The following is a 288,358-nucleotide window of genomic DNA, read 5'->3' as shown; positions in this document are numbered from 1 at the left end:
ATACAAACACTCAGGAGTAAGTGACTCCAGCTGGGGAGCGGGCTCAAGTCACTGAAAGAACACACCAAAATGATTTACCAGTCCAAAAGGAGGTGGAGAGCGCTTGGTGATACAGTGCCATCATTTACTCGTGCCTCTTCACAACTTTTTATCTTGCTAATTAGAAACCACATCCAATTAATCTCAACTGAAGGCATCAATATCTGAAAAACAAGGATAAAAGGCAGCAGTCACCTAAAGACATATGGAAATGTGTAGAAAAATGTCTAATAGGTATTTGAAGAACTTAAATTAATATCCAAATGTGTTTTTAAGAAATGTGTTTAAACACATATTAAGTAACTGAAGGATATGTATAAAATTTGAGTTAAATAAAATGTACATTTCTAAAACCATTTATTTCTGTGATGGAGAGTGATCTTGTATTTTAGAGAGCATCATTTTAACAAGACTATATGAAAACATTTAAAAAATCACATGAAGAGTGCTAATTCACTGAAATTATTGATCATATTTGCTGTAGCTTTAATTTTTTTTGTATAACTATATTGGTCACCATCTCTAAGACTATATGAAAGGCTTTAATGACATGCATACTAAATATGCCATGATAATTGTTTGAAGGTTCTGTCAAATATCACTATGCCTTCCAAATCATGCAACACCAATGCCATGATTTGCAGTAATAAAGTTATGCTATGGTAATTTTTTTGGAACATTGCAGCATATGGTGCCAGATGCCAAGGGCATACTAATTAATGAGAAAATTAGCACAAAGATATAAGATCACTGTAATGTGTCTGCACCCAAGTCTTAAGGTGTAACTCAGAAAGCAATTTGAACTGTTAAGGCCAATGTTACACAAAACTTAATATCCTTAATAGCAACATATAAACAAAATACTTACGGTCTTTTGAACAATGAGAACATATAAAGCATGCTGTTTATCTAATTATTCTCTTTCCCTTTCAGATGGGAATTATGCTGAGAAAAAGAAGTACCTCACATGGTTTAATCACACATCTTTATCAAAAATGTTTTTTACATTCCACTGGATACTTTCAAGAATGAGAGCAGGTGTCAGGATTGAGTCATCTGTAGGTCACACAGACTCTAGTCCAATCTCTTTGCCTCAACTCAGTTTGCCAGAAACCAGTTGAACAGCCAAAGGCCTCCCAATTGAAGGTCTTCCTGCCTATATCCAGTGGTCTCAATAACTAAGCAATTTACAGTTACACAGTTCAAGTGTTTATAATAAAAATGCTACCACTTTACATTTCCATAGGCTTTAAACTTTTACAAATTACCTTGTGACATATAAAATAAAAGCATGAGTTCTGGAGACAGATTGGACAAATTCCTAGGGACAAATTCCAACTCCAGCACTTGTGATCTTTGCGATCTTGGGGAAGTTACCTAAACTTTGTTAGTTGAAGCTTTTTTCACTTGCAATGGCAATTATTGCAGTATCTACTTCAAAGTGCTGTTGAGAGAATTAATTGAGATACTCTATGTAGTTATCACGATGCCTGGCACACAAAAAGCACTCAATAAATGTAATAAATTATCATAATTATTCTCTCTGCAGCTCTGTGAAGTATTTACTACATTCACAATTATTACAGATGAAGAAATTTAAACAACAAAGGATTTCAATGACTCTCCAAAGGTGATGGGGGTGGTAAGTTGCAGAGTTGGAACTTGAATCCAAGACCCAGAACTCCAAACATGGAGTTCCTCACTGCTCTCTCACGACTTGATACAGAGATGGGCAAGAACAACATGCATTTATTTGACAGAATGTCTGTTTTTTGTCTTATGCTTATGCTTATTTTTATGTTTATGCAATTATTTTTAGGTTGAATTTCACTCTATCTAAGCATAACTAACACATCAGCTTAAGGATAAATACCTCAGAATTCTTTCTGATTTATCCCCAAATTGTAAACTCAGATGTGCATTTAAGAAGCTGCATTGCTGATAACAGCTGTTGAAAAATTGCTGAACGAAAGCTGGGGAAAGGCAGCTTCAGCTACACGCCCTTCCATGTGGTAAATGTTCAAGTCATGACACAACACTTAAGGAAACTTGAGTAAACAAGTTTGGAGTAAATAATCTGCGTTGCAAAATGCAAACCATTTAAAATAAAACTAAACACTACAGCTATGCACTTTAACTTAGAATTCTTCAGGTTTGTAGGCCAAGTCTTCGCAATTGAAAAACACAAAACTTTTCCCACTTTGAAAACTGGTAACAAAAAACAAGCTGCAAAAAAATAAATCTATCTATATCAGTTCTCTAGGAGGACCCGTCCCCGTAGTTTGCAGGCAGCCTTGAACCTCCCAGTGTTCCCAGCTGTCAACCTCAATTCTCATTTTATACACTCTTTCTATTCCCTTCCAAAGATTTTAAACCTACAATTTCAGGAAAATAAAAGACATTTCCACAGGAATGCTGAAATTACCAACGCTGCCCACCTGAGAACAAAAAAAGTTGTCAGAAAATTGCTTGCTGGGGCAGGTTGAGAAAGATTATTCTGAGAACTGTCTTGCAAATTGAAAGAATGTAGCCTAAGTGACCTACCTCAAATGGGATATTAAAATATGTTTAATATACCAATCCAACAGCATGACTACTAACAGAAATAGAACCATGTCATCCTTGTTAAAAACATGAAAATCATTAGCAGATTTCATTGACTCCTCAATGACCCTATAAAAGCAGTTTGAACCTAAAGAAGCAAATCTAATTTTGGACAGGCATTACCACTGATAAAACTGACTCTTTGTTGAATGTATATTTATTATTTCAAGTGCATAGAAAATTTTCCTTTCTCCATCTCCCTCCTCCACATTTTATTTTCTCTCTCATACTTTGTGTAAAATCTAATAGATTATTTTATAACACATCTTGAACACCAACTAATCCATGAGCTGATGAGATGGAATTAATGAAAAAACATCTGGATAAGGTATTTTCAGAATGTGGTTCTATTACTTTTCAGTGTAGAAAAAAATCTAATTAACTTCAAAACTACAACAACAAGAACAAAATCCACAGAAGCAAAAATTATTCTGAATGCTCTGTGAGGAAAGATATTTAGGAACATCTGGCTCAAATTCTGGTCTCCTTTAACTAAAAGGAAATAATACGAGATTTGTAACTCTGAGCTAAACTCGCCTTGCTTCATTCAGTCTCTAAGACTCAATATAAGTTTAGTGAAATTGCATAGTTACTTTAGATACCATCATCTTAAAATATGCAGCATTAGTTTTTCTCCCAGTCTTTAAGGATTATACATTGTTTCTTTTATTCATGGATGGCAAATAACAGAACTATCCATCTTGTGATAAAGGAACTCTCATCATATCGTTTTACTCATTGTTCCTATATTAGAGACTCCTGATATTTTTAATTCTCTATAAAGCCGTCCTCAAAATGAGAGATTTGGATAGGCTCTGAGAAGAGTCCTAGGAATGCTGATTGATCCAGTAAATTAACCACAAAATTAAGGTTAAAGAACTGAAAGTAATCATTCTAAGGAAAATAAACTGATTTTAGAATATCTTTAAATATATGGTGGGTATATTAACTAGAAATGTACATTCCACTGATAGGAAAAGAGACCCCTCAACACAGTGGCTGAAACACGATAGTGTTTATTTTTCTTTTACATAAAATCCCCCATCATTTATGGTTGGCTTCTGTCCTCAAGTTTACCTCACAGTTACGAGATGGTTTTGGAGGTCCAACCGTCACACCCACAGCCCAAGCAGAAGGAAGAACCAAGTGAGCTCTCTTAGTTGCTCCATCAGACTTTTTTCGCAGCTTTGTTCAGATGGAATTGACATATAACAATGTATTAGTTTTAGGTATACAACATAATGATTTGATATAGCTAGATATTGTGAAATGATTACCACAATGTTCAGTTAACATATCCATCACCTCACATAGTTACAATTTTATTTTTCTTGTGATGAGACCTTTTAACACCTACTTTCTCGGCAACTTTCAAACATACAATAGAGTATTGATAACTACAGTCACCCTGCTGTGCACTACATCCCCAAAACTTATCTTTCTTATAACTAGAAGCCATCTGACTTTTATTTACATCTCATGCAAATCCTATCTATGGAAGAGAAACTGAGAGTAGTAGTTGTTATTTACTGTGTACGCTGCCATCCCAAATAATACAGAGGTTCTGTTACTGAGGAAGGGGAGGATGGATGGCTAGCGGATGCAACAAGCATCTTTCACAGGCTTTTACGAAACAGTCACCAATTGTCCATGAGCTTCCTTGTGAGCAAAATAAATAGATAATCAAAAGCATTAGACATTTCATTTACTTTAAGGGAATCTGTAGAATTTCCTTGCTGGAGGCCTTAAGATTAGGAGACCTTTTAGTAGATATGAGATTTCTTTAATTAAATTTATTTCCTCAGACATTTAGTACAGTGTTAAATGAATATATTACACATAGAAAAGAATTAATCTCTACTTGGTAAGATAATAAATAGCATATTATAAGGCAGAATGGAAGAAGGCTAAATATCTATAAGCAACTGCCTTTGGTGGATCAAAGGAAAAACTCTTTTCTGCCTGAGGGAGTTAAAAAAGGTTTTACAATGAAAATAGACATGGACCTGGACATTTACACATAAATTTAACAAATATCTATAGAGAATATATCTCCTCGGTTGAGAAGTTGACCCATTAGGTAATTTTAATCTATTTTGAATGTGTCTTTTTAATTCCTGATCATTCCTCAGTCTAATGTGATCAGCTCTCCCTCCCACCATCCTTCTCACAGTGATCTCAGGAGTTCAGTTCATTTCAACATAATTATTGAAACACTTGAGAATCATCTAAAGAAAAAGTCCAATGGATATTTCCATTTATATACACTCTCTCTTCAACATATGGTACTGCTAATTACCCTGTACTTTTATTCTTTCATTCTACAATTATTTATTGAATGCCTGAAAATTGTTGAGTTGCAGTATTGAGAACCCTCTGCAATCCCCAAAACCTCCCTCTTCCCTGTCCAAAAATAACCAAATACAACATTTATATCATCTTGAAGTTTTACAACTACCCTTTTTTGATATGTACTGAAACTATTTCTTCACTTGGCTTGCATTGTTTTGCAGCGCTTAGGCAATGGGATCGCCAGTGTAAACTCTTCAATAATGTTTATATTTCAAGACTCAATAAACAAGAAGGGCTATTAAGGGACCAGCCTGGTGGTGCGGCGTTTAAGTTTGCACGTTCCACTTCAGCGGCCCAGGGTTCGCCGGTTCAGACCCAGGGTGCAGACCTATGCACCGCTTGTCAAGCCATGCTGTGGCAGGCGACCCACATATAAAGTAGAGGAAGATGGGCATAGATGTTGGCTCAGGGCCCATCTTCCTCAGCAAAAAGAGGAGGATTGGCAGCAGATGTTAGCTCAGGGCTGGTTGTCCTCGAAAAAAAAAAGAGAGTGCTATTAAGTTAGAATGAACAAAATTTCTTACTAAAATGGAAAAGAGATTATTTCAAGAAGAAAGGAATGTTCAGAGTTGACTAAATTGATTACTGGGAAGAAGTAATTAAGTTTGGCATCTGTGATGCTCTTCGTGATCTTTGAAATAACATCAAGGAAAAAGACAAATATTCTATGGATGGTAAACTAGTTCTTAACTATAGAATGCAAAACATGTTAGTGCCTAAAAGTCAAGGGAATGCAGTGAATAAAGTCAAGCATCTGGTGGACTGTTCACTTAGATAACAATATATAATAGCATAATCTATTACCAGCCACCAGTTTTGCTTTGATGATCCTCGGTGATTTATTAAAATTCAAGCCCGATTTGGGGAGTAGAGTGACACTGTTTGTGTTTTTCTTTTTTGTATCTTTACTGTGGGACATTTCAATCACATCCAGAATTAGAGAAAGTTGTGTAAAGTACCCCAAAGTAACCATTAACCAAGCATCGATAATTAGCAGCTAATAGACAATCTTGTTTCAGCTAGATCAAATATCACACCAACCAGATTACTCTGAAGCAAATCGCAAATATAATATCTGTATTTCAGTATTATTCTGTAAAAAATAAGGATTCTTTCAAAAATATAACTACAATGACAGTAGGAAAAGATTTAAAATGTGACAAGATCCCTTAATATGAACAAATATTCAGTCAGTGTTCATATTTTCTGCTTGTCCTGATAGTTTCATAGAATTCTAACAAAGTATTTGTTCAAAACGGAATCCAAATAAAGTTCGTATATTGCAATTAATAGAAATGTCTCAAGTCTCTTTTTGTTTATAGTTTCTTCCTACCTTGTTTAATCTTTACAATTTGTATAGGGAAGAAACAGTCTTTTTTCCTGTAGTTTCCCACAGTCTGAAAGTGCCCATTGGCACTCCTGTGATGTCAGCTAACATGCTCCTCTATTACTGGTATTTTTTAAAAAGCCTGATAGTTAGATACAGAGGTTGCACAGACTTTGATTTATTATTATTTGTCAAGGACACTTTATATATGGCAGTATACACATCCCCACGAGGCACATGAAGTCCTGGCTGTCTTCTGTTTGTCTGTGTGTGATATTGGTAGTCATGTATGCTCAATGCCAAGATCCATTATTTCTACAAAGGCTGCAAATGGAGATTGCCTAATTCCTTCACTTTTTCACTTTTCATCTGAAATATTTTTGTAAAAAGGAGCTTCCTTTTATCAATTATTTGGTGCAGATGATATTGAAAAGGCAGAATGAATGCGTGATTCCCCTTGTTCACAAGTATTCACAAGTTTGTTCCTTAGCATTCTCCAAATTATGAACAAGTTAATTTCTGGTGTCACGATAAACTCTTGTATGTAAATTCTTGTATGAAAATATTTGATGTGTCCCCAATCCATCGCAGTTATTATCCTTGATGTCTATTTTTAGCTAATGGGGAGCCTCTACATGTTGGCGCTTGAGTTCTTGTGACACAACACACTATACTTCTGTTTTGCCAGTTTAATAATTTCGTTAAATGAAATCATAAAGTGAGTAATCTTTTTGTCTGGATATTTCCACCCACCATAATGTCTGTGAGATCCATCCAATTTGTTGAGTACATCAGCAGTTCATTTCGTTTCCATTGTAAAGATGTATTCTGTTGTATGAATGTAAAACTATATACATATTCAATCACTTTTTGATGGACACTTTGATGGTTCCAGTTTGACTATTGTGAATAATCCTGCTGCTATGAAAAATCAAACACATGTCTTTTTTCTGGACATATGTGTTCTCTTGAGCAAATAACTAGGAATTATTGTGTCACATGATAAGAGTATTTGTAACTTGTCAAGCTAACAAAATTTTTCCAAAGTGGTTTTACCTTTTATACTACCAACAGCAATGTATGAGATTTCCAGCTGCTCTGCCTTCTCACCTGCACATGACACTGTCAATCTTTAAATTTTTGTTATTCTAGAGAAAGTGAAATGCTAATTTGTGATTTTAATTTACATTTCCGTAATAAATAATGATATTGAGCATCTTTTCAAATAGATTGCTGGCCATTTTTCTGTCTTCTTTTGTGCAGTGTCTATTCTAATCTTGCACATTTTTGAGTGTTTGTTTCTTTATTGAATTATAAGTTTACATATTCTCTATACAAGTGTATATATATGCGTAATACATACACACATATATATCTGAATATACATATCCAAGAATATATAAATATATATAAAGAATATTGAAGATCTAAAAAACGCCATCAACAACCTAACCTGACATTTGCTTTTATCAACTTACAATGGTCCCCTATAACTTCTATATTACTCCTGGTTTTGAAATCTGTTTTGTCTGATATTAATATAGCCACTCCAGCTTTTTTATGGTTAGTTTTTGCATTATATATATTTCTTACACTTTTATTTCAAATTTTCTTTTATTATGATTAGTCTCTTTTTTATTGAGGTAACTGATTTAAAGCACTATATAAATTTCAGGTGTACATTGTTATATATTTTGAATTCTGTGTAGATTACACCATGTTCTCCAGCCAAAGACTAATTATCATCCCTCACAACACACATGTGCCTAATTACCCCTTTCATCCTCCCTCCTGCCCCCGTCCCCTCTGGTAATCACCAATCCAATCTCTGTTTCTATGCATTTGTTTGTTGTTGTTTTTATTGTTTACATGAGTGAGATCATACGGTATTTTACTTTCTCCATCTGACTTATTTTCCTTAACATAATAGGCTCAAGGTCCATCCACGTTTTTGCAAATGGTAAGATTTCACCTTTTTATTTATGTCTGAGTAGTATTCCATTGTGTGTATACACATCTCTATTCCTTTGTCCCTTGATGGGCACTTAGGTTATTTCCAAGTCTTGGCTATTGTAAATAATGCTGCGATGAACATAGGGGTGCATACATCTTTATGCATTCATGTTTTTGTGTTCTTTAGATAAATACCCAGCAGTGGAATAGCTGAATCATATGGCAGTTCTATTCTTAATTTTTTGAGGAATCTTCATACTGTTTTCCTGCTGCACCAGTTTGCACTCCCACCAGCAGTATATGAGAGTTCTCTTTTCTCCACATCCTCTCCAACAGTTGTTATTTCTTGTCTTGTTAATTATAGCCATTAGGACAGGTATGAGGTGATTGTAGCCTTGATTTGCATCTCCCTGGTAATTAGTGATGTTGAACATATTTTCATATGCCTGTTGGCAACCTGTATATCTTCTTCGGAAAAATGTCTGTTCAGATCTTTTGCCCATTTTTTAATTGGGTTGCTTTTGAGATGTATGAGTTCTTTATATATTTTGGGTATTAACTCCTTAGCAGATATACAGTTTGCAAACATCTTCTCCCAATTGTTAGGTTGTCTTTTGGTTTTGTTGATGGCTTCCTTTGCTGTGCAGAAGCTTTTTAGTTTGATGCAGTCCCATTTGTTTATTTTTTCTTTTGTTTCCCTTACCTGGTCAGACGTTGTATTTGAAAATATACTGCTAAGATCAGTGTCAAAGAGCATACTGCCTATGTTTTCTTCCAGAAGTTTTATGGTTTCAGGTCTTACGTTCAAGTCTTTTTAATCCTTTTTGAGTTAATTTTTGTGAATGGTGTAAGATAATGGTCTACTTTCATTCTTTTGCATGTGGCTGTACAGTTTTCCCAATATCATTTATTGAAGAGACTTTCCTTTCTCCATAGTATGTTTTTGGCTCCACGTTAAAAATTAGCTGTTCATAAATGTGTGGATCTCTTTCCAGGCTCTTGATTCTGTTCCATTGATCTGTGTGTCTCTTTTGGGGCCAGTACCATGCTGTTTTGAATACTATGGCTTTGTAGTATACTTTGCAATCAGAGAGTGGGATATCTCTAGCTTTGTTCTTTTTTCTCAGGATTCCTTGGGCTATTCGGAGTCTTTCATTGTTCCATGGAACTTTTAGGATTCTTTGTTCTATTTCTGTGAAAAATGTCATTGGAGGTTTGATGTGGACTGCATTGAATCTGTAGATTGCTTTAGGAAGTATGGACATTTTAACTATACTAATTCTTCCAATCCAAGAGCACAGAATAGCTTTCCATTTCTTTGGTTTTCTTCAATCTCTTTCAACAACGTTTTATGCTTTTCAGTGTACAGGGCTTTCACATCTTTGGTTAAATTTATTCATGGTATTTTGTTCTTTTTGCTGCAATTTTAAATGGGATTGTATTTTTAATTTCTCTTTCTGCTACTTTGTTATTAGTGTATAGAAACACAACTGATTCTTTTTTTGAGGAAGATTAGCTCTGAGCTAACATCAGCTGCCAATCCTCTTCTTTTTGCTGAGGACAATGGGCCCTCAGCTAGCATCTGTGCTCATCTTCCTCTATTTTATATGTGGGATGCCTGCCACAGGATGGCTTGATAAGTGGTGTGTCGGTCCACACCCAGGGGCAAACCCGGGCTGCCAAGGCGGAGCGCACAAACTTAACTGCTATGCCACTTGGCTGGCCCCGTAATGCAATTGATTTTTGTATGTTGATTTTGTATCCTGCAACTTTACTGTATTCATTTATTATTTCTAATAGATTTTTGGTGGATTCTTGACAGTTTTCTATATAAAATTATGTCATCTGCAAATAGTGACAGTTTCATTTCTTTCTTTCCAATTTGAATCCCTTTTATTTCTTTTCCCTGCCTGATTGCTCTGGCTAGGACTTCTAGTACTATGCTAAATAAGAGTAACAAAAGTGAGCATCCTTGTCTGCTTCTTGTTCTTAGAGAGCTTTCAGCTTTTCTCTGCTGAGTATATTAGCTGTAGGTTTGTCATACATAGCCTTTATTATGTTGAGGTACTTTGCTTCTATACCTATTTTATTCAGAGTTTTTATCAGAAATGGATGCTGTATCTTGTTGAATGCTTTCTCTGCATCTATTGAGATGATCACGTGAATTTTATTCTTCATTTTGTTAATGTGGTATATCACATTGATTGATTTGTGGATGTTGAACCATTCCTGGAATAAATCTGACTTGATCATGGTGTACAATCTTTTTAATGTATTGTTGTATTCAATTTGCTAGTATTTTGTTGAAGATTTTTGCATCAAATTTCATCAGTGATATTAGCCTACCATTGCCTTTTTTATATGCTGTCCTTGTCTGGTTTTGATATCAGGGTGATGTTGGTCATAGAATGAGTTAGCTAGCTTCCCCTCTTCTTCATTTTTTAAAACAGTTGAGAAGGATAGGTATTAAGTCTCCTTTGAATGTTTGGTAGAATTCACCAGGGAAGCTGTCTCATCCTGGACTTTTATTTTTTATTTTTTTCCATGCTTTTTGACGAGGAGGATTGGCCCTGAGCTAACATCTGTTACCAATCTTCCTCTTTTTGTTTTTTTTTTTTACTCCCCAAAGCCCCAGCACATAGTTGTATACCCTAGCTGTAAGTCCTTCTCCTTTTTCTGTATGGGATGCCACCACAGTATGACTTGATAAGCAATGTGTAGGTCTGTGCCCAGAATCCGAACTGGTGAACCCTGGGCCACCAAAGCAGAGTGCATAAACTTAAGAGCTATGCCACCAGGCGGGACTGTGAATTTTTATTTTTTGGGAGTTTTTTGATTACCATTTTGATCTCCTTACTGATGATTGGTCTATTCAAATTCTCTATTTCTTTTTGATTCAGTTTTAGAAAGTTGTGTGATTCTAAGAATTCATTCATTTCTTCTAGGTTATCCAATTTGTTGGTTTATAACTTTTTGTAGTATTCTCTTACAATATTTTGTATTTCTGAGGTGTCTGCTGTAATTTCTCCTCTTTCGTTTCTGATTTTATTTACTTGAGCCTTCTTTGTTTGTTCTTAGTGAGTCTAAGTGTTTTTCAATTTTATCTTCTCAAAGAATTAGCTCTTAGTCTCACTGATTTTTTTCTATTGTTATTTCAGTCTCTATTTCATTTAATTCCACTCTCATTTTTATTATTTCCTTCCTTCTAATGATTTTGGACTTTGTTCTTCTTTTTCTAGGTCCTTTAGGTATACTGTTTACTTGAGATTTCTCTTGATTGTCGAGGTAGGCCTGGATTGCTCTCTTCCCTTGTGGTTTGATGGCTTTCTTTAGTATTATGCTTGGGTTCCTTTTCTTAATTTTTTGTGTATTTATTATAGGGTCCTGTTTTTTGATTACCATGAGGCTCATATATAATAACTTCCGTATATAGCAATCTATATTAAGTTGGTGGTCTCTTTAGTTTGACCTCTTTCTACAAGCTCTACTCTTTAACTCTTCTCCTCACACATTTTATGTTTTTGATATCATATCTCACCTCTTGTGTGTGTGTGTATCCATTACCCACTTAGGGAAATAGGTAATTTTAGTACTTTTGTCTTTTGACCTTCATATTATCTTCATAGGTGGTTGATCTTCTACCTTTACTGTATTTTTGCCTTTCCTAGTGATTTTATTACCTTTTTTTTTTGATAATTTTCATATTCCTATTTGTGGTCTTCTCTTTCCCACTTGAATAAATCCCTTTAGCATTTCTTGTAAAACTGGTTTCTTGGTGATAAACACCTTTAATTTTTGCTTGTCTGGGAAACTGTTTATCTCTCCTTCCATTTTGAATGATAACTTTGTCAGGTAGACTATTCTTAACTGTAGGTTTTTCCCTTCAGCACTTTAAATATATCATGCCACTTCCTTCTAGCCTATAAAGTTTCTGCTGAGAAGTCAGCTGATAGAATTATGGGGTTTCCTTTGTATCTAACTTGTTGCCTTTCTCTTGCTACTTTTATGATTCTATTTTTAATTTTCACATTTTAATTATAAAGTTCTTGGTGTGGGCTTCTTTGGTTTTACTTGTCTGGTGGTCTCTGTGCTTTCTATACCTGGGAGTCTGCTTCCTTCCTTAGGTTAGGAAAGTTTTCACCTATTATTTCTTTAAGTAGATTTTCTGCCCCTTTGTCTCCCTCTTCTCCTTGTGGACACCTATCATACAGATGTTAGTACACTTGATATTGTCCCAGAGATCTCTTAAACTGTCTTTGTTCTTTTTAATTATTTTTTCTGTATCTGTTCAGCTTGGGTGATTTCCTCTAGTCTTTCATCCAGCTCGCTGATCCATTCTTCTGTATCATCTACTCTGCTATTGAGTTCCTTTAGTGAATTTTTCATTTCCATTGTTGTATTCTTTGTTCTGATTGTTTCTTTTTTATATTTTCCGATTCTTTGTTGAAGTTCTCACTGGGTTTATCTATTCTTCTCCCAAGATCAGTGAGAATCCTTATGACTATTAGCTTGTACTCATTATCAGGAAGATTGTTTTCTCTGTTTCTCTTAGTTATTTTACTGAGGGTGTGTCCTATTCCCTCATTTGGAATGTATTCCTTTGTCTCCTCATTTTGCCTCTTTCTCTGTGCTTCTATCTATGTATTAGGTAGATCAGCGATGTCTCCCAATCTTGGAGAATTGGTCTTAGGTAAGAGATGCTTTATGAGGTCCAGCAGCATGCCTCCCTCTCATCACTAGTTCCAAATATTCCAGGAGTGTCCCCTGTGTGGGCTATGTGTGTCCTTCTGTTATTGCAGGGTTGCTCTTACTGCAGGTGCAGGGGAAGGCCAGGCTATCCCCCGGCCAGCAGGTTGTAAGGCTCAGCTGTGTGCAGCTGCTACAATCCATACTCACTTTATTGGGTGAGAGGAGTCTGATAGCACATAATTGCTGCTGTTTTGCAGCTAAGTGAGTAGGCCTCCAGTGTGGCTGGTTACTAGTTTCAGGGGCTCACAAGTGCTGTATTCCTCTGGCCTGGGTGGTTGTTTTCAGCAATTTAAGCCATGCAGCTGTGTGGGGCCAGCGCTAGGTGTGGCAGCACACAATTCTTTCAGGCATTGAAAGTTGGGGCAGATCCCCTAGGAGGGTGTTTGCAAAGCAAAAATCTGCTGCAGCTTGCAAGCTTCACTGTGTGCAGGCCCACAGACCCCATCAGTGCAGTCCTGCCCCATACACATGCCACACTCCACTGAAGCAGACCCACTTGCCCTCCTGCATAGGTCCCATAAACCCTGCCCATATGGGCCCACAAGTTGCCTGTGGGTTTGCTGGTAGGTAGAGCCAGTCCCTAGGGCAGGCTGCTTGCCCTGGCTAAGCTGGATTAAGTTGGTGCTTTAGCAGGTAGGGCAGACCCCTGTGCTAACAGGCCAGGGGAATAACTCCAATGGCTTCTGCCAGCTTCTGTGTCAGCATGCCTGTACTAGATCACTATAATGGCTGCCACCAATGTCTCAGTCCCTGGGGAGGTGGCCCCAGCCACCTCCTGACTCTCTGAGATGCACCAAGAGAGATCAACAGATCAAGTGAATCTGTTTTACCAAAGGACTGTGCATCTTTCTTTCTGGTGATTTTGTGTTGCTTTCCAGAATGGGAGAATTTGTACCTCGGCCCTGTAAGAGCAGGCTTTTCTATCTCCTTTATTTGATAGCTTTTCTGGGGGCATTCCCCATTGTTAATAGCCAGCAGAGCCAGATATTATGACACTCATCTTAGCTGTGCTGAGTTCAGAAGCTGCTTATTGTGGTAAAGCTTTCCTGCTCAGATCCCCCCACTCCTCCAGGAAAAGCTTTGGTACCTTAAGATTGCTCCTGGTCGTGAAGCACTGCAGCTAGAATGCGACTTTTTCCTTTCCAGAAAGGAATTTCTGCCTCTTCCATCTCAGCCAGTACTGTCCATTTTTGTGGGGGTACTTTTTATCCAGTTTTTGGTTCTCTTTCAGAGGTAATTGTTCCCAGGGTAGCTATAAACTTGTTGTATCCATGGGAGGAGGTCATCTGCCCAGCAATCTCCCAAATTTTCTGTGTCTTTATAGTGTTTTTGTTGTAGACATCATAAAGTTGAGGCTTGCCTTATTCTTCAAATCTCAAACATTTAAATGTTGTGTTTAAAATATTTTCACTTAATATATTATCTGTATGCTTGGTTTTGACTCAACCAGATTGTTGTATGTTTTATTTGTCACATTTGTCCTTTATTTCTTATTTTACTCTTTTCCTGTCTTCTTTTGGATTGACCATTTTAATATTCCACTTTATCTCTACCACTGGAGAACTAGATCAATTTGGTCAATAGTGTGTTCAAGTTTTCTGTAGTCTTTCTAAATGTCTGCCTGCTTGTTGTATCAATTACTAGAAGAGGAATGTTGAAATGTCCAGTGATACTTATAATTATGGATTGGTCTACTTCTCTTTTGGGTTCTATTTGGTTTTCTTCCCAAGAGTATTTTGAAACTCAAAGGCACACAAGGATTTTAGAGTGCTATGTCTCTTTGAGAAAATTGTCTCTTTTATCTTTATGTAATGTCCCTCTTTATGTTTGGTTACACACCTGCTTTGAGGCACACTTCATGTGATATCAGTTTCTTTAAGTTTACTGTTTGTATGGTATATGTATTTCACTCTTCTATGTTTGTTGATATGTTTGTCCCATTGTATGTATTTTTATGTGATTTATTTGCTATCTTTTTTTTGGAAGGGGAATATATTATTTATTTAGAAATGTAGGTATTTTTCTTCCAGTTGTTATATAGTGGTGCCTTTATACAGCACTCTTAGTCCCTTCTGTTTTACGTATTCTGTATTGGTTCCCTATTCTAAGCAATATGAACATTAACTAGCAATTCTTCTCTCTTTCAGGCATCTACTTTTTAGTAATATCCTTTTACTCTGTTAGTTCATATAAGGTAATAAGTGAGACTCTTCTACCTTCATACGCTGTCTGCTTCTCCTCTCATCTTTTAACAGCTGCACTATGGCTATATTTCACTGCATGCACACTGCACATCCTATACTGTCTCCCTTTTACTGTAAGTTAGTCTTAGTTCTACAGGTTAATATGTATTCAATTCTCACTACTAGAATTTATTTAGATGCTCTCCGGTCATTTCGGCTGTCTGAAGTTCACTGTCTATTAGATTTTAAATGTATATCTTATGGAATCAACATTTCTTTATTTCCTGAATTATTTTAGCAGCTTATTGTTTTTATATATGAAGGCCAGTTTGGCCTGATACAAAATTCTTAGCTTACATTTTCCTATTTTTGATTATCTTAAAAACAGTTTGCCATTTTCTTCCATCACAACAAAATGTCTGATAAATGCTTGTCTTTCTTTTATAAATAACTTGGACTTTTGCTTGATTGCCAATGTATTTTTTGATTAACACAAAAGTTTTACTAAATTATGTCACAAATTTTGTTGTTATTGCTTTCCCCAAATCCACTGTACATCCTTTCAAGATATAGGCTCAATATTTTTATTGAGTTATAAATTTTAGGATTAGTTTTGTTCTATTGCTTAGCTTCTTATATGAGGAATGATTTCATACATATATTTTATGCTCTTGCCAATCTTCTATGTCTATCACTTATTCATTAATACTTTTTCTCCAATTCTTTTAAAATTTTCACCTATTTCATTTTGTATTGATCTTAAGGCACTATCCAAGGTATTTATTTGCTTTCTTTTGAATTCTGGTTTGACCTTATTTCATAATTAATTTTATTTTTAATTCTTTCATGAGTTATATCAAGTTACTTTAGAAATCTTCCTTTTTTCCAAACATCTCTTGTGTCTCTTGGCTGTGTTTATCTAAATCTGATTGGTTGATTTATTCTTTTACAGCTTTCATTGTCTTCCTAAATTATTTTATCTCATATTGAAAGACCATTTCACTACTTGTACAAATCTTATTCTGATCCTTGTTGTCTTTTAAAATTTTAGATGGGATTTTACTGCAATTCTTTATGTTACTTATATTTCCACAAGACAGGTTTCCTAACTAGCAATAGAGGAAGGGGGCCAGAATAGCTTTCCATGTTTATGATTTTGGAATCTCCTATTGGTATAGTACAAGTTCAAAACCATGGTCTTGAGCATTTTTGTGGTCTGCCTCCTTGATACCCTTGCCTTATCTTTTCTGGACATTTTCTTTCCTTTGCTCCTAATCCTTGGGTCAGATTCCGGTCTCAGCAGTATTTCCATATGTCAGGGCTTGGTACTGAGAAAGACCAGCAGTTGCTTAGTTTGAGAGTTTATTTGTCCAGTCTGACTCATAGCAACTAACGGTTCTGCAGTTCTTCTATATTCATTCCTGAATTGAAGCCTGGAAAACCCCCTTCTTAGTTTAGACTACTTTCCTGAATTTGGCCCACTGAACTTCCCACGCTAACTGGGATTCTCGGTTGCATTTCACGTTGTTGATTGGATGCATAGGCTATAAATGTCATCAGAAGTCACTTCCATTTTCTCTGCTTCCTCCTATATAGCTGTTAATACCAAATATGATTTATTGCTCTTGGTGAGTTGGCTAACATAGTTATATTTTGGATTCTTGGGATTATAACATAATTTTTTGTGGATATTGAATATGTGTTTTAAAAATTTTGTTCGCCTAGTCTGTTTTATGTTTTTGGTTTTTTTTTAATGGGGGGAGCAGGTTCAAATCTATACCACTGCTGATATATCTTCCCCAAAATGCTCTCAGTGTTTTCTTTTGTCTGGATATCTGCATATATTTTAATGCTGCCACATCAACATGCTCATTTATTTTATAGTCTTCTTTGATTTCCTTCATAATCTTCTTACCAACATCTGAGTGTATGTTAAGGCTTAGTATTGGCAAAAAGTAAGCAGGATTAATGAGAGAAGTTATCACTTTTGTAACTATATTCACATTTTAACCATTTCTTCCACAGTATATATAATGTATCAAAAGAGAAAGTATACAAGTGTATCTTTCCCCTTAAAGACAAAATATGGCACTGGAGGAAAATGCTATTTGTACGTAATATCCAAGAGCACGTCAGGTAAACTCTTAAGGATACAGTCCTGTCTTCTGATCCCCACTGTCTCTCGTTGTTTTGAAATGATTGGCAGGCAGGTCAATTTACGGCTTTGTTAAAATCAAACCAATTGCACTCTTAAAATGTCCATTAAAATATAGTATATGTTTTAAAACATAGTATATGTTTGCATTTTATTTCGTGTTAAAATTTCACCTGAAGGAGCCTGTCACAAAACACTAAACATTTCATTATACTTTCAAAAATAACACAGCTGCAACTAATAATCTACCTAACATTTCACAGTGTAACGTTGTATTCATAGTCTCCAAAACCAGGTGAGAGAGGAGCAAATTCTTTGATTTAAAAGGTATGGAAAACAAACTCCATTAAACATGCTCATAAGCAGATGTGACATTTCCATGTGGAAGATATTTTCTTGATTTATAGAATCAACATGAATGAGTGAACAAGGGTCACAAAAACACTATTATTACAGACAATTTTACAGGAAAAGTTAAGGCTTGTCTAAAATAGTTCAGAATGCCCTTAGTCTGAGGAAAGGAAATGTGTCTCATACAGCAATACGTTTGTCAGCTCTCCCAACTGTGTTTCTCCCCTGCTCATTACTTATGTTTTGTCTGTTTCACAAGCTGGCCTTGTCTCCTTCACTACTATTCACTCTTCACGGGCAGTGGGACATCTCTGAGGAGCTGAGGTTTAGCATCCAGTCAGATTAACAAGTATGTTAGTTTACTTGCATTAAGACAAATGTTTGGGAAATCTATTACACTTAGGGATCAAACTATGAGTGAGCTTTTGCTCAGTACCCTAGCTATAGTTCCTCTAAATCAGATGAGAAGGAAATACATCTGAGATTCTATAGCTCATAATATTTTGGTTTTCTATTTGTGACATCAGAAAATGAGAGGAGAAGAAACAGTCTTTTCTTGTGTCTCCAATCATCCCTAATAAGAGTAGGATGTAGTCTCTTGGAATTTTCATGAATTATATAAATAGAAATACCTCAATGATTCCATTAAATGTTGCCCTGCAATTCTTTAATCAATATCATCCTTAAAAAAGTACAATACACACATGATGACCATATTTAATAATAACCCAACAACATAGCTAGATCTGAATTAAAAATCAGTCAGAATTTAGATTAGATAACATCCTTTTATTTATACAAAATTTTCAAAACACATCCTCATCAATCACTGCATCTAAACAAACTTGTAAGGTAAAGAATTATTACCCATACCACACAGCCATAGAAGCTGAGGTACTGCATAGTCACTCTGTGACCTTCAGCAATAATCAACTTAGTGAAAATGCAGCCCCACGTTTGTCCCCTCCACTATGTTGCTAACTGATATAATCGCTGTGATCCACACACATTGAGGAGCAAAGGCATGTACCTCAGGCTTTTAGGACTCAGCAGGGGTCTGTGCCCTTCTGCCCATCTAAATGAAATCTGCTGCCTTTGTCTCTTTATAATATTATCTATAAATCCCTAAAGTTTTCTGGTTGCATCATGATGGATAGCTAAATAAGATAATCCATTCTCCTTTTCTCTTCCTCAGAACAACATTTTATGAGTCTAGAGAATTAGAAAGCATTTTGCAACTGAATGTTTTGGCAGACAGAAGAGTGGAAATAGAGCAAATTGCCTAATCAGAGGAACAGAGGCTTGCAGGCTCAACACTAAAGTGTTAATGACAGGGTCTCACTGGGGTCACCGATCTGATTATGGGCTGTTTTCCTAATCCATTGTCCAACTTACCTTCAATTCTGAATAAGTGAAACTGAGAATCATGTTCTGACAGATTCTTTTGTTAGTTTCCTTTCCAGCTACTCAAGTCACAAGCCCTGAAATAGAAGACATTCTTGTGCCACTCTGCTCAGAAGTCTGTACATAAAAGAAGAGTGCCAGCCTAAGTCACACACTCCATGAGTGCAAGCATGGACTTTTCATGAGACCACCACTTCTGTCTTTTCATTTAGACATTTATCAAAACTGCACTAATGTCAAAGCATTTAATGAAAGTAACAAAATCTCTCTATTACCAGTTGTTTTTCATTTGCTTGGGATTCAAAAAGGGTCAACTCTGGAAAAAGATTTGGGAGAAAAGGTTATGTGATATGACTGATAGGTGACATATGAATAGCATCTCTATTTGTTGCTTCTGCAATGAGAAGGCAGGATAATCATCTTGGTCCAGTCATATACTGAAAAATATAAAGGTACTCTTTCTTTTTTCAATGCTTGACGTTAGAGGCCAAATAACATTAAGCACAGTAGCCTGCACATAATACAGTGTAAATACTTTATAGCTGTAGCACCCTGACCAGCCCTGGAAATTATACAATGAGCATGGGGTGGGGAGGAGGTGAATCAGCCAATTTCAAGTGGCAGAAAGTTGATCAAAATAAAATTTTTAAATTAACAAAGTTTTGCATTTCAACTTTTCCTTAGTTGCATTTTCTTTCATTTATTTTTTTCATGAATAGTTTTTAGTATTAAAATGTAACTAAGAGAGACTTCACTGGGCATTGTGTGGGCTAGAAAATTCGGTGTCTGGTGTTTTAGATATACTGATAGCAGGTAATGGCATAAAATTTTCTATTTCAGTACATCTGTATTGGTTTCCAAGGTCCCACTGTGGACTCCATTTAGTCCTTCCTTCTTCAGACTGTGCCACCTGATATTTCCAAGTATCAAGGCCTGATGGTATGATAATCATGAGTCAACTCCCTACCAACCACCATCTTTGCTTCTTGTATCAAAATTTACCCACCATTCCTCAGAATTAGTCTCTCCAAAGTGATGATAGGCTACTCTGAGAACCAATTCTCTCTTAACAGACCAAAGAGAAAAGACTATGGCCAACATCTTACTTTGTCTCAGGCATTATTTCTTCTCTTAGGGCAATGACATTCAATCTAGGTCATGTACAGCCCTGGAAATTCCTGAAGACTTCTACTAGGCATAGACAATTTTAAGTGATTCAAATTCAGATGCTACTTCCTAAAAATAGTGTCTGAAAAAGACCTTGAAATTAGGCTTCAAGCCTTTTCTACTTTTTAACTCTTCTTTTACAACGGTCCTTCCTCCACTTTACCAAAAAAAAATAAAAAGTAGAAAGAGGAAAAAGAGGAAATTATCTCCTAATCTTATATGCAAAGCTTTTCTACATCTACTTATTCATTTCCTTCTGTGATATCACAAAGAATAATATATAGCAGAATAGTTAAGTTCTTGAACTTTTGGGTTAGACCTGGGTTCTAATCTCAACTAATTCACTTATAAATTATATGACTTTATGCAAGTAGCTTAACGTAGAAGCACGCAAACAAGATTACATGAAAGCTCTCCAAGGAGTAAAAAGTTATAACAGTTTTAGGATAATTAATCTTCAGATCTCCAAGTTCATGTTCTCTTTTCTAAAACTGATCTGCCTGAGAAAACACTAAAATCAGCATGTCACTCAATTTCTCCTCTCTAAACTTTTACATGCATTTCTCCAGAGGGAGAATCATGTGTATGAAAAGCAAAAGGGGTATTGGTAAGAAATATTAAGACCAATGGAGGCTTATATCATCTGGAGTACAACCTACTCAAGACAAAGTTTGGGCCTTATCCATCAAGTCATTTTGGAATTAGAATTCAGAAACAAGATGGTTGTGTAGAATTCAGAAGCAATGAAACATATTAGCATGTTTACTTGAATTGAAAAATGAAGTCAGACTTTTTCGTATAAGAAATAACTCTAATTTGACTGCTTAGTTTGACAATGAGGACTGGCTTTTCCCATTATGGTTTATGATGGGTATTTTCCATAAATTGAATGAACTAAATCAGCAATTCTAAGGTTTTGAAAATAATTTATTCAAAAAAATTGTAAGATAAAATAGTTTTATTACAAGTATATTAGCGGGGCTGGCCCAGTGGTGCAGCGGTTAAGTTTTGACGTTCTGCTTTGGCTACCCAGGCTTGGCTGGTTCAGATCCCAGGTGTGGACCGATACGCTGGTGGTCAAGTCATGCTGTGGCAGGCGTCCCACATATAAAGTAGAGGAAGATGGGCATGGATGTTAGCTCAGGGCCAGTCTTCTTCAGCAAAAAGAGGAAGATTGGCAGTGTACATTAGGTCAGTGCTAATAGTCCTCAAAAAAAAAAGTATATTAGCAAAGTTATGCTGAAATTAAGAATACTTGGATTTTTCCAACCTTTTCTGAGTATATCAGGTTAAAGAAGGTGTCTCTGAATTAAGGAGTAAAATGTAAATTACTGTGCTGATAATTTTTGGTGAAGTCTTCTGAGATGCTTTCCAGAAGTTGAGGAAGTGGGTGATTCTACTTTTAGGGTGTCATTTGAAAGTCAGATAGTAAACTAGTCTTTACTTTCAACAAATATGTAAGACATAATTGAACCATCAGCTGATATGGCATCAAAATAATGATGATAAAGCACAATGATCTTCAGTTTAAAATTTAGAAGTTCAAGAAAATGTATGAAAAGTCTATAATAAAATTACTAATAATCAGAAACCATTTCTCAATATTAACATCAATGAAAAAGAGGAAAAGAATTGATTTTCAACCCTGTGTTGTTGGGTTTTTTTTTTGAGGAAGATTAACCCTGAGCTAACTGCTGCCAATTCTCCTCTTTTTGCTGAGGAAGACTGGCCCTCAGCTAACATCCATGCCCATCTTCCTCTACTTTATATGTGGGATACCTGCCACAGCATGTCCGCACCCGGAGTCTGAACCAGCGAACCCCCGGCTGCTGAAGCAGAACGTGCACACTTAACTGCTGTGCCACTGGGCCAGCCGCACAACCCTATGTTATTATAGCAGTAAGAAAGACTCATTTTTGCACATATGAACTATGTGAAAAATATAGTCCCTTTTTTGTGTTAGTAGGAACATTTATAATAAAAACTTTTCTTTATTCACTTAGTAATTGCCCAATTTTTATCTATTTCTGTTGTTTTGATCAATTGTGTACTAATAGTAATTACAAATATAATTCAATCCAGGAGAAAAATTTTAACATCTGCAATCTTAGAGTCATGGAAAATAACAAATATTTAGTTTTTAACATAGTTTTCTTACAGAGAAGTATGAAGTAGTTCAGTACTTAATTAGTAAAAGAGATATGAGTCTGCAAATATATTACTTTAGGATAAAATTCTCTGGGACAAATAAAATGTAAATAAGGTTAAAGAATAAAAGATATATAAACTTTCTAAGGATTAAAGAAAAGCTTGCTAATGTGATTATGAAATACCTGGCTGTAGATGTTAAAGTGCTACGGAATTTACATTCTGCTGCAATCTAAAATGTAAAAGATTTAGATAATTTTTTATTTTTAAAATTACATTTAAAACACGCCAGAAATTACACTCTTTACTTCTCTTTAAATATATAATTAAATTTTTGAAATTGATTTAAAAATGTGTAAAGGGACCCATATTTTTTTCAAAATACTCCTTGGGAGTACATACACAAAAATGTAAAGAACTCTGGTCTACATAATGTGTATTTTTGTAAAGGCCTTCTGATCTTCCCAAGAGTTAATTCTCTCAACTGGTCTATCTTATTTATCTTTCAATCCTTAGCACCTAACAGAATGTCTATCAAAAATATTTTCCAAGAGAATAGATAATATTACAAATATGAGATAGTCTTAAGAAAAACTGTAAATTCAGCAAATTACTTTCTGAAGCATCTTTACACCATTTATACATAACTGTATTGTTCAACATTGGCTGCTAGGACATTGCCTGAAAATATACAGTTTTAGTTTAACATAGCTTAACATGTTGCTCATCTCAGGGACAGTTGCCTTTTACAAAGAGAATACTAAATTTCAATTTTAATTCAATTCATTAAATACTTCATAAGCTCTTACCACATACTACTCATTTTGTTAGGAGCTATGGTATAACAATGAACAAGACAGTCATGGCCTTGCTTTCCCAGAAATGACAGCAAGAGAGAACAGATGCAGAGAGGATAGATGTCAAACCACTAATGGCAAGCGTGATGAAGGTCACAGAGTGAGTATGGAAGCACAGAGCAAAGGGGTGTAATTGGTCTATGAGATGAGAGGGAAACCTAGCAGTTGAGAAACGTGTCACAACATTCCATTTTGATTATTTCAAGGGTAGAAATATACACATATGTATATAAAAACATTATTAAACAAATTAAAATAATATATTCAAATGTATGTGTGTGTGAGGGTGGCAATTGATGCCAAAAAATATCAAGTGAACTATTGAGCACTTACAATGTTCAAAACCATGAACTAGATAGACGCTTCTGGAAATAAAAAGTCAAATACATTTGAAACCAACTTTTGTGGAATAAGATGCACTAAAATATGAGGCATAAATTATAGTTTATAAACTATATCTCTCAATGGAACACATACCCCCAGCTTCTGAGACTAAAATATTCCCACATTTGCCTAAAATATATATAGCTTCAGTGAATATAAACATTTATTTAAAATTATGAAGCATACCAAGCTTACCTTTAATTCAATAATCTTTTCTCTTTCCCCTCCAATAGCTATTCCAGATTTTCTAACCATGCTCAACGGGTCAATAGGCCCAGGGCCTGAGGCCACTGTAGTCAGATGGACCAACCTTTGATTTCCTGTTCCACCAATTCTGACTCTCTATGATCTTAGAAAAGTTACTTAACTTCTCGTCTTAATATCCTCAGAGCAAAATCAAATAATACTATCTAATTCACAGAGTTATTTCACATATCACAAATATCAACATGTCCATCACATAGTTGTTACTAAACATAAGTGAAATCCAGTACCCTTTGGATCTCTTAAGATTAATATAGACAATTTTATAGCCTTACCTGAATCTAAGTCAATATGGTTTTACATTTGAATCCTGAAGTCTAAGAGCAGAATTAAAAGCCTTGTCACATCTTAAAAAGGTGTCAGAACTCAGGGTGTAGGTAGGTAGAGAAGATTTGGAAAAGGGCAGAAGGATCTTATCTAGAACTTCTAAATTCAAATCACAAAGATCATTGTTCATTCTGGCCTTTGGGGAGACCAGACTTATGTTTATGATAGAGGTATTCATATTACTGCGTTTACAGCACACACACATCCATATATGTACAAAATTGAGAGTGGACGGGGTTCAGACATTTGTTTTCAGTCCCTCTGACCAATTTTCCAAGATCTCCCCTAATTTCTTTACAGCCTTGAGCAACTGAGGTAGTTTTATTTTCTTTCCTAGTTTATTAGTTATTTTTGATCACCTGAAATAGCTTTGGGAAAAAATCATAGAGAGAACCTTGTTTCTGGTAGTATAGTTTCCTTCTAACTAAAATGAAATCTATTGCTCAAATCCCAGAGACAGCACAAACACGGAAACTTAATTTCCTGAGGTAACTCAATGAAGCTGCTAATTCATTTTCAGACCTATGGCGGTTCAATGTAAAGAAGCTCTCCAGAAACTTAAAGTAACCCTCAAAAAATCAGCATGATTGATCTGGAAAAAGTATTGCCCTTCTTATGAGATTTCAGGTACTTTCACTTTATGTTTCTTATTTATACAATTACTCAGAGGACAGAAATAGTAGGACAATTTTTAATCACAGCAAAACGTAGCAGTAGTATTAAAAAGCAGAGGGTTTTTTTGTGTGTGTGAAACAGTAAGGTGGCTGGATTTATGGGGAAATAGCTGGAGGATGAAGATATTATTTTTCTAAAGTATCAGCTGAAGCCCATCTGTGCACCACTGTCTGCTGATATCTTAATCCTCCACCTCATTATCAAAGGCTCTCAGCAAAGGTCATCAAACAAACAAACAAAGTCATTTGTTAGAGACAGATTAGGAAAAATATGCATGAGTCACAGCACTGCACTCTCTGCCCAGAGGAATGGAATATATAAATTCTTCTAAAAATTCTTATGTGTTAAAGCAATAAAATCACTCATCCCAGAAAATGTTTTACTTCCTTTTCCCAATTTCTGTTAAGCTTTTTCATCTCTTACTATTTCATTTTCAAAGTAAAAAAGGTCCCTGCAAAGAAAGGGCAAAATGATAAAGATCTATTTTTTATGAAAGCGGGAAAATCATTCAGATTTCTTCTTTTTGTTTTCCAAGCACTGTTGTCTTTTTAGCAAATATTGAATAAAAATCACATAGAAGGAGAAGCTTTAAAAAGAGAAACTTTAACTGCGGGCATACAGGTTCCTAGGCAAATACTGTTCCTTTGTTTGGAGTGATTTAACACTCTTTTCATACACAGTTCAGGAATTAGTCTCCTGAGGAGAGCAGCCCTCTGTGGGGAGTATTGACAAATGGTCCCTGCCAGGTAAGGAGCTAAGAGATAAGAATCCCTGAAATTTCTAATGCCAGAAAACCTGTGATATCACAGCCCTAAAATTAAAGACAATACAAAGAAGGAAAGAACTTATCTTTACCATAGGAGAGCAGGCTGTTGAGAACATGATGAAGTGTTCCTGCCACAACAATTAATAGTGAATGAATGAGTGAGAAGCAATTATTTTAAAGATGTTGCAAAAAATTGAAACCTCAAAATATAGCCCACAACCTCTTTCTTCAAAGGATGATGATATTTATTCATCCCTTCAATATTTAATTAATTTATTCATCAATTCGTCAATTTATTGAGTACTAGATATGTGTCCAGCACTATTCCAGGAACTGGGAGGCAAACTTCTTGCCCTCAATGTAGTCTATATATTCTGGGAGGGGAAGGAGAATGAAATCGATAATATAGACGTATTGATAGCCAAGTAAACAAAGATTATTTCACACAGTTATAAGTTCTGTTAAGATTATAAAAAACAATAAAAAAAAGAGATAGAGAATGAAAGCGTTTGGGAGCAGTTTCTGAAAAGAAGAAATTTGAGCCTGAAACATGAGTATTCACAAGTAGCCTGACACAGGAAGACGGTGAATGGAAGAAATTCAGGCAGAGGAAACAGAAGCTAAGTGTGCTGGAGAAAAGAGTCTATATGGCTGGAGTATAGAGGGAAAGGGGATTAAACAGGAGATGAGGTTGGAGAGGCAAGTAGGATGCAAATGGTCGGAGACTAGAAGATCATAAGGAAATTAGATTTTAAATCCAGTGGGACGTAGCTGTAGAATCATAAGCAGAAGACAGGCATGATTTCATTTATACTTTTATAAAGAATAGGCTGGCCAGAGAATGGAAAAATGGATTACAGACCAGTAAAAGAAAAAATGAGAGCAGTTGGGAGGAACCAAACCAACCCAGATGAGAAATGATGGTAGCTGTATTAGAGCGATAGCAGAAGATGTGGTCAGAAAAGTGGGAATTCATGGAGACCTGCACATGGACTGGGAGGTGATGTGGGGAAGAAAAGAACTCAATGAATGAATGACCCTTAAGTTTTTGGTTTGAGTAAATGGGTAGGTGGTGGAGTGATTGCTTGAGATGGGAAAAACTAAGAAGAAACAGAGTGTGTTGGCAATAGGAATCAGAAATTTCCTTTGTCAATATTACCTTTAAGATATCTATTAGACATCCAAGTATAGATTTCAAGTAAGAAGTTGGCTATACCAGTCTAGAGCTCAAAGAAAGGTATAAATTAGAGATATGAATGTGAAAGTCATAGACATATAGCTGCTATTTAAAGCCACGGTACTGGAAAATGATGTAAGGAGAGAGAGCAGAGGACCAAGCCCGGGGATCCTCCAACATTTACAGGTCTATCACAAGAGGAGGAGAGGGGAAAGAAAGCTGAGAAGGAATACCAATGAGAGAGGAGAAACACTAGAGAAATACAGTGCCATGAAAGTCAAGAGAAAAATGGTTCAAGAAAGAGGGAAGAGAAGTAGATAACTGTTGAGTACTGAGAAGCAAGAAGGACAAGGACAGAAGCAAGATGGAGGGCAGCGGTGATTTTGACAAGAGCTCTATCAGTGGGTTTGTGAGGATATGTATGAGTGAAGGACAGTTAGAATATGGTGTGGTAACAAATAAACCCTCAAATATCAGTGGCTTAACCCAAGGAAGGCTTATTTGTTAAACACACAATGTCCAGAAGTCACTGATTGAACTCTTTTCCAGTTTGGCAGACCTCATTCATTTTGCATGATGCCATTTTAAACAAATGGCTTGCGAGGTTGTCACAGCAGAGGGAGAGAGTGAGAGATGGCATGGTATACTTTTAAAGACCTGGCCTAGAAATTATTTAAATAACTTCCATGCACATTAGCCAAAATCCAATTACATGGCAAGGGAAGTTGGAAAATATAAGAGAGAACATGAATATTTGGTGAGCACAAACAGTGTCTGCCACAGGATGGAAACCTGATTTACTGGACTGAAGGGAGAATGAAGGGTGACAAATTACAGAGAATAAATAAGACAATGCAAATATCCTCCACCTCATAAAAGCCTTCCTTGATCCCACCTCCTTCTCAAACTACCAGCCCATTTCTCTGCTCTCCTTTGTACAAAATTCTTTGAATTTCCACCCAACATCAGCCTTCACAAAAATTTTGCTGGGTCATATGTCCATGACATTATATTTGAACAAAATTGGCAAAAATATCTGCATACTGTGTAGATTACTTTCAATTAAGTTTTTAAATAAAATATTTAATATTGATATCGTCAAATTATATTGTTTGGGATTGTCACATAACGAGCATTCGTGGGCCAAGAATAGGCAATAAATTTTTCATCCTTGCCTTTCTGTTTGAAACTATAATCAACTGCCAAAAGAAACAGGAACTGCATCAAAAAAACATAAAACCATAGCACAAATTTTGGGTGTGGCATTTACTTCCAGTATAAACTTAAGGTCAATAAATGGAGAGAGAATTAATATTTATAAGTTCTTTCTATGTGGTAGGCATTTTAACACAAAGTTATGTAAACTGCATAACATTAATTACCTAGTATTAGAATCCCATTTGACAAGAGAAATTTAGGCTTTAAGATGAAATGCTAGTAAGCAACATGTTTTGGATCTCAACTCAGTTGATTCTGACTTCCAAATCCATGTTCTTTCCACCTCATGATGGGTTCTGTTCAAAGTCTCAGTAAACCATGGTGTAGATCTTCTATTTTAAAATTCTAGTACAAAGAGCTTCTATAAAATTGGCTTTGAGAAAATATCTTCTATTAAAATTAGACTTTAATTCTAAAAATTACCTTTAACTTAGATTCTAATCTTTTATAAAGTAGCTGCTTTCAGAGCATCTTCACTTTGATACCTCACATGACATCAACTCAATATCCAAAACTTGATTTCCCCTTAAAAGCTACCCATAATTCTCCTTTGTTTTTTGTTTTTTTTTTTTACCAAAGCATCACTTTTCCTGTAACCTCACAATTCAATCTATTGACCTATCACCAAGTTGTCTGTTTTTCTTATATACATATTTTCTCTGCTAGTTGAAAACACCGTGAAAGAAGGACTCCATGTCTTCTTCATCTTTTCATGTCCATTATCTCTGTCATTACCTTGGTTATAACAGGTGTACAATACATGTTTGTTGATGCTATTAATGGTAAAATATAACTTGAATTCAATCTTTCTCTTCTATTTTCACCACCTCCACTACCCAAATCTAAGTTCTCATAAGCTGGTTACTGTAACAGCTCCCTAATTGGCCTCCCGGCCTCCCAGTAGGCCCCATTTTAGTTAATTCTATAGACTAAATACTGAAGCCAAGAAGGAAAAAATACAAAATACTACTTGGTCACATCAATTCTCTTTTCCAAATTCAACAATGGATTCTATTGATTATTAATTTAGTTGAAACTCCTTGACATACAAAGTCCTCCTTAATCTAGCTCATCTTTGTCTTCCAACTGATGAACAAACAGCATTTTAAACACAGAGGGAGAGACTTCCACCTACAGGAGACGATGGAGTAGACATACATTTCCTTATTCTTCCCGCTAAGTAAGACTACAAACCCTAGACATAACATGTACAACAAATATAAAAAGACTCTGCAGGGTGGAGGGAAGAAAGACTAGCTAGGGACCTCAGGACTCAAGAAACAACAGGGTGGTGAGATCTCTAGGTTTCTTCTTGGCTCATATAGCCCATATGGAGCTGAGGAAATCATAAATCTGAAAACACCTACAGTCATAGGAAAAAAAAATACCCAAGAAAAGCCTGTTGAAAAGGTCCACCTTCCAAGGCAGCAAATGTTTAGACAATAACTGCACTATCCCAGCTAAATGCCACAGAAAAAATTTGTAGCCCCACCCTCTCCCAAGCCAGCAAAGGCTGAGTGGAGAGCTTAGACTTCCAAATCCATGAGGCTACAACAAGGTACCTCAGCTCTCCTGCCAGGATGATGTCAGAAGATGCTAAATCAAAAGCCAGGACTTTCACTATCACCCAGCAATAACAAGGCCACAAACCACAAAGATGCCAATGAAGACAAAATGGGGAGCAAAACTCTCACCCACAAATAGCAATAACAAGGAAACCAAACTGCAGACGTCAACAAAGCCCTAGTAATGAGCCTGGTCTTCCATAATCACCAGGCAGTTAAAAGTGGCAGAATGACGTCAGAGAAAATAAGCTAAAATAGAGGTTTAGTGATTTTTTGGATACTGACAAACTAATTCTAAAGTATGTAAGGAACGCAAAACACCCAGAATAGCTAGCACAACACTGAAGAAGAAAAACTTGAACTGACACTAAATGACTTCAAGACTCACTATAAAGCCATAGTAATCACGACAGTGTGGCATTGGTGAAAGAATGGACAAAGAGATCAATGGGACAGAATAAAGAGCCCAGAAATACACCAGACAAATACAGTCAATTGATCTTTGACAAATGAGCAGAGCAATACAATGGAGCAAAGATAGTCTCTTCAACAAATGGTACAAGAACAAATGGACATCCACATGCAAATAAATGAATCTAGACACAGACTTTATTCCCTTCACAAAAATTAACTCAAAATGGAGCCAGCCCTGATGGTTTAACAGTTAAAGTTCCATGCACTCCACTTTGGTAGCCCAGGTTTGGTTCCCAGGCACAGAACTTTACTACTCAACTGTCAGCAACCATGCTGTGGTGGCAGCTCACAGAGAAGAACCAGAAGAACTTACAACTATACACAACTATGTACTGAGGCTTTGAGGGGAGAAAAAGAAGAAAAAAGGAGGAAGATTTGTAACAGATGTTAGCTTAGGGTGAAACTTCCCCTGCAAAAAAAAAAAAAAGAAGAAGAAAAAAGAAAACGTAGTTCTAAAAAGAAAAAACTCAAATGGATTATAAACATAAATGTAAAATGCAAAATATAAAACTCCTAGGAGATGAAGTAGGAAAGAAACTAGATGACCTTGGGGTTTGGTGATGACTTTTTTAGATACAACATCAAAGGCATAATCCATGAAAGAAATAATTGATAAGTTGGACTTAATTAAAATGAAAAACCCTTCTCTTCAAAACAAATAGTTAAGAGAATGAAAAGACAAGCCACAGATTGTGAAAAAAATCTTTGGAAAATCAGTATCTTATAAAAGACTAATATCCAAAATCTACAAAGAACTCTTAAGACTCACAATAAGGAATAAAACAACTTTAAAAAACGGGCAAAAAATCTAAAGAGACATCTCACTAAAGAAGAGATCTATATGGCAAACAAGCATATGGAAAGACATCCAACATCATATGTCATTAGGGAAGTGCAAATTAAAACAACAATGAGCTACTATCCTATACCTATTAGAATGCCTAAATCAAAAATACTGACAACATCAAATGCTGGTGAGGATGTGGAGGAACAGGAATGCTCATTCATTGTTGATGGGAATGCAAAATGGTACAGACACTTTGGAAGACAGTTTACAAAACTAAACATATTCTTACCATATGATCCACCAATTGTACTCCTTGGTATGTCAATGAGTGATTTGCAAACTTCTGTCCACACAACTCTCTGTACACAAATGTTTATAGCAGTTTTATTCGTAATTACCAAAACTTGAATGCAACCAAAATATCCTTCTATGGGTGAATAGATAAGTTGATACATCCAGATAATGGAATATTATTCAGTGACAAAAAGACATGAGTATTAAGCCATAAAAAGACATGGAGAAAACTTAAATCCCTATTGGTAAGTAAAAGAAGCCAATCATAAAAGGCTACATACTGTACGATTCCAGCTATATGACATTCTGGAAAAGGCAAAACTATGGATACAGTAAAAAGATCTGTGGTTATCAGTGTTTCAAGGTTGGGCAGGAGAGATCGATAGGTACAGCACCGATGATTGTTAGGGCAGTGAAAATATTCTGCAAGATACTGTAGTGGTAGACAAATGTCATTATATATTTCCCAAACCCATAGAGTGTACAACAAAAAAAGTGAATCCTAATGTAAACTATGGACTTCAGTTAATAATAACATATTAATATTGGCTCATCAGTTGGTAACAAATGCACCATGCTAAGGCAAAATATTAACAACAGAGAAAACTAGATAGGGGGTATATGGGAACTCTGCATACTTTCTGTTCAATTTTTATGTAAATCTAAAACAGCTCTAAAAAATAAAGTCTATTAATTAAAAAGTAAAATAGAAGGTTTAATAAGATTCAGAATCTCATACCATAATAGAGAAACAATAAAGACAATAAATGGGTCAACTCACAAAGGAGGCATAGCAATCCTAAATGTGTATGCACCAAACCTCAGAGCTTCAGCCATGTGAAGCAAAAACTGATACAACTGAAAAGAGAAATAGACAAATCCACAATCATAGTGGGAGAGCTCAACCCCCTCCCTCAACAATTGGCAGAACAACTAGACAGAAAATCAACAGGATATAGATGAACCCAACAGTCCCATAAAATATCAGGACCCATTCAACATTTACAGAACATTCCACCCAACAACAGCAGAATACGTAATCTTTTCAAGTGTCCACAGAACACATACTAATATAGAACACATACTAATATAGAACACATCCTGGGCCATGAAGCAAACCTGAACGATTTTACAAGATTTGAAAACATACACAGTGTTTTGTCTGACCACAGTGAAATCAAACTAGAAACAATAAGAGATTTTTCTGCTACTCTCTGTTAACACTTGAAAATTAAACAACACTTCTAAAAATCCATGGGTCAAAGAGAATGTCTTAAGGGAAATTAAAAAATTCATTAACTGAATGAAAATAAAAATACAACATAATTTGTGTGATACAGTTAGAGCAGTACTAAGAGGAAATTTATAGCACTATATGTACACGTTAGAAAAAGGAAGTCTCAACTTGGTAATCTTACCTCTCATCTCTAGAATCTAGAAAAAGAACAAAATAAACCCAAAGCAAGAAGAGGGAAGGAAATAATAAAAGAGTAGAAATTAGTGAAACTGAAAATAGAATAATAGAGAAAAATCAATGGGACAAAAGGCTGGTTCTTTGAAAATATAAATAAAATTGACAAACTTCTATTGAAATGAAAGAAAAAAAATTGGCTGAGAAATAGACACCTAGACCAATTGAATAGACCCAGAAACCAAAAATAGACCCACATAAATAGGCCCAACTGATTTTGGACAAAGTTCAAATGCAATTCATTGAAGCCTTTTAAACAATGGTGCTAGAACAAGTGGACAATTGGACATTCATAGGCCAAAAAAAAAAAAAAATAGAAAAAGCATATTAAAAAAATCTTCAAGAACTAGGACTAGGCAAAGAGTTCTTAAACTTGACATCAAAAGTATGATCCATAAAAGGTGATATTGATAAACTATACTTCACCAAAATAAATAGTTTTTACTCTGTGAAAGACCATGTTTAAAGGATGAAAACACAAGCTAACGAGTGAGAGAAAATATTTGCAAATCACAAACAACTAGTATCTAGAATATAAAAAGAACTCTCAAAACTCAACAGTAAAATCAAATCATCCAAGTAGAAAACAAGCAAAAAGACGTGAAGAGACATTTCATCAAAGAGGTTATGGAAATGACAAATAAGCACAGGAAAAAATGTTCAAAATCTTTTCATGAAATATTACTGCACAACTATAAGAATGGCTAAAGTAAAAAATAATGACAAGACCAAATGCTGGTAAGGATGTGGAGAGAATGCATTACAAATACACTGCTACTGAAAATGTAAAACTATAGCCACTATGGAACGCCATTTGGTAGTTTCTTAAAAAAACTAAACATGCAACTACCATATGAGCCAGCAATTATACTCCTGAGGATCTATCCCAGAGAAATGAAGGCTTAAAACCAAGACACAAAAATCCGTACAGGAATATTTGTAATACTTTATTCATCACAATCCAAAACTAGAAACAACCCAGATGTCCTTCAATGAGTGAATGCTTAAACTGTGGTACATTGGGACCATAGAACAGAACTATCTATACGTGCAATGACCTAGATGAATCTCCAGGTAGTTATGCTGAGAGAAAAATCCATACATACTCTATGATTCCATTTATTTAACATTGATTAAATGGCAAGATTAGAAAAATTGAAAATAGATTAGTGGTTGTCAATGGTTAAGGTGGGAGTGGAAGCAGAAGGGAAGTGGGTCTGGCTATGAATGGGCAATATAAGGACTCTTGTGGTAATGAAAATGTTCTTTGTCTCAACTGTATCAGTATCAATATCCTGGTTGTGAAGCTGTACTACAGTTTAGCAAGATGTCACCATTGGGGAAGCTAGGTAAAGAGTATAGGAGATCTCTGTATTATTTCTTAGTATTGCATATAAATTTACAATTATTTCAAAACAAAAAGCTTAATTAAAAAGTTAAACATATGAGTGAATAGATGCCATTTTCATTTACTTTTCACATACAGGATTCAAATAAGAAACATGAATTAGAATCATCTATAAAGCCACCTGCTTTCTTCCCAAAACCACTCTTTTAGAATAGCTCATTAGGAATATGCCAATATTTGATTTCTGCCCTTGCTGCCAAATTTACAAAATTACTGTTGATGGTAAAAGGGCTTCCTCGGTATAGGAGTGAGGCTAAAATAACTCATGTGTGGCCTGTGTTCCTACTGTTTATGGCTCAGTTTCTTGCCTCTCTGACTTCATGATATATTTGTTTGAAGGACCCTGTGATCCACCTGTTTCTGTCACTCTCTAGGAATAAATGGTTATGTCACTTGGAGACAAGTAGTAAAGTATTTCATGGTATTCTTGTCATCTATTTTATTCTGCTCAATTTCTAGCAGTGCCTGTCATTACTTTGCCATGTCAATAGCTTTCAGACTACCCTTCTGTCTTATACAGATCTTTTCTATTTGATTTTTCCTATGTTCAGCTTAGCAGTGCTAAGCCACTCTAAATACAGCTTCAATGCCCAGTGATCCTGCTTGAGAACTTTATTGGAACACGTGAAATAGTCAACCTGGAAAGTCAAATAACAACAGAAGAATTAAATCTAAATTTCCAAGTTGGGTTATGTATGTAGGTAAAATGGCTCCCTAAACTGTGGCTGTTTCATGGCATTCAAATCCATTTTTAAAAGTAAAGATCAATGTAAATATTTGTAGAGTGTTGTATATGTGCCCGTCCCTATACTTTATTTACATAACTGTACAAATTTTCATGGAATCTTGAGTGTATGAGTCTAACACTATTCCAAGCACTGTGGAGGATACCAGAGATATCAATGACAGGGACCCCAATTTCAGTAGCTTGTAATTTAGTTGAGAAAAATGCACTTTGTCATGGGAAAATTTACAAGTAATACATAATAATATAATAAACAATTGAAATATACTTAACTAAGAAAACACTCTGAAAGGCCAGAAATCAAAAATAATCAAAATGTAATGGAGACATTTTTATGGAAGGGGTGTGACTACAGATGGGCCCATAAACATGAGATTTGGATGAGTAGAAAGATACAGACAAAATACCTAAGCAAAGTTAAAGCATAAATATTGGAATGCATGTGACAAAATTGGCAGAGAGGGACATGAAAGTTTGAATATCAAAGAGTCTATTTTCCCATCCATATTTCCACAGATTTGATCCCTTTCTGTAGACACCTTCCCAGCAAACTGCTTTTTGAGCTTGGGACCTTCCTCTCTTCTGGTTAAGTCTTCACCTGTTCCTCCCATTTAGAGCTTTACTCCATAACCCCAGTCCCCGGTTGGGTCCCTTGTCTACACTCCTAAATATCTGCAATCGTGGCTGCCTGCCTAACTTCCTGACTAGGTCTCCACCTCCCTCCGCTGGGTACCTGCTAAAAGGAATCTCTTGTCTGGACAGAGTCTGTCAATTGACACCCTATATCGCCTGCCTAATTAGATTACCCACAGCCAGGATTCTCCTCAAATGTGTTCCCCACCCTAGCAGAGCTATTCCTAGGTAGTACCTTCTGGGATGTGCCTTCCACATTCTCATTCTGTTGGTGTCATGTTCTGTGTATCCATGATTCTAATTTAACACACAAACTTAGACCATAGAACCAGACAGATTTATTCTGTCAAACTATCAAAATGACTGATTTATTCAATATTTTGTTTCTTTGAAATGGCCATCTATTCTTCTAAGAATGTATCCAAGAGCCTCATAGGGAAACTTATATTAAATGAAATCCTCACTAATGACAGTGAAATTAGGCATTTAATTGAGGATTGCAAAATTGGTCTTAGAGGGGAGTGATTGTAAGTCATTCTAATGGAATAACAAGTACCAAAGAAGTTCAATACAAAAAGATAATGACAAACACAATCTAAGATGTGCTATATATAATATTTGTCATCATCACAAAGATTATAATAGGACAAATGCTAAAAAATTAATGCATACAATGATCCAGCAATAGTGGTATAAAAGAGGTTACTATACAAGAACAACTAGACTGGGAGAGGCTAGATAAAGTTCTAACACTTAAGTATGAATTAAGATAAAATCACTGTACAGTCTCCCTCAGTATCCATAGAGGATGGGTTCCAGGACTCCCAAGGATACCAAAATCTGTGGATGCTCAAGTCCCTTATACAAAACGGCATAGTATTTGCATATGACTTATACACACCCTCCCGTAAGCTTTAAATCATCTCTAGGTTACTTATAACATCTAATACAATGTAAATGCTGTGTAAACAGTTGTTGTATTGTGTGGGAAATAATGACAAGAAAAAGAAGTCTGTACATGTTCAGTACAGATGCAACCATCATAGGCCTTTCAATCTGGGATTGGTTGAATCCATGGATGGGGAACATGCAGATATGGAACTTGTGGATACGGAGGGCCAACTATATATATCAAGTAAAAAACACTTGAAAGAACTACTAGCAATTTCATATTTATGTAAGAATATTAATTCCTTTAGTGACTAGAGCTATAAATGATTTCGATTTTGATTAAAACCTGGTAACTATAGAAATGTAAAAATTTGATGTCTATGTCAGGCTAAGATCTCATAGCATAAACCCTCAAATTCAAAACTGTTAGAATAGTTATCCACCACAACACTGCGTTTTGTCCTAACTCATTTCCTGTTTCACACACCTTTAGCTCTCAAAATGGTGCAGTGCTTTCGGTTCAGCTCTCTGGGAGTTAGTAGGAGAACATGTCAGATCACTAAAGTCCCCCCACATTGTCTTAGAGTACCATTTTCATATGGTGGTAACGATCCAAGTGGATGGAAGCTAAACTAATCTGAACAAATAAACTCTGCTGGATGTCTTCCATTTGCCCCTCGGGATATCGTCTCCACCCTTCCCACATTAATTTGTGCCTTGAGTGGCTGCCCTCTATCGTCTACGTTCCAGTCTCCTTTACGCTCTGGCTTCTGGTTGGCAGGAGATGGGAAGGAAGGAGGAAAGTACGGTTGGAGTTTATTTCCTGAGCCCCCTCCCTGTAAAGTCATCTTAGACTGGTGGTCACAGCGGCTCCTGTGATGTGGGCTTCTCCTGACAGGGGCTTTTCTCCAAGGAGTCTTAAAATAACCACCCTCTCTCCTCACCACTTCAGGCGTGGGGTTGCAGGCACCCTATTCTGCCATTGCTGGGGTACTGAGCTATGCCTGTGTCTTCCTTACAACCTGTGCACACTTGTAACAGCCCTTCACTACACTCACCTCAACTGTCTCCAATTTAATTGTGCTATTATTTCCTACCGAGACCTGACTGATACCCAAACGAAAATCAAATATGTTTTTTGACATCACTTCATGGAATTTGTGTGAAATAAGAAAAGATTTTCAGATCTCACTAAGTTTCTAATATGCTGTTAGCTACATATTTCTTGAACTAGTAGCAATAGGAAATTTGTAAAGGTAGAAATATGGGATGTGGAGGTAGAGAGATTTAGGAATAGTCCTTGCTGGAGTTGATGACAGCTGTGCCAACACTAAAGCTGCCATTCATTAGGAGCAGTTCTTTGCTAATTAAATTTAAGAAATTGTATGAAGTACGAATCATTTTTGGAAGTGTTCAGCATATTTGGTGTAGTCGGTGAGGGACTAATACGAGTCATCAGGAAAGCCCACCATTGGATAAAAGCTTTGAGAGAAGTCAAGCCCTTTAGACCCATTCTTGATATTACTTCACTCTATTTAAAATCTCCTTTTCAGAATAAATTTCCCTACAAGAACAGCTGGACTGAATCTACCTTTCTAGTGTGGTATGTCTTCCCATTCCACATGGCCCAATCTAAGTTTCTGACACACTGGGTCCCATTGGCTATTCCCTGGAAGTGCCTGCTTCTGAGTTTGTCTCCACGTTGTCTATCCACATGCAACCTACTCAATGACATACCCTTTCCTCTTTCTCTGCCTCCTAAATCCTAGTCACTGTCCAACATCCAGAACAAATGACAATTCCTCAATGAGATCTACCCAGATTCCTCCAGAAAGGGCTATTGCTTCATCCGCATTTTCGAACTATTAGGTATACCTCCACATTAGCATCTCTTTATATATTAAAATTAGAACTCTTACTATGTTATGAGTTTCCGGATGGCAAAGATATTATTTTTCTTTCCCTAGGGCCCAGCTCAGTATATAATAAGCATTTAAGAGATGAATGAATGAATGAATTTATTAGCTACCCAGAAAGCAAACCCATATGTAGCATTTAGATTCTGTTCTAATAAAACTCCAAATGTGTATTACTTATTGTAAATGAGGGACAATTTTCTGACCAAAAGTAATTAAACATATCTATTAAATTAACAAATATCTACTGGGTACTTACTACTTTAAGTTAGCTGGGATATTTTATCTCTTGACTTTATACAAATACAAACTTCAATTGTGTCTATTAAAACATTATATTCATTAAGTGTTTTCCACTTAAATCCATTGAGAAAGATTTCATGAAACAAAAAGAGAAAAACAAAAAAAACAGACCAAATCCTGCACATAGCCATAAGACATTACATGGTTGAAAAATACTTGGGAAATCTATTGGAATCCTTTTTTATACATTATTTATCTTAACAGAGAACTGTTCATCGAAATCTTTACAAAGCCTAGGATGTAATACAATGAATGAATATACAGGAAATCAGCAGATAGTATTCCTCTGAGCTGTAATACAACTGGACTTGACAACCAAAGAAACTATTGCAAAATTGGCCCGCAATTTTAACAAGGCATGCTATAAATTTCATAGGCCCATAGGCTGACCAAACCAGCACAATTCTTCTCACTGTAAGCATGTAAATATAACTGCTTATTTTATTGGGTTCTTCAGTCCTGCTATCTCACTATTTTGTGGTTGCTAAGCAACCTTAGTAATATTGTAGCATGCACACTTAAAAAGATGGAGGCCTCAAAATGTGTCTGTTGATTTATTTATTTGAATGGAAATGATCCAGGCCCAAAATAAAATCTTTTCAATGTGACAGCTGGCACTGACTGGGTAACAACTTGCAGCTTCACTGTAATCACAGTAAGAATTTTTTTCTGAAAACGTAAATAGATGCCTATATACTCCTTTACTCCAAATGAATATTTGTTTAATCGTTTTTGGTGGGGATTGCTTACGAATATCTGAAGATAGATTTTGGCCTTGGAAGTTCATGTGAAAAAGTGTGTATGGCAGAGCCCAGAGCCAGGACGTTTGTAGGACAATATGTAGTATGAATTATTGCAACTGTATTACCCAGTGAGCAAACTAACCCATCAAGCTATATAAGTTGTCACAAAATGTACTGAGGCATTCCGTTCCACTCAGGTGCAACAGGACGAAGGGCAGAAAGAAGGAGTCTGAGTCATAAAATCCTTGCTGCCTCAGGATAATAGTAACTTACTTCACTATATTTATAGGTCACTAATGGTAACTGATCCAAAAGAAATGGTAGCATCGAATTGTCCTTGGCCTCTTGTTAAAAAGAAAGAAATCATGGAGGATTACAGTCAGAGACCAAAAAAAAAAATCCACAATAAATAACTCTACTAATATAAATATAGGAATAATAATATGTAATTTATTCAGTTTATTTTCAATGGTTTTTCTAATGGAATTGTTCAAGTTCCACTGCATAAGGAGAATCTATTTATCACATAGAGGAAAATAAAGTATACTAGTATACTATTTAAAATCACAAAGGACTAAAATTGCTTTTTTCACTTTTGACTGTTGGTGGTAAACAGAACATTACAACAAATCATCCCTTTTTCTCCCCCGATTTCCCCTTTCCAGGTTATATAGATTTGTCAGGTGAAGCCGAATATTTGAGAATAATTTCAGCTCTTTCCTACACTCTCAGAGCAGCACATGTCCATTTTTCCGGTTCTTAATTTTTATCCTTTCATTCTGTTCCTGAGCTGCCCTTCCACATAATAACTTGTGTTAAAGAAAATTACATTATTTAGTGATACTGCTCATGGCTACCACTTATTGAGGACTTGATATGTGACCAGAGTTGATACTACTGTAGATTATTCTTTCCTTGCTTTGTCAATGTAGTAAAATCCATTAAACAATACAGAATCTTTGTTTTAGGGAAGAATGGACATGGAACTCACCAAAACTCAATTTTTTTCTACAATAAGCACTGCAGGGAAGAAATACAATGCAATGGAGTAACTGTTTTATTCCTAAAACATAAATTATGATTCTACTCACTCATCTGTTATTCTGCTGAAATACTTTTAAATGGTTTTAACTTAGGCATAATCTCTGCTGAGAATCCCCAGACATGTGTATATTATAAAGTAGTCACACATTTCCTGTTTCATAACCTTGATGGCTAACTTCTTTTAATCAAGCATGTATCATCTTATTCTCTTATATCACTAATTGTCACAAACATGGTGATAGGTAATACAAATGTAGTGATAGGTAATATTATTACCTATTCATTTAGGATTTGGAAATTCACATGGAAACTCTGGGATGATTTCTGGTCACAGAATTCATTCATGAATTTCAGTTTTGTACAATGCATGTTTAAAAGTATACCTATGACTAAGTTTGTATCCGACAACAAGTAGTCTGTTTGACTTATTGATAATTAAATTAGTTAATTCCTTGACTGAATATGCCAAACTTCCATGTCTGATCACATATTAACACAAAGAAATCATTTTTAAACTTTTTTGGCTTATTTAAATTGATGCTTGCATTATATTAGTCGACTGCTTAATATATTAGTTGAATTCCTGAAAATTTATATTCAAACTAAACTTCAGTAAGTTGTATTACCTTAAACATAATAGGAAAATAAGTTATTTGAAGGCATACCATTCTTAATGCTACACAAAGTAAATAATGATCTCCATTATTTTTTCATTTTGTGATGTATTTCTTCTTGAGAGATGTAGCTTACATTGTAAAAATATTTGGCACTTTATGAAGCCAACCACATAATAAACTGAAATCCAAGCTTCGAAACAGATATATTCATTATCCACTAAAAAATAAGGTTTTTTTAATTAGAGTCTCCCATCCTGAAACTTGATTCAGTTTTAGACAGACTCGTTATCCCACGTAGCTTCAAACTGTGTTTATGATGTGCAGACAGATGATATTTTCACGTGACTCAAGAGCGTCTTGTTTTGCATTCATAAGGCAGTAAACATTTTAATGGCACAAAACTGCTTAACTCGAATGAACAGCACCCACACATGGGCTTCCTAAGCTGCACTCACACATCTCAGATTGCAGTCTACGTACATGTACATGAATCTCCCTCTTCTGGAGAGCCTGCCTCCCTTGAAAGGCTTACCTGAAATGCCAGCTCAACGAGAGCATGAAGCTCCAGCCTAGTGAACAATCCAACAGCCTAAAAATGTTCGGGTCCTGAGTTAAAACTACTACTTTCTTTTCTTGTTTACAAGAAGGTTTTGCTTTATACTTCTCATCAGCACCTATCTAGGTGTTATTTTGTGCTTTTAAACATAAATTAATCCACATTTTGTTGTTTTGTCCAAAAGGAAGGAAAAAAAGCAGAAAAAATGAGATAACCATATGTTTAGCATTCAAATTATTCTGAAACAAAGTATTCTTATGGCCAAAAGTTACTAATATTCAGGTGTTTAAAACAAATATTATTACAGCTAAATTTCTGAAAACTGGCATATGTGTAAGTGTGATAATCGTTTAGACATAGTGCAGCGTTAACTTCATCACATCCAAAAAGAATCTAAAGTTACAAGTTCTTAAATGTGCAATCCTCTGCTTTATAAATAAGGTTCACTGGTAGATAGATTTATCCTCTTACAGATTAAAAGAATCTTTGATTTAGGGAAACAATTTTTAAGAAGTTAAATAAAACTTAACTCTCTTCTAAACACTTCAATATACTTGTAAGTGATAGGTAGTAAACTGTGTAGGTTTATCAGTCCGTGTGCTAGAGATGCCACTTTCTAACATCCTTTTCAAAATCCTCTTTAAGCTTTGCTGCTCTGAAGAGCAATAGATAATGAGAGGCCCCCTCATCTACCTCTAGTATTTTTTTCCTTTATCGCATCTGGTGGTGTTGAGAGGGGAACAATTAAACAAGGCTACAGCAGATACTATGTGGCAGAGTTGTTTACTAAGAGCCCTAGAAGGATATAAACATGCGACAGTCACCAAAAAATCCTACACCAATACAAAACAAAACAAAACAAAACCACTTTCAAAGTTGTACTCGCTGCTGCTCTCCTGCAAGTAGAATCCTTGCTTGCAGTCACGGTCATTGACTTCCTCCACAATTACTTATCTAAGGATGGCCTAAGAGATGGTGGAATGTCACAGAGTAACAAAAACAAAAATGCTCTGCATACTCCATACTTTGCAATAATTTCTCTGTTGGAACTTTCCTCCAAATTAAGTTCCACATCATCTTAAATAGTCAAAGTTCTCTATGTTGGCAACATTGCTTTTCGTAGTTGAAGTGCAATGCTGTCCATTTAATGAAATTAAGACTTTTGTTTGGAAGACGCTTGTGAAACTTATAGTGAGAGAAAAATTTCTCCCTCTAGGGTATCATTTTCATTATATCTTTCAAAGAATTTCCCATCACAGATTCACTATTGGTGATTAAGGAATTAAAATTTGGACTGTGAAAATAAAGGTCAAATAAATAATGGTTAATGAAGGAGTAATGAAACATTTTTATTTATAGGTTTTCTGATCTGGTCTTAAATATGCATTTTGTATATGAACGTATACCATATTTTTTTGTTGATATATTTCTTTAAAAATTCATACTTAAAAATTATACTTTATAAAAAGTATTGGTCTCCTTAGGAGGAAGACAGGAAGCCAATTTTTTAGTTATCACATATTTCTTCTGCCTTTCCTATAAGAGGGGTGTTTCGCTTTAAATAAATATCATGCTAATAAATAAACAACTTTAATGAAGTAATTGTCACAGACATCTATGCCTACTACATCACAAAAAGGGAGACAATCAAAGATGTTATGTCTCCTGAAAGAACCACATAACACACCTATGAAGTAGTCTTACCAAATAAATTTAACATGGTGGAATCAAGCCTCTAGATCCAATTTCCAATACAGAAGATAGAGAAGCATGTTAAAATATCCCACGGCGATATAGAAAGCCCAAGAAGATTGTGGAAAACTCTCCTGTTCCAAATCTACCAGATTTCTTCAGTAAATAAATTTTAAGAAAAAAAAGAAAATGGGGTAATCTGCACATTAAGAGACTCAAAGACTTAAACACCTGCCAAAAATAACAGGAAACCTATTCTGATTAGATAGGCATGCTTAGGTTGCTCCCTCACCATCCCTCTTTCATTGCTTCATTCAGCTTATTTTTTTCATTTGCAAGAGGATGGGTAAAGGCCAGCCAAAGCATAAGAACCGCAGTTGTGCTGGATTCTTTGTTATCAATTGTACATTAGCACTCCCTCCTTATGAAGACTCTGCAATCACAGAATAAAAACCGAAGGAAATACATTTCTGAGAATCCCCTTTGCTGTATGCTGCAAGCTGTAATTTGCCAATGGAGGCAGTCACACAAAATTTGGAAGGTGGAAGAGAAGGAGGACACATGAACAGAGTAAGACACATTGGCATCCTGGTTTGTCACTGCAGCAGACTGCAGCCATTGGCACGAAATTCCCAAAGATTCTAACTGTAGCGGCCTCTAGATGAGCTGCAGAACCACAGCTGAAAAAGTCAGTGGTGGCTCTCCAACCCTCAGTCCCTCAGCTCTTCCAAAAAGTGTAAGCTTCTAATTGTCTGTATTAAAACCTTTAACACCAGGAATATATAGAATGCATATTCTGTATTTCTGACTAAATCCTAAGTGCTCTAGTATCCCTATGGCTTTGTAATCAGAGGAAAAAAAATTCTTACCAACCAGTTCTAGTTTTACAATCCTGAAGAAGAATTTTGACCCAGTTTGGCCTAAATGCCACCCCCATACCAATCACTGTAACCTGAAAGATGGCTTACTATGATGAGCTCAGCCTGAATAACTGCCCTGTGACTGGCATAAGGAGGTCAGATATAATAAAGTCAATTATTAAGAGATGCCATACTTAAACTTAAAGGAGAGCATGGCTGTAAAAGGGAAATGGGAGTCTCTGAAAAAAAGGGGAAGAAGTGCTGGGCAGATCCACAAACAGATTGCCACTATACACCTCATCATTACAGCCCCCAGGCCCCTCCATTTGGCGGCATGGTGTCCTAAAATCGGCTCAAACTAGATGTGATGGCAGTTTGTCCTATAGCAAAAGGCAGAACAGCCAGAAGAGAGTCTAAAGGAAGCAACAGAAAGGGGCCAAGTGTGTGGGATTGAGCATCTAAGACAGGGAAGGCAAGACATAAAATGGGAAGGTAAATCCATAAAAAACTGCAAATATTCTAGAAATTATCATTCAACATTACCTGACCACCCAACCAAAATATCACCTTCATTGCAATCTATGTTCCTGTCCTGCTCTATGTTAATTTTTGTACTTGTATAATTATATCTTTATTTATTCATATGTCATCCTACTAGAATTCAAGTGCCATGAGGTCAGGGTCATGGCCAATTTTGTTCAAAATCTATTCCCAGTTGTTAGAAGAATGCTTGACCCAAGTAGAGACTCAATAAATACTTAATGAATTATTCATTTGGTACCAATTGGGTTGGGGCAAGTTAATTTGTGAAAAATCCATCGACACTCAGCTACTGTGTGATGTAACCTTCATACCAGAAGGGTTCTGACATTAGCTTAAAGGTGCTGGGGGAGACATAACCTTCATTTAACAGTGTTTAAAGACACTGAAGATATAATCACGAATAAGTAGATACTGTCCTCCAAGAGCTCACAGTCTAGTGAGAACGACAGACACAGAGGCAGATAATATACTGGAGTGAGATCAGTGCTTTAAGAGAGGTGTACGGTTGCATGGAAGCATTAGAGCAGGGGTACCTCGCAGCAGGGAGAGGAGAGCTCATTTAAGGGAAAAGAGAAGAGGTGGCAGAACTAAGAAGCTATGAAGAACGACTTCAGTCCACTTCACTTTTGTCCATGGTTAACCATATCTTGATTTTTGAAATGATAGTAAAAGTCTTAAGCCAAAGAAAAGCTCCTTCGTTATACTGTTTATCATAACTCAGAAGTTTACAGCAATAAGTAAATCAATGGCTGCATTTCTGAACTATGTTGTTTTTATTATTTTTCATCTTTCTATAATGCTCCTTTCCTAATAGAGAAAAAAAAGATATACTTCTCATTAATGATTAGGAGTCTTTAAAATGAGATAGGGGCTCAGTGCAAATGGCTGAGAGCATTTCTTCGTGCTTGCATTTATAGAGCAGATGGCATTTTCACACAGCAGCTCAAGAAAATGTTAATTCAACACTGAAATGAGCAAAGAAAAAGCATGTAAAATCAGAAGCCAACTTCCAGTTTCTGGTTCCATATGTAAGGATCTTGAAAGTCACCACTCTGTCCTAACAACAAGTAAAAAAGCAGAACAGACTGAAAACATCAACAACTCTTTTAGGATCCATAAGAGAGGTGAGGATACAGAGCAAACCACTGCCGCCAAGACTGGGGAGTCGAACAGGTGAAAACAGGTAGCCATTTCTTACTGGAGCAGAGACTCACGAGCAGAACCCTGGGAGCCAGTGCTGGGTAGGAAAGGCTACAACTGTAATTGAGGAACTGCTGGGGACTCGGTGTAGACCACTCTGCGAGTTAAAAACTATAGGGGGACCCAGTCATAGGGAAACTCGCACAATTTTGTGAGACTTACCTCCAGAAGCTTGACCAGGTCCTCACAGGAAATAGAGAAAAATCCTCTTGGGCTTCTGGCGCGGAGAGGGGAAAAGGAACCATTTTGAAACACACCAGAGTGCTCTGTTCTTCTTAATAAGGACTGTCCTCAGGGGAAACTAGTTAACCAAACCTAACCAGCTGGGTATTATTAGAGCCTAACTGATCCAGGGAAAGAGAAACACCCAACTCCACCCCACTCTAGCCTTCCACCAGGGAGAAGGGAAATACCCAACTCTGGCGTGCTACAGCCGTCCTCTCCCACCTAAGGAAGGGAGGAAAAACACTGGGAAGCACTTGTGAAGTTCAAAAACCAGAGGCATCACTGCATTACTAAAGGCCTTTTTACAGCCGTTCCGTTTAGCCAGTAAATCATTTCTGGGTATCAAGAAAATATTCCAGGGCATTCCCAAAGGCAAAAAACACTAGTTGAAGAGACACAGCAAGCATCAGAACCAGACGTAGCAGGGTTGTTGGAATTATCAGACTGGGAATTTAAAACAACTGTGATAAATATTCTAAGGGCTCTAAAGGATGAAGTAGACAACATGAAAGAACGAATGGGCCATGTAAGAAAAGACATGGAAATCCTAAGAAAAGAAAAACAAAAAGAAATATTAGAGATCAAAAACACTGTAACAGAAATGAAGAATGACTTTGATGGGCTCATCAGTAGAGTGGACACAGCTGAGGAAAGAATCTCTGAGCATGAGAATATCGCACTAGAAACCTCCAAAACTGAAGAGCAAACAGAAATAAAAGACTGAAGAGAACAGACCAGAATATCCAAGGACTTTGGGACAATAGTAAAAGGTATAACATATGCATAATAGGAATACCAGAAGGAGAAGGAAGAGAGAAAGGAACAGAAGAAAATATTTGAAACAATAATGACTGAGAATTTCCCCCAAACTAACGTCAGACACCAAACCGCAGATCCAGGAAGCTCATAGGATGCGAAGCAGGATAAATGCAAAAAGAGAACCTACACTTCAGCATATTGTTTTCAAACTACAGAAAATCAAAGATAAAGAAAAAAGTCTTGAAAGAAGCCATAGGGAAAAAAAAAAAACTTGACCTACAGAGGAACAAAGATAAGGATTACATCTGACTTGCCCTCAGAAACAATACAAGTAAGAAGAGAGGCAAATGAAACATTTAAAGTATTCAGGGGAAAAAACACCAACCTAGATTTCTGAATCCTATAAAATTATCCTTCAAAAGTGAAAGAGAAATAAAGACTTTCTCAGACAAACTAAAATTGAGAGAACTTGTTGCCAGTAGACCTGCCTTGCAAGAAATATTAAAAGAACTTCTTTAGAGAAAAAGAAAATAATATAAGTCAGAAACTCAGATCTACAGAAAGAAAGGAAGTGCTTCAAAGAAGGAATGAGTGAAGGTAAAAAGCAGACCAGTTCCCTGTGAGTTCACAGTCTGATGTCAACCCACAGATTTTTTTTTTTTTTTCCCGGAGTAGCTAGTTCTACTCTCTTTGACTTTTCCTCTGTGTGTGCCCGCAAAACCCAAGACAAAAACTTGAAAAGTAAAAAGTTCAACTACTCATCAGACTTTCGTTGCTTCATTCTATTTACTTATTTCCTATTTGATGTTAAAAAAGATTTGACTGAGTAAAAATCAAGTTATTCGTCATTCTTCACCCACAGCATTTCTCTTCCTCTCCTTCTCTTCTCTCCCTCACTTCCTCTCTCCCTTACCCCTCCTCCCTTTCTCTCTTTCTCTGCCATCTCTCCTCTGTTATTAGCTTTTAAATTTCTAGTTCAACTTATAACAGTAAAATTAATTGAATTACTAATAGACATTAAGTGAAAATTGGCCAGGCAGATATGGATATGTAATTTCTTCCAAATCTATAAACATCTGAAGTAATTTCCTGATTCTTGAATCATCTCATTCAGATGGTTTTCAATCTTTAACACTGATTTACACTCATTTTAGGTCACTCTTTATTACACTTCATTTACTGTGAATATTTTTATCCTATAAGGTTTTTTTTTGTATTTCACAGCCCCATTTTTTTACTTTGAATAACACTAAATACAGATTTTTCACAACTATTTTTGATATTCTTCATTTAAGCAAATATATTTATTTTAACATTTATTATGATCTTTTAAATCATTAAAAAAGTCATAATGAACCGGGTATTACTCAAAGCATGTGGCACCATGCTATCCCACGCCTCTGGATTAGTGGTTTTGTGACATAAATTTAAAATATTGAAATAATAAAATTGCATGTGTAACTATAAGGAGAGGAGGAGAGAATAAATGATTCAGAGTTTGTCATAATCACTTGTGATCTTTGGGGGTATTATAGCTAAGATTTATATAAGCTTGAAGAAATTACATGGGGAGTTATTTGAAGGGATGTTGCTTGTTAGGCAATGAATGTATTCTTCATAGTGCCACAAGGGTCTGCAAGTTGTACACAATAAATGCAAGGATGATACATGTGCAGGGGTTGTGTGGAGAGAGGATGGGCACAAATAACATAAGAAGTGGACCAGGTAACCTTTGGTTCTCTCCAGCTCTGGGCTCTTGCAGTTCTGTGCTCAACATTTCCTGAGAAAAGAAGGCTGGTTCCCTACAAAGATGTCCTCGACAAAACATAGTCATAATGCCTCTATAATTTTATACCTCTATCTGTCAATTTTGACTGGGAAAATAGAGAAAATCCTGGGAAAAAATAAAAATAATAAAAGATAATGCCATTTTAGTGTGAAAAGAAGGGATAATGGCTGGGGTGTATTTGTGTATATATTTAAAAGACCTTTTCATAATTGCATGCCACTAGTTTACTCTGATGATTATCCAGGGCAAATTCAAAGAAATTCCTGTGTGCGTTATAGACTAGAAGAGTTACAGAATCACTGATTTAGTCAATGTTAAAAGGCCAATTTAACTAAAATATCTGTTATTTGATTGGTTGATCTGACTTCATAATATGAGATATAGACAAGGCCAAATATGTTGATATAGCTTATTCAGAAAAGGAGTCTGTGAGAGGCAGTACAATGGCTATTCATCACCAAGACAGGTTACTATGGCTACATTTACAGTTAGTGATGAATCAGGAAGAACAAAGGGCTTCAGTGGTAAGTATTCCAGCGGAATTCTTATGTTTATCCAGTATAGATACAGATTGTGGCTACTAACACTCATTCTCTGGCCTCATCACTTCATCTGTCCTTTGATCTTTAATCTTCCTTAATCCTATCTAAGGTGATTCACTTGGCTCCTATTTCTAGTCCTTCCACCCCAGACTTACTTTCTTATTCTGGCTCACTTGTTCACAGCGGCAGGATCCAGCAGACAACAATATGGAATTGGATCGTGCTAGGGGCAAAATATCCCCTCCATGGCAAGGCCTTCTATTTCTCTGGTGCCCAGGTATTTGCATAAGATTTTTTTAAACCCTTTTCTTTGAACAATACTTCTAGCTTTTACATGTTTCCCCATTGCAAAGTGGGTCATATAAGCAACCACTGGCTTCCAAGTTCTTCATATATCTGGTTTTATCTATTGTTGTTTCTTACACTTCACTCGTAACATTGCCTTAAGGACTTTCTAAAAGAAATAACACTCTTTCGTTATTGCCTAAAAATGATTTAAATATCAAGCTGTTCAAGATACATTGTCCATTTAGTCAGTAATAATTCGCCTAAGAAATATTTGAGGTAGTAACCTCTAAAATTAATTCAGCCATGCATATAGGTAAATTCCATGTAAATAAGCAAAATAGTTTGATGTGAGTGATGTTTCAATGATAATGTTCTTAATGGCTGCACATATGCTTGATCAAGGTGAACCTATCTTCTTCACATGTGTTTAAATGAATGTATTTACATAAAGATGTTGTTAATAAAGAGGGCTGACCTAGCAAAAACTTTTATAAGAAAATCATCTCTTTGCAAGTGCAGCTACTTAAGGACTGATCTAAGGATTTCTGGAAACAAAGCATCTTCACATACTTGAAGGCCACGGTGTGTCTTGCCCCAACTCAGTAGTCTCAGCAGTTCTCTTTTCAGACTTACTCTACAACTCTTTTACCTTCTCCCTTTTGGCTTCTGACTCTAACATTTTTCCTAACTCTTCTTCCTCTGCCACCATATTCAACAGTGGTTTTTCCCGAACAAGCTTCCCAGGTGCACAATGTAGGACTTATGATATGGTCGGCATTATTCTAGTATATAATTTCTATTTTCACTGGTAACCATTCCTTCATATTTTTAAAGTATATCAGATATAGGCATATGCCTCCTATATTTGTATGTTAGGCGGCAAAATTACTAATCATATATACAAGATTACAACTTACCGCAAAGATTGTTCATATTTGTGTCAGTTGTAGGAAATAAGTGAAAATCTTTGTCTCAGTAGAAAATGGGTTTAGTTCATTTTCTTCTCAGAAAACTTTATCTGAGAACTGTGTTATAAAAGAGAGGCCAGTGATTAACTCCTGCAATAATCTTCTTTTGCCTCTGGCAGCATGTAAGAATTAAGGGGAGAATGGATTCCTCAAATATAGGATGCATTTAGAAAGAAGGAAATGGTGTAAAAGACAGTGAGAAGACCAAAGCGCTCTTGTCTTTAGTGATTGTTTCTTACTGAAAGAGGCAAGAAGTAGTCATAGTAACAAGAGCTATTTCCTCTTATTTGGGGATCAGAAACCATGCAGCCTACATCGAAAGATGCATGAGGCCACACCTCTCCATTGAAAGTCAGAAGTAGGGGAGTGAGGCAGAATTTTAACAGGTGGAAGAATATTCTAGGAAGGAAAAGGAAGGCTGAGTTCCCTGCATGACCCGTCTAGGAAGACCAGACCATGTCCTAGGAGCTCCCACCTCACCAAAAGTTCCAAGTCATGCTCCAAAAGAATCCAGTTTGAACTGATAACAAGGGATCTCCTTGCTGCTTTGTTTATCTCATAAAACCACAAGATTAAGGTTTGGTTTAAAGATAGAATTTGATCTAAGATTGAAATGGAAGAGAATATTGAAACTGAATTTAGAAATTTAGATGTATTATTATTCTTGGAAATCTGACTTTATGGAGCAAATAATACCCATGAGACTTCTATTTTACATTGATTTTTCGCCCAGGTCAACATAATTCTTAAAATAACCTGTCTTCCATGGAAATACAGTTCATGATACTATTTTCTTTATGGTACCCCTAACTTATGGGCCTTGACCTAAAAATTAAACAACTAGTAATTAAATATAAGGATACAATACCACCAAGCTTCAATTTATTGCCTGAAGCTTGGAGCCAGCAAGCAACTAAGAGTATTTAACAGAGTAGGAGCTTTCCTGTGGCTTAGAAAAGAATCAAGAATTTAGTCAGAACTTTGTACTGGCTTTCATTAATGTTTATATACATAGAAATAAGAGAAGGGAAGTGTAAATGTCAAGTGAACAAACTGTCTCTTGTATTCCTTTCCTATGAGGAAATTTGCTTTTATAGCTACATTGTTTGTGAATTTCAGTTTTACCTTAATGAATGAGTTTACCTTAACCTAGTAAAGATGGCTTGTGGGAAAACTGTTCTCTCGGCCCTAACGCTTCACTCCACACACGCATCCTCCAATGATGGCTTGTTCAAACCTTAGTTACATGATCCTTGAAATTACAACGAATTGTGGGATTTGACAAAATAATCAAAACTACATAAATGTTAATAAATGCCAAAAATTGTTTTCAAATACTTGTTTGCCAATCTTTTACAAAGATCACTTAGCACTTAGGGCTACTTTATATATTTACAGAATTTTAGAGCTCAGACATGGAAATAGAGACCCGGAGATGGTAAACTACTTTCCTCAAAATTACATTTTCCCTTTTCAAAAAAAATAGCTGCATTCCCACTTGGAACTCACTGCAATATATTTCTTAGCAGTGTTTTCCACCATCCTACAAAAAAAAAGTTTTAAATTTTAATATCATTGTTTATTTGCTTACTAATACTAAAATTTAAGGCAGACAATACAGGCCCAAACATTCTAGGCTTAAATCCACAGAATTAAGTGTCTTTAAAGAAGACACACAAAGTTTGTTCTGAATGACCATGTATTTTTTTTAATGCTTTCTACTAATTTATTAGACACTCCAATTCTATTATAATATTAATTTTGTAAGTTTCTTCCAGGAAAGAATGCCAGTAATTACTTCTTAAAAAGTTTTTATTAATATTACATTTTAAGTATTAAAAAATCTGTTGCAAATACCACATGGAAAGTTTTCATTCAAAATAATTTAGGTTTTCAAACCTATCAGATTCATTTACTAGTTGATAATTGGAAAATTCTTTTCTTCTAAACCTTTATATTAAATCCAAGGAAAAACACTTTTTCCTTACTTTGAACCTATCAGAACTTACTTCAAATAGCAAAGAAAAATTAGTAAATCTTCATTTGCTATTGAAGTGGTCTATTAATGACCTTTCTAATAAACACCTTTTCAATTTTTTTACATTTGTGATATCTGAAAAATAATCAAGGTTATAAAAATTCAAGCCTGATTATCTGTTTTCATATTCTTTAAAATTTGTCCTTAATGATATGAAGTGCCCCAATATAGCACTAGAGCACCTCAGCTTTAATGCAGCCTCATTTAATCTTGTTGCCTCAAATGCCTAATCATGGGCAGAAAAGTGATAAAATGGATCACGTGATATATAAAATAAAAATATTAATTATTCTATTGACTCTGTTTTACAAAGAACAAAATACTGATATTTTAATAGTTCATAATGATAACCTGGTGGGTGAGTACGCACTAGTTTAGCATAATGGCTGGCCTCCATTCTCATGGGTCAGTAACCATCTTATTGGTCTGTGCCCACCTGCATTATTTTGAATATCACCCCTGGATATAACCGTACTTCCTCTAAGCCAATCTCAGCATGTCGGTTTAAGAACAAACAGACAGACAAACAAGTTTAACCACCCGTCTAACATCCCAAATGCATTAAAAAGTCACCATAACTGCAGTCTGCAGTGATGCTATTAATCATCTGTCTCTCAAACTATTTACTCACCAGGGAAGCTGCTCCCCGATCTCTCTGTTGCTGGCTCCCTAACTTTCTGGCCATGCATGTATTCCCACTCTTCCCTGTCCGTGCACGTATTCTCACTCCACTCCTGCCCGCTACACCCCACTTGCAGAGAATCTCGTCTTAATACCTGCCAATGGAGTTTTTTTCAGCTTAGAATCTGTGCCAACTTTTCTCTACCCTCCTCAAAAGAACGACTTGGTTACCCATCATTTGTTTGTCAGTGCTGCTCCAGATATAATCGTATTGTCTCTCTTCATCCAATATCTAAACCAACGACAACGCAACTCAAGGAAACAAGGAGGCAAAGACAGAAATCTTGAGTGAGAAGGATGAAACTTTTAAATACTACACAAAATATTTATAACACAAATATAAATATTTGTGTTACACAAATACTTGCGTAGCAGATATTTACAAATATACATCACTAACACAAATATAAATCACTACATAACACAGTAGTTCATGTGGTTTCTGTAAGACCATTAACACTGTGTTATTAAATATTTGGCTCTCTTAAACTCTTCCATTCACTCTTTTCAGAACAAAGCTGACTTCCATTTTATTTTTTCCCTTGAGATATCAATTATGCAGTTTAGTGGATTTTTTTCCCTATCAGTATTTGTTATGCATTTGCTTATGATTTTTGTATGATACCCCTACCCTTCCTGCATGAGGTAAGTGGCCTTTTTATGCCTAGCTTTCTTTCTTCAGAACATCTCAGGCGTTGGGAGAGTGGAGGGAGAGGATAAAGTATAAATTCTGCCCTTACTGACTAATCTGTAAACTGTGTTTTCCTGACAAGTTTCAGTTTGAGTATTTCCTGTTTCTAGGGCTGCAGGGGATGATTCACCTTGTGTGGGAAAGTCAAGTTGCCCACGATGAATAATAATCACAAGGATAAAGACGAAAAGCAAGAATCATGGTGAAGGCAGCATTCTCATTGGTATAACACTCCCTGAACATCTGGCCAGAAGGCCACTTCAGAACTGACTCAAAGATGGTCTTGTTGCTGAATTACTTCTTAAAATAGCTATTCTACACAAGGGTTCCTCAGAGACATCTCTAAATACCGACCCAGCCTACTCCTACTTAGCTTAGCCTGACAGCTTCAGTATTTCAGTTGTATTGCCTTAGCTGGGAAGAAAATCCCACTTGCCTTCTCTTAACATATTAATAGAGCAGAAACACGCTCCTGTCACCTCTTCTCAGCAGTTAAAGATGAAGTTATTCTTTCAATGAGTCAGTGTTGACTGGTTGGCCCTTGTCAGGTTTTAGCTGCCAATCATAAGAGGAAAACTTTTCAAGTGGTATGTGATAAAGTTGTTCTAATACAGCATTGTGCAAAGATGGGCATTAATAAAATATTTGATAATGGTGTTTCCTGAGACTGCTGAAGTTCATGGCTACTGAAGAAGAATACTTTATGTTATCTAGAGGAAACTGACTAAACATTGAAATTTAAGCTGAGCCAGCAATGACAGTTCAGTGAGATTTGTGTTCTGACAGAAGAAGGACAGAACTGAGGAAGTTAAGAGAAGTATCTAAATCAGACATGAGAGACTAAGGTAGACTTCCCTCATGAAGTCATGTAAAAACTAAAACCTGAAGGTTGAACAAGATTTAGCCAAGTAAAGAGGTACAGGAAAGACTTTTATTGATGATCCCTCCCTGTGTTCTCAAAGAGCTAAGAGAGGGCAGAGAAGTGTCCAAATCAATTGTGCTCTTAGAAATACCAAGTAGCTTATATTGGAACTGTGACAACAAAAATCATTTAAGTCATTCTATGTGCATTGATTACAAAGGCTGAGAGATACACCAGTGTCAGAAACAGGAATCCACTAACATCACTAGGCCATTGGGACCATGAGGAATAAATATCTAAGTCAAAGGGCCAAACTCATCAGCTTTGAAATTGGCCTAAAACTTATCGTTTCCCATAGAAGGAACCAAAATTAGAGGTCACTTTTGCTACTGGTCGCTCCCATTGGGCTGACCACAAGAGAAAGAAATGCTCACCTTCCCTGTAACCCAAAAACTAGCCTCATTGTCAGTCATGAGCTAAATGCCTTTAGAACCAATTGCACGCTGTCCTGGAGCAGATTTTAAGGACTAGCCCTGTTTACCTCATTCTAGAACCAAAGGTTGCACCTCCCATCTATTGTCTCCCAAAATATTACCCTCTTATGTTTTGCCCAATCATATGAGCTTTCAAAATGTGCCCCTGATGACACAGCTTTTCCTGTAGCATTTTGAAATGGGTATTTATTCCCTCTCACCCCATATCAAGTGATGGGGTCGATGTTCTTGCTTTCTATTTAATTGTGCAGACCATTGCATATAAAACCTCTGCTACTTTGTCACTCAGTCCCTCTAGAAGTTTCCTTCTCATTTCCCTTTCTTGTGATGTTCTATCACAGCCTGGACTCACTCCCTTATATCTAGCTCTCACACATGAAAAATCCAACATTCCGGCCCCTCAGTTTCTTTGTTTTCTTTAATTTTGAAGAAAAATATATCATATAAATAAAATAATGTTTAAAGTATTTTGTTCATCTCAATAAGAATGGCATGATGCACATACAGGTACTAACCTCCTGGTTAACAGTAATTTAAAGCTTATTGGGTACCTGTTCCTGCCATATTCTCTCAGAAGCACCCACCACCACTCTTGTGCCTATGATTCCTATTCATTTTTTTTTGCTATACCACTTATGAGTAATTATCAAAGCAATGTATTGTTTAACTTTTGTTCCTTCTTGAAATTTATACACATGAAATTATACTATGTGCATTCTTCTGTGAATATATCTTTTATACAACAAATTTATAGGATAGGTCTAGGTTATTAAATCTCAAAATCTTCACATGATGGCTGCGTTGGCTATTGTTTACTCATTTCATTACTGTATAGTCCTCACCTGTATGAACATACCACAATTTAAAGATTCTGTCTATTTTTGTTGTAAAAATGTTCAAAACAAAACATCTAAAACAAAAAAAATTAAAAGATAAGGTACAGTATCTCTGACTAATTTTAAAATTCATGATTGAAGAGAAATGATATTAAGAGGTACAGTGGAGGAAATCTTTGAGAACTTAGGGAAAAAGAAAGATGACAAATAGAATGGCAAATGGGTCAGTTAAGGACACGCAATATCTGAATAAGTAGTTTCAGAAAGAAGGATCAGAAAAAATAAGAGGAGTGTTTTACCAAGAAAATAGTTCCAAAAATATTCTACAAGGCTTTCTGAAGGATATGAGATTTCTGATTAGAAAACACACCAACTGCCCAGTAAAAGACGTGAGAAAAGACTCACAGGAAAGCATATTTTTATGAATGTTCAAGAAAGAAATGGCATTGGATTCTTCAACAACCACACTAGAAGCAAGACAATGGATTATGTTTCCAATCATTGAAAGAAAATAATTTTCATTAGAATTCTATGCTGAACCGCACTCTCAAGCTAGAGTGAGGGTAGAATATATACATTTTTAAACATGTAGTTCTCATGTTTTCAAAAGATTTAATTCCCTTGTGCCCTTTCTCAGCAAGCTCTTAAACACTATGTTTCAATGAAATGAAGAAGTAAAATAAGAAAAGATCCAGAACGCCAGAGTAGCCACAAGGGAGAGAAGAAAACAAAAATCCCAGGGTGATGAGAAGGGGAGGCTCCAAGGACATAACCTGAAAGTTAAAACAGGTTGAGAAGAAATTACAGTTCTGGGGAAGACTTTAGAGATTATTAGGTGATACGTACATCGAAAATTTTCAAAGAAAAAAAGGGACTATTACTGAACTCAAAGCAAATAAAAAGGTATCCAAGAATGCAACAATTTCATGGGTTCTGATGAGACTTATTCCTACATGCACAAGTTCTACCACCTTGCTGCCCTTATCCAACTCTAATTTCTTAATTACACCACTGCCTTTGGCCTTTTTATGGCTTCTTCAGAAGAAGGGAAGGATTAAAAAGAGAGTGTGCAAAATCTTAAGCTCCAAATGGTATCTTAGTCTATTTTAGACTCTTCCTTCAAGATAAACTCTCACAAACTCTATTTTTCCACATACCTCTAATAAACTCCATCTGTTTGGTCTGAGTATAAGATGTCAATATCCAAACTTTTCTCTCCTTGTTATATTTATCTAACAATGATGGGAAAAACTAAAAAAAAAAGTTGGCAATGAGATAGATGAGATTCAGTCAATAGCATACAATTTATCCTTTGTTAAACTAATATTATCTTCTTACTTCTTATCAAGTTGTTTTTATTTCCTGTTTGACCTACTTCATCATTTCACATAAAATAAAATTGATACAATTATATAAATAAATTTGTAGCTTTAATATGCTCTGAATGAAATATAGAAAGGAAAAGTCCTTTTGATGTCCTTGAGTATTAAAAATAGGCAATTATGGATAAGTAGGTAATCATTTCTGGTACCAATCTGTACTATATAACAGAGGTAAAAGACTCCTTGATTTTGCAAACTGAGATGGCAGACAAACTGCTGAGAACTAGAGAAAAAATATTACAACAAGCAGATAACATGACATGGATGTCAAGGGAGAACAGTGCCCAACAGTAAGTTATATCTGTACAAAATGACCTACTTCATATAAAATAAAATTAAGTTACTGCAAGAGAGGTGTCCGGCAATATGAAATGCTTACTCATCCTATGTACCTACTTTTGCTTTGAGCTGCTCTGGATGATTTCCTATTAGAAAAACTAGAGCATATAGTCGCACTAGTTTAAATACATGTGCTATACAACAACATGTGTAATTTTTATTGTGATATTTATTTCAAGTTTTGCATTTTTGTATTGAAGATTATATTTAACAGGCAAGGTTGAAAGAATGATATCTAAATTCAGGCATACCTCAGACATATTGCAGTTTTGGTTCTAGACTATCATAATAAAGCAAATATCACAGTAAAGCAAGTAACGTGAAAGTTTTGGTTTTCCAGTGCACATAAAAGTTATGTTTACACTATACTGTCGTCTATCAAGTGTGCAATAGCATTATGTTTAAAAAACAATGTATGCACCTTAATTAAAAAATACTTCATTGCTGGGCCACCCCAATGACCTAGTGGTTAAAGTTCAGTACCCTCTGCTTCTGTGTCCCGGGTTCGGTTCCCAGGCACAGAAATACACCACTTGTCTGTTAGTGGCCATGCTGTGGCAGCAGCTCACTTAAAAAAAAATAAAAGAGGAAGATTGGCAACAGATGTGAGCTCAGGGCAAACCTACCTCAGCCAAAAAAAAAAAAAACTTGATTGCTAAAAAATGCTAACCATCATCTGAGCTTTCAGCAAGTCATAATCTTTTTGCTGGTAGAGGATCTTGCCTCAATGTTTGATGGCTGCTGACTGATCAGGGTAGTGGTTGCTGAAGGCTGGGGTGGCTGTGCAATTTTTTAAAATAAGACAACAAGGAAGTTTGCTGCATCGATTGATTCTTCCTTTCATGAATGATTTCTCTGTAGCATGCAATGCTGTTTGATAGCATTTTCCCACAGTAGAACTTTTTTCAAAATTGGAGTCAGTCCTCTCAAACCCTGCCGCTGCTGTATCAACTAAGTTTATGTAATTCTCTAAATCCTTTGTTGTCATTTCAACAATCTTCACACCATCTTAACTAGGAGTAGATTCCATCTCAAGAAACCGCTCTCTTTGCTCCTCAGCCTTTAAAGTTTTATCATGAGATTGCAACACTTCAGTCAAATCTTCAGGCTCCACTTCTAATTCCAGTTCTCTTGCTATTTCCACCATATCTGCAGTTACTTCCTCCAGTGAGGTCTTGAACCCGTGAAGACATCCATAAGGGTGGGAATCAACTTCTTCCAAACTCTTGTTAATGTTGATATTTTGACCTCCTCCCATGAATCGCAAAAATTCTTAATGGTATCTGGAATGGCAAATGCTTTCCAGAAAGTTTACTATTTACTTTGCCCAGATCCATCAAAGGAATCACTATGTGTGGCATCTATAGCCTTACAAAATGTATTTCTTAAATAATAAGACTTGAAAGTCAAAATTACAACTTGATCCATGGGCTGCAGAATGGATGTTGGGTCAGCAGGCATGAAAACAACATTAATCTTGTTGTACATCTCCATCAGAGCTCTTGGGTGACCAGGCGCATCGTCAACGAGCAGTAATTGTTTGAAAGTAATCTTTTTTTCTGAGCAGTAGTGATCTCACTAGTGGGTTTAAAATACTTAGTAAGCCATGTTCTAAACAGATGTGCTGTCACCCAAGCTTTGTTGTTCCATTTCTAGAGCACAGGCAGAGTAAATTTAGCATAATTCTTAAGGGCCATAGGGTTTTTGGAATGGTCAATGAGCACTGGCTTCAACTAAAGCCTGGAGCTGCATTAGCCTCTAACAGGAGAGTCAGCCTGTCCTGTGAAGCTTTGAAGCCAGGCATTGACTTCTCCTCTCTAGCTATGAAAGTCCTAGGAGGCATCTTCTTCCAATATAAGGCTGTTTCATCTTCATTGAAAGTCTGTGGTTTAGTGTAGCCCTCTTTGTTAATTATCTTAGCTGGATCTTCTGGATAACTTGCTGCAGCTTCTACATCAGTACTTGCTGCCTCATCTTGTACTTTTATGTTATGGAGATGGCTTCTTTCCTTAAACCTCATGAACCAACCTCTGCTAGCTTCCTCACTTCTCTAAGACTTCATAGAATTGAAGAGAGTTAGGGCCTTGCTCTGGCTTTGGCTTAAGGAAATGTTGTGGCTGGTTTGATCTTCTATCCAGGCCACTAAAACTTTCTCTTTATCAGCCATAAGGCTGTTTTGCTTTCTTATCATTCATGTATTCACGGGAGTAGTGCTTTTAATTTCCTTCAAGAACTTTTCTTTCACATTCACAGCTTGGCCAACTGGTGCAAGAGGCCTAGGTTTTGGGCTGTGCTGGCTTTCAACATGCCTTCCTCACTAAGCTTAATCATTTCTAGCTTTTGATTTAAAGCGAGAGATGTGCAACTCTTCCTTTTGCTTGAACACTTACAAGCCATTGTAGGATTAACTGGCCTAATTTCAATATTATTGTGTTTCAGGAAATAGGGAGCCCTGGAGAGAATGAGAGAGATGGGGGAACGGCAGTTTGGTGGAGCAGTCAGAACACAGAACATTTATCAAGTTCACCACTTTATATGGGCGTGGTTTGTGGTGCTCCAAAACAATTATAATAGTAACATCCAAGATCACTGATCATAGATCCCATAACAAATATAATAATAAAAAGTTTGAAATGTTGTGAGAATTACTAAAATGTGGCACAGAGACACAAAGTGAGAAAATGCTGTTGGAAAAATTGTGTTGATGGACTTGTCCGATACAGGGTTGCCACAAACCTTCAATTTGTAAAAAAACGCATTGTTGACACAGTACAATAAAGCAAAGTGCAGTAAAACGAGGGACGCCTGCAGTTTGTCATGTTTTAACAACCGTGAATGCTATGAACCTTTTTGTTCAGCAGTTTAATCAGAGAAATTCCAGATTGCCACTTGACTGTAGATGGTTTAAATTCTTTCCCTTTTATTAAAAAGAAACTTTCCCACTTGTTTCTGTAATTTCTGTTACCATAATCCATGGGGTTCCTATATAACATTCTAGTGAACTTACTGAACTACATAAATTATACTTGGTGATTGGAATATATCTACTTTATGCCTCTATCACTCTACTCAGGGTCTTTTCACTGCCAGGAATGTCTCATACTACATCTCTGCGGTTCCAATCCTAACTAAATTCATCCCCAGTAAAGGTCAGTTTCTCCACAGAATTACCTCTGATCCCTCAGCTGGAGGAATTTCCCCTGTCCCTAAACCCTCACAGCATGGGAGCTATACCACCTCAACAAAAGTGCCATCAGTTTCCATCCTGTACTGTAATCACTTGTCTGTCTCAGAGTCCCTCTTCGAAGAAGGAGCTTTAGTTATTTAGACATTTAAACAGAAAGTGTTTATTGCGTGGACAAATTAATGACAAGTGTTTAAGAAAAATCTCTAGGAAAACATGAACCTGAAAAACCTGTACATTTGTATCCCGTCCACAAAAAGCAGCGGCCAAAAATAAATAAGAAAGGTTTCTTTCAACATAATTTTTGAATTAAGTAGTCGATCATTTTAACCTTAGATGATTTAAAAGAAACCTGACCCGTTTCAGACATCTGCTACCATCTGAGGGCACACAAATACTACACACGCCCCTTCTGCATAGTTCCCTGTATATGGAATGGGAGTAAAAGCACAGAAATGGTGGGCAACTTCTCTACATGCAATCAATTCATTGACTTTAGAGAAGCACTCTATTCTTGTTTCTCTCAGACCTACCCAACTCTCATAACACAAGCAATTTGATTATACAACTTCCAAAAATCTAAATTTAAATTTAATTCCTCCTAACAAAATGGTTAGGGATTTGAATTTTTGGGTACTTATTAAAGGCAAGAGACAGAGAGAGAGAGAAAGGTTTCCAAAAGCTTTATAGTTTTAGCTTTCATATTAAATCTACAATCTATCTTGAGTTGATTTTCTGTGTATGGTATAAGATAGAAATCACCATTTATTTTTATTTCCAAACATATTTTTAACGAACTCAGCAATATATGTTAAAATGACCACCTTTCTCCCTCTGTGCTATCATGTCACCTTTGTCATAAATCAGGAGGTCATATATGTGTGGTTGCTTTCAGAAAACTATTCTGCTTCATTGCTCTATTTGTATATCCTTCTGTTAATACATCAGTCTTAACTACTACTTAGTTTGTTAAGTAACAAAGTTTGTATCTGGTATATAAATCTCCAGCTTTGTTCTTGTCCAAGATTGACTTGGTTATTCATGGCTTTTGATTTTCCATAAAAACATTAGAAATAGCTTGTCAATTTCCACGAGAAAAACCTGCTGGAATTTTGACTGGAGTCTATTGGGGAAAACTTACTTCTTTAAAATACTGATTCTTCAATTCCATGCTGTGACATGTCATTCTGTGATCAAATTAAATTATTATTTAGGCATAGACTGTGGCCAATACTTCCTCCCAACCTCCTTGCTTGACATTAAGTGTAAAGGTTTGGAAATATAAATATTCAACTTCCCGGTGTCCTTTCCAGCTGGGAATGCCATGTGACATAGTTCTGGCTTATGAGACACAAGAGAAAGACTAAAGAGGCTGTTATATTCTTAATTAAAGAGGAGAGATGTGGCTGGCACTATATCTTCCTCTTTCTTATGCCTTAAATACAGAAGTGATCCATCACTATCCAGAGAAATCACCAGCTGAAGCAAACTCAGGCCAATTGATGCCTACTTTCAAGCTATTTTACATGGTAAGAAAAATCTCATTTATTTAAGTTACTGTTAGCTACGGTTTCTGTTTCTCTTAAGAGAACCCATTGCTAAGTAATAAGAAAATTTTTAAAAAGGAAGAAATACCAAATTAGAATACTGTGCCTTTTTTCCATGTAGGAAGTCTGTGATAAAAAATGCCAATAAAAAATTAATTAGAATATTAAATAAGGCATCTAAACAGTAATACTATCTTTCTTGGTTATATATAAAATTTTCATGTATTAAAAAATTTTAAAACATCAATTCTTAATGTAAAATAATGTTTTGTTTGACCCCCAAAAAGGAACTATATATTTCATTCTCCTCACTAAAAGTTTTACGGTTACTCCCAATGTCTACGTTTGATTTTTAAGACAGATAAAGCAAAAACCCTAATGGTTGGTAAACAATGTCTTTATTTTAAATATCTATTCTTTTATGGCGAATGAGTTAATGATTTTCCAACTGTGAATGGATACCTTTGTCATCAAATAATTTTAAAGTATTAACATTTTGAAACATTTTAATATATCTTTTATTTGCTTAAATTTCATAACTAGGTACAAATAATAAAATGTTTCTGAAATTATTCCAAATAGCACCTGAATTGGCTTTCTTTACTGGAGCAAGAGAGCATGTGCTAAATAAAAAGGAAAATACATCCAAGGATTAATATGTAGTTTATAGATAAAAACATATTTATTTTAAAAGTTGCACCAGAGTCACCTCTCCTAGACATAGAATTATTTTCTCAGAGTGCTTGGATCCATAAAAAATTTAGACTTTTAAGAATTTTTCTAAATTCCACTTTCATGCTTATTTGAAACCACCATTAACCAATTTGAGTCAATGAAAGATTACTTACTATTTACTATGATTTAGAAGGCAGTTTTCCAGGGTAGTACTAACAAAAAATTGACCTAATTAAACCAGCTATAGGCCACAACCCCAGACTACTGCTCTAAACTTCTCTATACTACTCTATACCCACCCCGATACAAATACCTGTAATTAGTTTCAGAAGAATTCTATAAAGAGAGTGTATTATTTAAGCACAATTTCCTACAAATGGCATATAAAATATAATAAAAGGAGATGACCTATTGTTGGTAGCAATTTATATCATATTCATTACTAGTTAGAGAATGTACATTCATGCCACAAACTTTCACTATAAGTTTTCAGAGAGAAATGCATTGTCCTTGAGTGACGTGGGAGAATTGACCTGCATTTGGTAAAGATGAAGACTTTCTAAAAGTGACTCTTGCCCACAGCTTGATTCATCTGATCTCTTCAATATTACGATTGCAGTCCAGATAATAATCCTTGTGTGCTGTCTTGGTTATCCCACCACAAATTTAAAATAAAGAGTTATTGAAAAGCTTAAAGAATTTCTTAATAAGGTAATTAATATGCTAAAGAGCTATAATAATATCTAATACCCAGATCCATTGCATTGAAGAAAATAATAAATCATCCTCTCTCTTTCTTTTTCTCTCACCAAATGCCCTTCTCTACTAATGCTTCTCCTTTTCTTCCTAATTTTTAGATCTTAGAATTCATTCCTTAAAGTTAATTGAGCTTTTGATTAAACATTAGATTTACTTACTTATTGGATTTTCAAATTCAAATGATTATGGGGACTACGTAGGTAATGTAATGTAAATTAAAAAAGTAGAGAGCACAAGTCTTATCTAAAGAGGACAGCAGCCATTGAATTATTTTTTTTGGAATTGAGGCATAGTTCTTCTAGAACTTCTGATTTTTCAGAAGTCATAGTCAAGGCATTTCAGTAAAATAATTCCAATTTTAAATGCTGGCACCAAATTCAAATTTATTAAGAAACAAACTACAATATTCAGGATCATACTTGTTGGATTAAAAAATTTACATTTGTGGATGTATTTAGTCTTCAGTTTCTTACTTCTGTGCTATGCAAACATAACCAGCAGAATGTATAGACAGTCCCAGCTCACAATGGTTTGACATGTGCTACGATCCTTTCTCACGACGCTGGGCAGTGGCATTGAGGTGCAGCTCTCAGTCAGCCAGGCGATCACTAGGGCCAAGATCCCACTTACAGCCATTCTGTACCCATAACCATTCTGTTTTTCACTTTCAGTACAGCATTCAGTAAACTACATGAGATATTCAACACTTTATTATAAAATAGGCTTCATTTTAGACTATTTTGCCCAGTTGTAGGCTAATGTTAAGTGTTCTGAGCATGTTTAAAGTAGGCTAGGCTAAGCTACAATGTTTAGTAAATTAGGTGTATTAAATGCATTTTCGACTTAGAATACTTTCAGCTTAAGGTGAGTTTATCAGAACGTAACCCCACCATAAGTGGAGGAAGATGTGTATACAATTATATCATTCTTTGTTTCTTTGAACCTATTAAAATATTTGCTTTTCTGGGAAGCAGAAAAACTCTGCAGTTTCTTCTTGTCAACAAGAAATTTTAAATCTTGTATAAGTTTACTTCATAGCTTTGGTTCTCAACTGGGAGCCATTTTACCCCCTGGGGTACATTTGGCAATGTCTAAGGACATTGTGTGGTTGTCACAATGGGGGAATGGATGTGCTACTGGCATCTAGTGAGTAGAAACCAGAGATGCTGTTAATCTACCTAGAATGCACAAGACATCCCCACAACAAAGACCTATCCAGACTGGTACTGAGATTGAGAAACTCTGGCCTATAATATCCCCCAATTGTTAATATTTCTTAAAATTCTTATGGAAGCTTAATGTGTAGGAGAGGAAATTAAAAATAATTGGATAAAAAGGGGTAAGGTTGAGGGGATGGCCCGGTGGTGTAGCACGCAGACACAGCACCACCTATCAAGCCATGCTGTGGCAGGTGTCCCACATGTAAAATAGAGGAAGATGGGCACAGACGTTAGCTCAGGGCTAATCTTCCTCAAATAAAATGGTGTAAGGGGACTTAAGAGGTATAGGTTAAAAGAGAAATGGCTCCCAATTTGTGGGAGTGTTTTAATTTTATTCCACTTCTCAGTTCATGAAAAATGACCTGGAATAGAGTGCTTCATTTTATCTCAACTTTATTATTCATATCACCCTTCATGGTAGAAACATTTGAGAAAAAGAAGAAAAAGAAGAAGGAAAATCATTCGTATTTATTTTTCTCTACCTTAAGCCTAGGTGTTTTAAAGTCTGATTCTCCCATCATGTTTAGAGCTCACGCTGTTCTATTTACATGTTCAGGGTTCTATAATTACTAATACTGGATAGCCCAAATAACAATCTAGTATTTCTGACATTTGGAAATACTTATAGCATGTAATAAATACTCAATAAATATTCTTATTAGTATTATCATTGTTCAGCTCTACACACCTGTATTTTCAGTGATTTTTTTTTAATGGTAAGTCAATTTTTCTTTTTCTTTTTCTTAGGCTTTCTCGTTTTTATTTATTTTCATATACTTTGATGAATTGGAGATTTATTCCAAAAGATTTACACATGCTAACATAAACAATCACATACTAAAAATGGAATATCATTGCAGCAGGGGAGATGAGTTCATTTGAGTATATTTTCCATCTTCTAGGTTACCATATAATCATTAGGGAACTTAAGTTTTACCAATAAAAATACATATAAAAAGAAATTTCCTGATGAATCAGCTCTATGGGTACATAACTGCTATGTATAGGCTCAGGAGTCTTGCTCGTTTCTTGAGCTCAGTAATCATTTAATGGGGCGTTCCCTTGCATTTTCTACTTCATAATCACTGTAAATTATTTGCTTACATTTCTTATAGAAATACATATTGAATATTTCAGGGGCATTGGGTATAGTTGTTGAAATATTTTTTAAGGTTTCAAGAGACCACTAGAGTGAGCCATATTTTCTTAACAACTTCTGACAAGCATCAAATTCATTTAGACTGAGGAGTTAGTCACCTTGAAAATTTCAGGTCATCTTCTTCTTTGGCCAAATATACCACCAATTTCACTCAATTTATTCTCCTAAAAGCAGGGTTTGGGAGGTTTCACCTATTTAAAATACCTATTGGTTCCTAGATATATTTTTGTTCATTTGTCTTGCGTTGGTTTGGGTCTGTTAACAGCATTCAATTGGATATGCTGAATTTTTCACTTTGCTCATTTGTTTAGGCATTTTATAGATGCAGGATTTATGTGATTTCAGATTATTTGAAAGTTAACTACAAATCCAAGGAACTCTGTATTTCAAAGTTAACTAAAGATTTTAGACTCCTCCATCTTTCTAAAATTGAAAGACTTAAATTACGAGAAAAAATTTATTCTTTAGTCATCTTTAAAAATTATGAGAAATTTTCTCATTCTTTGCAGCATGCAACCTCTGCTAACATTAAAATAATGGTTAAAAATCAAGTTTTGTAAAATCATTTTATTAACATTAAAAAATAATTGTGACAGTATATATAGAGATATGGACACACTATAAAGAGTTATGAATAGTTCCAGATGTTTGCAGCTCCTTGAAACTTGTAAAAATATAGAGCTCATGGATAGTATAATAACATAGTTGTTACACAAGTTCAGGGACACTAGCACTTTTTTCCTATTCCTTCAATCTCAAGGGAATTTATTCAAAACAAATAGATGAACGTACTGCTTTATGCCATACAATTTTTGTGGATTATATTTTTCAGGGAAAACATTTCTTTACACATAATATCCCTTGGTGTTCTTTCTCCTCTTCCCTTCAGGAGATGATGTCACTAATTTACAAAGCTTCAAGTAAAAGGGACAATATTTTGTATTTGCATATATACAGCTTTATTAATTCTTAAATTATTGTGAGTACTTGAATATAGTGGCAATGAATACTCAAAAAATTACCAGTCATACTTAATTAATTCAGCTTGGCTTATCTCCATTTAACAAAATTATTTCATTCAACCACTTTGAAAGTTTGGATGTCTTAGCTCGAGGACTGATCCAGTACTGTCTTCAGACCTAGACAAGTGTGGCCTCTGCTTTAGGCCCTACATTTCAGAGGATGCATGCCTCTAAGAGCCTTTCTCAAAATTTTCTAAGTCATCCTGTGCCGGGGGTAGTCCAGGACCTGCAGTGCCATCTGGACATAGTCCGTTACACCTGCACGGGACCTACATGAGCCCTCACTCCCATTTCTCTACTTGGGGCATTCTCTGACCCTCTATCTTGTCCATGGACTCAACCAGATGCCCCAAGGAGCTCACAGTCTTAAGCTATGGAAATTGGGATGGATATTCCCTGAAAAAGTGGTACTACTCTTGCTCTGTCCATGGGTCTCTTGCCAATCCTGCCCACAGGAGGCAGTATGTAGAAGGCAGAGGTGCAGTTAACACTGAAAGATCACCTTCTAGAAATGCCGTGAAAGCAATGAATATAGCCAAAAGAACACATGGTTGAAAATATGTTATTCTAACTTTCTGCTGCGAAATTTTGAATGATTAGCAAGGAAATGAATTATTATTCTGATTTAACCCGCATGCTCTAGGTAAGACTGGTACTTATCATCATCATCAAAAATGGAACTCAGTAACTACCTCTGAGAGAGTTATCGGAAGCCAGCGTTCATGGGCAGCACAATAGATGATGGTGCATCATGAGTTACTGATATGATCAGGATTACAGGAGTGGTACTAGGGAACTAATTACAGAAGGAAAAAGACATATCTTTTCAATACAAACCAGTTCCTAAGAGCTATAGCATGGTGAAATAGAACAACATTGTTAACTTTACTATCATGGTATGGTGGGAGATAGGAAATTGAAAATAAAAAAAAAAAAAGATGGTTCCTGGACTTAAACAGGAAGAGATGGTGCCTAGACACTATGAGGAAATTTCTTGTGCGCTGATTGGACAGTAAACAAATACATAAGTAATTCTCTACCAGTAATTCTAAATCATCATCAATAAATCACAATAACTCACAAGACCCCATGAATTTTGCAACACATTTTTTTACTTATATTGTTTATCTAGACTGGAGCCCAACACACCCTAGGGGATGCTCTGGACTAGCCATCTCTGTTATTGGAATTGGAGAGATACTACCATGTAATTTTAAATACTTTATCAAGAGAAAAAAAATAAAACCATAAGGCTGGGCGTGGTATAAAGAAACAGAACAAAGTTAAATATATAAAAAAGAAACAAATTTTAAGACAAATCTTGCAAATTCATAATCCATATTTTATGGAGTTTATTAAGAAAAGATTGAAATTACTTTATCAATCCCCTTTTGTTAACTCTTCCTCTGTGTTTCTATTGTGTTGGTATGTTTGTGTATCTATGGCCTTCTTTTTACTAACAAGCACAAGTCTTAAAAATAACATACACGGGACATGAAAGTGTAACAGATGTCAGACTAGCCCTCTAGCCAAGAACAACTGCAAAATTTTGTAAAATATATATGGCAATTCTTTTCAGAGGATAGCAGCCAGGGAACAGGACAACAGGTAGGGAAACACATAGGTAAGCTGAACAGTCACCCTGGCTTTCTTCTTGGGGACACTTTCCAGACTGCGGTGCAGAGAAGTGGAAACCAGAGTACAGGGGTCCTGCTGAGCTGGGGAGGCAAGGGTCAGAGTTCCAGGCTGCTAAGGTGGCTGGAGTCTGCAGGACAGAGTACTGGAGAAGAGGAGCTGGAGGAATTTCATATGGGTTCCTTCAGTGTTTAATCACATACTAAGCTGTGCATGACCAGGGTGAAACACCATGAGGCTTAGGAGAGAATAGCTGCTGCGGGGTAGGGGGGATTACTATGATCTGACACACCAGCCCACACTTGATCTCCAACAATATGTTAAATTTTTAACATCCCTTCCTCCCATGCTCTGCGACAGATAAGCCACTCTGTGTGTGCTGTTACTCCCTGGAAGGACTATTTCTGCCTGGTACTCCATGCTGCTCATTTGCCCTCTGCTCCAGCTCTATGATAGTCTCAGGAAGTTATGATTTTACAGTTTATCCAGCCATATATAATTGTTAGAATGGACAAGGCACTCTTTCCAGTTTTGTATATGCTAGGCACAAGCAGAAATCTCATTCAACTGATTTTCAACAAAGGTGCCAAAGTAATTAAATTGAGAAAGGAAAGTTTTTTCAGCACATAGTTCTGGGATAATTGAATATTCATATGGAAAAAAGTGAACCTCAACCACTACTTTACATCATACAGAAAAATTAATTTGAAGTGGATCAGAAACCTAAATGTAAAAGCTAAAGCTCTATAGCTTCCTGAGGCAAACACAGGAGAATATCTTCATGGTTTAGGGTTAAACATTGATTTCCTAGACTAGCCTCAGAAAGCAAAGCCAAAAATTTTTTTAAATGCTAAACTATACTTCATTAAAATTAAAAATTTATGCTCACCAAAAAAGACACCATGAAAAAATGGATAGGCAAACCACACTGGGAGACTTTGCACACTGGCAGAAAATTGTAAAACATAACTGACAAAGGTTTATATTCATGATATATAAATAATTCCTACTAGTCAGCAACAAAAAATGGGAAAAAGACTTGGATACTTAACAGAAAAGAAATACGCTGACCAATAAGCACATGAAAAGGTAATCAATCATTAGTCTTTAGGGAAATACAAATTAAAACCAGAATGAGTTATTAATAGACAATATCTAACATGCCTAGAATTAAAATAACTGATAACAACAAATAATGGCAAAGAGGTAGATGCATTGGAACTCTCATAAACTCTTGAAAGAAGTGTGAAATGGTACAAGTACTTTGGGAAAGGTTGAAAGCTTCTTACAAAGTTAAACATAAATCTATATTATGACCCAGAAATCTATTCCTGGGTATTTCCCAAGTGAAATAAAAACATCAGCCTACAGAAAACTGGAAAGGATGTTCATAGCAGGTTTTCTCATAATTGCCAAAGATAAAATAACTCAAATATTCACTACGATTAGAATGAATAAAGAAATTGTGGTACATTAGTGAAACACCACTCTGCAGTAAAAAGGGAAAAACCACTTACACAATTCAAACATTTGGCTATGCAAAATAAGCTAGATAAATTAGTGTACATACTATATGATTTAATTATTATCAAGGCACTTAAGAAAATTTGAATATAGGCTGTGGATTAGATAATAGTTTTGTTTCAATGCCAACTTTGAAAGTATAATAGGTTTTGGAAGAAAATGCACTTGTTTTTAGGAAACATACACTGAAATATTTAGGAGCATTGAAGGACTATATTCCAATATGCTCTCAAAAGTTTAAGAAAAAATGATGTGAATGAGAGAGAGAAAAAGAGTTTGAGAGAGCAAGAGAGAGAAAATGATAAATAATAAACTAAATGGAGAAAGATGTGAACAATTGGAAAGTGCATAATGGGAATATGGAAATTCCTATTATTGCAACTCTTCTGTAAGTTGGAAATTATATCAAAATTTAAAAGTTTCAGAAATTAGAATGCTCTACTTTATTGAATTAAAGTGTATATAAATGTTCTTCTTCTTCTTCTTCTTTTATTTTTTTGGTGAGTAAGATTGGCCCTGAGCTAACGTCTGTGCCTTTCTTCTTCTACTTTGTATGTGGGATGCCACCACAGCATGGCTTGATGAGTGGTAAGTCTCCGCAAGGGATCCTAACCCACAAACCCTGGGCTGCAGAAGCAGAGTGCACAAACTTAACCACTACACCACTGTGCTGGCCCCACAAATGTTCTTTTAAAGTAAAGTATTGTTTAATACTCAAGGGTATTCCGCAAGGGAAAGTATCTCACCCTCAAATTTTGACTAAGATGTTCATGTATCATATCATTCATTCTTAATAGCTAGTAGTCCACTGGATATCTTAGATGCTTAGTGTAAGGCTATCTCTCATATAAGACAGGTGAAATAGCGTTATACTAATTCTTTAAACCACCCTCCTTATGACTTCTGCTGAGTCTTGAGACTAACTAATGATAGTGGAGAAGTAAGCCAAAGCTAAATCACTAATGACCTCATATACCATGCTGAGGTGTTTGGATTTCACGAGGGCAACTGGGAGCCATTGAAGGATTGTAAGAAGGTTTTCTCAAGTTCAGATTGGCATTTCATAAAATTACTTTGACAGATTTGACAATTGCAAATTATTGGCAGGAAAATGAGCTAGGAATGTGTTGCCACAATCCAGAAGTGAGAAGAAAAGGACTTAGACTGAAGTAGAGGAAATAAGAGTACTGACTATATCTGAGAGGTATTAAAGGGGCAGAGCCTAAAAGATGTGTCATTGATCCAGTGTGGTGGTGCGGAAGAGGAAGTGCATATTTTGTAAGATGCAGAATACAAGAGTAAGAGCAGATTCAAGAAGATGATTAGCTCTACTATTGATTTAGTGCGTTTTAGTTCTCCACGTAACGGCCAAGTTAAAATGGCCAGCAAGGATCTAGAGCTCACGGAGAGCTGGGCTAGAGAGAGTGCTTTAGGAAGGCATCAGCACATAGATCTGTTTGCTCTGAAATATTGGACAAATAACTCTTTAGGTACAAAGTGTTCTGAGCCTACAGGAAATTCATTATTAAATCACAGGTTGTGTCGTGATCTTTCATTAAGTCTATTATCCAAATAAATAGATTAAAAATCATTAGCGAAAACTGAAAAGACACAGATGAACCATTAGAAACAGTAAGAATCCATTCTAGTTTCTTTGAAAGAAATTTCCACATATTTTCTTTGATACTTTCTTCACCTAACTTCAACTAGATTTTATCTTCCTGAATGTTAACAGTGCTGGTTGTTAGCTAAGGACAATGTATGTAGGCCACTTTTCAAAGGGCTGATGCGCTAATCATCCAAGTTACATCACATTTCCTGACAGGCTCTATGTTAACAGTATATGACAAATGGAATTTTCTCCAAATATAAGATCTCTTCAAAGATTTTCAACAGGCCATTTGGACCTGTCCAAGAAAGCAGAGGAAAGATAATGTAATCCTAACACATTTGAGATTCTTGATGATATTAAATTTTTCTAGCCAAAATTAAATGCAAATCCCTAATATATGGGCACTACATGGGTTCAGCAAAGCCTCTCTGATAAAAGTGGTAACAAAAGCCAAAATGTAAATTGGGATACAAAGCAGTTATTCACTCACCCTACCATCAGAGAATAACCCGGGAAGGGTATGCGTGTGTGTATGTGTGTATATACAAACACCAGTAGGAACCTAGGAGGAAAGCAGTGGAAAGAAACAGAAAAGTTGGGCAGTGTTTCAGAATTGTGCTTAACTACTTACTGATAGGATTAGCGTAGAACCCTCCAAAGAAGTGGAACAACCTTTTGCCTTTTGTGTTGGCCATTTAGGCAGAACTTAAATCCTTGTTTTCTGGATTTGGCTCCTATTAAAAAAAAGAAAAAAAAAAAAGTCTTTTGCTTTTGAGAAACTTTGGCCTGGTATCATCCATCCATTCTTTCCTTCTCCAGTGCAGTCATTTTTACACTGTCTAAAACAATTGTAAACATTCTGCCAACATTAATCATGGAAACACAAACTTGCTGTGAATAAAATGACACTAGTTTAAAGAATGTTCCCTGATTTGCCATATTTAAACTCTTTTCATCTAGAAATTAAGACTATCAGTGCTGAAAAAATGTCTTGACTGTTGGCAATCTGAACACATTATAAATTTACCTATAATACACCAGTAAGATATTTCTTAAATAATATACCCTACAACATGGCTAATAGGTTAGTTGGTTTTCCAGGTGTAGAAAGGAATTCTGAATGTTTCCTACTATTCCTAAAAAATTGAAAAGTATGGGCTTGGTGAGTTACTTAAAGACAATAAAATGTCCCTTTATTAAATTTAACTGAATATTATCTAAGAAATCACTGTTCCAAGGAGAGCAATCTGAGATTTCCTCACTGACATTTAAACAATGCCTTACTATGTATGTAACTAGAGTTGAGAAAACAATAGATTATGCCATATGTTCTTATCTAGTTCATGCCCCCAAAGGCCGGGAGAATGGGCATGGTTTTATAAATCTAAACAAATTAAATAAGTGTTTTGCACTTGTAACTCTGTTACCTTTTAGCAAAACAAAAAATAATTACTGCCAGGGGAGCCATACAATTAAGAGACCCTGTAAATAAAAGAACAGAAGGCTGTCTGCATCTTCACACCAAGTTAACAGAGCACAAAACAAGCTACAACACATTACTCACTTTAGCAAAACAGACAGTTAAGTTATTGCGGTTTATCTGGATGGACTGCATATAAAAATATTTATAAATTTCATCTGATTTTTATTATTAATAGGAAGACAGGACAAAAACTTCTTCAAATTTCTCAAGAAGTTGAATATATTTTTAAGAGCAAGATGTAAAAATCTTGAATATTCCCCTCTAATCCTATTTCAGCCTCTGCTTGTGCCCGCAAATCCGAATACTCACATTTCTTCTCCCTGTGATCACCTGACTATACACCCTCGCGTGTGTCTGAGCCCCTGTTGGGTCCTACATTTCTGGGAATCATAATTATGTTCCTCCCAGCTCCACCAGTTTTGATTTGTTTTTTAATTTTTTCACATGCAGAATCAGTCAAGTTTGCTAATTTATATACCATGAGAAATCAATACAAAATTATAAGCATAGATTATTAGCATAGATTATTTTTGTCTATTTACTTGTAATCTTGTTTTCTTTTTTCTGCTTCCTCTGAGGAATTTGTAGACTGAGTAGATTATAATTATTAGGAGAGCTATCATCTCCAAATTGGGACCAATATTGTAGTGATGAAATTATGCTTCATTCTTACTTGAATCTCATTCGGTCAAACGGTATGATTTATTTCTGCTTATTACCCCTATTGCAAGTCATTTAGGGAATTCCATCCTCTCTTTTCATGATCATGGACCTTGAAGGAAGTTAATTTCCAGCCCTAGTGGCGTCAATGTGCACTTAACTCTTTTAATGTCCATAATTTTCACCCAAATTACTTCATAGCCCACAGAAAACATCTCAGGAAAGAAACAGAAATTTCCACTTTAAAGATAATTAATAATTTGCTTTTGGATCCTTAACAGTTCTATGATTTCATTTAAACCACACTTTTAAATCACCCAGAAATAAAAAGTCATCCTCAACAAGAAGAGGCTCAAATCCATGTTCAAAGGACCAAATGAAAGGCTCAGGACATTCCCAATCAGGAATTTTTGAGCTTCTCTACTCATTAAAGTTTCAGTCATTCAATTCATTCAACAAATTCCTAAAGTAGATAAAGCCTGTGGGCTAGCTGCTTTCATACATTATCTATAACTCTCAATTCTCTCCTTTCATTGGCATAGCATAGCGTATATCAATACATGATATCCCAAAAGGAAGGAAAAACTCTGTTGTCTGATCCTAAAATAGAGGCAGTTGGAGAGGAGGGAAATAAGAACAGACAAACCAAATTCTATCACCTCTCCATAAATTCATACAATGTTCTCTCTTTTTTTAAAAAAAGAATAATAATATTCAGGCCAGAAACATAATTGTGGAAGAACTATATCTTAGTTTTGCTAGAACCCCCTAATGAATAGGTACCAGTATCTGTGCCCTCCTCTTTCCTCTACCAGAACTTCCCAAGGGGTGTAACACAGCACACCTGTGCTGTAAATGGGATCCAGGTGTGACAAGATTTTAATCCTCTCATTCCTTGGGGTAGCTAGCTATGGCCTGGTATAGAATACCCATAGTTAGTTGCCTCTACAAATATCATAAATTTTTATGAACACCATGACTTGTGAAAGATTTGGAAGCGCTGTATACCCAACTGTTTCCATTTTCCTGGGCAAGTAAAAACAAACTGACTCTGACTGATCTCATGTTCTTCAAAATTATTTTCTAATGGCCTAAACTTCGGGGCTTTCTTTACTAATCCTAAAGCTAAAAATTAAGTCTTCTCTCATTGTTTTTGTGAGGAAATGACTGTTGCTGAACGAATGGGAAAAGGTTTGAAAAAACCACCAGGACCAAATATGCGTTGGTTAGTATATCACAATAATATCTTCCTGTCTTTATGCAGTGTCTTCATCAAGAATCAATGATAATTCAAAATTACCTGAAATATTTTCAAAATACCTTCAGCAAAACAAACAACAAAAAAAAGAAAAATGGTTGGGAAGAGAGATGGATTTATGGAAAAGAGACATACTCAAGGGCAAGAGGAGTAATTGAGCCTTTTGTGGGACTAGAACCAAGGTCACCCTCTCTGTCTCTCTTGTACCACTCAGTCTTCTTCCTAGATTTCAGATTCATTCCTCCTTCACTCTTCTTTTGTGCACAAGATATTTTCCTAATTAATTCACTCTTGCGTACTGTGAACAAACAATTTTACACCTCTTCTCTCCTGAAATCTCCAATACCACTTCTCTCATATCACTCTCAACTGATAACCTTACCTCACATTCACTGAAGAGTAGAACTAAATAAAAAAGCACTTACACATTCCCCCACCATGATACCTACCAAATGACCTGTGTCTGTCCCCATACACTCTGACTTCATTCTTGTTACAATGCATAAATTGTTCCCTGTCTACGACCAACCCCTTTATTAGTGGACTAGATCACTCCCCCCACTCACCTCTTCAAGGACATCAGTCCTATAATTATCTCCTCTCTTGTGTCATTTTCTCACTCTCTACTAAATCATCCTCATAGTCATAAGTACATTCAAGTTATACTGTTTTAAAATATCCACCTTATTAAAAGAAAAAAAACTCCCTTTATCTACGGTCCCCTATAGCTTATACCGTATTTCTCCATTCTTTTTTCAAAACTCATTGTAGCAGTTGTCCCTATCTGCTATCTTTACTTCCTTGCTTCTTAGTCACTCTTAAGCTTGCCTCACACATCTTTTTGTTCCCACCAATCCAGTAAAATTGCCTTTGTCAATCACTCTGCTGAACTTTAGACATATCCTGACATCTACTCAATGTATTCACTTCCATGTCTAATAGGCATCCTAAATTTAACATGCCTAGAACCAAACTCCTGATTCTGATGCCACTTTAACCCCAAACTAACTTGCTTATTCCCAAGTGTTCCCATTTCCATAAATGGCACCACATTCATGTAGTAGATTCATCCAGTAAGTCTGCTCTTTATCTAACAATTCACGTCCAAACCAACAGCAAATCCTCTCAGCTCTACTTTCAAAATATATCTTGAATCTAATCATCACCACATCCACTACTCCCATCTTACTCCTTGACCAGTGTAGCACCTTAATTGGTTTCCCTGTGTCCATTTTTTGTCAACCAGAATGATCTTTTGACGATAGAGATCACTCCTCTTATCTGAACTCTTAAAAAGGCTTAACAGTGCCGTATTAGAAAAACTTCCATAGTCCTTACATTGGCCCTCCAATCTTTGCTTCCTGACTGTATCTCTAGTCTCAACTCCTACCATGATCTACATTGCTTACATATGCCCTCCAGACAAACTGGTCTTCTTGCTTTTGAGTTTTTGTGCTTGTTGTTTTCCCTGCTGGGATTGTTATTCTCCAAGCTATCCACATGATTTGCTCCTCACTTCATTCAAGTCTTTGATCAAATGTCAACAGCTCAGAGAGTCAGTCCCTGACTACCCTATTTAAAATAATACCTTGCTTTGCTATCTATCATATTGCTCTGCTTTACTTTTCTTCACAACACTAATTCCCTCTTAACACTGTTTATGTAATTACTTAAATAATCTATACCTCCCAATAAATGTAAACATAAGGGCATGCTCTATTGCCTGAAATATTCTTGTCAACTAAGAGACAGTGGGTGGATAATCATTACTTGCCCATTGAAAAATTCTCCATGTCTCGATTCCACATTTCCAGGGCAAGCAAGTATTCAGCCAAATTTATCCTGATCCCATCAGTTATGCATGCCATCAGCCATGGGGAAAGGGTGGCAATACAGGCCCCGCTGTACACACTTAGGGTAATGGGAGCACAAGTTCAGAAAAAAGGGATGTGAGTAGGCAGGAAAATTAAATAACCTGTCTTTAATTTCATCTATTCAACAAATATTTACTGAGTACTGGCAGTGTGCCAAGAATTCTAGAAAGTAGGAGACAGCAGGAACTTGGCAAACAAGAACATTTCTCTTATGAATTTTTCATTTAGTGAAGGGAGCTCCAAGTATATGTGGCACTCTAACCTACGATCCATGGATAAAAGAATGAGACGGTGTAAATAAAATTGAGTTATTTTGTTATGCTGCACATAATTAAATGTATTAATTATAATAGGAATGCTCAAAGAATTCTCATACCACTCCTTCATGAAGTGAATATTGGATCATTTTCACACTGGCCTTGATTATAATTTCATAGATGCATTCTTATTGAAAATTTTTGTTTCCTACATGTTATATATTCATAATATGTAAGCACAAATATTTATTTCAAAAAGAGCACAGCTTTTTCAGTGTGTGGTATACATGCATTTGACTCTTCCTCCTTAGCACTACTACAACATAATCACTACTGGATCTATTCACTGTTCAATCCTCATCACATTGCTCAGACTTTCTCAACTATATTTTCTTACCTATAAAATGAACGGGTTGGATAATATGTTCAGGAAGCCTTTTTATGAACTTTACAGATTTTCAACTCAGTAAGAAAAGCAAGTGAGACAGATCACTCCATTCTAAGAAGTGTGCACACATGGCCTACCACTCTTATCTTATGAAGAGGCCCCACTGACTCCAAATGATCTGAATGGTTAAGACTGTGCTGTTTGGAGGACATATAACTGAGAGAGGAAAGTGGATAGCCACAGGGAAGTGTTTTCTAAATAGTTCAATTATGACCACTTAAAATTTGAGCATTCTAGAAATTAAAGGTGTCAAAATCCCTTTAAATCTGCAGACGTAAACCGGTGTATGGTGGGTTAAATTCTTCCCTCATACATGTTGTGTTTTGTTTTGGTCAGCTCAGTTTGTTGACCTTGGACTTGAATCCTGTAGGATTTTCACTCTCTAGTTCACTACCATCCATTAATTCCCTATTATTCCACACCAGTGCTTCTCAAACTGGAGCATGAATCAGAACCACCTGTAGAACTTGTTAAAACACATATTCCAGGCCTCACCCCAGATGTTTGATCTGCTGGGTCTTCAGTAGGGCCAGAGAATTTGCATTCCTTATAAATTCCTGATGAAGCTGAAACTACTAGTCCCAGCACTGCATTTTGACAACCAGTGTCCTATACTACTTCTGCATTTATATCACTTGCCAAGCCCCTAAAGACATCTAAATTTATGACTTATTGTAGCATATATGCCAAAAACTATTTATTATAATTCTGAGGCATTTTTCACCCTTAATGAGACAACACTGAAAAAGAATTGAACTGAGCTTGGCAATTCCCACCTGGCCTGGGCTGTGATTAACACACACAGTGTCCTTTAAGATTGGCTGATTGAGACCTTTATGTGAGTGTCTTGTTAGGACCACAGGACTAAATTATACACTAGGAGTTTGATGTGAGGTTTTTCTCAAAAGGAATATATCTTCTCATAGTCTTGGAGAAATTTGGGAGTGCAAAGCATTGTAATTATCACTTTTATCTTCTGACCTTGATAGTGAGTTCATCTTCAAGTAGTGATAACATAGGTAGTATCAATAATCTTCCAAGTCACGTCTCACTATAATTATATATATTCAATTGTATATAATTATGCATATTTATAGTTACACATGTATACAGTCACGCATCGCATAATAACGTTTTGGTCCATGACCGAATATACAATGGTGGTCCCATAAGTACCACACAGCCTAGGGGAGTAGCAGACTATACCATCTAGGTTTGTGTAAGCTCACTCTGTGATGGTTGTACAAGGATGAAATGCCTGACAACACATTTCTCAGAATGCATCACTGTTGCTAAGTGACATATGACTATACATACGTTTATCACTCTAGTGGGCAGACAGATGTTATATTGATATAACATGTTCATATATACATAAACATCATTTTTATATATATTTGTATAACATCTTCATATATATATATATACACGTAAACATCTGTTTGCCCACTAGAGTGATTTCCACAGTAGCCACATTATTTTTTCTTATTTCTTTCCGTTATCTCCTTTATCTTGCCTAAAGAATCACTACTGATTCCCCTTTTCCCAGAATCTCCCTGTTCTTCAAGATTCTGAAATGTACTACTGCCTGATTGGACTCTGGGGGAATCTCACCAGCAGTTGACATGGAGCTGTATTGCAGGGATGACATGAGAGGGTACCCACTATCAAGATCTATCATTTGTTTGGAATGTAATATTATTTCAAAAGAGAAAAAGTATTTCACAGATAAAGCAAACTATGTTGCCAGAGAATTCATGATATAGTCATAAGGTCTAAAACCTTTTTTCTTTAGGCTCTCTATACAAAACTTGTTGGTTTATTCAAAGAAATTGATATGTGAAAATGTCAAAGCAATATCAAGTATTCAAAGAGATTTATGCTAAATCATATTATTGATAAATATCTAAATTCCATATAGGTTAAACGGATCTTTGCTTCAGAAGTTTAAAAGTCTTTTATGGTGCATGATTTAATTGATTTATTGTTAAATCGTTAGAAATAATCAGCATCACATTACAGGGATTTAAATTGTTAATGATCTTTACCTAAAAAAGCCAGCAAATTGCATTTTTATTTCTTTATCCTAGTGACTTCACAAATAACTTGATTTTCTTTGTTTGTTTTGTTTTTTCTATCATGTCCCTCAGTCTTACGGTATGGACTCATGAACCAAGCTGAGAGGTGGTGTCATTTACTGAAAAACTGGGAGATACAAAGGGAGGTGAACACCATGTGGTCCCTGCCTTTACCTCTCAGAGAGCATGAAGTGGAAGTGATTCCTGAAGATACAGTTTCCTCAAGGAAACTGTGCCCTTCCTGTTGCCTTTGCCTAAAGCATTTTCACCCCACCCCTTTCTTGGCCTGGTTAACATCTAAACACACTACATTCTTTTTCTCTCTGTGAGTCATCACAGCCTCTAATTACATCAAATCTCCAATTAGCTCCTCTCATAGCACCACTAAGTTCTTTATTGCACTTAACTCGGTTGCATGTTACATGTTCCTTATTGTATTATTTAATTAATGCCTCCTCCACCCCAGAGAGTGAGCTTCCTACAGACAATACTGTGTTTTTGCCAAGGAATAGCGTGTTTTTGTTCACCAGCATATTCCTGATAGGAACACCACGCCTGACATCCAGTGGTACTAAATCTATATATCTATATCCATATATGTATGTATACCTGTGTTAAATGGGTGACTATACAAAAGTATCTTTCCTCTTGATGTACCATTGGGGTTGAAATTTCCAAAATTATGATCATTAATGATTATAAAAATGAAATAAGGACTTTGTCCATTTGTTCCCAGCTAAAAAGTAAAATACTGTCTAGAAGCCTTCCCTATTTATATAGGCAACTTATTAGGTCCTAACAATATAGATAGCCCATTAGATTAAATTTTAATTGAATGATAGGCGAAAGGTATGGCAGTACCTATCAAAGCATATTGACATGTGGCACAATCTGAGAGGTCAGGAGAGCAGCACAGACAGTGAAGGGCAAAGCTGACCACCTAATTCAGTAGAGAGAGGTCTGAAATAACTGAGAGGGCTGCCTGCTATGGAGTCTTGTTTAAGCCCAACTCTACTAGATGCATACTAATCTCATGAATTTTTGTTCTTGTTGTCAACAGCACGGTAAGTATTAAAGACTAATATAATAGCTGAAAAAGGAAAAGGAATGTGATAGGACTTTTGGCCCCTGTTATAAAATCCTTAGCAATTTATATTATTTGATTAGAGTCCTCTGCAACTTTTAACTTCATTAAATAGCCACTCATTCAGAAAAAGAGGAAATTGGAAGTTCACAACTTCCTTCTTCAACAAACAATAGACTGGATCTCATCTTGTGGTCTGCATAAGAATGGACACTGTATTATTTTGATTAGTTTTCTAATACTGCACAAGTAAACACTTATTCAAATATCATGGTAGAATGCCTTTAGTGGGTCATATAATGAAAGAGATATGTTCATTTCTAATATTATGTAAAAAAGTCTATATTTTAAACTTTTAACTGTAAAAATCTGTTTAAATTACCCATAATTATTTTCCTATTTAACAAGAGCTTCAATGATAAGTTTTCAAAAGAGTTGCAGAAAAACTAGACAATTTTCTTTGATATATTCGTAATATAACATTTTGTTTTCTTTTGTGTTTTAGTACTTAAATAAAACAAAAAATAAGTGAACTTACCCAGCATTTTCTGTGTTTAGCATAATTATATGTAGATTGCTTTATTGTGGTAAGTTAACCAGGATAAGATGCTACCAAAAATTAATAAATCCCTCTTAAGTAACAAATTATGTTTTTGACCTCAATGATGATAACAATGATGAGGATTTTAGGCTGGTTAATTTTAAAACTGCAGATGAGAAGCAGGCTCTGAGGACTGGAGTTTGCTTGCCCTTTGTTGGGAAACATTTATCTTTGTAAGGGAAACCTCCATCTGTAAAGATGCCTCCTTTCTGTGCCAGGAAGAAGGGAGATGACCTTATCTCTAGAAACTCTTAATCAATGCCAAAGGCAAGAACTTAAGTTGTTTACTATCTGGCAACCTCATGTAACTGATCCCCCCCAAAATCGTCTTTTGTCTTTAGCTGAAGACAATATTTAAGTGGTGACTTCTGCCATTTACTTAATTCAGTTTGATTCTTATCTAAAAGTTGTGGGACCGCCCACCAGCCGGAACCCTACCAGCACTGATACCATTTTAACTACCAGCACTGATACCATTTTAACTTTTTTACATATTCTTTCCTTTGTCTTGTAGAGAGATAACTCACATACCTGTGCCTTAAATTTAGCCTTACTCTCCACCCATGTTTGCAGCAGAAGCAGCAGCAGCAACTCCCCATGCCAGCAGCAGCTCTGACTGCCCATGGGTCCTGTCTCCATGCTATTTCACACAATTCTCTAAATAAAAGAGCACTACTTCCAGATCTTGAGAGTCCAAGAAATCTTTTTTTCGACTCCTCGGCTCACCGACCCCGCATCAATAACATTCAATTATACCTTGGTTTCATCTGTTTAACAGTTTACTTCTGTTAATTTGACTGCCCTATTTTTAAAAAATCTTGTTCAAAAAGGTAATTTAAATCAGATAAATTTTCAAAGAAATACAGGCTTGGCTCCCAAATCTATTCGAAAATGTTTTACTATCAAGGCACCCTCAATAGCTGCAGCTTCCGCGGTTTTGCATAGCCATCAGTGATCTTGAAACTTTCTTAACTGTCTCTTGAAAAGTCAATAACGCTGAACAGCATCCTCAGCAGCAGTGCTCTCTCTTGCTGCCTCCAAGTCTCACCTTCCGAGCTCCAGATTCCTCTTACAGATCTCAAAGCAGCTGCAAGTGTGCGCTCCCTCCAAGATCAGTCTGGAGCATGTTTCAGAGCCTGATACACCTAGAGGTGAAACTGTAATCGAAACCTGATGAAATTACCTTGCTGTTGTTCCTTTGTTCATTCAGCTTTTCTGCAGGCATGAAGACACTGCTGAATGGAATGCACAGCGAATGCCTGAACTATTCTGGAAACTTCACCTGTGTGAATATTTTAATAGCACAAACTGAGTTGTTAATCTCTCTTTCACTAAATTAATAAATATCAAACATTTCCCCCAGTTTTACAATTTTAAGTTTACCAATATATGTTTGTAAACACTCACATATCACTGGATAAACTTATCCTGATAAGGTAATCCTCCCAAACCTCCAAACTCATCCAGTTTAAAGCTAGTCTTAGCTTCAAGACTGGGAAGGAATCTAAGAGTAAGAAAATTGATTTTTCAGATATTGATGGGAGAGTTGGAAGGTCAGCTAAGAAGCTCTCGGGGGCATGATTATGACTCCCTTTGTAGCCTGTTCTTCCTCACGACATCTTTGGTGTTCTCTGTGAAGAATTTCCATCCTAATGTTACCTCTTAGATACATGCTTTGTGTTGATGCTATAATTTAAATGTATTGTGTTAATAATTAAACAGTGACAAAGTCATTCAAATAATTAGGAGGAATATATAGACTATTTTAAAATAATACAATCCTACACACAAATCATCTCTAGATAAGTACAAATGAAGAAAAAAATTTTCATATTCATTAATAGGAGCAAATATAAAACATATTAGTCAATACTTTTAAAAAATAAATGTATAGGTTTTTTATTGTAAAAGTAAACATTAAAGAATATTTTAAAGCATAGTAACACAAAGAAGGAAATAAACATCCTTAATAATCTCACCCTTTGTGATCATCACTAAGAGAACTTTTGTGTAGAGCCTTCAAAGGTCTTTCATGTATATACCTATATTTGAATTTTTACAAAAACACGGTTGTTTAATCTGCTTTGTTACATTCATAACAAAACATGGTAATTATTCCCCCATGCCATTAAATATTCTACAGCATAAGCTTTAATAGCTGTGCATTGCATTCATGTGCCACCTTTGTTTAATCAATTCCATATTGCTGTATATTTAAGCTATTTCCCCAAATTTTACTATTGCTGTGATAAATGTCCTTATTTGTACATATTTAGAAACAGTTTCAAGTATTTTGGGAGGATGAATTATTAGAAGCAGAATCTTAGGTCAAAGAATGTAGATATTTTTAAGCTTTAAGTATGTATCATCAAACCAAATTCTAACATTTTGTACTAAAATCACCAGCAGTGTAGGGGGTGGTACTAAAGCTGAGTTCTCCAAAACCTCAAAGAATAGTTGGAAAATCTCTTTGAAAATCACAGGAACTATATTCCTCTACCCATTCTTAGCAACATTGACTACAAACATTTTCATTTTTGCTAATTTTATCAGTGAAAAATTTTATGTCATTTCAAACTGTAGTTCTTTGTTTATTAATCAGCTTGAGTATTTTTCACATATAGTGATCATTTAAATAGCTTCTTTGCTATCATGTTTTTTCCTGTACTATTTGTCATTTCCTATGAAGTTAAGCCCACTGGGGCTCTGCCCAATAAGAATGGGAAAGAAATTCCACATATGACTCTCCTCTACTGAAATCAGACGGTAAAGATCTGTGAGTGAAATACTCTAAGAAGCCAATGACAAATGGGAACCTGGTCACACAACAGCACAGTAGCTTCCAGCATCATTCTGCACCAGCCTCCTACATCTTTCCTGTGATCTTCAAAGAGAGTTCCTAACTCCTCACCGAGGTTTTGGGAAGCTCAGCTTTAGTACCATCTGCCTAGTGCCTCTCTAGCTGACTCCTCCTAGACCACTGCATGATTCCTGCATAGAGCTACATCTCTGGTCCTCTCCCTCAAACGTTAGCTTATTTCCGCGGCTTTGGTCTCCAGCGTACCAGACCTACAGTAGCCATCGGATCCTTCCATCAATGCCCCGTGCACCTGATCAGAATTGTGAGTGGCAGATAAGACCCTGTACATCTGATCACATTTATGTGTCATGCCATTCTTCCCTTTCCTAGCTCTGCTTCCCCAAACCGGTCCTATCGCCGCCTAAAAATGGTTGGAGATGGAGATTTTTCCGTCAGACATATAGATCTCTCCAACCCATCTAATAATCTGAGAAACAATTCTAGAAAGATGAGAGTAATCAATAGTAAAAGTTCTTAAGGGGTCGGCCCCATGGCCGAGTGGTTAAGTTCGAATGCTCCACTTCGGCAGCCCAGGATTTTGCCAGTTCAGAGCCTGGACGCGGACATGGCACTGCTCATCAAGCCATGCTGAGGCAACGTCCCACATAGCACAACTAGAAGGACCTACAACTAGAATATACAACTATGTACTGGGGGGGCTTTGAAGGGAAGAAAGAAGAAGAAGAAGAAGAAGAAGAAGAAGAAGAAGGAGAAGGAGAAGGAGAAGGAGAAGGAGAAGGAGAAGGAGAAGGAGAAGGAGAAGGAGAAGGAGAAGGAGAAGGAGAAGGAGAAGGAGAAGGAGAAGGAGAAGGAGAAGGAGAAGAAGAAGAAGGAGAAGAAGAAGAAGAAGAAGAAAGATTGGCAAAAATGTTAGCTCAGGTGCCAATCTTTAAAAAAAAATAGTAAAAGCACTTAAGGCCATGTTAAAATGAAGAAATTGGAGATATTTATCTTGAAATGTTAAATGGAATCAGTGTGCATGAAAGAGACACTAAAGAAAATCTGTTAGGAGGTTGTTCTGCATTCCAGAAGAAAGATAATGAGTCAGGACCAGAACAGTGGCAGAGACCATGGAAAGAAGTGGGAAAATGAAAGGGATTTTGTATATAGATTTACAAATTGTACTGAGAAATTGGCACAGGAGGTGGGGGTAGAGGTCAGGAGTGATGGAAGTAAAAGGAAGAGGGAAACCAGGGATGATTCTGAGGTTTGTAAGGGACCTAAGCTAATAGTTATCCTGCCAATTTATAGACTTCATATGCATCTAAGCCAATTATTTTTATTCTGTGTGAAGGTTATTTCACGTACTAGAAAACCTTGCAAAAATGTCTCCATGACTCAAGTGATATAAGACATCAGAACATCTAATAAAACTAGGAAAATGTTGAGAACACGTTACAATTTCTGGGATAGCAATCATTTCAATCTTCTAATTAGGAATACAGCCTAGGGTGTGTGTTTTAAATAGACTCCATTTATTATTGTATGCCTTTAAATGAAGCCTGTTTTGGTCCTGACATTTAGCAAGAAGCTGGATGGAAACTTAGTTAATTGGTTCATTCTGCTGTGGGAGCATGGCTGCCAATTAGGATATAGGCTCTGAAAGTGTAAGTTCACCTACACTGCAGGTGGAAAAGGGACCTACAAGGTCTTTTCTAGCTTAATTCTTGTTATATATATAAACAATTACATATAAATAGTTTATTTATAAAGTATATAAATTTATAAAATATATAAATAATTAGATATAAAATAACTATGTCTCAAAACCATAGCTTCTGGCATAAATTAATTTATTTGCATTTAATACAAACTAAAAATTACCTAACCAGTGTTTGTTTCTTTATTTCTTTGTTTTGGCTGACACACGCAAGAGTCAATAAATAGGACAGATGGAAGTGGGTAGGAAGGCCGTACTGCATACAAATTCTTTGGTCCAACCAACCTGGATTCAAATCCTCACTCTGCTGCTTAATAGCATCCTGGCCATGAATAAATTACTTATTTCTCTAACACTCAATATCCTCTAAAATAGAGATAAAATAATAATATCTACTTTGAAGGGTAGTTGTGAAATTTAAATAAGAAAAAGAATGTAAAATACAAATATGCTTAGCACAAAGTATATAGTCAATAAGGATTAGGTATTATTATCATTTGTATAAAATAGCAATTTGCACTGATATTAGCCATGAAGGTAAAAATCATGAGAACTTGAAAGCAACAAGATGCAAAAATTGTCAAAAACAGATTAACATTTTTCTGAAGAAGTCTTTTTCTTAGCCACCTCGTCTTTATGGTAGGTTAATTGTAAAAATTGACCCCGTTCTCCACCTTTTCCTATGTCCACATCCTTTGCCCTGTGACACTGTGGCTCCTTATCCGGAAGATAGATTTTGGCCACAAAAATGAAGCAGAAGTGAGCACATGCCAGTTCTAAGTCTCTAACCTTGCACACTTCCTCACACTATTTCTTGGAAAAGAACCAGCCCGGGCTGGTCTGCTGGAGGATGAGAGACCACGTGAATCAAAGAGCAGATGACCCAGCTGAGACAGTCCCAGACAAGCCAGCCCCCAGGTGATTTGCAGCTGACCACAGACACAGCAGAAATTGACCCAGCCCAGCCCACATCAGCAAAAGCACCAAACCATGGACTTGCAAGCAAAAACAAATGTTCATGGTTGCATGTCACTAAGAACTTTACTTGTTTGTTATACAGCATTATTGTGGCAATAGATTATTGGTCATTTTCTCTGGATATAAGAAACTGAGCACACCTTTGATGAAAGGCGTGGGGAAAAGTGGTTTGTAAATAAAGATTTAAAAACCAAGAAAGAAAAGAAAAAGGCAAAAGATATTAATTTGTTACCATTTGGGTATTTACTATGTGCCAGATGGTGTGCTAAATGATATATGTACATATAAATACATAAGATATATACACACACACATATATAATTTCATTTAATTCTTATGAGAAGCCTTTGAAGATACTTGAGAAGAAACCAAAGCTGAGGGAATTTAAGCAACTTATCCAAGCTTTCACTGTGATTTCTGCTCAGGTTTGTCTGACTCCAAAGGTGTATTTCAAGTTCTCTCTGATACTGTCTTCCAGTAGAGATTTACTCACAATTCACAAAGCCTCTGCATTTATTGACTTGAGCTTGATTAATACATTGCTTTACCCATGACTTAAAGATGCGATTTCTAGGGTAATCACGAATTATTCACCCAAACTGGTTTTGGCTCCATTTACGAGAAATGAGGAATCAAAATCAGTAATCTAGATGAGTGCAAATAAGGTAAAACACTTTCTAGTAATGGTATATCCTTTTTTTAATAGTTAGCAAAGTAATAATTTTTCCAGAATTTCAAAGCACGTATACGGTCTGAGGACAGTTGAGAACTAGCTGATCAATCAGCAGGTTGAGAGGGAACAGGACAAATCAGGCGAAGGAGCACTTAATGGTTCTGCTTTCGGAGACTTCAGAGAGGAGAGCTCTCCTTTCTAGAGGCCTAAATACATAAGATCATTTTGTGGAAATTATTAGAAGAGAAGCAGAGAACGTAAACAGTTGCAAAAAGAGAACGCACTCCCTTTGGAAAAGATTATCTTGAAATTTTATGGACATAAGAGTATTACTGTACAGTGTCAAGACGTCCAACTTAAAGAAAAATTGTCATCAGTTTTACTGAATGAAATGTCCTCATGCTGCTTACTCCCTCAAGGAAAGGAAAAGTCTGTTTTTCTGTTCTAGAAGCTGCCAGTCATGCAGCAGTGAACAGGAGCCATCACAAGTCACTTTTCTTTCAGTTCTAATCCCTTTTCACAGTGACAAATGAATCACAGAAATCAATCTCAACTCTGACTCTGAGAAATCTTCTGTGGAATTTTTATTTGAAGAGAGTAAAGGTTGGTGATCAAAAATTGCACATTAGGAGGCAGACAAGATGAGAGTGAGCCTAAGCTGGGTGCCAGGTGTGCACTGAAAGAGCTTCAGAGCTCTGTGTGGCATGCAGGAGAGAGCTCAGGCTCCAGACATAATGGATGAGTCCACATCCTGTCCCAGGGCCTGTTAGCTCTGTGAGTGGGGCAATTGGTTAACCTTCGCACGACTTAGTTTCCTCATGTATCAAAAAGAAAAGAGAATAATATCTACGTTGTGGGATTGTAATGTGTAATAAACAGCATATTTAGGATTTACCCCCCACATTCTAATAAAGGCATTGATCAGAAATCAAAGTAGGCACTAATCAATCCTACACTCACTTTATATTATATTACTTAGTGCGACAAATTTGGTTTTTTTTCTATTTTCTACATGAATATGTTTAGCCCATCTCCCTAATTAAATGGCTGTTTCCAAAAAGTACTGCTTTCTGTTTCTTTTTTAAGGTACCTTTCAGTTCTGAATACTTTGAAGGCACTCTGCCCGTAAGAGGAATTCAGTAAATGTGGTGGATGACTATTGAGCTATATATATATTATAAAGAAAAGAGTGAGATGTTGCTGATCTATGTATTTGTATGGATTTGGAAGGCGCTGCAGGAATCATACCAAAAACAAAACAAAAATAAAACAAGTACCGATGCTATTTCTGCTCATTAGTAAAGTTTTCTGTTATCTCTGTGGCTCTTTCTCCTGAACCAGTGCCTCATGGAAAATCTCAAGGCACACAATTTGTTTCCTAGCCATTAGGAAGAATTAGAAAGGTAATACTGGATCCCTCAATAGAACTTCTGAATACTCTGGTCTGTCTACTTATTAGACACAATTACTGTCAGGTTAAGAAACCTCATAGTGGTTGCTGAGCTCCCGTTGCTACTCATTAGAAAATTCTGGAGACAGGAGCAATATGGAAGGACAGGGCTTTATTAAGGTTCATTTTTTATGCTGAACAAAATTTCCATTATTAGCACACATTGAGGCATTTCACCTTAACTAAATTAGCCTCCTTTTAAAAGATACCTACATTTAATGGTATTAAACGACAGCAGTGGTTGAATGGATCCTTGCTCCCTTCCAGAACCTCAGATGAGTGACTGTTCTCTTGCTGTAAAGAGAACGCAACGTAAACATGCCCCCAAACTGAATTTTAGTGGACTATTGGTAAATGTATATAATTATAAATACAGAAGCTACTATTTTGTGGTTAGTCTCAAGAATCATCCCAATTTTAAGCTTTGACTTTGGTTTCTTTTATTCCATTTATTCAGCCTCAGCCCAAAAGCAGTTGTGTGTGTGTGTGTGGGTAGGTGGGTGTGTGTGTGTATGCATGTGTTGTATGAGCATAAAACTTTCAAATGATTCCAAATCTGTTATATAACCTTAGGTTAAAAATCCACTAATTAGCAGCCTTTTCGTACCCAAGTTGTTCTGATAACTTGAAAAGGAAGAAGAGTGCAAATGAGAAAAAAATTTTACTGATTAAAATACTTTTAAGCTCTCCCCCTCCACACGCATAGCAAACTTTTCATTTTAAGATATAGGCATTAAAGATAAGGTGAGCATATCATTAGAGAGGTATTTGTCAAGCCCTAAGAATTGTTTTTATTTTAATACTATGACAATATTTATCTGCATTTCCTAAAATACAGAGAAATCTTAGTTTATTAACATAGCGCCATCTTCTGGCAAATATTGAGAAAGGCAGTTGGTTTTGTACCCAAAAGTATTGAAATCATTTAAAGAATGTAATGAAAAATTGATCCATTGTAACAAATGTCTAGAATTGTATTCTCCAGGTCTTTCTTAACATTTTAGTGTTATATTAATTTGCTACTTGTTAACCTTGACTTCTAATTTTTTCCAAAAAGTTTAAAGTTATTGCCAAATTGCTACAACATGGCATAAATTCAATTAAGGCAAATTGTAAGCTATATATAGTATATGCCTTTATATATAACTTTACATATAAATATATTTTATATGCAACATAAGTTACAATCAAATATAAAAATGTACTTGGATCATCATAAAAAAGCTGTAATACATATATACAAACCCAAAATTCTACATATGTAACAACCAAAATGTAGGAACTGGCCAGGATTAACAGGAATAGAAAAGTAACACATCAAAAATAGACTGTTTTTCTAAATACACATTACCAAAAATTAAAATGCAAACAAAAAACTGAACAAAATTTCTTAACATGTATGAAAGAAAAATTAAAAGGGCCAATAACTCTAAAATCAACTCATCATTATAATCATTATCAATGACAAATACTAACCTCCTTAATATGTTAATAACTCTAATGAATCAATAAGAAGAAGACAGCAACAATAGAAAAATGAGATTAATAAAATTTTATGTCAGGAAATAAAAATTAAACAAAGAACAAGTTTAATTAATAAGTCAAAAAATACTTTTACCCTCAAATACAATGAATTGTAAGCTAAGAACAACTAAACATCCATTTTTAGCTACACTTTAAGAAAATTAAGACTGTTAATTCACTACTTTAGGAGTATAAATTTGTACCATATTTCTGAAGAGTTATTTAACAATGTGCACCAAAAGTTTTTTTTCAATGTGTATGTCCTCGCAAAATAGACAAATAAAATACACACAAAAGAAAACAAAAATTGTTTAGTTTGTTTGTGTGATACATGGGGGTCTTTGAAAACAATCTAGATGTCTTAGAATAGAGAATTATTTATATAAACTGTAGTGCCTTTATGTGATAGAATGATGCTATTGACAGAATGGTGTTCACGATATATTGTTCAGAAAGAAAATATAATGAACAAAGTAATACGTTCATTATGATCCCACGGAAAATGATGGATGGATGCACACCGATTATTCATAGGTCATCTCTGAGTATTCAAATCATAGATTAGTTTAAGTTTATCTTTATATTAATCTATATTTTCTACGTTCTAAATAATAACATTTAGAATAATAAAACTTCTAAAAATGAAAAATTGTTGTAATTCTTTAATTTTCAAGCACAGAAAAAATGAGATAAATTAGTAAACATTTATTAGGAGCCTATGTTCTGTGGAGTTACACAAAGTATAATTACACATAGTATACTTGAGGAATGAAGACTATAAAGCAATAATATAACAGAGTAGATGAAAATTGCTGTATGAGTGAATATAGCAGTCAGGACATTTTTGCTTTAAAGAAAACGAAACTTATTGAATGTGATTAAGCAAAAAAAAAAAAAAAAGGCAAATTATTTGCTTACACAACTAGAAAGGGCTTAGAGACAACTGTAAAGCAGGACCTAAAAGCAGTCAGACCTGGACTCTGTTTCTGTCTGTCTGACATCGCCATTGTCTAACGTCAGCTTCTCCACGTGGTGGACGCAGGGAAGGGTCCTGAGCAGCTTAGGGCTCATACCCATATAACTCCATTAAGAGAACTGCAGTTAAAAGAAATTCTGGCTGGTTGAGCTTATATCACACGCATATCCTATAGCCCAGGCTGCGGGTTGACATGATTGGCACCCCCCCATTGTTAAAATGATATATTCTGACACTTATTAAAACTAAAAAAAATTTTATTCAGGACTATTGTGATAGGTGTCAAGAGTATCACAATAGGGGAGAGAGATCAGGCTCAACTCCAAATAAGGCAAAGACAGCTGGGGACTTATAGCCAACAAACAGAGTGAGGGGGTCACTGGATGGAAAATTACAAAGAGAAGACATCAAGGGCAGGGGAATTCTTGCTAAACCCACTTAACAGGATTCTTACTGAAGGCAGGTCATGGTGATCAGATATCAAGGATGGGAGGATTCTCAATAAACTGACTTAGCAAGATTCTTGCTACAACTGGACTGGGCGGGCCAAAGACAGAGTTCAAGGATGAGGGCTTGTCAACAAGGGGCTCCGAGGAGCCTGACTAAAGTTTGGTCAAAGAGAGAGTCTTTGTCACCACTAAATGCAAAGCTTTGAAAGAACGAGCAGGGTTTGGGAATAGAGTTCTTTTCAAAACAAGCAATAAGTATTTAAATAGCATGGTGCAACTCATTGGAAGCTTGTGAGAACCCAGTAATGAGAAAGACCGATTCCAGCTTAAAGGTATTTAAAGAAAAGATGAGTATGAATTGGATATTAAAGATTAATCAACATTTCACAGGCAGTGTTGAGAGTGGAGAGGAAGCTACTGATAAGGAAGTAAGTTGTGAACAAAGACAGGAAAGCAAGAAAGGAGAGAGGAGTCTGTGTGAGAATAAGTTCAACAGTTTGACTGGAGTGTTGGCTTTATATAGGGAATTAATGGAAGACAGACTGTAAAAGGGAGTTAAAGCTGGACTACGGAGTATCATGAAATTTCAGCACAAAGAGTTTGAACTCAATCTGACTTCCTGAGCCATGGTACTTACATCTCCAAGAAAATATGGTAGTGCCAGGGATCCTTGGAGGCATAGGACTGGTACAGCAGATCTTCCTGGACATCAAAATTACTTCAAGATTTGGAATGAAATTTTAGGTTACTTAATCAGGAAGCATTTTTAATTTCATTGAAACAAATATTGACAGCATGTGGTGAGGAATGAAAAACTAACTTGAATTTTAAAGATATAAGATTTGACGAGGGTTGCTAAGTTCTTTGCCCTCAAGATGTTCCTGCTTCCTCCCATCTCCCACTTGAGTGGAAATTCTTCAGAACCCCACTGCTGTCCATAGGAAACCATCAAAGACAGGGAGCAAGAAAGTGACATAAGGAAAAAATGGTATTAAATAAAGATTAATATCACAGCAATATGTAGAATGAGTAAAAGGAGGTAAGAATAAAAAATGGAAGCTAGTTAGAAAACTAATTTTGTGATTCAGGCATAAGGTGCAAAATATATCCTAGAGTGTTGGCAATGAGGATGGGTAAAAAATAATGATTCAAGAAATATTGTAAAGGAATAAATATGGCACCATATATTTAAATAAAATTCTAATTATTTTAATAGAAATAATTTGAATACCATGTTGTTGAATCAAACCCATACTGAAGTCAGGCCTTCGTGAATAATGCCTAAGTCCACTGGCTTATTTGGCCCAATGCATCTTTTTGCTTATCTGCTACAATACAGGAGAGAATAATGCCGATGACTAAGATAACAACCATGGACCACCACAGACGCTGTTCCTTTCCCACTTCAAGTCTTACACGGCAAGAGGAGAAGTTACACGACTAGTGAGCAATTCTTCATTCCCTCCAGTTTCAGCGAGAGTTCACTTTCCCTTCAGGATGTGAAAAAAAAAATTAGAGGAAGCTGATTATAAGAGTTTATTAAAAATCTAAACTCTTCTGATATCACGCCTGAAGAAAGATAATATAGAGTTTGAAGAAGGAACAAGAAAAGGTAGCTAAAATCAAAAATATGTAGAAATTTTCATATTAGGAAACGGAATTCATTAATCTCAAAAAAGTAAATTTGAAAGGGAACATAACTGAATTCTATAAAAGGGTGAAAATGACATATAGAAGTAATAGATTCTGTAGTTGTATTTACAGTGACTCATTCCATTTTGAGAATAAAACTGATTATTATTATGACCTTTCAAATGAAGAAGCTCAGACTCAAAGAATTTTGAGATAATCCCATGATGAGTGAATGAAGCAGTTACAAGGTACTATAAAAGAAAGTGGCACTTTACACCCCAGGGGATGAAGACAAGAGGTATTAGAAGCCAAAAATAAAATTAAATATAAGTAAATAAAACTTCAAGAACTCAGCTTCACGAATAGCAGTGTCATGAATAGTTAGCGAATGTTACAGGTTTTGGGAGGAGAAGGTTAACCTTTTGAGATTGAAGCATGGGAAATAATTGGGAAGCCTTATAACACCACCCTCTTGGCTCTCTCAGAAACAGAATTTTGAATGTGCTATAGCCTGATATACCTCACATTTGTTAATGGGTAACAAATACGTATCAAGGACAGTACCCAGGATATCTTAACTCAATTGACTTTCCTAATAAGACATTACTATGCACAATCAAACACATGCGTTAGAAAACATTGCTTTCCTTTTACATCAGTTGCTGTTCTTCGTCCTAGAGGCTGAAACTGTACTGTGATGCTATCCACAGGATCCAGCCAAGGGACTCTATTATAAATGAAGCCTTGGTACAATGAGATCCTTTTGGTAGTTCCAGTAATAAATGCCCTAGGATAGGGTCAAAAATACATCCACTTTATGCTGAATTCTGCATTCTCCACAGTAGTGTTGTTAGGTTCTAGCCTTACATTATAAATGTGAAAGTAAACCCTCAAAAATTTTTTGATTTAGATGGAAAAACCTAGGAATTATCTTTAATATGACCATTTTATGTTACGCAGAATTCCGAGTAGCTATTGTATAACTGCATTCTACTCTCTCATGAGATCTATGTACCAAATAATAGCTGCCAACCAAGTTGAATTCAAAACCAATTTCTAATTCATTACCTCATAAGGAGCTTTGAAATATGTTCACTTAAAAATCTGCCACATAACAGCAAGTTCTGTACCACTCTTCTGTAATGTCAGTATAATATTGCCAAGCATGAGAGTGAGGCATGAATGTTGACACTTAATTATGGATATTAAATTCAGCCTCCCATTTCAGATATATGTCAGATGTCACCACCTTCAAGAATTCACAAATGAGCAGTTCTTTTCCTCTAGTCAATGTAATATGAGTTATAGAATGAGAAATATTATGCTAAACCACTCTACTTTGCTTACATACCCATAAAATATTCTTTTGCATCTCAGAAGCTCTGGATCACAGAAATTTCCCAAATACTTCATCCATCACCATAATGTACTTACCTCTAGGGTGTGATTGCAACAGTCAAAGGTGAAATGGAGCATAACAGATCATCACTTCTTACTAATTAATGATTTAAGTTGTTGTGCCTGGTAAGCTTGAGCATTTTTCAAAATAAGAATTGCAGTGGCCTATTTTTGGGAGCAGCGCAGTCTAAGTTACAGCTATATATCTATATATGTGTAACTTTGCAAAATACAATAATGTGAACAGGCGTACCAGTAATAATAGGGATGTTTAGTGTCATTTTTTCCTTGTTATCTATATGTTTATTTGCAGAAACTAAAATAATTTAGCATCCTTTGACCACTTAAGTTGTGTGCTGAAAGGTTAAAAGTGATATCAAAAGCTAAAGTTTTGCGATCGGCTATGTCTCAAACTCTGAGCTTAGAGCTTAGCTGCCACAAACATTTTACAGTTTCTCTGGAGACTTACTGTTCACGGCATTCATGCTGTGAAATCATATTATAGCTGAGGCGTTTGTACAACTTTCTGTAATAAATGCCTTCAGACAATGGCCCCAGATCTCGAGCAGATTTCTTTACAGAGAATTCTGTAGTGGTTTATGGTATAGTAAGGACTAAGAAAACCAAACAAACATGGCCCACTTTCAAGTGAGAGTTAAACATCTCCGAGTCCCTAAATCAAATTTCATCTGCTTTTACCAGTCACGGTTACATTTAATAACCAGTAGGTTATGAAACATTTTAAGAAATGTATGTATCACACATTGATAACTTATATTGCCGATTTATTATTCCTAAGTCTTTCATTGCCATTTTATCATTTCTGACTAATTGCATGTTCTGACAGTTTCGGTGAAATGTGTGACACCGAATAATAATTATTGACTATTCATCCCGCAGTGGTAGGAAGCGTAGCCAGGGGAAAATGTGTCCCAGATGATACATCAGCAAATGCTTGTTAGACTTTAATAATTTCATGTTAATTTGGGTTTCAACAGTAATTAGGGAATTTTTGCCTTAAAAATTTTCACTTTGGTTGATATCCCTAAATACTTTCAGTGGTTAATTTAAGAAGTTTCTTATTAATTATCTTAACAGAATTAGCTTATCAGTTAAAAATTTAAAAGCTTTTTTTTTTTACGGGAAACTTTCTACTAATAAAGAATGGCTTGGGATTTGTTTTAAGTAAAAATTTTGTTTTATTAGCATTTAGTTTCCTTCTTCAAAATGATTCTATCTTATTTTCTAGCTTAATTTGCCATTTGACGTGCTATACATGCAAAGGGAGACCTTTTGTGTGTGGACAAACATCAAAACCAAACTGTAACCCATAAATCCCATACCAGCAACTTGTCCATCTTCAGTGACGTATTTCAACAGAGCTGCAATTCGGGCACAAGCAAGCACTTCAGTGGTCACACTTGAAACCCCAACAAAGCCCAATTTTACCTATGGCTGTTCAGTGAAATTGCAAACACAATTCACTAAGCTTTTATATACATTCCAGCTCTTTAACTCAGTCATGCAAAGAACCCAAAGGCATCTGACCTGCTAAGTTGCCTGAAAATATGAAACTGTCTTTCTGAATAGTTTTTCTCTGAAATAACTCAAGGATGGCTTTGGTGTTATTATAGATTCCACTTGGAGGCAGTGACGAAAAATAACATGCTTCACAGGCTGTCCTTGCTAATCTAGCAACACCTTGCCCAGGATTAAGGATAGAGTGGACACTTGGGAAGTGCTTGTTATCTGAGACAGCATTTGCATAGTAAAAGCGAGTTTCAGATAGAGAAGTATCTCGATAACTCCAAATTCCGCAATGTCTACGTGAACAGATATTTTCTTATCTTACACAATCACAAACTAAACAAGATGGAGACTGATGGCATCAAATAATCAATGTTCTCATAATCAGTTGATTTATTTAGCAAATATCTAATGAGAATCTGTAATGTGTTGGGTACTAGGGATTCTAAAGAGGTAAAATTAGCCCCTGATATCAACAGTTGTCCAGGTTTATAGGAGGATTACTAATATTTTAAATGCTACCTAGAAGATAATTTCACTTAATACGTTACAATAACATTTCTCTTTCTGCTGTTATACATTTGTAGAATATGAATCTAGAGGGTGGCCTGTGTGACCCCTCGTGTACCAGAAAGACAAAAATAATCAGCAATTAGATTTAAATGGAAGAAGGGGAGAGAAATGTAGCCAAACCACTCTCTGTTTTCTTACAGATACAGCTGTTCACGCTCAGGCACATTTGTACAGATGTAGAATGAAAATGAGAGACAACGTCAGACTCTTGCATAAACAGCAACGAAATGGGAAAAGATCTCTGAGCCTCAGTTTCCTCATCTATAAAGTGAAAGCGGTGTTTCTACATGATTCTCAGATATGTGTGTGTATTGAAAACTGTTAAGGACAGCGTAAAGTGATTTCATACCCCCGAATATCCAGAGCTACAGAGATAACAGCTTTAAAGAGGAAAAAAATCTCCAAAAACTGGACAATGAAATCTGTCTCATTGATTTATTGCCACATCTGATCATAATAAGACTGTATTGGTTCTGCAAACTATATGCAATACATTTATACTATTTAGGATGAAATCATTTCATCATATGCCATTTCCCTCCCAAGAACCATAAACTTGGTTTTAATTTTTCTGCTTATCTGAATATGAGCTAGAAAATCACCCCACTAATCATAGCCCAGAGTCTTTCTTAACATTTAGATAACAGAGAAATATCACTATCTTGGCACCTACTGTGCACGAAACTGCCTACAGAGAACTTTCCTAAAGCCTTGTAAATGTGGAAGAATCCTTCAAGCAGTAGTCCCCAAATGGAGAGGAAATGAGCAGTGCTATTTATGAACCAACTGGAATTTTTTCTTTTTAAAGCATCCTCTCGTCTCAGAATGAAGTCTTTATAATCTGAATGTGGTTGCGGGTGATGCATTTGTAACTAAAAAACGGCAAAAACACATCATCATATGCAGATCCTCCCTCTTCTGCTCATCCACAGGAAGATCATCACAATCACCCAGGAATTTTTGCAAAAACTCCCAAATTGCCTAGTAATTCTGATACACACGTAACCCACACTCTACCTTCCACTCATTCTATCTTACTTGAGAAATATTCATTTAAGGGCATCCAAATAAAATCAATGATAAAATCATTTACTAACCAGGCCTGACCTCAGCTTCCATAGATACCATTTTTGATCTTTGATTTTCAGAGAAGCCATGGGCCAAATTTGGTCCACATATGTATCTTAGATATTTGTATACTTTGGGGATAATAAAGGGAATAGTGAGGTAAATTTCTTTTAGCAAGTTAGATCAGACAAAAACCGTCTTGCTAATTACAGGTTTAGGAAATGGATGTGCTCAATTACTTTCATCTCTCTCTCTCTGTCTCTCCCTCTTTCTCTCCCTCTCTTTCTGCAGTTGAAGACACTATGTCTCATGTATAATTGAAGAAATCTTCTAAACTGATTACCATCAGAACTGACACAACTTCCCTGGAGGAACAAGAATGTCAGCTCCCAAATTGCCTAATATCAAAATATTAGTACTGAAATCGCTGTAGAAATATCAAACTGATAATGTCCCTAATCTCACTTTTCATTTATATGTAGACAAAAAAGATTAAAGAATTGAAGAAAAGCTTTTACAGGCTACAATGTATGGGAGATAAAGAATGTCGGATTTTCAATGTCCACAATGTCTGTCTACAACGTTTATAATCTGCCAAAAATATTCTATTGTAAATTTATACACTCAACAAATATGTATTGATCACTAACTATGTACTTGACACTCTTCTAGACACGGGAGTGAGTTATCCCTTCCATTTATGTCTATCTCTAAAAGATTAAAATTAAGTAAGATCCAGAATTGTATGTTTGTATTCTCAATAAGTGTAATAACACCAATTTTTCCATAATATAATATTTTTCAATGTCAGTCATATCCAAAATATTCTATAAGAAGTTGATGTCTAAGCCCCTTGTTCTCTAAATTTGTTTCTGCAAACGGGGATCATCTATTATAATGTTGTTAATACCTTTATTACAACAATGACCATCTTAGTTCCTTGAAGCGATTAATAATTGAGCCATTTTCTTCTTTAAAAAAAAACCTCAATTCATTAGCAGTTTATAGATAAAAATGTTATTTTTGCCACTTAATTCATCCTGGCTTTCGTAGAATAGAAAACAAGAATGGGTAAGTGGGGTGTAGTCAGTATTCCAAAGGAATAAATTGTATTGACGTCACCAAAAGGGTCTTTGTTCTCTGATCTTTTGGAAAGCACTATTTCTCAGTCATGCAACATTTTTTTCCTGTGTAACAAGGTTGAAGTGAAAAGTCTGAGAATTTTTAAGCACAGGACATAATTAGGAAAAGGGAAGTTTGTTAACCCAGATTTCCCAGTTAGATCTTTAACAATGCATACTAGCTTCAAATTTTAAAGCTCTTCTCACTTTTTCTTGCCTTAAATTCACTGGATTCATTTTAAATGAATTTGGAAACAAGATAATGAGAGCAGAAGCAATCCCCTTGAGAAGGTTCAATAACAATTAATATAGGGTTAAGTGCCATTTTTAAAGATTTTCAGGTCACAAATAACTATTAGTAAATATTAAGAGATTGTGAATTCTCCACTGGCAGGAGAATGGAACGTCATGGGTTAAATCAACGTGGGGTGGGATGGGGGGATTATTTTTCAAGCATGGGTACCTTTACCAGATTCCAATTAGCCCCACTCTGATAGAATTCATAGTCTCAAATTAGGGGTGGGAGTAAGGTGTGTGTAAGTTCAAAGACTGCGACCACCTAGCACATCCCAATTTCCCTATCCCTCCCCTCTGCCCTTCTGCCCCCCTCACAAAACTAAAGCAGAATCTCCAGGAAGGGAATGGAGTGCATATTTTGAGAAAACTCTATAGACTCACTTTTATCTTACCAATGCTTTAATCTCATTTTTCATCTAGATTTACATGAAAAATTGGCATCTCCTAGGCAGAATGATATTTTAAAATATGCAGATGCTGCAAATAAAACATCTCATGGCTGTTCAACAGAAACATAAGGCCACAGAAATATATTAATTGTCAATGCACATGTAAATGTGGCCAAGCAAAAATCTGGCAGAAGAACAAACATTCTCACAAAGAAAATACAACACAGTGAAACGTAAACACAATTAAATGAACCAAATTATAACCCATCAACAGATGAGAGGGGCGTGCCTTTGACTGTGTCTGCAATGGTGACTATACAGTCAATTTTCTGGATTATTAGACAAAATATGCACAAAGCTTTTGGATGATTAACTGTGTATATTAGAATTTCAATAATTTAGCCAACATTTATTGAATACCTATCATATTTCATGCATAACAATAAACACTAGGATTACAAAGATGAAAAGAGGCATGTTCCATATGCTCAAGAACCTGACATCTTAAGTTATTTCTTTACAGCATAGCTTCAGATGTCTTAAAGATCACCTTACATTTCTTGAAAATCAACAAAAGCCTGATACAACGTGATTTACCTGTTCTGCAATGCTCTTGCCTTACATGAGCACATAAAGATGAAATTCACTTCACACACTGTGATATTTTAGCAATATATAGACATTAAAAATATATTTCATTTAAAAATGTCTCACCCATTCATTCTTTTGTTCTACAAATATTTATTGATGGCCTATTCTGTGCCACATTCTGTGTCAGTAACTGGAGACAGAGCAATGAAATATCAGTATATTTCTTGTTTTTCAGAACTATACTTTTATATTTATTCTCTTCTCAATAACAAAGCTCCTAGAGCCTTCCATCTGGACAGATTATTTACTTTGTTTTCCTGTTACTAAAGTTTGCCTTCCTCCTGAGACTATCTAAACTTCTCTCATCTCCATCGAACTTATTTGACTTGATTTCTATTTCCTTTTCTATCTAATCCGCTACACTAATATATGTTAGTGAATCAATAAAATATCTCTCCCCTTCTGTGTCGTAGTTGTGCATTGGTGCAATGTCCTTCTAGAGACCATGTGTCAAAACAAAGCGACTCTAATTGTAGGGATTTCAAACTCTGAGATAGACAGTTTGAGGAAATGTTTGGTCTGAATTCTTAAGCAGTTACCCGGATACCTACGCAGGGATGGTGCCTACAGCCCCCTAGTGTTAAATGTTGTGAGGAGTAGTTTGGTATTTAATTGCATTGCCCATCTCACAGTGAGGAGCTCCCAATATGACGTTCACATCTTCTGTTTTAGAGACTTAGGCATAGATGATGAGCGTAATCACATCATAACGGGAGGGTTTTCCCCCCTTCCTTCATCCTGCTGTGTCCTGCTAATCGTGTACTAAAATGAGCCGAGGACACTCATCCTCAAGACCCTGTTTTAACAGTGTCTAGTTCAAACACATTTTGTCAATCTAGTCTGCAGTCAGGCTAAACCAGGAATCAGGAATACTTTCTGCTACGTGTGACAAATTTCAGTTTTAAAAATTCAGTTTATTTCAAGACCACTCTTTAAGCAGAAGTTAACCTTTATGTGCTAGGAACTGTGCTGCTTCTTTCTAACTGCCTTCTCATGAGGTTCTATGAGGTAGATTACATATCTCCATTTTACAGATGAGGAAATTGATACAAGAGGCTAAATCTCTGGCCGCGGGCACGTAACTAATGAGCGTAAAAGCTCAGATTGGAGCAAGTAGATCAGATTTCAATGGTGCCAGAAATAGACCCCAACCAAAAATTTATCTGCCACCACCTAGCACTGTGGTTGAAAGTCTACCTTTAGTAAATCATTCTTTGGAGTCCTAGAGTTACTTTGACTAGACTTTTTTTCATTTTAGAAGCTTAGTAAATATATGTGTATCCCCTTGAGGAGGAATGCCTAAAGATTTTCACCTAAATATTACTGGACATTCAGACATCTCTACAGGGAGACATTGCTTTGATGAATGCTATGCCTTATATCTAATTTCACTAAATCTAAGTGCCATTAACTATAAAACATACCAATTTTTTGTGTACCACTAAGAAAGAATGCCAATTAACCATGACAATGAAAATTACTTCTTTATCACATTGACTTAAAGTTGCATCTCAATTTCAGAGATGTTAAAACATGAAAAATACACTTCTTACGACAAAGTAGCACAGACCATTTGAACAGGAAGAAAGTAAAAATAAGATGGAATTTAGAATATCATTAAAGGCCAACTTTACCTGTTTCACCATTTTAATGAAGATTATTGAAATAGTAAATGATTAAACTGGTTTGAGAGACTACAATTTAAATAGTTGTATTATTGCAGAATTAGACTTTGCACAATCATTGTATTCAGGGGAATTTAGTTGCTATAGTTATGAGTGTAATTAAGAAAATACTAATTTAATATCTCTTATTTAACATTACTTTGTCCTCTATAACGTAAAGGCAAAAGAGAAGAAACACAATCTTCTATGCGTTTCGGAATTTTAACTGAGGCTGAGATGAGGAACTATGTGTAAGTTTAAGTGGGTAAATATACCATTTCTGCATCCTAATCTCACTTATAAAGTACTTCTGAGAACATTTTTATATTCAACTCAGACACAACCAACACTGCCAACCTTGTCCCAAGAATACTGCTTGTATTACTTGCAGCACTCTCCGTGTCCTCTCTTAAATCGTAGCTTTACTACAGTAAGAATCTGAGTAAGAGTTCAACATTAGTTGCTTAGTAAAAAAATATATTTCCTGTTTTTAAATATTACCCTTATCTTTACAAATGAAACAAACATCAGAGCAAGTAGTAGTAGAAATATCATAAACCTTATATTGGAGTTGAATTTGGACCACCTCTTCCAGACGATTTCTTTAGCTGTAAAATACAAGAACTAAATGAGGCAACATTTTTATGTGTAGCATTTAATGGATACTCAATATATATTCCTTTCACACATAGAGATACTTTGTAAAGAGTTAAGTTACGTTGATTTCTTTCAGGAGTGCCTACAACCTGACAGTTTGGAGTACTAGCAGCGACTAAGAGAGGACACAGGAATAGTGGCTGAGGTTGAAAAGAAAACAAATACACTTAAATTCCATGGGAAACCCATGTCATATTTTACATTTCTCAAATGGTATAAAACTACTTATTAATATAGACAATCTACTTCAAAAGGCTCCTACTTAATGCTTATATTTTTAAAATTATTTGTTCATCTTTCCTTCCCATTTTTCTTCATCTACCATTTCTCTTATCTTTACTTTTTCTTCCTACCCTCTGCTCCACAGTCTCTTTAGTAAATAGCTCTGCCTTTGTTGGCTAGTGCCTAGAAGCCTTTCCAATTATTTTATCCCCTCACCTCAACTTTGGATGAAAATCAAATATACAGAAAATAAACCTCAATGGCCTTTCAGTTCTTACCCCCATAATGGGAAAAACTAGAATGTGTTTCTATTGAATCTGTTAGCTGCCTATGCTTTCCTGTTCATATTTAACACAGCTACTTTTGATTCAATGAGTTGCAAAATTCTAGACAAATTTCCGTGCCTGTTTAAAATGAGTTTAGACGAGCGAAAATTCTTATTTGTTATTTACTGGTTCCTGAATTAATTTTTCAAAGATCAACCACTTCAAGTCCTCTGCAGTAATCAGGACCTCAGTACAAGTTAATAACTGTTTGCTGACAAACTACAAGCAGCAAATTAGGGATAGCACCCTCATATTGAAAATGTACCTGCAAATATTTCATCTCAACTTTACATCGAGTTTGTGTTATGACTTCTTACTTTGCTTTTGGACAACTTCTTGTATGTTGGTAAATAAGCATCTACATTTTCTTTTTCCATATTTTAACTGCTCTTTTATGCATCTCCCTACTTTGTGTTAAAGATGTAAGAAAGAAGAACAAATAGTGAAAATTTATGCTTACAAAAAAATTTCTGAAGTAATATCCGCACTTTTTGTTTTACTTTCAGTAATTCAATACAGGTATAACTTCGTCTAATAATTACCTTTAGGCAATAAATTTTAATAACTAGACAAAAAACTGAAACACCTCAAATTCATTTTTCTGATGTGCATGATGATTACTAGGGTTCCTACAATTATTTTTGTGTGATTAATTTCTCAGCAAAACACATCTACTTTCAGAAAGAATAATGAAAGCATTCTTTATATTTATTCTTTCCAGGATTCTCCAAAATTCTCCAATAATTAGGTTTTATTGTATATTCACCTACCCCCATGGTTCCTGCTCTACTTTTCCCATATTAATATTCTCAGCAGGGAACTGTTAATGTTTCCTAAAGTATATAATAAATCGTCAGCTAGCAGTCAACTCAGTTATATACACGAAGCTATTATATTTGAAACAATTTTGAAATTAATACCAAATTACATTGACAGGCATTATTAAAGATATTTATTCAATACAAACCTTTCTGGATCAATTAATTGTTGAATAACAGAATTTTAACTTTAAGGAAATCCACACTGAGAAGCCAACAATATTTTGTTGCAAATGCATATGTTTTTCTTTTAAAGAGGTAATAGAACACTTCCTATGGTCAGATTTATAATGGCACATCTCTGAGGTAAGGTCTTACCTTACTTGAGATCTCATCTTAGCAGATCCCCACACGAACCGGCAGGGGGCGCTGCTTGGGGAGGACTCCATCTCTACAGCCCTGTTCCTGAGCCCTGGACCCAAGACACTACAATGGGGAAAGTTGGTCTCATAGACTCATTTTCAAAACAAAACAAAGTGTTTTAGAAGCACTGACTCTTGTCCAATCACCTATTTACAAATGAAGAAACCGAAGACCTCCCTGCCCTTCTCCACAGTGACTTCTGTCCTGTTGGCTTGTCTTCATCTAAGGAAAAATGCTTATTGAAACTAGATCTTTTCATGCACAATATTTCTTTGCACAGAGAAAAAACATTGTCAATCTTTCACACATGTGAATTTGCATATCTTGAAAAAGTTTGAGGATTTTTGACATGGTTTAAGATTAAAATTAATATATTTTACAAATTATGAAACTGACCATTTTTAGGCAATAATAAAGGAACTTCTAATACATGCCAGGCATTCTATTAGACATTGGGGATCTAGAAATTTCTAATTTAATAGAAATGATTAAATATGGTTCTCTATCTGAAAGATCTTAAAGTCTAGTGGGGGAGGCAAAATGACAAATAACTGTAATTCACTATACTGACATAATGAAGGTGCATGTAATGTGCCAGAAAGCATAGAAGGCAGAGACTATCTTCCAAACAAACTTAGAGTAACTTTTATATCGAATCTCTCTTCCTTCTGACTCTGCTTGCCTTTTAAATAAATGCCATTTAAATCCTGGTATTTTAAAATTGATGTTTTCGGTACGGTGCTATATGGCATTTCATCAAACAACTTATTGACTCCATAATATATAGCACGTTGATCCCCAGTATTCCCTTATCTAATAAATCCATCATTACATTAAAGAAGAAAAGAGTAGTTTTTTATAACCTTTCTTTAATAAATTTGTGATATTGACCACTTTTTAGACATTTTGTTCTCAAGTGTTCACATATCAATAGTATTTCTTGGTTCATAAATTTAAATCAGTCTGTAAATCATGCGACTCAACTTTGTGAAAACTTTCTAGACTTTTGAACCATATCCATTCCAGAGTAGAAAAGCTTTAGTCTAAACTATGCAGGACCTTGAACCTAAAAAGGCAGTTGAATAGGCTTTCATATTATATTGTTTCTATTAAAAGTGTGATAAAGCGACTCTTAGGTAAGCTTTTATCTAAGCTCTTATCTTAGTAGATCCCCACACACTCACAGGCCATTTGATTAAAAAAATGCATAATAATAAAAATCATTATGACAAAAACATATATAAAATCTATCAAGAAACTAATTAATACATTGAGTTTTCCATAAAATTTCATATGACTATAAACCATTTAATTCTCAGAAAAATTCTTTGAAGTACTAGTTAATATCCCCACACTAAATATATACAAACTGACATTCTGAAAGTTTAAGAAATTTGCATAAGAACACACGATAAGTAGACAGCCAAGCAGGACTTCAAAATCCACTTTCTTGAAATTACATAGTAACATATTTCCTAATCTAGAACATAACATTTTCACTTGTTCTAAACATCTCTACTTATAGTTAAATATATAACAACACACAATTATGCCTGTAAGCTTCGTTATATTGGAATATTTATAAAATATATTAGAAATGACTAAAGATTACTATAGTTAACCAAAAATCACATGAAGAAAGGTGACAGACTTTGGGGTTAGAATCAAAACTTACTTCTGCCACTTCCTGTGGGATCTTGAACAAATGACTTAAATTCTCTGAGCTTCTGTTCCTCTTCTGTAAAATATGGATAATAATACATTGCTCATAGTACTTTGGTAGCAAATGAGCTACCAAAGGGGTTTTCTAGGGGAAACATACAAGCAATGCTGGCACAGAGTAGGCATTTAATAGTGGCTGATATTAACTTTATTTTAAGTAAGATTATCTTAGGAATTGATATGATTTTGAAATTAATACTATTTTTGATAGAGTAAGGTAACTCTAAAGTTCAGTCTTAGACATTATGCATTTATTTTGTCCATGAATTTCAAATAGCTAGCTAATTTACCAAAGTCTTTTCCCTTTAAGTAATCATAATTTCTTAAGGAGAGTTTACCTGGAGACTTGTGTATAATGTATTCTGTGAGGTAGCAAGAATTAAAAATTTACATGAATCTTCTCAAATTTACAGCCCTTTGGAAAGCTGCCTGCCAATATGACTACCAAGGCAGCCAGTATTTGAAAGACCAAGATCTAGGGAAATAGGGACCACAAAGAAGTACACGCAACATACCACATACAACTTCCCCTTGAGACATTTGCTGATAACGAATCTGAGCAGGCAGAAGAGAAAAATCAAGAATATAACAAAACGCTTTTGTTAGAAAATTCAAAAGCAATGCAGATTTTGGCAGTCTCGCAATTCAGAGGTTATAAAAATTGAAGTTGGGGTTCTCCAAGGAGGAGGATCCATAGTAAATACTTAACGCTTTCTGCTGAGATTCCCAAAAGGCTAAGCTCTACTGTAAAGGCAAACTGGAATTAAAACAGGCCTCAAAAATTCTGAAATGGTTTCAATCCACGTATGGATAAAGGCGATCTATTTACCTACCAAATGGAAAGTAAATTCTCTCTGGAGGAAGAAACGGAGAGCGCCGCCACAACTTTTCCTACAAAATGGTGAATTTACCAAATGACAAAGGAAAAAACAAGATCAAAAGCTGGATGACAGATAAAGATCCACAAGTAGTCCATTTAATATTGAAGTAATCAGATAGGGGCTTTAAAATAATTATGATTAATGTGTCCAAGAAAATAGATAAAAATATGGAGAATTTAATTAGGAAACTGAAATCTATTAAAAATAATCAATTGGAAATTCTAGAAAATGAAATATACAATAAATTAAAATATGAATTTAATAGAGACGTTTAACAAATGATTAGATACTGCGGAAAAGAAGATTATTAACTAGGAAACAGATCAGTAGAAAAATAAACAGATTGAAGAACAAAGTTGGAAAAAGAACTAAAAGTATACAAAAGAGAAGGAGAGTCATACGGGAACATTGAAAATATCTGACATATATGAAATTGGAGTCCAAGAAGGAATGGAAAGAAAGAATATTTGAAGATACACTAGACAGGGAATTTTCCAAGATGGATAAAAACTTGCTGGCAACATCAAAAATACAAAAGATATCAAAAAGCTCTGAGATCAAAGAAGATAAAGGAAAAACACACCTAGGCACACAGGATGTACACCTGCTGAAAAAGACAAAGAGAAAAACTTAAAAGAAGATAGAGGGGCAAAAAGAACATGTTACCTTCAAAGGAGTGACAGACTAAGACTGACAGCTCACTGAGCAGATTTGATACAAGTCAGAAGATGATGAAGTGACAGCTTTCAAGTACTGAAAAAAATAAATACCAACTCGACTTCTTCAGCGAGTAAAAGCATCCTTAAAATGACAGTGAGATGAAGACATTTTCAAATAAATAGCATTTGAGAAAAGTCATTTCAAGGACAGCTGTACCAAAAGATATAATAAAGTAGTTCTTTGGGAATTAGAACTTTAGGAAATAGAAGCAGTCATACAAAAGGATAGATAAGTTTGGAAAGTGTAGAAATGAGGGTAAATCTAAATAAATATTGATTGTCCTGAATAATAATGTCTTGTAGAGTTTGACATGTGTGTGTGTGTATATATATGCATATCATACATATGTATATGTATTTGTGTGTATATATACATACATACATATGTATGCATATGTATTTGCATATGTTTATATATAATTAAAATATATGACAACAATAGCACAAAGCTCGTGAGGTAGACAAAAGGACTTAGGTCATTGCATTGTCCTGGCAGTGGTAAAAATATTAATAAAAAGTAGACTGTTGAAACCTAGAGATATCACTTAAAGAACAAGAAATATACGTATAAAATTAGAAAGCTGATCGAAGGATACAGGAATATTTTTAAATTACACAACTACTTTAAAAGAAAATAAGAATGGAGGAAAAAACAAACAGAACCAAATAAAAAGAGAGGGAAAAAAAGTAAGATAGCAAGTTCAAATTTCACATTCATTAGTACTTATACTATGTGAAATTTAAATTGATTAAATACACCAAATTTTTAAAAAAGATTGTCAGACCATATAGAAAAATGAAACCAAACTATACATTACTTACAATGGATACACATTAAATATGAAAAGACATAGGAAGTTTGAAAGAAAATGGATGAAAAAATATGCCATGAAAAGGCTACCAAAAAAAAAAAAAAACCAGCTTGTATTAATATCAGACAAAATATGCTTCAAGAAAGAGAGGAAAACTCTAGATAAAGAGAAATATTTCATGATTTTATTAATCAGAGTTCTCCAGAGAAATAGAACCAATAGGAGAGAGAGAGACTGACATTATAGGGAATTGGCTCAGGCAATTATGGAGGCAGACAAGTCCCAAGATCTGCTGCGTTGATGCAGGAGAGCCAATGGTGTAGTCCACTCGGAAGGCCAGCAGCCCCAGGAAGTGCTGATGTTTCAGTTTGAGTCCAAAGGCACGAAAAAAAGACTCATCTCCCAGGTGGAAGGTAATTAGGCAAGAGGAGTTCCTTTTTCCTCTGGGGATGGCCAGCCATTTTGTTTTATTCAGACCTTCAACTGATTGGGTGAGGGTCACCCACACTGGGGAGGGCAATCTTCTTTACTCAGTCTACCAATTCAAATGTCAATCTCATCCAGGGACACCCTCACAGACACACCCAAAGTAACATTTGACCAAGTAACTGGGGTCCTATGGCCTAGTCAAGTTGAAACATAAAATTAATCATCACAAAAATGAAAAGATTAATTCAATTAAAAAGTATAACAATCCGAAATTTGTATAGACTTAATGGTATAGCACCAAAATAGATGAATTGAAGTCTTACAGAACTGAAAGGAAAAATAGACAAATTCCAAAACTACTGAAAAGTCTTAACACAAATCCCTTTGTAACTAACAGAAAAGAAAATAAAAAACCAATAGAAAAATGTTAAATTTGAAAAACACAATTGACAAAACACATAATTAGCAGATATGAAACATTACTTCTAATCATAAAATAGTAGACTTTATTTTCAAATACTCAGAAACATTTTATATATCAAGCTATACGATGGGCCACAAAACAAGTCTCTATAAATTTCAAATGATGAAACTGACTCATAAGATATCGAATATGTTCTTTCATTATAGTGGAATTAGCTAGAAATCATTAAAAATACATCTGAAAAATTACCAAACTTCTGATATTAAATCTAAACACCAATAAAATCAGAGAATAAATCAGAATGGAAATTAGAAATTTTAAACGTGGAATCTCAAAACTTCTGGGAAACACATAAAGCAGTGCATAGAAAGAATTATATAGCCTCACATGTAAGTATTAGAAAAGAAGAAAGGCTAAATATTAGTGCTCTATTAGTTTATACCAAGAAATGAGGAAAAGAACAGCATATTAAAACTCACACAATAGAAAAAAGAAAGTAATAAAACTAAAAGAAGAAATCAATGAAATAGAAAACAGCATAACATAGAGGAAATCAAGAACATTAAAATCACATTCTTTAAAAAGATTAATAAAATAATGAACCTCTGGCAAGACTGCTCAAGGAAAAAAAAGAAGGAAGACCCAGAATAACAATACCACAAATGGAAAGACACAGTATAAATCCTACAAACGTTAAAAATGACTGAGAACAACGTTATGTTAATAATCTGAAAATTTAGAGGAACTGACTGGACAAAATCTTGTAAAAACTCAACTTCGAAAATATCAATAGGTCTTTACCTACTAAAGTAAATGAATCCGTAATTTTACAGTGGAAAACAAATAGGCCTACATGGAACACAGTGTGGAACAAGAATGTCCATTGTCACCATCTCTATTCAACATTGCACTGGATGCTTTAGCCAGTGGAAGAAGGGAACAAAAAAATTAGATGCACTTCTCAATTCAATATTTTGTTTTATTTTGGATTTTTATGTGTATAATCATGCCATCTATAAATAATGACAGATTTCTCTTCTTCCTCTCTAATTTGTAATGTATGGCATTTTCCATTGGCTTCCAGGACCACATGCAGCCTGCTTCTAACCTTAAGCCTAATTAGAGGGTCTTCAACAGGATGACCCAGAAAACAATCTGTGTCTCCTGAGGTTAGAAGGGGCACAGTTGACTGGAAAATCTAAAAGGCAGAGACACTAAATAGCTGTGCCAAAGGGCAAAAGAGAGCAAAATGGGCAAGAGAGAGGTTGCCGCCATGTTAGGTATCACTTACATCTCCAGAGTTTGCTCATGGTAAAGAAGGCATGAGCCTTTTCTGTGGACCCGTAGAGTAACATGTGAGAGACAGCTAGACTGAAGCCATTGTAGATTCTCTTACAGGAAAATCATTATAACGAAAATGAATGTCACACCATATTTACTGTGGGATGGATGGATAGATAGATATAATTTCCTCTCAGCAGTTCTATGAAGTTAGTTCTATTTATTATCATCCTACTTTCAGATGAGAAAACTGAAACAAGAGACATTAAGTAAGCTGCCCAAGGTCGCACAACTAGTAAGTGGTGGAACCAGGATTTGAATTCAGGCCGGCAAGTTCAAGGGTTTCTTTGGCACCACACTGGAAAAACAGAAAAGGTCTAGGTAAAATAGACCTTCAGAAGACTAGAAGAGAAGGAGGAAGGGGAGGAGCCAGTCAGAGAAAATGGCATCCTTACATCACAGGAACCCATGGAAGTGCACACAGGAGAAATAGCTTTAAACATCTACCAGGCTCAGAGCTAACTTGCCAGTATCAAATGAGTAAATGTATTTGGCCCCTATTTTATCCTGAGGAATTTGGAACTTGCATTTCTGGGAATAAAATATTACCTTTAACTTTCCTTTATCCACCAACAACAATATTTTTTTAAAGGGACTCACAGTTTGAAACAACAGCTTAACTTATATTTGTCAGATCATTCTCTTATTCTGACTTCATTCTAAGAAGGATTCACACTATTACTTGCAGTTCACTATAATTTGTAAATTTCTAGTCTCTGTAGGTGTGTCCTCAGTTACAAAAAAGATCAAATGCTTATATTTGGAAAACACAGGATAAATGAGAAGAGACCACGGATTAGCTGTTCTGTTTTCCTCCTAACAGGCTTTTCCTTGCCAAACCAATTAAGTAAACAAGCTGTAGTTTCTATGCTAAAAATAAAAAACATGCATTCACAGTTGCCCAAATATGTTTTCCTTTTTCTACATAAAAGGAAATACTCAGAGGATTTAATTATAGCAAGACTTTGACATTTGTGACATAAATATGACAGGTTAGTTAATGTTTGTATACTTTCTCTAAACACAGAAACAAACTAAATAATCTAGCATGCCAGCCTGAATGCTGTACAGCAGCTGACAAGCTGGAAATCTGCCATATGGACATTATAATAGCTGCAATCAGCTGGCAGTTTCTGGACAAAAATGCTGTCATTCCCAGTAGAATTCTGTAGTGCAGAGGAGAAATACTGGGAAAATTAATGTAGTCTTATGGAGGTGATAACTCTAAAGGAAAAAGCAGATTAATAGCAGCCTACATTTTGAAACTGCAAAAATAAAGAATGAATGCCTAAAATATTGCTTTTAACTGGATATCCCAAAGGCTCTCAACAGCTGCTTTCACGCCGTCTACGATATTTTAAACTTCAAAGTTCAACAGGGGCAGGTGCGAGGCAGGCAAAGACTGGAAGGATCCTGCTGGGAAATTATTCACAACAGGGTAGTTGCTAAGAGTAAGAGCAGGAACGTTAACCAACAAGGATTTTCCAAAGGAAGAATTTTCCAATCTTGATTGGAATATCAGCCAAAGCAACACATCTTACCTGAAATCTGCTAACTCTAAATATTAACTATTTAATCTAAGGTTTCTCACAGAAAGAAAAAAATATTTTCAAAAGAGCATTTCTCACTTCTTCCTGCTTCTGAAGACATCTCTAAAAGGAGCTAATAAATTCTATTTAATATCCAAATTGTGCTTTTAAATAAAGGGTTTCATAGATTTTTCTCTACTGATGGATTCATAAAATGGAAACAGCACAACAAAACTCATTCGTCTACCAATACTATGCTCTTTTGCTCTTTTTTTTTTTGCCTCTATATATTATCACAGTTACTTTAGCTTAAAACATTCTTAGTTGGATTAGAATCTCAGTTTAGACATTCCTTCCTCTAGGAATCTTTTCATGACTTTCCCAAACAGTAGAAACTTGTGGGAGAATCCTTGACTCTCTCCAAAATATAGGATTTGTGCAAGGACATGTTAGAAGAATCTAAACATTTCAAATGTTCTTAATATGTGTTTCCATAGTATCCTATATTTCTTCTCTCATAGTATTTAGTATGCACTATATTGAATTCACTTAATTTTTTCCTTCACTAATCTTATAAGCCCTATGAAAGCAGAAGGCCTGCCTTTACTGTTCATTGTTACATCCTCAGAGCTTAGTGCAAAGCCTAACACACAATGAGAACTTCATAAACATGTGGAAGGAACTCAAATAGAGCATATACAAAAATTCACATAGTGAAGTTTTGACGAAGAACAAAAATTGGAATTTGGGACAGCACTATAAAAATAAGACTAAGCCAACAAGAACACCAGCAATAGGGGAGGTATGACATATCTACACCAAGGCTTTGGAGGATACTAAAGAAAATGTGAGAAATAGCAGCAAAATCTACCTATAGACAAAGAACATTCACCAGAAAGTAAATCCATAAGCAAGATGAAAATTGTATCAGTTATTTTGTCAAAAAATTTTTTTAAAAACTTAATGAAGCCATCTCTTTTGTGAAGGAAGTCACAAAAAAGAAATATAAGAACTCAGGACAGAGATAGTGAGACAACAGAGGATACTGTGTGAGCTGTTAGAACTTGGGAAGAAAGAGAAGGAATAGCAAGAATCACAGAAATGAACACGAATTTGAAGTAGAACAGAAACTGCTCAAAATATAGTAAATGACAGAAAGAGCACAAGTTTAAGTGTCAAACATAAAGAAATGGAGTTAAAGAAAGTTGAGAAGAATTAGGGAGACTGCAATAAATACAGAAGACAGACAAAACGAGCCAATTCATGCATTATTGGAGTCTCCAAAGGATCAAAAAATGAAGCAAAAAACAAACGTATAATGTTTCAATATTCAATCCCAGAAAAATTTCATTGAATTCACATACTGGAAGAATACATTGTCAGCTAGATAAAAGTGACCCAGAATGAACAATACTGAGCTATATTCCAGTCAAGTTATTAAATCTTAACCATACAGAATCAACTAAGAGAAAGGAGAAAAAATAGAATGAAGCAGACTTCAAATTTCTCTGCAGCAATGGATAATACCAGCCTAGAGTGGAGCAATATCTAACAGACAGAGAGAAAGTATAAACCAGGATTTATTATCCAGACAAGCTGGCCTACAAGTGTAGTGCACAATAATTCTAGAAATATTGTTTTCACAAAGCTTCTTGAGGATCTACTTAGTGAACTGCTGAAAAAATCATGAAAAAAACGTCAAACTGAAATCAGCAAATTATAAAACTTAAACCAAAATAAAAATGGAGATTAAAGTGGTTTAACGACGTAATTTCTATTTTCATTGCTCTCTATTTCCTCCTACATCTTTGAGTTGCCAATAGGAAAAGGGTTTGTTTGTTCTTTTTGCCTGAATTTCTTTTTGCCCTTTAGTGTTTTCTTTGATGCCAAGTTACTGATGACAAATGTTCACAGTCATTGTTAATCCAAAGATTTATTTACTTCATTTTCATTCTCAATGAAATTTTTCAGTCAATAATAGATTTTTCATTGGCATTCTGAAGTTACTATTCCATTATCTTTAAGATCACTTTTTTTTCTAGCAAGAAACTGCCTGCCAGTGATCATTGCTACTTTCAGGTTAATCTTTTTGTTTTACTGCAGTCGCACTTAACATTTTCTCACACTTAATACTATATTCCCTCTCTTTTCTCTCCCAAAACCCTACTTGCCTTAGAATGCCTGGCTTATGTACCTAAAACTCTCTTACTTATTTTCAGTCTTGGTCTGTTCATGTTCATTCTGGATGTTTTCTTCTGAATTATTATATAATTCATGAATGCTGTCCTCAACTGTATCTAACATGCGTCTAAACATTTACCACTTATTTCTAAATTTCGTTATTAAATATTTTAGTTCTAAAATTTCAATTTTTTTAGTGTCCATTCTCTGCCAAATTTCAAGTCTACATTTTATCTCCTTTAACACAGCTGGCTTGCCATTTCAAGGTCTTTGATGGCCCCAATGTCTGGAGCCCCATGACTCTTTTCTGTTGTTTCTACTGGGTTTCTTTCAGTCAGCCTTTTCTCCTCATCTGCCTTGCTATCTTGGATATTTTTTATTATATTACATTGCATTTGCAAAATTGATTGTATAAATAATTTTATTTGGGGCCTAAGATGATATCAGCTTGCACCAAGGGTGAGTTATCTCTTGTTTCTGCCGGGGACACTATAAACATAGGATTATCTTTATCCACTCCCAGAAACTGAAATGTTCCAGAGCTGACTTCAGCCCCTGTGAGGGCCTTTCTATATCCACTGCACCCTGACTCTTAGGTTGTAGCCCTTTGGGACCCCTCTTCAAAGCTACAGGCATCCACCAGAGCCCAACCTCCTTCACGGGCCTTGGACTCCAATTTCTGTTCCTCTTGAAATATGGAATAAAATTGGAATGTATTCTTTTCTGACACACTTCACAAGTAATAACTATAAGTAAAAATTTAATTGTAATAAAAATAAAGAAACTATAGAAGTATTGGAGGAAACTATGGAGAATTCACATATAAACTTGGAGTGGGAACGGATGTTCTAACCATGGCTTGAAATCCAGAGTCCTCAAAGAAAAGATAATTTTCACTGTGTAAGAAAAAATTCAGCATGACAATAAATACCATAAATAAAAGGCAACCCAAGTAAAATATTTGCAATTCTATCACAGACAAAGGACTACTTTTGCTACAACATATAAACTGCTAAAAATAAATTAGAAAAATGATAATGGGCAAAGGTTACAAAAAGAAAAGCAACACAAGTAGCTTTCAAACACATAAACAGATACTCAAACTCACCAAAAATAAAAAAAAGTGATTAAGCTTTTTTTTGCGATGACTCTTTATCTTACCATATTTGCAAAACAGAAAAGTTTGAGAAAATACTCCATTAATGAGACCAAGGAGAAAAAGATAAGTATGGCTGATTGAAATATATACTGGTGCATTTCATATAAACAAAAATTTGGCAATTTCTGTCAAAATTACAGAAACCTCTGACACAACAATCCAACAATGATATATTTTTCAGATATACTTTATACAGGAGAAAAATGATATAGATGCCCACATAGTCATTGCAGCACATTGTCCAATAGCAAAAGCTTACATTTGTATTATCAAAAATGCATCTATGTGAGATAGGTCAAATAAATTATGAGGACTAAAATCATTGTTTCTATTTTCATAGATATACTACTGCAAGTCTAACATTTGTAATGTATATTATTGTTACATATAAAACTAAAATGATTACTGATATTACACACAAAAATTAAAAGCAGAGTTGCATAAACTAACAGAAACCTTATAAAGTAAAAAATGAAAAAAGTAAACAAAAACTTATGTAAGCATTCCACGCTTTGTGGATTTCTGTATGGACAGAGAGAAGGGCTTTGCCAGGAAAAGAAGAGAATAAGAAAAAGATTCTGTTGGGATATATCATCTAACAATGTGTTTTAGGAGAGTATATGAGTGGTATATTTTATAAGCCTTTCAATAACAGGAAATAACTTTAGTTGCCTTCAGAATTGAACGATAAATTGGCTGGAAATGAAATTCTTAGATCAGAATCTTTTTCCTTCAAGCTTCTCCTGAAAGGGCCTCCATCACACCCTAAACTAGACTAGATTATACACACACACAAATACATCTTTCCTTTCACCTAATGCTATATCATATATGTAATTATTTCACTAATAAATTTCTTCCTCACGATCCTATAAACTCTATTATAATAGAGACTGTGATTATTTTATTTGCCTTTTATTCACCTAGGCTTATGTCTGACATAAAGTGTAGAGTAAATATATTTTTAAATGAGCAAATGAGCAAATGCAAAGAAGTATATAAAGCCCCTGTCTGTATTGCTTTATTTTCTTCTGGCATTTAGTATTAGAGGAAAGGCATCTAAGGAAAGGTAAATTTTGCTCTGTAGTAAATAAGCTGTACATTCTAAGCTCATGCTTAAAGGATTTTTGTAATCCTCTTTTGAATTTGGTACGAATTTGTCTATGTGTGAGGCTTTTTATACTCTGCACCATGGAACTTTTTTTTTTAGTTGAAATCATTTGGATTCAAAATTCAAATACCTCTATTAAGATGTAATTATGCCAGTCAGTGATGCAAGATCTTGGGTAAAAATGTGAACAACAATAATAGCTAACACAGAGTGCTTCCCCTGAGCCAGATGCTCTTCCAGGGGCTTCGTGCAGAAGAACCAATTAATTCCAACTTAACTCTATGAGGTTGGGTTAATTACATAGACGAAGCATCTGAGATAAACAAAGGTGAAGAAAGTTGTCCAAAGGAGAGAATCATTTTTGGGGAGAAGAGATTCTTCTTGATGCTTAAAACAAATATCATCTACACGTATGTAAATTATGTATGCATGTGCATAGAACACATATATAGAGGAAACTTAGCAGACATTGCTTCAGAGAGGACTGAAGGACCAAGGATTTATGTGAGAGGAGGACGATGTTTCACCATAGATACCTGAAAGTTTTGATATGTGCATATGTTACATTTTCATTTTTTTAAAAAAAGAGGAAAAATACATACTACCTATCCTTAATGTGAGTTATTTATGTTCCACTTGGCAAGGGATGCCAAATGAAGGGAGGAAAGCCAAGGCCAAAATCGTCAATATTGGCAGTCTAGCTCATGGTCAGTTCTGTTTAACAGAGAATATTTAGGGTAATTTATAAACATAGAAAATATGTATTTTATAGATGTTACAAGTATGCCTTGGGGGAAAAATACATTACAAAATATAGTTTGTTTCCTTCTACTTGAATTCCTTAATATATTAATTCATTTTAAAAGGCCATTTTGAAATGTGTTCCCACTGTAATATATGACTGCACATTAGTCACTTTATTAATAGAATAATTACATTGTACTCTCTCTACATGTACTGATAGTCAGAAGCATTTCTTTGAAAATAGCACTGGCTTTTTGATCCCCATAATTCCAGTCTTGTAATCAATAAACATCAAATCAGGAGCAAATCTCATCATTTTCAAAGCTATACTGAGGTAGTATGATGACGTCTCAGTCTAACATATTCTTTCAGTTCTTCGGAAAAACACCTATAAGGAGAACTAGTCTATTTGTCCATCTCAAAATGTATTTTTAAAAAAGTTACAATCTAGAAGACAGGAAATAAATGTCAGAAGACAAGACTTATACGAGGATGAGCCACTACTACTATTTTGCCTTCAGCTCAATCATACTCACCAAATGAATAATAATTACGGGACACAGGCTGGGATGGGATAGGACTGGCTGTGGTTTTTTTTTCCTTTGAGATAAGTAGGGGAAGAAAAGACCCTAATCTTAAGGAAAGCATTTAATCTCTATAAAAAATACGGTTTAAATAAATATGCATTTGATGTAAAAGGTATCACATCATCTGGAGAGATATAGGCTAACAATAATAGCTGACATTGAATAACACATTCCAAGTGACGGTGCACTCTTACATTCATTGTCACATTTAATGTCCCATTTCTAAATGTTCAAGATGATGAAACAAATGCCACAAAGTAAGTAACTTATTCAAAATAAAACACCTTGGAAACAGAAGAGGAGAAACTGAAACCCAGGACTCTCAGTTCTAAATCCAGAGTCGAGCACGCAGCACTCATTCACCAAATCTTTATTTAACCCCTCTCTGCTAGGTGCTCTGCGAAGACCTTGGGGTGCAATTCTCTCAAGGAGCTCACTTTTTAGTCAGAGAGACTGATAGTATCAAGTGAACAAATTTCTTTTTAAAAATTATATTTTGTGGAGGCTGGCACAGTGGTATCATGGTTAAGTGCACACGTTCCACTTCAGTGGCCTGGGGTTCACCGGTTGGTATCCCGGGTGTGGACATGGCACTGCTCATCAAGCCATGCTGTGGCAGGTGTCCCACATATGAAATGGAGGAAGATGGGCACGGATGTTGGCTCAGGGCCAATCTTCCTCAGCAAAAAGAGGAAGATTGGTGGCGGATGTTAGCTCAGGGCTGATTTTCCTCAAAAAAAAAAATACATTTTGTGATAAATTGTGTAGTGGAAATTAAGTGTGTGCTGCGATTAAGGTGAGGTGAGGCCTCTTGTAGTAGGGGAATCAGGGAAGTCTTCTCAGAGGTTATGGCATTGAGCTGAGCACTAAAGGATCAGAAGAAGCTGCTCCTAGAGTAGGAGGAAGAACATTACAAGTGCAAAGAAAAACAAACTCCCCAAGATTCCAAGAAAAAACTTCACGTCCGTGGAACAAAAATGAGGCCAGTATACTGGATTGTGGAACCAGAGGAGAATAGCATGAGTGAAGTCTATAGAGGTGGGAATGGGGCCAGATTATATAAAACTATGTACATTATGAAAGGAGTTTGAACTTTATTCTTAATGACATAGAAATTCATTTAAGGAGTTTAAACCAGAATGTAACTCTATCTAATTTACATTTTAATTGTAAAATTTGCTTGGCAAATGAGTAGATGGTGATACCACCTATTTAAGTTGACTGTGTAACTTATACTTGAACAAGGATAGTTTTGAGAATGAACGGAAGCATTCCTAACAATTACATTATGACAGGAGGTCTAAACTACGTCAGTCCCAGGTGTGTCAGTTGGCTTTTGCTACATAACATACTACCCATTGGATTTAAACAAAATTTATTTAGCTCATGATCCAACAAGTCAGTTAGAGGCGTTTTGTGGTCTGGACCTGCTTAACTTATTTCCTCTGGGCTCATGGGCAGAATGCAGAAGCACAGTTGCTGCTAAATGATCTAAGATGGCCTTTGGATCACTCTAGGCTCAAACGTCTGGCTGCTGTGAGCCCGGAGTATGGGAGCAAATGTGCCACTGATCTTTGGCTCACCCACATGGTGGCAACAGAGTTCTTTAAGCAACAAAAATTGAAGCTCCAATGCCTCTTGAGGCCTAGCTCATAACTCAGACAACTTATAATTTATCATTTCTACTGCATTCAATGTATCAAAGAAGGTCAGAAGGCCAGCCCCAAATTTAAGGGATGAGGAACAAGATTCCACCTTTTTGTGAGAATTACAGCAAAGTATTGTGGTTGTTTTGCACTCTACAACACCAGGCACACTGGAATTTATGATCATCCTGCATTTACTGAAGTGAGGAAAACAAACAACAGCATAGCTTCTTTCCAAATGCCACAAAACAAAGGCTATGCTACTGCCCTCTGACTTCAAAACAAAGGTCTTAGAATCATTAAAACATTTGGAAGCCACACCAGTACTTCAAAACACTAAAGAGAGTTGACAGCCTGGGAGGTTGTGTAAGATGGACTCTCTATGTTAGAATAATGCTTTAAACCCTCCCTAAACCATCCATATTTTCAGAATGAAGCAGGCACCTTTAAAGCAGATGCTTAAATCAGGTATATTCACTGAGTCAAACATAGAAGATATTTGTCCTTCCTGGTCCTATGCCTTCTGGTCTCTCAGGCTGCCTCTGGGGTAAATTACTCGCACAGCCCAAGGATTCTTACCCTCGGGAGGACATGCTAACGGCAGACCCAAAATATGTGACCATAATTGGACCATTAATTAACTGTCTATAGTTTTGCCAAATTTTCTAAGGAAATTCCAAGGAGTCAGGATGAAACTCAGACCACCAGAACAATAGGAAGGATGTGCCAACACCAGGGGTCTCATAACCTGACATGTTCTTACCTTTAGACCTCTTCTGATACTCCCACCCCCTCCTGCCTAGAGTACAAGATCTCCACCAATCCACACTGTAACCAGACCCCCAAGGCCTCCTGCTGACAGTCAGCTCCCAGCAAACCGAGGTTTTACAAAAGTCTTTATTTTAAAAAGCTTCCCGGAGACTCTGATGAGCTGCCAGGTTTGGGAATCCCTGATGTTATCAACAAGTTTATAGCTGAATTGAGATTCTTAATCTCACTTATTCTGGCTCCAAAATGACATCTTGGAACTAAAGCAATCATAATGTATAAATTATTTCTTAAGAAGAGACAAATTATTCTTTCGATTTATTTGAAATACTGTTTCTAGAAAAAGAAAATTTTATGTCACTAAATAAAGAAGTCCTTCTTGTAGTGGTATACTTCTCAAATTTCAGACACTTGGCTCCTGTAAATTATAATGGTTTCTTAGGGATATGGCTGGCAGATGCCACTTTTATGTAGTGAATCTTCAAGACTGGTACATTATTCTCCTGAAAGGAATGCAGAAATGTACAAACAAAAGTGAACAATAGCAACAACAAAGCACACAGAAAAAAAATTACTGCTCAATCACACATAAACTAAGGGAGAGCAGAATCAGTACAAAGAGTAAGGTTCGCTATCTCTTTCCTTCGTGTACACCAAACGCTGTTCAAGTAATAATAGCAATAATGGCTATAAGCATTGATTCCTACACTATTAGCCTCCACCAGGCCTTTCACTAAGCACGTTACTTGCATTAGTCTATTTCATCTTCAAAAAATCATGAGGTAGGAGTATCATCCCTACTTTAAAGATAAAGAATCCAGAATGTAAAAATGCTAAGTAACTTGCCCAAGTCATACAGCTGGTAGGTGATGAGGTGCGATGGGAACCAGGGGATCATATCCCCAAACCTGTAAATTCTACCATTACTACAACTCGCAAGAGAGTGAGATGACTGGGGTGGAACAAAGATGGAGAAGGTGACAACATCTGAAAACATGGTGTTGATTTCTCAGTATATCCTTAATAACGACTACAGATTTGATTTCCAAACTTGAGACTCTCCCAAACCCACCAACAATCCATAATTTGGATAAATATACAACTACTCCCAGGGGAAAATGAAGGAATCATCATGTTCTATTATTATGTTCATCTTCTAGTCCTTTACACTTAGAGAATATTATCAAGCTAAAATGTGGGTGTTCTTTTTCTTCTTTAGGGAAAGTATTGTTTGCTTTTGTTTCTATATCATATTCATATCTGTCAATGACATAAAAATTTCTTTGGTGTTTGATCAATAAAATGTAACAATATTCAGGGGCTGCCCACCAAGTGAACAGAAGTCACTGGTGGGAATTGATTGATAAATCCAATTGAATGGCTCCCATTCAAGGGGAAAAAGAGGAATAAATGCAAATCCTCCTCGCCCACACACTATCACATGGATCTTCCTACAGGAGAAAGGACATTTCACCAATTTCTCAAGTAGGGCAGGAATTTTCACAAGTAGTCAAACGAAAGTTAGCCATATAGGTATTATTCCTAGGAATAATTTTATTTGAAAGAGATTTATGTCTCGACTAGTAGTAAATATTAAGTGTTGATCATTTGAAGGTAATTTGCTCTGTGAATTTTTGCTGAAAAAGCTTTCCAAAGGTATTAGTAAAGACTTTTCAACTGTGCCTTACATTCATACAGCTCTACTTTTTTCTGCTTCTGCTCTTATTTATCTCCTAAATGGGAATTTGTCTTCTTAAACTTCTACAGTGAATACTTCAAGTGGTTTTATTAGATATATTCCAAACAGATACTGTTTCTAGTAAATGGAATATTTAAATATCTATAATGTAGCTTTATTTTCTCTTGAATGTTATACATAGAGTTTCTCTGCTATTATTATTATGTAAGACTTTGACTGAATTATGTTATTAGGAACTGTCTAAATTCATTTTAGGTACAGCTTGACAAATCAAATTTAATCATTTTCTAGATACCATAAAATTGGCCTCTGATTCAATGCCACATGGTGGGTCCAGTTATGTGAATGTATCTCAAAAAGAATAAAACCGTATATTTTCTGAGAGTATGCTCTTAATTTCATAACCCCTCTCACCCCCTCCTGTTTTCAAGACCAAAGGAGAGGCGTGGAGGGAGGTATAGGACCATACTGCCCAGGTATCAAGCGTGTAGAGACCTGTGCCCACGTTTTAACAAAGTAAGGTAGCGTGAAATTTTATCATAAATACAGACCTCCCCAAATCCATCAGTGCTAGCTAAATTTGACAGTGAGAGGATGGGGCCAGAGGTGAGGATTCTCACGGTAGCAAAATTACATGGGTCTTAACAAAACTTGTAAAGGACGTTATTTTTCTTTCAAATAATCTGTTTAAATTAGTTCCTCATAATTGCTAGTAGAAAAAAGAAGGAAATATGCCTTTTTCCTTCAAACAACTTAATAAAATCTTTTATTTATATCTAAACAGAGTTTTCAGGTATGTCAGGAACCCCACGCAAAAGATGTACATAAAAAGCAGATCTACACAGCCTATCTGACAACAAAGCCTAAAAATTTGCTTCGTGGGACTGCATGACTAAGATGAGCTGTCTACATTAATCAAATTACGTAAGAAATGGCCAAATGTCTATTATATGCTGTGTAGAGATAGACACTGACAAAGCTGGGGAGTTTTAATGAAGAGATTTAATTAAGACACACATCATCTTCAGATATTTGAGTCCTTAATTCTGAGAAAAATCACTGCCAAACTTAGCTCAGCTGTGCTAATTAGCAAAGATTGGGAATTCAGAAAATTAGGCTGTTACAAAAAGGTATGCTAAAGAGTGACTTTACAGGGTCCTGCCCAGACAGGGTAGTACTGGGGCTCTGATCCTATGACAGAGACTTTTGTAGATTTTGACCAGGACAGGACTTTAAACGACACCCAGCTAGACCTCCCAGGAAGTACAGAGTTCCTCTCTAAACATCCTCACACCTGGGAACCTCCACCCCAGAGACAAGGATTCTTAATTATGTTCTCTGGCTGTCCTTTCAATTTTTGAATAGCTCAATTTAATTGGAAGTATTGTCTTCAACTGAGCCACATCTGCCTCTTTGAGGCTTTCATTTGTTGTTTAATTCTTGCTCTATGAAATTCTCCAGATGAAGTCTAACGCCCCTGCTCCAGAACCTGTATCTTTTATGTTTTTTCTTTTCTAACACAACAGGATGCCCTGTTTTTCTACCGTCCCTCCTGTAACCCTGTTTCAGGCCTTACCACCATCTGGGTCAGTCTCTTCTGGAAGAAATTCAGTTGCTGTCCTTCTTAAACTGTGGTACCCCAAAGTGTGATCTATTTAGTGTGTCGTACTGTAGGACTATTTCCTCTGGTCCTCTGGACTCTAAAATTTTGTAACTGCTACATAAGTTTGCATTACTAACATTTTGGCAGTTACAGCACACTGTTGGCTGATTTTGAACATGTAATCAACTAAAACATCTGTCTTTTTCTTATGAACAGCTATTGAGCCCCGTCCCGCTATATTCTGTACTTCACCAGTTGATTATTAAAGTCCAAATTTGTTTCATCCTTATTGAACAAATGATCAATGTCCACTTGTAGAAAAACGACAGAATACAGCCAGATAAGCAAGATGAGCAAGAATAAAAATTAAGTAGAAATCATCCCTTTATTCCAAACATTTGAAGACAACTACCATTAACATTTTGATAAATACTTTTGTCAACTTCTTTTTCTCTGCATACAAATGGCGGCTGTTGGATATTTATGTGCCTTTTTGTGTACATGCATAAAATGTAATTATGTATACGCTTATGATCTACCTTTTTTCTAAGTTGCACTTCATACATGCCTTTAAAAATTTTAAAATACATAGTTATTCATCTATATTCTCATTTGAAATGGCTTCACAATATTCCAGTTTTAGGTGTAACGCTGTTTCAGGGACTACAGCTATGTCACAAACCACTTCAAAACACAATGACTTAAAACAACATTTATTTTGCTCACAAATTTGCAATTTGGGAGAGGTCAACAACTTGTCTCTGCTCTACTTAGCATCAGCTGTAGTGGCTCAAAAGCTGGAGGCTGGAATGATCTGAAATCTCACTCACTTACATGTCATAGTAGTTGCTGGCTATCAGGAGTGACCCTAGTTGTTTTTGCTAGAACACCTACAAGTGACCTTGCCATGTGGTCTGGGCTTCCAAAACACGGAAATACAACAAGCAGGGTTTCAAGGGAGAAAATTCCTAAAAGAGAGAAAGCCAGGTGGAAAGTCATACTGCCTTTAAAAGTTACCCAATTTCGCTTTCATTATATTCTATTCAGTGAGGGAGCCACAAAGTCCTGCCTAGGCTCAGAGGGAGGGAAAACAGACTCAAACTGTAAACGGGGTAGTGAAAAGGTAAAGGAAGAGCACGTGGGACTGGAAATATGGCTATTGTTGGAAATTTCTATCACCACAGCCGTATTTCATTTAACCTACTTAATACTGTTTAAAACTTCCACGATTATAAAAAATGCTGCAAAAACAGTTCTCAAATACACATTTGTGAGTATTTACACAATAATTTCTCTGGGATACATTCTGAGAGCAGTGATTGTTGGGTCAAAGTTTACACACATTTTAAAGGTTTTTCATAGATATTGGCAAATTGCCATTCAGGAACACGATGGCAATTTACACCCTGATCATCAGTCTATGAATAGAAAGCCCATTTCCTAACTCCAGCTTAAACACTGGTTATTATGAGACTTCTTAATATTAGCCAGTGCTACATTATTGTTATTTAAATTTGAATTTCTTTGATTACTAGTACATTTGAACATTTTATATGTCTACTGGTTATTTGTATTTCTTCTTAGAAATTGCTTTTTTCTTGGCATTTGACCACTTTTCTTTTGTTCTCTCTTTTTGAAGTTTTTTTAGAGTTTTGGGTATTAACGACATTAAACCTCGCCATATACATTGCAATGCTTTTCTCGATTTGTTATTTGCCTTCTATACTCTGTGTGAAGTTCCTATATTTTCCTGTATTCAAAAGAATAATCATTTCTTAATAATGGTTTATTTGAGGTGTTCTTCAAGACTCATACGTTACATTAAAATTCATTTATATTTTCTTCTAATACTTTTTTAAATTTAATTTTTATATAAGATCTTTAATAAATCTGAAATTTTGGTGTATGGGAAGACGTAGAGAACTACATATATTTTTATAAATAATTATCTATTTTCTTGAAACTATTTAATAATCTAACCTTGCTTCTATTATTTGAGATATCACCTTTATCATACACCAAATACTTAAGTATACTAGTTCCTAATTTTTATTTTCTGCATGCTTCCATTTATCTGTCTATTCCAACTTATTTGTCTATCAAACTATTCTTCTACCTATTTATCAGTGTATTCTCATACCATTCCACATACTGCTACTTTGTGGGCAATGATACGTAAACTGTCTTGTTTCTTAAAGCCATTTGAGAATCTGATGGAAAATGCATGTATGCACGTATACGAAATTGTTTTCATTCAATTTCCTACAATTACCCATCTCTGAGACCCCTATAAGGATTTCTTCTTTGTGCATATCTCATGAATTTAATTCCCAAGTATTTTATTATTTAGACTGTTATCGTGAATAAGCTCTTTCCCATTTCATTTTCTGTTATATTTGCTTATTAATAGCATATAGGAAAGCTGTTGACTTTCGTAAACAATTCTTTTTTATCCAGCCACCTTTTTGAATTCTTTCCAATCAAATTGTTTTCATTTTAGGGGCTGGCCCCGTGGCCGAGTGGTTAAGTTTGAGCGCTCCGCTGCAGGCGGTCCAGTGTTTCGTTGGTTCGAATCCTGGGCGCAGACATGCACTGCTCATCAAACCACACTGAGGCAGCATCCCACATGCCACAACTAGAAGGACCCACAACAAAGAATATACAACTATGTACTGGGGGGCTTTGGGGAGAAAAAGGAAAAAAATAAAATCTTTAAAAAAAATTTAAAAAAAAATTGTTTTCATTTTAAATCCTTTGTGTGTTCTATATAGAGAATCAAATCATATGCATTGAATACAATATTGCCTTCTCTCTCCTGGTATTTAAATATGATACACGTCATGTTAGAATATTTAAAACATATAACCTGGTTAGAATATCTAAGACAATGCTAAATAATAATGGAGACAGTATATTTCTATTTTTATTCATTTTTTTAATGCGTAAGTTCATGAGAATACAACTAGAGTTCACCTGGCTACATGTGCAAGATAAAAATTCTTTACTGCATTAATTTCCTTCTATATTTCATAAGTTTTTCTTCTAGTCCCAGTTTATTAACTTTTAATAAAAGTATATGAAATGTCCAGAATAGGCAAATTCATAGAGACAGAGAGTAGATTAGTGGTTGCCAGGGCCTGGAGGAAGTGGGGAACGGGGAGCGGTGACTAATGAATGGTTGCATTTTGGAAGGATGAAATGTTTTGGAATTAGATAATGGTAATGGTTGCATAATTTTGTGAATACACTAAATTGTACACTTTAAAAGGGTGAATTTTATGGTAAGTGAATTATATCTCAATAAAAAGTTACCCCAGATGGTGGTAAGGCCTGAAACAGGGTTACATGAGGGACAGTAGAAAAACAGGGCATCCTGTTGTGTTAGAAAAGAAAACTTTTATTAAATTCAGCCCATTATTTCCAACTCTAGAGATATTTCTGATTCTACTCTAGATTATATTAGCTATTAATTTTCTACTGCTACATGAATGTTCATCAGTTTCATAAGTATGCCTCGGTGTCTTAAGTCATTAATAAATTTCAACAGAAATGTGCCAGTTAGCTTCTATATAGGAATCTTCTGTTACATTGGTATAACAAGCTAAAAATTTGCTTAACATTAGAATCATCTTGTCTGCATGTCTCTATGTTGCCTTCAAGTAATTCCTAAAAAACTAAGGGATTAGCTCAAAACATGATACATTGTTCCTGCTATATCAGCCAAACCCTGCCAAATGCTGAAATCAGGGGAGGTTTTGGCAAAGTTTATTCTAAGTTACCACATACTGACTCCTGCTAATCAATGCACCCTTTTCTGTATGTGAATAAACTATTCCTTTCATAACAAAATCCAAAGTCTTCTCTAGTATTAACTAAACCTAATGACTGACAATTTTCAGAACAAAACTTTTAAAAGAAATAAAATTGTTACCGTTTTTCCTTACTCTAAATTCTGTAACCTTCCTTTAACATAATATCTCAAAAATCATAGATAATGTAGCACCTGCTAAATCTCCACTTTAGTATCTGCTTTGTATACACCACAGCCTGGATGGAGAGAAACGGTGAAAGGGACAACAGTAGAATTCACATCAATCTGCCAAGTTGCTGATGGTTCTTGAGCCACAGTTCATGGAACCTTCCATATGGAATTTTATTATAATCAAGAATTCAACTTGTCATTCCTCCCCCAAACATTTGATCACTACAAGTTATCATGAAAGATGAAGAGTCATGGACTCTGACAGGCATGACATGGAGAACGGCCCAAGGTGTGGTCCCACCAAGCACTAGGGGTCTTCAGGTCCCCTCCCCGAGAAGCCTGATGACCTACCTCAAGGACATGACTGGACCTGACCACCAATCTAGGGCAGGGTGGGGAGACAGAAGCTGTTCTGTCCACCTAAGCTCCTCTCAGCCCACCCTTCGTGGCCCCCAGCTCTGTCAGCTCCACCCTGGCAATCGGATAAAACTGGCTTCCCTCCAGGATGGGGGTGCAGCCTCAGAAGCCACCCATCCTTTGGCTTTGGTCTCTACCTAATACCCTCTTGTAAAAGAGCTTGAGCTCCCCAGCCCAGCAGAGTTTTGGTCTTCCGCAGACGTGTATATACATAGACTAGACAGTAAAACCAAAACAAAAATGGACTCACGGTGGGGACAAAATGGAGTTGGCCAACGCAGGTGCATTAAAGAAAAATGAAATTTAACCTTACCTAACATAATTGCAGGAATTTACAGGTTTTCTAAGAAATCAGCAGAGGACGCCAGCCAATCCCCAAAAGCCAGGGCTGTTCACATCATCTCTGGACTTCCTTGTTTCCCTGACTCAGCTACCCCGATCCAAATAAGGAAGAAGACCGCTAGGCAATGAACCAGCTGAAAAAGCCAAATTACTTCCGCATTTACCCCATAAAAACCTTTAGTCTGTGAGCAGTTTGGAACTACTCATTGCTCCCATAGCCTTGAGTTTCCCAGCTTGCAGGTCGAAACTCTTGCAATAAACTCAACTTTCTGCTTTGTTTCACTAAGAGTGCAGTTTGGTTTTTGACAATACATACCTGGGTCCACACAGGGGACAGCACAGAGATCCATACTGAATCACACATCCCACCCCCCCAATAAAGAAATGGCAGAAAACCTCCAAAAAAGCAGACGGAGGGTGGTTGGCTGAGAGGGAGAGGACTACTCCGCTCTGTCTCTTGCGAGGAGTAGGACGTACGCGCCTGCGCACTGCAGTAGCGTCTGGTGGTCGTTGGCCGGTCCACTGGTGGGTGCGCCTCCAGGGACTCACCACTGTCAGCAGCACCTTAGCCAAGATCCTGAAGATCGAAGCCAAGATGGCTCGGACTCAAAAGAACAAAGCCACAGCACATTACCTCGGGCGGTTAAGGCTAGCTTTGCTAAGCTTGGCAGAGAACGCATTACTCCAAAAGGTGGTTGTGGTGGTGGGCCAGGAGAGGGTTTTGATATGGCCAAGACAGGTGACACTAGAATTGGGTTTGTGGCTTTTCCATTTATGGGGAAAGCAACACTGCTCAGTAAACTGGCAGGGGTATATTCCGAGATGGCAGCCTATGAGTTCACTACTCTGACATCTGTGCCTGGCATCATCAGATACAAAGGTGCCAAGATCCAGCTCCTGGATCTCCCAGGTACCGTAAAGGGTGCCAAGGATGGGAAAGGTAGAGGCCATCAAGTCATTACAGTGCTGCAAACGTATCACTTGATCCTGATTGTTTTGGATGTCCTGAAACCCTTGAGACAAAAAAGTAATTGAAAATGAGTTGAAAGTCTTTGGCATTTGCTTGAACAGCAAACTCCCTAACACTGGCTTTAAGAAGAAAGATAAGGGAGGCATTTATCTCATGACCACTTGCCCTCAGAGTGAGGTGGATGCTGAAACCGTGAGGAGCATTCTGACTGAATACAAAATTCATAATGCTGATGTCACTCTGCTTAGCAATGCCACAGCGGATGACTTCACTGATGTGGTAGGAAGAAGCAGAGTTTATATCCCCTGTATCTATGTGTTAAATAAGATTGATGAGATTTCCGTTAAGGAATTGGATATCATTTATAAGGTGCCTCACTGTGTAGCCATCTCTGCCCATCACTGCTGGAATTTTGATGACTTGTTGGAAAAGATCTGGGCCTATCTGAAACTAGTGAGGATTTACATTAGACCCAAAGGCCAGCTGCCAGATCACAGATCCCCAGTGGTGGTGCATTACCCCAGGACCATGGTGGAGGATTTCTGCTTGAAGATTCACAAAAACCTTATCAAAGAGTTTAAATACACTCCAGTCTTGGGGGCTTGCTGTGAAACACAATCCTCAAAAAGTGGATAAAGACCATACGCTGGAGGACGTCATTCAGATTGTGAAGTGGAACCTTTCCATTTCCCCATCTGCCAGGCCAAGCACAGCAGCTTTCCCGGTGATCACCCTACTCCAATCCCCTTCTGGCTTTGGCAGCCTCTTGATCAAGATTCATGGGAGGGAGATGGAGACACTCAAAGTGGAACTTCACTTGTATTATCTTGGTGTCATCTTGTATATTGAACTGCATAAAGGACATGATAGGAAAAAAAGAAAAAATAATGACCACATTCGGTGAGGATTTCACAAATATCTTTTTGGAAATTCATAATTAACGTGGTCATAGGATCATAAACATTTTTGAAATCTTGTTCAGGGCATACGTATGCAAATCTGCAAATATGTAAACCAGGACACCTTTACCTGAGGTGAGGCTAATGAATGTTTAATGAATTCTTGAGTGACATATCCTTTCAGTGACAGTGCTCTCTCTGATTTTAATGCTTCCATATAGGACACATGAGTAATTACTTAAAGTTTTATCTTTCATCATTTAATTAATAGGAAATAAAGACAAACCTGAATATATTCTCTTACCGAAGAAAGTGGCAAAATATCATAACTACCAAAGAGAAAGAAAATTTGTGAAAGTTCATATGAGACCAACTTTGTTTTCTTTTAAAGTATCTATATTTACAGAACTATATTAAGATAAATATAAGCTTTATGGCAACCCAAATATTTCATGTTCAATTTATGAATATGATGGATAGGAACTGCTACAAAAGGTAAATTCTTAAAATATTCAATTCTAGAATGTGTCCATGACCTTTTTGCCTTGTGCCACATAGTGGATTATTCATAGAACATTGATAACAATGTGATATACAGTCTTATACACAGTGGATCAAATCATTGAGCTGGGAGATGGAAGATTGTAATTCTCATTTTGGCTCTGCCATTACCTGTATGACCTTGGCCAATTCATTCATTCATGCATTGACTCAACAAAGTTTTAGGAAACTTCTGCCATATGCTATGCACTCAACCAAGCAATGGGACAAAGTAGTTAACAAAAATGTCCCTGACTTCATAAAGCATACAGTCTGGTCATTTAACCTCTATTCAAGTCATTTACTTTCTAGTCAAGACACATAATTTCTTTAGTCTCAAGTGTTCTCGTTTATGAAATGAAAGAATTGGTTATTTATAATATCCTATCAAAGACTCCTGAGTCTTCATTAATAAAACATATGCTTTCAGTGATGTTCTCCATAATGATCGTAGGTTGTCCTGAGTTATGCATACCATGTTGCAAGATCCCTGTGTGACCACTAGCTACTGTGCCTTGAGCTAACTGGCTTTTTTGCCATATGGTATGTCAAATACCCTCACAATACTCACTGAATGACACAGGTGTCCATCCCATAATCATGACCTTCTGTAATTCAGAGCATTTCAACCAGTGTGAATGGACTATGGGGGTGTGAGGAGAAAGTGGTTCCCTCCAGCTTCAGAGTGGTCTGATAGGGGTATGGTATGCTAGAGCACCCGGCTTGTGGTCTCCTAAAGCAAGCAGCCTTATCTGCTGCCTTTCTTGTACTGTATACATATGTCATTTTCTAGGTATGCCATGATGTAAAAGAAATTGGGAAGTATTACTCTAACCAACCAAGTTATAAAATCAAAAATGCAAATATTACGAAATAAGGAAATAAAGGAAATTAAAGAGGAGAAGAAGATTAGGAAAAGGTTACAGTCAAGTTCCAAAAAGTCTTCTAGTGCACCAAAAGTAATTTAATATTATCTGTAAAAAATTGGAACCAATAGATCTTACTCTATTTCATAGAGTATAAAACTATACATGAATATGACATCAAATCTAAGGTAAAGGAGTAGGCGGGCATCTTTTATCAAAAAGTCTCAAAGAAAGCTATAAATTCATCATTTCAGTTCATGAGGCAGCATCTCCTTCCCTTTTATTTAATATGCTTATAAGTATCATTCTCTAAAGGGGCTGTAAATAACCTCTATATTTGTAAAGTTAAATAATATATATTATCAAATTCATGTTCCACTGATTATGTCTATAGAACCCTAAGGGACAATTATTTTTAAAGCTCTCTTCTTCTCACTTAGATATAGGTAAGTTAGATCAAAGCCCTGATTCGTATAGGTAATCCTGTTGATCCCCCCATCCTTCAAGTTGCTCAAATCTGTGCACCTGCCCATTCACACAGCCACTGCCTTAAGTCTAGCTTTCAAGTCTGTCATCCAGTCCACCTCCCCATTGTTTCCAGAATGCATCTCTGTCTTCTGCAAGACGTTTTAAAGGCTCCCTATTGTCTGTATGAGTGATTTCCACAGAAGGAGGAATGCACAAGCCACTAGAATCTCAAGTTGCTTTAGGAGGGATTTGTTTTAGGGGGAATTTCGAGCAGATTTTCTTAAATAATACTAGTCAATTAAATAAAGTGAAAGTTCTTTGATATGGCACACAAGGTCCTTCTTGATCTGGAGTCAGCATTTCTCCTTAGGCCCATCTCCTATCGTCCCTATTTCAAATAATTCTAAATTGTTTACAGTTCCCCCCAAATACTGGTGCATCAAATACTAGTGCATTTGAACATGTCTTTCTTTTGCCTATAATATCCTCTATCCTTCAAATAAACTTCTCTGATATTCACAGATAAAGTTAATCACCTCCTCCATGTTTTATGTCTGCTGCTTTTACAACACAGAGTTAAAAGTATGCTAATCTCCATCTTATCTACCAAATAGGATCTCTGAGTGAATTGTATCTTATTTAACCAGCACAAGGCCCTGCATATATTAGGTAGAGAATAAATATTTATTAAATTAAAGGAAAATCTTTCCTACAAAGTTTTTCATAATATTCATTGAAGCTTTAGAAGTCAGATTATAATTGAGGATCCTTGTAAGGTAACATAATGTTAACCTTAAAAAAATATTTTCAACTCCTTAAAAAATTAATAACATTAGCTCAGTGTAGTGAAGGAAGGATTTGAAGTTGCAATGTCTATATTCAAAATTCCTTTTTCATTTCAGCAATGTCTATGAAGCAGGCAGTGTGTTAGGTGCTGAGAATTGAAAGATGAATTAGAAAGGGTCACTAGAACTTTCAGTTCAAAAATGTATCTGGTTATCTATAATCATGAAGCCTACCCACACTTCACTCAAATACTCATGAAAATAAAGGGAAAAAAATAATGTTTTTGGTATCATCAGTTACTAAGACTGATCAAAATCAATACCAGTATCTGGAAGGAAGTGAATGTGAACTGGTTAATTTCCAAGGCTTTAGTTAATTGTACACCTTGCCTTTATTTCACAAAATAGCTACAGCCTTCAATAACAGAGCACATACTTCAAGATTCTGAGAAAAATTATTTTAGACCTAAATTCTGTACCTAGCTATAACAAGGGAGCCATCTCCAGAAGGAGGTCCTGGTAATGCTAGCTTATATCACCTTTTTAAGAAGAAAACAATGTAAAGAGAGCTTCTTGCTCCCAATATTTCCCAGAAAAACAACTGTCACTATTCCTTCTGAATGCCCCAATGTAGGTCATATGCCAATTTCTGAACCAATCACTGTCACCAAGAGAATTAAATGAGTTAATTGGCCAAATTTAAGTTATATTTCTGTGGCTGTAGAGAAAGCAATAAGGTCAAGTAGTCGTCCACACCTAAACCACATGAATTGAGAGTAGGTTCTTCTGAATGTAATCAAGTCACTAGTACAAGAAGAAAGCGAAAAAGATGCTGAAAATCAAAACAACACAAGTGCTCTATAGTGTAAGAAGGGAGAAAAATATCCAAATCAGTATTAGTCTAGGCTCTCCCTTCAGCATTATTCTTTACTAAGAATATGAAGACTATTGTGGTACTAGGTACTGTAGATAAGGCACATAATGTCTTATTGTAATTATGAAAACAGGTTTAACCTCATAGACTCCATGGAAAGGCCTTGGAAACCCCCAGGAACTCATGAACAACATTTTGAGAGCCACTGCTATAGATAATGCTTCTCAAATTTTGATGTCTGTATGGATCACCCAGGGATTCTGATAAAATGTAGATTGTGATTTAGTTGGTCTAGGATGGGGCCTGAGATTATTCATTTCTAACAAATTTCTAGGCAATACTAATGCTACTGGTCCATGGGTCACTCTTTGAATAGCAAAACTTAAACAGCAAGGACATAAGTAACTCACATAAATGGAAATTCGGAGGCAGAGAAGAATTCATGATTGGTTTACCTTGTTATTGTTGTTATTGTTTTTCTCTCTCTTTATCTCTACAGTGTCATCCACGATGTCAGTTTTGTTCTACCTCTGACTAATTTCATCCTTAATCACGGGATGTCTTGCAAGAGGCATTTGAGCTTTACACTTCCTCATTTATGCCCAACTGCTCTGAGCACTTGCCACCCTCAATGAACCAAAAGCTTGGGCTCATGTTCCCTGGACCTCTCAAAGAACTTCCTGCAGCCAAAAAATGCCATGTGTGATTGGCCTAGACCTGGAATACATGAGCCATTCACTGTGGTGGAAGCAACTGATTTACCCCAATTAACTGAAAAGTGAAACAGTGAGGTGTAACATTGAGCCACCAAATTCTACTTCAATTTAGCATAAAAAATAAAGAGATGAATTGTATGAAATAAACATTAAGGGATGTGAAAAATAGATATGTAAATTGCAACACCAAAAAGGAAACAATAGGAAGAAAAAAGAAATGACAGCATTAAAGAAAGAGATAATAAAAATTCCTATGAATAATTAAAGTGCTGGGAAATGAAAGCTCGATGGTTAAAATAATGGAGTTAGAAAGTGCTTTCTCTAGTATTTAAGAAAAGTAGGGCATACAAATGTTACAATCAATCAAAAAATCGAGAAAGGGGGAAATCACAGCAACTGGAGAATGCAAATAAAACAACAAAAGAGATAGGTAAGATTTACCTATTATAAACACAGACTTTCATACTACACTAAGATATTTTGCATGACAAAACTGAAAATAAAGCAACAGAAAGAAAGAAAACATGGAAAGAGTAAAACAAAAAATGACAGTGCCAGTGTCACTGTCATAAGCACATATATATGTAAACATATACATATGGTCATATATATATGCAAATACATATGTAAATATATATATATATAGTCATAAAATTATATATGTGTAAAAAGTGTCAGAAATGAAACATAAACACAGAGTAATGAGTGGGGTAAAGTTTCAGGGATCCTGGGCATCCAAGCTGAAGCAGAAGGTGAGAGTAGGAAACATAATTCTGTGTGAAAATGGGAAAATAAAATGTTCCACAGTAGCCGGTAGCTAGAGTTCACAAAAAAGAAGATGAGGGAAAAGCCTGCTGGAGCCTGAGTCTGGAACTTTAAAACAAGGTCACAAACTTTCCTTTCAGAGCCAAATAGTAAATATCTTAGGCTTTGCCTGTCTCTATCGCATCTTTTTTCTTCTGTTTTTGAACAACCCCTTAAAAATATAAAAATCATTCTTAGCTCAATGGCCACACAAAAACAGGCTGCAATTGGCCAGCCAGCAGCAGTTACTCTCTGTACTTTATAAGAAGCTGTGGGCCTAGAAGAGATGAAAGGATGGAGACACATGTGACTGGATCCTAGGCCAAGCTGCCCCTGGCCTGGAGGATGAATCTGCAGTAGGTCCAGAATCTCTGTCACATTACTGCTAGTTTCTCACCCAATATCCACTCTCCCCTTCCTCCTTACTAAGACATCCTCGATTTTTTAAAAACATGTCCAATTAAAAATATTTGCCTTCTCAGACTCCCTGGGAGGTAAAGAAGTCACATACATATATCTGGCCTAGAAGACAAATGGAAAGTACTTAATGGAATTTCTGGCAATTTTTATACAGGTTTAAGTATGCTGGCATACTCCATTGACCTTTGCTCTTTTCACTTCCCTTTCTCCTTCAGGATGGAAAATGCTTAGAGGTATAAGAGCTCTCTGGAGTCTTTGAGGATGAAAATCACATGCTAACAGTGGGGAAACTAACGGTTGGAAGAAGTTTGGACATCTATGATTTCATGAATAGCCTGTGTCCAGAATTTCTCTTCTGTGAAAAATATAATCTCTATTTGATAAAACCATTGAGATTGGCATGCTTCTTTGGCCTTTTATCTTTCTACTGATTCTGTTACAAAAGCCAAAAGCAATAATAACTGATGCATCATTGCAGGGTGGTGGGGTGGGTTGAAACATTGCTAGGAGACACGAGCAGGCTCTTGTCTGAAGCAAAGATCCAAGTAAAAGCAATGACAATTTTCTGAATCTTCTAAATGGAAGAGAGAGAGAGAAAGATAAAAGAAGAGGAAAAGGGATGAGAAGGATGGATAGGGAAAAGGAGGAGAAGAGAGAAAAAGTTTGAAAATGCAACCAAGTAAGTCAGCATACAAAACTTAGAACGCTCATGAAGAAAGCTGGCTATCAGGATAAAAATCAGAACACGAATTTACTATGTATGTTATTTAAAAAATCGGATAATAATTTTTTAAATAACAATGTTTAGCTTTTCACAGACATATATAAAGATATAACATCCATTAAGTGCAAAAACAACTTTTGAAATGAAAACAAACAGAAATGACACAAAGAGGTTACAACATAACACATATAGTATGGTGACACATAAAAACTGTGAAAATACACAAGGTGATATATTCATTGTGAATAAATACATGTAAAGTAATGGTAAGAATTATGCATGAGATTGATGAATAACAAATTCAAGTGCGTTGCTATTTCTGGGAGCAGGGGAGGAAGGAAGATGTGATTGACAAATGGTCGCAGGAGATTTCAGTACTGTGTTATTTATGATTTCATTGTAAAAATTTTAAATCAAGAATAGAAGAATATTTAGAATTGATAGAGCTGGTTCATGCACACTTGGAAATAAATTATGTATATGTTCCTATATATTTAAAATATATAATAAGATACTATAATGGTAGATACGTGTCATTATATATTTATCCAAACCTATAGGATATACAACACCAATAGTGAACTATAATGTAAATAAACTATGGAATTTGGGTGATGATGTGTCAATTAGGTTCATCAGTTGTAACAAATGTACCACTCTTGTGGGGGATGTTGATAATGGGGGAGGTCCTGCACGTGTCAGGGCAGAGTTAAAGGAAAATCTCTGTACCTTCCTCTCAATTTTGCTGTGTACCTAAAACTGCTCTTAAAAAAACAAAGTCTTGGGCTGGTCCAGTGGCATAGTGGTTAAGTTCACCCGCTCTGCTTTGGTGGCCTGGAGTTTGCAGGTTCGGATCCCGGGAGCACGCCTACGCACCACTCATCAAGCCACGCTGTGGCGGCATGAGGTATACAAGGTGGGGGAGGATTGGCATGGATGCTGGTTCAGGGACCATGGTCTTCAAGCAAAAAAAGGAAGATTGGTAACAGATGTTATTTCAGGGCCAATCTTCCTCACACACACACAAAATAAAGTATTTAAGTGTATATAAGTGTATACGATATTCTGAATTAAAGGATATTCCGGGTTAGAAATAACATAAAAGGCAATATCTATATTACTTTTTCACAATATTTACTTCAGAAAAAAATAGAATTAAAAGTAAAACACCTTAAAAGAAAGAGTAAAATACATTTTGTGTTGATAAAGGGAAAAATACTCCAAAAGATTATAATAGTCATAAATGCGGATATACTTACAAGTCTACCATCAAAAATACATGGGAAAACAAAGGTGGCACTACAAGCAGAAGTTGAAAACCCCAAATCAGAGTGGGAGAAGTTAGCACACTGCTCAGACATGAACAAACCAGGTAAACAAAATTGAATGAGGATACAGATTTCTTGAGTAACACGAATAGCAAAATATTGACATAAATGCATAGAAATCTGTAAGTAAAAGCAGAATTAACATATACGTATAGAATGTTTACAAACATTGACCATGTATTTGTTCTTAAAAATTTGTCACCGAAACAACCCAAATGACTAATTAATGTGAAAAGATATTCCATTTCTGTGGTAATTTACTAATCACAGGAACGCAAGTTAAAATAACAATGTGAAATAGTTTTTCTAAAATTAAAATATTTGATATTTTCAAGGGCTGGGAAAGTTATGAGGAAATGAGTCGTCTCTAGCACTAAAGGTAAGAGAGTACACCAGCAAAAAAGCAATATTGCAATACATTTCAATAGCATCTATTACAATAAAGTGTACATACTCCAGGATGAATCAGTTAAACTTTTAGGCAACTATATTAACAAAACAAAACACTTTTGCATCTGCGTAATGAACTATTAATTGCAGCATAGAACAAAAAGCTAGCTACCAAAATTTTCACTGATAGAGAAATGGTAAATAAAATGTAGTATATTCAACAGTTTAAAAAATGAGCTAGATCCATATATTGCAGGGACTTGACCAAAAAACATATTATGTGAGAAGAGTGATAACCAATGTATAGGGTATGAGTCCCTTATTTAAAACACACATTAAGTAAATGATTCTATATATTTTCTCTAGTATATCATAACAGATGCATTCACACCACTCATTACATCTGGGGAGGAGGTAGATGACCAAGTATGTTATAACATTTCCATTTTGCTCATTTTTAAGAGTATATTCATGCCATAATCGTACGGTTAAAACCATTTTACATTAATATCTAAGAAATATTCTTGCTTACATAGTTGAATCTGAATCTAGTGAAGTCCTTAGAGCCAACTACAAATCCCAGGAAATAAGAGACAAAGATGAGCAAGTTAAAGGAACCACACAGAAGCAAACAAAAATACAGAATCCAGTTGCTAAGAACCACTGATTCAGTTTTTACAACAAGCCAATGGTCTAAAGAAAAGAAAAAGGGAGGCTGGAGGGAGGTGGGCAATGGGAAGGAGTGATCTAGATTTTCAAGGCTTAAGAAACAACACTAATTTGATGTATTAATTTTAATTGAAACAAATCAAAGTAAAAATTCATTTTAAAGAGTCACAGAAATTTGAATGCGGATGGAGTATTAAGTAACACCATTTTTAGATGTGATAATGGCATTAGCATACATTAAGAAAATGTTTGAATATTTTAGTGATGCATACTGAGGTAATACAGGGGCAAATTAGGTCTGGGATTTGCTTTAAAATATCTTAGTAATAGCAACAGTTACAAAAGGCATAGACAAGGCAAATGTGATAAAATCTTGATCATTGTTGAATCTGGATGGTGAATATAAAGGATTTAGTTTGCTATTTTCAAGATACTTTGATACTTTGAATTTTAAATAAAATACATTTTAATATAACAGTTTCCTAAGAAAGTACAATAAAGTATTTTATGTTTTTAGTGGAAGATATTAAACATCCAGGAATAATTACAAAACCTATATAATAAAAATTACAGTTTTACTGAATGTCTAAAACAAAACTTGAACAAATGAAAAGTATTTCATGTTCCTAGCTAGAAAAACAGGATATTATAAAGATGTTGGCTCTTTCCACAATAATGCCACTCCTACAAATATCCCAAAGGACTCTTTATCACAATGATGGCAATTTTTTTCTGAAAGAATAATATAATGGAAGAATATAATAAAATAACATAAATGGAAGAAAATAGCAAAGATAATTTTGAAAAACACATCAAATGATGACAATCTTAAACTTGCAGATATTATAAGATAAACTGTGAAGGGCATACATACAGAGAAATATTAATGGCACAGATGGAAAGTACAGAGACAGATTTACTTCGTGTTTTTTTAAAGTGGCATTTCTAATTCTCAGTATAAGTTTGAATGGTTAAACAACTCTTTTTGGAACGATTGTCCAAATTGTTAGGACAATAAGTTAAATGCCTTTCTTATACTATGTAGAGAAACAAATTCCAGAGATTTTCCAGTAAATTAAAAATACTCCCCAAAATCTAGACATTTCAAACAGAGTAAATTTAACACAGAGAATTGGTTTTTCCTAAGCTGGAACAGCTGAGACACCAATAAAGTGATGCAAAATGTAGCAACAGCAGGGAGCTCTTATCACTTCCTTGCGATTGAGGGACGAAGCATGGTGGCAGCGTCACCAAGGCCCAGGATCAAAGATAAAGGAGAAAATACCAAGAAAATATTATTGTGTTAACTAAAGTAACAATTTAAAACTTTCATTTGGCAAAAATTATAAAAACAATTTAAGAGGCTAATAAAATAGGAAGAATATTACATCATATACATTATCTTTAATATACTAATAACTCTAAAGATAATTCACAAAAGAAGAAATGTAAACACAAACATTTTTCAGTGTTCAACTTTATGTACTAGAACTAAAATAACGCAGATTAAACCATAGAGAAGCCTATAGTAGCTCAGTAAACATTAGGCTGATTTAAAATCAATAAACAAAAAAAGAATATAGACCATATGCTATTTTTGCAATAAGAGGTGTACTTCTATTTTTAAGGTTATAAATATATTTAATCCTAGAAGAATATTGAAATGGGAAGATTCTAAACCCACTTTGTAAATATTATTTTTAAACGTTTGTGAAAATAGCAGCTAATGTATAAAGATAGTGTAATTGTTGTATAAGCATATTAGCGGACTGGGTGAATATCTTTAATAAGGGAAAGAAACTTGCAAATAAAATTATAATTCTAATACTTGGGTAAATTTTTTTAGAGAGTTTTCAGCTTAGTTGGAATTCTTGACACATAAAAGCGCTAAATCTATGCCTGTTGTGAAAGGCAAAAACCTGTTTTTATGTGTTTAACATACTCTACCAATCAGAGTTCTTGGTTGGAAACAAGAGACTCTAGCTCTGGCCAAGCTAAAAAGAAGAGGAATTTATAAAAGGACTTAGAGATAGCCCACAGAATAAGCTGGCATGCAGATAAGCAAGCTTGGAAAATAAATAAAGAGCATGGCAGGTCAAGGAACACTGCAGGTGCATGCTTGGGGCCTTCCAGCTACTCATTTCTACCACTGAACGTTCACTGCTGTACACTGGCCTCACAAGTATGGGCCATCACCATAAGAATAAATCACTAACACTGTCTCTTTCTTTGCCACATAACCTCAAAGTTAAGTGTCTTAAGCTGCAGCATCTATATAGCTAAACAAGATCTGAAGCCTAGCTTAATTGCCAAGGAGAGAGGAGTAGCTAAAGTGCACCCCACTTTAGCTTCCATACAAGATAAAGAATCAATAAAGCCTTGCTTTCTACCTACTTTGGAATCCTCCCAAGTTGAAAAGATGCTTGAATGTTGGGTAGCCAAATACAGAAAATATTCAATAGGGTTCACACCTTTGACTTCCCAATGTACCCAATATACATATACACTCTCCTAGGCAGGGTCTCATCAGTTTCTACATCCAGTTCTAAATTCAGTTTTTCTAGGTTATGTTTGTACTTCTTTAGTACTTTCAGGATAGTGATCATATCTTCATTCCCAAGATCTAAACCATAAGTGGTTTTCTTTAAAAGATTGCAGTATTCTTTCCTTAACTCCTGCTTTTCTTTACACAAAGTCTTTCTTCTATTTCAAAATATTGATAAATGTACATTTTATATTTATTTATTGAATTTTTGCTTTTGAATTACACAAAGCTATATTCTGTCATCAAAATAACAAGTGGTCGGGGCCGGCCCCATGGCTGAGTGGTTAAGTTCACACGCTCTGCTGCGGCTGCCCAGGGTTTCGCCGGTTAGAGTCCTGAGCATGGACATGGCACTGTTCATCAGGCCATGCTGGGGCAGCATCCCACGTGCCACAGCTGGAAGGACCCACAACTAAAAAAAAAAACACAACTACGTACCAGGGGGCTTTGGGAGAAAAAGGAAAAATAAAAAAAATAAATTAAAAAATAACAAGTGGTCTAACAGGAATTGTGCCTGTTTCTTAAAGTAAGTGATACATGATGATGAAACTTGCCTTTTGGAGAGGACATCCACCCTGCTCATTGGTCCCTGAGAAGCTCCACTGAGGTTGCATGAGTTTATATTTTCTTGGGATTTATTTCCTACCCTTTGGTACATACTTGTCCTATGTGGGCATTAAAGACGCAACTTCTGGCTTTCCAGGTCTTGTCAGCTTAATGTCATCAGTAGGCCAAAGTGAGAACCTATGAGATAAGAAGATAATCAAGATTCCTGCAGGTTGTGCTCTGTTTGTCATGAATCATGAGACAAGACTATGATTTGTATTACTATCCCTGCTCAGTGTAATTGAACTTCTCTTGGAGTTTTCAGCTACATTGCATAGGATAAAACATTATTTCCAAGGTTAATATCTGCTTACTATATATCAGAGGAGGTAATAATTTCTTTAGTAAGGAAACTACAGTTTGACCAGCAGTTGACTACATTTATGATAATCTATTAACGTTCTCCAAAATGCTTCCGTCTTCTACCCCTGCCAAGGCACATGGTTAAATAAGGATGTGACAAGAATCACTAAACCTGCAGCTTTCAAATATTGGTATTACTTTTGATATACTACTTTTGCAAAAAGCAAAAGTTCTAGGATCTTCCCTTGCTCCACACTATCCCTTTCTTCTTAAATCAAGGAACCAGTGTGAGGAATTTGTCAGTTGCTGAATGTGCCTGGTATTGCCCCTCCAGATTCACTTTCCATCCTCTCCCACCCTGCTCTCTTTCCTAGGAGGCTGACCTGTATGGATTACATCATAAATTTCTGAGTCCTCTGATGTCTGATTGGTTTCAGCCAATAAGGCTTCTTTACAGAGAGTGCAGTCACAGCAGTTCTTTTCCTGGTTGCCTCTCTGTGAGCTCAAGTCATGCTAGCTACATCCCTTAATAGAAAGTTCCCGTTATCAAGGCAGCCTTGTCTAAACTCCTATCTTACCTTCAGTTTCTAGTAACCTTTCCCTCCCCTTATTCCTTTGGGCCTTGGGATGTTAATAACCATACTGTCACTAGCCCCAGTTTCCCTCACTATCCTTTGTTGCTCTCCTGTATCCTCCCTAAGCCTTTGAAATTAGCCCATTTGCATAATAAACAAACAAATAAAAACATGTAGAATTATCCTAATTTGAGCATGCTATTTGCCCTTGGGACTCCAACTGAAACATTCAGTATATTTATTACCTCCCCACTAAAAAAAAAAAAGCACAGCAATTAGTTTTGGGTTCTGCTAGTTTAGTATACATTTGGACTAAGGTCAATATTCATTTTATTACCTTATCCCCACAATCACCTACTCTAACTGAGAACCTCTGGGGAAATCCTGCTTATTCAGGACAAAATCCAGTGTCCAAACTCATCAAGAATTCTGACTATTTTTCTTTCCTCACCATAGAATTTCCTCAGAAATGGCCACAGGTCCCTGTGTGGAAGGCTAGGAGAGAAATTCATAGTACAAACTTATTATTACAGTATTCCCACTATTCAAGGAACTGCTCATTTATTTCAGTCATAATCCCATCATTAATTAGCACCACTAAAAGTTTCTAAGTTAGATAATCCTAGTTGCCACATGGGTGCTGCTTTGCTGCTTTCTGTTGGGCCACTCATGCTTACTTTGCCTCTATAAATTAAGTATCTCTCACTGCCCTCTACAACTTTGGGTTTTTGAGATTCTCATAAAAATCAAGGAGTCTTTTTCATCTGCAGTATCTCTCATGGAGACAAAAATCTCCCATTCTGTTGATTTTTCTAAAATCTTGTGTCCATAGCTAATCTATGGCAGCTTTGACACTTTGTTGGTTGATATTTCTGTCAGTAAGACCAACCATGAGCATCCCTGCCTTACAGGAAACAATTACTAAATCGCGTCTGAAAGATGTTGGCACCCCACTTTCCGTTTATTTCTCATGGCCTAGAGGAAGAGCGTGTCACATGGTTCTTCTTTGGAGATACACTTAGGGGGTAATTTACACATAATAAATCTGCTACCGTTTTGAATTAGTTTTGCCACTAATGTTAACATGTTTTACTGATGGACTTTCATAAGGACTTAAAGGGAAAATAATTCAAAGTTGCTACTGTGTTTTGGCTTGTGTAAGTCTGCAGTGCAGGGGAAAGCGTTGTGGGAACCAATTCTTTCATTTTGTACGTGTAAAATTTCATTTGCCTATTTGATGTCTAGATTTATAGATGGTAGTGGACATTCCAAATGATCTCGAGTTCCAGGGTGTTTAGGGCAAAAGATACAAATCTGAGAGTTAATAGAATGTAGACAGTATGTAGAGCCATAGGACTGGATGAAATTATCTACGGAGAAAAGAGCTCAAGTCTGATCCCTAGGGCATACCAACGTTCAGAAATCAACATAAAAGAAGGAACCAGAAAAGAAAGATAAGAAGGAGCAGTCACTGAAGAAGTGTAGTAGCAGGGAAGTCAAGAGAATAAAGTCACCCAAGAAGGCAATAATGGTTAATTATGTCTAATGCTGCTAAGATGGAGTAAGATAAAGATAGAAGAGTTACCAATAGTTGGGCAACATGCGAAGAGCTGTTTTACTAGAAAGATCAACAAAACAGGAGAATTTAAAAATATGGTTTGATGGCCCTGAGGAAGAGTTACATTGGAACATGCCACAAATGGTTGGAACGAAATGATTTTTTAAAATCCCTTCCAGCTTAATTGCTCTGCGATTCTCCATGACTACACCAACAGTTGGGACTATGAAAATACAGGGCCCACAGCTGATGCTCCATAAGAGAGATCTTGGATACCTGATGCTTCAAGCCCAGTAGGTTTAAGTAGAAAGCATGCTGATCTCAACTGTGATAAGCTACTTGTAAGGCCCAAAATCTTCTGATAAATTTGGTACAATTAAAAACTCAGTAATGTAGAAAGTAAGATGGCACTCCTGGGTTTTTAGTACTGAAATCAGAATATATGAATAGTAAATATAATAAAAGGTGAAAATGAAATTTTCTTTTTTTGCTATAAACCTAATGAAAAACTGGTATAGGGAAAGAAATGACACCATCATACTGTTTGCTGGTACCTACCATTTCTAGAAAATTTAAAAGCGGGAGAGGAAGAGTTGAAATCACTCCACAATGAAAAGGTAGCCTGATCAAACCTGAACTTTTGCGAAATCCTTGGGAAAACCCAAATTAAACTGCAGAATTAAAAGATGTGCTTTCCAACCTATGACATTAGCAAACTGGTTGTTTTCAATGTAGCTCTCAAAAGCAGTTTGATGGGAGCCAAAGTGTCTTTTGGCTTGTGAGCCTAAGTGATAAATTGCTCGGCCAGCATGCTCTCCCGCTCCAAGCCCATAGAAGCCTTTCATTACACTGTCAGTGACAGTTGGTTAACAAGTCTAGATAAACTAAAAACTATTCTTATTGAAAGTTTAGAGTTTTATTGAAAGTGTTGAAAATAACTTGAAAAGTGTTCTTTGTAGTGAAATAGTATTGTAAACCACAAAATATAACTGTGGGTCTAATAGCTAGAAATCTTTTTTTTTAATTAGAGAAGCATGATGATTAAAGGTGAAATCTCAAGCGAATTGATTGAAAATTTATTTACCTGTCTTTCAAATTGTGAAAAAAGTGATAATTTTCTTGCAATTATCAGTATATAGAGTTAAATCACATCACTTCTCATAATTTAGCAATATATTTAAAACATAATTTAGCTATATATTTAATAATCTTATTTATTGCATCTGTTTTACATTCTTTATTGATTCGTGTATAGAAAGGGCAGCATCCTTAAGTTATTCTTGTTGAAATATTGTTATTGGTAAAGAAGCCACTAGTAAATATTCATTATTATCCATTGACAAGCATAGATATTTAATGTAACATACTAACACAGAGGAATTAAAGACTTAACTATAAGCATAAACACTAAAAGTAGAATGCATTGATTTGCATAAAATGATTTACTACTGAAACACCATATTCCCAGAACTCCCCTTCTGCCTAATCCTGTATCAAAAGAGAGAGAATTAGCAGAAAACGTGATGTAATTCATTACAGAAAAGTTTGCTGTTGCATAGTCTTGAATATATGATGTATCACATTATGTCACCCACATGTAATGAATATGTAGTATGGCTAGTTTTCACCATAGGCACTTCTTAACCATCTCCAAATTCTCCTCTATAGTGTCTCTTTATTTGGTAGTAGAATTCATTCTCATGAATTTTCCTTAGAACTCTGTTCTGTTTTTCAGGTGTCTAATTCGGAGAGAGAATGACTCCATGCACAGGTCTTAATGAGATCACAGCTATGAATTATCCATCTGACTTGGAGATAATAGCCAGAGAGGAAGGGAATTGTGAAAAGAATGGTGGCAGTAGTTACATCTACAATTTTATTTGAAAGAAGTTCCTTGTTATAAGTGCATGAGTGAGTTGGTGGGGTAGTTTTCTAGTTTGTGCCTCTCTATGTAAAAAAATAAAGGAACTTTGAGGCAAAGGGAATATTAATAGTATTAAGTTAAGGCTTATAAAATCAGCTTACATAAAAGATAAGGTTCATACTGCTGACATGATAAAATATGAGGAAAAATATAGGAAATTGTTAAAATTTGAGTTCTATCCTGCCAAATCAGTAAATTGTGCATAAAAATAGTAAACACCAAGGATTTTGTTATACTAAATAAACAAGAAAATCCATGTACTGTGAACTGTGTTCAGCACACAGTACGTGTTCAAGAATGGCGTCTTTGATGAGAAGGATAATGAAGTTACTTCAAATGTCTTACGATACGTAAGTCTTTAAAAGTATCTTTTAAGAGTAAGTTTCCTACTCTTTGATCCAGGCATTTCCATTTTGAGAAGCTTTCCCTAGAGAAATACTTAGATATGTATGCCATGATTTATAGGTAATAATTTTCATAAAAGTTAATTAGAACAAAGATATTGTTAGCAACCTAAGGATTAAACAAAAGGAGAATGGTTACATCAATCATGATTCATCTATAAAGTGAAACACCAGGAAGCCATTTTAAACGATGTTGAAGAATAATATTGGACAACAGCGTACATTTTTCATATTATATTGTTAAATGGTAAAATTTGTACATCTGGGATGATTTAGCTATATTTTGAATACATATAAATAGTATATACCTAATATTATTTATATTTTAAAATTGATATAAGAATTATACACACATACATATAATGGAAAATATATACATGAAATTTAAAATTGTATTTGAGTGGTAATTGTGTCTTTTACTCTTTTATTTTCATTTTTTTTCTTTTCTGCATATTTCTAATTTTCCATGTGTCTATGCTTTATTTTTCTAATGTTAGTATCAATTGAATGATCTCCTAAAGGACTTTTTCGTAGACACTGATAGGACCAGGAAAGGTATTGAGTGAGTACATAGATTTGACTTGATTTGAAGTTTGAGGTTCTAAAGGATCCTAGAATCATTAAACAGAGCTATAGCCAATGCTGGAATGTATACTGGAATGGATGGCTCTGGGAGTCTATAGGATCAACTTCAAGAATTTTCCTAAACCACAATCTAAGAATAACTCACAGAGTCTTCAAGTAGTTAGAACACTAGTTCACAAAATCAAGCAGGCACTTCTTTGACAAGTTCATTATGAGATGATCTCATTGATTGCTAGTGCCTTAAAATCTGTAGTTAGAGAATGTGGCCCTCCCTCCACATCCTGAACCACTGAGGGGAAAAGCTGACATAAAGAGGTCGGTGAATGCATATGAGACTCTAAGTGTCAGATGACTCTGGTAGTCTTCAGCAGGTGCTTATTTACACTCTTTGGCCATAACTTCCCTCGCCTGTCCCCCAGCATGGTAATATGCTCTGGCTGGAATGCACGTTTAGACCAAAAGCATGTGATCTAGTGAAAAATGTAGGGAATATAGAGTCTTAAATTTGATTTATTACCCTGGCCCTTATGCTAAGTACATGCACAGTCTTAAACATGTTCTTAACTTTGTGAAGGCCCTTTATCTCAACCACATTTCCTAGTCATAATATTCAGAAAGAGGTTAAAGGGAACTAATGGAACATTGTGCTTGGAAGGACTTGGATTTCACCACAAGTCACTCATATTTTAAGGGCCTGAATTTGGGGGAGAAAAGAACAATGTAGTGGGCAAAGCCACAGAAATTTGAGGTCAGGAGTTTCCTTTCCTCTGCCTGTCAATAGCCATAGTGAGACCTTTAATACATATAATTTCAGCCGTCCTCAGCTTATGTACATGCAAAATGTGAGTAGAAGAAAGGGGAAAGAGAAGATAAAAATTAAGCTATATCATGTTTAAGGTCTTATTAAAGTATTAAATGTTTTGATTATGTCCTATGAAGTGAGTAATCTGGTAGTTTTTTTTTTTGAGCAAGTAAATTTATTCTGAAATTTTAAATGACCATAATGTGTTAATAGAAATATATAATAGAACGTAATTGAAATAGAGTATGTAGAAAAGAACATCAACGAAATAAAACAGCATACAATGGGACATAATATTGAGCAAATTCTTTGCCAACACACTTTATCTACAAATAGAAAGTAATTGATATATCCCTTAGATATGTGTTATTTTTCTTTTTTCATACTGGCTAAATATAAGGATTCCTTCTTACATATGATATTTTCCCATATTATTAGTATCATAAAGTTTTGTTATTATGATCCTTTCAGATAGCGGAAATATTGCCTAATTTAGTCTTTAGTGTACAAATGAAACTTTTGAAATAGTAAATTAAATAAATATTAAAATTGTAAAGAAACTATTCAGACTAGTTTAAAACATGTTTTGTGGAAAGCAATTAGTTTTTTTAAAGCCAATTCTATTTATTTAATATATTTCAAGTATGGTCACTTTTATATGTCATAAAATCAAATTAATTATGGAAAATTCTCCTCAGCAAAGTAATAAAACCATCTGGACATTTGATGATGTAGTAAAATGTTTTAATATCCCATTAAACAAACTGAAGTCTAAAAAAAGTTTTATTTGAAGTTCATTCATTTATTGAACAGGGTTTAATTGAGTGTCTGATCATATGCAGCACTGCCACAGGCATTAAAGTCTTTAAATAACATTAGGTGAATATTTGGGAGGAAAATCATTGTAATCTCAGTTTCTGTCTACCAATTGAGTTATGTAGTGTTTTATGTTCTGTTCTTTGTTTTTTCCTTATTTATTATTTTGTCTCTGTTCTGCTTTTTTGTGTGGTTATCATAAGATTTTTATGCAAAATCTCATAGATAAGATAGTCCATTTTCTGATGACCTCTTATTTCCTTAGACTAAACTGATTCAGTCCCTTCCCTCTTCCCCTCCTATGTTGTTTTGGTCACATCTTATTTCATCTTGTGTTGTGAGTTTGTGGTTAAAATGACAAGATTATCTCTGGTTTTGGTGTTTTCCTTCCCTTTATCTTTGATGTTATACTTGAGTATTTGCTAACCTGTTCTGATGTATAGCTACAATTTTCTGATTTTGTCCACCTATTTATCTCCTTACTCCATGTTTTGTAATCCCTTTCTCCCTTTTTTTTCTTTTAGGTACGAGAACCTTCTTGAGGATTTCTCGTAGGGGGTGTCTTGTGGCTACAAACTCCCTTAGCTTTTGTTATCTGGGAAAGTTTTTATTTCTCCATTATATTTGAAGGATATTTTCCCTGGATAGACTATTCTTGGCTGAAAGTTTTTGTCCTTCAAAGATGTGAATATGTCATTCTAGTCTCTCCTAGCCTGTAATGATTCTGCAGAGAAATATGCTGAAAGCCTGATAGGGATTCCTTTGTAGGTTATTTTCTTCTGCTTTGCTGCCCATCATATTTTTTCTTTGTCATTCACTTTTGACAGTTTCACTATTATATGCCTTGCAGTAGGTCTTTTTGCATTGATGTATTTAGGACATCTGCTGGCCTCTTTCATGTGGATTTCCATCTCCTTCCCCAGGTTTGGGAAGTTCTCTGCTATTATTTCTTTGAACAAGCTTTCTGCTCCATTCTCCTTCTCTTCTCTCTCTGGAATACCTATAAATCTTGTGTGGCATTTCCTAATTGAGTTGGATATTTCTTGGAGAATTTCTTCATTTCTTTTTAGTCTTAGTTCTCTCTCCTCCTCTATCTGGAGCATTTCAATATGTCCATCCTCAATTACGCTAATTAGCTCCTCTATGGTGTCCCCTTGAACATTCAGGGAATCCATATTTTGTTTTATCTCATCAATTGTGTCTTTCATCTCCAATATTTCTGATTGGTTCTTCTTTATAACTTCAACCTCCTTTGTGAAGTAGCTCCTGAACTCATTGAATTGTTTCTCTACATTCTCTTTTAACTCGTTGAGTTTTTTGATGATAGCTATTTTGAATTCTCTGTCATTTAGATTACATATTTCTGTGTCTTCAGCACAGATTTCTGGTTACTTGTCATTTTCTCTCTGGTCTGGAGATTTAATATAATTTTTGTTAATGCTATAGGACGTGGCTTTGTGCTTTTGCAGTGTGGTATTATTTGGTCTCAGTTACTACCTATAACCACTGGGTGGGGGTCAAGAGCCACATATTCTGAGCCCTCTAAGTTCCGCTAGGATTCTAGACACTGGAGCCAGCCCTGGGCAGTTGGGGGTGAGGTGCACTTTCTTCTGTGTGCTCTGGGGGGCATACTCACTCTGCCCTGGCTATCAGTTCTCCTGGGGTGTTGGTTGATGAAGTCACCTCCATGATAGCTTTCACCTTGATAAGGGGCTTTCCCCTAGGCTGTGAGTGACCTTGGTGATCTTTGATGTTCCCAAGAACAGGCATCCCCTCCCCCTTTCCTTCCATCTTGGAGGCTATGGGCAGTCCCAGATCGCAGTCTTTTGAAGAGAGAGAGATGTTTTCTGTTACCCAGTTCCACCTCCTCCGAGGGGTCTCCAGTCTCTCCACCTTCTGACATCTGGCTGCATGGGTGTCTCAGACGTCTTTTGTGTTGTGTGGATGTCCTCTGTTGGAGTATGAATGTTTTTTCATTGTATCGTGGAGAGGAGAGATCACTGGGAGAGCTCACTCGGCCATGATGCTCTGTAATCTCAGTTTCTTTGTATTGTTCTTCAGTCTTTATGATATGCTGATCTTTCTACTTGTAATGGCATCTTCTTATCCTTTAGGAACTTTCAATTATTTGGAACTTTAGAAAAATATAAACAGAGAAATTTCAGATCCAAAGACCAGCTTAAATGAATAGTATTAGAGATCACAAAGAATCCCACCAACCTAATTATTTTTATTCTAGGTTGCAGAAAAATAAGCAGGTTTCAAATACAATGCGGGTGAGAGAATGAATTATGTCATCTCCTAAAAGGATAATATCTTTCACACTGAATTTTCTTAGATTTTAGAGAGAAGATGACAATGAAACATACTCAAAGCTGACAAACCTTTTGCCACAGATTTTTTTATTTGCTGATGGAAATGCATTTCAGTACCAAAAAAATAGTGATGAGATTCTGAAATCTGAACAAGTTATCAAGTTTTCAAGAAAGTATAATACAATAAAATAAAAATACTTATGGAAAAAGAAAGTCTCAAAGATCTTGTGAACAATCCATTTCTTTTTCAATGGCTGCTTCAAATCCAAAGAAAATCAAGAGTTTTCCTGTTACTGAGCATTAAATATTTTCTGAAGATCTCAGTTTCTAAACTTCGGAAACCCACTCTCCAAATAGCAATTGTATTGGTTTTTAAGTTTTCTGGAACTGACATTGAGAAAGATGGGCCAAATCTGTCAGAAATTGTAGTATTTTCAATGGTGATGTAAAAGCCAACTGTACTACTTCAGGTAAATGGACTCAATATGTTTATGCATAAGTGCAATGAAAGAGAAATAATTTGATTATTACAAACATGTAAAGTGTTTGCCATTTGCTCTCTTAAAAGGTTGGGATGGAATTAATGCATAAATAATTACATCAAAGGTTGCAAATCAATTTCCAGTGGTCACCCACCATTCAGTTAAGAGGACTAAATGGCTGTTTTTGACCACCTTTTACTCTTGCTAACATTTCATGTTTTCCTATTTGTTTTGTTTCTTCCTTGTTTTTAAATTAATCCTGGCACATATTCAGTTTTAAAACTTGCTTCTTTCTCTAATGAGAAAACTTGCAGCAGAATTATTTGGAATAATAATAGTTAATAAAAATGTGCATGGCATTGTATAATTAAAAAATAATTTTACATTGATTATTTTACTTTTAGATATCCCTTTAAAGTCCTTATTGATATTTCATAAACTATTTTGTTTCTTAAAGGTTGATATGCATGTAATACTTCAATGAAATTGTTTCTATGATAGTGACGATTGTGTTATTCAAATTTATTGGTGAATATGCCATTTTTCATGCATATTCAAAGAGTGAAATTAAACTGCTAAATAAGTCTTTCAACAAGAAAATTAAGATTAAAAAATAAATATATACATAAGCCCCAAAATTGGGTAAGGATATTTGATGAATGTAACCATTTTTGCAATCACTCTCAAGAATAAAAGAGAAAGAGAATCAGAGAGATTGAGAGAGAGAGAGCAAGCAGTGTAAGCAATTTTCTTTCTTTAGAAATAGCTTAGATTTCATTTTTGTCCCAAAGAAACAGAAGTGTAATATGGAACATTTCACCTTGACAGACCTAACATCTTAAAAACAAAGGGAAACTGTGACAAGTGTTTTAACAAGAATGAAGGAGAACTCTGTTTTATTTGGAGCTGCACAATGAATCATGGTGCAAGAACTTAAAACTGGAAGAGAGAACAGATAGGGTAAGTGTTTCCTCAATAAACATCTTCCTAAGAGCTTTTAGAAATACAGCAGTCTCCCCTTATCCATGGTTTCACTTTCCACAGTTTCAGTTACCTGTGGGCAACCTCAATCCAAAAATATTAAATGAAAAATTCCAGAAATAAACAATTCCTAAGTTTTAAATTGTGTGCTGTTCTGAGTTGTGTGATGAAGTCTTGCAACGGCCTGCTCTTTCCCATCTGGGACCTGAATCATCCCTTTGTCTAGTGTATCCTTGCTGTATACCTACCCATCCATGAGTCACTTAGTAGCAGTCTCGGTTATCAGATTGACTGCTGTGGTATCACAGTGCTTGTGTTCAAGCAGCCCTTATTTTACTTAATAATGGCCTCAAAGCACAAGAGCAGTGATGCTAGCAACTTGGATATACCACAGAGAAGCCATAAAGTGCTTCCTTTAAGTGAAAAGTTGAAAGTTCTTCACTTAAGAAACAAAATCGTATGCTGAGGTTGCTAAGATCTATGGTAATTTTTCTTATATTGTTATAACTGTTCATTTTATTACTAGTTATTGTTGTTAATCTCTTACTTGCCTAATTTATAAGTTAAACTTTATCAGAGGTATGTAGGTATGTATAGGAGAAAACATAGTATATACAAAATTTGGTAGTAGCCACTGTTTCAGGCATCCAGTGGGGGTTTTGGAATGTACCCCCTCGGATAAGGAGAGACTACTATGAGGCTCTCTTCTGTAGATTATATCTTGTACGTCAGCATTGTCTTCTTAATGACAGATAGCAAATACTGAAAGGGAAGTTTAGGAGCTGGACAAGAGAATACACACAGAAGTGAAGTAAAATCCTCTAAAGTTATATGACAAATTTATGAGGGGGAAAAACCCAACGAGAAATAGATGCCCAAACTTTAAACTCTCTCTTTGTTGCTCAATACATTAGACCATGTCACTTCTCAGGCTGTGTTGAATTGAGCAATTCTTATTCACAACACTAGAAACAAATGGGGAAACACTCATTTTTTTCAAGCTTGAGTGGGATTGAACCGACAGGTAGTTTGATGAAAGTAGTCATACGACGACTCTTTATAAGAAGAAATTTGACAAGCTATCAAAATTCTTTTGGAGACGGAAACAGTAGATAGACCTGCTCTGAGGAATACACGTCAATTCAGTTATCTTATTCCTACATCATATTTTGATGCTAGATGAGTGATCTCTGTGGATCTCACGCTGAAAATCAGGTTAAAGTAGAGTGCGCCAGATTGATTTGGAAGCTTTTAGTTAATGTGATCAGAACAGTGATGACATTCACGCCAAAATTTTACTACAAGGCTTGTTTTTACCAAAAATTTAAAACAAATATTGACAATATAGAAATACAAGTTTATGGCTTGATCAAATAATTCAATACAAACAGTAGTTCAGAGCCTCATACATTGAATGTCAAAAATTAGAATCTAAAGAGAAAAGCTATCAGGGAATAGGGAAAGTAGGATAATTATCTGAAAACAGACTGAAATCTGCAATCTGTCATCTGAGCAATGAGATAAACAGTTGCATAGTAGACATGTTGAGTAGAAGATGATTTTTTTTAAAAAAACAAACTCCTTCACCCTCTAAAAATTTTTTTTCCTGAGGAAGATTCACCCTGAGCTAACATCTGTTGCCAATCTTTCTCTTTTGGTTTGTGAGCTGCTGCAACAGCATGGTCACTGACAGTTGAGTGGTACAGGTCTGTGCCTGGGAACTGAACCTGGACTGTTGAAGCAGAGCATCCCAAAGCTAACCACTAGTCCACTGGGGCTGGCCTCAAAATTTTTTTATGACTTGGAAATTCCTAAGGAATATCATCCAGCTACTTTAACTTTGGCATTCTAGACCTTCTGTGATCTCAACCTCATGGGCCTCTCCAGGCTTACCTCCCTCTTCCCTATATTCCAGCAACACTAGACCTGTTGTTCGCACTTTCTGCCTAGGAGTCTTCACTGCTGTTCTCTTTGCCTGAAGTCCTCTCTCTCTACCTCTGACTACTGAAAGCTTCCCTAACTTCTAAGGGCCAGTTTAAGGACTCAAATCCCATATCTTCCGAGAAAAAACTCTGATTTCCTAGTGAGAATTATGCTCTGTTGTGTACACATAGACTCTGTAATTTGACCCTGTAATTGACTCATCATGCTCTGCCATAAATTATAGCTAATTTTATACATCTCTCTCTTCCCTATATATAGTCTCAGAGTACAGGAACTATATTAGTCACTTTGTATCTCATTTATATCTGAAAGGTTTGAGGAATTTAACTAAATAAATTAATAAGCAGATTAAAGAGGGTCATTTGTACAGTGACAAATGGAAATTAATCTTTTGGTGGTGAAAGCAATATAATGTTTACAGAAGTTGAATTACAATGATGTGCACCTGAAATCTATATAATGTTATAAACCAATGCTACCTCAAAAAAAAAAAAAGATTAGGAAATGAAGGAGAATGTTACATTTAAATATCCTTTATAGAAAACAAAGAAAACCTCAAAAGGTCTTTGCAGACCTTGATGTCCCATTTTATATAAACAGGGAAAAATGTTCTCTGGAGTCTTCTGCCACATTTCTACTTTGTCATTGGAAATCTTCAGTATTGTTCTAGGGCAGTAACACATCCCTGAAAAATTATTCGTAGACTCACCCTGTATATTTGGCTCCTGGTGCTTCGCTATAGTATCATGTATTCATTCCCAACAGCACCGCGCGCTTTCTTCTCATTTGGGATTACAATAGTCTCTGGGCAAAGTATCACACTGACTATGCTCTGAAAGCTGAAAATTAAATTAAAGTTGAAGGCATGAGCTATTGATAATAACTGTTATATACTTTTATATATATATGTGGAGTTTCAGATGCTAGACTAAAATGAGAAATATTTCTTTACCGTACAATAACTGCAGGGTGTTACACAACAGCATTCTGAATTTTCCTGTGTAATGAAAAGGAGAAGTATCTTCGTGTTTCCTGATTTAAAAGAAAAGTATTACGTTGGAGTTACAGTCCAACACCAACTCAGATCTCACCAGAGGCTCTCAGCAGTTAACATCTTCTAACTAAGCCCTGTAACGTTAATATTTTATGAAGATACTGGCTTAAATGATCAATATAAGAACTACCTCTGCCAGAAAATTGTGTCTGCACCCTGCCCTGGCAATCCCACAGTAGTCAGCTATTTGTTTTTAGATTCTAATACCTATCAGCATCCAGTCAAGAGTTACTCAGGACTGAAACTTATCTGTGTGAGACTAGAATAAAGGAATCTAGGTACGGGGGAGCAAACAGCCTTAGCTTCAGGATTATTCCTTTCCTTTCTCCATTACTCTGGCTCTCTTTCCCTGGTCTGAAGTTACATTGTCCTCGCTCCTTCAAGTGATGCAGATTTCTGATCCATCGATCTGTATCCTACTGCTGCTTCCATTTCTTCAGATCACCTTGCCCTGATTACTTACAGGAACCTAGACCTCCTGCTCTGCTCTGTCTCTTTTATCTGCTTGCCTGGCATTGGACACTTCTCTTGCCTGGACACCCGGACACACCATATTTATCTGTGTTCTGCTTCCCTCATTATAGTTCTTCAAGGGCCTTCTCTACTCATTACCTGAAGAGGTAATCACAAATGATAGTTTTCCCCTTCTCAACTTTTCCCACATACCGGTTGTCACTCAACTTATTAAAAGCATTGAAATTAAGACTTTTACTGTGAGATGTGTCACTATTCTCAAGTTACATTAAGATCTTAAACGATAAGTAAGAAGAACAATGAATACTGGATTAGGTGGAAGGTTGTACATCTTGCCCCCCCCAATTCTTAAATTCTGTAATTCCATTATCTTACAAATATGAAAATAGATAATTGGCAACATTCCAGCCAGAAGAAAATCAAATCATGGATAATTAAAAGAGGCCAAGGAGAGTGCATCTAGGTGTGATTGGCTTAAGGCTAAGGGAATTAAGTGGAGATGATATGGGAAAGGTGGCCCAACGTATAATCCAGGCTAGTTCCTAGCAGCAACAGCCCAGCATCCTGCTCTCAACACCAATCTTGATCAGAGATAGGAGATATACAAACCCTTCCAAGCCAACAATATTAGGTTAAGTTTCAAGTCACTTTTACTTGCAGTAAAGTTTCCTTGCAGTTCTGCCTGGTCCCTAAGCCTTAGTCATGTCGTTTGTGTCTGAGTCTGTAAGAAAATCTGAAAGAGTACTGTGGAGATTGAGTGGTTGATGCATTACAAGTGGAAACTGAATTGTAACATGTTTGCAGAGCAATCTTACAACCTCTCTTAGAAATGAAAATATATAAATTGCCTACTCAGGAATTCACCTCTCAAGAATCTATCCTAAAAGCATTAACGAGCTAGTAGATAAGGTTCTAGGTACAAGGATATTTATGGCAGCACTCTTAATGGTGGGGAAAAAAGAAAAAAAAATCCAAGGTGAATAACCTTCATAAATAAAGGAATGATTGAATGAAGCAACATTTATTGATAATTTAGATGTATTAAACTATTTAATCCATTTAAGTTAATCTGATTTCATTTGTTCTGTTCATAAAAGATTACTCTATGACTATAATCAATAATGTTCTTTCTCAATTTTCCTTTAGAATACATGTAGAGTGCATATACTCCATCATTACTTTTGAATATCTTGACTAAAATCATCAAAATCATTCTTTTCTTCTTTAAAAGTTCATTTACTATAGAAGAAATATGTATTTATTGTAAAAAATCTGAAAAATCATATAATCAAAACGAGGAATAATGTTACACATTGATAAATACTGTACACCTTTCAGTATACATTTTCCCAGTGAAAAATACTTTTCACCAAAATATCATATTGAACAAAATGAAATGTTGGAGGGTGAATTAGTTTCCCATTGCTACTGTAATACATTATTACAAACTTCGTGCTTAAAACAAGACAAATTTATAATTTCCAAGTTCTGGAAGTCAGAAGTCTTAAAAGGATTTCACTGAGCTGAAATCAAGCTGTCAGCAGGGCCATGCTCCCTCCAGACACTCTAGGCAAGAATCCGTTTCCTCACCTTTTTCCACTTCTAGAGGCTGCCTGGTTTCCATGGCTCATCGTCCCTTCCTCTATCAAAGCGAGCAGTGTAGCGTCTTCAAATCTCTGCCTGACTCTGACTCTTGTTTTTTTTTTGTCATATCTCTTATTCTGAGTCTGATTTTTCTCCTTCTCTTTAATAAGGACCCTTGTGATTACATTGTGCCCGCTGAATAATCTCCTCATCTCAAGAGCCTTCATCACACCTGCAAAGTCCCTTTTCCTATGTAAGGTAACATATCCACAGGTTTCTGGGATTACAACATGGACATCTCTTGGGGCATTCTACCACAGAAGGGTTCTCCAGAAGCAGATGCCAGGATGGAGTTTGGCATGCAAGATGTTTTTCAAGACAGCCTGTGAAAGGGAAGGGAAAAACAGGTTTGGGTAGAGGAAGAAGTCAAACTTTGTCAGGTCTGACAAAGCCTCAGCCAACCCATGGGGGAGCTCTGGAGCAAGTATTTCCTTTCAGAAGGTTTTATGTTGGGACCAAGTGGTCAAGCCCTTATTCCCAAACCTACCTGCACCAATCCCTGGGTTCGGGCTGCCCCAGCATGGGAGTGAGGTCAGGCAAGGAAGCTCTCTGAAGCTAGGCTGACCATGAAGAAAGTGACAGCTGGAAGCTGTCTGTTAACCACATTCCCTGTGGCTGAGCAACAAATCTATCCTTGAAGGGGGAATCTGCATAGCATGTCTAACATCATCCACATGATGTATTTAAGATGTATCTATGGATTATTCTTCTATAACTTGATTTTTTCACTTAACATATTATGAACCTTTCCCAAAGAACTGCATATTTCTTAATCTCTAACTAATACCCATGATATCTGTAACAGATACCTCATAGTTGAACATTTGGGTTATTTCCATTTTTCATTTTTATGAACAAGTAAGCCATGAACTATGAACATTGGAAATATTTAGTAATATTTACCATAGACTTGATCTTTTTTACCTGCCCAAAGTACTAGTCACATTTTTTTCCCAGGCCCCATAACAATCAGATCGTACTGGAAAGGACACGGTAAATCATCCAAAGCTAAAACTCTGCAATTTATCTTTCCAAAGTTATATTTTAGAACAAGATGTTGTACTTTTTCTGGAATTAAGATCTAGAGTTTTCCTTATGAATATATTTTCACCCTAGTGAATACCAAGATACAGGAAATCTAGTGAAAATTTGTAAATGTTAAACATTACTTCTAAAAATAAATATCTATAGGGGCCGGCCCAATGGTGTAGTGGTTAAGTTCGCACGCTCTGCTTGGGCAGCCCAGGTTTGCAAGTTCAGATCCTGGGTGCAGACCTACACACCACTCATCAAGCCATGCTGTGCTGGCATCCCACATACAAAATGGAGGAAGACTGACACAGATGTTAGCTCAGGGACAATCTTCCTCAAGAAAAAAGAGGAATGTGGGAAATAGATGTTAGCTCAGGGATAATCTTCCTCACCAAAAAAAAAAAAAAAGTAATAAAATAAAATGAAAATGAAAATCTACAGTAAATTTGAAGTTCTCTATTCGTGGTCAACCTGCCTTCTCATTTTAGGTGCCCTGGATGCTCCTCACGTCCTACCTATTCCATCTTGTCAAACTCACTATAATGGGCTCTGCCTTTATTCCCACTGAGACACAAAGGACTCCTCTCCCAGTCCTTGAGATTTAAGCCTAGACCAGAGATGACACTTTGAAACCATGCAGACTAGGGACAACTCCACAGTCCCCTTACATTAAGCCAATCCTGGGTGCACATTTATATCAACCAAGGAGAGCTAAGAATTCTCTAAACACAGAGAAAGAGTGGTTGGGAGATTAACAAGCCTCATTCCTCTCTGGACCAAAAAATCAGTTGTCTTAGGAGTCATGTCTATTTACCTTCTTGAAAACGTCTTTGTCCAGATGCACTGAGAGAATTAGGATACATTTGGGAACAAAATCAGACCAAATAGGGAAAATTTTGATAATATTTTCAAATATGAATCTCTTTCACATAGACCAATACATTAATTCTGCCAGCACTTGGAAGTAAAATTGCATTCACAAAAATAACTTTATGCATCCTTAAAAAATATCCCACACATAATTGCTCAGTACAGAATGTTTCTCCCGTGCCTGTTTCTTTCACTTTTAAAAGAACACCAACTTTCAAAATTTAATTGGCTACTAAACTGTCATGTCACACATTATAGTCACATGTAATTTTTAAGTATCTTAAAAAGAAATACTCAGGGCAATACTGATAATATTAAATGCTCAATGAAAATGTATTAAAATAAATTTAGATTTGTACTGAAAAAGCATTTCATGTATGTATACTGTCTTCTATCACTTAGAAAGTCAAAGTAAAATATCTCTGAAGACACATAAAAAGTCACAAAAACTCCTTGTTTGTGAAATTGTTCGTTGGTAAAGTGAGGGAAATTTTTTTGCTAGAATTTATCAGCTCACTTGTTTTAACATGTCTGTGTATGTGTATGGACTTTTTTTTTAAGATTGGCCCTGAGTTAACAACTGTTGCCAATCTTCCTCTTTTTCTTCTCCTCCCTGAAGCCCCAGCACACAGTTGTATATCCCAGTTGTAGGTCATTCTAGTTCTTCTATGTGGGACGCTGCCACAGCATGGCTTCATGAGTGGTGTACAGGTCTGCACCCAGGATCCGAACCAGCAAAGCCAGGCCATTGAAGCAGAGCATATGAACTTTACCACTTGGCCACGGGGCTGGCCTCTATGTACAGAATGTTTTAAGGAATGCTACAGCTGAATGTAGAGCAGTCACTTTGACAAATTATTGAGGAAAACAAACAATAAGCGATTGTTCACTTTTAAGGAAAGGTGTTGGGTGGAGATGAAATTAGTTGAATTAAATATGATCTGACAGTAGGATGATAGTGCTGAACTAATTAGCGCAACACCAAGTGAAAGGAAGAGATAATTGGGCACCAAACCAAGATATCTCATTTTAAACAGACTCCTCTGCTCCTTTTTAAAGTATATGAAAGAAATGATCATGTCCAAATGAATTTCTCACCTGCCCCATAAATTAAGACACTAACAGTGAAGAGGGTAAAAAAGTGTCACACGCCTCAGTGAGATTGTGGATCATTTAGCACTTCTATTTAAGTAGCCATTTTTTTCCTTCATTTTTTATGTAAGGCCATTTTTTATAACAGTCAAGACAATAATACCTTGAAATATAATAATTTTGTAATTATCATTCTAGCCTGCTGAAGTCTTCTGTCAAAGTAACTGCTTTCACTGGAAGTTGCTCAATTCTAGGGTCAAAGTAGATAAAGCAGGGTACAGGTGAAAGACGATCATTCTCTTCAGGAATTGGTTGTAAAGTAGACATTCATGGCAGCAGGAGTCTAAGCCCTCATGTGCTGTGCCCTCTAACTCCCCATTTTTAGTTGTTGAGACAGATCATAAATGTGTTGGGCAGCCTTCACAGAGGGCTGGGCTTGACAAAGAAGAGTGGAGAAAGCGCACATCTATTGATAGAGCATTCTAGGGGTAAAGGTTGCTTAGGCTCACCATTTCTAAAATTCATATAGAACTGGTCCCCAGGTTCACAGCAGAACTGGTTGGTGCTGAAGGTTTGCATATTTCTAACAACTCTGGACATTTATCTGAAGCTGACTCACTCTCATATTTGTATCCAAGGGGATAGAACTTTGCCTGTTACTGGCAAAATATCTAGACCTTCTATTCTTGCTGGGATCTTCTCTTTTTCTTCTCTTTCTCCCTCTCCCTCACTCCTCCCCCCGCCCCTCCTCCTTCTTTGACATCACTTCACCTCCCTCCAGATCTATTCTTGATTTTATTTAGCTCTTCCTGCTCCTATGCGTGTTACCCTGGAAGTTATGGAAAATTTGGTTTTCTGGTTTGATAGTCATGCCCTACTCTCTGACACGCTTTACTTCTGGCCATAACAGAGCAAGAATAGGAATCAGACTCAGAATCAAGGAGAGGTTGCAGGCAGGAAAATGGCATTAGATAACAAGTCTAACAAGTCGATAAACAGAGAAAAAAGGCTGTAAGGCCAAGAGGATGAAAGATTAGAGACAAATTAGAACATGGTGGATGTAATGTTAGGATTTACTCTTTAAGACAGTTACTGAGAAAAATGCAAGGATGTTGATGACCACGTACTTGAATTGCCAATTGTGTGTTGTAGAAGGGAGCCAGACAGCTTAAAAGGACATGTCCCTTAGAATGCCCTTGTCCACTCTCACCTCATCTGCCTGAAGAGCTCCTATTCATTCCTCAACTCCCTCCAACTGTCTCTTTCATATCACCTGCTTTTTTCTTTGATAACATTCGTCATCATCTACAATTAATGTATTTTATTTATTTGTGAACTTGTTTATTGTCTCTGTTTCCTAATACATTGTATGCTACGTGATGTTAGGAGCCTCTTTCCCTTTTACAATTTATAGTCAGCACTAAGCATGCTGCCTGGGATAAAACTGATACTTAGTAATCTTGATAAACCCTGAATCAATGAATGAATGAATTCTAATTCAAGCCTCATATCCTTTGTGAAGTTTTTGCTATACATCTTAGCAGCTTCTTTCTTGTTATAATGATGGCACTTTCTATATACAATTGTATTGTATTCTACTTTAATAAATTCATTTGTTGACTGTGAGTTCTAACAGAATTTGAGTCCCTTAAAGATTGTGTCATGTGTTCTTCCTTTTTGGAACTCTAGGCCATTTAGTATGTAGTTTTGTGAAGGGATGAAGATTTTTGAGAAAATATTGTTAGGTTCCCAGAGCCATTTTCACCACATGAGATAATTTAAATTTCAAAAGTTATCAAATATGGAAAATATACTTCTTTATAATTCAGATAGCAGACAGGTTTATATTATCTTCTTATGGAAATATATCATAATTTAACTATATATTTTCTCCTTACCTGTAAATTCCACAGTCAATTTTAACCACTTCCTTGCCTAAAAAATTAGCTGTTCAATATAAGCAAATCCAAGGCTATGAAACATCTCTGAAGTATTTTTTTTTTTAATAAAGATTTTATTTTTTTCCTTTTTCTCCCCAAAGTCCCCTGGTACATAGTTGTATATTCTTCATTGTGGGTCCTTCTAGTTGTGGCACGTGGGACGCTGCCTCAGCGTGGCCTGAGGAGCAGTGCCGTGTCTGCATCCAGGATTCGAACCAACAAAATACTGGGCCGCCTGCAGCGGAACGCGCGAACTTAACCACTTGGCCATGGGGCCAGCCTCCTGAAGTATTCTTTTTAAGAATTGGTAACTGACTTCATAATTCCTTCACCTTCTTCAATTTATCAGATGTAGTACCGCTTGAAAATAATTGTCCATTTCTCTATAATACTTAATAAAAATTCCAGGAATATCAGAGAGTTCTTCTTCTTCTTTTTTTTTTTGAGGAAGATTAGCCCTGAGCTAACTACTGCAAATCCTCTTTTTGCTGAGGACGACTGGCCCTGAGCTAACATCCACGCCCATCTTCCTCTACTTTATAGTGGGACGTCTACCACAGCATGGCTTTTTGCCAAGTGGTGCCGTGTCCGCAACTGGGATCCAAACCGGCAAACCCCGGGCCACCGAGAAGCGGAACGTGAGAACGTAACCGCTGCACCACCCGGCTGGCCCCTGTCAGAGACTTCTTGACAACAGATATTAGTTTCAAGGAAAACTTATTTTCCACTGTTTTGCAAATTTTTTGCTCAATAAGATGTCCTACATTTAATGAAATTGGAAAGAGATACTTAGCCTACAAAAGTATAGACATTTTCTTTTTTCTCTTTTTATTTTTTTTAATTGAGGTAACATTGGTTTATAACATTATATAAACTTCAGGTGTACATCATTATATTTTGATTTGTGTGTAGACTACATCGTGTTCACCACCCAAAGACGAATTATCATCTGTCACCATACACATGCGCCCTTTTACTCCTTTTGCCCTCCCCCTCCCCTCTCCTCCTCTAGTAACCACCAATCTAACCTCTACATCTACCTGTTTGTCGTTGTTGTTGTTTTTATCTTCCACTTACGAGTGAAATCATATAGTATTCACCTTTCTCCATCAGACTTACTTTGCTTAGCATAATACCCTCAAGGCTTGTTGTTGCAAATGGCAAGATTTTGTCTTTTTTATGGCTGAGTAGTATTCCACTGTGTATGTATACCACATCTTCTTTATCCATTCATCCATTGATGGGCACTTACGTTGTTTTCAAGTCTTGGCTATTGCGAATAATCCTGAAATGAACATAAAGTACTTATATCTTCTTGATTTATTGTTTTCATGTGCTTTGGATAAATACCCACAAGTGGAAAAGCTGGATCATACAGTAGTTCTCTTTTTTTTTAAGTATGGTTTTTGGTGAGGAAGATTGGCCCTAAGCTAACATCTGTTGCCAATCTTCCTCTTTTTTTTCCTCCCCAAAACCCCAGTACACAGTCGTATATCCCAGTTGTAGGTCATTCTAATTTTCTATATGGGAGGACACCACAGCACGGCTTGATGAGCAGTGTGTAGATCCATGCCCAGGATCCAAGCTGGATCTTTTCTATTATCTTTTTAGTCTCTGTTTCATTTATTTTCACTCTGATTTTTATTATTTCCTTCCTTCTACTGATTTTGGGCTTTGTTTGTTCTTCTTTCTTTCTAGTTCCTGTAGGTGTATTTTTATCTTGTTTATTTGAGATTTTTCTTATTTCTTGAGGTAGGCCTGTGTTACTACAAACTTTCCTCTTAGTACTGCTTTTGCCATATCCCATAAATTTTGTTATGTTGTATTTTCATTTTCATTTGTCTCCACGTATTTTATTATTTCTCCTTTGATTTCTTCACTGAAAAAATAGTTGTTCAGGAGCATTTTGTTTAATCCCCACATATTTTTGACTTTTCCAGTTTTATTCTTGTAGTTGATTTCTAGTTTCATACCACTGTGGTCAAAAAAGAGGCTTGGTATTATTCCAGTCTTCTCAAATTTATTGAGACTTCTTTTATGGCCTAATATGTGATCTATCCTGGAGAATGTTCCATACGCGTTTGAAAAGATGTGTATTCTTCAGGTTTGGATGTAATGTTCTGAATATATCTACTAAGTCCATCTGGTCTAATGTGTTGCTTAAGGCCAATGTTTCCTTATTGATCTTCTGTGTGGATGATCTATCCATTGATGTAAGCGGAGTGTTAGTTTCCCCAGTATTGCTGTGTTGCTGTCAATTTTTCCTTTTATATCTGTTAATAATTGCTTTACATATTGATGTGCTTCTAAGTTGGGGGCATAGATATTTACAAGTGTTATATCCTCTGGTTGGATTGTTCCCTGTAGCATTATGTAATGCCCTTCTTTGTCCTTGTTACAGTTTTCATTTTAAAATCTATTTTGTCTGATATAGATATTGCTACCTCAGCTTTCTTTTCATTTCCATTTGCATGGAGTATCTTTTCCCACTCCTTTACTTTCAGTTTGTGAGTGTCTTTAGGTCTGAAGTGTGTCTCTTGTATCTCTTATATGTAGCATATGGCTCTTGTTTTTCTATCCATTCAACCACGCTATGTCTTTTGCTTGGAGCATTTAGTCCACTAACTTTTAAAGTAGCTGTTGATAAGTATGTACTTATTGCCATTTTGTTAGTTTTTTCTGGTTTTCTCTGTTACTTTCTTCTCCTTCTCCCTTCCCTTGTGATTTGATGGCTTTCTTTAGTATTATGTTTGAGTTCCTTTCTCTTTAGTTTTTGCATATTTATTATAGATTTTTGGTTTGTGATTACCATGAGGTTTGTATATAATCACCTACTTAAAGAGCAATCTGTAATAAGTTGATAGTCTCTTAACTTTGACCTCTTACTAAAAGCCCTACAAAAAATATGGCATGCTTCATTAATTTGCACGTCATTTTTGCACAGGAGCCATGCTAATCTTCTCTGTATCATTCCAATTATAGTATATGTGCTGTGGAAGCAGGCATGATATTTTCTTTTTTTAACAATAGAAATAGAGGACTTTGATTAAGGAAAATTGTTAATATTTTTCTCCATTATGGATTTTAACTTTTGGTCTTTTGCTCACATATACGCTTAGATGAAATATTCAGTAAAAGATATAAGATGAGTGTGATTTGGATTTCTTAGAAGAAGAATGATATTATTGGGCAACCAACCATCCCAGTTTGCTGGGACTGAAGAGTTTCCTGTGATACAAGACTTTCAGCTCAAAATCAGACAACTCAGGATGCTTGTTCATCTTAGATTGATGCAGCATTATTTTTTTCTTTTTACCTTAAATAATATACTTGAAAGAATTTCTAGAATTTTACAAGAATGCATCACTAAGGTATAGTTAAAGAGAGGAAGGTAACTCATTTTTATTTGAAAGGCTGACACTTTTATGTTTTATTTTCATCCCAAGATGATGATGATTATTTATTTATGATAGTTGTAAGGATACATGGCACTTACAAACACATAAAAGACAAAGCTCCTGTGAGGTTTCCCATCTAACTCAATATACAGTACACCACATAAGAGCAAAAGGGAAAATAGAAAAGGGCTGGAAAAAAATCAATACTGGAAGGCTTAGTGAAAGAAATGTGTTCTAAACTTTCAAGGAGAGATGTCAAGGAATAAAAGGAAGCTTGTTCAAGTAGGACTAATCTAGTTTTAAACCTTTTGAGAATTATACATGCATAAATAAAAAGAAAATGGGTTTCTTTATCTTTCTTATTATATCTTCCTAGTATTTTTTTGTAATTTGCAATGACCCTCTTTAACCTTATCAGTGTTTTCTGCCTTAAATTGTTTTCCCTGAGAGTTATGTAACTACATCAGCTTCTTGTAGTTAATATTTATCAGGTACATCATTTTTCTTGCTCTTACACTTTCAAGTTTATCACGTCACTATGTTTTGGATGCGCCTTTTAAAAAAGCATATAGCTCGAAATTTGTAATCCGATCATAGAATTTCTATCTTTTAGTTGTCAAGTTGTTTTACTTTTCCCCTTACTGTGTTTTTTAGTATTTTATTTTTGCCACCTTACTTTGCATTTTATGCTCTTTTGTTCTTTTTTACTCTCTTCAATTGGACTGATTATGTCTTTGTTCCATTTTACTTCTGTAAATTCTTAGAAGTCATACATTATGTTTCTATTTTAGCAATTCTTCTCAAATTTCTAATATGTGTAAACTGACCTGACAAAGTCTAATATTAATCACTATCTTTAAGCTTCTCACTCATAATATAAGAAAAGTAATTTATAACCCCCTTCTATGTCTAATTTAATTGTCTTGTTTTTAAACCACACATGATTAGTCATTATTTTTACAGTAATTTTAATTTAGATTTATCACAAATTTATCAATATCCATCTTACCATCCATTTATGAATCATGCTCCTACCTTCTGGGAACAATTTTCTTCTTCCTGCAGTAAATCACTGAGTGGTAATTTAAGTGATAGAGATTCTCTAGAGATTAAAAAAGAAAATCCAACAAACAAAAAAATCCTCTTTATCTGAAAACATCCTTTTGCCTCACTCTTAAAGAATTATTCAGCAGGACACAGAACTCTAGACTGATAATTATTTTCTCTTAGCATTTTAAAGTTATTATTTATTCTTTATTTTCTACCCTTTCTTGTTGCCTTTGAGACTTCTGCTGCAATCCAAATACTGTCTCTATGTAGTTAATCTCTCCCACCACTTTCTTTCCTGATTATCTTCTCTCTCCTTGTTGTCTTTAAGATTTTTCTTGTTGCCTCTGGTGTCCAGCAGTTTCAACTAGATACGATAGGTATAAGTTTATTTTTATTTACCTGGGTTAAAAATTATTTTGTTTCTGGACTATAAGGATTCTTATTCTTCCTCAATCTGGAAGAACTTTTAACCATTATCATTTCAAATGTTGCCCCTCTCTTATTCCACTTCCATAACTCATGTTAAAATATATGTTGGATTTTCTCTTCTAGCTTCCATGTGGCTTAGTCTCTCTTTCATATGTTTAATCTTCATATCTCTCTGGGATACATTCTGAGAAATTTCACCAGTTAATCAGTTCACCATTATATCTTCAGCTTTATTTGATCTACTGTTTGATCTTCTCATTGATTATTTGTATTTCAAGAATCATAAAATTTTTTTTAATTTCCAGAAGTTTTAAGCGATGATTTTTCAAATCAGCCTGCTCTCTCCTCATACTGCCTAAGTCTTTCCTTATGGTTTCTATCCATGTATGACTATATTAAATATACTTATTTCATTTTCTGTTTCAGATTGTTCTATTCTTCTCCTTTTTATATTTGCTGTGTCTCAGATGGATCATTTCCTTGTGAATTTTTTGATATTTGATTGTGGTCTTAGCTTCCAAAGCAACTGTCTACTCCATAGGCATTTTGTGCAGCATAGATTATGGAAATATCTCTTCAGAGTAGCTTTGCACTTATTTTTTTCAGGTCTATCACGTGTAGCACTACCCCAGGAACAATTTTTTGAACATCTTTTTGAGATAGGTCACATACTATAAAATTCACTAACTGAAGTGTACAATTCAATGGCTTTAGTATATCCACAGAGGTCTGCAACCATCACCACAATATAAGTTTAGAAAATTTTATCATCCCAAAATAAAAGCCTGTACCCATTAGAAGTTACATCTCACCCTTTCCTTTTCCCCAAGTAGCCACTAATATATTTTCTGTCTCTATAGATTTTCCTATTCTGGATTATATTTTTTAAATGAATCATATGATACGTGGCCTTCTGTGACTGGCTTCTTTCACTGAACACAATGTTGTAAAGGTTGCATGTTGTATCACACACCAATAGTTTATTCTTTTTTATTGCCAACTAATATTCCATAGTATAGATATACCACATGTTCTTTATTCTTTCATTAATTGATGGACGTTTAAGTGGTTCTTACTTTTTGACTGTTTTGAGTACTGCTGTTATAACTATTCATGTACAAGTTTTTGTGTGGATATATGTTTTCATTTCTCTTTGAATATATACCCAGAAGTGGAATTACTACACCATATGATAACTCTATGTTTAATATTGTAAAGAACTGCCTGCTTTCCATATTGTTTGCAGCATTTTTCATTCCACCCAGCATTGTGTGAGGGTCCCAATTTCTCCACATCTTATCAGCATTTGTTATGGTCTATTTTTTTATTATAGCCATTCTGGTGAGTGTGAAGTGGTAGCTCATTATAATTTTGATCTGCACTTCTCTAATGGCTAATGATGCTAAGTATCTTTTTATTTGCTTGTTGGAATTTTGTATATCTTTTCTGGAGATATGTCTATTCAGATGGCTTGCCATTTTTTAATTGTATTGTTTGTCTTTTTATTATTGAGTTATAAGTGTTTGCATATTTTAGATACTAGTCCCTTTTAGATAAATAATTTCCAAATGTTTTCTCCCATTCAGTGGGTTATCCTTTTACTTTCTTGATGGTATTATTTTCAGGAAAAAGTTTTAATTTTGATGTAGTCCAATTTACCTATTATTTTCCTTTTGTCACATGGGCTTTTGGTATCAAATCTAATAAAACATTTCCTAATCCAAGTTCATGAAAATTTACTTCTTTACTCTTATCTTTTCTTTTAGGAATTATATAGTTTTAGCTCTTACTTTTAGGTCTATGATCCACTTTGAGTTTATTTTTGTGTATGGTTTAAGGAATGGGGTCCAACTTCATTCTTTTACCTGTGGATATTCAGTTTTCCAGGTACATTTGGTGAAAAGACAATCATTGTTCATTGAATTGCCTTGGCACCTATGATGGTTAATTTTATATGTTAACTTGATTGGGCCATGATGCCCATATATTTGGTCAAACATTATTCTGGATTCTTCTTTGAAAGAGTTTTTTCTCGATTTTTTTGAATGAGATTAACATTGAAATTGGTGGGCTTTTAATAAAGCAGATTACCCTCCATAATGTGGGTTGGCATCTTTGGATCAGTTGAAGGCCTTAATAGAAGAAAGGCTGATCTCCTCACCAGCAGGACAGAATTCTGTCAGCAGACTGCCTTTGGACTCTAACTGCAACTTTTTCCTGAGTCTCCAGCCTGTAGGCCTTCCTTACAGATTTCAGATTTGCCAAGCCTCCACAACTGTTTGAATTAATTCCTTAAAATCTCTCTCTCCACACATACATATATCTTATTGGTTCTGTTTCTCTAGAACCCTGAGTAATACAGCACCATCATCAAAAATCAATTGGCCTTTATTGTAAGGGTTTACTTTTGGACTTTCAATTCTACCCCTTCTACTCCATTTATCTATATGTCTATCCTTATAACCCAAGTACCCATTGTAACACTTATGTTTCTATTTCAGGACCACACATGCAAGAGTCACACATACAAACAAGTAATTTAGGATCAAGCTCAAGCCCATGCATGGTACACACTTTGTTTTGAACTTTTGTGGGTTATTTCAGTTTTCCACCCAGAGAACTGAGCAGACACATGATAACTTGATTCATATTAGCTGACTGGAAGCATTTGCATAGGCATTAAAACTCAAATCCTTGGGCATAGTAGCCCATCTCTGAATTTGATAATGACGTCCTAGATGTACAGCATCAACTTGTGTTCCTAATTGATCTTTCTCTTTATTTCTGTTTTTTTTTTTTTTTGAGGAAGATTAGCCCTGAGCTAACTGCTGCCAATCCTACTCTTTTCACTGAGGAAGACTGGCCCTGAGCTAACATCCACGCCCATCTTCCTCTACTTTATATGTGGGATGTCTACCACAGCATGGCGTACCAAGTGGTGCCATCTCCACACCCAGGATCCGAACTGGCGAACCCTGGGCCGCCAAAGCAGAATGTGCACACTTAACTGCTGTGCCACTGGGCCGGCCCCTCTCTTTATTTTTAATAGTTTAAGATTTTCATTTGTTCATTGCATATATATATATATATATATATACATATATATATATATATACATGTCACTTTGAGTTACAATTTATCCATATTTTCTAAGTATTTATGAGGGTAGAGATATTTGGGTTACAATCTTTGCTAGAAGCAGGATTCAAATACATTGATTGTTTTGTTTGACAAACTCAAAGATCTGCATTAAAAATTCAAGTACAGTTGAAAAAGTTCAAATAAGGAATATATTCTCCTGTGGAAACAAAAGTATGATTACTCTAAATTCTATTAGTATGAATACTCACATTCTTTATATATTGAATGTACAAAGCTATTGTCAAGATTAAATGTGATAGTCTAAGCAAGGATATTAGTAATCAGGAAAAGTCAGTAACCCATTAATAAGCGGAATTTAAAAATGAATAGTTATATTAATTTTGTCATTATTATTCAGTTATACATAGGATTAAATGTGTGTATGATTTACCTTGGGAGTTACTTAACACTCAATATTTCTTTTTCCATAGGAAAAAATGCATTCCAAGTTCTAAATAACCTAACTACAAATGAATTTTGAAATACAAAACAATTGTCATTCTATATTATATATAAGGCTCTGTTTACTTGAAGGCAAAACCATTTAGTCAAATATAAAGGCAGGTTATGTCACAGTGAAGCATGCAATTCCAAATGCTTTCCCTCACTGACAACAATGAAACATTCATGGAAATGCTTGATTTGAATAATTGGTTTTTAAGGTCTCAGAAGAAAGTTTCCAGAGAAAATTTTAACTATTTTACTGTGAAAATAATCAGCTCTGGGAAACTTCCCAACTTCAATGATTAGTGCATCAAAATGATACAACAAACCACAATAATCTTCACAACATTCACCTTTAACTCTTGAGATGGGCCATTCAGCTTCCATTTTCTAATGAAGAGGCAATAAAAGAAACACAATTCTAATATTTTCATTTTTAAGCTCACAGTGATGATCATGTTATTTTAAAAGTTCATCGTGAAATATATTTTTCAACTAAAATTTTAAACATTTACAATTTTTCATGTCAAAATGTCTTTGTATCTTGGAAGGTTTTCCAGTGTTATATGCTGTCAAAGACATTTTTTAAGAAAAAATGTTGCTGAGGAACATTATCCCTGAGCTAAGATCTGTGCCAATCTTCCTCTATTTTATACATGGCTAGCTGCCACAGCACGGTTGGCGAGTGGTATGGGTTTGCACCTGGGATCTGAACTGGCAAACCCCGGCCACTGAAGTGGAGCACACTGAACTTAACCACTAAGGCCATGGGGCTGACCCCTCAAATACACTTTGAGAAGCAATAAATCAGTATTTTAATACCAAAATTGATTCTTTCCAAATAAATGTTTCAACAAAACATTTATTACAAATCAGAAGTTTTCTTACAAAACATGAATAATTTGATACAGCCCAAAAATATCTTCTAACCATACAGCTTTGATTACCTTCATCTTACCTAGTTAGAGAACTAGTGAGTTTGGTAGCCATATTAAATGTCTATGAGGTTTATTCAGGAAAGAAGACAAGCAAAATCCAAGATAAATAATGTGCTTAGTATGTATGAGTTTATAGATATGGTTTACTTCATCAATTAGAATGATTACTAAGCCACATACCTCATAACTGTATATACCATATTGTATAACCATAATTTTTCTTAGTTTCAACACAAAGGTTTTACAGGAGCAGATGGATATGTCTACAGAATGTAAAATGTTTAATTTTATATAACATGCTAAAATCATTTCATATATTTTTTAACCTGTGTTTTGGGTGAAAATTGATCTAATTTAAGCATCATTCCAGTTTATTAAAATAGATAGTTGGCTTTGCATAATTCTATAGGTTTGATATTGTAGAATGAAGCTTTAAACAAATGCTTTCTCAACAAAATTAACAACTGACATAGTCTGCCCTAGCTGTGCGAGCTTATTTCACAGAGAATTGCTTTGCTCTGTTGCATTTCCCAACTGATGTCAATCTGATTTTCTCATAATTTAATCTTTAAAAATCTTTACAGGTGATGTTTTTATTATTATGTTAATTATCTTCTAAAGAACATTTATTTCCATGTAGAAATAGTCTACTCATTTTCACATTTAGGTGAAAGTGTTAAGATTTTTATTTTTAGCATATCTGTTTCTGTAGTTCATTTACTTTTATATAATCTATTATTTAAGTTTCCTTTGAATTGTTTAATGTCAGATAACAATGGTGCCATAAAGTAAATATAAGGGCTTTTCATTAAAGATATATGAGATACAATAGTGTCTCGATTAGTTATTGATAAACAAAAAATGTCTTTTTCCCCAAAACAACAGGAATAAAAACTTCACTATATTTATCTGAGAAGTTTTCTGTTAAGATAAGGGAAATGGTATGATTGCCCTGCATTTCTCATATCTGAGAGGTGAAAATTCAAAGTTGAATTTCTGGCCCATCCCCATAAAGTTTTTGAAAATGTTGACAATTTCCTAGATATCAAGAATTATAAATTACTTCTAAAATAATTCTTAAATATTTTGGAATAAATTAGCATAATTGGAGGAATAATTTCAAGTACAAATACACTGTATAAGTTTTTGTCACTTCTTATATTTAAATTTTCTATAGAGATTCTCATTGGTGTTATAGTTTACCTAGCAGTTTTTCCGTAGAAAACTGTGTGTTCATAGAAAGATTCTGAAGATCAATCTGAGACAATGTCTGAACACAAGAATTGAGAGTAAATACGATTCTGTTTTCATTTAAAAATAGTTTCAGGGGCTGGCCTGGTGGCATAGTGGTTAAGTTTGTGCCCTCCGCTTCTGTGGCCTGGCGTTTGCTGGTTCTGATCCTGGCTGCAGACCTACGCAGTGCTTATCAATCTATGCTGTGACAGGGGTATAATATGCAAAATAGAGGAAGATGGGCACAGACGTTAGCTCAGGGCCAATCTTCCTCAGCAAAAAGAGGAGGATTGGTGGCGGATGTTAGCTCAGGGCTAATCTTCCTCAAAAAAGAAAAATCTTCATGTTTTTGAATTAGTTGAAATTCCACATGAGCTCTGTTATGAACAACAAACTGTGAGGGCATTCTCTTCTCACTGTAGATTTTGCTATGTTTTCACAATCTAAGGTTCCAGTTACCAAATCTAAAAACAGTAGCCTCTCCGGTTGCAAAGATAGCCTTCATGCTATAAATCAATGCACTAGCTTCTTGTAACCCGCTACGAAGCCAGACAGCCTGGAACAGTGTAACACTGAGAGGTGTGAATTTCCTCTATTTATCTTAATGAAGTGTTAACTTCAAAATATTTAAGTGCTTGCAGTTTTATTTCAGAATAAAATGCTCAGACCCAGTGATGGAAACTTACTTAAATCACTTTTCACTTCTCAATGCCTTTCTTAGGTTCTGCTCTTTAACCACTATTGTAAAAAGGAAAAGTTCTCCAAAACTAATGAAAATAATTGGTAAAATAAATTTCTGAGCATAAACACGAAAAACGTTTTACTATAATGCCAAAGATTTTATCAATAATAGCACTGAATTCATCTCTCGTAATTAGATGTGATGTTACTACAGTTATCCATTGGCATAGAATAGGAATTGAGCTTGGTTATAAAGCACTGAGTCTGGAGTAAGATTTTCTAGATGGAGTTCTGGGCTCTGCTATTTACCATCTAAGACTTTTTTGGGGTAAATTATGTAACCAGTTTAGTCATGTACCTCAGTTTAGTCATCTGTAAATGGAATGATAATGTTATTTCCCCATAAAGCTGTGATGAAGGTTAACTGGGTTGATATTTCTATTTAGAACAGTGCCTGGCATATATAAATGCTATATGTGAATTCAAGAAGTACTTGATCTAATAATGTATTACCATACCATGTTTTGAATAACAAGCATTTTCAATTTTATGATGTTTGCTCTTTCTGGATATTGGATTGTTCTGGATATAAGCAACACAAGTCAATCTCTCACCAAGAAGAAAATAAAAGACTTAGTAAATTTGTTAATAACCCAGAACTGAGAGTACAGTTAATAGTCTGGACAGCACACTGGCATTCAAAAAGACCTGTTAGAAAAAATGAGCAGATTCTAGCCAGAAAATATTGTATGAGGAAATATAAAGTTCTATGTTTAGATTTTTTAAATACCACGCTAAGTCTTGTGTCTACACAAAATAACCGATAGCCATTCTATAGATAAGAGAGATAAGGTGACTTTTACTTGAACCAAGCGGAGGATTATAACCTGGGAAGGCAGGTAAAGGAAAGAACGCATTCCAGAGAAGCGTGGTTTTCAGTACCGTCTTCTACCTTTTTAGAATAGAGAACACCCAGGATACATATTCACCAAAGTTTCAAAGAGGTATTCAGTCACAAACTAGCAGGTCAACATGATCCTGATGTTGGGAAAGGGAACTCATTTTAGCAGTACTCATATGGGCGTTACCAAAAGGGCATTACCAAAACAGCATTACTGGCTTTATAGGAGGACAAGTCTAAATTCTTGATTTAATGGTTAAAGCAGATGTACAATGTATGTTTGATAGGCCATAAATCAGGTTTTTTAAGTTCAAGCTGAATCAATTTTGAATCAGAAGAGTTACCCCATATACCCCAATATGTAAAAAAATCTCTTGTCACCGTCTACAGCCTCATAATCCAAAGTTTCTGATATCACCCAAGTCATCTAGGAATATCATTTCAGGTAAAGGCAGTGTTGAGGAAACAAATTAAAAACAAAATCTCCTCCCAATCCAGAAAACCTCTTCACAAAGGTAGAGAAGAAAGAAAACAGGTTTATTTGGACAAGCATTTTCAGACTGCAATGAGCATCACAAGCAATCTGCTGACAGATTGTAAAGATAGAAAGAAATCTCGCTCTCCTATACAGACAAGCAGATACAATCTATTACATACATGTACTCAAGATAAAAAATAACTAGTCCTCAAGAAAGAGAACTTGACAGCACCATTTGTCACACATAGTTCATTCTAAATTTACCTGGTAATTGACAAGACCATCTGTGTTAGTTAATTGGCTTTATCCAAAGGAAATATAAACTTCTCATGTCTTTATGACAGGAGGTAGTTTTGCAACTTGGAATGAGGCACCCACCCAAGTAAAACTCCAAGTCTCCCACAGAAACCGACACACGGGGATGCTATCTTCCTCAATGGGCAGATGGGGATGCTACCTTCCTCAATGGGTACATGGGGATGCTACCTTCCTCAAAGGACAGATGGGGATGCTACCTTCCTCAGTGGGCACATGGAGATGCTACCTTCCTCAAAGGACAGATGGGATGCTATCTTCCTCAGTGGGAGCATGGGGATGCTACCTTCCTTGATAGATGATTGCATTTCAAAGAGATTGCCCCCAGTTTCCTCTAGAGAAACACACTTAGGTCATAAGTGTGTTAGGGTTAGGGTTAGGGTTTAACCATTAAATCAAGAATTTATACTTGTCCTCCTATAAAGTCAGTAATGCTGTTTTGGTAATGCCCTATGATCTTTTATTTTTATTTCGTTTTGGTGGCTTGCATGCCATTGAAATATTTCTTTAGTTTTAAGTCCAGGAAATCTATGTGAAAATGTCGTAGCAGTAATAAATCTGAGAATTTAAATTACAATACAACGTCCAACTTCAATTCACTGAGTCAGGTGTCTTTTTTAATTTCAGGACTTTTTTCTTGATTTATATCCTTAAATTGACTTTCTGTTCTAATTATTCTATTCTCTACATGGCCCCCAGGTATGTATATATGGATCTATTTTGGCAAACTTCCTATTCTTTCTTTCTTTCGAATTATTTAAATGCTTTTTTCTTTCCAATTACGTTTAATTCAATACACTCAAATTTGTCCTTCATTTAGGTAGATTTGTTTTCAATGGTGTGGATGTTTCAATTTTTGCATCACTTATGTGGTTTTATTTTTGTTCTCACTTCTTTTGTTGTATTATTATTTCTCCTCTGAGTTCCTATATACCTGTCTTGAAATCTCCATGCATGAAGGTCTTTTAAAAGTTTTTTTTCCATTTCCCAAGCTATTTGCTTCCATAAGAAAAGACTTCACCAAAGTTTTTATCTACTCCATGTTAAAATATTTTGTTGGCTGTATTTGTTTTTAGGTTTTCATTTTCTTGAATGACTTTTTTCCTTGCGTGTCCCTTTTACATTTCTGCTCACCTTTGAATGTGATTTCTTCCTGGCTCCAGTTATGTGCAGGACTTAATGTGGGAAGAGACCAGAAGATTACCTTAGGCTAACATGAAGAAGACTGTGGCAAATTGCTTTATTGGAAAAATGGAATATATGTAGAATTTTTCTCCGACCCCAACTCCCTTGCCTCTCCATGAAGACAAAGAAGGATCAGGAAGGCTTCTTCAGCCCACAAACTCGATCTTCCTATCTAACACAAGAGTTAATTTTCCATTAGATGGTACCAAGCACTTTGGAAACCTGCTGCTCTGACAGATTTGCTCATGATCTAAAGTGGTTGGTGATATTTCTCAGCCTCTTTCAAAATGGTCCAATGTTCAATGCACTTGGGATCCTTTATTAAGATGTTCTAAAGTTTGGGATTATTGGTGCTAATATCATCTAAGATAAAATTTCTACTTCTACTTTTCATTTGCTTTGCTAGAAGTGGGCAGAGATTTTGTCTCTCCTCCAGCTTAAAGGTGACTATCTCCATCGTGTATTTTTTGGGTAAATCTTTTACTGTCTTTTCCATTCTATATATAATTATTCACTGAATCATAATTTCTATCACTTTAGAGCCAATTGGAGCAATTTATATTTCTCAGGAAAATTATCCATTTCAAAGCCTTTAAATTTTATTGGTGTAAATTTTTACAGAGAATTATTTTATACTGGTTTAATATTCTACATCTATCATAGGTCCCTTTATTATTTCTGATATTTTGGTAAAATCTAGACTCAGTCTGAAGATGTTAATTATGTGCCTTTTAAAGTCTCCTGTTTGATCTCGAAAATCTTGAGACTAATTTTTTCTCAAACTGGGTTTGGTGACTTATGCTAATAAAGCATATTTTTCTCAAAATTTTGGTGATGGTCTTGCTAGCTCCTCATATTTTGTTTGATGATTTCTGTTTGCCTGGCTATGGATGTACGTTCTGACATCAGAACTGGCCTCAGGAGATTGTGAGAGCAAAATGCTGGTGAACTACGCCAGAAATTTCTGTCTGATTATGTCTGGCTTCAATGATGCAGGCATTCACCCTTGCTACTTTGCTCCAAGGGCAAATGCAGCTGATGCCCAGGGAAGAACAGAACTCTGTCCAGCTATTCCACATACACTCACCCAAATAATCCCTCCTCTGGGGACCTCCCCAACTGTTTGAATGTGTTGCTCTAGGCTTGAAGCATCCTTTAGTACCATTTCGCATCTGCTGCTCAATCCTCTTCTGTATGTCTTTTGGGCTTTGGTTTACATGAGCTTTTTTTCTGTTTTCTGTATTTATTGAATTCCTAAAATTACATACCTAATTGAGAGAAGATATTCCAGCTTTCCATCACTTTAGATTATTTTTTTTAAATGTATCCATTTAAAGGTGGTTTGGGTTGGAGAGGGTTCTTAGTTTTGTCAGCCATCTTCATCCAATGTCCTTGTCCAGCACTTCCTATGATTATTGATATTTGAAATCTGATTTTCCTCTGACCTGGGTTAAACATTTCTAAAAAGGTAACGTAGTATCTGTGTGGATTTATCTCTTCTAGAAATGTGGGGGTTTGTTTGTTTTAACGGTATTTTTTGTGAGGGATTTGTCACTTGCAGAACATATTTTCCATATATGTTCAACGGGTGAGGCAGTTTATAAAGGCCACAATGGTAGAAGAATGGCCTGATTTTACCTTATGCATTAAACCCAGTAATCTGTGGTGCAAAGATTGGATGAATATCATTAGATATTTTATTATCTAATGGTCCTAATTGAAAGGGGCCCTTTTAAACTTGTGATTTAGGTTATTTGCGGGGTTTTAAATATTTAGTAGTGTCCATGTTTTTCATCTCTATGGTAGTCACCAGCACAGAATGCAAATATCAAGGTATGGGCATAGCGCAGATGAATCTATGCAAAAATGTGGATATTTGAACTCTCAGTTAAATGGCTGTCGTTTTTATGTTTGCTTTCCTTAAAAAATGGGGGATATATTAAAGATAACTTGGAAGGTCTTATATTAAAACTTGGAGCTATCTGAATGTAATCAAACTATGTAATTATAATTAGAACATGCTTAAACCATCAATCTATAAATATGACTCTAGCTCTAGTATGTATTTTATTATCTGACTCTGGGGAAAGCTGTAAAAGAGGATAACAATGGAAGTTAGGAAATTATTTTAGGAGGCTGTTGCTTTGAAATGGTGAGAGATAACCAGCTTGATGGAGGTGGGGAGAAGTGCCTGGATCCAGGATAGGATAGGTTCAAGAAGTTAAAATCAGAATTCCTAGAGCCTATTTTTTTAATTCTCCCATCTAGTATCAGATTTTGCTAAGTGAAGATTATTAGTGATGTTAGATGTCTTGTACCTATGAATTTCCTCATGTTCACCTGAAGGAAGGCTGCTTTTGACAGCCAGTAACAGAAAACTGAAAACTGAAAATGACTCAAACAATAAGGAAACTTGCTAGCTCATATAACTAGACATTCAGAGACATGCGAGGTTTCAGAGTTAGCTGATTTAAGGGCTTAACATTACATCATGTTCGCAAAATTAAAAAAAAAAATCTGACATTCTGCTCCGTCACAACGGACTCTCTTCCTCTTAAATCTGGTTCCTTTTTGGTCATGGACTGGCTGCCAGGAGTAATTGGTCTACATGTCTCCTCACTTGGTACCAGGAAGAGAGGAGATTGATTTGTCATGTTATCTCTACAGAGAGAGAAAAAAATTTCTCCCAGAAGTCCCCAGCAAATATCTCCTCATCTCTCCTTGTCGTGACTTGGGTCACATGCTCATTCCTGAATCTGTAACTGTGGCAGAGAAGTTAGGATATTTCTGATGGAGGAATAGATGGTATAATATAAAGAATATCAGGTAGAAATGCAAAGAAAAGAGGGATTTCTAATATAAGGAAAATTAGGGAGGAGATTGATCAAGATTAATGTTACTAGTATTTGGAAGTTTAATATGAATAGAATTAGATCACTTGGAGTACATAAAAAACTCTTGATGGAGGGGAGAGGAAGGCATAATCTTCAATGTCATCATATTTTATACCACGTTTGAATTTTGTTCTCCATGCCTTTTATAGCTGACTTTTAAAAATAGATAACATGCAAGAAATAAATGTTTTTCAAATGTTAAAACAAACAAACAAACAAACGAAAACCTCTTGATGGTCAGATATAAATGACAAGACAAAAAGAATAAATTTCCTTTTCACTATTTCCTTTCATTCTAACAGACTTACAAGACTCTGTTAAACAAACACGACTCTAGACTTTGGACCCGTTTATGCCATCTTAATATGAAAATAAGTAGGAATGGCAAAGTATTCGTTTTTCTCCATCTGTTCTATTCCTTTGGCTATGCCAAACTGACACTTCACTCTGGGTTGAATATACCCTAATTAAACTGAAGTTTTTTCAAATGTAATTATATGGTAATCATTTTTATTCTGCTCTAATCATAGGAAAGATATCTTGGACTAATTTTTTACCATTGAGAATTAGATAAAAGTAGGGTCAAGACAAATGACATTTTATTCTCTAATTAATACATTAGCTATAACCCTATCATTCTACCAACACATAATCTTTGATGGGCAAGTTATGGCTAGAAAAGATAAATTGTCACTTAGCCATAGAAAGTTTCATGGTTATTATACACAAGTGAAAAATGGACAAAATACTTTCAGTTTTCATCAAGGGGACTCTGTGATGCTGACTTTTTCACTTCCTAAAAAATGTATGAATGTAATGAATAAATGCAGATTCTATTTAAACTAATAGAAGAAAGAGCTGACAAAATTACAAAATGTCTTTCTGTGTTAAAAATGTATTTTGAAACTAAAGCAAATGGTTCTCAATTATTCCAAATAACCATGATGAATTTAAAAAACATGCAACCTCCTAATCAATTTTCCATTAAAACTATTCATTATAAAGCTTTCAAAAGCATGCCTATTTTTGATCACTCAAAAAAGAAGGGAAAGAAAGAAAATATCAGACTAACGAATTGTTACCTGCTACTATGCTCTCCAACTTTTAGAGCTGGATCATTGTCTTTTCAAAAGAAACAAATTATAAACACAATTTTTAGTCTAAGTTTATATAGAAAAATGATTCTATGTGTGTTATTGCAGGATTTTCCAGAACATAGACATAGCCTCATGTTATAAAATGTAGGGCATGTAGAAAAGAGAGATTCTAAACTCAAGACATAAACCCCTGCTTCTACAGTGTTAAGAAGTTGAAAGATCCTCTTTGACTAATCCATCCTTCATGTCTGTTCATTTCCAGCAGGTCTTTTCCTCTCATTTTTCTTCACCTCCTTTCTGTATGTGCTGCCTGAATTATACATGTAACAATCTGAATGTAAACCAAGTTCCTTATTTCCTTACTGTGAGCTCAATACCTTTACTTTATTAAAGATTTTTTTTTTTTTGAATGGCTGAATGGAGGACAGCATAGGCATCAAAGAGTGGCATCTATTCTGGGAATCCTAACACCTTCTAGCTTTTTTGCTGATTCCTCCTCAATTTTCCCCTCTTCCCCTTCTCTACAGAAAAAACTGAAGAACCAACCATTTTCTTAGGCAGTGTGGTTCTTCCCACACATAGGCCCCTGGGGTCTTGGTTCTTTTATAAGCAGGCTTGTGAGAAAATATTTCTCTGAATTAACACTCATCTTAATGCTCGTGATACAGTTTTTTCATCTCAACATATTATATCTTCAGTGTAAGTTAACCAAAGGTTGCCTCTGTTGAGAGAGTCTATCTCAATTCTGTGCCTTTCACATTCTATGAGTCACTCAGATGCCACACGGTGTGGTCCAAAACAGGAGAATGACCCATTTTTTTTCATGGTGAAAACTTGGCCCTTCTTGCTTAGTCCATACCTTGCTTCACACATTTGAATCCCCTGTTATGCTAACATGGCTTTTAGACAGTTATTTTCTGTTTCCATCCATTCACTTTTCCCTTAGAGTATGGTTGGTCCCTTAGCATTCCTCTCAGAGAGGGCTTTTTACTAAATTTGATTTGAAGGAAACCTAAATTTATGCATGTACATGTAAAAAAATTTACTACTAAAATACAAAGGTTTGGGGACATCCCTTCAATAGACACTGACGTTTTTCTCAATTTGTGGTACTCAATATTAAGTTTTAAAAAATATCTTTACTGTCTTCCTAATACGCATTGAGTGATTACACACATTACATTTAAATTTAAAGATAAACTTGTTATAAGTTTCTTTGATTTTATCTTGTTTCAACTATATAACAATATTAAAATTTGATGCTTTATTGAAATAGGATTTTATGAATTGATCAGATGTTCAATAGAATTGGACAGAAGTGCTATCAGATCACAAGGAAATGAGCTCCAACCAATGTGCCCTAGCTATTACTGTTAGGAAATCTCAGGACGAAGCGGAAGATATTGTCAAGCTGTAGGCATGCAAGATGATAACAATAGCTTGTGGGGAAAACAGGTGGCAATAGGAATGGGTTAATGACTCTGCAGTGAATGCAAAGGAAATAAATTTGAAGTGTTGGGTGATTAGGAAATTCAATTTGAAATTTCAACATTAAAAAAGCAAATAGTTTAAAGAGGAACTTGAAAATGCTAATGAGAGGGAAAAAGTATCAGAAATTTGAGGGTTAATTCCTTTCACCTTTGATCAATTACTTATAACAACAGCACTGAATCTTTATATTTATGCTTTTCTTAATAAAAATGCCAATTCCACTTCTAGTACTCATTTATTAGTGAGAATCCCATTTTAACTTTTCTTAAAATGGAGCATTTTTACATTGTAGATTTTATATCAAGACTTTCTTCATTTCACCTTTAAAAATTATAATTTGTAATAGTTTTTACATAAATTGTTAGTCTTCGAGTAGCTTTTTATGCTGCGTCAATAGACAGAAAAACAGTAATGGCTTGTTTTGTCATATATGACTTCAGTGCCTTATCAAGTTAATTCAATTACTTTTGTCCTTCTCTTATCTTAAATTGTACTGTATATTCATGTTAACTTTTCTTCATTTGTAGGGCACACTAATTCCTAATGCAAGAGAAACCAGTATAGGCTCTGGAGCCATATGCATCCCCAGCTCTGCCAACAACTGGAAGATCGTGAAGAAGAAACAAGATTAGAAGTGACTTGGATGTGTATGAAGTATTTGGGTCCTAGAGAAATTGAGAATAATCACAACCAAAAAAAGCAGTTATAGACACTTCCGTTAGATATTTTTACCACAGTAGAATATGGACATGATAGACTAAATAGAGGAAAAGAAAAAACTTTAAAAGATTCAGTTGATAGAGGATAAGAAGAAAACTAAGAAGACGTAGTAGCATAATGAAAATGCTTTTAAAAAAATAAGTAGGAAAGACTACAAAGTGTCCTTTTGGCATAGCAACAAAGAGGTCTTCAGTGATCTTGGCAAAGGCAGTTTCGGTGTAACGGGATGAGAGTCGGGGGCAGATGGAGCCGGGAAGTCAGAGGTGGGGAAAGAGAAACATTTGTTCCTTCAACAATTATTTAGCCCCCGTAATGTGCCAGACACTGCACAGGTTCTATGCACGTAACAGTAAACAATTCTCCCTGCTCTTCATAAGGTTAGGCTGCAGAAGAATGTGTTTAAATGCCGATGGCAAGGAACAAGGAGGAAAAGTTTAAAATATGTTGAGAAAAGATTTATAATTGATGATGGAGGTGAAATGAAACTGGCCAGGATTCAGAGCCAAGGTGGAGGACTTCACTTAGGAAGGAACAGTATTTCTGAGCTGGGTGAGGCCAGGGTAGGAACGAGGAGAGGATCAAAGCTTTACTAACCATAGTTTTCCTGAAATGGACAGCTCCTGAGCTCAGACTCTTGCCCCGCTGCTCTATGCACAGGTACATACAGGGTTGGGAGGGAAAAGGAAAGATGGTGTAACACTGAATGCTTCCTGCTGAAAAAAAATAGTTACTTTAAAAACAGTTAGCTATTTCCTCCTGCAAATATGTATCTACAGCAGATATTTTAGTCCAAATTAGCCTTGGAAATATTTATATAATTCTTTAATTACACTGGTTTTTGCACTGAAGTAGTTTCACTTAAATCAAACGAGCGGAGGCATAACTCAGAAATTTGCATAAGATTCACATTTAATAATACATCTTATTACTTATACCGCAGAATCATAGCCCTACAAGTCAACGAAGAGGTCAATCAAACCTCCCTGAAAATAGCATTACTCACTAGTGGAATTTTTTTCTTTGTAAAAAATCGCACTGGGGCTCTTTCTTCTGCAGGGAAAGAACTAGAGGTTAAAAAAAGGGGTCTGGCCCACAAGAGCTTCCAATTCACCTAACGGAATCTCAAATCCCGCCCCGGTTCTGGAAATGCTTTTTATTGGTTAGAGGATTTAGGAGCCGCGCAGCGTACCGCCCCCGCTACCACTGCGGAGCCTTGGGCCTCGACGGCGAGAAATTGACAGGGGGCGGGGCTAAGGGGAGCGACGAAAGTTCCGGGTGGCTGCTGTACCGCCGCCCCACACTCCCTTTGGCGCCGCACCCTCTACGTAGTCCGTGAAACTTCCAAGGGCACGGAGGCCTGGGCACCGTCACCCAGTTTATCCTCCGCGGGCGCGGGAGTGAGCCGCAGTATATCCCTGCTGACCGCGTACGCATGCGTGAGGCTGAGCGGCCAGCGTGCGTGTGACGTCACGTGCGCGCCGGTCGGGTTTCTTCCTAGTTTCTCTGTAGAGCGCGGGTGAGTAAATTTCCAAAAAGTTTGGAGTTGGTTGCGTAGGTACAAGGTGGGTAGGAACCTGAACTGGTATTATAAAGAGGCTGATTTTGTTTAGATCAAAATTCAGTATTAGTGATTGCAGAGAAACCCTTCATACTTGTCTTTATCGTGAGCCTGCTGTGTTGAGCATCTTGCTTGGCATTTTGTAAGCAGCTGACTTGAGTTAATCCAAGTCCCCGCCCTCACGGAGCTCAGCTGGCTTGGGGAAGGTTGGTGCGCACACATTAAAATTAAATATTGAACGCTAGTGCGTTTAGTCAAGAGGTTTGAGAAATCAGATTGAACCTACAACGCCCAAGTTGTCATGGGTCCAGTAGTCGTTTCTTTCGATTGTGAAGGGGCTGGAGGGAGGAGTAATATATTTTATATATTTTAGAGTAATTTTATATTTTATATTTTAGAGTAATGAGCTTTTGGTGCGTAATTCGTGTACATGATATTCCAACTGCCAAAGGGATTCGAAACCAAAACCAAATTTTTCAACTTCTCCTCCTTCCTCAATAGCTTGTACATTTTGAATTACAGTGGTAAAGGCACTTGTTAGTGCAGTGTTCATAGATCCGAAAATTGGATTTTAGAGGTACTTCTTTAAATAGAAAACTAAATAGAAAAGGGTTGTTTCAGTTCTTTAGGAAAATGCGTGTCTTGATCCTTGTAATAAAATTATAGAATAATCCACCCTCCTCCTATCACCCCCCAACAGTGATAACTAACTTAAAGGAAAGGAAAAGCAAAACTAAGTCGAAGAAGCTTAAAGCAAATTGTTGATTACATTTTATATAAAGCACTGCTGTTTGTGTTTTCAGCAGCAAGCTATCAGCTTCCGTAATTGACTTTGCTTTGGAAAGCACTGTGAAGCAGATCTGATATGCCACTTGAATTAATAAAAGAAGTCAATGGGGTGCCTGAAATTGAGCCGCTAAGTAAATTACACAAAGTAGATTTCAGATCCCTACAGCCAGGTGGTGATTATAGCAAGAAATACATCCAGGTAAGAACTGTCATGACTCAAAATAGTGATCTTTGTTTTTTAGCAGTTGCACTGTCGTGTGTCATGTGCCTAGGTGTGGTTTTTCTTTGAATTTCTTCTGCTTGTGGGTAGCTGAGCTTCTTGGATCCGTTAGTCAAGGTTTTTCATCGAATTGGGGAAATTATTGGCTAATGTTTCTTCGAATTTTTTTTTCTACCACATTATTACTCTTTTCTCCTTTTGGATGTTGTTACATGTATGTTTGTATGTTAGGCTGTTTAATATTGTCCCACAGATCTCTAAGATAGTGTTTCTTATTCTTCAGTATTGTGTTTTGGCTGAGCGGGATTTTCAGACGAGTAATTTCTACTTATTTACCTTAAAGTTCATGGAACTTTGTTTCTTCCATATCCAATATTCTATTATGCATTTTTAGTGAATTTTTCATTTTAGTTATTGTACATTTAAGTTAGGAACTAAAGAGAGAGTTAGGAACTAAGCAGGAAGGAGGTGAAAGGGCTTATTAGTGAAGTAAGTCTGATAGTAAAAAACAGAGAAATAATGCTATATTTCACTTTTGCCCTTCTAATCAATATTCTCCATATAGACGTTTGTTTATCTTTTATGCCTTTTGTTTTCCATTTTCCTCATATTTTCTTTCATATGAAATAAAGATTTATGTATTACAATTTGTCTCCTCTATTACATTTAAATTCTTATCAGATGCTTATTAGTATTCACAAACTCATTTTGCGTTTGGTAGATTAGCATGGTGTTTCCTGCATACGTGTAATTATTAATAAGTTGCTGTGATTTGATTCCTTTTTGTTTCTGACAAATCATTAGTTCTAATTATTACTGAAATGTATCTAGTTTTATCATTCTTTTCTTATTTTATGTTTTACATAGAGGTATTTAAATGATATGGAAGTTTGCTCATTTGTTATTTTTGTCCTGATTAAAGTCTCCTACATATGCATATTGTTTCTTTATTTTTATTACTACTTATATTAGTGAAATATTTTTTTCAATCCAGCAGTTTTATTAGTATTATTATAATAAACCATTTTGAATATAAGTAAACATGTTAGTATACAGTAGCATTAAAACTAGGAAATACCTTTACTTATTTCTCATGGTTGTCACATTGTTATGCACAATGCTTACTTAAAAAAATAAGAGTGAAGTATATGATTTCTCTTCTTTCATCTGTCTGAGTGAATCTCTTATTTTTCAAGTCTCAGTTTAAATACTTAGATGCATTTTTCTAGCCTGCAGATATTTCTTATTTATGTTTCTTGAGTTTTATTAAATACATTTTACTGCTGAATTCTTTGTTTTTAGTCTACAGTTCTGTGAGTTTTGACAGATGTATAAAAACATATAACACAACCATAATCAAACTCTAGACGAGTCCATCCCCTCCTAAAATTTTCTGGTCAGCTGCTACCCCGATTCCAATCCCAGCCAACCGCTTTTTACCAGTTTTCTGACGGTATATTTTTGCCTTTCAAGAATGCTGTGTAGATTGAATCACACAGTATGTAGCCTTTTGGGTCTGGCTTCTTTTGCCAGCGTGGTACCTTTGAGAGGCTTCCAGGTTGTTGTATTTATCAATAGTATTCCTTTTTATTGGTAAGTGGAATCCTATCACAGTCTGTTTATCCATTCTCATCCCCTAGTTTGGATTCTTTCCAGTGTTTTGTAATTAGGAATAAAGCAACTATAGACATTTGTGTACAGGTTTTTATGTAAGTAAAGGTTTTTATTTCATCTGGGTAAATGTCAAGCGATCGTGTAGTTCCTAAGCAACAGTGCATAATTCGGTTTCTAGATTGGCCTGCTACAGTTCAGTAGATTTGGCTGGTAAGGAGGCAAGGAGCCTGAAGTGGATTTAGACAGCAGGCAACATGAACTTCATTTTTGCATTGGTTCCCCTTGCCTCCCCAGGTCTTAGGGGCGCATTGCCCAGGTTTGTACTGTGCACACAGGTGGGTGTATCCTTCTGAGGGACACTCCGCTTAGAAAGTCTTATAAGGGGGTGGTAACATTTTAATATCTATATTAATTCATTTTTATCCTGAAAGCAGACATGAGACTTCTGGAGAAGAGGCCAGCTGTTAATAGTACTCTCGGCTGTAACTTCATCAGTTCAGCATTCTCCATCCTCCTCATTCAAGGCAATAAAATGAGGGCCAAAGGTCTTCCTGTGCTTGTAAAAGGGATTTCTTGCCTTGTAGGAGAGGAAGCTCGAAATTATGAATCTGGGAGTTTATGTAGGTCAGCTATTCAACTTCACTCTCTCCTCTTGAGAGAGAAAGAGAAATCTAATCTCCCTAATAAAAATCCATCATTTGGAATTTAAAGGCGTGTCCCTGGATTTCGTCCATCCCTTATTGAAATGTACACATGTAACTCCGGGGACATAAATCCCCTTGGAAGTTTCTCACTATCCAGTCATCCTTTAACTTCCAAAGCTGCTTCTTTAACTCAGGTTCCATTTTTCTTTGCTCAATTTAGCTAAAGACTGGAACAAATTTCATACCACCTTTCTAATGGAATAGCTCCTCTTGCAGGTAAAACTGCCTGCGTAATATGTAACTGAGGGCTCCATGAGCAACTGAGGGTATTTTCTTAAACACTTGAATGTTTCTTATAACTAACCATAGGGGCAAATCACATTGTCTTTTTGGTTAATTTCTGCTTTTTACTCAGGAAGCACAGTCTCAAGGGCATACGTGCTACCCTTGGAAACAAAGTGTTTACAGTTGTGGGGGGCTCTCCCAAGAAGAACATAGCTCAGTCAGGCAGCACAGGTTGACAGGGTCACCTGTGTGGTCTGCCATCTGGTAAGCCGTAAGGCCCCCAGTTCAGTCCCAATAATTCAGTTTAATCCTTCTTTTCAGAGAGACTGCTTGAGGGCAGTTAATCAAATCTATCCTGCTTGTCCAGTTCGTTTTCCCTACAAGTTGTGGACACCATTTGGAAGTATCTTACATGGACAGTATAGGAGCTGGGCCATGCCCTGCTGGCTTATGGTTAGAGCCATCAGCGGCGGGTGCAGTTAGTTTTACTTTCAAAGCTCTCTACAATTGGTGAGAGCAGCCTAGTGCGTTTCCCTTTGGGGTGAGGGAAAGGCTTCTGGAATAGTTATGAAAGACAAAGATTATTAATGCCTTCCTTCCCCTCTACCTCCTGATGTCAAAGGAGTTTAATTTCCCAGATTCTAGGCCCTTCCCAGGTGCTAAAGATCTTTCCCTGGGTGCCTCTATTGTTATGAAATGGTTGTGTCCAGTTCAGTAGCTATAATTTCACATTTCTTCAGTCATCCCAAACTCTCACCCAGATCTTTCAGTTGGATCAGGTGCAAGAGTAACAGAAGTACCTGCCTTGAATTTAATTTGATTAATCTAATTTAATCTGATTTTGGTTCTCACTTGCTTTGTGTTTTGGTAGTGTGTTCTTTCTTGCTTTTTTGTATGCCCATAATTTGTTGTTGTAAGCTCTACGTCTTTTGAAGGGCAGTGAAAACTTAAGTCAATAGTTTTTATTTCTGGAAATGTGCTGGCCTTTCTGCTGGGCCTTTACTGTGGGGTGTTGAGTTAGTCTAGCCCGGAGTTCAGCTCAGTTGGGCATTTGTTGTTGCTCTGGTTACTTCAGCGCCCTCCAGGCTTTGAATTCCTTTTGAGTTAGTTTGTATTTAGGACGGGGGTCTGGTTGGCCAGAGAGTTTTGTCACCGTCTTCCCACCTTTAAGCTTTAGGTCTTTCCTTTGTGCTTTGCCTCAGATGAGGTCCTTGTGCTTCTGTCCTAGTAGTAAACCCTGTTACTTTTTACTAGACACTCGTCAGCCTTGTGATGAGTGGATGTCTTCTGTTCCGATTAAGTCTCAGTCTTGCCAGGCAGTGTGTTCCTGGGTCTTTGGGTGAGGTCTTAGTGATCCTCGAGCTGTAGGTCTGACCTTCGCTCCTGTATACATATTCCTGCCCATCTGAGAAGGGGTAGAGGTGTTTTTTTTCTGTTTTCCCTTCTAGCTGCAGTGGGTTTTCACCAAAGCCCTAAGATTCATAGGTTTGTTGCCCTTCTCCCAGCAGTTTAAGGACTTTGTTCTGAAAGAGGGGTGGGGAAGATCCAGGCAGGGTTTCTTGCAGTGACTGCCGCCACCCTTACCCCGCTTTCTGGCCTGAACCTGGTCAGGTGTGTGGAGAAGAGCTTGTAAGTGGGTGTGAATTCTCCTGTGTTTGCAGCTCCCAAAGGCTCCATGTCTTTTCGCTAGCTTGTACTTGGCCGCTAGCAACTCATTGAAAATGTAAGATGAATTTTTCTTACAGATGTCAGGCAGCATTTGCCATTTACCTCAGGTAAGCAAGTGCTAACCTGCCCATCTCATTGGAGGGCTTCTGTTTCCTTAGATTTCTGGTTAGGTGGCTGTCTTTAAGCCTCAACTCTGGTGAGTCAGGAAAAAGTTTAGTTTGAAATTTGCACTTTGCCCATCTTTTTGTTGTTGTTCTTTTCGACTTGCTACCTCCTGAGTGGAATTATTTACCTTTACTTTTGTCTGAATCATTCTGCACTGCTGATAGCCATACTTTAATTTTTTTTCCCATTCCTATGTTGTAAGTAAAATTGATGTATGAAGATAGCTGTTATTTTTTTGTTGGCTATATCAAACTCTGTAATATTAGTATAGGAGTTATATATTATAGGATCTATTTTTAAACTTTATTAAATAAATTATATTTTGGTGTGGAAGTTTTCAAAGACCCCTATATTTGTTCATAGAATCATTCAATTTTAGAGCCAGAAGAAATTATAGAAACCATCCAGATTAAATATTTTATTTTATCTGAGACACTGATTAAATAACTTTTTAAGCTGAGGGAGCTGTTTAGTTACAGAAGTAGAACAAAGACTAAACTATACTTGTGCCTCAGTCCATTGATTTGTACACGCTGTCCTTATTTCTGGGATTATCATTTTATACTTTTTAATTTTTCTTTAATACATTTTAATTTCTAGGAGCAAGCTCTTCGTTTTTGTCGTTAGCAAAGAACAATATTAGGTTAAAGTGAAGCTCAAGTTGGGCTAGTTCATCTTTATCTATAAAATGAGGAATTGATAATATTTAAGTGATAAGATTGTTTAAGAAACTAAAGGATGAACCTAAAATATTTTTAGGTCCTCTGATTTTTTCCTAGAAAAATCACTTTCATGTCTTAAAAATAATGACTTGAACATAGTCATTGTGTTCACACTTCATTTCTTGAAAGACAAAAGTCTAATCCTTTTAAAAAAATTATTCCAATTTTTACTTATATCTTGGTGTTACAATAAACTCTTTTGGCTTTTCGCTGTAACTATTTTTCTCTCATTTCAGGGAAAGCTTTCGTATATCTCTTCTTTAACTAATGGTGGAAACAGAACACTTGTTTTGAAGATTAGCCTACAAGGTATATAATATAATAAGATCATGCCTGCTTAACTTTTTGCCCATAATCTACAAATGGGTAATTATATATATATATATATTATGTATACTTAATATATGTATATATACTTGTGTGTATACATACACATACATATATATTATGTGTGTATGTGTATTATGTATTGTGTATTTGTGTGTGTGTGTATATACATACATACATATATATATATGTATATATACAAGCACAGAAATGATTTCTAGTGGGTAATACATGCACAGTAATATAAAAATCCATAGAATGAAGAGGTAATCTTTTCCCCACTAAATTTTCTTTTCAGTAACTATTCTGTGTTCCCCTCCCCCATTGCTTCTGTATTATTACTTCAGATTCCTTTAAACTCGTATCTGGACTATTACAGTAGCTAGCCAATCTTCCTACTTCTAGTTTCATTATCATGACCCAAACAGCTTAGCAAACTTCACTTTCTCAAAATGCTGCTTTCAGCATGTTACTCCTTATCTACATGTAGTTACATGAGATAATTCCTTCTCCCTAGAAACCCTCAAATAATCCTGGTAAGCTAAGAAGAGCTACTGTGGAATATTTGGGGAACAAAGTGGATCTCATCTGGCGCCTGAAATTAGTTTGAAGAATGGTCTATAGCAGAGAATGGGAAACAACCTGTGAAATACAACATTCTACAAGTATTGAAAACCAACAATATGTTAGATACTATCCTGGATATAGGGGATACAGCAGTGGTGAAAACAAAGTCTTTGCCTACACAGAGTTTACATTTTAGAGGAAGAAATAAATTCAATAAATAACTACATAAGGTAATATTAAGTAAAAATGTGGTCTGAAGGGAAATAAAGCAAGATTAGGTGATAGGCCTGATGTATTATCCTTTTTATATATTGTTAGGTTTGAGTTACTTATATTTTGTTAAGGATTTTTGCATGTAAATTTTTGAAGGATATTGGTCTGAGTCTTTCTTTTCTTGTAATGATTTTGACTGGTTTTGGTATCAGGGTAATGCTGTCCTCAGGAGAGGAGTTGTTAAGTGGTTACTTCTCTTCTGTTTTCTGGAAGAATTTATCTAGAATTGTTATTATCTCTTTCTTAAATGTTTGTAAAATTCACCAGTGAAGCCAACTATGCCTGGAATTGTCTTTAGGGGAAAGCTTTTAATTCTTAAGTTCAGTGTCTTTAATTGATATAGGGCTATTCAGGTTATCTGTTTTTTCTTGAGTAAGCTTTGGTAGTTTGTGTTTCTGAAGGAGTTTAACCATTTCATCCTAGTTGTCAAATATATTGGCATAAAGTTATTTGTAATATATTTTTGAGATGCTTTTAATATTGGTAGGGTCTGTAGTGATGTCCTATTTCATTGATAGATACTTTATGACTACTCTCTTTTGCTGTTTTTTTCCTGATCATTCTGGCTAGAGATTTACTTTGTTGATGTTTTCATTGATTTTCTCTATTTTTCAGTTTTCTGTAACGTTTTCTTCTTTGTTAATCTGTTGTTAACTCCAATCAGCATATTAACTTCTAATATATTTTTTAATAACTATTCTAAAATCCTCTCTGGTAATCTTATTATCTCTTATCATTTCCGGAGAGTGACATCAGCATCATGATGTAATGAGTTTTTCCCTTTGTTTCTCCCAAGTCACAACCAGTGGGACATGCATTGACCAACAAATGACTCCCTGTACAGCACCAGATCTCCTGAGAGATCTGTGCATCGATACATCTGAAGATCAGTGGACTAGAGGCAGTGGAACTAGGAGAGTAGGCCCCACCCCCACCCTCAGTGTCAGCGATCCAAAATGTGAATGCTTCTGGTCTCAGGGAGCTCACTACCAGCACACTGTTATGTGCCTGTGGCCAGAGGCTGCAGGAGCAGACATGGCACTTGTGGCTTAGCCTCTGCCCCCTGCTCAGCATTGATAGGTGACACCCACGACCTGAGGCTCCAGGAAACAGCAATGCTGGTGAACCAGCCCCCCCTCTCTCTCTCGAGGCAGTGATGACTCTCTCCCTGGTCTTTCCAGCAGTAAGGGCTGCATCCAAAACATGGATAACACTGACAGGGGTGGTGGTGCCCTGACTTGAGGTTTTAAAAAATACACTGGTGTGCACTGTGACCAGAGGCTGCAGGAGCAGCAGCAGCACTTGCAGCTTAGCCCCTGTTCCTTCGTTAGCAGTAGCATGTGGCATCTGTGACCAGAGGCTTCAGGAGCCACAGCAGAACCTGGGACCCAGCCCTCAGTGGTGGCATCCCCAGCACTGGCTCTACTAGCAGCAAAGCCTGTATACAAGACCATTGGAGCCTGGCAGTGACAGAAACACCCATGAACTGAGCACCCCTGGCAGCAGTGTTGCCAGCACTCCCAGATAACCTGGGAACAGCAGTACACGAGTTGCATGGTGCAGCAGCACCTGAGCCCAGGGAAAGCCAGTTGGGGAACATGAAACCCAAACGACCCCAGAAGCAGCAGGAGTGCTCGCAGGCTGATGATCTCGGTGACAACACCTGAGAGTGCCATGACATTGTAAATAGCAAAGCACCAGCAACCCCAGAAGCACAGGCAGCACAAGGAGGGCACTGACAATGCCTCTGGCAGAGGCAGTGGAGGCCGGAAAGTGTTGCCTCTCAAATACAACCAGAAGCAGCTTGGGATCAAAGTAACCAAAGTCTTACCCAAATAAGAAAAGTGTTTACTACCACAAATGCACCAGCTAAGAATCAGCTCATCAAGCACCATGAAGAACTACAGTACCGTGGCAGAACAGAAAGAAAATGACAAGTCTCCAGAAACCAAATTTCAAGTCATGGAAGGTTACAGTCTGACTGACAGATTTCAAAATAGCTGTCATGAAGAAACACAATGAGTTACCAAAAAACTCAGAAAGACAGTTTAGTGAGCTCAGGAATAAAATTAATAAACAGATGGAATACTTATCCAAAGAGATTGATTCTCTACAAACAAAAACAAATGGGGACAGCCCTTTGGCATAGTAGTTAAGTCGGGCACACTCTGCTTTGGCGGCCCAGGTTCAGATCCTGGGCATGTAGCTACACCTCTTGTCAAGCCATGTTGTGGTGGCAACCCACATACAAAATAGGGTAAGATTGGCACAGATGGTATTTCATGGCTAATTTTCCTCAAGGGAAAAAAAAAAAGGAAGACTGGCAACGGAATTTAGCTCAGAGTGAATCTTCCTCACCAAAAACAAACAAACAACAACAAAAAGCAAACAAATTCTGGAGGTGAAGCACACAATTAATGAGATGAAGAATAAAGTAGAAAGCATTGGGAATACAGCAGACCATATGGAAGAGAGAAATAACGAACTTGAAGATAGAAATCTAAAAATGATTCAGGTGGAAGAAGAGAGAACTAAGATTTAAAAAATGAAGAAATTCTATCATTGTGTGTTCTATTGATTGACACCCCCCACCCCTGCCTCTGCACTTGTTATGTGTTGGCCTGGTTTTCCCTTTTGCATGGCTGCTAATTTTTTACTGGATACTGGACATTCAGAATTTTATATTATTGAATGTTGGATTTGTCATTCTTTAAATATTATTTGTCTTTGTTTGGGGATACATTTAATTTTCTTGGAATCAATTTGATTAGCTTTTTTTGGGTGGTCTAGAGCAGCCTTTGTTTTGGGGCTAATTTGGCCTTATCACTAAGGAAATACCTTTCTGATGATTCTACTCTATGCCTTACATATGAGGGTTCCACTCTGACTGGTCAGAACAATTCCCAGCCCTGTGTGAGTCTCAGAATTGTTCTGCCTATTCCTTTCAGGGGGTTTTTCATCTTTCTGGGATACTTTCCTCCTGTGCACTGTGCAGTTGGAGATAGTGCTCAGGTAAAGACGTGAAGGCACCCATCCTCAGATCTCCAGAACACTGTATCTGTAGTGCTCTCCTCCTTTCAGCACTCTGTCCTGCAAATTCTAGCCATGCTGGCATCCTCAAATCTAAACTCTTACGAATTCCGTGAGGCTGCTGGGGTTGGTTTGACTTTTGCCTCCATTTTCTGCTGCCTGGAAACACTCCAGGAAGTAAGCTAGGGTTATTGCTTTGTTTTCCTTCTGAAGGAGATTACTTTCCTGCATTTCATGTTGTCTAATATCTGAAAACTATTGTTTTATATATATTTCCTTAGTTTTCTAGTTGTTTTAAGACTGGAAAATAAATCTAATTTCTGTTACTCCATCATGGCCGGAAACAGACATCTGAGAATCATTTAAGATATTAAAGAAGTGTGTTATATTTTGGTTAGAAACCACTATGTTTTTGTATTTGAGGAACATTCACATTTCAATTTATGTTTATACCTGTTTTAAGGAGTTAAAGAGGTAAGTGAAAGGCAGCAATAGGTAGCTATGTGGTAGTTGTTTCATTGCTCCGTGCACTAGACCTAACAGTAGCAGATTCAGGAGTTCTCAGTCACACAAAGAAGACTGCCAGTTTTGGAAAGATTGTTCATGTACTTCATAAATGCATGAAAATCTGATATGATGGCATTTCTTGGAGTAGTTGAATGTTGGAAAGCTGATATGAGTGAGACTTTCCTCAGATGATATAATGGAATCTTAGCTTTTGGCCATGCTGCAGTGCTTACAGGAGATGACCTCTGGAGAATGAAGATTAGGAGATTCTTTCCCCAAGCCTAGAAGATACAAATGAGGTTATTTGCAGAATATTCCTTCCTTTTTTCCCAAGTAATTTTCATTTTCAAAATCACTGATAGTTCAGTCTTTAACTACACACACTCTGCACTTTTTTCTTCAGTGCCAGGGGAGTAGATTACACTTGTCTAGATTAAAACTTAATGGGGGCTGGCCCAGTTGTGTAGTGGTTGAGTTCACATGTTCCACTTCAGTGGCCCAGCGTTCACAGGTTTGGATCCTGGGCACAAACCTACACACCACTCATCAAGCCACACTGTGACAGCATCCCACATACAAAATAGAGGAAGATTGGCACGAATGTTAGCTCAGGGCCCATCTTCCTCACCAAAAAACCCCCCCAAAACAAAACTTAATGACAACTGTAGATTACTAGAAGTTCAGTAAAAATGAAATATATGGGGGGTGATGATACATTATACAGTGTAAAAATTGAATAATTAGTACCTTATTCAGTTTTTTCTGATTATAAACATGGGAAAAGAAATAGAAAGTGGTCATTGTATGATGTTAATGTGATAATTACAGAAATTTATAAAAGGTATTCCAGTTGAAACTTGTTATAATTTTTAAAATGCTTAGTAGCATTCTGTACGTTGTTTTTGCAGTATTTAAGGTATTAGACTAAATTAGAAGTGAATTATAAACATTTGAATTATTCTTCATAATTACATTTTGAAGTAATTGTAGTTTTTAGAATGTAGTTGTCATCAATTTTCCTGTGTGTATAAAACTGCTGTAGCTAATAAGTGTTTCTCTCTTTGTGCGTTTTTCTCTATAGAACAAGAAAATTCAGATTCAGAGGTCAACACCATCAATGTATCATTTTTCGGAAAATTAGCAAAGGACTGTGCAAAAGTTTTCTATGAAGGGGTAAAATATTTTCATATTTCTTTATTTTAGAAGTAGATTTAGAATTATTGATGATGCTGTAATCATCCTGTAGACCTTTATTTTAGAGAGTCATTATATATTTGCAGGTACATAAAAATGATACTTAAAAAAGTGACATCTTTAAAATTGGAACAGTCCTAAAAGCTCAGTGAAACTTATCATTGACATAAAAAGGAACAATATTTCCTCTCACTTCATTTTAATTTTTAGTATTCAATAGAATATCTTACAAATATATACATTTTCTCCTCACTTAATTAAAAAATAATTCCTACTATTTAAAAAATAGTGTGATTTACAACTCTCTGTATGTTTATAATATTTTCTGATAGTTGTTTTAAAAATAACGTGCCTGCTAAATCAACAAGATACTACCAAACTGAACCCAAGAGCGTATTAAAGGAGTAGACACAATGACCAAGTGGAGTTTATCCCAGGAGTACAGTTTGGTTCAACATAAGAAAATCACTGATTGTAATATATCACATTAATAGAGCAAAGGGAAAAAACAAATGATCATCTTAGTTGATGCAGAAAAGGCGTGTGACAGAATCCTACATCCTTTCATAATCAAAACAATCACAACTAGGAACAGAAGGGATCTTCTTCAACGTGATAAAGGGCAATTATGAAAAACCCACAGCTAACCTCATACTGAGTGGTGGAAGACTGAAAGCTTTCCCCCTAAGATTTGGAAGAAGACAAGGATGCTCGCTTTTGTCATTTCATCAGCTGCCATTCAACATTGTACTGGAAAGTGTAGCCAGAGCAATCAAGTAAGAAGAAGAAATAAAAGACATCTAAATTGTAAAGGAAGGAGTAAAACTCTCTCGGTTCTTACATAACATGATCCTAGGTTTAAAAATCCTAAAGAATCCAGAAGAAAGATACCAGAGCTAATGAATGAATTCACCAGTGTTACAGGGTGCAAGATCAACACACAAAAATCAATAGTGTTTGTATACACCTACAATGAACAATCTGGAAAGGAAATTATGAGAACAATTCGATATATAATAGTGTCTAAAGGAATAATATACCTGGGAGTAAATTTAAACAATGAAGTGAAAGACTTGTATACTGAAAGTTAAAAAACATTGCTAAGAGAAATTAAGACCTAAATAAAGGAAAGAGGTGCATGCTCTTGGGTAGGAAGACTTAATATTGTTCAGCTGTCAATACTCCCCAAAGTGATCTATAGATTCAGTGCAACCCCTATCAAAATTCCAACAGCCTTGTCTGCAGAAATGGAAAAGTTGATCCTCAAATCATATGGAGTTTTAAGGGGCTCTGAAAACCAAAACAATCTAGAAAAAGAATAACAAAGTGGGAGGACTCAGGCTTTGTGATTTTAAAACTTACTACAAAGACACTAATCAACACTGTGGAAATGGCATAAGGGCAGACATGTATACCAGTGGAATAGAATTAAAGGTCAAGAAGTAACCCTTATATCTATGAACAGTTGATTTTTGCAAAGGTGCCAAGTCCACTCAATGTAAAATGATACAGCCACTGTGGAAAACGGTTTGGTGGTTCTTCAAAGAGCTAAACATAGAATTATTGGATGACCCCTACTAGATATATACCCCCAAAAATTGTAAACAGAGACTCAGAACAGATATTTGTACACCAATGTGCATCACAGTGTTATTCACAATAGCCAAAAGGTGGAAACAACTCAAGTGTCCATCAGCAGATGAATGGATAAACAAGGTGCTATATATATATACAATGGAATATTATTTAGCTGTAAAAAGGAATGAAATTCTGATATATCATGGATGAACCTTGAAAACATTATGCTCAGTAAAATAAGATAGACACAAAAGTACAACTATGTTATGATTCCACTTTCTATGAATATGCAGAATAGGTAAATTCACAGAGACAGAAAGTAGATTCGAGGTTACCAGAGGCTGGGGAGAGGGAATGAGGAGTTACTAGCTTAATGGTTAAAGAGGTTCTATTTGAGATGATAAAAAAGTTTTGGAAATAGTGGTGATGGTTGTACAACATTGTGATTGTAATTAATGCCACTAAGTTGTATGCTTAAAAATGGCAAGTTTTACATTATTTTTACTTTGCTTCAATAAAAAAGAAATACATGCCTGCTATGCACTGTTTAAGTAATACAGCTGTGTATTAGAAAAAGGAAAGTCCCTTGTGATCGAAGTCCTCTAGAGCAGCACTGTCCGGTAAAACTATTACGGTGTAATGATGGAAATGGTTTATATCTGTGTCGTCAGTGTGGTAGCCACTAGTCATATTTGGCTAATGAGCACTTGAAATGTGGCTGGTACAGCTGAGGGACTGAATTTTAAATTTTTCATTGTTTTAATTAACAAATTTAATTAGCCACATGTGGCCAGTTGATACTGTATTGGACAGCACATCTCTAGAGATTAACCACTGTTTGGTGTATCATCTTAAATATTTTTTTCTGCTTGTATATTAAAATAATTTAAAATTAATTTTCTTTAAGACTCTTATGACCTCTTTGATGTTAATTGGAGACCCCTATATATTTGCAAAACCAGATTGAGCAATTAACTAATATTAAGCATGTAGCTATTAAATAGATTGTTGAGTGAGCAAGAAGTCTCCAAATAGTTGTTTAGAGGTAGGCGGTACTTCTAAAATAATGTTGCTGGAATATTAGATAGATGGTTTCAATCCTTTTGATTTGTGGCTGTTACTAACAAGTAAATGGCATATGGAAAAAACTCTGGTTTCTGCAAAACCACAGAGTCCGATGAGATTGTACTTACTCTCTTTTTTCATTTACATTCATTTAATGGGTTCAGTAAAGATTTATTAAGGGTTGCCATTTTGCTAGACCCTCTGCTAGGCTCTGGAGAAACCAAAAGGAGTAAGCTACAGTGCTTGACCTTATGGAGCTCATAACTCTAGTCTAATGGAAAAATCACTTAATAGTGGTAACTATAGTAGAGCTATAATAGCAGCCTCAATCAACTGAATCTGCCTGGAGGATTTGGGAGAAACTTCAAATGGTAGGCAACTTTATTTTTTAGTGGGACATTTTATTTACTAGTCTTTAAACTTTTTGTTATGGAAAATTTCAAACATCCAAGTGGTGAGAGTTATATAGTGAATGTCCATGTACCCATTATCTCACATCGCCATACAGCCTGTCTTATTTCATCTGTTTCATCATTTAATCGTTTTACTGGTATAGATTATTTTGATGCAAATATCAAGAATTATATAGTTTAAGCCATAAAAATTTCGGTATGTAAAAGAGAAAAAATTCCTAAAATTTTACGTATATGAGTGTATATTCATATACATGATGAGTACATACCACAGTGCCATTATATTACTGAAATATTAGCATCAATTTTTTAAAATCATGAAATATCAATGTAGTCATATATATACACATGCAATCTATATATGTCTTTATATGTCTTCCTCTTTATATGTGTACACATGTAAAGACACAATTTCATTATTATCCCTAAAATAATTTAACAGTAATTCCTTTATATAATCAAATATCAAGTCAGTGTTCCAGTTTCCGTGATTATCTCATAAAGTATTTCTCAATTTGTTTTCTTCTATCAGGAGGAGACTAAAATAGGGAAATCAGTGTGGAGACTTTACAGTAATTGGAAAATTATCCTGGATGTATAAAGACCAAGACTAAAGCATTGGTGGAATTGGCATAGAATTGATTAGTTGTGCGTCTGTTTGTATATTTGTGGATTAGAGAAAAGTAGTTGTCAGTTTTTGACACAATGCTTATTTAAGTCTGTAAGAATTCCTGAAGTTCTTAAGTTGAATTTATCCTGAACAATAATTTTTCCTAGTTTTTTCTACATTAAATAAATATTTGAATAAAAACAGCTGTCCTTGGTTCTTACCTGTTCCCTATAAATTTTGTTAATCTAGTATAGCATGTATGTCTGATGTTCATTTGACACTATGAAATGCATTACCTAGGAAGTTAAACTCTGTCACGTTGGGGAGGTAATCACCTATCAGTATGTTCTTATCCCTTAAGATTTTTTTAAAAAAGCGTTTAATTCTATGTCCTAAATTATTTAGGGAAATTTTGTGGCAGATTACTGACAGCAAAAAATACAAGTTATAGTGAAATGGTTACCCCCAAAAGTCAGCTTTAACGACGGGATCCTCTTTTGTTGCTGATGTATTCAAATGAGCACATAAATATGTGGATGGTGTGGAAATTTGTGGTAAAATTTGGACCTTCTGGTTTTCTCAGGCCAGGGTATTTGTAGCTCTTCTCTTAAAAAGGCAAGTTTGAACACTATCTTGCCATCTTTTTAAAATATTTTCTCTTCATTTGTTAGCTGATGAGATCCTAGAGTCAGTATAGCATCTAGTAATGATGAATGGGTTGTGTCATTTGTCTGGTTAGGTGAATTCCTAAATAATGATGACAATGCTGGGAATGAGGAATGTGTATTTCCAGGACTGATACTCAGCTATTATGCACAGGTTAATGGCTGTGCTGGTTGAAAAATATTCGAATAATGCTGTAGAGAAAGGTGAATAGTTGTTCGGAGCTCTCCAAGACCTAGCCATATGACCCAGGGAGCCCTGATGTGAAGAAGCGCTCCCTTGCCTGCCGCCTTCCCTGCGTGCTCCCAGCCTCGAGAGGGTGGGAGAGACCTTGCCTCTCAGATAGCTAACAGAAAGTGCAGGTGTGCAATTCTTCGAGTGTTCTAATAGTTCTGGCCTACTGTAGTTTCAGAAATTGTGATGATTCATAAATAATTCAGTGGACTTGAGAAGGGGTGCTCTTTTTGCAAAACCTGCCTTTGGAGTCTAGAATAAAGATCCATTTCAAGGAAACTGTCAGAGCATCTACTTTTTTTTTCCTTGCACAAGAATTTTGGGAATAGATTGTCAAACTCAAGGTTTGTCTTTTGTGCTACAGCTTCTGTGAAGAAGGTGATAAATCAGTTAATTTTTTTCCTAATTTATAATTTGAACAAGCAAAAAGAATCAGTGTAGTGGTTATGTTTTTCCCTCTCTGAAAAGCTGTTATTAAATCAGTGATATATCTTAAAATCTTTAGAATTTGAGGAAATAACATAGTTGCCATACCATTTCATGTTCTAAAACTCCTAGAACCGTTCATCAGACTATTTCTCTTGGAATGATAATTAGAATAATTTTAGATGCAATTTTTAAAATATAATTGAGATACAGTTTTATTCTAGTTGATATGGCACAGTGAAGTGTCAGAAGCAAATTTACCAAAAAAGAAGTGTTAGATCTGACAGTCTGCTTCAGGCCCTTCAGGTAGGGGAGTCCGCAGCTCTGTGTAACTCTTTTGATGAGACACTTCTTTGCGTGGCTCCAGTTAAATGCCTGTTGTCATTAATATTATTATTCCTATTATTATTTTTGCCCTTGAAGGCATAAGTTTCTTTCAGCTCAGTTAAAATAATTAATATTCATGATGACAGTTTTGAATTATTAAGAATTCAGTGTTTAAGAAGAATCGAAATCATGCCATTTTTTCAAGGAAGATAACTCTTCAGAAATGATGAGATCGAGATGGGGAAAGCATATGAATGAAAGTGAGAATATTAAGTAGTTTTAACGGGAAGATTCACTTATTTAGAAAGATAAGTTACATATCGTTTTTCTTTTGAACTAGAAAATAATTCATTACAATACTTTGTCGAGATAGGGGAAAAGGAAAAAAATAGTTTAATTTGCATGTGAATACTTATAACAGATATTTTCTCTGACTCCCCATCCTTCCAAAAAAACCATACAAACAAATGCTGTTAACAGCTTCCTTCCTCATTCTTCAGGCTGCTAGGTATACAGAGGTAAGTTTTGCCCTAATATGTTGAATTAGTAATATTTAGTTTTCATGGATTATAGAATGTATGAAATATACATGAAATGTAGTTTCATGTTCTTATTTCACATGAACTTTTTCCTTTCTGTAAAGACATACACTTTTAACATTTTCAGAGATTTCAAGGACTTGGGCCAGGAAATTTTAATGTACTTCCTTTCAGCTTGCTCAGATCATTAAAGGTGCCTTTCCTTTCCTTCTCTGCTGATTTTTTTTTATTAAGTAAGACATTAAATGGTCTACTTCAAATTCCTGTTGGGGAGAAAAGGCCGTTCTAATGCATGATCAGGAAGAAGCTCTAGTCTTCTGTTTTAAGGGTCAATTAGCTGTAAAACTGAAGCCTATTTCATTTTTTGTGATAGGACCTGTAGTTTGTAGATGAAGATGAGTATCCTAGGGTAGAGGGGTCTCCAGCGAACCCCCAGCAGTGTTTACATTGGCAAAAGGAGTTCTTGTACCAACCAAAAGTGTATGTATTTTTTTTTTTTTTTCCTGAGGAGGCCATCTGTAACTCTTGTATCCTTCTCAGAGAGATCCATGAACCCACGATCATTGAGAACTGGTTTTTAAGGACAGAATTTCATATGATTCTATCATGGTTTATAATTAAGTTCATATTGAGCTCCTAGAGTCATTAGCTCTGTGCCCACATTATACAGAAACAATAATAATTTGATACTAGAAATTGGTAACTTATAGAAATCTCCTTGAGTCATTTTTAGGAAAAACATTCATATTCATGAAAGTGAAGTGCTAATGTGAATTCAATATTTTAAGCTCTCTTGGAGAATTTTTGAAACGTTTTTAAAGACAACACAAAAGTATCTTTGAGGGAAGTATTCTAGGTAGAGTTGGTATGAAAGCAGAGTGTGTGTGTATTTTATTTATTACACAGAGATTTTTAAATTTATTTTACCTAAGTGCATGGATCTTTTTTATCTTATACTTTCTTCCTCCTCATTACTCCTGGGGTGTGTCTGACTGTCCACGTGTGTGTGCATATGCACCTGTGTGTTAAGTTTTTGGGGAGGTTCATAACTTTTAAAGAGATTTTCTGGCTAGCATGTTTGGATGTTTTGAAATGGAAGGATATCAAGAGATTGTAAATTCTAATTTCTAGTGATTTAAAGAACTCTGTTTTGTTTCCTATCCTTTGTTTATTTTAAATAGTTCTATAGCAGATGGTACAGGCTATATGTAAAAGGCTGTTAGGCAGATTTTGCTTAAGAAATAGGTAGTAGAAAACATTGTTTTACAAACATTTATTGTAGCTAGCTCCTAATGTTTAACCAGTTCTTATCCTAATCTTTTCCTAAAAATATTATATTACATTTGTGTGGAATTTTACAGATGCAAAGTGCTTCCATAGATGTTTATCATTTGAGCCTTTAGTGACCCCTGTGATGATGATCATTAGGACTCTTATGAAGGTAACCATTCTAAGGCCAAGGTTTATTATAGGACTTATAAGCAAAGAAACTATCTCCTCAGCTATATTCTTTTCCTGCCTCAGAAGGTATTGTGGACTTGAATTAGGTCTTGCAAATATTGGCTTAGAAGATTTTGTTCCTCTTATGTGGTCATGGCCTTAAAAACATTCAGTGTGGAAGGGTGTAACCCGAAAAGCTAAAGCTGCCCCACTCCCTGTGAGCCCACTCCCATTGTCTATTCCCATTGTTGTATAAAACCACTGCTATGCTTTTGTTTTTGTATCCTTCCAGCTTTTATATATATGTATCTTTATGTATACTTATGTATGTGTGTATATATGCATGTGTGTGTGTGTATATATATATATATATAAGCTTATATATGTACACTTTTGACCAGATGACTTTATACTATCCATGTTTGTAAATTGCTTTATTTTACAAAATATCTTGGACATCATAGGGTTTTAAAAATAAATACATGGTATTGAATATTAGGGATCTGTTTGCTTATATTTTAAATACATTTTCATCTTTATCCTTTAAGATTCTTATGTTTATTAAATTACTTGAGAAACAATATAAAAAGGTTGTAATATAATGAATTAGCAAAACATATACAATATATTAGATATTAGTATTTTACCTAATCGACATATGAAAAGTGTTTTCTGCTATTGAAGTATATTTTAGATAGGTATTCATTAAAATACAATAGAACTATACTAATTCTAATTAGTACTTGTCAGATAATAGAGAATGTTAATAATGGTACGTCAAGGTTTCTCGCTTTTAAAATATGGTGAGAAAACTGAGGTCACAATTAACTTTAAATTCTTTCTGGGTTTAAAATCCATGAATGCTAATCATTTGGGAGGTCCAATTAGGTTATTTATTTTAGACTTTATAATATTAGGGTTAAAGATTAAAGGTAAGGTTACAATCAAAGGTAAAACTTTTTGCATAAAATAATTTTCTAATTTAATTCTTGCACCTTTCTTCTTTGTCACTTGCTTGTTTCCTTAAGGTTAGCTCTATATTTGAAAATGAAAAACAATCCTAAAACATTAAAATGAATTTTAACCAAATTTTAATTCTTGCTTTGCTAGACTAGTGATACAGTTTGCAGGAATACGTATGCTCTGATTGACTCTTCCTCTGTGTGAGGCTTTTTTTTCAGTTTAGCTTTCATTTAAAGTAAGATTTAGCTTTTAATATGTGCATATTAAGTATGAGGAAAGACTTTTCCAAAGTATTTTGAAAGTTTTAAAAAATATTTTATCACAAACCTGGGAAAATTATAGACAGTTATTAATACATTTTTTCCCATCCCTGTGAAGATTTAGTTCTGAAAGAGGACGTAGAGCAGTGCCTGTCTTAGAAGTCAGGAGATCTGCGTCTTGCTTTGATCTACAAGTAATTAGCTGTGTGTGACCTTAGACTGCTCATCTATCCTCTCTGGCCCTTCTTTTCTTTTTTTTTTTGAGGAAGATTAGCCCTCAGCTAACTGCTGCCGATCCTCCTCTTTTTGCTGAGGAAGACTGGCCGTGAGCTCACATCCATGCCCATCTTCCTCTACTTTATATGTGGGATGCCTACCACAGCATGGCTTGCCAAGCAGTGCCATGTCCGCACCCGGGATCCAAACCAGCGAACCCGGTCTGCCGAAGCAGAATGTGCGAACTTAACCTCTGTGCCACCGGGCCGGCCCCTCGTCCTTATTTTCTTATCTGAAAAATGAAGGTGTTTGATTACATGATCTCTCAGGTCCTTTTCAGTTCTAAAATGCTAAGATTCTGTGAAGTAAGTTTTGTAGTAGAGCAGTTTATTTAAGATCGAATGCAGGAATAGTACACATATATGTGAGTGTTCATATGTTTGACTATTCATTTGGTTCTCCAAACACTTGTTGAGTGTTTTCTGTCTTCTCATCATGAAACAGTGTTCAGTGGGGAAGACTGGAATTAAACGACTATCATGGAATTAATTTTTTATCTAGTTGTGATATATAACCAAGAAGATTGAGTGGCAGAACGAGAAAGGAAGCAGAAAGAAAGAGCACAGGGGCATGGGAGACTGGATGAGTGAGAGAGACCAGCATATGCAGAGGCCTTGAGGGAGGATTCGGGTATGCTAAAGAATTATGAGAGGGCGGGATTCTGGAGTGAGTCAGGCAGTATGTGGCTGTGAGATGGGTGGGCATCAGATAATATAGTGATTTGTAGGCCATTTAAAGATTGTGATTTTTATGCTAATATTTCATATATTACTTCAGGTTATTTCCTTGATGTTGCATGATCCAGTAAATGCTAATACCCATGAAATAAATTTTTTATATTAGAGAAAGATTTTCTGTCAATCACTGCACTATCGATGACTATCAGAACCCTGGCTTCTCCCTGTACCCTTCACTCTTTAACAGTGTTTTAAAATATAATCTAACAAGATTTGCAAGGTCAGTATATTAAAAATTACTTAATGCCTGTTAAAGTCAGATAAGTGTTTTTCTTTTTGGATTATCAATTGTTTCATATTTTCTGTGCCCTTACCCCACTCATTAAGTGTAATGACTTGAGAATTTTTCATATCTGTTAGAAATTAGCAAATTTATACAGTAGTCTTGTGGTTTACATTTTTGTTGTTCACCTATTGATTTGCTGCTTATTTCACCACTGATTGTGCTCTTTATTAGGAGCTATTAACATGTGAAACTCATATTTGTTAATACGCAAATAAGCTGTTTTTGTTTTCTTTTTAAGTTAATTGTTGATTTTTAAAGAACACTTCTTTATGTTAAAAAGACCTGTACTGATTTCATTCATTTTCTCTGAGACCGCTTTGCAGTAGAAATATTCCTTTTGGCTAAACCATACAGGAAATTGTTTAAAGACAAGGACTCCCTCTTCCTAAGGCACTGTGACAGGGTGGCACAGACACAAAAGGGAAATGAGCCATTTGCTGATGTCTGAGTATCCTGAGTTAGTTCAGAGATTTCAGTTACACCAAATGTGTTTGCACTTGTAGAACATTCATGCCCAGATAGTGATAAAGCCTTATCACTTTCAGTAGCATGGTATTCTTCTCAGGCTAGGTTCCTAATACTTTTTTCAGCAGATTGAGATAAACACCTACTGTGGTATATTCTGATATACACTCTTAGCACTGAACTGTGTAATTCCCATTCTTGTTTGAATGGCTTCAGTATGTTCTTCTAAGAAGCTTAGAACTTAGAACAATACTTATTAAATCTCATTTTCAACTCAATCTAATGAGTGTTTGTCCAAACTAATACTGCCTATTATAAATCTGTATATTTGAATTAATTTAAAAGCCATTATCATTTGTAAATTCATGGGACCTGAATCCTAAGAGCCATTCATTTTTTCCCTTCTTGTTTAGATTTGTTCTTTAATTTTTACCAGTATTAATTAATTTATTCAACAGATATTTGTTGACCACTGACTATGAACAGAAGACTCCGCTGGTCACTTGTATGGAATACACAGATAGATAAGACCTTATTCTCAGTCTCAAGGATCTTACAGAGTTTTAAGAGCATTAAAAACATTAAGAAAAGTTTGTAAATAACATGCAAAGTGAAAAATATTAAAATGCTGCATAGGAGAGCTCAGAGGAAGGAGGGAGAGAGACAACCCAAAATAGACCTCACGAGGGAGAAGCGTTTATAGTCCCGATTTTAAAAGATAGAGTCAGATATGTGCGAAAGTGAAAAATGCTATGTGTTATTAGTGGGGATTCAGAATAAGCAGAGAATGTACGTGGAAAAGCACTAGGTATATAAGAGAATCTGATCTGTATGGCACTGAATGAAAGTGTATGGAGATAAAACAAGCAAGGTCAGTTGAGGTGAGATAACTGAGGGCCTTCAATACAATTTTTGTATTTTCAAATGTAAGTTCATGTTTATAAATACAATAAATTAAACACGTTATTTTTCTTTTCTTAAAAAATATTTTTGGTTTTATGTCCATGTTGCTGAATGTGTGCTAGAGGGAAAGTTGTAGCTCTTTACCGACTTGTGTTGCTAATGTTAAAATAGAATAGCCTTTTGAAAAATTTTTTCCTATGGATGTTGATGTCAAGCTTTTAGTGATCTATTCTCTATTTAAAATGTTTTCTTCATCATAAAAGAAATGCTCATTATTCTAAATGTTTCGATTATACAGAAAAACAGAAAGAAAAATGTCCATCTGTTCCCCTAACACTTGCAGTTAGTGTATTACTTTCCACATAATATTTATGTTTAAGACGCTTTTAAATAAAATATAAAATAACATGAGGTAGGTTATTTTTTGTGCTTTTAAGAGAATTTAGAACTAATGACTTCCCAACTTCTGTTTATCTTGCTGTGTTAGTTTGATTAAGCAACTTTAAATCTTTGACTAAAATCTTACGTGTTCATTTAAGTCAGAATATATTGATCCGAGGTAAATTGAAGACATTGCTTATTTTTCAATTTTTAAAAGTAATTTATTCCAGAAGCAATCTTACTGTTTATTTTATTTCCCTTTAAAACTGCCTAAAACGTGATAGGAACAGAAAATCTTCAGTGAGAAGGAAAATTTTCTCCCATTTAACTATGAAGAGTTGTGGTTATTTAGCATTATTAGCACAGACACAATTATGTTTGCAGTCTCACCTGAAGAAAATAAATGCGGAAATGTGCAGAGCTAAAGTATCTGTTTAGGGCCAGAGATTTTAGAAAGGCAGTATAAATATAAGAGCCTTCTTTTGATTCACTGACAGTTTTGTTCCTGGAGAGCCTAGGCTGTGCCAAGCCTGTAAATACAGAGCAGAGTAAGACATGACCTGTCGTCAGGGTGCTCACAGCCGCCTTAATGGATCTGAATAGAGCATCCTGGGCATTGACACCAGATCTTTGTATATGCAAAGCAAAAGTCAGTAACGCAAAAGACTTCCACTTGGTAGAAATTAAGATTATTGAATGAAGCTGCCTAAAGCCCAGGAATTTTCGTGTATCTTAAGATTTTTGTATAAAATTAGAGTAAGATAAAAAATATATATAACGCAGCAAGACAAAACTCGTTGAGTTTGTATGTTTCAGTATTTGGAAAATAAGAAAAGTGAGATTTAACTAAAGAACAAGAGAGGCAGGAATAAATAGAGAATGGCTGCTTACTACTACTATAAACCTAAGTAGGAAGAAAATATCTCTGTTCTTATTAGTATATAAATGGAAATGTCTTATTTATGTCTCATGCCCTGGATTTTTTTCTTTTTATTAATTTTATTGTGGTAACTGATTTAGAACTCATGCCTTGTATATGTACATATCATAACCTTATAATGATGTGGAGTTTTTGCACTAATGACATGTTTTTCTCAATGTAGTCTCTCAACTCTGAGATTTGATTTTGTTTAAATTCCATTCTTATACTGTTGGATCATCTGTTATCTCTCCATTGTGCTTACTCATGCAAACTTACTTGCATAAACTGAGATAAACATCGATTTTTGAAGTCCCACTGAATAAAATTTTCGAAGTGATTTAGTTAGTGTTTTCCTGGCCCGTGAAGTGATGGGGCATTATGCTCATCCTAGGCTACATTGATAAATACCCTTGCAGAGGAGGTGGTAGTCTCAATCTTATATTCAGAAAGCATTAAACAAGATTAGGCTAACTAGTTTTCCATTTTATAGCAGTGATTCCTATTTTTAAATAGTAATAAAAATCAGGATTTATATGGCATTCAGAATGATAGATATTTTGATGATTAAAAACTGTCTTTTGCTCTGTAGGACACTATTGCAGTGGCTGGATTTATTGTTTTTTCGGCATCATCTACAAGCAGAGATGGTAAACAATCCTTACTTTTGAAAGCATTTGAAGACATTAAATCAACTGTTTATGTAAGTATAACTTTTAGCCTCTAATCATATTATGGTTTTATTGAACAAAAGTGATGGAATAGAAGTAGTTTTTCTGTAAATCTGCAGATAAACTATTTAGTCTGACTGAATTATTCACTTGAGTATTTGAAGTTTAAAAAATAGAAATTCTTTTCTTGGCTTTATGTTTAGAATGACTCCAGGTAGAAAAGAAAGATACCTTAAAGATATTTGTTAATGAAATTTTAAAAACTTCACAGACACTCTAGACCTGATCTTGTTTCTTTCGGTGATACTGTCAGCTTCTTTTGATGATTTACTTGATTTTGTTTTAAATTGGTCAAGTGCCCCTTTTTAGGTAAAACTGATTTCCTCCTGTTTTCTTCTTTATGAAGGTATTCATCTTTTCCCTCCTTCTTCACCCCCCACACACGTACACACACATTTGGAGACCACCTCTTTGGTCAAGGCTGTCAGGTAGAGAAGTAGAGTTGGGCTAAGTCATATGCAGGCCAGCCTCTGCCTGTTTGTTTCTGATAGACACAGAGGCATTCTGTGGGCTAGTGTGGTGGTCCTATGATATTAAAATTAATGAATTAGACCGATGCTTAGCTTAGACAACTTTGCACATGTCACTGTTAATTTGTAAGCCATAACTTCATGCCATTCTAGTGAATTTGAATATTCTACGGTTAGAAGTATAATTTTGCTATAATTAATAATTAAGTTTGTAATCACATTGGAGGTCATTTGTATATAAATAAGCCCTTTCTTTTTTTTTTCAGGTTTATGTTAAATCTGTGAAAGATTTTTCTTCAGAATCAATGTCTTTGGTAAGATGATATTCAGTTTGAGTTAGAATATGTGCACAGAACCCTACACATACACGCATATATAGATACACACATATATGTATAAATATATATATACATAAAAATATATATATTTTTGATCCACTTTATAGTCTGCTTTTGAAATAGTATCAGTACAATGAGAAAACATAATCTCTACTTTTTTGGTATCTGATAATGTTGCAGTTGAGTTATATATTTACCTAGTAATTGCTATTTGGTTATTCTCTGGTCTGGAATATCTGCTGATATTTTGCCTGAGCTACATATACAAGAAAATTAAAATGGAAAAAAAGTTTTACTGTATGAGGACACTTGAATTTTTACTAGTTTTAAACCTCAGGCAAATTTATTTTTATTTTTTTTCCTGCTTTTTCTCCCCAAATACCCCCAGTACCTAGTTGTGTGTTCTAGTTGTGAGTGCCTCTAGTTGTGGCGTGTAGGGCGCCACCTCAGCATGGCCTGATGAGCGGTACCTTGTCCACGCCCAGGATCTGAACCGGCGAAACCCCGGGCTGCTGGAGCAGAGTGCACGAACTTAACCATTGCGCCACGGAGCCGGCTCCTGTTTCTATTTTTTTCATTCCCTTGTATTTAAACAGATTATTATGTGGTGAATTGTGATTTGACAAAGTTTATCATTTTAAATAAAGAAGTTTTATAGTTATACATTTTGCTTTTCTTCGTTTTTTTACCACTTTTTTCAGTGTTAAAAAAGAAATTTTATCTCATAGCAATAGGAAGGTTCCCATTTTTACAGGTGAGTTGCTATAGCTGAGTGAAAATGGAAAGAAGATAATATATGGATAAAGTTTAAGGTTAAGTTTATGTTCTATATGTGTTCTTAAACCTTTAGTTTCTAATGGACAGACAGAATTTAGGGACATTGTTTCTAGTTGGCAATGACTATGGGATACTGATTTTAAATTCTGAATAATGGTATAATAGTGTAATTAAATAATATAATACATTATATAATATAATGTAATTAAATGGTATAGTAGTTTAATTAAAATTTGTTATTTAGGAAAGCTGTAACCAATGAAAGGATTGATGTAATTTTTAAAAAATGTGAATTAGCCCCAAGTGTTAGTATTTCTCAAAATTGGTATAGATTGGTCAACTTCAAATATTTGATATATCTATGAACTCTTCAAAAAGACAGAAATAAACCAAAGAGCCTCTGAACTTGGGAAAAATGGTTTTTCGTAAAGTTCAGGTATTTTGAACTATTAGAATATAACTTAGCTGCTGTGCACACATACTGGCTGATTTACATGGAAAGCCAACTTATAATAAAGAAGATGTTTGTTGATTGTGAATTAACAAGTACATAACTTGGATGACCATAATGGTTAGGGTCATTGCGCTGTACTGGCCTTCCCCATTCATCTCTACTTTAGGGAGATACTTATTAAGATAGTATATTAGGTCCAGTTATTTTGTCACTGAGTTCACATCTTCTCTTTTCTGTCCCATATGCTGACCATTATTCTTTCATCATTGGTGAACTGCAACTTTTTTTTCCTATCAAGGTTTGATGAGATTTCTAAGTCCTGCCTGCTTGTGTTTGACCTGAGGGATCAGCTTCTTTGAAAGAGCCAATTAATTCATTTTGATTTGATCTTTAAAATTTTAACTCTTAGTGTGAAAGGAAACTTTGTTTCCAGTTGTTGGGTTGGGTGGGTGATGGGGCCAGATAGCTGAACCCTTTTAGGATTGTTTAACTAATACACAGACATATCCTTGTAAATCACTTTCCCTTCTCTTACCAAACTCATGCATAGTTATTTCAGAAAACTTGTCTTTTCTCTTATTACCATTTTTAATGTCTTTATACTATTTATAAGTCAAAACCTGGCTTTATTTTGACCTAAACAAAATCTTTATAGCACTATAGGAAAAAAAAAAGAAATATATACCATAAGTTTTGAAGTCATCTTGGTTAAGGTTAAAAACCAGCACCAAAACCTCTTAAACTGCATTTCTTATAATTGTGTACAAATTACACCATTTATAATCAGCGTTACTTCAAGGAAAAACTAGTTGATTTGTATAGTAACCTTTATTAGCTATACATTTCATTTTTTTTGCAGGCTATAGTGTCCTTTTAGACACTTAGAAGGAAAAAATGCACTTAAATGGATTTGCTAATTTATAAACTTGATCATAACATGATTCTAAAATGTAAATATTTAATATTGATATATTCACTGTCTTCTCTTTCTTTAGGTTCCAGCAACACATTATGTATATACACCCCTGAATCAACTTAAGAGTGGTACGATTGTCAATGTCTATGGTGTTGTGAAGTTCTTTAAGCCTCCATATCTAAGCAAAGGAACTGGTAGGTATTAAAGTTGGTCGAGATTTTAATGGACTGGAACTACTTTATTGGTTTCAAGAACACAGCTCCTTCACTGCCCTAAGTCTTAGAAGCTTACTTCTGATTTATAATTGCCAGACAACACTAATGCATATTTTTTGGCCATTTTTATTTATGAAATAAGTATAGTCTTTAGATTCTGAAAAACAAATGAAGAAAAGGATGTTAAACAGCAGCATGACAGCATTTGAATGTATAAAATAGGCTAGAAAAGGTAAATATATAGACAAATACAGAGTACTATAATACTGTAATGATGGTATGTAAATCACTTTTAATTCTGGTATAGATGGTAAAAGACAAAAGTATAAAAAAATAACTACTTGTAAACATCTGTTAGTGGATACACGATATAAAAAGATATAAATAGTGACATCAAGAACAAAGTGTGGGTTTGGGGGTAATAAAAGTGTAGAGTTTTTGTTTGCGATAAAAGTTAATGTTTTTCAGCTTAAGATAAATTGTTATAACTATAAAGATGTTTTATGTAAACTCTGTGGTAACCACAAAGAAAATACCTATAGACGGTATTCACAAAAAAATGAGGAAGGAATCAGTATTTCACTACAAAAACATCAACAAAACACAAAGGAAGACCTTAAGAGAGGAAGTAAAGGACAAAAGAGCTACAGGGCAGACAGAAAACAATGAACAAAATGGCAACAGTAAGTCCTTCCCTATCAGTCATTACTTTAAATGGAAAGGATTAAACACTCCAGTGAAAAGACGTAGTACTTGGGTTGTTTGTAAAGATAAGTAAAAAGTATAACCTATTAATTCTACATAATAATGTAAGCTTTTAAACACATACAAAGAATGAATCAAAAAACTTGAATTTCAGTTTTCTGTCATTTATATAGTGGACAGACAACACACTTTCACCTTGGTTTAATTCAGTTTAACTAAATTTAACATTTATCACTCTATTTAATCTAATATAAAACAACGTTTTTTGCAAAAGGCATCGTTATTTTATGACTTTTAAGAAAAGTGCTGCCAGTTAAGCTCTGCTTCACTGTCACTTGTGAGATGTAGCCATCTTTTAGAGGCGTTAAAAATGTGAAACATTGGTGGTGTTGCGTCTTTATCTTCTGCAGACCAGGAGCTATGGCTCATGCTGGGAACACAAAGATGTTCTCATTGAGTTCATATTTTTATTATTATATTTATTAAAGTATACAGATTCAAATTTTATTGTGGAATAAGCTCAAAGTGTATTCTTTAGGGGAGTGGATGGGGGGAAAAATCTTATTTTCCTGTGGTCAGAATATTTTGTTAATGTATAATGTAAAGACTTCGTCTATGTGAAAATAACTGTCTGAAGACTATTAAATCTAGAGATGAGAAGTTTGAAATAGGTGGTAACTAAGTCTGAAACCACAAAGATGTTTGTGGTTTCTGTTTTCAAACCCTGATGATTTCTGTTGTTTTAGCAGAAAGGAAAACATTAAACATGAAGGTTTAAGCAGAGAAATTTTTGTTTAAATATGTATTTCTCAAATGTTTTCATTTGACTTTACTTTTTCCAAAAATCTACATTCCCTGCCCCGTTCATACCATTCAACATACACTTGCATACTTTCACCTTAGTAGTTATTTCTCATCATCAGATTTTTCCCCCTGAATCTTGCATGTGCCCATTCTGGGAATTCACTATAAAGGTGTGATCACTGTGACCCTCTTCTTGTTGCAAGTGTTGTGTGACTGGCTTTAATTGACTTGCCAAATCTACATTACTGTTAATAATGTCCACCTAACTTGGTGGAAGATAAAATTTAAAAATATTTTTTGCATTTAATATGTTGCTAATTCTTGTCATTGAAAGTGTTTAGCAAATTAATTCAAAAATATATTATTTTTAAAAGTGGCAATGACTGAATATTAATTTTAAGTTATTCGACAGCATAATCATGTTTTATTCTGACACCATTACTAAATTATGTGTGTATAATGAAAGCACTGGGGAACTGTAATATTTGTTATATATTCATATTTATCTTATGTCTCTAGCAGATATGTTTATTGGATCCAGTCCCTTAATAAAAAAATTCATGAGTAGTAATAAGCCCTCTGTTATCATAAAAATAATGTTTCTGTATTTCTTCTGAGATACTAAATTAAAGTGAATGCCATCAATTTTATCTGAACATATTCATTGAAACTGTAAAATGTATTTTTAAGATAGAGTGAGATGTCTTTACTACTAGCCGGATGGTGAAGTTTTAAAACTGTCTTACAACTTTAGTTACACTTACGTTTTTATTTCTGTTGATAGAACTCGTCCTTCCCCATGCTGCAGGAGAGTCAGATAGCACTGATTTTTGTGTTCAGGAAAGGATCAGCTTAAATGTACAGGGACAATCCACAGCTGTGCCTTTTTTGTATTACAGAAAGCTCCGTTATTTTGCAAATACAGGGCCACGATGTAAATATCACATCCGGATGTATGTAACTAGTTATATGGAGGAAGATTACTTTTGTGCAACTCAAATTTAGATAGAAGGAGAAAAGTTTATTATCATTAGGTAGAATTTTTCATAAAAATTTGTTTCATAAATGTTAAATTCAATGTGGTAGAGGCTTTTGGTGCAATTTAGCATCTTTACTTCTTGACTAAAATTTTTCTTGAAGACTTTCCTCTCATCCTCAGTAGTAATGATTACATTCTGGTAATATTTTTGTAATATTCTGTAATATTACATCCTGGTAATATTTTGGGTTTGTGTGAGTAATTGTGGTAGCAAATGCTTTATTTCCCAAGCTTTCTGTTTGGTCTCTTGGAGGACTTATAGGTTGCACTTTGCAAAAGTCTCAGTCTTGCTGTTAAAAGAACTGCAGATGCTCACATTCCTATTCAGTCGTGAAAAGATCATCATGAAAACTGAGAATTTATCCAAGATTATGGAGACAACATATATTAAAAGATCATTGTATCATCAAAATTTATTTTGCTGAGGACTCATTAGGCGTAAAGACATGGCCTCTTTCTATAGGAAGATGAGGGCATTGCTGCCTTCTTAGGATTTTGAGATATTATAGTAGTTGTCATCTCTGAAAGTCTCATGTTTGCTTTTGCTTTGGAGAGCTGGCTAGATGGAGTTAGAAGTGTGGTTTTTTTCCTTGCACAGAAAACATTGATCATATTTGCTTAGATAAGATGTAAAGAAGTTTAATTTTAGCTTTATCTCAGATTTTAAGAAATGGCTTAATTTTTTTTTAAACTTGAGACACATTTACTCTGTTCTTATTGCCTGTTCTTGCTAAATAAGATAAGTGTGTGTAGGCCATGAAACATTTCAAGTCTTGATAATAGTATATGGTTCATGCTTGCTTGTCTAATATCATAATGCCTGCTCACTCGATGAGCCAGTGGGAAGAGTAAAGGGAACCGTATTGTGCTTATTCTTCTAATATTTAGTCCACAGAAGGAAGAGAACAGTCAAAATACTCATATCATCATTTTTTGTTGTTCTCTTCTTTTTATTCTCTCTCCAAATTTTGAGTCCCTAGAGGTCCCAACCTTTTTGTGCCCCATAATGTGGTGCATCACCTGTGGTTCCCCAGCTTGCCTCAGCAATGCTTTGTGGTCCTAAATTGTTTTTCATACCTTGCCTCCCATTCAAATTCTCCATTTTAGAAAAACAGTTTGATTAAACTGAGCAGTTTTGGATGTTACAGTGTTTCTAGAAGAGAGCTTTCTCTTGCTGTTCATCATCTTATAAAAGGATACCTCCTGTTTGAGCCACTTCACTGAGAATTATCATCAAATTTCTTAGAGTAGTATCCAAAACGGTGGACTTCTGAGATCCTGCATCTGTTTTACTACTTTTAGTTCTTGGGATGTGGTGCTAGGATATAGGACCCTAGGATTTTTTCTTTTCTTTTCCTTTTCTGTAATCCTAGAATGCTATTTTTGGCTGTGTAAAAATATTATTTTCACTTATGAGAATGACTTGCCTTTTATGCATTAAAGTCATGTAGCATGATTGAATATGTTTGGTTTGTATGAGTAATATTGGTTGCGTGTTAAATGATTATGTGGTTATTGTCTTTTAATTTTTTGAAGTGTAACAATAAACTGCATTTTCCACATTAAAATCGTTGAAAAAATTTATTAATTACTGAATAATTAATGACTCATTAATATGTCGTAAGAGCCAGAGCTTTCTGGTTCATCAAAGAGAGAGTAAAGCATCTAGTACAATGCGAAATTATATGTAATATTTCATTACCTAAAGAGAAACTCTGTTCTAAAACACATATTGTTCATCCCTCCTGCACCCCAACATGCCTCTGGGTTAGAAGCTGCCCTATATGCTCCCAAAGTACTTGTTACCGCACTCCTCACTGCAAAATTAATTATCTATTTGACTCTAGCTTCTCTCCCTGCTCTATAGCGTTTAGCTTAATGTTTAGTGTGTATCAGTATTCATCGGTATTTAATGGGTGAATGAGTTAACATTTAGCTCAAATATCTTTATCTGTTTCTGTAGTTATTTGGATAATTATGGAAAAATTTTAATAAAAACTCTGAACGTAATGTTGTTACATTAGAAAATGCAGGTTTATCTTTCACTACCTTACTTTTTCCTAAGATTCTGGTAAGAGAGTCAGTGTTTTGGGGCTTATCAACTCCATCTTTCTTGGGGAAACAAATTTAATAAGCAGAACATTCTTCTAGTTGAGTTACATTAACCTTTACAATGTTATCTTCAATTTGTGATAAGTTTTGGATCAAAATAAATGTCTGAACTTTGAATGTGTCAGTATAATTTTTCAATTACATATTCAAGGAAATAGGGCATACTGCATTTTGAGTAATATCATCTACAGGCTATTAATTAAGGGAGAAAGGATCTGGTGTGTGTATTTAAACTCTTTACATTCAAGTTACATTAGAAAAAAATTTTAAAACTGTATACAAAGTAGAAAGTGGTATGCGCTGTGAGAAAAGATAAACTGCAATAGAGAGTTCAGAAAGGGGAGGTTGCTTGTAGTTGTGGGAATCTGAGAAGGCGTTTTAGTGAAGGGCCTGCTTGAATATGCAGTGCTTTTAAGAGTACATGTTCTCATACCTAACTCGTAAGAGTATTTTTTTATGTATTATCTCATTTAATCCTCACAAAAGTCTTGTGTGCTAGGTTCTTGTCGTTATTCCCATTTTACAGATGAAAAACCTGAGACAGAGTTTGAAAAGCTTGCACAGGGTGGCAAAGGTCATAGAAATAGGATTTGGCTTGAAGAAATTCAGACAACATAGTATATGAAGAAAGTCATAGACGTGGGGGCACTCCAGGATTTAGACAAAGAGAATGAAGTTCAGTTTGTCTGACATGTAAAGTGCTTGAAGAATAATGTGGAGAATATATGTGGAGAGGTAGATTAGTGGCAAATTGTGTTCAGTCACATTCCTGGCTAAATACTTAGGATTTTCTGCTGTATGCAGTATAAAATACCTGGGGCTGTTTCAGAAGAGGGACAAGACTGAGGAAAACAACATGGTGGTAGTCTGATAGTACTGTAGAGAGGATAGTGGTGGAGCTAAAGAGACATTGTTAGGAAATTATTACAGTAACGTGATTGTGAAAGGAAAGGGACATAAACTTGGGCTGTGACATTGAGAAGGAAGAAAATGTGTGATTGTAAAATAAAATATGGACGTGGGATCAGTGAAAGTTAGCAATGGATTGGATTTGCCTATTATATAGCTTAATTCATGTTTATGAAATTATTGTATAATTTTTTGAAAGCCCTAAATGCATATAACTGCTAAGAATTATATTTAATGCAATCAAAAGATTTTGAAGTTCTGCTGAATATGTTATTTTTTCCTTTGGTGGATTTTATTTTATTTTAATTAACTTATTAAAACTCCCAAACAGTTCATCATTTGCCCCTTCTCCCCCACCTCTAGCAACCACTGATCTGTTCTCTGTATCTATGAGCTTGAATTTTTATGTTATATATATAAAAGAAATTTAAAAATTTACATATATATAAAATACACAAATCATATATAAATATTTATAGAAATATATATGTATTTTAGATTCCATATAAGAGAGATCATACAGTATTTCTCTTTCTCCAACGTATTTCACTTAGCATATTGCCCTCGAGGTCCATCCATGTTATTGCAAAATGAGATTTCCTTCTTTTTTCTGCCTGAATAATATTCCATTATATATGTATACCACAATTTCTTTATCTATTCACCCGTCAGTGGACACTTAGGTTGTTTCCATATATTGGCTATGGAAAATAATGCTGCAATGAACATGAGGGTGCATATATCTTTTCAAGTTAATGTTTTCATTTTCTTCAGATAGATACCAAGAAGTGGAATTGCTGGATCATATAGTAGTTCTATTTTTATTGATTTGATGAATCTCTATACTGTTTTCCATAATGGCTTTACCAATTTACATTCCCACCAACAGTGAACAAGAGTTCCTTTTTTTCCACATCCTTGCTGACACTTTTTTAATTTTTGGTGAGGAAGATTGCCCCTGAGCTAACATCTGTGCCAATTTTCCTCTATTTTTCGTATGTGGGATGCCACCACAGCATAGCTTGATGAGTGATGTGCAGTTCCGTGCCCAGGATCTGAACCCGCAAACCTCAGGCCACTGAAACAGGGCACATGAACTTAAGCACTACACCACTGGGCCAGCCCCTCACCAACACTTTTCATTTCTAGTCTTTTTGATAATAGCCTTTCTAATGGGTGTGAGGTGATACCTCATTTTGATTTTGATTTGCATTTCCCTGGTGATTAATGATAGTATCTTTTCATGTACCTGTTGGTCATCTTTATTTCTTCTTTTAAAAAATGCCTTTTCAGATTTTCTGTGCTTTTTCTAATTGGCTTGTTTGTTTTTTTGCTCTTGAGTTGTATGGCTTCTTTATATATTTTGTATATTAGCCCCTTATCAGGTATATGACTTGCAAATATTTTATCTCATTCAGTAGGTTGCCCTTTCCATTTGTTGATGGTTTCTTTTGCTGTGAAACTTTTTAGTTTGATGTAGTCCCACTTGTTTATTTTTGTATTTGTTACTTTTGCTTTTGGTGTCAGATTCAAAAACTATTGCCAAGACCTATGTCAAATAGCTTACTGCCTATATTTTCTTTTAGGAGTTTTATGGTTTCAGGTCTTATGTTGAAGTCTTTAATCCATTTTGAGTTAATTATTGTGTATGTAAGACAGTACTCCAGTTTCATTCTTTTGCATGTGACTGTCCAGTTTTCCCAATACCATTTATTGGAGAGACTGTCCTTTTTCTGTTGTATATTCTTGTCTCCCTTGTTGTAAATTAATTGACCACATATGCATAGGTCTATTTCCAGGCTCTCTCCTTTTGTTCCATTGATCTATGTATCTGTTTTTATGCCAGTACCATACTGTTTTAATTACTTTAGCTTTGTATTATAGTTTGAAATCAGGGAGCATGATGCCTTCACCTTTGTTCTTCTTTCTCAAGATTGCTTTCACTATTCGGGGTCTTTCATGGTTCCATACAAATTTCAGGATTGTATATTCTATTTCTGTGGAAAATGCAATTGGAATTTTGATAGGGATTCCATTGCTTCTATAGATCAATGCAGCTCATCTACAAATTAGAGATTTGGGAAGTATGGACATTTTAACATAATTCTTCCAGTCCATGAGCACACAATATCTTTCCATTTATTTATGTCTTCTTCAGTTTCTTTCATTAATGTCTTGTGGTTTTCAATATGCGAGTCTTTCACCTCATTGGTTAAATTTGTTCCTATTTAGTTTACTGTTTTTGATGCAGTTGTAAATGGAATTTTCTTAATTTCTCTTTCTGATATTCATTGTTAGTGTACAGAAACACTGCAGATTTTTGCATCTTCATTTTGTGTCCTGCAACTTTACTGAATTCATTTATTAGTTCTAACAGTTTTTTGGATGTAGTCTTTAGGGTTTTCTGTATATAATATGTCATCCACAAATGCTGACAGTTTTACTTCTTCCTTTCCTATTTGAATGCCTTTTATTTCTTTTTCTTGCCTAATTACCATGGCTAGAACTTCTAATACTGTGTTGAATAAAAGTGGTGAGTGGGCATCCTTGTCTTGTTTCTGATCTTAGAGGAAAAGCTTTCAGCTTTTCACCATTGACTATGGTATTAGCTGTGGTCTTGTCATATATGGCGTTTATTATGTTGAGGTACATTCCCTCTATACCTGCTTTGTTAAGAGTTTTTATTATAAGGGAATGTTGAGTTTTTCCAAATGCTTTTGTTACATCTATTGAATGATGATAGGCTTTTATCCTTCATTTTGTTGTTGTGTATCACACTGACTGATTTATGAATGTTGAACTATCCTTGCATCCCTGGAATAAATCCCATGTAATGATAGTATATGATCCTTTTAATGTATTGTTGAATTCGGTTTGCTAATATTTTCTTGAGGATTTTTGCGTCTATGTTCGTCTGGGATATTGGCTTATCGTTTTTTTATCTTGCAGCATGCCTGTCTGGTTTTTGTATCATACTAATGCCAGCCTCATAAAATAAGTTTGGAAGAGTTGCTTCCTCTTCTGTTTTTTGGAAGAGTTTGAAAAGGATCGGTATTAATTATTCTCTCAATGTTTGGTAGAATTCACCAGTGAGTCATTTGGTACTGGACTTTTATTTGTTGGGAGGTTTTTGCTTACTATTTCAGTTTCCTTTCTAGTAATCAGTCTTTTCCTATTTTCTCCTCTATCATGATTCAGTCATAGTAGTTTGTATGTTGCTAGGAATGCATCTGTTTCTTATAGGTTGTCCAATTTGTTAGTGTATAATTGTTCATAGTAGTCTCTTATGATCCTTTGTTTTTCTGTGGTATCAATAACATCTCTTTTATTTCTGATTTATTTTCTTTGAGCCCTCTCTTTTTTTCTTGGTGAGTGTCTAGCTAAAGATTTGTCAGTTTTGTTTATCTTTTCAAAGAACCAGCTCTTAGTTTCATTGCTCTTTTCTCTCTCTTCTTTTTTTTAGTCTCTATTTCATTTGTTTTTGCTCTAATCTTTGTTATTTCCTTCTCTCTAGTATTTGGGTTTCTTTTGTTCTTTTTCTAGTTCCTTGAGGTGTAAAGTTAGGTTGTTTATTTGAGACTTTACTTGTTTCTTCAGGTAGGTATTTATCACTATGAACTTCTGTCTTAGGACTGCTTTTGCTGCATCCCATAAATTTTGTATGTTACATTTCCATTTGTCTCAAGGTATTTTTCCCCTTCCTAAAGCCCATGTGCATAGTTGTGTATCCTATGTTGTAGTCATGCTAGTTCTTCTGTGGGAACCACTACCACAGCATGGCAACTGATAGACTGGTGGTGTGGTTCCACAACCAGGAAGCAAACCCGGGCTGCCAAAGCAGTGAGTGCCGAACTTTAACCACTAGGCCATTAGAGCTGGCTCTCTCAAGGTAAGTTTGGATTTCTCTTTTGATTTCTTCTTTGACCCATTGGTTGTTCAGTAGCATGTTGTTTAATCTCCACATATTTGTGAATTTTCGACTGTTCTTCATGTAATTAATTTCTAGTTTCATACCATTGTGGTTGGAAAAGATGCTTGATATGATTTCAATCCTCTTTATTTATTAAGACTTATTTTATGGCCTAAAATATGATCTATCTTGGAAAATGTTCCATGTGCACTTGAGAAGAATGTGTATTCTATTGCTTTTGTATGGAATGTTCTGTAAATACCTGTTAAATCCGTCTAGTCTAATATGCCATTTAAGGCCAATGTTTCCTTATTGATTTTCAGTCTGGATGATCTATTGATTGATGTAAGTAGGGTATTAATGTTTCCTATTATTGTATTGCTGTCTTTTTTCCTTTAGGTCTGTTAATATTTGCTTTATATATTTAGGTGCTCCTATGTTGAGTGCATTCATATTTACAAATGTTGTATCTTCTTGTTGGATTGACCCCTTGATCATTATCAATGCTCTTCTTTGTCTCTTGTTCCAGTCTTTGTTTTAAAATCTATTTTTTTTCTGACATAAGTATAGCTTACTCCAACTTTCTTTCGGGTTCTATTTGCATGGAATATCTTTTTCCATCCCTTCACTTTCATTCTGTGTGTATCCTTACGTCTAAAGTGAGTCTCTTGTAGGTAGCATATAGGTAAGTCTTATTTTTTTATCCATTAAGCCACTCTGTCTTTTGACTGGAGAATTTGGTCCATTTATGTTTAAAATAATTATTGCTAGGTATGTGCTTATTGCCATTTCATTAATTGTTTTCCGGCTGTTTTTGTAGTTCCTGTCTCTTCTCTTGCTCTCTTCCATTGTGCTTCGATGAGTTTCTTTAGTAGTATGCTTATATTTTTTTCTCTTTCTCTTTTGTGGATCTACTATAAGTTTTTGCTTTGTAGTTACCATGAGGATTAACTATAACCACTTATATCTGTAACAGTCTATTTTAAGTTGATAACTTAAGTTTGATCCCATTGTAAAGCTCAATATTATTACTCGCCCTCATCAGCTTTATGTTTTTGATATCACAGTTTACATCTTTTTATCTTGTGTATTCCTTAAGTAATTGTTGTAATCATAGTTATTTTTACTACTTTTGTCTTTTAACCTTCGTACTAGCTTTATAAGTGGTCAATTCTCTACCTTTACTATATCTTTACTTTTCTAGTGAGATTTACTCTTTCATATGTGCTCTTGTTAGTAATTAGTACCCTTTCTTTTCAGTTTAAAGTCCCTTTAACATTTCTTGTAAGGCTGGTTTAGTAGTGATGAACTCTTTAGCTTTTGCTTTTCTAGAAAACTCTTGATCTCTCCTTCAATTCTGAATGATAACTTTACAGGGTAAAGCATTCTTGTTTGGGAGTTGTTTTCCTTCAGTACTTTGAATATATCATGCTGACCCCTTCTGGCCTGCAGTTTCTGCCGAAAAATTTGGTGATAGTCTTGTGAGGGTTCTTTTGCATGTAACAAGTTGTTTTATTGTTGCCGTTTTTAATTCTCTCCTTGTCTTTAACTTTTGGTATTTTAATTATAATGTGTCTTGGTATGGGTCTGTTTGGTTTCCTTTTATTTAGAACTCTCTGAGCTTCCTGGATGTCTCTTTCCTTCCCCAGGGGTAGGGAAGTTTTCAGCCATTATTTTTCCAAATAAGATTTCTGCCCCTTTCTCGCTCTCTTCTCTTTCTGGGAGCCCTATGATGTGAATGTTAGTCTGTTTGATGTTGTCCCTTAAACTGTCTTCACTTTTTTTCATTCTTTTTTCTCTTTGCTCCTCTGATTGGGTGAGTTCTGCTCCTTGTCTTCAAGTTGACTGATCCTTTCTTCTGTTTCATCTAGTCTGTTGTTGAATCCCTCTAGTGTATTTTTTGGTTCAGTTATTGTATTCTTCAGTTCTGTTACTTCTGTTTGGTACATTCTTATATCTGCCACCTCTTTGTTGAAATTCTTACTGTGTTCATCCATTCTTTTCCCCAGTTTGGTGAGCATCTTTATGACCATTACTTTGAACTCTTTATCAGATAAATCACTTACCTCTGTCTCATTAAGGTTTTATTTCATTCTTTCATTTGGAATATATTCCTTTGTTTATTTATTTTGCTTGACTCTCTGTGTTGGTTTCTATACAATAGATGAAACAACTGCCTCTCCCAGTCGTGAAGGAGTGGCCTTGTGTAGGAGAGATGAACCTTGTTGATCAGCCTTGCCCTAGTTCTTGGCTGTCTCTCAAAACTTTGTTATGTCCAAGCAGCAAATTTTATTTATAATGGCTCCCAGTAGTTGAGGATGTGCCAAGACCTGTCATGTCCCAAAGGGGAGGATCTCATCAGCACCTAGATTCAGGGTGTTTAGAAACCAGACCCTCAGGCATCAGCTTTTAAAAGTATGCAAATATATGCAGTCCTGTGAGACTACAAGTATAAGCCCCACTGTCTGCCAGAGCCAGGCAGTCTGGAGGTGTCCCTTGAGTGGCAGCTACAGAAATCAGTGCTCCAGATAAGTGTATAAGCTCTTTTCTGGTGATATTAGTGAGCTGGAGCAAGGTGGAGGAGGAGCACCAAGATGGTGTCCACAGCCTCCGTCCCTTGAGAGTAGCTCCATAGGCCACAAAATGTGTGCCAAACCTGAGGCCTGCCCCTCATGCCAAAGCTTCAGGGCAAGCAAAAAGCCCTCCTTTACAGAAAGACTGGAGAGTGTGCCTCAGTCCCCTGTCTATGCAGTGCCCTGGGGGTGGTGGCCTGCCAAGAATCATCTCTCCAATTGCCATGGGCCTGTGGCACTCAGGAATGCAAGCCCCACTGGCCACCAGAGTAAGGCAGTGAAGGGGTATCCTTTCTGGGTGACACCAATTATTATAGTCTCATTACAGTCTCCCTTTGCCATTCTCCAGAACATCAGTACCGTCCAGAAAGGAACTTTTACACCTGTCTGGTGCCCCAGTTTTTGGGCTGTTGCCTAGAAGACATTTCTTCATTGCTTGGCACTGAGGCCAGTGGAGCTTGCATTCCTGGTCCTATGAATATGTTATTAATTGTCCTTTTTCCACAATAGATTTGATCTGTGTGATTTAATCTGTTGCCACATTTAAACCATAAAAGGCTCTAAAATCAGAAAGAAGACTTTGTCTCCACTGAGGAACTGTTTCACTCGTCTCCAGCTAGAGATAATTTTTAAAATATAAAGTTAAGTATGAAGAGTTTTAAAACGTTACAATATAGTACACTGAAGTTGTTTGTGAAGCACAGAGATTTACTGTTTTGTTCTGTGAAATTTGTGTTGCCTGTATTCTTCAGGGGTGTGCCTCTCTAAATAATAACATTGCAGTAATTATTTACTAAATTCTGTTTTGTCTTTTATATATGATTGTCATTTTTCCTTTACAGTGTACCGTAAGTGTGATGTAGTGCCTTCTCTATTTTATAGATGTGCAAACTTGGGTGAGAGGTAGCACAGGTTATGTTTTCCCCTATTCCAAAGGCTTTTAAACAAATTACACGTTGTGCTAGTTACTGGCCCACGGTATCACACACTGTTCAGGAATGCCACTTCTCCATGGGCATTCCTGTGGCTCATCAGTATGAAACTTGACTCCTACTAGTAACCCAATTTTATGAGTCTTAGACTCAGCAAAACAGGGGTCAGATGGCTTAGTTGGGAAGTATTCTTAGGTTACTAATCTAATTGGTAGTTGTACTAGTGACTTCCTCTTTCACACTTGAGGAGTTTTTGGTTGTGATTATGAATAGGTTAGAATAGTTTTAGTGGGTACATAAAAACTGAAAGAAATGTATAAAGAGGGAAGATAAATAATTAATGTCTAGAAATCACATGGCACTTAAACTGTAATACTTACATTTAGTGCCTTAAAGCAGCTGTTTAACCAGATAGTGGTAGTCATTTTTTTACAGCTTTATTGAGATGTAATTCACTATAATTTACCCATTTAAAGTATACAATTTAGTTGCTTTTAGTATATTCATGGGGTTGTGCATCTACCGCCACAGTCAATTATAGAACATCTTCTTCTCTTCCAGAAGAAACCCTGCACCTCTCAGCTGTCAAGCCTTCAAACTCCCCCTATTCTGCTCAGCCCTAGACAACCACTAATCTACTTTATATCTGTGGATTGCTTATTCTGGACTATTCATGTCAATGGAATCCTATACCTGCTCCTTTGTGACTTGCTCCTTTCACTTACCATAATCTTTTCAAGGTTCATCCTTGTTGTGGCATGTATCAATACTTCATTTTTTTTTATTGCTGAATAATATTCCATTGTATGGATAGACCACCTTTTATTTATCCATTCATCTCTTGATGGACATTTGGGTTGTTTCCATCTTTTGCTATTACAAATAATGCTGCTATGTACATTCTTCTATATGATTTTGTGGGGACATATGTTTTCATATGTCTTGGGTATATATCTGGAAGTGGAATTGTCGGTCCTTTTTGAGTGTTTTTGTCTCTTAAACAGTTTTTTCTTACTAGAAATAATTGTTGAGTTGCTTTGAATGTCATGGTCTTTTATATCTTATACTAAGGATATTGTTACATCTCTATTATTTTGCTTATTCTTTTGTCTCTCTCCTGCCTTCTATAATGTTTTGCAACATAATAAAAATATGAGGGGAAATGATGGAACCTCACGCCAGCATAATAAAGGGAGTAGTCTTGTATGCGTGTTTATAGTAAGTTTCCTGATACAACAAATAAGATTGCAGCATATAATATTTCCTTGATTAAGTGATTTGCCTTCATAGCTTTTACTTAAGTGTTTCAACAATAAATTGTTATATACAGGAAAACTTGCTGAAATACTATTTTAAAAACAACAGCGCTTTAGTAGATAAAAAGGTGAAGCAACTTTCATGGAGGAATTTTTTGTGGATTGTATAATTTATGCATGCATGCTTCTTTGATTAAAGACCTTGCTTACCAGCTTTCCCTTATAATAAAACTCCAAGGCAATTTACACTTAATCATACTGAGGAAATTAGGTGACTTGCTCAAGGTTGCAGAATATAGGGCTTAATTTATCATTTGTTATCTTTTTCAGATTTATATCAAGTTAGGTGAAGTATTACCTAAGTGTTAAAGTAGTTAAATACTTCGTCATCAGTTTAAATATGAGGTCTTACTGAATCATTAAAGTAGTCAAAGTCAATACTTTGTTAAGAGTTTATGTATTTTTAGGTAAAGTAAGAAAGAATACTGATTTGTTAAGGGTCTTTCTGCTCTCCCTACCTGCCTTCCCTGCTGATGTTAGCTATCAAGAAAATACACTTGTTACCTTTTAGTTTTGTAACTTTATTATTGAAATATGAAGTTGTAGATTGTAATTTCACAGGTTTAGTTTTCCTTCGTTTGAGAATGAGTAAAAAATGAGGCATGGGGAAAATAAATATTTTTGCTATTTAATGTTGTCATTATTGAAGGATTATTTATTTGTTTATTAGAATGCTTCACTTTCTCGGAGCAGTTGGATAAAACTTACTTTAGCAGTTTGCCTTGTTCATATTTGTTAAAATGGGTGGCTTGGTTTCCAATCATGTTATGAATCTAATGCTAATTGAAAGAACCTGAAAACTATTTAGTATTTTATTTAGATTGCTACTTGTCTTTATTGTTCTGGAAAATAAATTATTGGACAAATTTTTTTTTAATTCCCCTTTTCTCTTGAATTTGAATTTTCATTTCCTTCTGTTATAAATATATACGTATTTAAATAGAAAAATATATAAAAATGGTATTTGGAAATTCCTCATTTTATAGATAACCTTAGATTCTAAGAATCTCGTCATGTGTAGTTACGCCATTCTTTGTAGTAGTAGATGATATTTTGGAAAATATTGTCTTGGAAGTCTATTTGGGCCTGCAGCCCAGTAATTGAATAGAATCGTGTATGTGCTTATGCCTGCAAAGAAAATAAAGTTATATTTAATATACTAAGAAGTAAGCTTCAAATGAGATATTTTTAAATTCTATTTTTGTAATCCTTGATGTTAAGAAAGTAGTTCTTTGATAGTTCTGTAATGAACTATATACACATCTGTGTATGTGCATATATTTACATGTTTAGCTTTTTTTTTTTTTTTTGCAACTCAGAAATAGTCATAGATAATGTGGTAGCACTAGAAGTTCTTTGGTAAGAGCAGTGATGTGATGAAAATGTTTCAAGAATGCTGTTCTAATTGTTATTTCTTAATTTAGTATGAGGAAAAGAAAATCTGAAGGTAGGAAAAATAATTCCAGATTATAACAGTAGTCCAAAATTAGATCTGTAGAAATAGAGAAGCAAATCTGCAGAATAATGTACAGGGGAATTTTATAATGTTTCTGTTTATCTTTTCAGTGTGCAGTATTTCTTTTTGAGTGCAATGTATGTGCCCTTTCCCTTAGTGAGCACACCAGATGTTTATAGTATACATTGCTGTAATTACCTGAATAAGGCAAAGCAGTTAAATTCATTGATGTGGAGTCCTAAGCTTTGTTGTGAGTATTTTTGATGTGCTCACTGGAAATCTTACCTAACACAGAATTACAATGAGTATGGATATATTAATGTTACCATTTGAATTTATAGTATGAGTTATTTGAGGACAAAGTTGTCTTAAAACAATAGAATTTATACTGAAATGTATAGCTTTCTTTTTTTTTTTGAGGAAAATTAGCCCTGAGCTAACATCCACCTCTAATCCTCCTCTTTTTTGCTGAGGAAGACTGGCCCTGAGCTAACATCCATGCCCATCTTCCTCTGCTTTGTATGTGGGATGCCTGCCACAGCCTAGCTTGATAAGCAGTGCCTAGGTCCACACCTGGAATTCAAACCGGCCAAACCTGGGCCACCAAAGTGGAACATGCAAACTTAACCGCTGCACCATGGGTCCGGCCCCTGAAATGTATAGCTTTTAAACAAATGACTTAAAAGTAGATTGTCTTTCAACTTTCTTCAAAAACTTTTCACTTTACATGGTACATGGTAACCCTAGCTCCCCTGTCTCCCCTTCCCTGAATAAAAACACAAACAATTATTTTTTGTTTAAAAAAAGAAAAGGATAAAAGAAAAGTAGAGGTTTGGAATAGAAAAACCATTTAAAATTAATTTATACATTGGAATATTTTTTATCATTGTTTATGCTTTAAATCTTTAGTTTTAGAAATTTGAAATGTTTTGCCTTGTTTGGAAAATGTGGAAGAACTTCATAGGATTGTGTATATGCTTGGATATTATTACTTGTTGAAAAACAGTGAGTTTGATTTTTAGAGTAGAATGATAAACTAAATACATATTCTGTGCTTTGCAGAAACGTCATAAGAAAATTCATATTTTAAGTTAAATATTTAAAGTTTTATTGTCATTTATATGTACATATAAATTAGGCTTACGCAAAAGATTATTGGGAGCATGTAGCAACAATAGAATAAGAACTGGGAAATCCAAATGAACGTCAGTCAACATTAGAAATAATTCCGATCATTAATAATAAACAGAATGTGTACTCCCCCAGTCTCTACCGCTACCTCAACGCTATCTATCACTTTTTAGCAGACTCATCAGGCTTGGATAACTCAGTTTTCCAGTGTGCATGATACTTTGGAAAGACCAGTATCATCACCCACAGTTACCTTCTGTAACTGAAAATAAGATTCATGTAGGGTTATAACTGGAGAACACTCCACATTGAGAAAAGAACAGAGATCAAAACCATGGTTTATTGATTTATTAGCCTTCGTAATATCCTTCCTAATGCTGTCAAACTATTTTCTTTCTTTCTTCGTTCTTTTAAGATAGGTTTGTTAACACTTTTTACGTTCTTTTATGATTAATTCAGAAGTTTTTGAGAATTTAACAGATTAAAAGGTTCTGTAAAGGTGTTCCGGTCAAATAGCTAATGAAAATTATGAAGAAAATAATTTAAAAAATATAAAACCCCACTTGTTTTTCTCGGCATTTTATTGTAAAAATATTTAAATATACAGAAAATTGGAAGGAATTATATGGTGAACACCCATCATATACCAACCATCTTTATGGGTCCATTAATTGATGTTTTTTGATCCACTTCAGAGTAAGTTGAAGATATCAGTACATATCATCCGTAAATATTTCAGCATGTATATCAATAACTGTCAATGACTAGAGTTTGGTATTTATTTATGGTTGTTTTTATGAGAAAAATATTACATACAATGACATGCATGGGCATTTTGTTCATGTTGGCTACTTAAATCCATCATATGTATTGCAAGTTTATGAATATCTGCTTTTGTTTAACCACAATAATATAAAACCAAATGCCATAATACTTTTGGACCCTTTTAAAAGAAATAAAAAGCTTTATTATTTCATTGCTTAAAAATACTCATTTGTTTAGAAAATAGTAAATATAGGTCTATAAACTTCAGTATAAAGAAGATGGAAACTGTTAGACTTTACTGATTGCCTTTGGGGTTTTGTTATAAAGGTTGCCAGTTACTTAAATTATTAAGGAGAGGTTATAAGGCTACATATTTTATACAGGTTTTATCTCACCCAGTTGCTTCCAAGTTTATTTAGGTCACTTGGTTTTATAGTTTATGTAAATTGGGAAACATTCGTCAAGATGTCAGTTGCCCCATACTCATTTTCTGGACAAGTAAGTATGCCATCCCTCTTCTAATCCCCTGCAGGAGGCATGGGAGAAGTCAAGATAGCAATTGGTTTGACATCACGAAGCATCAAAGTGGAATTTAATCTTTTGATTTTTTTTTCTTTCTTTTTTTGAGGGAGATTAGTCCTGAGCTAACATCTGCTTCCAATCCTCCTCTTTTTGCTGAGGAATACTGGCCCTTAGCTAACATCTGTGCCCATCTTCCTTTACTTTCTATGTGGGACGCCTGCCACAGCATAGCTTGAAAGCAATGCATAGGTCCGCACCCAGGATCTGAACTGGTGAACCCCAGGCCACTGAAGTGGAACGTGCGAATTTAACCGCTGTGCTACTGGGCTGGCCCCTCTTTCGATTTTTTTTGTACTCTTGTAACTGACAACAAAGAGGGAGATAAAAAGGCTAAAAAAAGAGACAAAAGTCTGGAACAGTACATTGCCCAGAGACAGGGTAGGTGATGGGAGGGCAAGAACTGCTGGAGAGAATGTCCCAAGACAACAGTAAAGTCTAGTATGGAGTAGCTCTCTTCCTCTTCATCAAGTGAGGCTTTAAGGTAACCAATTTTCTCAATAATCCTTCTTTTGATCTGCATAAGCTTTTAGCAAAGCGTTTTCAGTGGGTGAAACACCAGTCCTGTGAAAGATTCCATGAAAAAGTGGGAAATTCTGCATTCTGTCTCTTGAGATTCATGATGCGTATTTGCACATTATCACCTCTGAAAAGTTTTATGAAAGGAACCTGTTTAACTTTGTTTTTAACATATTTCTACTTGAAAGTGCTTGAACATGGAGCCCTTTTGAATGTACTCTGACTCTTAATTGCTGAAACTGTTGTCCCCTGGAATCAGGTTTAGGCGTTGTTGACCTAGGTTGAGGTTGGTAGAGCTTCGTTTTCAAGCAATTTGTTATCTGTATTTATTTTTTTATTCTCATTTGTTTATTGTGAACTGGGAAGGGAGAAGGGCCAGTGGTTTCTGTTTGTTTGTTTGTTTTAGTGCTCCTTTATTCAGAGAATAGCATGGAGTAGCATGGGGACAGGCCCCATGGGCAGTGAGGAGCTGCAGGCATGGGGACAGGACCCACGGGCAGTAAAGAGCTGCAGGCATGGAGACAGGACCCATGGGCAGTGAGGAGCTTCAGGCATGGGGACAGGACCCATGGGCAGTGAGGAGCTGCAGGCATGGGGACAGGACCCATGGGCAGTAAGAGCTGCCAAAGGGCCAGTTTTTATTTATAATTTGATTGTGGTAGAATTGCAAAAGACCTTGTCTCTGTAGTGATCTGTATTAGAAATTTTCACTTTTAGGAAATATATTGTTGATGCTCTAAATCAGTGCTTCTCAAGTTTTTTATATTCTTGAAAATTATGAGAACCCTAAGGAGCTTTTATTTATATAGGTCATAGTTAGAGATGTTTAAACATATTAGGAATTAAAAGTGAAAAACTAACATATTTAATAATTAAACAACATTAATAATTCACTGAAACTAGAAATCTATTACATATTAACATAAGTAACATTTTTAATGAAAAGTATATTTTCCAAAAATATGGAGTGTGGTTTTGTTTCACGTTTTAAGGATATCTTTATCTTTAAAAAAAATAATAGAAAATTGCAGGATTCTCTTTTTATCATTCAGTCTGTTATCACATGTTATTTCAGTTGAGATATGTAAAAAATTTTGACTTCACCCAGCTACGTAGTTGGAAAAGGGAAGAGTATTTTTATAGCCTTTTCAGACAGTTTTGGATATTCTCTGATACTACCCAAAAATCAGCAAATGGTAGCTTCTTAAAGGTTGGTTGCATGAGCAATCTGAAACCATAGCAGTGAATTTTCATACTCTATTGAGTTAAAAATCCGTTAATATGTTTTACACTTTGAATAGATCTTTAAGTTATCCATGCTTTGTAATTTAATGATCGTTTGGAAAAAAAACATTTCCCAAGATATGCAGATCTTCTAAAAGTTAACACATTTCATTGTACAATATCATACGGTACCAAAACATACCAACACCCCAGATTCAAAGTTATTTCTGTCACCCCTCAAGTTTATCAGGAAAACCTTTGAATATTGAGAAACTATCAGTATCATGGTGGCAGATGGAACTTTTCCATTATTCTAATTTTTGCCTAAAAACTTTTGGTTTTATTATTGGCAGAAGATGCTGCCAGTTGTTTTCATTGAACTGACAGATTCATTTCATTCATTTTTGTGAAAACCTCTGACAAATACCAAATTCTGAATAACTATAATTTGTCAGTCATGCTTTTACATAAAAATGCTGTTCCAACAAGAAAAAAGTGGCTAGTTCAACTCACAACTCAGTCCCACAGTGCTTTTCCTCAAAACAACCATCGTACTTTGGTAAGCAGTAGAAATATTTTATGTTTACGTCCCATTTTATCACATAGAATATTAAAAAGATGTGTCCTCAAGGGTCAAAATACAATAAAGTTTTAATTCTTCATCAAGTACATTCTTGTTCTTTAGTAAAACTGTTGTGGTTTTTGTCTGTTTAATGTTACTGTGTGGTGGTGAAGAATACAGTGACCACTTCTACAGTTTGGTGCCACGGCCTTGATTCTGGCCAAGACTCTAGCAGTTTTACTCACCATTGCTTCTGCATCGTTAGTCCAAAGGTCAACACAGTTAAAAAGGCAAATAATATTGTAGTATTATTGTGAAAATACGTTTGACTTTCTGAAATCCATAAAAATGTCTTGGAGCCCCCCTGGTGGTTTGCAGACCAAACTTTGAGAACTATTACCCTGCAGGAAGTTGAACATTTCTTCAAGCTGGGATAGTGTATTGTCTGGTGAATTTCTTTATCCTAATTTTTAATTGAGGTATTAGATCTTCTTGGCCCTTGATTATCCTTTTGCTCCATTAAAATTGTTCTATATAGTCGTCCTTTGGTATCTGCAGGATTGGTTCCAGGATACCCCCTGCCTCTCCACAGATACTAAAATCTGTGGATGCTCAAATCCCGTATGTAAAATGGTGTGGTATTTGCCTATAACCTATGCGTATCCTCCCGTATACTTTAAATCATCTCTAGATTACTTATAATACCTAATACCATGTGAATGCTATGTAAATAGTTGTTATACTGTATTGTTTAGGGAATAATGACAAAAAATAGTCTGTACATGTTCAGTACAGAGGCAACAATCGTAGGCCTTTTGATCCGTGGCTGGTTGAATCCACGGATGCGGCACCTGCAGATACAGGGGGCCGACTGTATTATCCTTAACATTTTAATTTTATGAATAAGATAAGCGGTTCATGCTATTTTCTGCCCTGTATCTTTTCAGACACTCTTTGTGTTCCCAGGTGAAATTTCTTTTGAGGACCAGATGCTTCTCTGTGGAAGGTTGATAGTACCATATCTAAAAGCAACTAATCCAGATTCCAGTGGAAATTCAAACTGAAACTTCCAGATCCTTAAATCTATACTTTCATTTCATATGCCGACTTTGGTTTGGCACTATATCTTGGCAAAGTATCTTCAGATACTTTGTTAAGACAGATTCTAAGATAATATCTAAGTTCCTTAGAAAAGTGTGTTATGATTAGCGGTAAAGAAATGCTGCTGCTGCTGCTGCCACCACTGGCCAGCTCTTAGATATCCCTTACTTCACCACGTGTTAGGTGCTATTCTAAACACTTTACATATACTTACTTATTTAATTCTACCATCATATGAAGTGAACGCTGTTATTATCCCCATTTTTCAGATAAGGAAATTGAGGCACAAAGAGGCTAAATGATTCTCAGTGTCTGCCATAGCCTTCAGAGAGGGAGAATTTTTGCAAGTACCATATATTTGCTGTAGTAATAACCTGCATTAATTTTGTAAGGCTGATTGATCAGCTACTGTGTGTTATAGATGCTGTGCACTGAGAAGACTAAATACTAAGTCTCGAAGCCTAGCTGTCTGTGTTTTCTGATTAAAAAGTGTCTGCTTCCCCTCTGGCATTCTTCAGAAATTGTCTATATGTAGTCACTGTCCTGAAAAATATTTGCTATGTTACACATAGATCAATTGTAATACAATAAAGATATGTAATTTATACATCGGGCACCTTCCCACAGCTAAGCTATTATTAAAATTAGAAACTCTCTTAACCAACCTCTTCTTACCCGATTTGACAACAAATAAACGTTCTCCAGTCCATCTGCAAAACCCTGTAACCAGTGCTTATGTCATCCTGAACTCTCACGCTTAGGAATGGCTACCTAATGCCCCTGCTCATTTCTGTTCCCACTAGTGGAATTGTATTCTTAGAAGAATTGTGTTCTTACAGTTTTATTCCCAAATCTGTTTATACTCCTTTTACTTATTCTAATTAGGTAATTTGATTAAATCTTGTATAAACTGATGAATGTGAATGTGAAAACACTGATTTTATGAAAAGTTAGGTTGAGTGCTTTGGAAAGATAATAAACAGGCAGTGGGCCGGATTTGGCCTGTGGGCCATAGTTTGTGGATCTTTGATTTATAATATTGTGCTTTCTACTTTTTCCTTTTAACACCCACAATTCAGTTAACTCCTCCTTAGGTAGTCTCACACTTAAATATACATCTTCTTTTATTGCCTTAGTCTTTCCACTAGGATTTCGTTCTTTTTCAGATACGTCAGGAGGCACTCTCCTTAAAAAAGGAGGGAAAAGTCTCCTTTTCTTTTATTCATTCAGTTTCTGAATCAAAAAATAAATCTTAAGTATTACAAAGAATGTAAAAGTACATATAAGTGTCATAAGAATGAATTCTTTTGTGGGAGTAGGGGTTGAGGAAGATTGGCCCTGAGCTAACGTATGTTGCCAATCTTCCTCTTTTTGCTTGAAGAAGATTGTTTCTGAACTAACATCTGTGCCACTCTTCCTCTACTTTATATGTGGGACACTGCCACAACATAGCATGAGGAGCAATGGGTTGGTCCACACCTGGGATCCGAACCTGTGGACCCCAGGCCACCAAAGTGGAGCATGTGAACGTAACCACTACACCACCAGGCTGACCCAAGAATGAATTTTTATAGAATCTTTCTATGATGATGTCCTTGGGGTCTGTTTCTGTGAAATAACTTTATAGGTGAGGTTTCATTATAATGATATTTTAACTCTTTGGTGATGAACTTTACTTTAGTATGGTTAAGACAAATGGATAAAATAGTAAAATAGTAAATAATAAAATTTGGATACAGTATAACTTTACCTGGTTAGAAAAACTCTCAAAAAAGCCTACATCATAGTTTTAAGCATCATATTTTACTTTCTTGGGGATTATTCTTTATGTTTAAAAAAACATGCAACATGAAGACAGTACAGTGTTCTGGTTAAACATAGAAACATAGGAATCAGACATGCAGAGTTTGTATCCCACTTCTAACTTACAAGATGTTTGCACTTAAGTACCTGCCTAGCCTTTTTAAGGAACTAAATTCTTTTGTTTGTAAGCTGGAGGCAGTAATTTCCACTACATACAACTCTGTAAGAATTCAAGGAGATAGTGTATACAAATTTCTTGGCACACTACCTGGTGTATAGTAAACCCTCAGTAATTGCTAACCACTAAATAATACATAATTTTCCTCCAGTTAGAGGCCTGAGGATAACATACCTTGCTTAACATAAGTACTGTATTTTTATTTTGTTTCCTTTCTGAGAAGTAAAGTGCTTTATTCCATTTCTAAAAATTAAATTGGAATAGTATTTATTTTACATGTTATTAATTTTTATTTGATAAATACAAACTATATTTAGGACTGTAAATATTTTTTACCAAAATTCAATATCACTTAACGTTAGACATAATTTCAAACTCTGGTTAAACCTCAGTCACAGTTAGAAATTTAACTTAAGGTCTCTTGTGTTTTGAACCACAAGGTTGTGTATGAAATCCACAAAAACTTTTGTTTTTTACCATTTTTCTAAAACAAGAATGCTTAATGTAATGCTCACCAAGGATCCAGTACCATCCTAAGGCTGTTTGTTTATCCAGTGCCAAGCTTAAATGTCAGTTTCCAGTTATTCTAGAAAATGTCTTGTGAATCATTAATTCTCCCTTTATTGTGATGAATTATTACATATACAGGAAGTATAAATTCTGTACATTAGCAAACGTTGGCATATAAAATAACACACAAGCTAAGATTATAGCATTAGTTTTTAAGGATATAAGTCAATATAAGGAGAGTATAAATTTTCTAGGAAAAGGTGCCATGCCTTATTTATTTATTCTCACTGAATAGCAGTTACACCTAGCACTAAGTAGACACTCAGTAAATTTTAGATTAATTTGTGTACTAAATTTTTAAAAAACTGTTGTATTGGAAAATAGTGAAGGAAAGACTAAGTAGGGTTCACTAAGCAGAACAGAAGTATTCAGCGCTCTAGAGTGGTGGAGGGAATCCCCAGGGAGATTTAAATTCTAGAGGGGTTTATTCAAACTATGCAAGTATGGTCATTCCCCTACAGTTAGCATCTATGGTGATTCTGCTGTTGTATAACATCCGTTCTACACTCACCGCTGTTAAAGAGTCTTACTGAATTAAATCTTATATTTGTACAAATTCTCATTTATCACTCTATGTATATATGCAGTATAGATATTTTTTTTTGCTTTCAAGGAAGCTTTTGCTCTACAGAAAGATTTTCTCTTCTTTTTTCTTTCTTATTAATAAAATCATACTTTATGAAAGGATTTGAACACATAGTGGATTCCTTTGGTTTATACTTGCTAAAAGTCGCAGGTGGTACTTCCAAAAGAGAAAGTGTAAGCCAAGAGAAAGGAGGTAAGGAACAGGGACTTCACATATGATGATCCAGATAAGCAGTACACAAGTGTACTCCATCAAGGAGATGCCATTTTCATTCACATAGAGTCACTTAGAGGAAAAAATGCATGTGTAGATTTCAGGCCAATTCCTGATGCAGCTGGGAAGCGCCCTCTTCTACATAAACGTGTCCCAGTGAATAGAGCCATTCCATTTACCCACTCAGAATTCTGAATAGGCCCAAACTGACTCTGGAACACACATCTGTTGTGCTGCTCTTTGGGCAGCCCCTGAGGTTGCTTCTCTCTGTCTCTCTCTCTCTCTGTCTCCCTCCCTCCCTCCCTCCCTCCCTCCCTCTCTCGGCAGTCCATTCCCACCCTAACGCTGAACCTGACAAAGATGTGTCTAGGGGAATGGGGAGAAGGAAGGGTCTGGAGAAGGAGTATGCATTGCAGGTGACACATGTGTCCCTGTTTCAGAGAGTTTGTGTGAAAAGGCCAGAATGTAGATGTGTGTGTCTGTGTGAGCAGCTGAGGCTGCTACTCTCTTGGGCTCAGTAAAGTTCCTTTGTAAAGCTGTTCAGGTTGTATAGTATTTCCATTTGAGAAAGGAGAGTCTTTGTAATTTGCACAAAGGCATGCCAAAGCTAGTGGTGGCCCTATGAAGACCCTCTAGACACTGGGCCTACCCAGTGTTTCTCAGTGTCACCTGGAATCCTTTGCAGTACATCAAGTCGTCTTATGGAAGGCTGACATTTTCTTAGGAAAAAACAAACACTAAGACAATTTTCAAAGTTTTGAAGTTTAGATTAAATCTGATTATTTTAAACCAAAATCCCACTACCCTTTTTTCAGTTATCACATTCTTTAATTTTGCATATGTGCTACAAGGACTGGGCTCTGTCAGTTCATCTTGGCTAACCTTTACATTCAACTATTTACTATTATTTATGCCTGTTAAATTTGCAGTTTTGTTGTTATGTTATATCCCTAATTTACGAAAATGGCTTGTTATAAAGCATTTAAAGTCAGAGGACTAATGTAGAATTCCTGCGACTTAAAATAACATTATAAATATAAGTAGTAAATAGTTCTCTGGTACAAACGTGACATGTGAGTTTGTGTATTCTGTTACACATGAATCTGATATGTGATTTTGCAGAATCTGTCAAGAATCCAAAATGTACAAAAACCAAGATTGATAATGTGTGCTTGAATTGGATTTTGTTAGACTAGTGATCTTTGCCATTGTGTTTTGTCCGTCATGAAATTTTACGAAACTTAAAACCTTCAGAGTGTCTTTTATTCAGAGTACATACATCATTATCACTAACGTGCTGCTATCTGTTTTTGCATTCGGCTTCTGATTCATCTACCAACAATTAAAGGACTTCCCTGTCAATATTATTCTCTTTGACTATTGGAAAAATTTTTGAGTTCTAAATTCTTAACTGTGTTTAAGTAAAGAAGAAACTACAAAGATAGTGTTTCCAAACTTCTTTTTTATCTTCTTGAAAGGTGTTGTAATACTTTGAGCATTGCAGTGCAATGGGGATGATTCATTTCATTCTTGCATCATTCTTCTAGACAATTCCCTCATTTCCCATTTTTAAAATTTAGTCTTTTTAAACTATAGATAGGAATAATGATGAAATAATTACTAGGATAATGAAATGGCAGACTATTTCAAGATAAAGGAAAAAAGATGAGTAAGATCCCATAATGTATCTTAGATTTATAAAAGGGTACAATAGAGCCGTGTGATAATTGCAAGCAAGAATGTGTTTTATTCTATTAAAAAATAAGTAAAACTTATCTTTAATCTTTGGAAGACTCTTAAGAAAGAAAAAATGTCATGAAATAACACTTCTTACAGGTAGTTAGAACTACTGAAAAAGGAAACTGAAATACTAAAATTGGGTCCAATGGATCCTGCCTAGTACGTCAAGAGATGAGGATGTAATCTCTTCACTCTTTTTAGAAAGGCTTATTAAGGTTTTGTTTTTAAAGTTTTTTTATGTTTTCTGAATTCCTTCCCCCCTTCACGGTAACAGGTTTCTCTTTTCCTCCCTCCCTCCTTACCTCTCCCTTCTTCTCTCCCCACTTTCCCCTCCTGTTCTTTCCCCCTTCCCCTCCACTATTCTCTCTTCCAGTCCACCTATCTCTCCCCTCCCCCTCCCAATGTCCTTCCTTCCTTCCTTCTTTCCATTTTCGTTCTGTATTTGCTAAGTGTTTGCTGTCTTTACATTTACAAATGTAGGCATGGTTTATTTTAGGTTGTAGACATTTGTTCTTTTGCTTTGTATAAAAGTAGTTTGTTTTTTCACTTGATCTCCTCCTTGAATGGGAAATCTGATAGAGACAAGTAGTACTTGCACAGGGCATGTGGACTGAAAGCATCAGTCCAGGGTGGGTGGGAAGAGAGCCTCCTGAGGCTGTAGGCCCCCTAATGTGATAATGTGGAGGGAGTTATTCTGGGTGCTGACACCTACATTAGAAGTGTTACCACTTCCAATTTTATCAGTGAAACTTCCTTGGAAAACAGCCTGTGTTCCAGGAAGTGGTGGGGTTAAATACTAAGATACCAAGCCTGCTTACCTAAAGTCATTTTAATGGGGAGTGGGGTTAGGATGGGTGGTCATTGAAACAGTTGTTCTATGTCTGAGCTTTTCATTAGCCCTGATTTTGGCTATATTTTTTCCCCCCCATCCTTAATCCCAATGGCTCCTGTCTTTGTGGTAGCCACATTAGAGTACCTTCTGGATTGTAGCCTCCTCTATTCATTTTATCACCTAACCATCTACTTTCCCATTTCCTGAAGTATGTTGATATTTTCTCCCCCTCTCCTTTACTCCTCTTCCTTCACTGTTCTGGGTTTATTCTTTTCTTTTAAAGATTGGCCCTGAGCTAACGTCTGTTGCCAATCTTCCTTTTTCTTCTTCTTCTTCTTTTTCTCCCCAAAGGTTCCCAGTACATGGTTGTATATTCTAGTTGTAGGTCCTTCTGGTTGTGCTGTGTGGGACACCACCCCAGCATGGCTTGATGAGCGGTGCTATGTCCCTGCCCAGGATCTGAACCAGCAAAACCCTGGGCTGCTGAAGTGGAGAGTGCAAACTTAACCACCTGGCCACAGGGTTGGCCCCTATTCTTTTCTATCTTTATACTCTCATCACTAGAGTACTGGGAAGGAGAGGAAGTCAACACATTTCCTCAGTATGCAATTTTCTGAAACATGCATATTAAAAGGCAGCATCTATTACCATTTTTACAACCGTCAGTGTTTGAAGTTATCATTTTTGTGGTAAGCTATCAATTTTTTTTGCCGGTTTAAATTGTATAAAAGACCTCTTGTTCTAATGTGTAACCTAGTATAGGTAACTAGCAAATCATCATTTTCCCCTTTGAGTTTATTATTATATAGTTTTCTATGAATTGTGTGTTCATTTGAATTACACATTTTTTTGTGAAGTCCTAGATTTTATAACCAATTTTCATGGAATCTTTATGCAGTATATGACTCTTCCTTGCTGCAAATATCTTCTAGTCTTTTGTTTTCACTCTAAATTTGTTTATTTTATAAATTATGTATTTTTTGAATATGTTTATCTGCCTCATGATTTCTAAACTTTGAAGTAATGAAAAAGGTATTACCCCTCCACACAATTTATGTTAAGTAGGATTTTTTTGTTTTGTTTTACTAAGATTTCTAAAATTCATTTTTTGAAACAGTTTTGCAAAATAATTTGGCAGTGTATTTTGAGAGCCAAGAAAGCGTCTCTCTGTTTTGATCCTATTCTTAGGAAACTTAATTAGAGAGGGGAATAAAATTTGTTTGGTGTTCTGAACTCAGCATATTCTTATTTGTCATATGCTTTGAAATACTAAAAGTCAGGGAAAATATTTTTGTGTTTTCCAGATTACTGCTCGGTTGTAACAATTGTGGACCAGACAAACGTAAAGTTAACCTGCCTCTTCTTTAGTGGAAATTGTGATGACCTTCCAATGATTTATAAAAATGGAGATATTGTTCGCTTTCACAGGCTGAAGGTATAGTTCATACTGTCTAGAACTTATGTTTGTTTGCGAGAACTCTGTATTGTTCACTAAAACTAGGTGGCACTAATTGGTTGTTTTGTTAGAACATGACATCAAGCATTTCAGGAGATAAGAAGAAATGTAAGTAGTGAGACTTCAAATAATTTATATTAGGAAACTTCTTTTGAAGAAACTGCCTGCCCTCCTTCCTCAGAAATGTGTTGGATACCGTGATTCAGACTAGTTGCTTTCCGTCTTCTCACTGCTAATTATAGATAGAAGCTTTAAAAGTTTTCTATATAGAGTTTGATTAAAAAACACTTGTTAAAAAAAAGCCTTAGGTCAACAACAAAGAAAGTATACAAAGACTAGGAGATTATATTATTCTTTTCTGTTTGTTGTATTAATTCAAGTACAGTGAAAGCATTGAAATATATTAAGCAGAAAATCAAAGTAAGTTGATCTTCACTTATGAGAACTGTGTTAAAATATGTACAGTTATTTAGGTACTTTTAAAATTACACTAGCAGTTAAAAACGTGTATGAAAACCTTTAGTATGAAAGTACAGCTATTGAATAGTATGTGAATTTTTAAAAATAAGGTTTTCAGTGCTTTAATATTTTCAGTTCCCTATGTTTTAAGCATTTCAGTTCCTTCATCTTTTCCTCTTGTCACATGAGTTTCCATGCAAACCCTTCATTATCTTAGTTGTCTTTTTCTTCTAGTGCTTCAGTTTATGTGTCCCACATGGTCAGTGTGATGCCCATAAATGAGTGGAATATTCCAGGTGTGTTCTATTCTTAGGTATAGTGAGAATTTCCTCTCTTGATCTATTAATGCCTTTTCCCTGAGATTAGAAGAATAGTAGAAGATATTGCCTGAAGATAGAAGAATAGAAGATAATGCATGAAGATGAATAGAAATATTATTGTTGTAGCACTGTATTACAGGCTTATCCAAACTTCAGAAAATAGCTTATTTCTCACACACTGCTGTTACCTGTAGTATTTATATTCTAACAGTTCCCCCTCCCCTCCTAACCTTTTTAGTGCTTATTCTTATTACTGTTTAACTGCAGTAGAAATACATGTTTCTGTTCACAGTATGAGCATACCCGTGTAACCAGCCCTCTAGAAACTTCCTTCATACCCTCAGCCAGGGGAGTTATTAACACTTCTCCCACTCCCCGGAGTGGAGAGTGTCGTAACTTGGACAACCTAGATTAGTTTCATCTGTATTTGTTCTTTATGTAAAGGGAATAGACTGTAGCTTTTGGTTTTTGTTTGTTTTTCATGTCTGGCTTATGCTTGTGTGATTGAACTATATTACTGCATATAGTTTTACTTTGTTCATTTTCATTGCTCAGTGGTATTCCATTGTGTGAATACATCAGAATTTATATATTTATTCTGTTGGACATTTTGGTAGTTTTCAGTCTGAGAGTATTATGCTGCTATAAACAGTCTAGTACATAGCTTTTAGTGAGTATATGTTATAATTATAATTATATACATTTTAATGAATATCTTATATTTAGTGGATACTGTATATTATAATTATACATAATTATGTACATTTATGTGTAATTTATGTATAATTATATAATGCTTATATATATTTATGTAGTTAGATAGAGATGCATGTAGTTCAGTTGATTATATACTAAGGAGTGCAGTTCCTAGGTTCTAAGATATTGTTATATTCATCTTTAGTTTTCCAAAGTGGTTTTTACCAATTTCCAGTCTCATTAGTAATATAAGAGAATTCCACTTGCTCCACATTTTCATCAACACTTGATATTTTCAATTTTTTTTATTTTAACCATTCTGTTGCATGTATATTAATATCTCATTGTGGTTTTAACTTGAATTTCCCTGAAAATTTATGCAATTGAGAACCTTTTAAAATTTGAGTATCTTCTGAAATATAAAGGTGTCCATTCAAGTCTTTTGCTCATTTTTTGTAGAATTGTATCTCCCTTTGTTAATGATTGGTAGAAGTTCTTTATGTATTTAGGCTACAGACCTTTTGTCAGGTATATGGAAAATATCTTTTCCATATTATGACTATATTTCCCCTCTCTCTGGATTGCCTATTTACCCTCTGGCTCCTGACAGGTGAGTGGTGTTGTTCCATGCCCAGGAACCAATGAAGCAGAAGGCACCTGAAGCAGAGGCCGCTGAAGCAGAGCGCACCAAGCTTTAACCCCTAGGCCATCAGGGCTGGCTCCCACCTAGCTTTTAAAATATAGAAATAAATTTTGCATAGTGTTTTACAGTTTACATGATGCTTGTAGATCTTGATATAGCCCAGCTGGTTTTATAATTTCATGTGCTAGATACTGAATTATAGAATTATGAGAATTATGTCCTCTGTTAACTATGCTGGTGAGATTTTGTAATCTCTTGAGTTTCTTCAGTTCCTGGCTTCTGTATCATTAAGCTGTTTTGTTTGTCTCTGTTTTGTTCTCTACTTTGCCCCACTTTCTTAGATCCAAGTATATAAAAATGAGACTCAGGGTATCACCAGCTCTGGCTTTGCGTCTTTGACATTCGAGGGAACTTTGGGAGCTCCTATCATACCTCGTACTTCAAGCAAGTCTTTTAACTTCACTGCTGAGGACCACAAAATAGTAGAAGCCTTACGTGTTTGGGCATCTACTAATATTTCACCTTCTTCAACATTAGTAAAATTGTGTGATGTTCAGCCAATGCAGTATTTTGACCTGACTTGTCAGCTCTTGGGCAAAGCAGAAGTGGATGGAGCATCATTTCTTCTAAAGGTAGATATTTTTAAATACTTGAAATTGTAAGTTAGCAACATAAAGAGCTTATATTTCAGCATTCTGATGGAATAAATATGCACACTGTATATCATATTAAGATCTTAAAATCTAACTTACCATTTTTGATGAGCCTGGTTATTCATGCAACTCTACTCTCAAACTTCTCATTTTTATCCTGTACTTCCAGAGAAAAATGGTATTATCAGATCTATATTTTAAATATAGTATAGTTTATGCTCTCTTTATGTATTTCTTATTTTAGTACTAATAAACTATGGACTTATTTTGTACTGTTATCTTTCAGTTGCATTTTTGCATATGGATATTTCTGCTTTTCTGTCAGTGAAGCTTTCCTTCTCACTCATATATTTTCTCAGCCCCTTGATAATTGGGTTCTCTTCCCAGGTCATTTCACTGCCTGCTTTGTGGGTAGATCATGGACAGTTTTGAAGTGTATGTTGTTGTTCTTATTACATTTTATTTTAAGTCAACAGGATAAAAAAGTAACATGAGACCCATCTAATCTGTGTTTAGGCCTTCCCCAGTTTACTCAGAAATAGCTTCTGGAGAAGACAATTGTCTGATGTTTTCCTCACCTGCCCATCCTCAGCAGGATGCATTTAAACAAACACTGCGTCAGCCCTACTCTTGTGGTTATTTCTTGAGCTTCTCACTCTTTGGAACAGCAGGACAGGAGATGGAGTACAGTGGCACTTGGACAAGCATTGGGGTTTAGCATTATTGTCATTTACCTTGCCTATATTAAGGTATGCTGAAGACAGAAGTCGTTGAATAAAATATGAAATTTTTGAAGTCGAAAATAGCACATGTTTATATACACATGAAATACTCTGAGAAAGTAAATTCATACTATAAAAAATGTTAAATAAATCAAGTATGACAAAGCTGAAGCTAAAACAACATGAAATCATCCAAAGTTAGAAGGATCCATAGGTCAGCCAGTCATACTTTCTGCCCAAAGTGACATTCTTAACCAATGAGCACTTACTAATCACTGAATACTTCCAAGGACAAGGAATCTACTGTGCACAGAAAGAAGTGTACGCCCTCTTTTGACTGCTGTGATGTTAGAAAATGTGTAAATTCTAAGATCAAATCTGCTTTAGCTGACACGGCTGAATCTACGTTTTCTCTCTAAAGCAACAAAACATATGCCTCATCCCATTTTTATAGATAGCCTTTTCAGATAAGTGAAAACAGCTTTCATGTAGATGTTATTTTGAAATACCACATTCAGAAGTGAATGTAGGAAATTACGTTAGTAAAGCTTTCTTGAGGACGATTTAAAATAAATCTCAAGTCTTTGTATACTCTGACTCAAGTCTATTTTTGTAAATGTTTTACAGTAATTTAAAATGTGGAAAAATGCGTTTAAAAGAATATTTATTGTTATATTTCTTACAGTAACAAAAATTAGAAAAAACTCGGATACTAACAGTAGAGAATTAATTGTGTGATGTATTTATGTATCATGGAATACACACTGTGTGACTATAAAATGACATTGTGGACGTATACTGATTGAGATAGACGTTCATGATATTCTGTTCAGTGATTAATGCAGCTTCATTTATATACTAAAAATGTATTATATACATAGCAAAAATATATTGAGAAGAATATATAGCAATATTTTACTATGGTAAGTCAAATTTTGAGTGATTTTTTTTCTGAAATTGATTTTCCTGTCACAAACCAGAAATAATTTTTTAACTTATGTTTTAAAAGCAGAAGGAGTCAGACATTACCCCAAATGAGGTCTAGTCGGCATGGAATATAGCATAATTATTTTCTGTCTCAACCTGGATATGATACTAATATTGTTCCTTTTATTAGTAACTGCGATTCATTCATTTTAATTATTCTAGCAGACATGTTACACCAATGGTTTGCATGAAAATCATGATTTAATATAGCAGTAGGCCTACTAACATTAACCCACATTTTTCTCTATTACTCTGTTTATACAGCTTTATCTTTCTGAACAGTGAGCTCTTAAATTGGACTTCCTTTAAGTACTTGTATTTTTTGGATATCCACAGCTTTATCTTTTTAGTGTTTTGTTTGTTTGTTTGTAAACAGCTAGAAGTTATTGGTAGCCAGAGCTGGTAGATAGTTTATATATCTAATCTGTAATGTGGTTTGGAGATCAAAAAAACATAACATAAGCCAGAAAATCATCATATTAAAGGGACTACTCTGATTTTCACCACTTAATTCTTTATATGGAAACAGCAGAGAAATGCTACATAGCTAATCTAAGAACAAGACTGAATCTCATATAAATAATTGAGTTAATGCCAGAGAAATAAATCACTATTATCATAATTTTTTTAAAGAATCCATAATTTACTATGCATATTTATATACAAAAAACTATTTTAATACATAAAAGTTTTTGTCAAGACCTTTTTGGTTTGTTTTTATTGTATAAAATACTGACTCAGGAGTTAGAAATGAATTTAAATCATTTTTAAAAGTCAGTGATTCCTATCACTGATATTATAACATTATGAAATAAAAGGTTGAGTTAAAATTTGAAAATTATTTACTTGGTAATTGTGTATTTCTTTTCAAACTCAAATGTAATAGAATTCACCATGGAGATATTTGTAATTCAACAAGAAAAGTTTGATTGAATCTTAAGATAATAATTTACCATAGCAAAATTACTGCAAATATTTATTCCCCAAAAATGAGATGTTAAAGAATGCATTCTTTTGACTAGAATCAATAAATGTATAAATTCAGACATCTGTTACAAATCAAAACCAAATAGTTGGATGTTAAAAGAGACAATATTCCCCCACACACTGTTGTTTCAAAGAGAAATTAAGTATGGTTATAGGTTATAAAGAATGTCTTCATGAACAAAGAAAGAAAAAGAAAAGGGATAGCACATGAGAATAAGCTTTCAACTCAAGAAATTGAAGAAAATAACAAAACAGAACTATAGAAAGTAGGAAGTAGTATTTTAATAAGGTATTTAATATTTGGGTAGGTAATTTTAAGATTTTCCAGAAATTTAAGGGATATTTCTAAATGATATATAGACCAAAGTTTCTATCCCTGACTCCTTCTCTTATCCCCATTTTCTTATCCCCTTAGTACTGTCACCAAATTATTCAGTACTTCCTCTGTAGTCTGACACTGGCAGCTACCTTCTCTATAGAAATGTAGTTTTTCTATTCAAATATCCTGGTTACTCTTGTCTAGCCAAACTTCTTTTGATGTGCAGAGGAATTCCCCCTCAAGCTACATGTCTTTTGTCATACCATTTTATAGCATAGCGTAACTCAGCTCATCTCTTAAAACCCTAGCACCGCACAGGCCAGCTCAGATCTTAAGGATGGGGTAGTGCATACTTGTCCTGGGCCCTTGTTCTCAGCCTTATCTCAGCGTAGCTTGCATAGCAATCCAACATACTTTTCTTTTTCCAGCACTCATAATTTTTATTCATTTGTATTCATCATTTCTAACATAAACAAAATATTCATATCTGTACTTTTAAAGCCCTTTTCCAAATCAAAACAAAATGAAAAAATAGGTAAATGGAAAAATGGGTAAAAAAATGGGTAAATTCTTAGCTTAAGTTTAAACTTAAGAAAATTAGCAGAGATACTCATAAAGGTTATACACAAGATGGTAATTACTAAATTATTTAAAATTGCAAAAAATTTGAAACAGCCCAAATGGCCAATAAAAGGATTAGTTTAATAAATTTGTGTGTATCTGTACCATAAAATAATGTGAAGCCATTGAAAAGCATATTTTAGAAGAATACTTAAATTGCCTGATAAAGTGCTCAACAACAAACTAAGAAATGAAAAGCAGAATATAATGCGAGTTTGTTAAAAAGAAAAAAAGGCATGTATTATAAATACACAGAAGAAAACAAGATAAAGTAAGTTTAACAATATGTTAATATCTTTTCTAGGCTCCTGGTAATGTGAATTTTTTTCTTTACGTTTTCTGTATTACCTGTAGTTCGTGTATGTAGTCCTTTTATAATCGGAAAACATATTTAAAGTTTAACAGATATTTGGGGGAATACATTTAATTACTTTTAAGTTATATTACCAGCAAATAAAACTCTGCCTCCACAATTTTACAAGACGATCATTAAACTTGGCTTTACCCTCTTATGGCAGGTATGGGATGGCACCAGGCCCCCGTTCCCGTCTTGGAGAGTCTTAATACAAGACCTCGTTCTTGAAGGCGATTTAAATCACCTCCATCGGCTGCAGAATCTGTCCATAGACATTGTAGTGTACGACAACCATGTTCAAGTGGCAAAGTCTCTGAAGGTGTGTTGCGTAGTGGACATGTTTGCTGTTTTGTGTTTTTATAAATTTTGGGGGTCAATCACATTTATAGGTGATATTTGGGCTCTAGAAGTTAACTCCAAACTTATTTTTTCATTAATTTTTAATTTGTAAAATGTGTGTTTAAAAGAAATTATTAGAATATCTGTTAAATTATAATGGCTTGAACAATCTTTTAAAATTAAAGAATGTTTCCTGAATATCTTTCAGTTTTACCCAATTTTACTATGGAAATAGTAAAGAAAAATTTTATTCTGCAAGATAATACTGTTTTAAAATGACAAAGGGTGGGGCTGGCTCCGTGGCCGAGTGGTTGAGTTCGTGCACTCCGCTGTGGCAGCCCAGGGTTCGGATCCTGGGCGCGGACATGGCACCGCTCGTCAGGCCACGTTGAGGCGGCGTCCCACATCCCACAACTAGAAGGACCTGCAACTAAGATATACAACTGTGTACAGGGCGGGGTTTGGGGAGATAGAGCAGAAAAGAAAAAAAAAAAGATTGTCAACAGTTGTTAGCCCAGGTGCCAATCCTTAAAAAAAAAAAAATTAAAAAAAAAAAAGGAAGATTGGCAACAGTTGTTAGCCCAGGTGCCAATCTTAAGGAAAAAAAAATAAAATGACAAAGGGTATATCAAATATTTGTAAACTTATTCTTAAATATTTGTAAACTTTGTGAATTGGTTTGATAAAATCTAGCCGGTAACTTTGTACTCATTAGTTTAAGAAATTGTTATCCGCCTGCAGTGTTCATCATAAACTGTGTGTCCATGTGTGTGCTGTACAGTTTAGTAGAATTTGCCCACTGTTTTTGAGATATAGTTGTTTAAGTAAAAGTTCACTGCAGAGATTGGCACTTATTGCTTATTCATGATATTTTAGGGAATGTTTTTGTCTATTTCATTCTCTCTTTTATTTGCTAGTATCCTTTCTAGCAAAGAATGGTATCAAAATATCATTTGTTAAGCACATCCTCTGTGTTTAGCACTATCCTGCGCAGTCAGACTGTCATCATTCCTGTTTTCCAAGTGAGTAAACAGGCGCTCAGAGGGTAAGCCCAGGTTTCACGGCTTGTCGGGTGAAGCCAGTATTCAGATCTACAGTGTGTTTCCAGAGCTAGTCCTCTTGAGCAGTATAAAGAAATGACTTTTTTTTTTATTGCAAATAGCTTCTGTCCTACCTTTAGGGAGTTATACAGCCGACTGGTAGGAAGAAAACAGTAAAAGTGCATTGTGGGTTTTTTTAGATGTGAATTTTAGGGCCCATTTTCCCTCTGTAAATAAATGTTCTTGGACGAGGAAATACTTCTCCTTGTAAACTGTGTTGCAAATAAGCCCACCCGACTCAAGTTAATGTATTAGGTGAAAGTCAGGGCAGGAAGGTGAGAACTGCACTTCTTGTCCTTAATGTGTGTGTGTGTGTTTGTGTGTGTACATGTTCATACTTGATGTAGCAGAGAAAATTGACGGTTAAAGATATATTTTTGATGCTTTTCTCCTGATTTTATCTACATCGATTAGTATTATTTCAAAAATAAATGTAATGACGAAGCCAATTCTAAAGGTTTTTTTTAACATACAGATAGCATTCTTTTGTGAATGGAAAAGATTTACGGTTTAGATTTTACTCTCACCACTGAATTCCCTTCTGTTTCCCTATGCTGCTTCTATAGGTCTTACGTTCCCCTCACTTGTCCTGGTTCCTTTGCCCAAGTCCTGACAGCACCTCACACAGTGCTTTCCATGTAGTGAGGATGAAGTAAATAATAATATCTGCTGGAGAATGAATGAATCAATGAGTGCTGTGAATTTTTTTCAGATTTTTTTTTCATCTCCCTTTTTATTGTCTGCTTTATCTCACGCACTAGAGGGTGCTCTGAACACATAATTAAGAAAATGTAGGCTACTTAATTTTTTTCTAAAGATACCATGACATTATATTATTTATCTGCAGTATAATAGGAAAAGGAAAAAGATTTTCTCCATGTGTAAATAATATAATTTTAGGCTTTTGTTTAATGTATATTGATACCACATTTATTTGTTCTGAGACAACCTCTATGCAATTTCATACTAATTTAAGACATCCCCAGAGTCAGGTGACATTGATGCAAATGAATTCTTATCAGCACTTGAAGACAACTGCTTAAAATTGCATTTTTATACCAAAATATATGGAACACATGTATTTTTATTGTATAGGAATGGGGAAAAATGTGGGGTCTTTTTTTTTTAACAAAGAGTACAGTTAAAACAATTATAAAGTATAATATAATTGATTTTTATATAAAATACATTTTATAGCCTATGTTGCCCTCAACATTTTTCCTAAATCTTGCTTTTTAAGTGAGTTATCTCATTCCCTAAATATTTTACACAAGCACACACAAACACACAAACTGATGTTTCACACCTTTTGTCTAAAAATTAAAGTAGTGTATTTTCAATCCCCAGTCTTAGCCTGACACAGTTTGAAAATAACTACAAAACATACACAGTCATATTTATGTTTTGGCCTTCAGTGACCCAAGAGCTGTAGTTTGGTTATTTTTAGACATATATAGGTCATTTAAAATATTAAACCTGAAGGGAAATTCTTGATAGTTTGTAAGGAATATTTAAGTGTATTTTTGAAGGGATACTGATTTATTAATACCTATGTTTGGTTTGCTTTATTTTTAATGTTTCTGTATTGATGTGGGCTTTTATAACAATTTTTTAAAGTATATTCTCATAATTTTCTGGTTATGATTCACTTTTAATTTTTGAAATCTTATCACATTACTGATAAGACTAAACAGTATTTGTCTATGATAATACAGCATCTGGCACATTTCGTAGTGTATTTAGCAATCTTAAAAAAATACAATGCTGCCTCCAGAAGGAATTTCTGGAAATAACAATTTGTCATCTTTATGGCCTATTTATATAAATAAATTCTCTCTTGGTCTTTAAATTTGGTTTTATTATGAAATACAATAGTAGAGAAGATAGTATAGTAAACACCCGTGTGCCTGCCATCTAAATTTAACATTTCTAATTGTTTTGCCACACTTATTTCAGGTACTTTTAATTTTTAAGAAATAAAGCTCTACATGTTGAACCTTGTTTATACTTCTGCTTGTTCTTGCTTTTTGCTCCCCAGTATCCTCTTTCCATTTAACCTAACACGTAGGTATGTGCACCTATGTTTATTATGCTTTTATTTTATGTTCTTTTGTCTGAAAAATGCATATAGTATATGTATCGTTCTGTAATTTGCTTTTTACCTCTGACATTATATTAAGATTTATCCATGTTTATACTTGTGTCTGCATTAAATAGCAGACTGTCTTAATTATTATACCTTTATTTTTAAGTGATAACCCATAGGTCAGAGAAGCTCCCCCCCCCCAGCTTAGTCTTCAAAATTGACTTACTCTTCTCTTTGACATACATTTTTGGATCAGCTTTTCCAGTTCCTTTAAAACACACTGGGGATTTTGATTGAAATTGCATTGATCTTAAAGATGAATTAATTTGGGGAAATGTTGTCTTTTTAATGTTGAAGCTTTTCATTTATGAATATGGCCTCTTTCTCCATGTGTTTGAACCTCTTTAAGTCCTTTGTGGACTATATGCATGTACTGTACTAGGATATTATGTATATTTAAAAGAACCACAGAATGATCAACATTCAAAAAGAATAAGAATAAAAGTAATTAGAAGTAGATTGTTTTATATTTTCTTCCAGTGTCTTACTTTGGAGACCATAAGGAAGATCAATTTTGTCTTCTTTTCCTTTCTCTTTTTGTGTTTTCCTTCTCTGACTCTCTACCCTGCTCCCCTGCTATGATGTAAGCGTCAGTGGAAGAAGTCAGAGAAGAAAAGGCTAAATGCCTTCCCTTCTCCTCACAAAACCCAGGACTGGATGGGAATGGACCCTTGAGAATGAAGGAGGAGCATCTGGGAGTGTGGATTTCCCCCCTACTCTTTTATTTCTCCCCTCTTCGCCCATCAAATCCAGAGGGTGATTAACTGAAACAGCAATAAGCGGAGGTGGGAGGTTGGTTTACGACCTCATCTTCTTTAATATTCCATCTTCTGTAGCTTTCTGTTACATAGAATCTCACCACTGTTACTCAATCCTGACCTTGTAGGAGAAAAAGAGAATGTTAGTCCCACAGTCATCAGCAGTCAGTGCTGCTTTATGCAAATGAATTAAACTCTCTCCTTGGTAACTCCTTTTGTTTAGAAAGCTTCATAAAAATAAATGTGATTTAGGGGCCGGCCCCGTGGCAGAGTGGTTAAGTTCGCGCACTCTGCTGCAGGCAGCCCAGTGTTTCGTCAGTTCGAATCCTGGGCGCGGACATGGCACCATTCATTGAGCCACGCTGAGGCGGCGTCCCACATACCACAACTAGAAGGACCCACAACTAAGAATATATAACTATGTACCGGGGGGCTTTGGGGAGAAAAAGGAAAAAAATAAAATCTTTAAAAAAATAAATAAATAACTAAATGTGATTTAGGTTAGATGGCTTCTTCCTTTGAGTAGCTGTCAATTTCTTTGATAAACATTCTGCATCTGTCTCATTTTAAGTCTTCTACTTTAAAAGAATATCAAATACTCATGAAGACATTTTTAAGACTAAGTTTAGCAAAACATCTAAAATTAACTATAGAACATTTAGTTCAAAACTATAATTGGTTTAATCCTATATTTGAAGTCACAGAGTGTGTTTCACATTATAGTGTACAAATACAAATTGTTTATTACAAAACTTTTCTTTCCATAGAACTTGTGAGATAGGGGGATGTTTATTATTTTGATATAGTAGCACGTTTAAAATTGTTTTATTTTATTCTCCTAATGAGAGTGCTTTAGTGATATTTAATTAAATCTTAACATTGTTAAAGCTTGTTATTTTCAGAAACCTTAAATAGGTTTCTTAATCAAATAGAAGGCTTGGATTTGATTTCGGCAATGGGTGTCTTAACTACTGTATTTTATCAGTGCTAAGACACTTTAATATCTCTGAAATGGAAATATGTCTTACATTTGACAAAATATGTGTATATACACGTATGTATACATGCATGCATATGTACACACACACATGTTTTCGTTTTGATACACATGGTGTCCTTGGGCCTGGTATTCAGTACATAGCTGTATCACATACCAGTATCCTTTCTGATTGGCCTCTGGTTGTTGGTCTCTGCCCCATATTGGTTGTTAAATATTTTGAGTATCAGAAATTCTTTGACTTTTTCTTCATTTTCTAATAATAAATAATTTATTCTTAGGTTGGAAGCTTTCTTAGAATTTATAGTCTCCATACCAAACTTCAGTCAGTGAATTCGGAGAACCAGGCAACATCCTTAGCTCTTGAGTTTCATCTCCATGGAGGTACCAGTTATGGTCGGGGAATCAGAGTCTTGCCAGAAAGTAACTCTGATGTGGATCAGCTGAAAAAGTAAGCATGTTATATAACTATTTAGAAATTCTAAATAAGGTATTAATTAAGCTGACTTCTAAAATAATACTATTCTGAGTTGGGGAGGAGGGGTCCAATCGGTTCCTTGTAATTTTTCCTCATAGCCTTCTATGCCACTATCCATTTCTTAAAATAGGTGAACCAAATGAAACAGAAATCAAGTGATTGTAGGTTCAAATAGCTAAATAGTAGCAGAGCTCAAGTTATAGTCTGAGTTTTCCAGTATCTAGTCTTTGTACTTTTGCTATCCTACTATTTGCCACATTCTCCAAGTACAGCAACAAACAGTGGAAACTGGAGTTTAACTAAAATTTGGAAAACAAACATACTTAATTCTGCCATGAAAAAATATTACCTTTCTAAAGTGCCTATTACTGATAAAACAAGTACCAGAAGAATTTTAGGCTATCATATTTTTCAAACTTTCAAATGTGCCCAGAACGTGAATCATACCTTAAATCCTGCTATGCATGGAGTTCTCTTTTTCTTGAAGTTTTCCTGCTGGTCACTCTAGATAGAAACTTTTGACCGGTATTCTAGAGAAATAAAAATAAATCTTCTGCATACCTTCAAAGAGATATAGAAAATATCCTGTTCAGTAAATTGAAATGAAGTAAATATTTCCTAAGTTTGAATACATTGAAATAAGTATGACTTTAAAGTCAATTAAATTAGTTGTTTTAATGATCTTATATCAGTGTCACTACTTTATTTGTCATTGCAATATACAGCAGCATAGTATTTCACTTGTTGAATCTATAGAGTGAGATTTTTCTGATTCAGATTGTTATCCATTCAATTCCCAGCTTCTTTTTCTTTGCAATATTTCATCATCCCACTGTTTCATTTGTATCTTTCTAGAGTCAGGTTGTTTAAAATTTGGGGGGGTCCTTGAGACCCCTAGGATCGTCTGATAAAAGGTGTAGACATTCTACTGAAGAATGCTTACACACACATACAATTTTTTATACAATTTCAGTGGGTTTTTGGTTTCTATGGTTAGAGCTAAACTGACCATATTGACTTCGTTTTATGCAGTTTGAACTTACATTCTTCCCATTATAGGGTTTTAGAATCTGCAGATTTGACAGCCAATCAGTGTTCAGAGGGTATCTGTCCATCAGAACGTGAGGACAGCTTTCCAACTGTTTCAAGTAAGGACAGTTTTTAACATTGACAGTTTCTCCTAAGTAAAATGGCTTTATCAACATTCATCTTCTTTTTAAATATCTTCTTATCTCTGTTGTCTGTTTTTGTTAAATTGTATTCATTGTAAAGCAATACGCTAAACCTTTATCTGTATCCTATATGAAGGTAAACATTATTCCTCACTTAATTGTGTAATTACATTTTCAAATTGGGGTGGTAGGGATTACTTGATTTGTGATATCTGTAGTATTTATGTAAATATATATATGTATGTGTGCATTTATTTATTAAAAATCTGTATTAATTTCCAGGCAACTGTTTGTTTGTCAGTTTCTAAAAGAACAAAGGTTGTTTTTCCTGCTTTATTTCAAACAGCCTAAGTATTTTTTGATCATACATGTCTTAGAGGTATACATCGTCCCCAGTTTTTACTGAGTCAATCAAGTGCCTAATTATGAGATATTAACAAACAATTGGTTGTGTATTTATATTGTTGTCTACCTGAATAGGTGACTATTCAAATCTAAATTTTAAAACTCTCAATCTGTAAGATTTTTTCCTTTACCACTTTGTCTTAATGTCTGTTTGTACATACATTCTGGGACCTAGCATCTATATCATGTTTTTATCCCGTTATCATTTTTTACAATCTAACTCTTTGCCTTCTATGATCCAAGGAAGCATTTTATTATTGTTTACTCTCCTTCTATATTAATAATGATAAGCAGTAAAATTAACATGTATGGCTTGGTAGGCACACATGTGTTATTGTTTAATCCTAACAGCACTCCTGTCAGGTTGATATTAATTTTCCCCTTGTACAGAAAGGAAACTGAGGCTTTGAGTGATGTGGGCCATATAGTTTGCACAGCATTATTTAATTGTTCACTGATGGCAAAGCCGGTCAGATTCAAATGCAGGCTATTTGATTTTTTATACATATTTTATATTTATTCTTTATTCTCTCTGCCTTAAAACTCTCTACATATACTAGCACCTTAGTGATGATATTTTAGCCGGATCTGTGATTACCTGAACTACCATTAGGAGGCCAATTTACTTCAACTGACAATCATTTGCAGACGGTATAATTCATAATTACACTTTTTGAAATCTTTCTTTTTTTACAAAGATTTTTAAATTACAAAAGTAATACATGTCATAATATCGAATTACATAGCTTTCCCATGCCTTTACGCCCACTCCTTGAGGTCATGTTAACAGAGTGATTCCTTCAGCACTTCATGTTTATACAAATATATGTGACCTGTACGTAAACAAATATGACTTTCTCCTCTGTTTAAAAGTTTTATGTATACAGAACCATACTATACAGTTGCTTTCTTTAACAATATATTATAGACCTCTTTATGGCCTATTTAATATAACTCAAATTCATTCTTTTAGTAATTGCATAGTATTTTATAATATGAATCTAGTGTTATAAATTCATCCGTTTTCCATTTGATAGGCATTCACTTTTTTGCTCTTGCTAATAATGCTTTAATAACCGTCCTTGAACAATTGTACTTTCATGCTTGTATTTCTCTAAAATAAATTCTTAAAAGTGGGGTTGAGGGATCAAAGGGTAAACCCATCTTTCCTTTTAATAGACACTGCCAGATTATATGCCAAGATGTCATAGGATGCATATGCAAACAGTGCAGGAAACTGTCCTTTCTCACACTCTCAGCAGTATTGGAGGTTAACAGTATATGTAATTTTTGACTATTTGACAGGTGTGAGGTAATGTCTTATTTAGTTTCCCTGAGTCCTTGGAAACTTGGAATTGTGTATGTGCCGGCCCCTATTACTTTCTCTTCTTTGAATTGTCTGCTCTTATCCTTTACCTGATGTTCTGTTAGGTAATGTTTTTCTTATCAGCTTGTGTCAGACTGTGTATATATTTGGCACATATTTTCTCTTATTTTCTTATTATTTGACTACTTTTAAGGTTTTGCCATTGTTTTCACTTCCTACGGAACAGCAGATATTAAATAATCAGATTCGGTGAAATTGTTCTTTGCCAGCTTGAGATGTCCATTCAAGTTCTCTTGCTGTGGACTCTTGTGCCATTTATTAGTGATGTTGAGGAATAAGGACAAGTAATGCATATGTTGGTATGTGAGGCACAAAATAAATTATAAAAACATAATATGCTATTATATGTAATACAATAAAGTAAGCTAAAGTAACTGCGAAATATGGATTTTTTTAAGTCTTAAGTTCTTCATTTTAGAAAGCATTATTAAAACTTACTGCTCTGTTATAGTTATACTTTCTTGTTAAAGTAAAATCCTATTTTATGATGTTCATCATCATCCTATTAAATTTAGTAAGTTTATTATTTTAGCCATCTCTCCCTTTATTTCTTTCACAATATATTTTTCCAACATGATAAAAAGTTCCAAACATACAGAAAAGTTAAAACAGTTGTATAGTGAACACTTATATAGGCACTACCTAGATTCTCTGAATAGCATTTTACTCTATCTACCTCTCTTTTAATCCATCAGTCCATCTTATTTTTCGATGCATTTCAAAGTAACTTGCAGACATAAGTGCACCTCCTAAATACTTTAGAATGAACATCATTAACTAGAGTTCAATATTTTTTCGGATTATTTTTTATTTTTGAGTTAAAATTATGTGCAGTGAAATGGACAACTTAAATGTGCTGTTCCCTGAGTTTCGCCTAACACATAAACCTGAGTAACTTAAATCCCTCTTAAAATCTGGAACATCACCCTTGTTGCAGAAAACTGCCTCATGCTCCTTCCTATCAGTCCTCCTCCCAGAAGTTCTGATGTTTTTCCACTGTGGATTAATTGTGGCTGTTCTAGAACTTCAGATAAATGGAATAATATATTGTGTACTCTTGTACATACTGTCTGTTTTTGACACCTGTCCATATAGTTGCATATATCAACAGTTTGTTCCTTTTAAATAATGCTTAGTAGTATGATATGAGGTAGACAATTTTTTAAATAAGAATTTCCAGTTGTTGTAGCACCATTTGTTTCCTTTTTTCTGTAAGGTGACTTTGGTGTCTTTGTCAAAAATCAAATGGCAATAAATGTGGATCTATTTCTGGGCTTTCCGTTCAATATTTAGTAGTAGGTGTGAAGTAAGCACATTTTTTCCCTCACGCTAATTTCCAGTTGTTGCAGCATCATTTGTTGAAGAGAGTTTTGCTTCCCCTTTGGATTACCTTGCTTTTATCAAAAATCAAATGACCACATAAATGTGGGTTTATTTCTAATAGGGCCTTCAAAAATGAATTCTGTTTATGTTTGTCAGTCTTTATGCAAGTACCATATTGTCTTGATTACTATGGCTTAAAGTAAGTTTTGAAGTCATGTAGTATAAGTCCTTCAATTTTGTTCTTTTTCAAGGTTACATTCTAGATTCTAGATTCTTTGCATTTCCAGGTGAATTATAGAATCTTGTTTCTTTCTACAGTAAAGCCTCTGTACTTTTAATTAGGATTGTATTGAATCTACAGATCGTTTTGGGAAGGATTGATATGTTAACAATATTGAGCCTTCTAATCCATGAACATGGCATTTCACTATTTGTTCAGATTTTCTTCAGTTTTTCTCAGCAATGTTTCATAGTTTTCAGTGCCACGTTGAATTTTTAATGGATTTTAAAACTAATTCTTTTCTCTTTCTCTTTCCTATAGGCTCTGGATCAGTATCACTGTATGAGGTAGAAAGATGTCAACAACTGTCGGCTACAAGTAAGACCTTGTTTCATTTTTGAAATATGGGCATAATAGTGTACATAGTAAAGTCTGTCCTTACCTTTATCAACTAATTCATTCTTCCCTAATCTTGAGAGCAGATTTCCATGAGGGAAAAAATATATCCATATTCATCTTTTATTCCTCTACCTCATCCTAACTGACATAAAATGGAACCCAGAAAGATACATGTTTTCGCGTTGAATATGTATCTTAAGTCATGTGTCTGTTAGGTTTATAAAACATGTTCAACTACGTAACAGTCTAGTGGGGCTTATTTTTAGTTTAAGAATGTAAAATATCTTATATGACATTAATTTTGATCGGTTCACACTGTGCCTTTAGCAGTGTATCCAGAAAGGAACTCCTTAGCACATGCCCCAAAACTTTAATGTTAGCAATGATGGTAAAGCTTTTAGATGCCCTTCTTCTGTTACTTCATCTAAGATATAAAAAATTTAAGAAAAAAAATTTTTAAGCACAAGTCTATTAAATAAAGTTCTATAATATCCTATTATAAAATATGAGTTTCTCATTATTGGAGAAAGGACGTATAACTGTGAAATGGGGGAAGGCTGGAAGAAGGAAGCTTGTAGTATTGTATTGGAATTGAAAATATCAGTATATACGCATGGTTTTATAGATAGATACAGAAGTACATATGGATGTCTGTATATATGCATTCACTCACATACTTATTCATACATATGCAGAGACATGTGTCTTAAATATAGGCATGACCATGTGTGCGCAGATATCCTAGCTCTCAGTGAAAGAGCACAGAAACAATGGCATCCAGTAGCACTGAGCACACTCAGTGCCCAGATCTTGGTTTATAAATAGTATTTCCCCTTAAAAGGAGTCAGGGCTTTCTGGAGAAATAGCAGATTCCAGGGTTAGGACAGGAGAATTACAAGATGAGTCGGGAACATCTTGTTGTGCCAGAAAATAAAGAAGTTCTTGGTTAATGATGGAACAGAACATGTCAAATCTGGTACCATTTGAGCATCAAAATAAAAAATACTAGTGATGGAATAGAGCTGTTGAATAAAGTAGGACTCCATTAGTCTATGTCAATAGTAAATAAAAGAACAAAACAAACAAATAAATAAATTGAGTGGAAAGCTCTCACTTAAAATAGAATGGCCACTAATAAATGTAAAAGGAATGATGAAGTTAGGAAAAAAAATCACCATTTTGCAACCACGATAGTAATAATTGATTTAGTTGTGAATAATCAATAGATCCTAAAGTAGTGGGATCGTAAATGGTTAATGAAGATTGGAATATTTATATTTTCCCAAGTACTTCCTTATTAATTATAAAGGGGAAAAATAATAAGTTTATAGGAGAGAATCCTGTTGAACATCACCTTAACCAGCTGCGTGAAGTCAGCATCCCCAGGAATGGAAACACTATTCCCTGTGCTTCTTGACGTGATGTGCTAAGAAGGCCACAATATCACTTATATAGTAGTATCCCTACCAAAAATGCATGATCTGTGTTTGATCATGCGAAAAACCACACACACCCAAATTAAATGGCCTCTACTCCTCAAACATATCAATGTCATGAAAGACGAAGAAAAGCCGAGGAACCATTCTACATTAAAGGAATCCAGAGAGACAGGAAAAATAAATACAAAGCACGGTCAGGACCGGATCCTGGACACAAAAATAAAATGCTAAATAAGAACATTATGGGGACAACCGGAGAAATGTTAATAATGTGTTTTGATTCAGTGATAATATTACAACAATGTTAAATGTTCTGATGTGGAAAATTGCACTGTTGATATGTCAATGAAATTTCTTATTATGAAATACACACTGAAGTATTTAGGGATAAAGGGGCATGATGTCTGGAAATTATTCTCAAGGGATTTATATATATATGAATCATGTATCTGTAAGGTTTATATATATGGAGAGAGAGAGAAAGACAGATGGAGATGATAAATCAAATGTGGCAAAATGTTAACAAGGTTCACAATTAATGCAACTTAATTAGATTTTGTTGTATATATTTGGTTCAAGGGGATTCATATCATGAATATACTTATCACTTTTGTAGATTATCCTAACTTAATCTAAAAATTATAGTACTTACAGATCATCAATATTTGGAGAAAACTCCACTATGTGCTATTTTGAAACAAAAGGCTCCTCAACAATATCGAATTCGAGCAAAATTGAGGTCTTATAAGCCCAGAAGACTCTTTCAGTCCGTTAAACTTCATTGTTCTAAATGTCATTCACTGTAAGTATTTTCCATAGTAAAACAGAAGTTTTCATTTCATGTTTGTATATATACGCTTTCATATATATCAGATTAAGTCCTGGCAAGGACTAAATTCTGCCTTTATGTATTGTATTTGAAAGAATGGTAACGTTTTTAAGAGAAAATACTAAATTCTTAGAAAGTAAATCCTTCTGGTATTGCTTATAATAATAAATAAAAGTAGGTGCTATTTTCAATTCAGTTTAGTAGCTCTGATAAATGCAAACTATAAAAATATTTGGGGAGACTTTTTCATTTATCACCAAAATCTTCTTAAAAGTAAATCGTTATTAATGAAAATTCTTAAATAAAATTCTGCTTCGTTGAAATTTTTAAGTGATATAGAAAGCCTTGTTGGAAATATTTCTTCTTGCTTAATAACTACAATAAAGTAAATATAACTTAAGTTTTTGTTAGGAATTAGGAATTTCTCAGTATCTCAAAGTCTTTATTCCAAACACCAATTATTATGTAAGTATACAAGTAAATTTATAAGATATTAGAATGAATATATACTTATTAGCTGAAGACATATTCTGAAAATTATTTTTAATCCCTCTTCCCCCTTTTTCTGTAATTGGACTCTCTGCCCTCTAAATATGTAATATGTAAATATATATACATCTCCATTATATTTGTGGTGTATATATTGTTTTGTGTGTGCTTCTGTGTAGACTAATATACAAAATTTTCCCCTCCAAAATCTAAATATAATACCATTAGTGGAGATTTTTGATCATCAAATCTCCTTAAATAAAATGAGGGACTGTCTTCTTCCCATTTGAGCTTAAAATGGTAGTTGGAATTAAGATATAAATACAGATTTTAGATAATTCTTGAAGTATTATCAAATTCTGTGAAATCATATAGCTTTGCCAAACAAAACTCCTGTCCATGATTGTTTTTCAAACAAATAAGGAATCATCTCAGAAAGGTTACTAAAGTTACACAGCTGTTTGGTGACAGAATCAGAACAAGGACATAGACCTTTTGACTCCAGATCATGCCATTTCTACTGCATCATACTTTACCATCAGACTTTTTAAAATTATTATTCTAAATTAAAAGGAATCAAAAGGAATATTGGTTTGTAAAGTAGGCACCCTATGAAAGTGAGATTACTTAGATGGCAAGTGGATATTTAACTGGAGTGAAGACAGGGCTTCTTCATTTTGTTCTCCCACTGGAGAGTTTAGCGTTCCCTTACAGAGGTGAACAAATTGATGCTAGAAATAATTATAAGCAATCTTGGTATCACAAAGCCAGGCAAGGAAATTTCAGTGGTTAATATTACTATAGTATGGATCTGCTTAATCATGAAATATCATCAAATATATTTCTATTGATTCATTTAATCTGCAAAGTGAATTATCTCCATGTTTTAAAATAATCAGTTGACTCATTGGCATATAAGCCAATTTTTTTAATTGAATAATTTGTTAGATTTGAATTTCCAAGCTTACACCAAATGTGTTAATTTCATTGTCAATTTTAGGCAAGAAGTTCCAGGTGAGGGTGATTTGGATATAATTTTGCAAGAGGCTGCAACTAAAACCCCGGATACCAAATTACAGAATACCTCATTATATGATTCGAAAATCTGGACCACTAAAGATCAAGGAGAACGAAAAGTAGCTGTTCATTTTGTGAAAAATAATGGTATTCTTCCACTTTCAAATGACTGTCTAATTTTGATAGAAGGTAAGATATTTAAGTTACTGTTTTATTAGAATACAGCTTTCGCTTATGTCTTTCTATAATTATTGTTAAATATATTTTACTGGCAACCTAGGACATATAAAGTCAAAATATTGTTAAATTCCATAAAATGGAATATATTGTATAAAACAATTCAATTCAGATATCTACATGCACACATATTTATAAATTTATCTGAATGACATTTTGAAGTCATACATTAAACTCAAATGCTGGATTTCTGCATGTAATCGTAATCAGATCCAAGGTGATTGTTGAACTTAGTGATAATCAAGAGGTCCTTCTTATGTACAGTTGCTATTATCTTGGCCTCTGGATGTCACTGTTGTTTCATAAAAATAGAATGAGTCATCAATTGATATCTAACTCAAGGAAGGGACCCTTGAAACAGGTAAAGATAACTTGGCATGTTTTAAAAGAATGAAGCTTTGATTCATTTTTATTTATTCATTTCCTTTCCATTTTTGTCTTATTTTTCCCTAATATATATACTACATATTTTTCCCATGCCAGATTTAGTTTCATGATTTTCCTTGAGACTTTTCTTCCTTAATAATATTCCAGAATAAAAGGAAAACATCATCTTTAATTTGTTAGAGAATAGTTTCATTTTATGTGAGCTGACCTTTAGTACAAAGAATTATGATCATTTTTATTACTGATATTTTTCTATTGTTAAAAGTAATACATAATCATTTTAGAAAATGTGTATATATGAATACATATGTATATAAACATTTGTATCATTTTCATGAACACTTCTTGTATAATACATTTATAGCGTACCAGAAACTATTTTAATTAATTTCTATGTATTAATTCATTTAATCATCATCATAATTCTATGCATTTGGTACTATTATAAGCTGTTTTTTATACATAAGAAAACTGAACCGCAGATGAGTTAAATGTCTTTCCCAATGCAGATAGTAAGTGGTGGAACTTAAGTGTTTTCTGTTTTTTAACATAGTAACTCTGTGACAAACTTTTATCTCCCCCCTGGATGAAGTGTAATTATGGGGGCACAAGGAATTAAGTAAATATTGCCCAATTACTTTCTAGTAAAGTTATCCTACTGTGCATATGCTTTAGCAGCATGTGAGATTATCTGTTCCCCTACCCACATCATCATATACTGGGTTTTTAAAAAACTTAGCCACTTTGATGAGTAGGATGCGGTATCTTGTTCCACTAGCAATATTTTAATCCGTACCAGGAGAGAGATGTAAAAACAAAAACACATAGACACAGACACAGGCACACACACAAAAAATGGAATAAGACTATTCATATGCCCTAAAAATAGCATAAAGCCATAGTTCTATCGGGTTCTATAAGAATGGTCCTTGTAGGGCCAGCTAAGAGGGTGTCACGTATGCCTTTGGGTCCTCCTGTGTTATCCTGCCTCCCACAGAATTCTATGCTGAAGCCAAGTTGGCCTTGAGGGTCCAAAGAAAGCTTGAATAAAAAGTCTCCTTAGCTCCCAATTCTATCTTTAATTACTACTCATCCCACAAACTTTCAGTCTCATCTTCTGCCATTCCTCAGTTCCCATTCCGCCCTCCGGCCATGTTGAGCTGGTGGCAATTCCTACACACAGAACATGTTTCTGTGCCTCTTTGCCATTCCATTGCTATTCTCCTGAGAATTTCTGCTCTAGTACATCTCCAGAAGTAAACTCAATGATTCCCTTTATTCACCAGTTTATATGAAATATTTAATGGACACCTACATGTACCAAGCACTTTTCTGATTCGCCAGGCAGATTTGAGTGGTTTTCATTACATACCGTGTGAACTTCCAATACAGCGCTTTTCTGCTTGTATCATATTTGTGTCATATCTGTCTGTTTAGAGATTTGTGACCTTATTAGAATGTAAGCTCCCTCAGGACAGGATCCGTGTTTATTTTAATCTGTGTATCTTCAGCACCTAGGTTAGTACACCTGGCATGTAACTGGCTCCCAGTAAATATTTATTGAATAAATAAGTACATCCAAAGTAATACACTTTTACAGAGCTTTATTTATTTTATTTATTTATTTTTTGAGGAAGACTAGCCCTGAGCTAACTACTGCCAGTCCTCCTCTTTTTTGCTGAGGAATCCTGGCCCTGAGCTAACATCCATGCCCATCTTCCTCTACTTTATATATGGGATGCCTACCACAGCATGGTGTGCCAACCGGTGCCATGTCCACACCCGGGATCCGAACCAGCAAACCCCGGGACACCAGGAAGTAAGAATGTGTGCACTTAACTGCTGCACCACCGGGCCGGCCCATACATAGCTTTTTAATGAGTGTATGTGAAAGCACTTTAATGTTTAAAAGAGTTTCATCAAAATATAAGCTATTTTTATTTTATCATATTTCTGAGTATTATAATTCTAACCATAGACTAGGATCTAACTGCAGTATGACATGGCAGAACTGTGGTTTCCAGCTGTCACAGAGCTGTGGAGAGAGGGATGGGAGCGGGGCAAGTTAAAATGCCACACAGCTTGCTCTTCTTACCAAGACTTACCACTTCTTTTGAAATTAACACTCCTTGGATTGTTGCAAGCCTTTGGTTAATTTCTAGAGTTTTGAAAAAAGTCATATTTGACAGTTTTTGGCAATCTTCTTTTTGCTTTTACGGAGAGTTGTATTTTTGGACGTCCTTACTCTACTATGCTGGAAGTGCTTCCCCCTCACAGTTGAATTTTAACATTACAAATTTTACACAAATTTTAGGGAATACATAGAACTGTGTTTATAAACCATAGTCTCTTTCCCTAGAGAGGCAGAATTGTCAATCTAAGTGAAAAGTACACCAGAAAAGGTACCAGTAGGTTTGAGTTATCATAGGTAATGCTGCCTTCCAATAATGGTGCACCATGGGGCATACTGTATCTTCTTGGCCAGCGTAATGGTTTTCATGCCCGCCCTGTCATAGAATTAGGGAAAGTGTGATGATTTTCCCAGGAAAAATGAACAAACACTATACATGAATTCATATTACATCTACTATTCATATCTGTATTTAAATTTATTGTTGACCTGAAAGTTTAAAAGATTTGTTTCAAACTCAAGGCTAAATTTGCCTAGACATTAGTAGTATATAGCAAATTTAATAGTGAGAATCCTGTCATACTTTGGATCTCAGTTTAATTCTCTTGTGAGTATTTGAACTAAAATGTTCCTGGCATGAAGAGCAATTTTTTATAAATTTAAGAAGATGGTTAAAATTTCACAAGCCTTATATTTTGCTCAAGTCTCAGCATTTTTGTATGGTGGTTTCTTTAATCAATGTGTAGGATCCTAAGTTTACAAATTATTATTTTTCCCAATAAATATATGTCATCTAAATTCATGGCTTGCATTTATCTTTTTCTGTCAACCTCCTTAGTCTTTTACTATAACTCACATGTTACTTTATAGACACTCCATTTTGCCTCCATTATATTTGTGCTACTAGAGCGGTTTATTTATTCTCTTTTAACAGGAGGTACACTCAGTGAGATGTGCAAACTCTCAAGCAAGTTTCATAGTGTAATTCCTGTGAAGTCTGGCCGTGAAGATCTGGAACTCCTCGACCTTTCAGCACCATTCCTTATACAAAGAAAAATACATCACTATGGGTATGTTCTCAATTCTGGACATTTTTGGAATTAAAACTGTTTAAGAGTAATTTTTATTTTTATTATTTTATCTCACTAGTTGCTATATATTCAGTAGATATTTATTGAGTACCAATGTATGTGTACTAGATTTTTCTGGTATATATTTATTCTTTTGATAGCATGTATATTGAGTACCTACCATGTGCTAGGTATAAGGCTAGTGGAGAGGCTAATATTCATTTGTTTTCTCTCACAAAGATTTAGATACTAGTTATAGAGAAAGGTGCAGAGCTGCAGCCCAGTAAAAGTTAAGTGATTGGCTTCCAGAATTTCTGTGGTACAAAGTTACAAATTGGTTCCCACTGAGGAATTAAAAGATAACAGGATACATAGGAGCTAGAGACAGACATGCATTTCAAGAAACTTCTAGTCTGTCATACCTTTTTAACTCTGTGGTTTCTTTTGTTTTACAGATTTTTTAAATATTAATCTGGTCGTATTTACCTAAATGTTTGTCAAAACGTTAAAGGTTTTACTTACTTTACTCTTAAGATTTTCTGTTTCTTCTTGAATCTGTTTTATTCATGAAATTTTTCTGGAAAAATATTCAGTTCATTTTTTTAATTTCAATTTATTGACATGCAGTTCTAGTCCGTTTAAGTCTGTAGTTTTCCGCCTGAGAAAATAGCCGTAGCTTTAACCCAAGATTTGTTAGATAGTGTTTTTCTTGTACCTTCTAAATGTTTCATAATTCCCATTATAATTTCTTCTTTAGCCCATGAATTATTTAGATGTGTATTTTAAAATTTTCAAACACGCATTTTAGGTGTTATGTTTTGGTTTGTGTTTTAGTTAGATTACTTTGTAACCAGATAGCGTGATGCCTTTCATAATGGTTCTTTGAGATTTCTTTATTGCTTTATCCTAGAATATATTCGTTCACATTTTGTATATATTGCATAGGTTGCAAAGAATGTGTATTCTTTAATAGTTGTGTTTAGTGTTTAATAGCATTTAGTTATGTCCATTAGACAAGCTTGTTAATCATATTTACAACTTTTCTCCTTTATAATTTTGTCTGTTTAATCACTTCTTAGAGAATATGGTTAATGTCCTCTGTGATTGTGGGTTTATGACCTTTTGTCAGTGTTTGCTTTATATATTTTGAGACCCTTTTGCTGGTTTATTAAGGTTCAGTGTTTCATTTTCCTGATGAATTAATTGTTCTGTATATCTATATGTAATGACTTTGTCTCTAACCCTGATTTTTTTTGCCTTAAGCTTTATTTTTTTTCCTCCAATTTTTATTACTGTATGAGGGGTTTTTTTAGTTGGTAATTGCTTGGTATCTTATTTTCATCCCTCATTTCTTTGTTGTTATATTTTAGTAGGGCTCATTAATAAGTACTTAGGATTAGATGAGTTTAAAACATGTTAATTACTGATGTATTTAGGTTTTATTTCTACCTTTTATTTTGTTTTCCACTTAAATTACTGATTCCCTCTTCCCCCACCTTTTTTTTTATTATTTTGCTTATTTTTTCCTCAAGTCTTCTGTTGGATTGATTTATAAAAATGTGCTTAATTTTCTTCTTTTTCCTGTTTTACTGCTTTGGAAGTAATGAATTCTCTATTTAATTTTTACTTGTTACTCTTAATTTTTAATCTGTATACTTAATTTTTAATTTGTATACTTGCTTTATCAGTGTCTAAAGTTAATATCACAGCCCTTTTTTTAAGGCAGGAATACTCCATTCAATTTCCTTTTTTGTTAAAAAAAAAACTTGTTTATATTTGAAGGGTGGAAAGGGATAACATTTAATATAGTGACCTTCTATTTTTCCCTAGATTGCAAATGAAAAAGAGTCTGCGTGAACCCTTTAAATGTTGATTTTATATTTTTACTCACGCATATTTTCTTATCAACATCTAAACATTGTGATGATATGTAATAAAAAAGAAATTACAGGGCCCATCCGGTGACATAGTGGTTAAGCTCACATGCTCTGCTTCAGCGGCCTGGGGTTTACAGGTTCAGATCCCTGGCATGGACCTACACATTGCTCATTAAGCCATGCTGTGGCAGTGTCCCACACACAAAGAAGAGGAAGATTAGCACAGATGTTAGCTCAGGGACAATCTTCCTCAAGCAAAAAGAGGAAGATTGTCAACAGATATTAGCTCAGGGCCAATCTTTCTCACCAAAAAAATAAATAAAATAAATTACTTGTACTTAAAATATCTTTGTATATAAATAAAGCAAAATACCATACTAAATAATGTGCAATTTTAGTACATTATATAGTTTGAGTGATTTTTTATTACAAAGGATAGCTATAGAATTAGGCATCATAAACTCTGAACTTCTAAATATGTGATTACTGAATATATTACCTGAAATCTTGCTAGTGTTGACTTCTTTAGTCAGAATAATTTTCTCCTATTGGCTATATTTAATTAAGACCTTGGCTGTTATATATTGTTCACAGAGACATAAAATGAAAGAGTCTTGGGGCTGGCCCAGTGGCACAGCAGTTAAATGCGCACGTTCCACTTCAGCGACCCAGGGTTCACCACTTCGGATCCTGGGTGCAGACATGGCACCACTTGGCATGCCATGCTGTGGTAGGCATTCCATGTATAAAGTAGAAGATGGGCCCGGATGTTAGCTCAGGGCCAGTCTTCAGCAAAAAGAGGAGGATTGGCAGTAGTTAGCTCAGGGCTAATCTTCCTCAAAAAAAAAAAAAAAATGAAAGAGTCTTTAGAGATTATCTCTTTAAACTTTTTCATTTTACCAAATAAGGAAATTAGCCAAATGAATTAACAATCTGGACCTAGAACCTCTCTCTGATTCTCAATTTAGTTTATTCTGAGCCACACTATCTTTTTGATTGCTTCTATTGTAAAAGGCTTATTTTTTCTATAATTCTGTTTGTAATATGCACATTACAACATAGAAGCAGTGCTCTTTTGTGTAATAATCTGCTTTTTAAGCTGTGCATGCTTGAATAACAAAAATGGTATAATAATTAATTGAGTTAATAATTATAATAAATTATTTTTAGATGTTTATAGTTTTTTTCCTTTGATTAATTTCAGGTGTAAACAGTGTTCTAGTTTGAGACCAATACAAAATCTAAATTCCCTGGTTGATAAAACGTCATGGAATCCTTCTTCTGTGGCAGAAGGTTAGCTGAATTTCTATGTCCTACAATTTTAATTGTCTTTGTATAAGGTGATTTCACTCATTAGATTTCAATATTTGTGGATACAGTAAAACCAGAGCAGAGGCTAAGCTAAACTTTAATTTTCCTCAAACAAAATCATTCACAGTGATTGTACTAAAAGTATAAAGTAAATTTTTAAAATATTTGAAAACTTAACTTTCAAGCATATGCTAATATCTTTTAATCATTGGTTTTACTATTAATCATTAATCATAAATACGACTTCTGAAAAATCTCTCCAGTTCGTAGTATCTTGAGATTGAAAAGGGTTTTAGAGACAGCTGTTACAACTTTTTACCCAATGCAGGTCTTCAGCTGGAGCAAGAATCCTCTTATATCACATTCTTAACTCTGGTCATTCAGCCTTGGCTTAAAATTCTTTCAGTGGCAGGAGACTCATAACATTGCAAGCCAACATATCCATTTAATTTCTCGGCAGTTCCTGTTAGTTTTGCAAAATCTGCTTATCTATAATTTTAAGATGGGCCACATTCTGTCTACTGGAATTAGAGTACGTCTGTTCCCTCTTCTGTAAGATCCACAGACTTTGTACATTTGACGATATGTGTCAAGCCTTCACTGAATCTGTTCTCCAAGCAGGCGCCCTCACCTCCTTTGGTACTTTCCCACATTCCTTACTATTTTATTCCTCCTGCTTAGTAAACACTCCACTTTACCAATGCTCTTCGCAAAGTTTGGCATTCAAAGCTGGAAATAGGGCTGTAGATATTGGCCAATTCGGAATATGAAGAAAGCTTTATTTCCTTAAAATTGGACACTCTGCTTCTACTAGCCTGAAATTTTCATTGTATAAATATTTATTGATGTGCTTCTTTTTGTTTTCTTCCTCTTTTAATTCGGCTATATGATACTGCTATCTCCCATTTTGTTTGTGGTCCAGTGAGATTCCAGGGTACTTTCGCGTGAGCTGCTTGTTATCAAGCTTGGTCTCCCCATTTCTTAATGCAGTTCTTTGTGTGGTCCCTCAGGGTAGGTTTTCTGTTCATCCCTCTTGGTTTTAGCTCACAGTTTTAATCCATTGAGACCATTTGAATCCTAAAAGTCAGTTCCTCTGTATTAACAATTTCTGTCATGTCTGTATGTCCTAATTCAGTTCTCTTTCCCCTAATTTATTCTTCTTACTTGCCCCCTTAATTAGTCCTCTTTAAATACGGGTTCCAGAAATGGAGGACAATATTCCATTTTATAAACATATCAAATGTCTTCCGTTTCCAAACACAAAGTAAGATGTTCACTTTAACCTATAAATTTTCTTGCGATTTAGTAACTTTCATTTCTTCCTTTTTCCTCATCAGATTATGAAATCCCAGATTCTGACATTTTTGTCTAACTAGATGATATCTTCTAATAAATGAGTGATCTCTATGCTTATAATACAAAAGGGAGAGACATGTTACAAAATCATAAATATTGAACTGAGTGCTATTTTTTTAGAACATCCTGGTATTTTAATTTTATCTTTCATAAGGCTAACATGCAATGAATTGCATTTCATGAATTAGTTTTCAAGTTTTCTTTCAAGATCAACTCATTTTAAAGATAATTATGTTAATATTTAATCAAAAAGATACAATTGCTCATGAGTCATTGTCCTTGTTGTAGGTACAGCATAATGTTCCAAAATGAACCTACTAAAATGAGCTTGATATATTGGTATTGGAGAAGAAAAAGGCATTTGTATAAGTTTTTCTTTATCTCTTGGATTATTTTAGTAAACAAAATGAACAGGGGGGGCAAGCCGGGTGGTGTAGTGGTTAAGTGTGCACACTTGGCTTTGGCGGCCCAGGGTTCACAGGTTTGGATCCCGGGCACGGACCTATACACTGCTCATCAAGCCATGCTGTGGCAGCATCCCACATTTAAAAAACAGAGGAAGATTGGCACAGATGTAGCTCAGGGACAATCTTCCTCACTAAAAAAAAAAAAAAAAAGGTACATACTATCATAAAACAATTTTTACTTTACTTTGATTATAAGGAATGGATGATTCATATGATTTGTTCTTTTTTTTTCTTCACTAGCACTAGGTATTGTACCCCTCCAACATACGTTTGTGATGACATTTACTCTTGATGATGGAACAGGTGTGTTGGAAGCTTATCTCATAGATTCTGTAAGTAACAGAAGTAGTAAAGATATTTCTAACTAAAAAATAATACTTTTTTGAATTTTAATGTATTCATTTGTACCTACTTTATTACCTAGAAGATTTAAGGCAACTTAGAAGAATAAATAAAATACAAGTGCATAAATTGCATAGGTATTCAGGGGGAATGAAATTACTTTGATAGGGAGATAGTTATATTGTGTGAAGCTAGGAAACAGTCCACAAGATTGCCCTCATTTCTGACACCAATTCCAAGTTTGGAGGTTGCTAAGACCTTGCTCACTTCTGACTCCAGCTGCAAGTTTAGAGGCCCCCAAGACCACTCTTAGTTGTGATAATTCACTAGAAAGACTCATAGAACTTACTGAAAGCTATTATAGCTCACTGTTATGGTTTATTATAGCTAAAGGATACAGATTCAAATGATCCAAGGATAGAGGTGCATGGGGTGGAGTCCAGGAAAGTTTCAACATGGAGCTTCCATTGTCCTCGTCCAGTGGAGTAGTAGACAGCATTACTTTCCTGGCAACGATGTGTAAGAGTACACATGGAATGTTGCCAACCTGGGAAGCTCAACCGAGTCTTAGTGTCCAGAGTTTTTATTGGCGCTCCATCATGTAGTCATGGTTGACTGCCCATGTGACTGATCTCAGTCTGCAGCCCTCCAGAGGTCAAGGTAATACCACATGCCTCAAACTCCCCACCCTAAATCACATTGTTAGTCTATCCAGTGTGACCCAAGGTCCCCAGGCCAACAAAGACACTCCTATCAGGGATGACATTCTAAAGACTTAGAGATTACCTCCCAGAAGCCAAGGGCAAAGGCCAGTAAGGTTAAATTTTTTACTACACACATTGAGGAGGAAGCTGGGGTAAGGTTAAGAGGAGAATTTGTCTCCTGCCTAACAATTCATTTATCCATTTATTAAGCAAATACTTAATGAGCACTTCTGTGTGCCAGGTACTGTTCTGTGTGATGGGGATATTGCAGTGAGGAAAGCAAGGAAAATCCCTTCCCTCCTGAAGCTTATCACCTAGTAGAGGAGAAAAAAAGTTAAACAAATAAATATAGGGCTGGCCTGGTGGCATAGTGGTTAAGTTCATGTGCTCTGCTTCAGTGGCCTGGGGTTTGCAGGTTTGGTTCCCAGGCATGGACCTGGCGCTGCTCATCAAACCACGCTGTGGCAGCCTCCCACATAAAATAGAGGAAGATTGGCACAGGTGTTAGCTCAGGGCCAGTCTTCCTCACCAAAAAACACAAAACAAAACAAATGTATACTATGTGTTATAGTCTTTTAAACGTAGCCCACATTGTAGGCACTCAGGATATATGCTATGAAGAGAATAGTAAGCTTCACTGTTTTCCAGTCATCGTTATTCTTCTTATCATTAAGTCAAAGCAATTTAACTGGAGTTTGTATATGTATATCTCAAAGCTGTTTTTAGATTAAAGTAGTAAATCAGATTTTAGAGTTCAGACTAGCACTCCAGTTTATGAATTCTACAATCTTGATAGAATGAAATAGTGTAGATTATTTTAATTAGATAATATTGAAATACTTTTCTATTAATTATAACTTTAGAAAGAGATCAATATCGTTTCCTTTTTTCTTCTATAACTTTTTTTAAGGACAAGTTCTTCCAGATTCCAGCATCAGAAATCCTCATCAATGATGACTTTCAGCACAGTATGGATATGATCATGGATATGTTTTGTCCTCCAGGAACAAAAATTGGTAGGCAATAATATTTTCACAATCCCATTTATTTTTTTTCTTGAAATAGCACCTAGCGTATATCTAATATATGGACTTTTAGAGGTATGAAAACTTTGAAATCTGCATCCTAATAAATTACTAAGTAGTAATTGATTACTGTATGATCTACCTTTGGATGAAGACAGTGGCAGGGATAAAATAGGTATGAATTCCTGAAAGGAAAAGATTTTCAAAATGCTTGAATATAAGTGGAGGCAGTTTTGATCACAAGCATATTTGACACTCTGTTTACACGTACAAACATTTTCGTTGAAATTATACCAACAGGGATGAAATTTTGGCAGGAAACATTTCCTGGAACTCCGTTTAGCCAGTTTAATTCACTGATGAGTTTTCTATTCAACATGAAGTAGTCTCAGATTTTACAAATTTTTATTTTATTAATTATTATTATCAGCTTCAGTTGTTTTCTGGATAGCATTGGATTCCTCAGCCAGATCTTTGGGTCAGGTTGTATTGATTAAATCTGCTACCACTGGACTCTTTTTGTGGCTGTTATTTCTGTTTACGTTGAAACTTGCAGATCTAAATCATATCAGGAGAATTTGGCTCTTCTAATAATTTTTCATCAGTAACAGATTTTACGAGCTGCAGACTTAGCTGTTGTTCAGTTTAACTTTTATAGGTTACTTTTAATCAGGCTTTATTTTCCCCTGGTCGATCTTTGCGTTTTATAACAATTCCAAAAAGATAAGTTTTTTACATCTATAACAATATTTAACTTAGAGACTTCTGTTTGATGTCAGTATTAATTTTTTTTGGCTGTTTGGATTCTTTTCGGTAGATTTCTGGAAATAAAATTGCCAAATCAGAACGCACAGGCCTGGTCGGCTGTTGATACATCCTGCCAGGTTGCTTTCCAAGAATATTTTACCCATTTCTAGTTTTCCCAGCCGTGTAGGAGAGTGCTGTCTTGCTTGACCCTTGCCAGTACTGAGGACTGAGTTCAATGTCTTTCAAACTCATACTTGAAGAAACATTAAGAAACTTTTCTAGAAGTTATGCATTTATTTACTGTGATCATGACCAAAGCTTGAAAACAGTATCTGTGCTACCAACACTGCGTGGACTCAGTGCCTGGTACCTAATGGGAGTTTCAGCTAGACGGGCGAAAGGCCTTGAGCCGATTTGAACTTCAGGTTCAGTTTATGTCAGTCAGCCAAGACAAAACAGGGAGGTCAGTAAGCAGTCCGCAGGAAAAAAAGGAATAAAAATTGGAAATGAGATGACTTATGACCTTTGCTATCAAACATTTTGAAAAGCCCACATTTAATTACTTTTTCCTGTTGTTGGGAAGAAATTCAAATTAGTCAGGATTGCTGCAAAACAATAGCATGAATCCACTGTGTATTTGGAAGAGTACATAATGTTAAATTTGGTAAGTGTTTGTTTATTTTTCAAGTTAAATATGTTCATTTTTCCAGCTAAGCGCTATGCTTAGATACATACTTCAGTTATTTGTTTAGTTTTAATGGTTAAATAGCATTTTCTTTTTGATTTCTAGATGCATATCCGTGGTTGGAATGCTTCATCAAGTCATATAATGTCACCAATGGAGCAGAGCAGCAAATTTGCTATCAGATTTTCGACACCACAGTTGCAGAGGATCTTATCTAGTATTGACGTTCAATTTAGCATATGTAAAATATTGCAGTTTTAGAAAACATTAGTATTTCCTATGAGAGTGCTATAAAATACATAAAAAATTTAGCTCTGTAGTTTATTTTCCATTTTAACTGCTATTTAATTTTTTTTTTTTTGACAAATAGACGTTGTGTTAATCTTACCACCTTGTGAGTACGTTAAAAATGTTCTCGTTGCTCAGAATATCTAGTAGGATGACTGCTAGGGATGTAAAAGAAAGAGAAACATTGAATAAAGAGGACTGAGTTTTCATTTACTCTTTGCAGCCCTTTCAGAGAAGCTGTTTTGCTCCCCCGCACTAAAAACCACTTTCCTGTTGGCTTTTCCGTGTTATCAGCCGCTGGTTTCTTGCCATCCGCCATCCCTGGTTGAGCTGCTTTTCCTGCCCTGATTTTTGTATCAGCAATGTTGATAATTTCAGCGTGAGTATGGGATTAGAAGATGTCTTACCTTCAGTCTCTCAGCTTTTACTGAGTACAAGGTGTGTAGCGGGTAGTGGTTTCATTTTGTTTTTGTACAAAGGGATCTGTTTAAACAAGCACTCTTTAAAGAAATGCTTGTCTGAGTTACAGTGGACTTAAAAGAGTGATTTCATGTAAGTGGAAGTGGCCAGATTGCTTTCTTTGGGTGCTGATGTTGACCAATTTAGGATAAATCCATTCCTTCAGACCTGAATTATGTGCTTTGATTGCTTGTTTCTCTACATGATGTTAGAAGTTATTCCATCGCACCTCAGCCTAATGAAGTGTTCAGATTTACAGTGTTAGTGACTTACTTATATTACCCTTTTCTTAGTGTGTAAAATATGCTTAGATTTCAGGTTGAACATTGATTGAGATGTTAACTCAGTGTAATAGTCTGCTTTTTACTTGACAGTATTTGTCAAATTTCAAATCATGAATATTCAGTTTTTATACAAATGCTTTTATATATTTGTATATATGTGTAGATTTCTGTATGATATTTGCTAAAGACTGAGGGAGAGAGATCTGCCTACTTCAATATTAACAAAGAATAAATAAATGTACATGTTTCATCTGTTTCATTTATTTGCCCTGTGTTGAGTGGAGGCATGACTTGAGGCAAAGAGTCAAAGAAGGTGTGTGGATATAGCAGCTGTGTAGGGCTGTCCGCACAACCAGGACTGTGCTAAGCACTTAACATGTATTTGAGTTTCACGACTACCCATTTTCCTGATAAGAAAACTGAGACTTAATTGACGAGCTGACTTGACTAAGTTAAACAATTATGAGTACTAGTCAGTACTTGAATCCAGATAATCTCTGTTCAGAGGCTGCACTGTTAACCACTCCATGACTCTGGAGCAAAAGCTAGCGTGGAGTTTTCCGCAGATGAGTCCCGCCTTAAATATCTGCAGTAACGTTAGGAATAGATTATAAGAGGAGTCAGTGATGTGTTTTCTTACACTAACCGAAAGGCTTTTAAAAAAGGATTCGATATCTGACTTTCTCTGCTCATAATAACGCTAAGTTCTAGTTCCTGAGTGCATCAGCACATCTCCAGACCTAACCACCCATTTCCCCTTCACTGAGTTATCAGCTTGCTTGAGGCAGTGAAAGACACTGATGCTGCTGTTTGCGGATGTCAACTCTTGGTTCAAAACATTTCAGGAAAAAATGTGAAGAAGCTCCACTGAACAGATACGTTTCAGTGTTGATGGTGTGCTGGGGATACGAAGGTGAGGGAGGGCTTGTCTCCTCGTTCCAGAAGCACCCGTCAAGAAGAGCAGGATGCAGCGGGCCCACAGGGTCGCCCAGCGCCATCTCCCAGTTGATGAAGTCAGGCTCTTCCTGTGAATCTTCATGATGACAGGCTATTTCTCTTTTTGTTTTGTTTTCTTTTTTTTGTTATAAACCCCCACATTGTCGTCATTTGTTTTGTTTTTTAGCTTTTCCATTTTGAACAAGAAGAATTCCGTCAACACCTAGTGACTATCCAGTGTACCCTAGTCGGGCGCCTGGAGCGTTAGGAGAATTCCGTTTCTGGAGCAATAACTAGACAGTAGCTCATTGTGCCCAGATTTGAGGCCTGTCCCCTTTATGCTCTATGTCAGGATTGGTAGAATCTTCCCGTCAGATTTAAAATTACATCCATTTAAAAACATAGTTTGTGGACAGCCTGTTCCTCAGTTTCCCGTCTGCAGCTTCCTTTGTTTAGATGCTACTGGACTGTCTCGGGTGGCCCCTGCACTGTTTTCTATGAGGAGGCAGTAAATTATTCTTTATCCAGATAGGATAATGGAAAATGTGCCACTTGCAGGCTCTTTCCACGGCCGCCCTCATTATACTGTTTTACTTGAGGGAACTGTATGTGCAGAGATGTGCTGCATCATTCCTTGTTTCTTTTCTTTTTTTTTTTTTTTTTGAGGAAGATTAGCGCTGAGCTAACGTCTACTGCCAATCCTCCTCTTTTTGCTGAGGAAGATTGGCCTTGAGCTAATATCCATGCCCATCTTCCTCTACTTTATATGTGGGATGCCTGCCACAGCACAGCCTGACAAGTGGTATACAGATCTGCTCCCTGGATCTGAACCAGCGAAGCCCAGGCCACTGAAGCAGAACATGCAAACCCAACCGCTGCACTACTGGGCCAGCCCCCCATTTCTTTTTCTTATATGAGGAAGATTGGCTCTGAACTACCAACTATTGCCAATCTTACTCTTTTTGCTTGAGGAAGATTGTCACTGAGCTGACATCTGTACCAATCTTCCTCTGTTTTGTGTGGGATGCTGCCACAGCATGGCTTGATGAGTGGTCTAGGTCCGCGCTCAGGATCCAAACCTGCAAACCCTGGGGCGCCGAAGCGGAGCATGTGAACTTAACTAACTACTATGCCACCAGGCCAGCCCCATTCCCCGTTTTTTTTTGGCCCATGTTCATGTTGCACATTGGGAGTTGTTTCTGAATGAATATAGAAAGATTTTTGATGGAACAGAGGTAGCCAAATACATCTCTGTCCACTTGAGAAAGCAGCCTCCACACAGCAGGGCACTGGCTGCCCCATTTCCAATTCACTGTAGATCCTGTGCTGTAGCTACTTGCACATCATAGGAATGGGCCAAAATCTTTTCTGTGCCCACTTCCCAGCTGGCTGTGCCATTCTCCTTCCGAAGTCAAAGCATGAGTTTGACACTAGTTGTGACTCTCAATCCAGCCAATTCTCTTCTACACTTTCTGGAAGCTTCCCTTGGTATCTGGGGAAAAAGGTAGATTCTTCTGATTATTTTCAATGTTTTAAATTTTAACCATGTATTTCATTGTTTTGTTTTTATCCGGTTCCTTTTTTTTTTAAATAAAAGTAATATGTACTTGTGAGAATTTGAAACAACATAAAGTATGTAAAGTTGAATTAATTCCTGCTCTAACTAGTACCCCAGAGGAAACCACTTTTAACAGTTTGGTGTATCATTTTCCAGCCCGTTTTCCCTAAGAACATGTAAATATGTGTGCATATATATATTTTTTTAAATAGCATCAAGCTCTAAGTATATTTCTGTTCCTTGCTTTTGTCTCTTTATAGAGTAAGCTTTGTTTTTTTATGTCAGTAGACATAGAGGGAGAAACTTGTTTGTAGTTAGTCAGGATAAGTAACTTTTTAATAGGAATTCTCTGATTATTTCACTTTTCATTTCTATTGTGGTTTTTGGTCTATTTAAGTGTTCTATTTCTTATCATGCCAATTTTGTAATTTTATATTTTTATAAGACTGTATTCATGTTATCTGTTTTGTTGACTTCATTGCCTTGTAGTTAGTTCATAATATGATTTTTTATTATTATTTTAGTCTGTATTTTATCTGCTGTTGTTTTCCCTTTGAATACATCTGGGGCTCCTGGGACCTGGCTTCACACTTCTCCTGGAGGTTTTCAGGGGATCAGAAGTTTGAAAGCCTGTTCAGACTTCCTAATAACAGATTGAGACTCTGCCATAGCATAGTTGTCTTAAAATATTCTTTCATTCTTCAGAGAACTCATTGTGAAAAGAATTATGTTAATGTGAGGAAGGAAAACGCCTTTTGTAACGCTTTTCATTAGGAAATTCAGGCTCTATGCAGGCTCTGATGAGTCAGACTAAAGTTCTAGAACAACATTTTAGGGGAAATAAAAATCGCTCTTCCTGTGCTGGCTCCTCAGGATCTCTGGATACTGTCAAAGCCTCCTACCCACTCCAGGAAGAAGGAGAGCTAGTCAGCTGGTAGAATCTGGGCACAGTGATCTTCCCTTCCCTCTGCTACTTGGAATAGCACTGGGCCTCCCAGTGTGCTCAGGTCTGTGAGATCATGTCTTTCGGCAGGCAGGCAGGAAGTGCGTCGGTAGCACTCTATTCTTTCTCCCTGCAGTATGGTGATTTAAGCTGTTAGGAAATTCAAGATCACTTAGGGTTTCAAAGTGATGATCATCTTACATGGAGATTAATGTCCCTTCCATTCAGGACTGCGTTTGATGGCTGTAGAAGTGTTAGGCATCAATTACAATGATAAGGATAATGCATCAATGTATATGGGAGCTCTCCCTCAGAGGTGCCAATTGGTGAAACAAGGATAGTTCAGAGACTCTTCTGCTATTTTTAGAATATAGCAACATCTTAATGAATGTCTTTTTTTTTCCCCCTTGAAATCTAGGCCACAAAGTCACATTGGTGTAGTGTGTGTGTGTGTGCACGCGTGCATGCTTGCTTTCTTGCTTGCCTGCTTTCATCCTCTGCCTTGAGTTTGCAGGCTAGTATATTGGAATTTACTTGACAGCATAGTCCACAACTGCCAAAGAAAGACATTTTCCACTTTTGTGAAAAGGTTCTTTTATTTCATGTATTTGTTCACAATATTTTGAATATTTGGAGCATATGTTTATTGAAAACTTTAACATTCTTATCATCTATTAATAAAATAGTCCATCAAATATTGTAGCAGTTTCCAAACAAGTATCTTTTCATATATAACCCTGAAGCTCTGCTTTGTGCCTTTTTTCTTTTTTTCTGTATCATCAGAATGATTTTTCCCTTCTTTGAAATTGAACTCCCAGGTAAAAGCAATTTGTTTTTACATATAACACTGTTCCTTAGCAGATTTTTATCCTCTATTAGAGGGCAAAGTCCTTCTAGAATTTAAAATCTCTTGCCAAGTTTAGCTACCTGTTAAATGACTTTCTATCCCAAGCTGCCATAACAGTTAATAGGAAAAGTAACACATTTTAAAATCAAAATTATTAACTTGTAGAGTCAAAGAAGAAAGCTTGCAGTAGATAGGCATGGTTGTGGTTTTATTGGGCGGGACAGGAAATCCTATGTGCTTATTCCTCATTAGATAAGGTTCTAGATTGATAAATTTGTCCTTAAATTTTGGAATCATTGACAAATATTTCTGCACAAGAATCAAAGCTTAAATGGAGGTTAAGATAAAGAATACAAAGTAGAAAATACATATTTAAAAGTCAGCTCATACATTTACATTCATTTATTATTCACTCAATGTGTATCCAAAAAGGATTTGACGTGGTTTACAATAAAAGACACACGTGGGACACAACCTTTAGAAATAGACCAAGAAGACAAGAGCTAAATAAAGACAAGAGTGTTAAAACAATTCAAAATCCCTAACCTATGGGATGCTACAGGTTTTGAACAAAATTTATACATGAAAATGCAACAGATTACATTGTTCTTATTCAATAACAAAATTTATATCATGTTATTAGGAGATGCAAACATTTATCTCAAGAGTAACAAGGTGGACTTTTATATTAAGTACATTAACCAAAGAATGACTTGTAATTAATAATAATTATTTAAAAATGCAGAAACTTGATCCCAAATAGTGGAAGGTAAACTCTGAAGATGGGAGAAATAGAGCAGAGGAATTTTCCACTGGCTATTCACCTTTTGGCTCTTATTTGAGGCACTTTTTTGTTTTGTTCTTATTATTAGTGATTAAAACATTTCAAATATCTCCACATACTCAAGAATTATTAGAGGTATTAATGAGTTACCACAGGAGAAAATTAAAAAATCAATTCCCTTCTGCTACCAATATCACTGAGAAAATTAGCTCCTCTTACCTTTTCCTTTTCTAGTTGCAGATAATGGAATAAAAGAAATGTCTTGTATTTAATGTTTCGTGTCAGGAAGAATGTGGGTTTTAATGAGTCACGGTCTTTTGGAAGATGCGTGCTCCAGTCTCTCACCTTCAGTGCTCCAGGAAGGGTGTTGCTTTAGTCATGGGTAAAACAAGCTTCACACCGGTTCCCAAATGGGAATTTGCTGGGAGAGTATTCTACCTACGCCATATTTACTAAGCCCAAACTTTAGATCTAGTCATCCTTGATTTCTCTCATTCGAAGCCGACATCCAATCCATTTGAAAAATCATCATGGCTCGCTGTTTAAAATATACCCATAATTTGACTACTTCTTACCACTTCCTCTACTGCATGCTGGCCATGCTACCATCTTCTCTTGCCTAGGCTACAGCTATAGCTCCTTACCTGGTCTTCCTGCTTCCACAATTGCCCCATACAGTATATCCTCCATACAGCAGCCAGGCTGAGCCATTAAAGCACAAGGCCGATACTAGAAAACATTTTCCAGTGTTTTCTAATGTCAGAGTGAGATTACCATGACGTTCACCACACAATGTGATCTGTTTCCTTACTGCCTCTCTCACATCTTTTACTATCACTTTTCTGCTCTCTCACGCCTTTCCAAACACTGGGCTCCTTGTTTTTTCCACGTAATGGGTAAACTCGCGCTTCAGGGACTTTGTACTTGATGTTGTCACTTTAGTCTGGACATTGTTGAGCTGTTCCAGGTTCCATAGTTCACTCCCTCGCATCCTCTGCAGAGTGACCTTATCAGAAAGGCCACCCCCAACCATACAAAAGACGGCTCTACCGAATCGGGCTCTGTGTCCCATTCCTGACATTTTTCTCCATTGTGCTCATCCATCTGACATACATTCATTTGTTCATAGTCTGTTTCCCTTCCCAGCAGAACGTGCGCTCCTTAGAGGCGAGGAGCTTCTTCGTTCACTGCTGTTTATCCAGTGCTGAGAGTTCCTGGCATCTAACAGGTGCTCAGTGCTATTCCTAGAATGAAGGAAATCTTTGAGAACCCAGACTCGAAATCTCAGAATATTGGAATTTATTAGCACCTAAAATGATTTTAGAGCACATAAAGTGAGATTAGCACTTAAAGTGATTTCCGGGACCCAGAAATGTGCATTTAAAAATAAAACCTAGGTAATTCTGATGAGGATTGAACTAAGATTCTGTGTGGCTGAGGCTCAATAATTTGCATTTTTAACAGTCTTCCCATGTGATTCTTTTCGGGTGGAAGATTCAGAACCATTATTTTAGAAATATTTAAAGTATGAGGGCTGTGTCTGCTTGCTTCATTTATTTTACTTGCCTGGCTCTGAGAGCTTTTGAGTTGAAGCACCTCGATCTAGAATCGGAACCCGTCAGTGTTTCTGAACCCTGGCTTCATCCCATCACCTGCGGACAGAGCTTTAACAGCATCAGCTTCTGGGGCATCACCTGGGCTCTTGCTGAGACTGGATTCATCCCCAGTCTGCACTCCAAACTAGTGGTTTGACCTTAAACAAGTTGGTAGTCTGTCTTGAAAACTGGGACTAGTAATACTGCCTGCCTCAGAAAACCACAGAGGGATTGGGGAGGCAGGGGGCAGGGATATATGTAATATGTGTAAAATGCTTAGAATCTGGCACATAGGAAACCCTCATAAAGGGTTAGATATTATTAAGCTTTGGTAAGAAAAACTAATCTTTATTGCTATTATCTTAAAAAGAAGATTCGAGATTTATTTATCTTCCTCCTTTGCTGATTCCTTAACATCCGAGCAAGGCCTGCTGCAGTCGTGACAAAGGGAACCGACTACACCACCAGGTTATGTCAGGCCCCATCCAGTGAAGCTGCTACAAAAATGGGAATGGGATGGAGTGAATATCACCGGACCAATTGACCAAAGAATCCTCTCCCAACATGGTTATCTTGGATAGTTTTATTTCAAATCTTATTTTCTCAATATCTCATTCTTATTGTGAAGAATACAGAGAGACAAAGAAAGTCAAGATAAATAGCAATCATTGTGTGCCAGTAGGGCTGATACTTATTTTAAAACGGGATAGTTTGACTAAGTGACAAAGGGAGGAATCTGAAACTAGCACAGTGTTCAAGCCCTGAGAAAGAATGACTGTTTTTTCTGATTAAAAACAGCTCTGAAACAACGGTGGAAAGGGAAGAAGAAATCATATGTAAATTCTCTGGGGAAATGTTTTTACGATGTAGTCAGTTTGTAAAAGTCTTTTTAGTTTCTTTCTTTAAGTCACAAAACTAAAATGCAAATAAAGCTATGGGTTTCCCAATGCTTTTATCATTCGAAAGTGGTTATATTTGATAAGTCATTCACTAGCCATTAGTTGTTTTTCACAGAGTCATCAAGAAAGTTTTTTCTTAATATTTGGTAGGATCTAATTTGGGGATGGACTTAGATGACGCCGTGTGCCTGTCTCTTCTTATTATTACAGGGATTTAGACAAAGAATGATGATGCAATTCACCACTAGCGTTGAGTCCCTGTGGTTTTAGTTAAATCTAAATGCAAATCAAAATGCATTTTTTATGCCAGAATATTTGGTGAGATATTTTAATGCTTATTTTATGGTTGCACACACTGTAACTGACACCTATTTGAAAGCATTGAATTTCCAGTATTGAATGTGCAAAATTACTTTCTACACTAAAATCACAAAAAGGGCATGTGGCATATATCATAACTTATCTGCCTCAGAAAAGAAGATTTGGTTCTTACAGAGAAGACACATATTAGGTCCTTAAAATTTGCTGAAACCTGGCTTCCGTGTATTCCTCAGTCTTTATGACACAGCACTTGGTTATCGTAAGCTGTGATAAAACAGATTTTCAGAACCAGACAATACCTACAGGATCATGACAGAGGAGGTTAAACTGCATGGCACAATTCAGTTACTTCCCTTATATGCAAAGCCAACTCTGCAAACGTTCATTATGTGATTTCCCCAGATCCATTGTAGATAGATCAGTGTTCTTTTGGAAAGTTAAAATCTGGGGCCAGCCCCATGGCTGAGTGGCTAAGTTTGCACACTGCACTTTGGTGGCCCAGGGTTCCCCAGTTCGGATCCTGGGCGTGGACCTGCACACCACTCATCAAGCCATGCTGTGGCGGCATCCTATGTAGAACTAGAATGACCTACAACTAGGATATACAGCTATGTACTGGGGCTTTGTGGGGGGAAAAAAAGGAAGATTGGCAACAGATGTTAGCTCAGAGCCAATCTTTCTCATCAAAAAAGCATACTTAAAAGAAAAAGTCCACTTTATGCTTGCCTTAATCATTGGCTCTCTACCAGAAATATCTCTCTGCCAAAAGAATACCTACTGAGAGGTTGATCTTCTTAGAAGAGCTTCGGTTCTTTGGTTCAAGGCCTTATGTCTTTGTAAAATGCAAATAAGTCTGGGAAAAGGTAATACTTGATGTTATGAATATTTAAAATTGATATAAAATCTTAAGTGACATCTTGGTGAAAATAGAGGACTGTGCAGGGTTCCCAAGTACAGGAGTAAGAGGGCCACATTGCCAACTCCAGGGATCACCCCTCCCACAGACTTCAGTTGGGTGGACCAGCCTCTAGGACGTTTGGAAGTGGAGGCAGAAGTACATGAGGTTCCTCATCTGTCCCCTCACCTGTTGGGGGTCAGCAAACTTGAGATCCAGACCCAGCCTTCACATTAATCCACTTAATCCTGAGCCGGCCGCTCAACGTCTCTGGACTCTCATGTATAAAAGAGACCATTTGATTCCAAGTTTTCACCACTGATTAGTTTGAAAGGCCATACCTGTGAAATTTCACCTATTAAATAAGAATTTGTTTCTCATTTTTATTTATTAAAAACAACAGTAAATAAGAGCTTTTGGTCTGATTAATGTAACTATTGCTGTCAAACTAAATTCATCTAATCCTAAGCAAAAGCAAGGAATTGGTGCAGATTTCTCATAAGTAATTGTACAACTTTTTAAGTTTTTTTGAAATGTTGAAAATGGTTTAAGGACCCCACTTTCTTCCCCTTGTTCCTTTGAAGTCCTACAATAGTTCAGAAGTCCAGACTGTAAACCGGTGAACAGATGATCTTTAAAATCCCTCCCAGTTCTGATATTTCTCTGATTTAATGAATCTTTATTTCATTTTTGCCAGAAACACTTTTGTATCCAGCTGTTGTTGACCTCCCTACAATAGGGCTTCAGTGTATCCAGTAGCAAATGTCTAGCACCATCTAACTGAAAGGCTTAATTTAATGAGCATTCTCAGTGGAAGAGGGGAAGGAAGTAACAGACAACTGCCTTACATGCTGCCTTCAGACATTTTTTAAGAACAAACAAACCCTAACATGGCCTAAGGGAAAAGTAAATAGAAACCAAAAATATTATCACCAGTCCAGAGTCATTGCTGACTTTTATTCCTCTCACAATTCCCTTGCTGTTGGGTTTCTTTTTTCTTCCAAAATGAGAATTCCTCTTTGGTACCTGAAAGATCTTTCTTGGAGAACTTTAAATTGTTGGCATTCATTTCAGTGTTTTAAGAAAACAGAAAATTACTTAGCTGCTTCCTCTGAATGAAGCTTTTCTTACTATTAATTTCAACCTGTAGCAAGGTGAGCACTAGTTTTCTGGCAAACTAAAATGTAATCATTAATATTCTTTAAATTCTTGGCAGTTCATTTAGGAAGTAGGTGATATTTTAAAGGGAAAATTACAGACTTAAAGAAATAATGATGTCCATCTGTATAACCCTTTACAATATATAACACATTTCTGTAGATAGAGTGCAGACTGTAGTATTGATTTGCCCCAGATTCTCTTATATCTCTCTTCCAACCCTGGAGGAATAATTGATTTGATTTTCCCTATTTGTAGAGAGGACTCACAAATATAATCCCATGTATGTGGTACGTGGTATGAATTACATAGAAAAAAAGATAAAGGTGATATTACAATGTTTATTTCGAGTCTTATACCTCTCTCCAAATTTTCCTCTTTTATGAACTATGAAAAATTGAGAATGACAATAATGCCCAGAAAGTGCTGTTTAGAAAAAGTGGTATCAACCATAATATCACAGAATACTGATTAGATAAATTATGGATCATCCAAAAAAAAAGGAATATAATACAGACTTCGAATATCATGTTTTAGAAGAATATTTAAGAACATTCTTATGTTTACCATTATATGAGAAAAGAAAGAAGTCTATTAACAGTCTGACTCTGTTTCAATCTGTGTGTCTATGCATTCATTCAACAAGCAAATTTCATGAGTCTTCACCTTTTTCAGAGCACTGTGATGAGAACTGAGAAGGCAGAGTCAATGAGCCAGTCCCCTCCCTCCAAATCATATGCCTGCTAGAAACTACAGGCAGGACCAATCTGAATACTAACAGGTTGGGATTTTTTGAACCTGTCTATACTTGCCAGAATCCTATGAGGATCATGTATCAACTCAGAC

At 35.5% G+C, this 288,358-nt stretch overlaps 1 protein-coding gene, 1 non-coding gene and 1 pseudogene across 11 annotated transcripts; 2 read left to right on the top strand and 1 right to left on the bottom strand.

The window, feature by feature from the left end:
- The first annotated feature begins 128,663 nt into the window (after positions 1 to 128,663).
- On the top strand, positions 128,664 to 131,062 carry LOC106829841 (developmentally-regulated GTP-binding protein 1 pseudogene; annotated as a pseudogene).
- Positions 131,063 to 166,486: 35,424 nt separating this feature from the next.
- LOC123288354 (U6 spliceosomal RNA) lies at positions 166,487 to 166,589 on the bottom strand. Its single transcript, XR_006532031.1, has one exon. It is a non-coding gene; the product is annotated as a U6 spliceosomal RNA (small nuclear RNA).
- An 18,649-nt stretch (positions 166,590 to 185,238) lies between these two features.
- Positions 185,239 to 277,835, top strand: POT1 (protection of telomeres 1). 10 transcript variants are annotated; one of them, XM_070512778.1, is made up of 20 exons: positions 185,282 to 185,498; positions 186,347 to 186,528; positions 191,884 to 191,956; positions 197,433 to 197,524; positions 210,623 to 210,733; positions 211,498 to 211,545; positions 213,796 to 213,910; positions 242,795 to 242,925; positions 245,406 to 245,696; positions 249,872 to 250,027; positions 255,330 to 255,499; positions 256,586 to 256,674; positions 260,355 to 260,411; positions 262,517 to 262,673; positions 264,190 to 264,395; positions 267,896 to 268,031; positions 271,113 to 271,201; positions 273,283 to 273,374; positions 274,999 to 275,104; positions 276,651 to 277,835. In XM_070512778.1, exons 2-20 carry the CDS (start codon positions 186,406 to 186,408, stop codon positions 276,761 to 276,763), a joined length of 2,355 nt encoding a protein of 784 aa, XP_070368879.1. In that variant the 5' UTR covers positions 185,282 to 185,498; positions 186,347 to 186,405; the 3' UTR covers positions 276,764 to 277,835. The 10 variants fall into 10 exon arrangements, with proteins under 10 accessions (XP_070368885.1, XP_070368879.1, XP_070368883.1 ...); XM_014839169.3 differs by having other exon boundaries at positions 185,359 to 185,498; positions 186,344 to 186,528; XM_070512784.1 differs by lacking the exon at positions 191,884 to 191,956 and having other exon boundaries at positions 185,239 to 185,498.
- Positions 277,836 to 288,358: the final 10,523 nt, after the last annotated feature.

The sequence above is a fragment of the Equus asinus genome, chromosome 1 (assembly GCF_041296235.1).
Source record: "Equus asinus isolate D_3611 breed Donkey chromosome 1, EquAss-T2T_v2, whole genome shotgun sequence".
In the NCBI taxonomy this organism is placed as follows: Eukaryota; Metazoa; Chordata; class Mammalia; order Perissodactyla; family Equidae; genus Equus; species Equus asinus.
Note: the sequence above shows the minus strand (reverse complement) of the source record. Positions and strands in the feature narration are given on the sequence as shown.

What these genes read in the sequence shown, in the direction of transcription:
- POT1 (XM_070512778.1), top strand. Translation starts at nt 186,406, where the DNA reads ATGCCACTTGAATTAATAAAAGAAGTCAATGGGGTGCCTGAAATTGAG. An exon ending in ACATTAAATCAACTGTTTAT is followed by an intron (nt 210,734 to 211,497) that starts GTAAGTATAACT and finishes TTTTTTTTTCAG; the next exon opens with GTTTATGTTAAATCTGTGAA. An exon ending in TGTTCTAAATGTCATTCACT is followed by an intron (nt 262,674 to 264,189) that starts GTAAGTATTTTC and finishes TGTCAATTTTAG; the next exon opens with GCAAGAAGTTCCAGGTGAGG.